The 258,336-nt window shown below is 38.3% G+C and overlaps 3 protein-coding genes and 6 long non-coding RNA genes across 10 annotated transcripts; 4 read left to right on the top strand and 5 right to left on the bottom strand.

The window, feature by feature from the left end:
• Positions 1 to 32,766: 32,766 nt before the first annotated feature.
• Positions 32,767 to 41,196, top strand: PPIC (peptidylprolyl isomerase C). Its single transcript, XM_064405652.1, has 5 exons — positions 32,767 to 32,890; positions 36,860 to 36,973; positions 37,468 to 37,561; positions 39,201 to 39,385; positions 40,625 to 41,196. Exons 1-5 carry the CDS (start codon positions 32,792 to 32,794, stop codon positions 40,751 to 40,753), a joined length of 621 nt encoding a protein of 206 aa, XP_064261722.1. The 5' UTR covers positions 32,767 to 32,791; the 3' UTR covers positions 40,754 to 41,196.
• Positions 41,197 to 42,758: 1,562 nt separating this feature from the next.
• Positions 42,759 to 130,653, bottom strand: SNX24 (sorting nexin 24). Its single transcript, XM_064405651.1, has 7 exons — positions 130,521 to 130,653; positions 85,234 to 85,317; positions 78,469 to 78,573; positions 50,245 to 50,339; positions 49,128 to 49,160; positions 48,218 to 48,282; positions 42,759 to 43,599 (listed from the first exon to the last, which is right to left on the bottom strand). Exons 1-7 carry the CDS (start codon positions 130,578 to 130,580, stop codon positions 43,529 to 43,531), a joined length of 513 nt encoding a protein of 170 aa, XP_064261721.1. The 5' UTR covers positions 130,581 to 130,653; the 3' UTR covers positions 42,759 to 43,528.
• LOC135291445 (uncharacterized) lies at positions 52,270 to 69,112 on the top strand. Of its 2 annotated transcripts, XR_010354244.1 has the most exons (4): positions 52,270 to 54,432; positions 56,658 to 56,759; positions 58,640 to 58,714; positions 60,992 to 69,112. It is a non-coding gene; the product is annotated as an uncharacterized LOC135291445 (long non-coding RNA). The 2 variants fall into 2 exon arrangements; XR_010354245.1 differs by lacking the exon at positions 58,640 to 58,714.
• LOC135291444 (uncharacterized) lies at positions 122,677 to 130,037 on the bottom strand. The gene is made up of 3 exons (XR_010354242.1): positions 129,595 to 130,037; positions 127,889 to 128,056; positions 122,677 to 124,241 (listed from the first exon to the last, which is right to left on the bottom strand). It is a non-coding gene; the product is annotated as an uncharacterized LOC135291444 (long non-coding RNA).
• A 7,059-nt stretch (positions 130,654 to 137,712) lies between the features above and the next one.
• On the bottom strand, positions 137,713 to 167,257 carry SNX2 (sorting nexin 2). The gene is made up of 15 exons (XM_064402866.1): positions 167,102 to 167,257; positions 160,045 to 160,162; positions 152,865 to 153,028; positions 151,590 to 151,656; positions 151,338 to 151,381; positions 151,111 to 151,252; positions 147,843 to 147,921; positions 146,558 to 146,633; positions 145,223 to 145,336; positions 144,902 to 144,995; positions 142,945 to 143,150; positions 141,812 to 141,955; positions 139,181 to 139,261; positions 139,002 to 139,073; positions 137,713 to 138,201 (listed from the first exon to the last, which is right to left on the bottom strand). Exons 1-15 carry the CDS (start codon positions 167,207 to 167,209, stop codon positions 138,151 to 138,153), a joined length of 1,560 nt encoding a protein of 519 aa, XP_064258936.1. The 5' UTR covers positions 167,210 to 167,257; the 3' UTR covers positions 137,713 to 138,150.
• Positions 167,258 to 226,930: 59,673 nt separating this feature from the next.
• Positions 226,931 to 234,262, top strand: LOC135290989 (uncharacterized). The gene is made up of 2 exons (XR_010353836.1): positions 226,931 to 227,079; positions 233,942 to 234,262. It is a non-coding gene; the product is annotated as an uncharacterized LOC135290989 (long non-coding RNA).
• LOC135290987 (uncharacterized) lies at positions 228,940 to 233,215 on the bottom strand. The gene is made up of 3 exons (XR_010353834.1): positions 232,778 to 233,215; positions 230,822 to 230,926; positions 228,940 to 230,459 (listed from the first exon to the last, which is right to left on the bottom strand). It is a non-coding gene; the product is annotated as an uncharacterized LOC135290987 (long non-coding RNA).
• Positions 234,263 to 241,978: 7,716 nt separating the features above from the next.
• On the top strand, positions 241,979 to 250,473 carry LOC135290988 (uncharacterized). The gene is made up of 3 exons (XR_010353835.1): positions 241,979 to 242,469; positions 248,424 to 248,860; positions 249,453 to 250,473. It is a non-coding gene; the product is annotated as an uncharacterized LOC135290988 (long non-coding RNA).
• Positions 250,474 to 250,879: 406 nt separating this feature from the next.
• On the bottom strand, positions 250,880 to 257,748 carry LOC135290135 (uncharacterized). The gene is made up of 3 exons (XR_010352842.1): positions 257,644 to 257,748; positions 252,854 to 254,129; positions 250,880 to 252,279 (listed from the first exon to the last, which is right to left on the bottom strand). It is a non-coding gene; the product is annotated as an uncharacterized LOC135290135 (long non-coding RNA).
• Between the last annotated feature and the right edge of the window lie 588 nt (positions 257,749 to 258,336).

Raw genomic sequence — 258,336 nt, 5'->3', positions numbered from 1 at the left:
CCCTCCTCCTTCCCGCCCTCCCACCCCCCAGCCTTCGACCTCTTTCCCTCCCTCCAGTTCCCCTCCCTCCAGTTTTCCTCCCTCCCTCCCTCCCTACCTCTCTCTCTTTCCGGCGCCCCCACCCCTACCCTCATCCCCCCTCCCCCCCACCTCCGAAGCACAATCACCCCGAAAAGAGCCTGGCCTTTGGCTTTTGGCTTCTACCTTGACGGAGGGCAGCGGTGGACCGGCGCCCTCCCGAGTGGGATCCGCGCCGCTGCGCCCAGCCCAGAGCCGAGCGTCGGGAGCTCCCGACCCCGCCGACCCAAGCGCCCCGCGCCCGGCCAGCCTCCCCTTAGCTGCGCTCTTGCCTCGCTTGCTTTTTGCCCCTCGGGGATTAGGTGGCTTTTAGACACCTACCCCGACGTGTCTTGTACTGTCTCACACAGTTCTCTTAACCTGTGTGCTGGAGGACATGCCTCCTTTTCCCCTGGGCTACCTGACACCAGTCCCAACGCAGCTGAGGGAACCCACTGCCCCAGAGCTTCTCCTGCCTCACACCGTGCATCCTCGAGCACCACTAGCACGCCTCGCTCCTGCTCTTTGTACTCGCTTACAGCGCAGTGCAAGAAGTATGCCAGAGGGAGATGCAACCTGTGGCGAGGAACTTCTCATCTCTAGTGACTTTTCGTCCCCACTCTGCTTAGAAACTTGGGTTTCCCGCCCCGCTGCTCAGTTGTTGAGCTCACATATCAGTGAGTATTAAACAGGTTTGGGGCTTTTTTTTTCAGTTTCTTTCCTAGACTGTATGAAAAACCAGACAAGAACTACAATCTCTTAGGTATATGGCACGTACATATTATGCCTTGCATTTAGGAAAAAATGCACAAACTGTTTCTTTTACCAAAACATCTCTCTAGTGTCAGAAGGGCCCTCGTAGACAGGTGTTACTGAATGCACAATTGCCTACAAACTTAACGTGTGAGCGTGTAAAGTGTTTTCACCATTCTCCCCACCCTGATTCTAGTTTGTTTCTTTCCCACCCTTCATTCTCGCAGAGCCTGGGAAAGCTGCTGCTGTTTAGACTTTGTCTGTGTCTAAGGCAGGACATTTTAACACAAATTTGAACAGGGCTGGGGCAAAAAATGTTTTGACTGGAGTAATTTTGACAAGGTCATCCGTCATCTGCTGTATAGATTGATAACACCTAAATTAAAGGCAAACAAGAGAACACCCCCAGCGCCCATTTTTAGGGGTTGTAAAGTTGGGTATAAAAGTCTTCTTTAAGTCTTTGATCAATTCCCTTATGCAATATGTAATAATTTTCATCCCTCTCTCTCTCTCTCTCAATCCTCTTTCTGTAGTTCCGCAGCGCTGCCGCTCAGCTCGGGGACAGAGGTGCGGGCTCGCAGTCTGTTCGCACCGTCGCTGACGGTCAGTGTTTGTTGGGCGCACTGACAGTGGGCGCGCTTGGTTTTCTCTGTTTTCACTGCAGTAATGCAATGTCTCGTTCCTACCCATCTCCCTCCTGGTCACAATTTTATTCCGCCCCACCCGACTCTTTAATTTTTTTTTTTTTTTTTTCCCCTTACGTGCACATCTGTGCTATGGTTGTTTTCCTTGCTGGACTTCTTTCGAAAATACTGAATTGCTTTTAGTGGTAGCCATCTGAAAAATTCGTTTCGCAGTGGAAAAATGTGATGAAGTAGAGGAAAGATCCTAACTAATGGATTTAAGTACATTGTCAATACCTGCATTTACTTCTAGTTGTTAACAGAAGTATTCCATGAGGGTTCGTATTCAGGAGTACTTCAATCTGCTGCTTTTGGTATTTTTTTCACAGACAGAAAAGTAGCGCTTTGAGCGATCAAGGTGGCAGAATAAAATTTACAGGCTCCCTTGACACTCCGGGACCCTGCCGAGCCAAAGGAGAGGAAGAAGGCGGGCTCGCCGCCCTAGCCGGTCCTCAGGCTGGCGGACGCAGGGACGGAGCCGGTCCCCTCGGCAGCCCGGGCCCGGCTCTGCCCGCTGCTCCGCTCGCTCACCCACCGGGCGGGGCGCAGACCCTGCGCCTCGCCATTTGGCTTTTGACCTTATGGACAAGCAGCCCCGGGGCGCCGGGTGCGCTGGAGCCGGGCTGGGAGCGGAGGAGAGCCGGCCGGGGAGCCGCGGGGAGAGAGGCAGCGGCACAGGGAACCAGGACAGGGCACGGCTTCTCGCCCAGCCTCTCAAAAACATCTCCGCTCCCGGCCCCGTCACTCCCTCGGGAAGGGCAGAGCAGGCAGATCCGCCAGCAGGGCTGCCAGTCCTGAACCTGCGCCTCCCCGGGGTGGCTTTACCCAGCCCTGACCTCTGGTCTCGCTTCCCCAGGCAGAGCGGTTTGTGCGCGTTCCTTCTGTCTCGCCCGAGTTGGTCTATTTGTTACTGTTTCTTGGGTTTGCTTCTGCTGCGAGTTTGGTTTTAAAAAAAATTTTTAAAAATATTTCATTTCTTTGCTCCTGGATGTAAAGATGAGAGGGAAAAAAGAAAGGAAGCTTTAACTACTGCCATCGTCTTCCTCTTCTCTCAGGCTTTTTCATTATTTAGAGGACGAGTGCTGAAACAAATCACATTGACCGTTTAGAAGGCGATCAAACCTTTATAAAAATCCATCGCCTACGAATCGATTGGTGAATATTTGCTAGGAATTTGTTCAAAAGAAATAAATAAGGATGGTAAGTGTATTAAATGCAAAGGGGGAACACGGTGGTGTTTTTCTTCATTGATTAATGACCTCTAAAATAAAACAAGCGGGAAGAGGAGCCAAGATCGATAAATTAACTACCCAAATTCATCATTTTCCCTGCGGTTTTTTTTTTTTTCCTTTTCTTGTCTTTTCTTTTTAGGGTGTTGGTTATGTTTTGTGGGGTTTTCTGGTTTGCTACTTTTCTTTTTCTTTTCTTTTTCTTTTTTTCTTTTTTTCCCTCTTGCTTGGTTGGATTTTGTTTTGTAAACACCACTTATGAAGGATGCCCTTCTCTTTGGAAATTCGAAGGCTTTATTCTAGGCTTGGTTTAGAAAAGGGAGCTAAACCCCTTTTAGCAAGGGATTGACTCGGGGACACCCTATCTGATTTCGTTTGACACGCAATTAAAAAGTTTGCCTTTCATATTAATTAATTCTCCTGATCTGGGGAAGACAAATGGTCGGTTACCTCTGACAGGAGTCCGATAAAGGATTCAGCAGCTTTCCTTCTTGCCCTAGGCGTCTCCTCATTCCAGTTTTAAGGTCACGAGCGGCCGAGTTAATAATTCATTAATATAGACATTTATTCAGATGGGATTCACAGGGATTCGCGCTCTTCCTCATCTCACCGTTCTGACTCCAGATCCCCTCGCAGAGAAGAAGAGGGGGAGGAGAAGAGATAGAGGAAGGCTCTACACAATGGCTCCACACGGAGCTATGTCTACACACGTGTTTAAAAGGTGGTGCTCCCGAGGCGAGCCCTGCCGGGGCAGCGAGCCCCGCTCAGGCGGGCGCCGCTCCCCGGGCCCGAGCGGCACCCGAGCCTTTCCCGAGCCTTTCCCGAGCCGAAGCCAAGCACTGCCTCCCCGCTTCTGCTTCCGCGGGATCGGCAAGCGGCCGAAGCGCGGCAAGAGTCGGTGAAATTGCCCGAGCAAGGCGCTGGCAGCGCGTCCCGGGGCCGGGCACGGAGTGCGGCGCAGGGAAAGCTGCGAGGGAGCGGCCGCGGGGCCAGCGGGGGTGTCAGAGGGGGTGTCAGAGGGGTCACTGCCGGGGTGTCAGAGGGGGTGTCAGAGGGGTCACTGCCGGGGTGTCAGAGGGGTCACTGCCGGGGTGTCAGAGGGGTCACCCCAGGGGTGTCACTGCCGCGGTGTCAGAGGGATGTCAGTGGGTTGTCAGTGGTGTCACTGCCGGGGTGTCACTGCCGGGGTGTCAGCGGGGATCACTGCTGGGGTGTTAGCGGGGGTGTCAGGGGGGTCGCTGCCGGGATCGTCCCGGCGGGTCCGCGGGCGGTGCAGAGTCCCGGAGGAGCCCCCGGGGGTCGCCCTCGGGGCCCGGCGGGGCGGGCGGGGTCGCTGCCGCCGCCGCTGGGAGCCCCCCGGGCCCTGCCGTGTCCCTCCGAGCGGGTCGGGACACGGGCGACACTGCCCCGAGGCGAGCGGAGCTGCGGCGGGCGCAGGAGGCGCCGGTCCCCGGGGCTGAAGGGGCTCCCCCGCGGAAGGGAAGCGTGTCCCCGCCGTGCGAGCAGGCCGTAAGAGGCTGTCCGAGGGGGTCTGCTGCGGGGAAGAAAGGAAAACACCTGGCCACGTGGAAGTGGACAGCGATTGTTAAATGGTTTGGCAGCGGCCACGAGGCAGATGCCAGCCAGATCCGTAATGACTTTCTGCCACTATTGACCTGATACGGATGTGAACTCGTGACCCTTGGGGCGAAATGCGCTATAGTCTATTACCAATTCCCCCAGCCACCAAATCCTCCTCACAGACAGATTCAAATGTTTATGCCCATAGACAAAACAAACTGCTCCAAGCAAGGCACACTGCAGATGGGATGAGAAAAGGACTTCTCAGCTGTAAAGACCAAATAAAAATAAATCAAGCCATGGCATGAAGAAAGTTGCCACGACAAATTTGGGTTAATTTCATCTTACTTTCACACAGAACCCATCTGAAGGTGCTCTCAAGTATTTGAGAATTATGGGTGGGGTTTTTTTTATTTTATTTTGGTTGAGGGTTTTCTGTTTGTTGGTTTGGTTTGGTTTTTATTTTTCCTTTTGGTTGGTTGGGTTTTGATTTTTGTTGTTGCTTTTGTGGAGTTTTTTTCTTGTTCTTGTTTAGTTTTTTGTTTCTTTTTCTCCTTTTTAAACCCAAAACCAGTGTTTCATCTATAATGCAGTACTTCAAGATGCTTTTCCAGATAGGATTCTAGAACTTAAAATCCATTCTCTGGGTAATAACAGGATTAGTAGGCAGAATACTTTTATCCCTTCTGATATCTTTAAGCCCAGCTTTCGTGGCTTTTTTTTTAATGTTTGCAATCTGAGTGCACACTCTTACATGTACTTCATTCAACAATTTTTTAAAAAGTGTTTAAGGGAGCAGTCTGAAAGGCAGACCTCCTTTAAAATCCCTGATGTCAATCCTTCCAAAATCAAGTGACTCAACATTTTGAATGCAACTCTGGGTGGCTACTTCGAGCAGCAAAACAGACTGGAGAGTTTTCCTTTACTTTATCTAAAAATAGCTCTCAGAAATACAGAATCTATTAAACATGATTGCTTGCATGTGACATAAGAACGATAAGGTCTGGACAAAACTGCCATAATATTTGCAGAAATAAATTGAGATTATGGGGTTTCTTTCCAATTTTGGTGCAGGATTGTAATCGTGACTCAATATTTTGGACAGAAAAACCTCACATTCTCTGTTTTCCATTTAAACACTTTTACGAAACGTTTGCTTTTTGCTTTTCTAACAGTTTTCTCCAGGCCTGAACTCTAGTAGTTTGTTTTGGTGGGGTTTTTTTTAGGAGGAGAGGGTTGTTTTTTTTGGTGGTTTTGTTTGTTTGTTTGTTGGTTTGGTTTTTGGGTTTTTTTTGTTTGTTTTATTTTTTGTTTGGTTTTCCTTTTTTTTTTTTTTTATATATAAATCACCACTGAATCTATTGATGGGGAAAAGAAAAGATGGACAGATTGAACAAGAGTTCAAAGAAGGGATTGTACCTTCCTTTGCTTTGTGTACCACATGGTAAAAGGTTGCAGGTACAATTCTGGAGTATCTGTCCTGCCAATGTTCACTGTTTCTTAGTGGTCTAGGTCTGGTAGATAATATTTTGCTTAAAATAAGACCATGTGTCAGATTAACTTCAGCAAGTCAGATTCTTGGATACAATTGTTCATTCTGACTGCATTATTTAGGAATAGCCATCTTGGATTTTGTGTTTTACTCCCAACCAGCAGCCACTTGCTCCTCCCCCACCAGTGGGATCAAGGAGAGAATGGGAAGGGTAAAAGCCAGAAAACTCATGTTTTGGAATAAAAGCAGGTTGATAGGGAAAGCAAAAGCCATGCACACAAGGAAAGAAAAACAAGGAATTAATTCACTGATTCCCATGGGCAGACATCTCCAGGAGAGCAGGACACATAAAGGTGACTTGGGAAGACAAACACCACCACTGCAAGAACACATATTCTTCTGCCCCCACTTTATCTCCTGAGCATGATGTCACATGGTGTGCAAATCCCTTTGGTCATTGGGGTCAGCTGTCTCAGCTGCATTATCTCCCAATCTCCCATGCACCACCAACTTCCTCACCACCATGGAAGTACAAACAGCAGAAAAGGCCTTGGCTCTGTGTAAGCCCTGCTGAGCAATAACAAAAACATCTCTGTATTATCAACCCTGTGTTCAGCACAAATCCAAAACACAGCCCCATACCAGCCACTGTGAAGAAAATTACCCCAGCCAAACCCAGAACACTGGCCAAGTTTTGTGTATAGAGAAGGGACTGTGGGAAGGGTAATACTCCTGGAAGAGCTGCTAATGAGTACCATGCATACTGTGAAAAATGCCTGGTCACAGCATTAGCACCAAGCAGAAAATTTTACTGCTACAACACTATTGCTAGATGGCATCTCATGAGCAATGGAGTTTTGTAGATAAATGAATAAAACTGAACATTATATGAAGATGAATTCTCAAGGAATATCTAAATCAAGAACTGAAATACCTAAGTAACTACAGTAGAGTACTTGCTGTTCCACTACAGTTGCTCTAGATCAGTTTCTAATGCTTTACCGGACAAAAGTTTGTTTCAGTTCTTCATGTGGTTCTTAAATACTTCCCAAAAATTTTTCTAGAACTATAGAAGTCCAAAACTGAATCCAGAAACACAGATGTTAAAAAAAAAGAGAGATAGACATAGATAAAACATCTAGGTTTTCAATAGAGAGCAAGCATACTGAAGCTGGCAATTTTCTGCAGCAAGGCTTACATTCTAACATCTCTAGTGTGAGTTATTAAAAGCTGAGAGCCAAAACTAAAACAGCTGATGTATGGAAATATGGAATGACTACACACTTCAGGCATTGCCTAAGTACCTCATTGTGAAGTCCTGAACTCTTCCCTTCTGACCAACAAGAATCAATTTTTCTAGATTCCTGTTTGGCTTCTGACAACCAGACTGGCCTTGTTATTTCACCTTGTGCACCTGAGCTAAATGTATTCTGGGAGCTAGCCCCTTGATAAAAAAAACCCAAGTAGGCTGTCTGTAGCTTATCACAGGTACTTAGCTTGTCACAGCTGAACTGATATTAAAAAAATAGACAACCCTAAGTGGCAAAGCTCTAGAGACACATGATTTTGTGAACTATTTCATATTTTGGCTGGAAGAGGTTAGGTATTCTGCTACACTGGCAGTACAAGTACAGATTTTGGGTTTAGACAGGAGAGAAAGCATAGACCGAGAGGAAAGACTTTGGTTACTGAGTTCAGTACATTGACATTGCAATCAACTGTGGAACAACTGTTAAGCCCCAAAAAAGTTTAAAAATAAATAATTTCTTTCTACTGCATGATGTAAGAGCTCTACCCTCTCCTTCTTTCCCTGAAAATACCCAATAACAATCTCAGGGCTTTCAGTAGAAAAGACAGGAAAGAAACCCCATAAAACTTCAGAATACACTGCACCATAGGTAAAGAAATGGAACAACAAGTGGTGCTATGTACCTCTGCACTGAGACTGCACTGTTGGTCAAGTGGAAATGTGCAAGGGACCTTTGAAAGTGAATACCCCACAGAGAACAGAGGAAATAGAAATGTCAAAGTGAAATGATCAGGTATATTTTATATACTTAGACACTTATACTTGACCACTTAAAACCATAAACCCTCCAAGGCATTTAGCACATCAGTGTACTTCATCAATGCCTGATATTTGAAAGAAAGATAAAGACAAATAATTTGTCAGAACATGACTTTGTGTCAAGAAAAATAGAAAAAGCCTTGATGTAAAGCATGCCATGGTCGTGTATAAAGATCCAATGGAAAAAAAAAGTGGGGTGAGACTCAGCCTATAGCAGCTGGGATCAGGCAACACCTGTCCTGGCATTTTGGGATAACCACTGAGGGGGAAAAATAAGGGCTAGGAGTCAAACAACAAGCATGAAAGCTCCATCTAACTTTTTGACAACAAACAATGCAGGAAAGCATCAGAGGCTCAGCAGCAGTTATCTGCACCCCTGCTGGGCACCCTGTCTACAGAACAGCTAGAGGCCAGCAGGGCAGGAGGAACTTGACTGGAATGTGAGGACCCAGGTAGCATGCTGCTCCGTGTGGAGCCTGGGTGAAGCACCATGGACAAAAGTTTCAGCTTTGCTTGACAACCACTGTAGACAAACCTCAGTTATTAGAGTCACAGGCTAAACCCTGCTCCTTTGCAAGAACATGACACAGTCCTCACGACCATTGCTGTGGTCACAAGACCTCAGTCCCATCCTAAAGCCAAGAGCTAACCCTGGAATGCTGTTCCTCCTACACCATTTCTGGCAGGCGAACAGTACCTCTAGGAACAGGTATGGGATGTCTCCTCCCACTTAACCCCAAGAGGATCACCACTGCTTCTCCTGTTCCAGTGAAAGAAACTCGTTGCAGGTACATTGTCCTGATCTTCATGACAGCAGAGCCTGGAGGTTCTTGGAGTTTGCAAACTGTGAGATTTGTTTTCCTGACACTCATTTATACCAGTTATTTAATTTTAAAAAGTGCACTTTAAGACAGGTTCAACAGTTATTTCAGGAAACTTTTAGAACAACATATGAGTAGTAAGATAGAGGTGTTTCTTATGTTGGTAACTTAACCAAAGTATTATACTTTTATTTTGAAATTTATTCTTAGAGCATAAGAGGCTCTCCTGAAATAACTATATCACATTTCATCTAGAGCTTACAATCTGCAGATAGCATTATGAAAAAGAGTCACATCCTTATTCAGTCCATGCCAGACAGATTGAACCAAATTACCCTCAGAGGCAGGTTAATGTGAAAGGGACCTCCCACATTGTTTATTCTGCTGGTTGAACATATAAGTTTTAGCTGTCAGGTGAAAAAAAAAAACAAACAAAAAAATAAAAACTTGGTAAATTTTTCTCAGCTGCATGGAATAGAAAGTCTCTATGTATAGTCTTTGTGTAACACTGAAGGCCATGAGAATTTGCAAAATGACCTCTACTGCCATACAGAAAGGTGTTTGGGATCTATTTAAAATCTCCTTGTCTACCAAATGCTCTACTAAGACCATCTCTCTACTGAGAAAATGTACTGAGTGCTAAACTTGAAAATCAGTTTACTGTTACCATATTTTAGGATAATTAGTCATATAAATGCATTAAGTTTTTATTGTAAATTCTTAGTAGGAGTATGGTTTTCACTAGAGCCTTTATAAATTTTAAATTTCTCTAAAGTTAAGAACTTCAACCTATTATATTTATATTTTCAGGGAATGTAAGATAGTCAAAGTCATGTTGTATGACAAGGAACTTATGAGACAAGCTGCATATGCAGCTCAGTGGAGTTCTTGCACAAGTTGCTGCTTGTGTTGCCTCTTTTCATACATACAAACGCAAATCACACTTCTTAAATATAAATGGATTACTGGGCTATTTGTGTGAAATAGATTTATAAAACTCAGGAGTGTTATCACTACTTTTCATATGAAACAACCCATTTCTCTGGTGAAACACACTTATAATGCATGCCAGGCAAGTTAATTGACCTGGTGTCCTCCAATATTCAAAAACTTCTGTATTTCAGAGTAATTTCCTGTCTATTCTACACCTGCATGGATTATTAAAACATGCCACACAAATCAATACAATGGCACTACCTAAGATAAAATGCCCTAAACCCCACTGATAATATAGAAATATGAAGCTTTAGCTAATAGTATTTGTACTATACTATGTTTACACTAATACATATAAGTGATCTTCATTATGGAGAGGAAACAAATGCAGCCATCACACAAATCCAATGTAATCTAAACCATGACATGTCCTAAACATCTAAACTAAACCTCCAGTACTTTAAAACCTCAAACAGATTCTAGGAAGAAATTAATTTTATGTTCTCTGTTGAGAGATTGCTGTCCTTCCTGTTCCTTAACAGCAGATTCTAGTTACACCTCCAGGAGGTGAGATAAGAACACTCCTGATCTTACTCTTCCACTGTTAAACCTCACATTCCTTGAGCAACCCTGGCATGCACCTTTTTAAATGTATTCTTCCTGTAATTTTCACTGTTAATTTGGTTGTCCAACATGTAGTCTTGCTATTCATGGGACTTCCAGAGAGTTCTTCAGATTTGCAAAGCCATTAGAGAAGAGCAGAGGCAGGAAAGATGAGCAGCTATCAAGCGAGCCACAGACACTACTTTCAGAAACCAGCATCAGGAAATGTAAAGATACAGAAGTAGTGTCCAGAAAAAAAAAAAAAAACTAGGAAAAAAATATGGATTATGTTTTTCCTGAGTACCTCCTGATTCTTTCAGGGCACAAAGCATCATAATAAAGGCTTGACACATTTAATATGGGACTGCAATATTAGACTGTCTTCAGTGAATGCAGAACAATGTAGGCAGTACAGACCATAACAAAATGTTACATTCAAACATTCCTTTTATGATTATATTTATAATTCCAAAGCAAAAAATGATAGAGCTGGAAGAAAGCAAGTACCCCTAACAAAGAAAAAGCATACATTTTGAGAAAATCCCTTATATACTACACATGATTTCTTCTTTTCTATTTAAGTTTTTGGTAATCAGGAGTAAAGAGTAATAAGAGTGGGCAAATTTTGGTGACATCAGTGTGTCCCAAGTGTCACTGATTGCAGCAAGAAAAGTGCTATAAAAACACTACCAGGAACTCAGAGTATAAAGCTTGCATTTTTTAATCAAGTGTTCATTTTACATCCTATTCCTTTTTCATCCTATTCTTGAAGATTTTCAAGATGTGGCTTTGATGACACGCTTTAGACAAAAGAAGTAAGAATCACTTTAATATAGATTTATGCCATAACTGAAGAGTGCAATAATTCTCTTTAGTCATTTGGAGGGAAAATGATTCCTCAGCTAAAACCTCATGACCTGAAGAAATTACAGAATCATTATTACTTCTTTTGAAATTTTCCTAATCATGTACAAAAGGAGACAACATTCACAGACTAATTCAGAATAGTCTAAGAACCTCCTTCAGGTTCAGCATGAGAACTGAGCCTTTCAGCAAAGTCTGTTTAATCTTTGAACAAGAAAACTTTCAAAGACACATTTTTCAGAGTGTATCTTCCATGGAGGGTGTTCAAGGGCTATTTTCTGCAATAAGTTTTATAAAAGAGAGTTTTCTAGAATGGTGAATGGCATGCCGACATGCATGTAGGCAATATAGAGTGTCCTGAGTACAATCTGATCTTGAGTCACAGCACATTCATCTCCACTCACTTCTGCTAAAATCTGCACACACAGACAGATATAGAATTCTGGAAATTAATCTGTCAGCTATGCATTATGTTGTCTTTGTATCCTAAGAAGCAGATTGCAAATCAATAGGGGTTCAGTCAGAAGGAATAGACTCTGCATAAAACAGAGTATGGTACTGGATTTATTAAATCTGGTTTAGTATTCAGTGGAATCTTGGAACATATTTTCACTTGCCAAATGACCAAAGTATATACTTATACCAAGAGATATATAAATGCACACACACATCCACACAGAGGGAATATAAAAGTATCTAAAGTATATATAGATTATTAGTTCATTATACGTAGCCATCCACTAGCTTAAATAGACATGTGGAAGTTGCCATTTAAAAGAAAATTATTACTGTTGTACTTAATTTCTGCTTATTTAATGGGAACTTGACACTGTGCTGAAAGCTGTCCCTAAGCCTTGTATACTAAGATTGGTACAATTGTATCTGTTTAAAGCTAAAATGTGACTGTGGTCAGGAAAGTGACTATATAAAAATGACGTCTTCCAACAGCCTTACTCCTGGTCTTCACTGAGTCATAGCTTCTTTTCCTTCTTCTTTTTTTCTGTGATTAAAATATTTTTTCCTACCACTTTTAATTTCTGGTAATTGTGTGGAATAAACATAGTGGTAAGAGAATTAGGTAGACAGTTTTCCACTTATGTAAGATAAGCAGATTTATTAGTTAACCTCTGATTCTTTAATCTTTATTATCTGTGATATGGTGTGATCAGAAAAAAAACCCAAAAACCCACCTTTGATTTTTGAACACAGGTAGTATTTTCAGGAATAACTGCATTAAAACAATATTAAATTTCTCAAATAATAAATGCGGGGTAGAAAATCTAAGTAACAATATAAAACATAACTGTATAGTAGGTACTGTATAGTTACAGTCACTTAAAATCCATACTTTAAGCACTTTCCCACATAAAATCTGTTATAAAAAAATCACCAATATTGGAAACCTGGGATGTTCTGTCACTGGACTCATCTAAATTATATATTTTTATGTAATACATCCATAATGTTTCCTACAGTCTTACAAATCATGGAAACAATGACCCAAGATAAATCTAATTAAGTTTTCCTTTTTCTAAAACTTTAAGGCATCTTTTTTAACTTGAAGAAAGGTAGATCACTGACTAAATATCCCATATACTTTCAAAACAATCTGGAAAATAGATGCTGACATTGGTTGTGTAATGTAACACATTTACATTGGTTATGTAAAACATTTAAAATAATATAATTTATAAGAAGAAATGGACCAGTATTTTGGTAGCCTTTTGGAAAAACATGGTGTTTTGGGTCTGTTGCACATACGAAATACCAAGAATAGCTTAAATAAAAAGAGCTGAGGATAATAGTTATTAGTTGTCTATAAGATAAGAGCTGGTAAAGTGGAGCATTTGATTTATAAGGCAGGAACACCCGGAGCATCAATAGATAATGCAACCAGGTAACTATTGCAAGTACTTCTGAGAACCAAGGACTGCTGTTTTCACTTTACATGTCTTTGTTTTACATCTCCAGAAAAGCTGAGAAAAAGACCAGTGCTAATAGACACTCTGCTGCAAAAAGAAGGGATCTCACACCTGAAGACCTAAGCAGACCTGCTACACTGTATATAATTAAATTATAGCTGGGCAGATCGATACCCAGTGACAGTGCTGTCCACATAAAACGGCATGGAAACTAACAAAATGATGCAAAAGATTTGCACTGAGACATAGAGAATGAGAAAAACCTGGACTTAAACCTGTTTATATCCTAAATAGCATGCACAAAACTGTTTCAAATAAATAGGTTGAGACAGGATGCCTGAAAAACCATGAGAGTTCTGTAATGATCCTCCTTTCTTCATGATCCCATATCTCCGGTTTTTGTACCCAGACTAACTACTTTCCCCAATAAGGTAATAGGCAAACCTTCCTGTCTGCAGCAATGCCCTCTCTACAGAGGTAGTAGCTAGTACTGATTGGTAAAAAGCTTTGATATCATCTGGTGCAAAATGGTATATAATCTGTTAATGGAATGGCAGTGAATGAACACACACACTGGCCGGGAGAGCTGCTTATTAACCATCAGACCACCTTTTCTTGCCTGTTCTGTGCTATGATACGTGTAAAGTTCTCCAGATTGTGTGTGCTTGCGACTGCATGCATGAGACAGAGGGACAGAAAGGCAGAACCACCATGTGCATAAGAGATCTCAGTGAAAACTAGAACAAAACCAGTCTGAATTGCCAAAAAACCTAATATCCTATGATGAACAAAATAATGTCAAAGTAAATCTAGAGGTCAAGCAGCAGCAGCAGCAAAGATTCATCACCACTCAGGGTACAAAGATCAAAAATTAACTCTTTAGAACACTGTTTCCCAGTGCAGAGGACAGGGTCCAGCTTGAGATGAAACCAAGAAAAGTTCTTTGAAAGATACTGCCACATTTAGTGTGCTACAATCACAAGAAGAAAAAAAAAAGATTGAATATTAAATAGCAAATACAAGATCTTCTATTGGTAGCAGATTTTTTTCTTAAAACTGGACTAATAGTTGTTTTACTTTGTGTCATTATTAAGATGTTCCCCACCATAAAAGAAAGATTAACAATCTGAGAACCCAGTGGGATTAGAGAATGAAGAAAAACTGTAACTGTTTAGACCAAAGATTTGGCAAAACATTATAGTGCCCTGAGGTTTTGAAACATAAAATGCCAAAAGTATTTGTAGTTTGAAAATTTTGACAGGCTCGAGATTTGGAATTAGAGAATTGTTAGTGTTGGCAGCTTTGTTAGGGGGCAAGTAACTCACAATGATCTAAATTTTGTTCTCAAAGTGGGATGTGAACAGATCTCAAAGTTCTGTTGATGGAGGAAGAGCCAGATTAGTCAGCTTCCCTGCAATAAAAAGTTACAAGAAAGCAGGGCAGTCTGCCCGTTCAGCAATTAAGTTGGAATAATAAGCAGATCTGGCTTGTTTCAAAACATCTCTGTACACATTTATATAGCACAAACTTGTAAGTGTACATGCAGACAAGAAGTCCTCAAACAGCATTTAACTTACAGTCCAGAACCTTCACTTTTGAGTATGTCTTCCAAAAATAAGTGTACAGAATTGGTATCCCCTTTAGGACATTATAAGGATGGTTAAGCTGTTATATATTTAAGAGAAAATCTGAAACATCCTGAAGCATTCAGTAGTATAAAAGGAAGATGCTTTGGTCTGGCAGACAACTACATTCAGTTAAAAATTAGTGGAAAGCTAAGGTATCACAAACCTTATTTAGGTTTTATTTCATTAAGTGGTTGTGAGGTGGGGTGTTGTTAGTTTTGGTGCTGTTTTTTCTTCTGTGAGTGTGCATGGGTTTTGGTTTTTGTGTTTGTGTGTGTGGGGGCTTTTTATTTGCCTAAGAATAAATGGTAGTAATAAGTAAAAAAAGAAATAGTGGCAATTAGCACCTCCATCAGAATTTTTATCCACAAAGCCTCTTATCAGTATCACTTAACTCAAGATGACTATCCTCCAGATGAAGGCACCAAGTCAGAGAAAATAATAGGTGTTGATCCCACATGGATTAAGTATGGTTTTAGACTTCTCACACAAGAATATATCCTTTGAAACCAATGGAATAAGTGTCATGTGAACAGCTAAACATTCAGAGGAAAGTGGTCCAGAAGTGAGCATATTTCCTTTGCCTCTGTGCTTAAAGTTGAATACAGCCTTTGGTAAAGCTATTGAAGGTTCTATTCATGGCAGATCACAATGTTGTTCTTGGAGCCAATGGGACATGTAAGATTTGGGGTTTAACTATATAATCCAAAACCTTTCCTAAACTGCCTTGACATTCATATAGGTTTTGTCTTGTGTCTCTTATATTTTTACCATATTAATTACTTACAGAGAATCCTTCAGTTATTTCTGCATGAATAAGAAGAGGATAACATGGTGCTGTTTGTTCTATTTTAGCAAACTGAGCAATTTGCTTCACCGTCAATGCCTTCAGTGTTTATTTTGGTAAGATTAAAAACAGAGTGCATATGGCAGTAATTCTGGTGTTCCTTCTTGTGGATGAATCATACAGAACATCAGACACATTGAAGAAATCATATTACTGTGTAATTTATTATCAGAAAGGGTCATAAGCAGTAAGTGACAGAAGTCCAAATTCTCAGTAAAAGCAGGAGGTTATATGGTATTGTGGAACAGATATGATGGAGATCATCAGGTGCAACCCCCTGCTCAAGCAGGACACCTACAGCCAGTAGCCCAGGACTGTGGCCAGTCAGGTGCTCCATATCTCCCAGGATGGAGACTCCCCCACCATCCTGGGCTACCTGTGCCACTGCTCAGTTGTCCTCACAGTAAGAAAAAATTTCTGGGTGTTTAGATGTAGCCTCCTGTATTTCAGCACGTGCCCACTGCCTCTAGCCCTGTCTCTGGGCACCACTGAAAAGCACCAGGCTCTGTTTGCACTGTGCTTTCAAGTGTGTACATGCACTGGTGGGATGCCCTGAGCTTCCTGCTCTCCAGGAGAAAGTCCTTCATAGGACTTTCTTCATAGAAGAGATACTCCAACCCCTTTGTCTTCTTTATGGCTGGGCTATCTCTAGTATGTCTGTGTCTCTTTTACTGGGGAGTCCTCAACTGGGATGCAATCAGTTTTAAAAGTAAAATTATGCGGAATAGTATCTCATTTTCCTGATTTGGTGTATTAATTTATAGAAATTGTTAATGTAACTTTAAGTGATGTAACTTTAAGTGATGTAAGAGAAGAGTTTTGAGGAAAAAAGCAAGAGCAGCACGAAAGCTGTTATCAAGGATTGTATGTATGAACACAGCTGCACGCCTTAGTTCAACAACTGAATGTTCTCATCAAACCAAACCAAACCAAACAGCACCATTTACCATCTATATAACTCAACCTTTTGTAAGAGTCTCAGTGCTCACTTTGGTGAGTAAGGGGAATTAAAGTCCACTGCAGCCAGTCCCATTCTGCAGGTCTAACACCAGAATGTATAACAAATCCCAAGAGAAATAGTGTTGTTGAATTAGTAATTTGTTTTAGCAGTGCTTTGCAAGGAAAAAAACTAAACCATTTGTGTATTTGTTGAGTGGAAAGAAAATGGGTACAGAAGGGTCCAATAGACTATGAGATCCTAGAACTGAGTCTGTTCTGCTATTTTGTAGGGTACATATACATGTTCTGTATAATCTTACATAATAAACCACTTTTATACTTTCCTTCACCAACATAAAACTGGATCTATTAATAATGAGGCTTTTGAGTGAGCTGTTGTGGTTCACTGATCCACCCAATAACAGATGTGCAAAGAAGAAGAGTACATTCTCTCTCAGATCAGCAGTTTTACATGACCTGCTGCACAGCTGTATTAATAGTATTTCATATGACATAAAGGACCAGATAGAGTCTGTCACTTGTGAAGCACAGGAAGAGAAGGAGGAATGGGATCACTATTTGCAACAGCCCACAACTGAGTCAGATTACTACAACACAAAAGGGCATCTGAAAAATGAATGTGTAATCAATGTGGTTTCTGATTCTGACTTGTCCTGTTTCACCCATATGCACTCCCAGAAGTCTGACTTTTTATACCATATCACAGACCCTGCCTCCCCCAGAGACATTTATCACTGACAGTTCCATGTTACGGATTAGTTCCGCCTTATCAATGATCAGGAAACATTCCTTGGAATAAAAAACAGATTAAGGAGAGTAGACTATGAAACAAACAAAAAAAAATATGTAACTGCAGTTACACAGAAGAAGGATAATTTTATGTTATTAATTGCCTATTCCTCAATAACCTACAGCAACATGCAGAGTTACATTTTCACAATGTAAAATGGGAAGTTAGTGTTATCATTAATGAGTGAGTTACTCAGACTTGTTACTTTTTCCTCTCCAATCCTAACTATGGAAGAGATAATCTGTTGAAAAATTCTGAGTAATTAGGAGTAAACACAGAAAGTCTTGCAATGCCCCTTTCCCTTCCTCTGAAACTCAGTAGGAAACACTCCTTTGAAGACCTTAGGATGTAATGTGACAATGATAGCTTCATAGCCTTGCAGCTATGCTAAAATTGCCTGCTGAGCTGGTGAAGTCAGAAAAACTTTCAAGAACTTTCACTGAATAATGATGGCTCTTGGCCACTAGACATTACACTCAAAAAGGAAAAAAAAGGGTCAGTAAAAGCAGCTGAAATCTATCTACAAGACTCATCTCTCAGGCTCCTGTTTTGCCATGCTGAAAGAAGAAGAAGATAGCTCTGTTGTTACGTTTTAGGTGTCTCTTGACTGACAACTTTTGAAACCCCTACTTCCGTCCTGCAGAAAAAAATTTGTTAGTATCAAAAGAGTGTTCAACTCTGATCTAAATGACTTCTCCCTGTATCTCTCAATTTTTCTCCAAGTCCAGTTGTGCTATTCCTGTTTCCCATGTGGTTGAACCAAGGTAGGAAAAGGAGTAAATAAAACTTAACATAATGCAATTAAGCAATCTATAACAACATTCCCCCAAAAAGGTTATGCCGCCATGATTGATGCCAGAAACTTTTGAGCATATTAATCTGTGAAACGGTATGAACCTGTATTTCCTAAAACAAAGCACTCCAGATGTATTCTATTAACTAGAATTTTACTAAAGACTGTATTTTATGTCATCCTTTCTGATCCTTACTCCTTTCAGAGTCAATGGTAGCAGCCCCTAGGGCTATATGCAGTCAATGGGAAACTTTAAAACCACTTTTCTTTTGCATTCAAGTGAAAATGGAAATAGAAAGCAGGGCTGAAAATACATATTTCTTAGTGTACTTTTTTCTTGTTCTTATTACTTCCATTCATTCTTCTTTTTGTCCTGTTGGCATTTCTTATACAAAATAAAAATGAACTACTTGTCTTTTCACTGAGTCTTCTCTTCACACTTATGCCTTATTTCCAGGATAAACAAGAATAAGTCTGTTCTCCTAGTCCTATAGAATTTACTGCACTGATCATGATATGGGGATAAAAAGTGTTGCTAAGCATCTCAGCACCCAAGATTTGATCTATACTGGTTTTGTGTGACACTGGTCTGAACTAGGTCACAATGCAGTTCTTGACACCAGACTTTTATTCCTGAGTCAGGGCCTTCTGGAGTCAGCTTTGTATGAAGGCTGCTTTGATGACACCTGAAGTCAAGCTGGGCATTCATGATTTCTGTTAGCTCACTCCCTCTAGTCCCATGGGCATCTCTGGCTACCTTTTTTTTTTTTTTTGACAATTTCTTTCAGAATTTCTTGCAGCACTTTCTGGGTTGATATATAAAACTCTGACTCTCTTTTGAAAGGCAAATCCTCAAAATACAAAACTTTTTTTTCAACTGCCAATCTTTTTTTTAGGAGAGAAATGGAACTGCCACTGCAACTTCTGAAGTTTTATAAGTAGTAGAGTCTGGGTCAGAGATGGATGTGGCAGTGTGCAAAGCCTTTTTCCTGCTCCTCAGTCTAAGAGTCCTCTTACATGGATTATTATAATTTCTGCTGCTTCAGGACTGGCAGCAGCCAACATCTGAGGTCTGGGTCTTCTTCCATTTTGTAGAGATAATGTTTATAATAAACCAGCAAATAATTAATGATCTGTAGCTATCTATGATAATTTCTCTTGAGAAGGAACCTGTAGCTGATTCTGTAACAGACACATCTTCCTCCCTACTTGATGCAATTTTGTAAAACACTTCCTTGGGAAACCCAGAGTTCTATTAACAAACAATTCTATTAATCTGAAGTACAATACCTTCCCAACACATCTGCAGCTCAGAAAGCAAAATGCAGATAATTTGCAACTGGTTAGTAGACTACAATTTTAGTATCAAGGAAGTAATTTGACTGAATTCAACTGTTTGCCCAGAATACTGAGCATGTGCTCAGTCTTATAACCATTCCCTGCATCATATTAGTGACAGCAAGTGATATAACTCATAGCAGCCAGGACTGCTCATGCCAAAACACTTCGTTTATTTTGCTGCTTTCCTCTGCTTTCCCTCACAAGGCATCACTATAGCATCTGCAATTCTGAATGCCTGTGAAGACCCTTTGAAAATACACCTTCTATTAAATTTACTTGTCTTACTGGCATTACTGCTTGGTAGACACATAAATGCAACATTAGCAGGTGACAGAAGCAGGAATTTTGGGAAGAACAACTGCTTTCTACCTCATTCCACTCAGACAATGCATGACTTTGAAGATAATTCTGCTGAAAAAGTAGACGCAGAACTGGATAGGAACTTAGTGACTGACTGATGGTCTCCTCAAAGCCTCAGGCAGTCAGCTTCAACTGAAGCAGCTAAGATTGTTCAAGATCTCAGCAAAATTCACTGCTGCCTTTATCAGGTACCTTGCTCAGCAGGGAAAGAGACAGTTTCCGGGCAAGATAAATGTTAAATAAAGCAGTTGTAGATACTGACACTATCTGGTTATCCAATTTCAGACAGGATGCCAAGGCTTCACTGAGTGACACAGAGCTCTGTACACTACTGCAAACTGTATTTCAGGCAGGTACTCAAAGCATCATCTCACAACACACTTTTGCCCTTACTGTGATTCAGAATGAACTAATTGCACAGCAGCTCTCTTGTCAGCATCTGGATGTCTTAACAGAGGAGGCAATAGCATCCACTGGAAGATGGAGACACAGTTGTCATGGTACTACTGGAAGCTGCTGCAGAGGGGGCTCACCATTTTCTCTCACAACTTTTGAAAAATACAGATAGAATCTGCAACGGAGACACTGATGTGTATGTAGCAAATGAGGTAGACAGATAAGCTAAATTTCTTTGTAAATCTCTGAAAATGTCAGTGGGAAAAGAAGAGAAAGAAGGAAAGGGAATGTGAATCCCTAATTTCTTGTTTATCCCACAGTATGAACTTGTCCTGTTATCTTCTTCACAAATGGTCTGTCCTGTTCCAGCATTCACAGAGGAAATCTTTCTAATTATTTGATCTGAAATCCATGGTCATTTTATTTTCCTCCAAAAATCTGGATTAGGCCACCTTACAATTTTTCTTATTCAGACGATGGCTAAAATACAGCTTGTGATAGTATCTACAGCCACATAGTCCTATTGTAGGCCTGAAAGGAGAAGCATGAATCACACCTCTATCTTTGAACTGGTAAGACAGACACAACTATGGATAAGCTTCATATAATCAGATCATAGCTGTGTAATGTCTCTTCTACCACTCATATCTTCTGGCAGAAAAGACCACATGTGGACACTCTTAGTCTCACTAGAAAAACATCCTTAGCCAAGTTGATCCTTAAAGGCTGCCAAATATATAAATCTTACACCAGCAAATGTAAAAATCTTACTCAGACAGAAAATGCAATTAATGGGGAAGCATCACAGACAGAAGACAGAGAGAAGGGAAGGTCAGCCAACAAGGACACTCCTGCTGGAATGCTTCACCAGTGCACTGTTCCTGTGCTCTGGAATATCCTGCTCTGACAGAGGCAAACACCACTTGGTTAGAACTGAGTTTACACTGATGCTAAAGAGGCAGAATAAAGATCCAAGCTCTAATTTACATTTCACTCACTTTTGCAATAAACTTATTTTGCTTTTGTAAATAGTTTGAATTTAATTTTTTAATGACACTGTAATTTATGAACCACGCCATTAAAAGACAACACTTTAGCTGTGGATGACATTGTTTATCCTTTATGGGAACATTTGCTGCATTAGCCATAATATACATAGCCAATGTGTTTATGAAACAAGTACCAACTTTGTCTTCATGTTCAGAAAGATTTACTGGTTCAAATTTACAGATTGGTGTCCTAAGTGTGAAAACAGTAGTTTGCACGTCACATGATATATCCATCTGCTTTTACAGCAGTGTTTAAGCGCAACAGTTGTGAATATACTCTGGATTTACAACACTACTGAGGTCTCCTACAAAAGTTACAAATAAAGCTGTCACTTCCCTGACTATGTTGCCTGAAGTTAGAGAATTTTGACCCAGAACATTGCTGAGTCTAAAAAAGTCCTGGCTTTCCTGTCAATGGGGAGAGAGGCAGAGCCCCGAACAGGAAAAAGCTTTCCTAGAAACAAATTTTAAGTATTCATTGTAATCCTGTGTCTTCAGCAGCAGCTACAACTGGCAGTCTTAGGGCTGACTTTTTTGTGCTTGTCAGATTGATGGAAGCAAAGATGTAAAGGAAGAGAGCTGTAAAAAAGTGAGTTTCCTAGAAGCCTGCAGTGCCAATGAAATCATAAGAATGCTAATGTTTAAAGAAGCCTCAACATTTTGGAACAAAGCAGTACATGGACTTTATCAATGTGATGTTTTAATGAGAACAAAAATGCCACCACTAGTTTGCCAAGCCAAAATTTTTCTATTTCTGAGAATACCATTGACATATCCTTAGATACAATCAGAGAAACATCTGCTTTGTTTCTACTCTGAAGCTGCTTCTGCTAGAAACCAGGGCTGTATTTTAAGATATGTAAAAACTGACATAAAAATAAGTCAACTTCCAGGTAGCTTTTGTGGGATTACATTTAAATCCACCAAGGTCTGTTTTGAACTGAAAACCAGTAATCAATGCACATCTTTGAGGCCTCTAATGAAGATTGTCTAGAATTTAATGGGTTAAATAAGGGGGACTCCCATCTGTTTCACTATCCAAATCATTATTTTGTCAACCAAAACTGTGGATATACCATCCAAAGCATTATGATATTAGCATATGCTTCCAGACACAGAGAAAATATGGCACCCAGCACAGCATAAGGAATCTAAAAAATGAAGGAAAAGCAATGCTTTCAATGGTGTTAACAATCACACTAAGTAATTTGGCTCATAAAATACAATGTGAAGTTGTATTTCCGAGAGCATTTCCCAGTGAGGTGCTATTAACACGTCTGTTCTTTGAGCTATTTACCTCAGGTTCCTTTGCTTGCAGTCACAAATCTGATCATCTTCATAGAAGCATAGAATAGTTTGGGTTGGAAGGGGACTTCAAAGGTCAGCTAGACCAAATGCTTGCCATGAGCAGGGACATCTTAGACTAGACTAGGTTGCTCAGAAACCTGCTCTGTTTGCTCAGATCAATTGAAATTTCCCAGACTGTTCCTTTTTTTTTTTTTTCTTACAGTTCTTCATATCAATGGGCGACAAAACCAAAAATCAATAAAACATTTAATGACAATATACTAGGAAAAAGTACTGACATTTACAGCTTAGCAGTCTTGCTTCACAGGAAATACAGAGAACACAAATGGCAAGTGGTAAACTTGCCATCAGCATCAGTTTCTGATGAATTAAATATTGAGAAGTGACAGCTGTATGAGCAAATTTTCATTCCAGACAATTGCATTTCCATACATTATGCATATTCTATGTATTTTGTAAGAAATTCTGGTTATAAAATGTACAGTCTTCAGGGCTTAGGGAGTTGATGACACTTTAAAAAAAACAAACATTGGAACACTAGTCTTTTTCAGTAGCTTAACTGTAAATCTAAAAGCAGTACTGAAAAGTTCCACCATGGCTGAAAGCTCCTTTCCCAAAAGTGAATCAGGTTCTTAAATCCCCAACTTTTCATGCCAGACCTCCTGGTTTCTCTTTTGACAATGGGAATTCAATGCTGAGATCCTCCACGTAGCTCTGAACACCAGAACTGCGAATGTAGAGGTGCACTGTGCCTGGCTGGGATGGGTTTCTTTCCCCACAGCAGCCCTCACCCTGCTGTGCTGGTGGCTGGTGCCTGCAGAGGTGCTGGTCCTGCTCTGGCTGCTGCTGAGCAGCCCTGGCACAGCACCAGCACTGTCTCCCCAACATTCTGCCTCCTCCCTCACTCCAGAAACTGGTGGGTGCACTGAAGCCCTAATTCCTGGGAAGTGGCTGGGTGTTATCCCAGGTGTTATTGTCTGCTTTCCATATCTGCATATGGAAAGCAGACAATAGATCTTTTGTTTTCCTTTGCTTCCATGCACAACCATTGCACTTTCTTTTTTTTAATGGTTAAAATTCCCTCTTCTTAACTCATTAAACTTCCCTCTTCTTAACTCACTGCTGTTTTCTCCATCTTATTTTCTTCCCCCTCATTCTGCAGAGAAGAGTGATAGAGCAACTTGGTGGGCATCTTGTATGCAGCCAAGGCCTTCCCCCCACAGAGAGGTCCTGCTGCCACCAGTGCAGCTCTCCAAAATTGTGAGCCAGAATGATTTCCAAATCATCTACAATTCCTTTCTCAAAAATAACTCACTTACATTTCCATTCATTACAACCGCTACAATGATGAAATGCAAGGTTGACTGCCGGTATAAGTTACTGCACAGAAAACATAGCATTTATAAAGCATTTGAGAGTAGGATTTTTATTGAAAAAATCACTTAGAAAAGAGACAATTGACTCGGCATAGACAATACTAAGAGAAAGAAGAATAGTTTTAATGGTGTTTATTTGAACATACACAACAAACACCACTAAATTGCCAAACATGCAGAGTTATTGTATCGTGCTCATCAGAATATTTTCTTTTTCTTTTATGTATGAGAAACCATTACATTTTCCTAGATACTGTGACATAGAAATTCTTAATGAGCATCAGTGTAGAAAATTTTACCTGTGACTGACTGTAACACTGTTCAAATAAAAGATACTAAGTAAAAACACCAACTATATATATTTGCTATATATTTGCAACTATATATATTTGAGCCCACCTTGTATGCAAGACTATTTTCCTGCCCTCGATCCTTACACAATCTTGGCAGAGTTCCTCTAGCTGTTACACAGGTTTAATATACAAAAATGTGTACAATATTATATCATATAGATAAAGCATCATGGTATAGTATTTCTCGGAAATTTGATCTCTGACTGGCAATACCTCCAAGAGGAATATTACAACACTAACAAATACTTTTCCTTCTTCAGTGTGTATTTTCTGAAAGACCTGAAACATGCAACAAATAGGGTGATATCTAAGTCAACTGTATGCACTTACCTGTATATGCATAAGAATAAAATCTTAATAAAAGTTAAAGTATATATAGACATGAAGAACTAGACACAAATCTTTCTTAAGGTAGATTAAGATATCTTTTTATATAGTGTAATCGGTCAGATAGCAAATTAATACATCTTTTCAGAAACACTGTGTCTTACTGAATATATAGAAACGAGAAAGAAATTAGACAGATGAGGTAATTGACCAGACACTACTTTTAACCTGGTAATAACAATGCAAAACTTCAGGGACACTGAAATTAGACTTATTTTTCCCCTGTACCTTCTAACCCATATTTCCTGTACTAATGAGGCTAGCTTTGTACTTCTGTCAGCACACCAGGCTCCAGAGTGAGTTGGAGAAAAATATCATGTACCCTCACCTTTCACTCATCTTGAAACAAACCACCACTATATTTTCCTTCCATTTAAACCTATCCTGGCAGCAGCTTCTTTCCTTCTTCTAGATGCTCAGGTCTTTTCTAAAATGATCGGCTTTCATACAAAATCTCTCAAAATATTCAATGTTTTCCTTATTATTTGTAAAGGAAAAACTCTTGTAATTTTCACTTTCCTTTTGAATAGATTCAAGTTTCATTTTCCCTTTTTATTACTACAACCTCATCTGGTCTTTGGCAGATGAGGGCCAAACCCACTCACATGCCTCAGCACTGCTGATTACGTTTGATTTCTTCTGAGTGTTACTCCTGGGTTGCCATTTACCTCCTGGACAATTAATGAGCTTTCACTGTTTCACTCTTCCTATGTCCTTCTTTCCCCATCTTTGTCATGCTCTGCCACCAACAACAGTAATAATAACTGCAAATATCACATGAAAACAACAAACCTGTGCCTATTCTTCACCACAGACATGTGATAGAATGCTACATTTCAGTTTCCCATTTCCATATCTGAGGAAGGAATTATATTTTTCTTAAAAGCCTAGAAATACAGACTATATATTCTGATTTGCACCTCTAAGCATTATCAGGCTGGAAGTATGGATTACTGGAACTTAAATTTACTGACAAAGGCATAATTTTGAAACATCTGTGTACTTACCTTTAGGTGTAAGTAGTTCCACAGAAAAGAGATTTCAGCCATAATTTAGGGACATGCAATAGTGTTTGGAGAACTGGAATGAACAATGTACTATAATTGGAAGCAATATTTGGGGAAGGGGAAAAAATTAGGATCCTATGCAGTTTCAGCTTTTTTTTCCCCCTAAGTTTTAGCTTTTTTTTGTCTTGAAAACAAAGAAATCTTACTGTATATTTCCTTACAGCTATGGTTTACTGAAAAAAAAATTTTCAGTTTTGCCCTAAGGGATCTTATGCAACCACAGATGCTATGAAAACCAGAATTTAAATGAATGACTATGTGCTAAATGAGATGTGCAATTACAGATAGCTCTGATATCCTGTAAACATATAGGCTCAAAATGGTTCTGCCTCCAGCTGCACTATTTTCAAAACACATTGCTGGTATCACCTAAATAAATGCTTTGACCATTAGAGTGGAAGGGTGACACTTCAAATCGTGTTTGGATACAAAATTTAAAAAGCTTAAAAACTATTCACCAGAAGGAAGACGCTTATCCGGAGCATAGGACACATTTATTTTGCATAAGTGCATCAGATGACAGGAGCAGTCTAAGGCATTTTACAAGTGGTTTAATAGAAGAGACAGCACATACAATACACTCCATCTTTCTGAAGTCACAGAAAGGAAAAGACAAAAAAACCACCACAAACAAAACTTCCCATAAACCTCTTTCTTCATTATTCAAGAGGGCCATATACGGTGACTTACAATTTGCAGACCTTAAGCTGGTTTTTTTTTAACTGCTGCATCTCAGATATACATCAGATCACAATGGCTGTGATATTTTAGGACTTTTAACCATTTTATAACTCATAAAGTATATAAGATGTAGTGGGGCATTTCTTAGTCTTTGTGGGATTAAAGCTTGGCTTTAAACCTATGATTTTATTCTGCCAGTGATACATTAAATAAACAAGACAAGTAACACTATGGCAGTGTGAAACTTTATGGACAAAGATCAGTCCTGGAAGGGATGATACACCTTCAGTGATTCAGCCTTGAGAATCAAAAACCCATTTCAAAGTGAGAAAATAAAAATAAAAGCTCAGTTACAGCAGTCTTATGGAACAATGCTTGCTCCAAGTTTTATCCTGGCAGCTATCAAGAAGTTAACACCGACGAAAGTGCCTACAGAACCACAAAGCATTATTATGTGTACCAGAATTCTTTTACTTATATAACATGATATACTAGAGCAATTTGGATATGAAATATTTCTATATAACCACAATAAATCATAGCTCATATCATGCCACAGTGCTGAAAGGATGTCTAGAATTACTGTCAATTCTAGTACCACTAGAAATAAAAATCTGTCAGATTCTATACGCTCAATAGTTCTCTCTTCTGTACCCATTTTAAATTGTAGAAAGCCTGTAAGAAACAATGAAACCATCTCATTACAAACACTATTACTTAAATCGAAGACTGTCAAACAGTAGCAAATTATTCTTTTAAAAGGTTGGTGACTTCAAGAGACAAGCACCCAAAAAACACCTCAGCTAGCTCTAAAACACAACATGTCCTGTACACCATAACACAAACACAGCCTAAACATAGTCTTTGAATGGGCTACATAATCTTTGCCACAACAGCCTTATGTCACTTGAACTACTTAAAAATAAAGGGGAAAAAAAGGCAAGAAATGACAAAATGTGCTTATCTGTAGCTTCTACTCATGTGTAAGGACAAAGGTAATATTTCAACTAAAAGCTATACATCCATATGACGCCTGCTCTAATACTTGATCCATGTGGAAAGATAGAAGGAATTGGGGTTGTTTAGTCTACAGAAAAGAAAACTGAGGGAAGAAATGATAACAGTTTTTTTCAAATCAGCTTCACTGAAGAGGTGAACAAATTGTTCCTGGCTAGGAAAGATAGAACTGGAAAGAATGGTTTTCTGTTGTAGATCCTCTCTTGATTTTGCATCTTTTTAAAAAATTTAACATGGAGAAGTTGTCTCTGTGCAAAGCCACAGTGCATTCAGTGTAGTTCTCACCACGCTGTATCCAGCTGGTGTAAAGAGTTTGCAAAGACCTCCAGATTCTTCAAGAATGCAGTGAATAGTTAAAGCAGAAAAATAAAGACTTCATAACAAGTTTTTACATATTGTCTAGCTTCATTGAAAGGATTTCTTTCTTTTCACAGTAAGCACAAAGTTTACTGTTTGTCCAGCATTTACGAACTTCCAATTTGGTAGTCATGATATCAAACTCCTGCAAAAAGAACATGTACTTCTTTCAGCATCAGGAAGAGATTTTCTGTGTAAAATTGACTTTTCACTGAACATATTAAGTTTCTGCCTCTTTTCAAGATTTCCTCTTTAAACATTGTTTTATCTTCTTCCAAAAATTATTTAGCAGCATCACCAGTATGCATAAACTTTCCAGGATAATATAAACCAGATCCAATCTCATCTTCTCATCTTGCTGTTTTTAAATATCTTCAGTGCTATCAAGCCCTCTTTTCATTCTTTCTGCCTCATACTGCCCTCTTGTACCTAGATGAAATATATTTACACGTCAATAAACAGGGAAGTCATCCTTGCAAACACCAACATTTTTATTGAAGGAGAGTGAAAGGGAACTCTCGGGAGTACTGTGACGTGACAGTGTTGTTCAGCATGCTTACACCTACATACACTCTGTATGTAGGTGTAGGAGTATTAAATTAAGGAGCCTCTCAGCCAGATCTTCTTTTTTGTGTCTTCCCAGCTCCTTGCTCATTCTTCTGCACCTCCTGGTTTGAATCAATGCACTACTCTGACTGAATTGCTCTGAGACAATACAGTCTCATCAGCCAGCCTTGGTCTTCTTTCAAACTCAAAATCTGGAATTAGCCTTGGCTCCACCTTTTTCCTTATTTCTTTACACATTCACCTGGTGACCCACATGCATTTGAAGTAACAAAAATTTCTGTCCCACACATGCCAAACTTAGAATTACTTCAAATTAAAAGATTAAAAGTTAGATATTAAGAAAATTCTTTATGGTGGGGGTGGTGAGGCACTGGAGCAGGCTGCCCAGAGAAGCTGTGCCTGCCCCATCCCTTGAAGAGTTCACAGCCAGGTCAGATGGGCTCTGAGCAACCTGGTCTAGTGAAAGGTGTACCTGCGCATGGAAAGGGAGTTGGAACTAGATGATCTTTAAGGTTCCTTCCAACCCAAATATTCTATTATTCTATGATTATTTAAACAGAGATGGAAATGGTAAATTTACACCTCCTGGATTTTAACTATTGAGACTTATGTGAATAGATACACATGTGGACTGAAAATGTTTCTGTCACTATTAGACAGAATCCTTAACTATTGTCTAATGATTTTATACAGCAACACAGATTTTTTAAAGTCTATATCCAACTACTGGAACAAACCAGTAAGCCTTTGGACTTTGTTACATTTCTGCAGTAAATCTTAATGCCACAGTTAGTTGAGCACTATTGCTACACATTTGCAGTGCAAGGAAGGCAGCTGAATCATAATATTAAATTCTCAGTACCTTATCAAACTGGCAGAGAATATAAACTCATATCCACTTTATTCTGAGTAACCTCTCATACTAACATACCTGCTGAAAGTGCACTGACATACCAAAGAATACATCATATGAGACACTTTTCCTTTTGAGCCTGCTTTGATATTTAAAGGATATTGCTGTGCAATATTGTGCTCATGAGCAATGGGATCAGAGAAGTGCCATAACCTCCTACACACACATGAACTAGTTTTGGTTTACTAAAATGAACAGTTGGAAATAGCTATAGGATAAATATTTGAATCATGCCCTGAAGCCCCATATCCCCTAGCGCTGATGGCAGTCCCTAGGGGAAGGGTTTTGGTAAAACCCTCAGTTGTACAAAATGCCAGCACATAGGTCAAACATCCAAGTTAAGCCCTAGATTATTCCAGATTGCTCTTGGACTCAGGAACTGCAAGTATGTTTCACACCTCTTGAGGAAAAAGGAACTATTTGTGTATCTCATCAATTAAGCAAGATGATAATTTGGTGCTTCTGCTCATGTGCTATGTAATGTGGAAGCTGTAACCACGGTCTCTGCTGTGCCCATGAAATTAATTTTTACTGTAGTCGCCTGATGAGAAATCTCATTAGATTACTTGTGCAGGCAGCATGTGGGCAGAACGGAAAAGAGAAGTTACATCCCCTGTGAAAGACAGTCTGTGATCACCCCATAGATTCAACAGTGAGCATCAGGGTATGCTATGTTTTGGACTGGATAAGGAATGAATTTTGAAGTGGATCTCTCCAACGTACCAGCTTACTGTGTTTGTTTCAGAGAAGCCTTGCCTGACATGAACCAGATGCCTGACAAATGTCTACACGACAGAATGTGTTCCACAAGCATGCCTGAGCTCTTCGAGCATTGTAGGCATTTGGTCAGCTGCACAAGCCACCTGAAAACACACAGTGAAGCCATTGTCCATTCATGGACACCCTTTGCTGCCCAAAACCAGCTGGATGGCCAGGCCCAGAGAGTGGAGGTGAATGGAGCTACATCCAGCTCCTGGCCAGTCACAAGTGCTGTTCCCCAGGGCTCTGTGTTGGGACAGCCCTGTGTAAAGTCTTTGTCCATGATCTGGATGTGGGGATCAAGTGCACCCTGTGTCAGTTTGCAGATGACAACTGCAACTTAGGTTGGGTAGCAGTGTTGATCTGCTGGCAGGTAGGAAGGCTCTGCAGAGGGATCAGGACAGGCTGCATTGATGGGCTGAAGCAAACATTATGAGATTTAACAGAGGAAGTGCCAGGTCCTGCGGTTTGGTGACAGCAACCCCAAGCAGTGGTACAGGCTGGGAGCAGAGATGCTGGAAAGAGGCCCAGCAGAAAAGGACCTGGGTGTGTTGGTCAACAGAGGCTGAATATGAGCCAACTGTGCCCAGTGGCCAGAAAGGCCAATGATATCCCAGCCTGTATCAAAAATGTGTGGCCAGCATGACCAAGAAAGAGATTGTCACCCCGTATTGGGCACTGGTAAGGCCACCTCAAAATTTGGGTTAAGTTTTGGGCCACTCAGTACAAGAAAGATGCTGAAGTGCTGAAGTGTGTCCAGAGAAGGTCAGCAAAGGTGGGGGACAGTCTGTTGCTCAGGTCTGATGAGGAGCAGCTAGCTGAGGGAGCTGGGGATGTTCAGCCTGGAGAATATGATAACCAGGGGGACACCTGATCACTCTTTACAACAACCTGAAAGGAGGCTGCAGTGAAAGGGTTAGCCTCTTTTTCGCAAGTAGAAAGCCTTAGGACAAGAGGAAATATCCCTAAACTGTGCCAGTGGAGGTTCAAGTTGGATATTATCAAAAATTCTTTCATGAAAAGCGCTATTAAACACTGAACAGGCTGTCCAGGGAAGTGGTAGAATCACCAACTCTGGAGGTATTTAAAAGACATGTGGATGTGGTGCCTAAGGACATGGTTAAGTGCTGGGTTAATGGTTGGACTTGATGATCCCAAACAATTCTATGAGTCTGCAGCTATTGTCTCTACTATTGCCAGCTGAGGCACAGTCTCAAGCTGAGGGGTTCAGCAGACATGCAGTGTGTGTGGTGGTGCAGAGCACACACTCCCTCAGGCACTGCACCTGAGCTCTGGGCTGGCTTTGCAATTGTCTGTGTAAGTGCTATGCCATACACCCAGAACCACAGCGCTGCTGGGTTTAAGCCTGAGTTTAAACCCATTATACAGTATTTTTGCATTTATGAGTGTGTTTACATAAGCCACTGACAGCTTCCTACTTGCAGTATATTGGCATCCACTTAAACTTTCACATGCTGGCAGCTGAGAGGCCACAAAATTTCAGTGTGTGCTACAACTTACAAATTTTCTAAGGACTGCAGCAGCAACACTATTTGAAACAGATCCTGAATGCAAATGATTTTTTAGCACATAATGGCTTGGGAGAAATGTTTGTGTTTGACGAATTCCTTCAGTACTGCTGTTTATTGTCCAAAGCCAGAGGTGTGAGCTGACATGGGTGCCAAACACTGCACCACCACTGCTAACACAAATTAAACCAAAAGTATTACAAGTGCCTCACAGGCTTCTGTTTCTACTCAGCACATTAAATGCAGCAGACATGAAAGACCAACGACCCACTGCCAAAATCACAGAATCAGAGAACTGGTCAGTTTGGGAGTGACTACAGGGTTGTCATGTGGGTTGTCCTAGAGCACACGACACAGGGCTGCACCCAGATGGTTCTTCAGTATGTCCAGTAAAGGAGACTCTGCAGTATCTCTGGGTAATCTGCTCCAATGTGCAGTCACCTGCACAGTAAAGAAGTCCTTGCTTGTAATCAGGTGGACCATCCTGTGTATCAGTTTCTGCCTGTTGCCTCTTACGCTGTTTCTGGGAACCACCAAGCAGAGCCTTGTCCATCCTCTTGACACCTGCCCTCCAGATACTCACAGACATTGATGTGGTCCCATCTCAGTCATCCTTTCTCCAGGCTGAAGAGGCCCAACTCTCTCAGCCTTTCCTCCTAAGAGACATGCTCCAGTCCCTTTCTTGCCCTGTGCTGGACCCGCTCCGGGAGCGCCACACTTCTCTTATTATTATGCTGGGAAACCCAGAAACGGACAGAGCACTCCAGATGTGTTTTCTCCAGGGCTGAGGAGCAGCATCACCTCCCTCCACCTGCTGGCAACACTCTTTCGAACGCAGCCCAGGACATCACTGCCCTTTCCCACAAGGGCACACTGCTGGCTCAGTCTCTTAAGCTCATTTACTGTTTTGGCTACTTCACCCACCGGTGGCACCCTGCCGGGCACTCAGCCTGGCCGGAGCCGAAGGCTGGCCGGCCGTGTCCCTCTCAGGTTCCGCAGCTCCCGCTGGGCGAGGCTGGCCCGGGAGGGCACACGGCTGCCCGCGCCCAGCCGGACGCGCACCACCGAGCCCCGCGCCAAACCCAGCGCCCGTCCTGGGAGCCCGCACCCGGGAAGCGCCGGGACGGAGCTCATCCCCTGGCGGGTCACCTTTCTCCTGGGACTGGTGGCCTTTCCCCGGGAGGGATGGCCGCTCCCTGGGGCGGGTGGCCTTTCCCCGGGACGGATGGCCGCTCCCCGGGGCTGTGGCCGCTGCCCGCAGCCCCCCGCCCCGGCGCGGGAGGAGCCGCCCTTCCCCGGCGCAGGCGCCGCAGCGCTCGGCCGGCGCCATGGCCCGCGGGGCGCTGCTCGCCGCCGTGGCCTGTCTGTGCTTCCTGGCCCCCGCGGCCCAGGCCTTCAGGAGGAGGGGACCCAGCGTGACAGCCAAGGTGACTCTCGCCCGCCGCCGGGGAGCCTCGGGACGGGTCGGGCGGGGCCCGCGGCCGGGCTGTCCCGCCGCCGTGGCGGCGGTGCCGGGGGCAGCGGCCGCCTCTGCCCGCGCCGCATCCCGGGCACAGAGGGCTTGGGGCGGGCTCGGCCTAGCGCCAGAACTTCACCGTTTTGTTAGGTTTTCTTGGTTGTTTGGTTGGTTACTTGGTTTTTAACCCCTTTGAGCATGTCGCTTTTCTGTAGGCGCTGGCACATCGCAGAGTTCGGGCCAGCAAAGCCCTCCTCTGGTTTGCAGATGTGGAAACTTTTAAATTCCTCACCCTTCCGGCGCTGCTGCCGCCTCTGCTGCTGCCAGGGCAGTTTGTGGCTGCTGGCGCTGCCAGGCTGCCCCGGGCAGCACGGGGTTTAACTGCGCTGGGGCTTGAGCGTGCCTTGGCTTTTATTCATTCCTCCCTGCCCTCTCTGCTGAAACTCTGGAGAGGATCCGACGGGGCGCTGCTGAGTTGATCGGGGAGTGGAGCATCTCTCTTGCCAGGGGCGCTGAGGGAGCTGGGCTTGTTCAGCCTGGGGAAGGAGTGACTGAGAAAGGGCCTTTCAATGTCTGTGAGTGTGCCAAGAGGATGGACCAGCCTCTGCTCGGTGGTGCTCAGCTGATACACAGGAAGTTCCACATGAATGTGAAGAATAACTTCTTTACTGTGCAGGTGACTGAGCACTGGAACAGAGTGCCCAGAGAGGCTGTGGAGTTTCCCTCACAGGACATATCCAAGAGCCACCTGGACACAGTTCTCTGCCGTGTGCTCTGGGATGGCCCTAGTTGAGCAGGGAGCTTGGTCCAGATGACTCGCTGTGTCCTTTCCACTTTGACCCACTCTGTCATTGTGTGAAGCTCTTGGTGTTGAGAGCAGTCCCTTTGCTGGCCCCGTAGGAGGTGCAGCGGTGCCTGCGAGGCGCTGCCAGCAGAGATCCGTGGATCTGGGATCCGTGGGGCGCAGTGCTGCAGGGCTCCTGGGCAGGCAGGATGGATGGATGGGCTGTGTGCCTGTTGCACACGTGGGCATTGCAATGGCACTGCCCAGGAGATGGACTTGTGGGCTGTGGGGCTGGCTGGCGGGATGGGGATGCACCTGACTACTGCAGCGTGACAGCATCTCTTTCCAAAAAATGTTTGTTTGGTGCAGGAGGTGGGATGTTTGGTCCAACTTTGGAATTCCATGTTTCAGCCCCCAGGTGTTTTTCCACCTGCAGTCTGGAGAGAATGCGGCCGTGCTGGGAAAGACACCTACACTCATGAAAGTGTGGCAGGGAAGAGCAGGGGCAGAACTGCTTCCTCCAGCATGGCTTCAGCATCCTAAGCCATGGACTGTGGCTTTATTTCTGTACTTCATTGCCACTGTTGTCTGCAACTGCTTACAGTTTCATTGCCATGGACTTCTAGACCACAGATTTGATTTTTTTTTGGGGGAAGGGTAAATTTGACCTCCAAATAGTGTTCTGGAAATACGTTCCCATTTAATTATGCATAAAGTACTCCTTTTTCATTCCTTCTGCCTGGGCTATAATTTTATGACCTTCTCTGATTGTTGTGGCACGTAAAGAATTGCATTGCTAAATTGTCCTAGGCAATGGTAACTTTACAAAGCTCATCAAATCATACCAGTTTTCTCTCTTGCAGGTTAAGTAATTTTCTGTAACCTTTCTTCATATAAAAGATATTCCATACCTGTTGAGCATCTGTTCTGCCCATTTTTCTACATTTTTTAGGTTGGTTTTATCACTTGGCAGTAGAGAGGCCAAAATTACATGTAGCACTCAGGGTGTGAACTCATAGTACAGATGTAGTTATGCCCATCTCTTTACTGTATCAATTTTAATTAGTTCCAGTACTTGTTTTCCTTCTCTGACCTTCACAAGCCCAAAGCCAAATCTTTCACTAAACTACAGGGTGATTCCAGATGTATTTTGGCTCTCTAGTTTTGTCTTTACACTGTATACAGTATTATTTCATTTATGAGGTTATTACATTACCTGGTCTCTAAGAATCATGAGATCTTCCTTTCAAAGTCCCTTTAGTTTCCCTGAATAATTGAATGCTCTTTTCCTTTTTTCAGTTAGATGTACAGCATCTTGTGTAAATTGTATATGAATATTTTTATGAGAACCAGCCACTCTTACTGGTGTGTTCTTTTTTAATTTCAGTCTTGAAATACTTAACTGCAGTTTGTAAATACGATTAAATATTTATAAAAATATTAATAAGACTGAAAATTTATAATGTTTATTTTCTTTCAGAGTTTTTGCTGAAGAATTTGGCCAGATGTTTTTTGAGATTTAAAAGTGCTGTATCAACCTGCTCACAAGTGTCTGAATTTCCAGGGAACCTGTGGAAATACACTCATGTGAACATGGCTTTTCTATGCAGAAATAGCGTCTAGGGCTACCAAATATTTCCGTACTTGGTTTTGTGGCCAAAAATATGCAGAGACACATTTTTAAAAGTACTGGGTTTGTTGCTTAGGCAAGCAGCAGTGCCGCATATGAAGCCTTGTGGCTGTGCTAGGCTTGCAGCATATGACAAACTTGTCTCCTTGTGCTGTCAACAAAGTGTATGATGTTTGTGCACTGTGGGGTGATTGTTTGGTAGCCTTGGTCTTGTCACTTATATATGCCTATGTATTTCAGGCAGTCCTACTGGAACAACATTTCCAGGCAAAATAGACAGGCAATGGGTTTAGAAAATGTAGGAAGGCAATACCCCTTACCTAGATAACCCTGGCGGCACAATTCAGAGAGGTTTGTTTATAAAACCGTTAAAAAGTTAGTGAAAGTGTGCTGTTAATGCTTTGGGAGCCACACATCTAAGAAGCATGTTATTCGGTGCCAAGTGTCAAGGAAATGAATGAGGTGTATCAAAAGGAAGTTTATTTCCTTTATAGCGCTTTTATAGTGTTAGCCAAAAGTTCAACAGTCAAAACCACATAGAAGATCAAGAAATGGTAGAAATGTTTAGTAGGAGAGCGTGAAAGAGGCATTCACATTGGAGAGACTGTGGTCATTTATTATCATTATTGGACTAATTTCTTTGCATTACAGACAAGTAATACTTGGTTGAGTGCCACAAGGAACAGCAAATACCACATCATAGGAATACACATTGCTGTTTCCTAGAAGTTGTAATAGCCTTTATGTAACTTTTTCAGAACTTCAAAATGCCTCATTTCCTGACAGCTGTTCCTATTTTCAGTAATTATTGGAACATTTTTGCACATTCAGTATGCATTCATAGATTCTGAACTATATTAAAATGTCTTGTAACTCATTTGTCTTTTTGAAGTTGCTTTTCAGTGACATGTGCGTTGAAGATTTAGGCAATCAGCTGAATAAAAAATGTGGCCTGATTATTTCTGTGCTGGGTTTGAATTCCTGTTTAGGAAGGCAACTGTTTGAGCCAAAGGATTGACTTCCCACTGTTTGTCAATTCAGTGGAATTTAGGCTTTTGTATATGTACTGATGCCTAAAACAGTGAAGATTATGAGTGGATAGCAAATGGTCATTTGTGGGGAGTGTCAGTACTATGCTTCCTTGTTATTTTCCCCCATATGGGAATAGAATAGTTGTTCTTCCTTACTTTCATATTTCATTTTTTCCATTCAGTTTTAAAGACTTACCTGTTTGGGAAAAATCTTCTTGAGTACTGTCTTCAGACTTGAGATACAGCAGTCTCACTGAGCCATTAAAAGCAGTAGGAATCAAAACATATAGTCAATGGTTCTCAAACAATTTTCTGCATAACCTGATTTTGGTGGCTCTGAAAGGATTTCTCTGAAACAGCACCCTTAGGAATTGCAGGATACTATTAATACAGACCAGCCAGAAGTAATTTCTTACCACCTTACTCTTTGAAAAGCTTGGCTGTTTGCTGTGCTCACATCTATATCACTTTTGTTCCCTTCACAAAAATATTCAGGTGTTCTTTGATGTGAAGATTGGAGACAAAGATGTTGGCAGAATTGTAATTGGATTGTTTGGAAAAGTTGTCCCAAAGACCGTGGAGAACTTCATTGCATTGGCAACTGGAGAAGTACGTTTGCAGTTTCTTTCACTTCTTCTTCTTGTGTACTCAAGTTTGGCTTGGGAAGGCAGTATGTATTTAATGTCGTTTGAGTTGTGAACTGTCGATTTTCATTTTCTGGAGCCTGTGCACAAGTGCTGTCCCCAAGGATGTGCACTAGTGTGTGTCTTCTCAGGTCCTTGGTTCACAAGATGTAACTATGAGGTGCTGGATATGAGCACCTCAGTCTGTCCCTGCCTTGCAGATCTAGCATGTGGAGTTACTGTGGTCAGATACCAGTCAAATAAAGACAATGGCTTTGATCACCTGAATAAATACCTTCTTTGTGGCAGTGCTGTTTAGATGGTTTTACCTGCACTTCAGTTTAATGTGTTTCTTGACAGTATTATATCCCTTGGTGGCATATTCTGTGAAATCTAGCTGTTCACAACTTGTGTATTTCCTTATGATTGTATATAGAACTGGATGTTATATTAATTTAAAGAATTATTTCATTTTCTTAGAGAGGATATGGATACAAAGGAAGTAAATTTCATCGTGTGATCAAAGACTTCATGATTCAAGGAGGAGACTTTACAGCTGGAGATGGATCAGGAGGTAATATACTTAGTATCTTCCAGGTTCCCTTTTCTTTGCTCAAATGTCTGCTGAAAGTATGGGCAAACCAGCATATTCCTTCATGGTTTCTGCTCAGATAAATGAAAAAACACCAAACCAGCCCACACTGGTTTAGAGCATCTAGTACTTTTCCAAGTGTCTTGTAGCCTAAGCTGCAGCTGTTTGGATTATCTGATTTATAAGTGTGTGTAGCTCTTCCTTTGTCCTCAATTTTTGCAGATAGCTCTTTTCTGTCTGTGACTTGTCCCCATTCAAGAAGCATGGCTTTGCGTGCTGGGCTGGAGCCACGTGACCAGCTGAGCTGCTCCTACAACTTACCGTCTCCAAAAGATGGATGTCTCCACCCTTCCCCTGCTCTGGCTTTGTGACAGCGCTCCTTCCCTGAGGCACTCACTGATTGCATGTATAGGTGAACCAGTTCAAGTCATCCAGCAGAAGTCTAATCGTGATGAAACAGTGAAAGCGCGTAGAGGGAAGGCAGGTAGGGAAGGAGGAGACTGTCCTCTCTGCCCTCAGCTCAGTCTGTTCTGAGGAACCGCTGAAATGTGCTGTGAGAAGGAATTTCTTAACAGGGAGAGAGAAAGAAATTAGAAGATGAGGGTCATGCCCTCTCCCTGTTTTTCTCTTACTAAAACTGAAACCATAAACTTGCTGGTGCTGTGAGTCCTGTCTGTGTGTATCACTTCTCCCTCCTGAGCCTACAGAAGAACAGTTCACTCAGGGGGGCAGTGCCAGCGCAGCATCTCTTGCACTGCACTTACTCTGGCTGCAGATTTCTTCTCTTCTTTTATATGCACATTCTTGACATGCTACGATTTGAACTGTCTGCATGAACTGTTAGTGATTTCCCTGCTGGGATAGAATGGAAAACACACATTTCTTTTTCTAGCAGTCAACAGTGGGGAAGACCGTAATACCAAAGACAGTTTTAGCATTAAAGGTAGGCAGCATTTATTTGCCTGCTGATGTTGTTTAACGGGATAGCGTTTGGGAAAAGTGTCCCCATTGTGCTAGGCACTGCACAAGTAAAGGGTGAGACAGACAGCCTTCTCTTTTCAGAGTAATGGTGGTTTAACCATGACTGATGTGTTTTCTCTCTGAACTGTTCTAGAAACGTCAGAGTCTTTATGTACACATACACACCAAGTATTTTAGTCTAACTTCCATTTGGTCTTTATATGTTTCTAAACATGCCTAAAGCAATTTCTTAGCATAAGGGAAAGGTTTAAATACTGAAATTGTCACAAAACATGGCAGTCTTATTGTTAGTGGCCATAAGCATGTACCTGAATTTGCTCAGCAGGATGAAGTATATTGTTGTTCAGTGGTGTCTGTAAACCCGACCCTTGAAGGTATTCAGCTAGCTTAAATTCAAGGGATAAAGCATCATCAGCTTTGACTGTTCTTTCCTTATGTGTGGTGGTTTAGCTTACCTTTTTACACAAAATTATTTTAGTTATGGAGTTGCTGATAACCATCAGCAATGATGGTGCTGTGTTTACTCAAACAATGAATCTTCAAGTCCTGAATTCATACTTCATTTTCCCCATTTTTGAACAAAAAGCAGCATTCATTTGATTTACTTTTTAAAGTTTGCTTTCTTATTTTTTTGTGGTAGGAAGAAGCATCTATGGAGAAAGGTTTCCTGATGAGAACTTCAAGCTCAAACACTATGGAATTGGATGGGTTAGCATGGCTAATTCTGGCCCAGACACCAATGGATCCCAGTTCTTCATCAGTGTGACAAAGCCTTCCTGGTTAGATGGAAAACACGTAGTATTTGGCAAAGTCCTTGATGGAATGGTAAGTTTAAAGTAGTGGTTGATCGGAACAAATTGTGCTCCATTATACCTCTCTTAGCATGGTTCAGAAACAGCTGAGTATTCATCTAATACGTACACGGTAGAAAATGATTGTGAGGAGCTCCAGCTGGACAGTTTAGAACTCAAATACCAGATACGGAAACCTGAACCATGCTTTTGGCTTTCACAGCCCTTATTTCAGACTGCTAAGTACTGAAATCAACATTGACACCTTTGCAAATTACAAATGAAGAAAGTTCAGCTCCTCCCTTCAGTAACACTGTTACCCGTGAAATAATTATTTTTCTACAGGCTAAAATCAAATTTTGTAGCGCATGCTAGTTATGGGTAACACTTTCACTGTTAAGGGTTTTTAGAAGCATGTGAATGTAAAGCAGGCAAACCCATACTGATGAGAGGCCAAATAGAATCTTAAGCTAAAAAATTATGTTTTCAAGTGATCATACTTTTATTAGTCTGGTTCTCCTTACAAATTTTTCCTTTTTAATCTATGTTTTGAAATTATTGGGGAAAATATGAACTGCTGGATGGACTTTGAGGAGTTTGAAAACTTCATCAGAATACTTGCCTCTCACTCCCACATTTGTACTGAATTCCATTTTCATGATCTACAGTAGTAGCTGTAAGTTTTTGAGAAGCTATTTAGACTTAAGTTTCAGCTTAATCAGATTAATGGACAGATATCAAAACCAAGTTGTCAATATACCTAAATTAATTTTGTCCTTTAAAAATACTGGTACCACACTAAAAATCTGTATGTGTGTGTGTTATATGCTAAAGGTAAAAGCAGTAACCAGATTTCTGGAAGCACAGTTATGCTGTACAATTAGAAAAATAATAATGCTTGCCTTTTGTGTTTTCTGGATTCACTTTCTGCTCACAGGCCACAGATAGAATCCTGAATGTGACTGCTTAATCAGCTGAATGTACATTTTCAGTTGCCCCTTCAAAATGTTTCTGTTGGCTGAAGGATTTTCTAGGAGGGCAAACAGTCTTCCCTGTGCTTCTGTCAACTGTGTTTGATTTACAGAGTGGCACAACTGCTAATGTGGAAAGAAAAGGATGTGGGAAGTTGACAGGGTAAAGGTCTTTGTTCATAAGCTGGTTAATAAGCAGTGATGTTAGGTGCACTTTTTTGTTTCCGTGGCACCAGACTTCAGCCACTGGAGCTTCTTTGGCTAAACTGAACCTTTCTGTTTGTTCTTTTTTTGTTTGACAGTCTGTGGTGCACTCGATAGAACTCCAGCAGACAGATGAACATGATCGGCCCCTTCAAGACTGTGTGATTGTGAACAGTGGCAAAATAGCTGTAAAGGAACCATTTGTAGTTGAAGTTGGTGACTGGTGAGACCAATAGGCAGAATGAAAAGTAAAACTTAATCACTTTTCTTTAATGCCAGTTTTTGACCAATATCAATGATCCACTGAGTTTTCTTCTCAAAACATACAAAGTTACATTTAGGCAATATTAATCATTTGCCAAATACAGAAGGGATATGACTGTTTCTATAACAACTTGTTGGAGTTGCCACTCCTTGAAATTCAAGACATATCCCACCACATTCTTGATCTTGTAGAAAAAGTCTTTAATGAAAAAATACAGCAGTAATTCTCTTTTGCCAGGGTTTAAAATACAGTAATTTTGTTCTGTTTGGAAATTTTAGCAATGTTTGTTTTTGTCTTTTCAACTGAAAATATTTACTGTAACACTACCAGCATTTCTAAAAACTTTAAAAAAAAAGTAAAATATAGAAGTGTTTTGAATAAATAAACTTTGCTTTCAGATAAATACTTGAGAGCATTTTTTACTCCAGCCCCCAAAGTCTTTTTTTCTCACCTCAACTGATTCCACAAAATATGCAGGGGCTTTTGCTTTTCAGGAGATAAGGTTGTAAGGTTAGAGCAGAGATGGTAAATTTTCCTAATCTAAACATATCAGATAAAGTCCCTGTCTTTCAGAGAACCACAGTATTCAGATACCATTCTGTGATCAAGAACAAGCAGCTTTTCTGTCTTATTGAATAAGGTAGGCTGTTAGGAGCTGATTAAAACAGAAGAATTCTTGTTTTACAGCATGGTGAATTTTGTAACGCTTAACTAATGCTACTTATTTTATAGCTCAGACACTTTTTCTTTACATTTTACTGTAAGTTTGAGAACTTCAGGTTCATTTTTTTTTGTGATGCTTCATAAATAACTCTTAAGCTGACAACTGGTAGCTTTCAGAGGAGATCATTGTAGGGTAACACTTAAGAGACACCTGTGTTAAGTTCAGGGCAGATATGTGGATATTTTTCGTTTTGAGTTGACTGTTTTAGGACTCAAGACGGAGGAGGCAGTGCCAAGATGTGATGAAGGGCACATCCACCTGTAACATGGGCAGGCAGCACACCACTCCTTTGCAGTGACTTGTTTCCTGAAGGGTGTCCTGAAGGAGCTCTGAGGTATCCTGAGCCAAAGTGATTCAGGGTAGAAGAAGCTCCTACAGCACAGTGCTTGCAGGTACATATTGGCATTCCAAGCTTGTAGGTACCTACTGGCATTCCACTCACAAGGAAACAGGAAAAAACTGTGCCCAGGGATTTAACCCAGGTTCTCCTGACATATCATTTGCAGTTAGAGGATGCTCCTGCTGGTTCTTCAACCACAGTCCCATAGGCCTGAAGGCAAATACTGACACTTCTTTTCAGTGACCTGTGAAAGGATGAACGTCCTCTGCAAACAGAACTGGAGGAGAACTTGGCAAGGGCCTCTAAATTTGCCTAGTGCTAGGCAATCAGATTTTCATTTTACCCCTGATCACTTTTCTTTTTTTACTGTTTAAAGTAAAATTCTCTGAAAAGCAGCTCTGGGAGCAGGGTTAGCAAGCAGGAGTGAGAATGCCTCAGTCTGCCAGTAGCTGAATGCTCTCCTGGTGGCCACAGACCTCATAAAGTTATGGTACCTGAACAAGTGCTGCAGTCACAGGCCTAACTTTCTTCCAAGTCCCAGCTTTCCACTCTCCCCAAATGGCTTCTAAACACATTTAGTAGTTAGAGCAGGCAACCCGTGTGTCTCCAGGATCTGACTTACGTTTGTGCCCAGCTTTGCCATTGCCACTTTTGTGTAACAATCTCTTCTGCTGATAAGCCCAGTGACTTACTCTGTGTTCCATTGACCTTAATTTTTTTCACCAAGACATACAGTTCTGTAAGGCTACCATGTTCAGCTAAGCTAAGACCTAAGAGCTTTAACTGAGCACACAGGTATTTTCTCATACTTCATGGGGAGACAGACATCTGTGAGACCCGTCTCAGGGGATAGAATCTCAGAAAAATTTCAACAGAAAAATACACAAAAAACCACTGAAGTGGTACGTTCATGTCCTAGTAATTTATTTTGTAATGTTCAGTAGCACACGTACAAATTTCCAGTTAAATCTCAGCATACATATACATGTATCAGTTTTAGTTTGATCATAATCTTAATAATATTCTTACTTTAGTTTACCACAGAGCTGTATGTTCTGTGACTTATAAAATGTTAATATGTGGAATACAGTCAGCAAGTTGGTGTGGAGAGTAAACAAACACACAGGTTAGATGTCATAACTGAATGGAGATATGCAAAAGCTACATAGAAGCTCCTGGTAAATAAAATAATTTCAAATGAAATCTAGAAAATTTCCTCAGAGAATCTGTTTCAGAATGTGAAATCATGTTTCCAATTCTGCACACACTCTCTTCAGCACTTTTAATCCATGAAGTGCCAGAAATGGGTAATGTGCTGGGAAAAATCCTGGTGCAAAATGGTTTAGTGTTTGCTTTAAGAGAAATTATAGAAATAATTAGTAAAACTTTTCTCTTCAAAGGTTAGCATAATTCAGTGTATGACTTACAATATTTAGTGTTAAATAGAGCATGTCAATATATAGAAAGTATAAATAACTTCAATACTGTTGTTTCCATATCTTTTTAAAAGCAGCAACTATAATGACAGTGATTTTATTTAAAAAGACATAATGCTTGAACTTAATCTGAGGTTGTGTCTCTTGCTTCTGAGCATTCAATTTTCACATCAAAGAATTTTGTTGCTGTTAATTCTATTAACCATGACTTCAGCTTCTTCTTGCCGTGTATTACTTCTACCTGGGCAGTAAGTGAGGATAAAATATTCCATGTAGAATGCCATCTATAACTACGTTTGGAAAGTCATCTGGAAAAAAAGGGAAAAAAAAAGAATGAAACTTACTTTCTTATCCATGCCAGTACAATATAAATGTTTTTGTGAAACTTAACTAGGTAAGGCCTCATTTACTTTGGGTTACTACATCACTCAACTGTTTATCCATGTTGAGGATGTGCTACTAGTAATGCTGTTTCAGCACTAAAGCCACTTTAGGGTAGCACTGGGCATTGCATGAATGCGCTGCCAGATTTGTAGCTTATTGATTTAAAGGGATGTTCTAATACTTAAGGCTGCTAGGCTCCAGCTCTTTATCTGAATCTTTTCTCACAAGGAAGATGGATTACACTGGCAATTCAGTTTCTAACAAAATCTCAATATACTTGAAGAAATTTCTAGATTACTACTGGGAATACTTCAAAGCTGTTTTTTGTATTGTGGTTTACAGCAATGTTTAGACTGAGAAGACTTGAGGATGCCTGTACAAAAATGATTATTTGAGGCAAATTTTCAGGTTATCAAATCAACATAAAATGTCACGTTACAAAATGTCATCCTACAGTACTTGAAGGAAAAAATCCCCACTACTTTCTTGTCATGGATGCAGAGGAAACTGCCAGTTAATTTTCACATTCCATTTGGCATGAAAGAACTGCCTGATAGAACACAGTAATAGATCCATGTACATGGATGTACACTGTTGAATTGAAAAGATTTTTGAAATGCACCAACACATCAGATTTTAATGAAGGGTCTATTTAAATAGGCATTAAAACGAATAATTTCTGATCACATCTTACAACCTTAAAATTGTTAGTATATTAGAAATTGACTTCGTGCTAAAAGCAGATGGTTCCTGATGCAGAACTTCCCACAAAAAACCAAATCTTCAACTATCAGCCTACAGGTATTCACAAATGAGAGATGCAACTTTTATAAAAAATCATTAGTACTTGATAAATTAGATCACTGAGTGGGTGGGAATTAAGGTTTGCCCCTAATTCTTTCACATAAATAATTTTGGAAGTAAAATGCTTAGCAAAGGTAGACTTGGACCCTCTAAAAGCAATCTTTATTGTCTTAAATGTAGTATTTCATTGTTATTAATAAAGTGATTTCAGAATATTACAGATGTTATGAACATAGATACTTTAGGATGTTTTTATGAATGGTAACCTCCACTGTAAACAATATATGCATAATTCTACCCAGCTTCTCATAGCAAGTAATAATCATAATTATATTTTATTATCTATATTATTAAAATTATAACTTGCTAATATTTTGAATCTATTAGTGTTTCCTCAAATCCTCAAATCCAAAATCATCTGTCCCAAATTACCATGGCATAATGACCCTATGCAGTTGTCATTAATGTTACCAAAATACACTTGTAAAGGTGATCTGATGCTTTCCTTGTAGATTAAATGATGCAGTTCCAGAAACCAGTTTTTATTGGTTCTTCTATAACATACAGCATATATAGGAAAATAAGGATTAATTTTGAAAATTATACAACCTCACAACATTAGATTTAATGTGTGCATTTTCTGCTTAAAAATCAAGCATATCAGTTTAAGTTAAATAAAACTAAAGTATATATATAACTTAAGTAGAAACACAACAAAGCACAGTCTTGCAGATCTGTGACCCTTGCGTGGTTTAAAGAATCATCAGAAAAATTTTCAAACAACTGACAGTAAATCTAAGATCCCACTTTTTTAGCTTCCAAAGTATTATCTCAATTTGAAGCACATTAGGCTTTTCCTTTATTTTTCTTAAGAACAATATTTTTTTCTTTCTCCCTTTACCCTTCCACAAAAAGTAATGTGCACTTGGGCCCTCAGACTGTTAAATACATCCTGAAAAAGGGAATCTGAAAATCAATGAGATTTGTAACTGTGGATCTTATTTCTGGAAAAACTGTCTTGCAACTCAACAGTGCTTAAAGCCCAGTCACTAGAATAATGGCAAGACTGTATTTCATAAAGACAGGTGACAGTGCAATGACAGGGTAAAACTGTTCTTTGAGTGTTATAGTCCAGAAATAGTTTTTTATTTTGTTTAAAACTCACACTATTTCCTATTTATTGAAATATGTTAACACAGGCATTCCTGTATACAGGAAAGACTTCTGATTGAAATTCACCTTCTCCAAAGAAAACATACAACAAATAGTTATTTGTTAATGGACACTTACTTTTGGTCATAGGTTGAACAACTTTGGCTGTTTTTACAAAGGAATCAGAGTCTATCAAAGTAAGAACCTGATCTGAGAGGGAAAATTTTAGAAAGCTGATCTATATTTTCTCTGTGCTGCAAACTAAAAACAAAGAAGAAGAATTAAAGGCAATGTTAGTTTTGTAAAAACTTTGTTTCTTTCTAACTAGACTTGAGTCAACTAGTAGAGGCTCTAGACTCAGGACTTGGTTTTCTTCTTCCTTTTTTAAACTCACATTCTCGTTTGTGTTTTAATTCATTTAGTTAAAAGAATGACTTGCAGTGAATTTGATGTTTTAGGGTTTTCAAATACAAAGAATATTCACCTGCCATATAAAATTCTAAATACTGTAGATCAAGGTCAGAAAATGCCTTAGCAAAAGTCTGAAATGTCCTTTATATCATATGCCATTAATGAGGCCTACTCAATATTTAAACATGTTACTCATTAGAAGAGGACTTTATCTTAATGCTTTTTTGCATTACTTCAAAGAACAGTTACAAAATTCATTGGGAAGTTCGTAATGATTTCATACAAAGGAACCTTAGCCTTACTTAGAATACACATTATGTGGAAGGGAGATAAATACCATCACAGAACTACAGAATCTTGAAATCTTATAGCAAAATGTTACATGTGGGCTGGAAATACTAAGCACCATCTCAGTTTTTTGGAGTAACTGTATATGAAATCCATTTTCTCTCTTCAGAATGGTATGGAGTTACATGATGCTTGTAATTTATACCAGGCTCTTGAGTAATCAAGTATACAAATAGGAGGAGCATTAAACACTAAGATTAAGACATGCAATGTGGCTCACTCGAAATATTAGTATAGGCAGCATCTGGACCAGATTTTAAACAGAGGTTAGTCTGTGGGTGATTCTTCATTACTGTTGTCACTTGGGTCAGACGTGACCCTGTGCAGTGACCCCCTCCCCTTCCCGTGCTTTGGTTCATTGATTTTGTGATCTGCACTTCAGCCTCAAATGAACAGTCTGTGAAATCAGACTAGTGCTAACTCAAAGTAAAAGCTAAACAACCTTGTAGTGTGTCTTCTGATGTGGACCTGAGTCACGTTGGACCTCTGTTGTCTGAGTTTCACTCTAGTTACACATTGGAGTTCAGTAAGACTTCATAGGTTCAACAGTGTTTGGCCCCCACTACTAGCCAGCATGGGCATTGCCTGCAAGAGAGACTGCTTAACCCTCTCAAAATATATGAGCTTGTCCCTGTGGTTTTGGTAAACAGCTTGAAAAAACAGCAGAACCACAGAACAGCTGCTGCTGGGAGATGACTGGAGGTGATGTGGTCCAAACGCCTGTTCAAGAAGGAGCACCTGCAGGCAGTTGCCAAGGACCACAGCCAGGCAGCTTCCGAGTGTCTGCAAGAGCAGAGACCCAATACTGCTATGGATGTGAGTTTGGGAAAACGTTCCTTATGTTCTAGTCTTACCACTGGGCAGCACTGAAAAGAGATTAGCTTAGTCTTCCTTATGCCCTCCCTTCAAGTATTTATAAACATCTTGAGAAAATAGCAAGGAAGTGCACTCCACTGTCTAGGAAAAGCAAAAACGTGTTCTTCCCTAAATTTATTCTTAAAATCTTAATGGATTTTAAGGCAGTGTGAGAATCTGATTTCTACACAGTATTTTGTAAAATAAAAACCACATTAAAAAATAATTTATGTGCAGTTCAGGGAGAAAATTCTCTTCTGAAAGCATATTAAATTTTTATATAAAACATTTATTAGAAATAACAAGTTCAAACAAGTAAAGTGACAAAGCCAAGAGGAACCCACTCTGAAACTGGTACTTTTTTACCCTGCACACATTGAATTTGAGACAGGGTAAATACTCTGAATTATTAATTTAAAGAACTTTTTATATTGAAGATTTTATAACAATTTCCAATGCTCTTTTGAACCACGTAAGTCTAATGTAAGTGTCCTGTGAAATACATCACTTACACTTAAAGTACACTTTTTTCCCCCATAAAAAGCTCCAGAGGTTATGAATGATAAGAAATAATAATCCAAGAATCCAAATGGAAATACAAACATGCTTGCAGTAAATCAGCTGGTGTTTAGGGAAAAAGCACTTAAAAAGGACCGGGCCTCCAAGTTCAAATCCTTCAGGCAAAACAGCCAAAGGGTCAACAACAAGAAAAGCAGTGTTCTTCTTTTGATTTGAATTCTCAGTAGGTTTGCCTGAGAGAACAATTGGGGGGAAAATTCCACCCTTTTACAAATCACCCACTCCATTTAGTGTTTTAATGGTTTCTTACACAAGAACTATCATTTTATTGGCAGGTTATTAGATTTTGGACCAGTGTCATTTGACTAGGCTGGTACTCATAATAATAATGTGGTTTATGCAGTGCAGGGTCAGATCAGTACAGTGCTGTTAACAGATGACAGGTTTGATTACCGTTGGCTTTAGGCAAGACATATGGATCCCTTAGGAACAGCAGCACAGGCTGGTGGGACAGTTTGCTGGAAAGGTCAAGAACAGGGATGTCAGTATCAAGGGACAGCAAACAGACTGTTCTACAAACTATCTTTGATGAAGTGAGATGGTCAAGCTGCCAGGAGCCATGCAGTGGTTCCACACACCAGTGCTGCCCAGAAGGGCAGGCTCCATCTCCAGGAAGCAAAGCTCACTGCTCCTCAGCCATACAGTGAAACGCTCCATGTCAAGCAGGAATGAAGAGGCTGCATCCAGGAGGACTGGCTTGCAGCTCTGAGACCTCCTGATGCTGCTCTGCTCCCTGGCACGTGGTGTCCTGCAGGCTACAAGACCATCTACAGCCAGGCTCCAGGCCACCAAGCTGACTCAGCATGTCACCATGTTCTTACAGCCCCCAAAGTTGCTGCTGTATCCATCACAGTGGAGAGAAGCCCCTGGAAGCCCCCCAGGCCTGACTCTCGCCCTTGGCCACGACATGGACAGCCTCCCCCAGCCCTCTCCATGCTGCTCTGTAATATACATTCCAAGTAGTGCAACCAGATGCAGATGAAGTTCTATCAAATGGATGGGGAAGAACCCAGATCTCTAATTTCTTCGGCTAAATCTTCTTGCTACAAAAAATACATTCCCAGATATATTTCAGAGCTGGCAGTGTTCTGTCAGTTTTGTAAGGAATTTCTCAACACTAGCATAAGGATGTTCAAGCCACACTAAAAATGGATAGATATAGCACAGCTGATGGTAATATTTAACAAATACAATTTTAATGCTAAACTACTTCTAATTTGTTAACTGCAAGGAAAAAATAAATGACAATAATTTAAGTAGTTTATTAATCAGGTGCCCTATAAAGAGTAGAAATCAAGCTCACCTTGATTCTTCAGATTCTGTTTCATCAAAAGACCTGCAAGTAAAGTGACAGGAAGCTTTGGTTACAACAAAATTGATTTTACAATTAAAACCCCCAAATAATTTAAGAATCACCATAAGGAGCAATCTTCTGGTCAGTGGCCACATAATGGCACATAAGGAAATATACAAGAGGGATTGTATCATTTTATAGCCACCAACACTTGAAAATGACAGCATCCATTTTACTATAGCAGATTAATTTCCATCTATCTGTGAAGTGCTGAGATGTAGTTCCACTGGCTGATGTCATTAACTGCAAGTGAAAACTACAAGCCTGATAGCTTCTGGACACTCTGGACACTGCCCTGTGCCATAGAGACTTCCAAGGATAAGAGTGCTTCAAAATTATGTTCAGGTACGTTTGCCTTCTCACTGCTGCGGATCCAAACAGCCTGCCCCAAAGTGGAAAAGCGCCCTGTGGCTTTCTGGGGAGCACGTTCTGGGGAGCACCAACCACATCATCTTACAGAGCAGAAGAAATTCTACCTACAAAGCTCACAGCTGCAGATGGTAACAGAGTTTCCAGGTACACTGCTTTGGGTATTTCTGTAGCTGTTACACTCATCACACCAAGATTCCCTTATGCCTCTCTGGTTAGGAACCCTGCCCAGGGGACGGGCAATCGGGTCACTGGGGTAATGTCATCAGAAAGATGAAAGAACCTCATTTTTGAACACACAGAGTGAGATCATAAAATGATCATGGAATGATGCACTATTTTGTGCAGATCATAAAACACATGCAAAGGCTTTCTACGCAATTTTACTGAGTGCTTATGAATATCTTACGTTCCAGTAGATACTTCATGATCTACAAGAAAGTAATATTTTTCTCATCTAGCTCTCCTTTGCTTTCCAAGAATATTACATTAAACTTCTCTTCTGTCGTTGAACATGCTGGATTTATTTTACGACCTTTTGGGGATATATAAACATACTTAACATGAACCTAATGTCCATTTATTTTACAGTGTTAGAGTTGGCAGCAAGACCATTTTAAGTCAATGGAATTGCATCAGCACTGAGTGGATATGGGCCTTTTGGCCTCCATATATTTTTCAGTAAAAGAGCGCTTACCCACAGCTTTCTGCTTTTGGCAAAGTAGGTACATGACGAACATTCAGAAAATCGAGAAAAATCTTAGGGAGCTCTTCATTTTCTAAAATGACTGTCTGTAAAAAAAAAGGCACAATAGAAACCCAAGTTAAAAAATATTTTAGATATTGCACAGTTCCATTCAAGCTACTAAAACATTTCTCTATTGCACTACTTTTCAGTTATCCATTTTTTACACCTATTTTGGAATGCCTCTTTTAATAGGAAAACCTTGATGAATCACTTAGAAATAGATTCACTTATGCTACCCCGTTCTTTTCACCTGCCATCACTGGTGCCAACCTATACTCCTCTCAAGCAAAAATGTCTGATTCTGGAACTAAGTTACTGGTATGCTCATTTGTGAATAAAATTATGTTTATTTAAAATATAAAATAAAACATCCTCAGCTTAGTGCTTTCATGTTCACCTCATAGAAGATTACCATCTGGCTTATGAGCAGAAGAAGTCTTTACTTTGTGCAGTTTTATTAATGCACATCCTGGTAAAAGACAACAAGGGAAACTCCTTGCTTGGCTTGACAGGTCAGCTTGCAATATACTCCATGTATCTGCACTATGGCTCTGAATGACAAAGCTCTGACCATGCAGCTGCTGGCCAGACTTGCCACATTCTTCCACAACCGTGATACAACGGCCACATACTGGCCAGACTACATCCTCTGTTTTTTCCCTTGGTGAGATGACCTGTACTTTCACAAGGCAAAGAAAAACAGTTCATAAATTCAACCAATGTTTCACCTGAAAGATAAAACCCCTATTTCTTTACTGCTCATTCTGACATGCATTCTGGAAACGTGTACTTCACAAGAAAAATGAAGCTGTAAGCTTTCTTAAAGAGATTTCCATCAAAAAGGCCTGATCTGAAGTGAATGTATGGAAGAAACTTCACTAGATTTAAAATTAAATTGACTCCTAGAAGCAAAGCTTTCCATGTTCAGCCTGTTCACTTTCCTACCCTATGACAGAAGAAATAAATGTAGAGAAGAAACAAGTCTGTAAAGACACGTTATTCTTACATTCAGAAGGTATCTTACTCCTGTGTGTGTATTCTTCTACATTACAATATCACAAGGGAGACACTGGTATGTAGAGGATAGCAGGATCCCCAAAAAAAGAAAGGTTGGAAGAGACATCTAGAAGTCATCTAGATTTTATAGCAGGTTTTATAGCAAATGGTTTGGTTATTTGTGTAAGGAAAATCTGCTTAATATTAAAATTACATAAGATGTGAATGGTCTTAAAAGCATTTAAAAACAAAGGTATTTGAGAACTGGATATTTTTTTATGTTACATTTGCAAATCTGAATTCAGAGGCTATACTTTCTTAACAGCTGAGGCCATCATTAAAATGCTTGAAAAAAAGCTCAGGGAAAAATGCAGCTTTTGAACTTTTCTGTTCTAGATTTTAAGGGATGTAACAAACAAGGAGGTCTAAGATGTTGGTAAGTGTTAAGCCTTTCAGTTCACCTCTATATGAACATGCTGCATTAAAAAATGCCACTCTGTTTGCATTCTGCAAAATCAGCACTCTGCTGCTGAAAAATTTATCCCATTCTGCATTCAGGTTATGCACAAAAGAAGGTGTGGAGGGGGATGCATATTCAGAGAGTGTGTGAATTGCATAGAAATGTGTATAACTGGCTCAAATAAAACCATCTTCCTAAATTACATGCAACGAGGATCTGCAAAAAGTTGTAGAAATATGTTTAAGGGCATCTGATGCTTATGTGCAACTTCATACATGCAACTCTTGACAGCTTCTTCTAAAAGCTGAGCTGCCTGCTGAGGCTGCTGAATGGAGCAGGGAAGAACAGAAGGATACACCATTTTATAAAAGAAAAACTACTGACAGGTCTTACAAGCTTATTTGCTTCTACTTCCACTCACTTGAGATTAATATCTCATTCTACTTTTTTTTTTTTTCCCCCATAACATGTATCAAGTCAAGCCAAGCCCTGCCTGACCAAATAACTTTCACAAAAAGATAGTATCCATTTTACTGTGTTAAGCCACACAGTTTGTTAGCAGTCAATAACACTGCTTTGGTGATCACTAAACTTTAAAATGTAGAGAAGCAAAGGCTATTTTGCACATCACTGTATTTATACACCACCTCTGCTGATTGGGAATTTTGTAATTTCCAGAATTTTATGAATGAAGAAATGACCGCATTGACCAAAGGAGGATTTTGCAACTGATGTAATGTAATGTGACATGGATTTTTAAGCATTAAAAATAAAAAAATGAAGTTTATAAGTTAATTATACTAATAGGGGGCAAATTATCTTCTGCCTTGACTTCACTGGCTTTGATTCAACAAGGGGTGAGGATATAATCTTGCCATTTAAAATTCACAGTGGAAACCAAAGGAAAGGAGGAAAAAGAAAGGAAAAAAAAGCCTGATAACAACAACAACAAAACTAAACCATAACAAAGAGAAACTAACAAAAACCACACAAACCCCAAACTGCCCAACCAACCAATACCAACACAAAACCTCTACAAGCATCAACCAGCCACAATGTATTAGGTGTGTGGATCTAGGGGAAAAAAAAAAGTAAGCATTCTCAGCTTCCTATTTAAGTTAAAAAAAATTACTCTTAAATCAGAAATGTTATTATAACTGGCTTAATTTACCTGGAACAATCCATAACACAACAGATTTTTTACTTCTGTTTGAAAACTTGTAAGAAATCCATATTTTGCAAATCTGACTATCTTTACATGAGAGGTGTACAGAAAAGGAAGCAGCAGATAAAGTTTCTCAACCACTACCTATAATTTATGATGTAATATGCTCAACTGCAGGATTTGTTCAAGTGAATATATGATATTGGCTTGTAAGCATGACTAGCTATCTTGTTTGCTCTGCCGTCAGAAACTGAAAGATAAATATTTTCAGAGAAAGAAAAACTCATATTTAGTTCTTTGTAATGTGAATTTTTGTTGCATCAAATTTCTATCAAGATCATAGCAATGAATTTCAAATATGGACTCCAGAGTACGGAGTAAGCTAATTTAAGAAAAAATCCTCAGGATGTGTACTTCCTTCCTAAACTAAATAAAACTCCCCCTTCCCCCAAAACTAAACCTCTAGCAAGTGATTTGGAAAGTGACTCCAGAAATACATTTTTCAACTCATTGATTTCAGCTGAACTAAAAGTGCCATATTTTCTTAGAAAATTGTAAAGGGTATTTATCTGTTACTGTCACACTTTAATGAACTACTCGGTGCTTAAGGAGAAAAACCCACAACACAACACAAGGGAAAGTCTGATGTTTACATCAGTAGAAATGTCTTTTTCATTGGAAGGGTGCAATTATTATTATGTAAGACAAATCATAAAATCCTCGATTTTTCTACCTTATCAGTTTCATAAAATCATGTTCCCTAAGGATGTCATTGATTAGTTGCACATGTTCTTTCAGTGACATCTGAAATACTTAATTGTCGGTTATCTTTTCTCCTTCAGTAAGTAAAATATAGTCACAAAATTGCAAAGGGACTTGTTCTGTCTTAACCTTAGCTAGATGCCATCATGCAGTGGAAAACAGTGCTAAAATATCACAGGATAATGCTCTCCAACAAGGGAGACATATAAACAGCATAATGATTTCCCATGAGTTTCCTTTTTAGAAAATTGTCACTAAAGCCAGGGTAAATGGTGACATATCTTCACAGAGGACACTGTGAAATCGAACACTGGCATTCTAGTTAGGCCCAAACCTACTCATCAGCCAATTATAACAGTAACTGAACATCTTGCTGAAAATCTGAACAAGATCACTTCGCTAACCTTCAGAGATCATGCCAAAGAAATGCATCATTTTCTATTATTATTATTGTTGTTGTTGTTGCTGGTTTTAATGAAGAAAGACTTAAAAATAAATTTCTTACAGTCATCTATCACACTTTCTTGAGTTTGCTGGAAGAACAGTTGGAAAGGGAGAAAAGAGAGTGGGAGCTGAGTTACAGGGTTTTTACAGACTTTTCTATTCAATCGGGTTTAGTTTGAAAGGCTGTACTGTTAGGGTGAAAAAGTTCATGACAGTTTTTCCTCTCTTCACAGGGAAAGATGCTTCACAATACCTAATTCAGTGGTGCAGCTAAAATGGGGGAAAAGAAAATCAATACATTCCAGCTACAGTAAGTAGGCTAGAGTGTCAGTCTCCACTGGGACTAAAATCCACACCTTTTAGAACATTTTAGAGTCTATATTCTTCTATTAACCTGCTTTGCCTGAACTGCTTTATACAGTCCCATGAAATGATAAAAAGGTTATCAAAAGAACACATTAGCTAAAAACCAAGTAGACAAAGGAAGGAGACTAGAAAGATTAAGCTTTTTTTTTTAAATAATAAGCAGATACAATCATGTTTTATAATATACATTGTGAAGAACTATGAAGAAACTCACTCCTATGTTCAGTGAGGCTTGTTAGAGGTTATTAACTGAGATTAATTCTAAAAGAATTTCCACTTCTCATTACTACCATAAGCATTCACATATGTAAGAATAGAACAAGTTTATCAAACATGCTTAAAAACCTGTGTAAGGTTTCAAGAAGCGTGCAAACACATGTACAACAACACAGAGGTGATGCTCCATATGAAGCACCAGCCAGTTAACACTGTGTATCAAAGAGAAGTCAACAGTAAGACTGTTGACTCCATGCAGTGGAGCTTGAAAGGGAACAAATATTGACTATAGGTATTATAAGACAAAATACATCCAACGAAGATCCAGAAGTTCTGACTGAACTATCTGAAAGACAATGTAAAATTAAAGAGTTTAAAAAAAAGAAGAACAGAGGGGAATTGCACCTCTACACCTCAAGACTGGAGGATACTTCCTGTGAGCTTAAAACTCCCCCGGTATCTCCTGAGTGACAAATCCGTCTATCACAGTAATCTCAAGCTATGCAAAGGATAAATTAGATGAAAGGGAAGCCCAACAGATTAAATGACTACTGAATCACCAGTGAAAATGTGTATGCAGAAATTCGTGACAGTGTCTATAACTTACACTGCAAGGCAGTTAACTTATTTTAAATAAAAATACTACCATATAGGTCTAAAGATGAGAGCACTTCAGTTAGAAAGCTAGCTGAAAACACAGTTATAGTTCCAACTAATATTTAACTACTAAGTGCAGACTTGTGGCTAAGTCTACATATATAACCCATTTGATGTGAAAAATAAAATATTGAATTTTTTTCCCAGAAAACTGGGAACATAATTTAGTGGGAGCAAACAGTGAACTTCTCTTCAGTAACAGAACAGACTAGTCCTTGAAAGATTAGAAACAATGTGCAAGAACAGTTTCTTTGAAAAATACAAATGAAAGGAAGCAGTCAATACAATTTCCTGAGACACTGCTCAAAGGATTGGAGGTTAAGACAAAGTTGGATGAGAAATAAAGAAATCAACAGAGCAAAAGGAAAAGAAACAGGCAGTAAGAAAAAAAGGGCAGGCCAAGTTAATGATACTATAAAAACTTAGCAGGAACAAGAAATGCTTTTAAAAATAAGTAACAGGAAGAAGTAATACAAAGAATAAATGCATCCACTAATAACAGACACAATATTAGATGCTGATTTCAAAATCTCTCTGTCTCTGTATATATATATATATATATATACACACATATATATATATACACACACATATATATATATGTATCAGTAGATCCAGAAAATACACATTCTAGGAAGACACAGAAATTAGTTAGTTAGGCTTGGAAAAGTTCTCTCAAGAGTACAGGGGAAGGTGGTTTATAAAAAAGCAATCATATTTACTATTACAATACACAGTAAATTGCAGTACTGTTTTCTAAAAACTTAAAAAAAAAAAACCTAAATATAAATATGCTGTAGTATAAAAACCACTGAACATTCAGGAGAAGCAAGGTTCCTCATTTACCCTGCCCTTTGCCAGTCCCTCTCCCAAGGCAAGCTCCAACTGGCAGTGCCATGGAGCACCAGGATGCTCACCTGTGACAGACCTGAGATAGGCAGCATCTGAGTCTTCTTACAAAAACCCCCAGACCGACAGAATCACTGGTAAATGCCAGAATTTCCTCATAAAACACTCTAGGTACAAGCCAGCCACAAGAACTGCCTGCACACAGTACAATTCATATCACCAGAAGTGCATGTATTCTTCTCTGTTCACAAAGTTTCTGCTGTTCACTACCAGAGCCTTATGAGACACCAGTTATCTATAAATTACATTTTGGAAAACACCAAGGAAAGAGACCACCAAGACAAATAGAAAAAAAAAGAAGAAGAAAGAGAAGAAGTGTAAGAAATGTAGTTGCAAATTATAACACCAGGCAAATTTCAAAATTGACAGGTTTTTGTTTTCTGTCAGTCAGATACTTCCATGGATACCCTTCTTCTATGTTGATCCTTGTGCATCAGGGAGAAGGCTGCATGGGAAAAAGAAGCGAAACCCTGCAACAGATCTGACCAGGTAATTAAATACTATCATAAACATAATCTACTTTAAAGTGGAAATGTCCGTTCTACATTTTCCAAATTTGCAAGTCCTAACCTTCTTCCTCTAAATATCAGGGTTTAGTGTACCTTCCTGTCTACTTAGGAAGTGACAACTCTTTCTTAGAATTGTAGAATTATTTAGGCGGGGAAAGGTCTTTAAGACCAACCCTTACCCAGCACTGCTGAATCCATCACTAAATCAAGTCCTTATGTGCCATGTCTATGTCTTTTAAATACCTCCAGGGATGGTGACTCAACTACTTCCCTGGACAGCTTGTTCCAATGCTTGACAACCTGTTCCTTGAAGGAATTTTCCCTCTCACCAGATCTAAACCTCCCCTGCCCAAGTAGAGGCCATTTCCTCTTATCCTGCCACTTCTTATCTCAGAGTGGAGACTGACCCCCATTCTGCCACATCCTCCTTTCATGTAGTTGTACAGCAATCAGGTCCCCCCTGAGAAAAATGTTCTCCAGGCTAAGCACCCCCAGCTCCCTCCGCTGTTCCTCACTTGTGCTCCAAACCCTTCACGAGCTCCACTGCCCCTCTGGACATGCTCCAGTGCCTCAATGTCCTTCTTGAATTGAGGGGATCAGATCTGAAAGAAGGATTCAAGGCGTGGTGTCACCAGTGTCCAGCACAGGGGGACAATCCCTGCCCTGCTCCTGCTGGCCACACTACTGTGGACACAAACCAGGATGCCATTGGCCTTCTTGGCCACCTGGGCGCAGTTGGCTCATGTTCAGCTACTGTCAACCAGCAAACCCAGGTCCCTTTCTGCTCTGTAGTTTTCCAGCCTCTCTGTCCCCAGCCTGTAGCACTGCAGGGGGCTGTTACAACCCAACGGCAGGACACGGCTCTTTGCCTTATTGAACCTCATCCAGCTGGCCTCGCTCATCAATGCAGCCTGTCCTGATCCCTCTGCAGAGCCTTCCTACCTTCCAGCAGATCAACACTGCTACCCAACTTAGTGTCATCTGCAAACTGACACAGGGTGCACTTGATCCCCACATCCAGATCATGGATAAAGGCTTTACAGAGGGCTGTTCCAACACAGAGCCCTAGGGAACAGCACTTGTGACTGGCCAGGAGCTGGATGTAGCTCCATTCACCTCCACTCTCTGGGCCTGACTGTGCAGCAAGGATTATGTACGTCCTAGACATGAGCGGCCATTGAAAAGCCATCAGCATTCATCACTGTCAGATTTAAACTCAGAATACCCACCATACACTTCAATGTTCCTTTTTTTTTTTGCATCCTCATCAAAGCATTTCCATAGTTGAGATCATAAAACACACAGAAAGGTATTTGTTTGTAATAGTAACACGTCAGCAGGAGCACAGTATTCCTCCAATGAAAACAACTTATTCATTTTCTGGATTAACAATGGCGTATAACATCTTGTTTACAGCTGCTTTAGAACCAGAGAAGTAAAGAAATTACAGAATTATTGGCAACAAAGATATACACATCTGAACGGAAATACATCACAGAACTGCTGTGATTGAAACACAGACACTTTGGATAGATGGTTACTAACTATATATTACACCAGAGGAAAGAGACTTAATACTTACTGCAATCCCTGAAAGGACAGAGCCTACTTTCGTTTCTAAAAAGCTTTTGACAAACCCTCCCCCCACAAAAAGCCTTAAGGCAAACTCAGCCAAGATAAGTTTTTACAAGATCCTTGCGAAGATAAATAAGTTGTTTTAAGATAGGTTAGAAGAACACTGCTCCGAGTGATGCATATTGGAAAAAAATGTAACAAAACAATGATGGACCTTAGAATGGCCATTAGTGATTGGGGGAGTGAGTTGCTGATGGCTATAATAGCATTTTCACTTCTTTTTAGCTCCATGAGGAATCTCCCACAGCTCTAACTCATTTTGCTGGCTTTGCTCAGAACAAGGGAAGAGACAGATGTTTGGTAAGATCTGAGGAACTTATCTATGAAAACAAGTCTTGCTTTCCACAAGAATGACAATTTCATGCAAATCTTCCATCAAAATTTAAAAGTCATCTGAGCATGATTTCCTCATCTGCATTATTTCTATAAGATACTGTAACAAAAATCCTATTCATCTCTACAATAACTTCTTATTTTGTATCTCTGACATTTTCTTGTCAGATGTTTTGGGTCAGGGTAAACTCTTGAGAAATGATTCTACATTCCCTTTGAAACTAATTAGACTAAGCAGCAGGTACCCACTCCGAAGTCCAAACAAGAGATTGTAGAAAGCCCAGGGAATTCACTTCACCTGGGGTTAATGAACTCAATTGTGTCATTTTTGCAGAGGTAAAACAGAGGTAACATAGCTGACAAAATATATTTAGATTTATATAGTGGTGTTTTTTTGTGTTTTGTTTGTTAGTTTTGAGTGTTGGTAGCCCTTTCAGCACAAAATACAATGTTGAATAAGTACTCCAGGCTATTTTGTAGTGTTGGAAGTGTGGTTACCATGAAACTGGCAAGCTTTATTTTAAAAATTCTGAAGCTTACTTAAATTTTAGTCAACAAGAAAATACACGTTGTGTGCAAGACATTTACTTACCTTAATCAGCAAAAGAAAGGTAAAAAATCTGTGTGTAGGACTGAGTTTTTTGGTTGTTTTTTTTTTTTTTTTCAGCTAAATAGTTAATATAATAACAATTTACTTTGATATCTTGATTCTGTACTTGAGGGGTGGTTGCTAACACAATGGCAAAGAAGCACAAAGTCTATTTTGACCACTGACAAACTTAGAATGGAGAAAATAAAGAAAACTGGAGTCAGTCCTAAGAGTACAGATATACATCACATGTAGAGAAGAAGAAAATGAATATATTTGTTCAAATTTGTGAAAGCAAAGGGCTTTCTCATAGCAAGAGAAAACCTTGTTTTAAAACACACGTTTATCCATGTTCTTTATATTAACTTCTGTTTGTAAACATTCTTATGTTTCAAACATTTCCTTAGCCCCACAAGACAGCAAGACCAAATCAACTCAGAACAACACAATAAATGCTGTGCTCATAGTATTAGCAATTGATTTAAAAACATCTGTTTTCTGAAAAAATCACAAAGGTTTGCTTTGAAAAACACTCATAAGAAATGTCTACTACGTATTGGAACCAACAGGTTAAAGTGAAAGATTCAGACAGTGTCTCCTTGCCTGCTTATGCTACAGAAACATCATAAGAAATGGTCAAGATGTAGTGCCACAACCATATGGATATTAAAAAAGCATAAGACAGTATTTCATAAATTACACAAGCAAACTGAAATCAATGTCAAAGAGAACAGAAGTTTAAATAGATGAAGTAGTAAATTTTTAATACTGATATGCATGTTTAAATTAAATTCTTGATAAATAATTAGCTACTAACTATGCTGTGACAATGTTTTGCCAGAGGTCATAATTCAGTCATTATTTTCATTAAAAAGAAACACAATATAAAAGAAATAGAGGACAGCAGAGCAGTCATAATGGAGTAAATTATTTAATTTTATTATCCTAAATAACCTAAGAACAGGAAGATGCTCAAGACTGTCCAAAAGCTACAGTAAGCATTTCCTGCAGTAAGTCACAGCAGAACAGTCAGGTGAGAAAGAAAGGCTTTTATATGTAACACTTAACTCATCCAGTTTTGTCACCAAGAGTCTGAATTTAACTCTCATACTACAACACTTGTGAATCTTGATGGATGGGTTATTTCTGTGTGAAAACAGATTGATCAAGGACTGTACCCTGCACTTCAGTATCACACACTAAACTACTCTTTCAGGACTAAGACTAAAAATTAACTAAAATGTTTTGTCTTAGAACAAACATGCCTACACTGCCTATACTATATTTGCTGACTCTCTCTTCTATCACATATCTGCATTTCGTTAAAATCTGTCGAAGAATTAGAGATCTTGTTCATGCCAAAATTCTGCATCAAATATCCTTCCACATACATTTTCAGAGAAAGCTGACTTTGTCATGCCTGCATGTCCTCCATTACAGGAGAGATCCAGCATCAAATTATTAAATTCTGTATTCTTCAGTTAAATTAACTGTTTGCATAATCAATCCCAACATATTGCAGTATGATTTTGTCTTGTTAATGAATCAACAGTCTTTACACAAGTAGGACCAAACGTATAAATCAAAATCACAGCAGTTAAGACTTGTGGTGTGGAGCCTGTGATGCTAAATTCTGGCTATTTTTAAAATCCTAGGTACTTGCTTCTCATGGATTCAATCTGCATCAGGAATTAATGTCATCAGAAGTGTCAGAACTGGACAAAGAAATTGCCTTCCTCTGCAAACACAGAAATCCTGCTTTTTGTTCACACAGGACTTCAATGTTTTTCTTGTAAAAAACCCACAATCCCAAAACAACCCTCATAACCCCCCCCACCCTTCCTTTTTTCACTCCTGCCACCCTGGCAAAAAAACTTCACCTCTCTTTCAGAGAAATGAGCATGCCTTGTTACATGCTGCTCTGTAACTATAGGAGCAAATCAATAGCAGCTGAATGCCATCTGCTTCGGGCAGCAGAACAGCACCAAAAGTGTGAGCAATGCATCTTCCCTTATTGAAAGGTTATTTTATGCAAGTAAACAATTCATCGTCTTCTTGCACGCTTGATGCTCATTTACCACTTTTGATCAATAAAATATGCAAAACAACAAAAAAATTGAATCCTAAGAGTAGTTCTGATGCCAGTGTGATAGGTAATCAATACCAGGTCTCTGTTCAGTAAGGCAGCCAGTAGGGTAACTCCTTTATTGTATGAACCCATGAGAAAGTGTGGAAATGTGTCTTGTTACCTATAAAATGCAATAAGAGAGTGAAAAACACAACTTCTATCCTGAAAATTAAAAAAAAAAAAAAAAAAAGGAAAGGGGAGCCACTATTTTAGTTGTGTTTTCCCCCTAACTATACAAAGGTTACTAATGTCAACTTGCTTGATCATTTCTTGCAAAGAATCAGCTGTTATGGTGTTGATAAAGCTCCACTATCATTAACACAGATATCTGGTTAAATTGTAGTCATTACAATTGGACAACAATCCCTCTTCCTTCTGAAGCTGCTCTACCTTATTAAGCCTCAGTTTTCAATGTATTTATGGTTCAGGTGAACTCAGTTTTTCTGTTAAAAACAAACTGCTATGGGAATTTCCTCTGCACAGTGTTTCTTTTAGTCAGACCACAAACTGCCTTATTACATTAAGCCTCTTGACAATTGATTCAAGTGGAATACTTCTCTCCCAACAAAGAAAACAACATCATTTTTACAGATACTGCAGAACAAAACCTCCAATTTAAACGGTTTCCTAAAATAACATGAAATACTTGAAATAACAGCTGCTACCCACAAATGCTCTCTAGTCTAGTGTACCAGATATCTTAATATTAAAAAAAAATTAAAATTAGTACTCTCTCATTTGAACAGCAATTTTGCAGATTGTATCACAAAGCCACAAGTTAAGCTGCACACCCTATATTCTGATCTGCACTTCAAACCAAATTCTCTTCAATCTTCTTTCCTGCATGATTCTAGAAACGCAGTTATTTGCGTATGTGACCTTTACATACATTTGGTTATTTGAACTGCAAAAAAGCTTGACATTCTTCTGTAGAAGAGTATCTTATGCAGAGCTTCCATTTAAGAGAACTAATCAGTACAATTAAAAAAAAAAACAAAAACAAACAACAAAACACCAACCAAAAAGCCTTGATTTTTAAAAATATTTGCAATGCAAAGACATCTTCCAATGCACAAGCTTTGAGAAAAGTTCTATTAAAGTAAAATCAAGAAATACTGAATACCCAATTTCACCATAACATTATAACCAAACAGTTATAGTCGTGTAGTCAAGCAGCAGTGCTTCTACACAGGAAAGGCAAAAAATTCTCTCCTTAGCAGCTCAGTTCTCATTATCATCACAAAAAGAAGGCAACTGGAAGAACATATCTGTAAATCAGCATGTATAGAATTTTTAAGGTAATTATTGGTAATAAAAAAACCCCATATTTGCATATTTGTGGAAAAAGTCCTTCTGAACAATCAATGAAACTTACTGAATGTAAGATAGATTTGGGTTTAGGATCTATTTAAATTTGTGAATTAGAGGCAGGTTTATAAGCAACAGTTCAAAATTTTTCTTTTATTACCTTGTAAGACCCCAAACATTTATAGTGGTAACAAGCAACTGCCCCTTCTGTATAATGTAGCTTGGATCATGTTCCTCCTGCATACCTTCAAAAATGCGTATGAGTTTACATGAACTTCAATATATGGCTTGCACACATTTATAGAAGCCAAAACAACTTTGATCAAATTAATAATACAGAACATAGTAGTGAAAGTGCAGTAGCTTGGAGTCAATGACCCAACTAGCAGCAAGGGTATAATTTAAAGTCAGAAATTTCCAGTGCATGCACCGTTAGCCACAGTGAACCTGTTACTGCTCTAAAGGGAATTGTTTGCCTCTTATTAGATTTTCTACAGCACAGCCATAAGTGATAAATGTACTGCTGTACTCACTGTCAAGTTAATCAATGCTGCCAAAGTTTTGTTGACCTAACAGTAATCCATAAACTGAGCGGCATTTTCTCTATCCCTATGACATCTCGGTCCTCAGTGGGGATACAAATCTTACAACAGCTTCTCAAAAAGAAAAAAAACAAAAACAAAGCAAAGAAGGGGGAAAAAGATATTTTCAAAATTCTGTCTTTAAATTAGCAGACTGTGAGAATGCCTTGCTTCTCTGACAAATTGCTTAAAAATGATGGCCATACAATGGCATCAGTTTGATGGCTAAAATACTAGCAAATGGATTACTTCATGGAGGATAGAGCCTTGACTACTAAAGAGAAGGTAAAAAACAGCTTCATGAGTCTTTCAAGGAAACAGTTGTGAACACGATTTAAATGTAACTATAGATTAGTGCACTGGTTGGAACAGAACACATTGCAGCAATTCTGAAGACAGTAATGTGAAAACAATAATAAAAAATCACCACCAATAAAACTTGTCTATTGCTGTGTCTAGCTGTAATTCACAGTCCATGTGAGGCATCACCACTAGAAAGAAGAAAAAGTCAGGAAACAATCCCTGGTAGAACAAGCTGCTTTATAACAAACTGCTGCCATGCTCTCACAAGCAATTATAGACATATGAAATATGAATTGCCATTGATTTTTCTTCTAGAGGTCACTCTGCTCCATGTTTTACGCAGTCTAGGCATTTATTTGGGTGGCAAACTGACAAGTTTTTACAGAATTAACAGACCAATGTAATCCTTTCTCAATCACAAGTACTTCATTATGGTTCTATTCCTTGACACTTGTCCCTCCCAAAACTCACCAGCAAGGGAGTCCTTCATAAAGGTGAGGAACAATGCAATTACTTGTGAAAAGAGACCATCCTAACCTAGTGAATGCCTATTTACCTTTTCTGTGCTGATGGCACACAAGCAGCATCAGCTGGAAGGCTGCGCTTGTCACACCATAGCAATACTGTGGACAATATTCTGATTTGGCTAAAAACTCTCCACATTCTTGTTCTTGAAATAGAGATGACTTCTCCAAAACAGAGAAAAAATACTGTAATTTAGCTTGCTAACAGAAGCAAAAGAGTTACCTGTATTTCTGGTAAAGATTATAATAACATTAGAATGCTGTAAGAATGCCAAGATGTTCTCTATAAATCCTGTATTTTTGATGGTATATTCTCATTTAGCAATTACTTGATGTTTCTCACTCAGCAACAAGAGAATACTTAATTATGGTCAGTAAACTCCACAAAGGAGGTTGAAATTGAGTATCACAGATTAATGAATCATGTATTCTGGCATTTTAGACAGCAATCTTTCTTTTTTCTATTACTCGCTTTGGAACAAAGATTTGGTCTCCATGTTTCCCACACAAAAAGAATTCATTAAAAAGTGCTGTGTTGCACCTCTTCTTCCCAGTGGTCATTCTTTCTCTGAAGGCTCCTGTTTGCTTTATAAGAAAGCTGTTGCATCTGAAGCTAGGTAAAAGTGTTATTTAAGTCAAGTTTCTTGGTGCTTCAATGAAAAGGCAACACAGTACTATATAAAATGGTACAGAGAGATTAATCAGACTCTAACCTCCACAATGAGGAAATAAAAACGAGTATGCTACCAGATGTGGATGTAGTGCAACAGTTCAGAAAGGATTTATAGCAGAACTGAGATCAACAAAACACCTATCTTTGTCTGTTTACTGGCCAAAGAGATGATCTTCAATACATGAATAAAGTCAAAGGGACAAAATTAAATATCAGGGGAAAAAAGAACAGAACAAAAAAAGGCTGGAAGATGGAGAGCTAAAAGAATCTGAAGAATGTGCAAGAATCTGCTATAGATAGAAAAAAAGATAACATGGTGGTCATAACTGGTAAATATGCTACAGGGAAAATAATTTACATGTCTTCATACACATAGTAACAAACCCATCAGTCTTGTCTGACTTCCTTGGTGAGCATCACTGCTCTGTAAAACTAGGCAAAAATAATTAATGAACTAAAGAAATTTTGATTATTTTTGGAATTTTCTGCCACTTAAAAGTTGGGTTGAGATGTCAAATCTGGCTGCTGGACCTCTTCACTGAAATGTCTATACTTTTACATTAATAATGCATTTCCTGAGCTTCTGCACTGAAATCAGTTATCAAGAGCCTCCTACAACATTAGAGGGCAAATTTGTCACAAAACCCACTAATCTTTATTGCCAATACTACGAAAAGACCCCAATATTCTGTGGTAACTTACTCTTGCAGTACCTGTTCTTGTAATTCCAGCACTTAAAACTGGATAACTAATTCAGGTCACATAATTAAACTTGTCTGAATTTGATTAATTATAAAAAAAAAATTCCCCTGTAAAGCAGGTGAGCACTACTGCATGGCATTTAAATACAACATCATTACAGAAACACAAATTGCTTCATAACTGTGAAATTATACAACTGCTGCTGTTCAAAACTATTAGCACATATCACTGCTTGACCTTGACTGAGCCCAAATACGCAGAGAAATGTCTGATGGGATAATGTGGAGATGGCTGCTTAAATGCTGCTGGTTGCAAGACTGTAGACTGAATTCTGTGCATGGTCTTTGTTCCTCCATACTCTGCTGTGGCTTTGTGAATGCTTTTCTTTATCAGTGTTACATCAGTTCCCACTGAACTATGTGTGAGAGCTGGATCCCACAGTGAAAGTGCACTTGAAGATCTGGATGCCTCAACATCTGAAGAAACTAAGAGAGCTTTCAGCTGTCTAATTTCCTCATGATTTTTGGGAGATAATCTGAGTATTTTTCAGAAGCCAGCATTAAGGGGAAGCTGCTCAGAAGACCATGGTTACACAGAATACAACTGTGATCGTATTCAGGTGTGACTTGCCAGCAGGATACCAAGAAAAATACTGTAAATTACCTGTATTCAAAGTCCTATGTCTGTTAAAGCATACACATAACTGGAATGACATTTTCTCAGAAGGTTTTATTGGGAAAGTTATCATTGACCTTTTCATTTTCCTAGAATAGATGTACCCAGTGGGTTGCAACAGCATAAGAAATAAGATTTTCATCCAACCATTTTAAAACTGTAATTCTGCAAAAGTAGACTACAGCCACATTGCTGCTGTAAAGGCCAGAGATGCACCACACAAACTGATGCTCTAAGAGAGCAGTTTTAAAAGTTGCGTCAGCTGGTATATTTGTGCTGTCAATTTACGGGAATGATGACAACACACAGAGCAGCAATACAACTTACCTAGCTAAGACAGTTCTATAAAAACTGAAGAAATTAGTCTATTTTATGTGCTGCCTTCTTGATGGAGTACATTACTCCAAAGCAGAGTATACAAAGCAATTATCAACAAGCAAACTCCTAAAACATTTTTCAACCTATCTGTACTCGGAGCCTGTAAGTTTATTTCAATATCTAAGGTGACAGAGAGACTTTCTACTCATGATGATGCTGACACCATCACCAGGTGCTTTTTCTGTTTTGTCATTAAGAGAAATAGCCAGAGGACCCATATGCAGAATGATGTTTACACCATGTGGACCAATGCAATTTGGCATGCACAGGCAGCTGGAAGAAAGGAACACCCATCCAAAAGTTCGAGATATATAGGAACACAAACCTGTACTAAAAGGGAATCAAAATATAGTGCATAGGCTAAGTCTCGACCAAATACAGGGGTTACTGATTATTAACATAAGCAAAGCACACTTGGAGATTACTGTGTCTACAAAACACAAGTGTTGAAGTATATGCAGGGCTTTCTTATGCTTTAGATGCAATTAGAATAAATCTTGTGATGGTTCTGAATCGCATGATTTGTGATTCTCCCAGGTCTTTTATTTCTGTATCACATATAAAATTTTCCTTTGTGCTTAGTGGCTACTCTCAACTCTGTTTTGTTGCATCAGTGCTTCTTACTGCTTTACGTAAAATTTGCATTCATTGATAATGTTGGTTCAGTCTAACTGTTATACTGAGCTTTGAACTAATTGCTCTCAATTAATCTGTTCCACTCTTTGATAGCTTATTTATCAGATTGGGAAAGATAGATTTAATGGTGCTTGCTGGAAACAAGTTCTTTAATTGGAAATACCTGAGTGCTTAGCTCACTTCGTGCTCTGGCAATTAAGGACAATTTGGAAAAGCGTTTTTCCCCCTACTTGATTAGATATCCAAAGAAGTAGACAAAACAAATGACAACACCACCTAGCAATATTGGTTAAAATAAAAGCTCAGCAGCCAAATTACTTACTATGAGAAATGTGAACCATCCCCATCAATTCCAATGCTGTGTTACATTCATTTTGCTGTATCTTTGCCTCCCAAGTACGTAAATGGCAAAATTTCTTTCAAAATGCATAGCTCTATGCCTGCCTCTATACAATTATCCCTTTCCACAAATAAGCCAAATCAACAGAAGAAATTATTTTTCTTGATTAAGCTCCTGCATTTCTCTTGGGATGAAACAAAACAAACAATTAATCTTTCCTTATTTGTTCTCAGAAGAACCTGCATCCCTTAAACAATAACCAGGGTACCTGTGGCAGGCAGTCGGCAGCAATTAGGCTTGTGCTGAAAACGAATGGACTAGAGTCAGAATGCCTAATCTGCTGAGAGTTTCTACAGGAGGGCAAGGTTAGACCAGGAAAATTCCCTTGCTGTGGAAACACTGTTAAAAATTACCACCTGACTTCAGCATAATTAACAAGGTTTGGGAATTTATATGAACTGAGTAATTGAAAAGAATTAGCAAGAGATATATACATTAATCTTTGCCAGTTACGACATGCCTAATGAAATTAAAGGTTCTACTTCTGCTTCATGCTTTGTTTCTGCAAACTTTTTCCATCTCTACAGAGGAAAAAGTATATTAGATAAAGACAATTATAATTATAAGAAATTACAAAGAAGAAACTGCACCACAAGCCTCTATTTTTACATCAATACTTAAAAATTTTCTTATATATAACTCACAGTGTTTATCATAAGTAACCCTGGAAACTTCCAATTTGAATGTCCATATTTTCAAAGTCTACAGGAAAAATCCACATCAGTTATAAATTTAGGCATGATTCAATAACGTGTGTTTGTTTGCAAATGTACCTTCACAGAAATCAAGACTATCTCAGTCAAAAAATTCTGCAATGAATGGGTTTAGTAAAATGTGCTTTTTTACATGTAACTAAATCTATATTATATTTGGACAACAGAGACCATAAGCAGGAGGAAAAAAAAAGACAATCAATAGTGATGTGGGTAGACACAGACAATGTCGGAGAAGATAACAAGCATTTGTTATTCTTCTAAGCTACCCATGACCATAGGACCTTCTCCCCTTACTTCACCCTGAAATCCTTCAACATCTTTCAGAAAGGAGTCACCTAAGACTGCATAAATGCCAAGAAAGGCATCACACAGAGACACACGGGAATTATACCTAATGCAGGAGCATTCAATTTACTACAGAACCAAAGGAGAAGGCTCACTGACTACCTTGCCACAACCTGTCTCAGGAAGACTATTTGCCTCTTCCTCTGCTCACCTCTCATAGCTACTGATAGACCAGCTCTCATGTTTTGCTTAGCGGTCCTTCTTGCAAAGAATTCTTCTGTTCCTATGCTCCTTGCTTTCAACATCTAAACCAGAAGTTCAAGAATTACTGCTTATTTATTTCAGTATCTTTCTGGTAACCCCCTGTGATTTGTTCCACAGCTTGTTGGGTTTTGTTTGCTTGGTTTTTTGGTTGCTTTTTTTTTTTCAGAATGTTCTATGTTAAATGATACAAACAATATTGGACAATAAAGTTATTATGGCACACTAGTATCAAGCTTTAGTTCAGCTTCCTTATGCATAAGGATTTATTTAACATTGCTTACACATGCAGCATGATCCTACTTTTTCCCCCAGAAGGAGTTCTTTATCCAAAGAACATAATAAATGGTTCAGTTATTCCACATTTTGTTTTCTTCCTCTGGCTTCCAAACACAGGCTGTGACTTTTGTGCAGATTGGAATCCTGATGTAAAAAAAGAATTATTACCTTCTTCATGAACATTTTTCCCCTGCCCTCATGTGCAATTAAAAAATGTATAAAGAATATTAATAGTGGATCTTCACTCACACAAAGAGTGTATGCAGAAGAATGCTACCAGATTGTATAAGGTCAATGCAATCTAGGTTAAAGTACAGTCTAATTTAGTGCTGTATACTACTGAACAACGTTAGCAAAACATAGTGTGTTACACTACACAAGTAATAATAAAATACTGTTCAGTAGAAAATAAGTTTATCCCTTTATTAACAATTCATTAACTTTATGGACTAATTTTGAAGAAAAAGCCCTTAATATTTAACTTGCTTTGAAAGTCTGATTTTAAAAAGCAATAGTCATTTATATAACTAAATATAAGAATTACCTTATGTAAAACAGCACAGAAAAGGAACTGAAAATGTTTTTAAAATGCTATAGATTGATTAAAAAGATGAGGGAAACCTGAGTCTTTCTAGCAAACTTCAAGTGGTGATAATAAGACTGCAGGAATTACTGCCCCCTCCTTCCTTCTTTATTATAATGGACAAACATTTTTTGACTTGCCTCCGCCTTTGCTAAAGACCTCAAGGAAATCTATTAAATATCTATTAAGGAAAAAGAAAATTTGATGCCTACACATCGAATGTGGAGCTGCATTCAGGACAAGGAAGGAGCTGCATTCAGGATAAGGAAGGTAACCACATTTTCTTTCACCACAGCTAAATGAATTATCTCATACTTTGTATGGATTTAGAAGGAATCAGGGCTGTTAGAACAGTAATCAACAGACTATGCCAGCCTTTGAGTTTTAATACTCCTAGTTCCGCTTTCATAGATTGTGACTTAGACAGAGAACTTAATTTCTTTCTTCTTAAATATTTTTCACTTATTCTGAGCATAGTCATGACAGAGACCATTTCTCACTGTATGGAAATGCACTGATGAACACTTTGATGTTCATCTTAACTTGGGCACAAGAATAATACGATATCATTATGATACACAGTATAATGAAAAGAGAACAAGCACTTAGACATGGTTTCTAAACCTGTCACAACTACTAATGTAAATTCTGTGCTTAACTGAGTAAAATTTATTTTGATCACCTCTAACATACAAGAGTAAAATAAGAGAGTTCATGCAACACAATTCTACATAGCAAAACCAAACAGATTATTGAAGGAAAAAAATATTAATCATAAATCACAACATAGCACAAGTTGAAAAGCACAAATTTAACTCCTAAAACACAAACCAGGTAATTTTCTGAGCATGCTTGAAAAATGCTTTAAATAATTCTTCATAAATCTCTGCAGACAGACACTTAATAAATGGTCTCCTTTAAATTATCTACAGAATTATTTTGCTTCCCTGTTTTCTTTGGCTTTCTGCTTCCTCTTAAAAAATATGCAATCCTGCATGTGTCAGGCACACTCCTTTAAAATCCACAGCCATGAAACCCAGCTATGTATCTTAGAAACACGTATGCACAACAGAATCTTAAAAAAGCTGGTCACAGCAATGATGGATTTAAGTTATTAACCGATCAAAAAAAGATGGATGGTGGTCTGCTTTTCTTAATCTACATCATCATCTAGATCTATTTAAGGATATGTGGTACACTAACAAACTTAGTTAAGGTTTCGATAAAATCAGTAGAATAATCTGCCCTGTTACATTGAGACTGTATTGATCAATAAAATCACTTGTACTAGGAAAGTACTGTTAAGTACTGACAATCCCAGCCATTAATATTATTTAACACTCTGCTCACAATCTTTAATGAGGACAAAGAACATTTTGTCTTTTTATACTTATCATACCATTGCTTTTCGAACTCCTTACAGGAGCTGTTCAGCCTTGATTACTGCACACTAAATGGAGTTAGAGATGGAAGACACTGAATAATTTTGGAACAATGGAGAGAATTTTCAATGTGATTAATAGATGTGGGTGAATCAACAGACTTTCCAGCAAAACATTACTTAAATCTTATTTCACTGCATCCAACTTTTTTTTTGCAACTTTATAATGCTAGACTCTTTCTTCTCAGCATATTCTCCTGCATTTAAACTAAAACTGGTATCCAGAAACAGCAATCAGGAAGATAAGCATCTGTTCTGGACTTGATGGGAATTTTTTTTTCTGCAAATAAGCCAATTTGATCTTAAATTAGTTAGAAATAGATCTCAATAGTGAATGTGTACCTAGGACAAAGGGAAGGACTGCCTCTGCAGAAACCTTTGTTGTGCCTAATGAAAGATACAAGAAGTCAAAGAAATTTCTATCCACTCCTGCTCTCAGACACGGGGAATGGTTAAGCAGAAGCCTAGTAAGGAAAAAACCCCACAGGTTAGGCACACACAGAATAAGGTGGAGAAGAAAAAAAAAGCCCACATTTTGCACAAAACTTTTATAGCTTAAAATTTCAACCTCTGAATTCAGCTTTTAAGTATATAACCAATTACCTACCATGTGTAAAGCATTTGGCCTGAAAAAGCCTTTACAAGTGGCTTTGCACAGTCATATCACCTGCATGCCTTTTCATTATCTATCTATCTATCTATCTATCTATCTATCTATCTATCTATCTATCTATCTATCTCTACAGGTACATCTCAATTATTCAAATATGTCTTCTCAACCACATAATTAACTCCTTTTTCTTTTTAGATAGCGGTCATGATATTTACAGGGTTCATTCTTGAAAACATGTTAATGTTTAAACAAATGTAACAACAAGCTGAAACAGAAGCATGTCTTTTTTTTTGACTGCTGTAAGGATTATATAAGAAAAGTCATTGCTTCAGACCAAAGATCCATTTACCTGTAGTGTATCCTATATCCCAAAATGGCTATAAATGGACACCAAGGAAGAGTATAAATGTGCACGACTACCGTATAAGACATTTTTCTTCAAAACAAAATCAGCTTCAAAAGTTATCTCCAACTAGAGGACCTTCTATGCTTGATATAGGCTATCCTTTCATATACCTTTCCAGCCTTCCAACTGAACTAACTCGAAATTTTGTGTTCACAACACCCTTTGGTGAAGGTACACAGGTATGTGGGAACAATTAAATGCTTGATACGGGATGGATTTTTGAAAATATAAAGGAAGAAAAATTGTAATGAATGGATAAGTGTGATGAATGAACATGGACAGAATAGATAAATGTGATGAATGTGAACTGCACAGAAATAAAATTTAAATAGTTGAATTGAATATTTCTAAGATCATTTTGCCACTGCATTTCCATAATTAAATAGTAAGCAATTTGATTCATTTTTATTGCGCAAAGGCAATGAAATGTCCCATAAAAGCACACGTAATACACACAGAGATCTCAATAATTCTAAACATCTCCAATGGCATCAGTCTTCTCTACAGATATTACATATGTATCATCAAAAACTGTTCCACTTAGAAAGCACTTACAGATTACACCTGATCCTAGAGGTACACATCAGCCTAAGCCACAATCAAGGTCGTCTTCTCTTTATACGAAGTCCTCATTTTTGTTCTGCTTAAGAGAGCTCAGATAACTTTTATGTATTACTATGGGACCATTTTTACCTCTACTTCAGAGAGAAGAGAAAACAATGGACATCACCAAGCATCTCTTTTACCCAAGTAAATTTATTTTCTTTTCTGATCCTACTCCTACTCCAGAGTTCTGAAGCAGGATTTCAGCTGCAGCTACAGAAAAGGCTATTTTGGCTACTGAAAGGCAAAGCTCTAGCAAACACACTATGTGGAATACATGCACACTGGAATCAGGAGCCTAGATGCCTCATTTTAGAGCAGAGATCTGTCCAGTCTTCTTGACAACAGACAAACTTATAAATGGCTGAATTCCTATTCCTTCTTGATAGAATAGCAAGAGGTCAACAGAAATTGAATCAGTTAAGCAGTGAAGAACTAATGAAACTCCTCACGAGGTGATGGAAAACTTTCTTCTTCATAATTTGATTAAAATCCCTGAGAAAAGAAAATAGTACAAAATTTTGTTCATACCCACTATCCAGTCAGGAAAGGTTATTTACTTATTTAAACTTTACCACAAGGAATTTTGTATCAATGCTTATTGAAGTAATTAAAGAAAATCATAGTGGCCCATGAAGAAAAGACACCTTGAGCCAAATTTTCTATATTGACAGTTTGTCCCCTGCAGGCTAACTAACTACAGAAATAGCTAATTCGTCCTCATTTTTTGCAGTTGCAAAAAGAGTAAAAAAAAGGCAATATAATAATGTGTGCTTTTCTTCTTTATGTTTCTGATGAGCTTACTCATAAAGCAACTGCACATTATTCATTACATTATTACATCCACTGTTTTCCTAACTGCACCCTGCTGGAAAGTAAGACAGCTAAGGAGTATAGAATTGGATTTTAATTTCTTAAGAGAAAAACCATAACAGATATGGTTTTACTTATGTTTTTCAGGAAGGATTGGTAGTTAAAATATTTTTAAAGAGAATTGCATTCTGAAGAATACTGAAATATAGGTCAAAGTGCTTCTCAGATCTCCAGATTATTTCCTTAAATGGAAAACAAGTCTCTAGTCCAGTTTCATAAATGCATAATTCATTTTTAAGATTTGGATTCCTGAAACTACTGGAATGTTGAGGTTCATCAAGTCTTCATGTCTCACAGCCAAGGAGCACTTTAACCAATCTTATCTCCAGGAATCAGGAGTGTTCTCTTTGTAAAAAGTTGAAGAATAAATAAAAGGCAAGTATGTTTTCTTGACCTCAGCCAAGAGAGAAATATTAGCTCTGCATATTAACTCTGGTTAGAGATGTATGTATGTAGAGACCCTACAGAGATACAGAACACTTCAGAAGGTCTACAACTCTCTGTTTTATATTAGAGCCTTGCTAGTCACAAGAAGAATTTCTTCAGGTCACCCAGACCACATGAAATGAGTTAGTATCCTGAAACTAATAAAAAAATATGGGCCTCCTTCAAAATCTCTCCCTATAAGTAAATTATTTCAGTGAAGACTAGCAGCAGCTAGTCTCATGCTGAGGTGTGGGTGCCACTTCAAAGTGAATTCTGTTAACGATGCTTGTTATCTTGTTGGACTGATGATATCAGCAAATGATGAGATTTCTTTAGCCCAAGGGGGTTGAAAATATCTATTCCATTGAACTTTAAAAGGCAGACCTGTCAAAGGGCAAGTCCCTGGGGAAGACAGACTGGATGGCAATAACATCCAGTGTCAGCTTACTGGGACAAGGATATGACCTAACTCCAAATGAGCAGGTGGCTAGATCAAATTCTTCCCCATTACCAATTCACAGGAAATAAGCTGTGTAAAAACTGCTCCTCCAATAGTATATAATATCAAATGTGTTTGGAACAAATACTGATCTGAATGAAAGCAGCTGCAACTGCTCTGATAGCCAGTCAGATAAGGTCCTTCAGTGTCACCCCTCAACGTTCAAAATGAGACCCCAACTACCTGTTCACTTGGTCCATCTACAAAATTACTTACTGAACTCACACAGTAAAAACTGTGGAAGAGGGAGTCTTCAAGTGACTCATATCTTATTTAAATACACATACAAACCAAATTATATTTCTGTATTGCTTTGTGATAACAGTCAGTCCAAGACTGGACAATGGATGAAAAAAACCCAAACCAAGCAAACACCAACCAGAAGCTGCAATGCTGGTTATCAGCCTGCTTCATCATCTTCCACATTTACCTTCACCCTCTGGTACTTCAAAGCAAATACATTTATCTACATTCATTACTATGAGGAGTCATAGTACAGGGCAGATCCTTTTGGCAGCCCTTCTCAAATTATAGGCACCCTATACTACCAGCTGCTTAAAATCCTCATCTTCTACCTTTCTTCAACACAAAGCTACTCATGAAGCTCATCAAGAGAAGATATTTCTCACCATAAATAAATATTAAGTCCAAATCTAACTGCAGACTAAAACTCCTATCAAGAGAGATTTTTGTGAGCAATAGGGTAACCCAGTGGTTTATTTCACAAACTTAAAACCAAAACCACCTGGATCCTCCTCTGCTACACTGCAAGCTACAAGCTCAGATATACAAGTAACTAACTATAATGTTACCTAGTGGATGGCCACCATAAGGTAGTAAAAGCTGGTTAAGTGCTCTTCTACTGGCAGTAACAGGTGTTTTGAGATTTAAAGGAGACCAAGGGGAGGCCTCATTTTCAACATCCTTAGGAGGGGAAGAGGAGATCCAGGCACTGATCTTTTTTCTGTGGTGACAGTGACAGGACCCAAGGAAATGGCCTGAAGTTGTGTCAAGGAAGGTTTAGGCTGGATATCAGGAAAAGTTCTCCACCCAGAGGGTGGCTGGGCACTGACAGGCTCCTCAGGTCACAGCACCAGCTCAAGAAGTGTTTGGACCATGCTCTTGGGCACATGGGGTGTGGGCTCTGCTGTGCAGTGCCAGGAGTTGGACTTGATGATCCTTGTGGGTCCCTTCCAATTCAGTTTATTCTGTGATTCTGTGATCTTCTTATTTAGCAAAAACTAAATCAGCTCAGCCTTAAGTGCTTTGTGCTGTAGCTTATGCACAGGGACATTTACCATTATAAGCAGAGTAGCAATAGCTTATTTATTCATACTCATTTGCTTGAATGTTTGGGGCCACAATCTGTCATTTGCTAATCTTTGCAGCTGTTTCCTCATTAATAAATTAAACATAATCCTTCTTTCCTCTTGTCAGTCAGTTGATTGTTCTCAGTATTCACAAGGACTCTGTAAATATTATTATACATGCAGTTGAATTACTAAGCATATTAGTGTTCTAGTCAATTGTTTCACAGTATAAAAAACAGAAGTAGCACATTCCAGTCAAACTTGTAAAATATGAAAGTCTTAAAAACAGTGTAAGATAAATCATTCTTTCAAAATTCCATTAAAACTGGTCTACTATAACAAGAAAATTTCTGACCCAACCTTTCAAAAACAGCAGTAAAATAAACAGTCTTATGATAATTAGCTGCCAGTGGCCACTGATACATTAAAAAATAATAAATAAATACTCTTTGTAGCCCACAATTTAATAATACTGCATTTATTTGTAATTTTGTTGCTCTTCAGAAAGATATAATGAATTGTTTATGAGCTCCTGTCCATCCACTCCTAGAAACATCTGTGCTGAAAGGGCGGTTTCATCATGAAAAGGTCACAAAAAGCAACAAGGTCCTGGCAACTGCAGCACCTTCTGTCTTAGAGGAATGTCATGCTTTCTTTACTCCTTAGTAGAGACTGATTCTACTACCCTCATTTCATGTCAATATTTTTATCTGCATTTAATTACAGTTAAAAACTACGTAGGTAAAATTATCTTAAGAACTCAATATGGTTAGACCTTGTCAGGTACACCTCTGTATTCAATGGCCATCTGCACGGCATGCTAAAACAAAATCACAGAACATTACATCTGTGTAAGAGCTCAGTATTTGTATATGGTTTTGGCTGGTTTTACACAAAACAATTAATGACTGGAATGTCTCCACAGAATTTTATCTGCTACATAAATGTCTGGCCACAAGCACCACCCGTGACTAGTCACAGCAGTAGCCAAACAACTCCTACAGATAAACTGTCAGTAGTACCATCTGAAAACATGTTTGCAATATTTTACATGGTGTAAAATAAAAAACTGATCACTACTGTAGAAATATACTACTGTCTTCTGAAACAGTAGTATATTTCTGCACTGTGCTTTGGCAAATGCTTGGCACTATTAAAAAATCTCTCATAACTGAAATGCTTTACTACAAAATTTTCATTGTCTAGAACCAGGCTCTAGTTGTCTTAAAAGTTAAATTTTCACTGATGATTAATTCTGCTTTCTACTAGTGGAAACAGAAATTAATTACTTTGAAAAAAGTATTAACTTGTTTAAATTAGTATGCACATTAGTATGGATATAACTTAGAGGCTTTTTATGTTTTAAACAGATGACGCCCAGCAGTCCTTTCCAACCTAACCCATTGCATGTTCCTATGACATCCAACAGCAACAGAATAGAGGAAGAGTTAATTAAACGGGCAAGTCTGCAAAAGAACAAGAACTGACTAACTCTTCCAGTAGGGGGAGATGTTCTTTTACAGTTTATCAGCAATTAAAAGTGATAACCAGATTACCTCTCTACCTTTTTAACGAAATCAGCTGCTTCAGACTAACTGGTACATGTGCCTTCTGTAGTGATTATGTCCAAAAGAAAGTTGTATGGAAATCAGAAAAACCAAAAATTCACTGCAAGTGGCTGATGTGAGTAAAAATAGAAGACTGTTATTCTTGCCTTCCTCCCAAAACAATTATGTTTTAACACATTATTTCTATGAACACCTTCAGCAAAACAGCACTTGCATTACTGTAGCTGAAAGTGCAATGAACTGGGAACATGTTTAGAGGAACAGCTTAATCTGTCTTTGCCACCAGAGAAACAGCTGTGAACATACACCAGAGGACATTTTTTTAAGTAATCATGATGACAACAGAAATTCCATTTATTAAAAATGAATGGGATTTATTCCTGATATATTTAGATGTCTATACAACTGCATCATTCCTGAAGACTCCTTTTACTGTCTTTATCAAAATCATGACCCATCTAGGTAAAACCTAAGACTTAAGGCAAAGGTCCAAACCAACTGAGATTAATATGAGATGACAGGTGCCTATTTCAGCTAGAGGAAGAATTAACATACAGGCATGTATAGCAGAGTGATATGAATTTGATGAGCTGATGCTTCCCTAGTCTGTCTACATAGAGGTGAGCTAAATAAAGCCTCCTTATAGTGCTTCTGCAACACTTTTGATCAGTATAGTTCAAACAACTTTAGAAAGAATAACATTATCTTCCCCATTTTAGCCAGAAGAAAATGAAGGTTCACCAAAGTCAATGAGCAGCCTTTGGGAAAATCAGGAAAAGAAATGCAAAACAGTCTGGATTTCTAGCTGGTAGTTCTGCTCAGTGAACAGAAATCCCTGCTGCTGGTAAATATAAAGATCACTTCTAAAATTGCCTATCAGTAAAACACCACACTTCATACTTTCTAATGCTGTGGAAATAGAATGCTGCTTTTACTTTCAGCGGGCTGCAAGGAGACACACCTGCAAGTACAGCTCCAAGCCTTGTCGTCGCTGCTCCAGCACCTTGGGGACCCAGTTTCTCACGTGCTTTGAAGGGATTTCTGGTGTTCTTATGAACTTCTTGAGCTGCAAGAAAAAAAAAAAAAAACAACAAAAAACCTATACATTAAGGACAACAGCATGGAAATTAAGTTAATTACAATCATCTCCCTGAAATATAGCAGCTGTCATACTAACAGAATCCAGTTAAAAATCTTCACTTCCAGTTGCCCTGGACAGTAAAGAGCAACCCTACTAAAAATTTTTTGTGACTAATAGCCTGAAAATAAAATGGCAACCACTACATGAGAATATTTGAAATTGGATTTTCCCACTAGTCTAACTGGGACAATACCTCACAACATTACCACTACATAATCAGAAATTACCTTGCTAAGTGCAGTGAATACACAATGGTGGCTTTTAACTCCAGACTTAGGCAATTATGAACAGGTGTGAAAAGTACAGGGAGGAGTGCTAACCATTCCTCTAGAGAGCTGGCAATCAAGACAGTGAAATATTGACGCTCTCAAAGTGTACCAACAGGCTGACAGTCTGTGTTTAATATCTTACACAAAGAAATAGCAAGATTGTCACTGATTATATTTCAAAGACAGCTCCGCAACTGTTCCTCTAAAGATTCCCACAGGAAACCTTATACATGTATCTACATAGATCTATATATAACGTGTATCTGTATAGATCTATATACACACACATACATATATATATTTATATATGCATACATATGACTGTATATAGATAGACAAAAACATGCAACCTGACAACACTAAAAAATCCTCTTGATGAAGCAACATATTTTTTAAAATCAAAAAATATTAATGTTTTCCTCAAAACTACAGAGGAAAAACAATAACTGAAATAGACTCCACTGCATTTTAATAGAAGGTGGCATTTTCTGTTGGATATTGCCTCTGAGTAAATCTGAAGCAAAGAACGCAGGGAAAGAAACTCAAAATTGACTTTGACATGCATACCCATGGGAGACTCAGAATTTACATTTCATCTTTGAGCTGGCTGGGATGTCACTATAGGAAAAAGCAGTGGCAACGTATCAATGTCTCTGCAATCACAGGTCTCGAAGCTGCAGCCGGGAAACCTCACTTGCTCTGGAAACATTTTGCAACTTCCTTATTTCTTAACAGTGCTAAATGACAAGTAAACGTAAAGTGAAAAAAAAACCAACTCGAAAGTAAAAGTCCAAACCCACCTACATTTACTAACTGATCTTAAAAACAGAATACCACCCTCTGTTTTTCCCTCTAAATTGATTGGGAATGTTGAAGAAAGTACGGTCACTGCTGTTGCAAACTATGGCAGTACCTGCAAGTGAGCCACAAATGAGGAGAATGCTCCAGATGAAATCTGAAACTATGCAAGCGTCCACCAAGACCTAGCTGCTTACAAGATAAATACTCCGTGGCTGGTAACTCAGCTGATGATTAACAATCCCCTGGTGCTCTGTGGCCCTGTTACATACAAAACATCCAAACCTCAAGTATTTAATGTGCTGGCATAGATACCAGTTGTTAAGTATAAAGCCAACATTATATAGACATACAAAAGATATATTAAAAGCCCATTTTCTTATGCTTACAATAATCCAGTCATATATGCTATGCTATAAATAACAATGTCAAGGAATGTTAAGCAAAACTCTGTATGCATTAGCTGTATTGCTTCAGACTTGTCCCAACACATAACAAAACATATTTATCTGAGGACTATTATTGTCCATAGTAACTTCCTGTCTGTAACACTGCCCTAAGGCCTATTGACATACTGCAGTCTCTACTTCCTGAAAGACTTAAAGATGGTGAACATTATCAAGTAAAGAGTTTTTTGTCCAATTGTGAAAACACAATATTATGTATACACTTGTTATTCTAAAATTACAGACAAAAACAAGATGTTTTACACTTCAGATTTTTTCAAATTTCACTGCAGTAGTTTTAACACTGTGACCTTCTAGCATTATTGTATTTAAAAAGAACTACCAAAATTTATTAAGATATAGGGAAAGAAGTATAAAAAGATATTTGGGAATAAATATGAACAAATGGTTGTATTTTAAACTATGTTATACACCTAGAAATAATTTAATTCTTGCTAAAAAAGCTTTCCACATGAGAATAATAAAACTTTTGTTCAGATATATATAATACTGTAATGGGAATGGTGCATAGCCTGACAGGCAAGGTTTGCTGTTCATAATCAGGGCAAAGTATAACAGTCTATGCAAACTGTTTCATAGAAGCCAACATCTGTGGGTTGTTTCTGTGAAAAGAATAAATTGTACTCCTGGTGTAACATGGAAGTCTTGAAAATATTTTAAACCTTTTCCACTATAGCCAGATTACACAGGAAGTGGGGCTTTACTCTTTTACACAACTGGAATCTATGAAAGATTGAACCCAAGACAGAAATCCAGACATGTTCTTGGAAACAGCTTTGTTTAAAAAATATAATTAATCAAAACATTGATTGGCATTCTGATGAATTAATAATGTCTTGTATAAGTAACAGTCCTCCTCCCTCCCCACAATGCCAGTGAGGCATGCTGTTTCCCAGCAAAAGGCACAATCTCCTCATCAGCCTCTAGGTCCATTTTCCACCATAGGTGTTCTCTACAGAACTTTTGTTTCTCCTGTCCAACACTAAGGGCACCTTGAATATGCAGCAAGTCCAAAGAGACCTTTCCAATTGCCATGTACTCACAGGAATTTAGAATGAAACAAACATTTTAAATTAAAGGGGAAGAGAGGAAGCTAAATACCATATTGGCATGCTGATAGCAAACTGATGCAAATACTTTCTCTAGGATTTCTGTAACACTGAAAGCACTAAGGTTCAGAGCATGAGCTGTTCAACAACATTAACCAAAATTTTACTACTTCAAAAAATAAGACTTATTAAAAATGTATATTGTTGCCAAAATATGCTACGTGTTTTGCATCTGTGCAGGGAACAAATAAGGAAAAGCCTCAACCCATTTGCAGAGTAATATAAAGAGCAAGTGAATGAGAACACACAACAAATTGAAGTGTGGTGCAAAGTGCCTGGTTAGAATACCTGTTTTTCAGATTTGTTTATTTTGCTGCTATTTTTGCAGAGAGAGAAACGGGGCATCATTTATGGTTTTTCTGGTGTTATAATCTCTGCAAAAGAAGTTATTGCAATGAAAATGGTGTACAAGAAGACACTTGTACTGAGAGTGAGACTGCAGACTTATCCATGACTTTTACATGGAGTAATTGTGCAGCTCCAGAAATTACAGTGAAGTTAGACCTGCTGTCCCATCTCTCTGGACAGCTGGGAGTATGCCAGTTATGTGATGTGGACCCTCCACCAGTTCTGCTACCTGTCCATCCTGCGATGGGCTGAGGACAAGCCCAAGTACCCTCTCTGCAAGAGGAGGATACTGTCAGTCTTGCAATCATTTCAGCTGGACGATGACTGCTTGGAGCATGTCACCACACCCCCTATGACATGAGTCATCCACCAGGTGGGAGTGGCTCTGGGACATCCAGCTGCTCAGGACCTCCATCATCCTGGAGCACCACAAAGGTGGGCTTCAAGAAGGAGTGCTCAAGTGTCCTGTGGGTGGCATCCAGCCTCTGTGTGCTCACTGAACTGCTTTCAGGACCATGCTGTGCTCCTCCAGACACTGCAACCATGGATCCATCAGGGATGGAGATACTTGGCAACAGTGTTGGATGAGCCATGGTGGAAGACTCCATCACAACCAAACAGAGGGTGAATGCAGAGCTGCTGGGCTGGATGCTGAGGGTGTCCCTCCAAAACTGCATAGTGACATTCATACAGCAGTGTGTGTGTGTTTGCTGTGCAATACAACAGCAGAAAGACCAGCTCCTCCACTGCTGCTGGTGGAGATCCTGGCAGCCAGCCTCCAGCTCCCACTGCCATTCTACAGAGCAAGAAGAGCCCCAGGCTGAGTCAGGGAAGGCTGTGCCCAGGGCTGCCACTTCCAGAAGGCAGAGTAAATGCTACCCTGAAGGGTCTCAGCAACTCCTGAAGAGAAGGAAAAGGGACACCCAAGGCCTCTCCAGTAAACAAGAGCCCAGCACCACATCAGTGATGTTGGAAGGTGCCTTGGAACATGGCTAAAGCAGGACTGGGCATCAGCTGTGGCGTGTGCCAGCCCTCAAAAGCTCCCAGCCCCAACTCTTAAAATAAAATAAATGCATAAATCTATAGGAAAAGTCTCAGTGCTATTAACTGTAAAGATTCTGTCCTCACTCTTTTTTGCTTTTTTGCTAGGTAGGATGGAGTATTAATCCTGATGGTTCCTTCTACTTGTGACAGGTACTGTATCATTGTTCCTCTACATGCAAGCATTCCCCAGCTGATCCTGGGACAGGAACCCTTAGATGGGATTCTCCAGAGCAAGCCCATGACTCACTGCTCATCACCCCAGGCCTGTTTCCTGTTTCCCCTTCTCTGTACCTTCTGCTCCATGTCCCTGGGCTCTGCTCTCCCACCAGTCTGCACTGCCTGGTGCAGTCTTCCTATGGTGGTGCCCAAATCTCTCCTCTTGCCTGGAGTCACAATTTGGTGCTACTCTCTACATCATGCCAGAGTCATACTCTGCCACAGCAGGAGCCCAAGAACGGGAAGTACAAAGGCCTGTTCCTGTGAAAGGGCGTCATCTGTGCCCAAATGGTGAGCAGCCTGGGAAAGGCTTCTGCTGACAACCACAGGCATTCTTCTCCCTCTTCCAGATCCAGCCTTGGTGTTGGCTTTTCTTCTCCTCTGCTTGCAAAGGACCCACCTGTATGTGCTCAGCAGATAGATGCCAAGTGGCTGAGGACACTGAGTTTGCTTAGTTTGGAGAAAAGTATGATGAGGGGTGATGTCGTTACTTCCTGAGGAGGGGAAGTGGAGTGGGAAGTACTGAGCATTTCTCCCTGGGATCCAGTAACAGGACATGCGGGAATGGCTCATAGGTGTGCCAGGTGAGGTTCAGAGTGAACATCAGGAAACATTTCTTTACCAAGAAGGTGATCAAACACTGTAACAGGCTTTCTCAAGAGGTGGTGGATGTCCCAAGCCTGTCAGTGACATTTGAACAATGCCTTTAATATAAAGCTGTAATTTCTGGTCATCCCTGCATTGCTTAGGCAGTTTGACTATATAATGGTAGTACATCTTTTCCAACTGAAAATATTCAATTATATTTCTAATTTTAATTCTGTACTACACTGCATTATACAATACTATACTACTCTAACAATAGGAGACTGCCTGCTTGGATAGGGCACATTTTAAGGATATAAATCTTGATTTTTCCCTCTTAATGTTTCCTAGACTATTTCACTGTATAAACTCTATTCATCTGCTTTACCTTCAACTGCAGAATTATTTTCATCTGTAAAACAAAGCACTCATATATCACAAGGCCTAGTGGTGGCTGAGTGAGTTATTTTACTGTTTCTGACACTGTTGTTTATTTGGTTTCATATTTAATATGAACACAAGGATTACATTATCTGAGACATATCTGTAGTAAAACAACAAACAAGAAAATGAGTATTAATAAATGGCAAATGATACCACTACTGAGGCAAGGAGGAAATAGGCAAGAAGCACTAGCACATCTTAATTATGGTGCAGTAAAGCAAATGGGTCTTGTTTTTAGATTTTGATGGGTCAATAGTTGCATTTTGCTCAGACAAGTTTGCTTAAACCTATACACCTTACAAGCCTGGCAAAATCATCCTCAGGTTCATGCTTCTTTTCTGACCTAATTCAGGACCACCAGCAAACATACTGGTGGAAATAAACTCCTCTGATGTTGCACTGAAGGAGCTGTAAATACACACGCTGATGTCTCTGATGTTTGCAGGAGAAGCTCTTCCACAATGAAGGCAAGCAGCATCAGTCAAAGTAGCTGATTGTGCCCACACTCCACTGCTACTCAACCTACAAACGATGAGACGTTTAGTTAACCTAGATCCTAGGACTGAAGCTCTTCAGTACATTCCCACTGCTGGTAATGGGCTGCAACGCTCCTCCAGAATTCTCCTTCACAATACCTGGCCTTCATAAAGTAGAGAAAAAAACTAAAGCTAGCCTTTCAGCAGCACAACTGCACAGCAGCCTTTCACTTCAGCTTGGAGAGAAAAATTCATACTTTAATAATGGTCAAAGCAATTCAAAGAAGTATTATTGGATAAACAGCCTTGAAAGTACTGAGCTCCCTTCTATATGTTACTAAGATGATTCAGTAGACAAGCTTAACAGATATTTTATATTCCATTAACTGAGATGCTTTACAGAGTAATTTTTGTATCTGGTTTTCTCATTTACAAAAGTTGTTTCCTCATCTTTACATACGGCAGGTTATCAGTAAAATGTAGAGAACTAACAAATTATTTGCCTAACTGGGAATAAAATCACTTTTTGTGGTTGGTATGGAACTTATTTTGTGACTTTACAAGAAGACAAAAACATACTACAGACAGCATTTTAGCCATAAAGCATGTAAACAACAATCAAAAAGAAAAAGAGACTTAGTAACATGTGAGAAATAATTACTCCCTTCTACAAAACAAAGAAGAAATTTAGTTAGTTAGTAATTAATTTCGAGAGACATGAATCACAGGATGCATTTAAGATAAACCATGTACAGTAACAATTACAAGAGAGAGGAAAACATCACTGAGGCAAAACAAAGCAATATACTATAAAGAAAAAGATCAGTACCTTTTTATGAAGTGCATGGAATTCACTATACCTCTTCTCCACAAAATGTTTCCTTCCACTCACCAGCACTTCTATTTTAAAGACCTGAAAATTATAAATAATAAAAAAGAGGGTAATGTTACTTGCACAAAACAGTTCAGTGACATGGCTGTGACTGCACATTTTACCACAGTCATTCTTCTAAGCAGTCCTAAAAACCCTAATGTGCCTAATGAGTTGCAGAAGTACAACACTGATTAATGCCACATATGGCTGAATCTTCTGTTAACCTGTTCTTTCAACAGACACATAAAAAACCAGCTTCAGCATGGACTATATGCTTTACATAAAAAAATAAGCATTAAAATATCTCCTTTCAGAAAGATGCAATATAGTTTGAACTAACAGAAATAAAAAAATGGTAGGGACAGAGGAAAATACCAAACAGGGAGAAAAGAAATACAGTATAATTCTTTTCCCTTTCTTACAATGCAAAGTACTTATATTCACACATGTTCAGTAACAGCTGGACAATATATGCATTATGTTATGCATGGAAATAGAGAAATAAATACAAGCACTATATTCTAGGCTAATTTCCTCCTAACCTACAAATTCATCTCTATTCTCAATTGTACTTGTGCTGTGCACACTCTATGAAAAAACAAAACAAAACGCACACATGGCAAATGCTTGTTTTCTTTGCATGATACATGTGACAGCTTTTGTTGCTGCCTCTGGAAGGTTGAAAGGCCAGGAGAAGCAACTCTCTGGATCCACTAATTAGTAGTCACTAACATGACATTTTCTTGATTCTCAGGTCAGCAGGTCAGTTTTGAGGGCAAGTGACGAGAAATATTTTGAGGTACTCAAGAAAATATGGTCTATTAAATGAAGACAAAATCAGCAGAGAAATAATACAGAAAAGGTGCCTGCTCAATCTAGGAGTTCTTTGTTTTCTGTTTTGCCCAGAAAATGCTGGAAATAATTATTTTCAGGACAATGAGAAACAATGTCCAGCACAGATGATCACATCAAGACCCAAAACTTAGGCAAACAAAATGTTCTTTGAAATAAATTTGCAAACAGTGTTTATGCCTGAATGCAGAAAAAAGCGTTTTCTGTCACAACATGCCCAGCTAGCATTGATCAGAGCAAACACTGGTATACCATACTGGACAAACTCTTTCTGTTGTACTCTAGAACCTGCCTTTCAAACAGGTCAAAATGCTATGGTTTTCACTGGCTAGCCAAACAACATTAAAAACAGATTGCATTTTATTTAATCCAGACTGAAATGCTTTTACCTTTGCTTGAATGCAGTATGGCTAGGACCATAGTAATTTCCCACCAATATTCCAATATTTACATTACCAAAATTCATTTGAGTTGCTGTAATAACCTGTGATACAGGTTATTACATCTTAAATAGGACTATGTGTCATAACAGTACAAGCAGATGCTCTTATATGGGTGCACTGATTTGCTCCCCCCGCCCCCAATCTATTTGGACTACTTTGGAAGAACAGCTACTAGCTATTAAACAATTTAAACACATTAAAATCTCCAAGGCACCTCTACAACTTTAGGTTCAGAGTTGTAAAAAGAATCATATGTAAAGGAAATTCACTGTAGACATTTTGTTTAGTTAAGTCTTAACATATTAATTAAATGACAGGAAAATATTTATATTTCATATTCTACACACTACGTGAAAGAAATAGTTCTGCAAGGAACAATTTGTTTTGGATTGCACAAGAACAAAGGAATTTTAAGGATAGCTTGTTAGAAAGAATGGATAATAAAATATGAAAGCAGTTAAATGAAAGGTGATCATGGGTCTCTAGCTGAGGTGTTGCAACAGTTTTGTATTTACTTGATGTTAAATCTCCAGGAATTACGAGGAATTTATAACACCCACCTACAACTCAGTCAGCTAAGAGCCACTCACCACTCTAAGTTTAGCACTTCTGTTGGCTACAGGATTTGCCAAATTTGCCATTTGGAGAAGTCTAAGGGGCTTCTGCCTCAGCTATAACCACTCCCTTGGCAGGTAACTTTCTTGTGAATCACAGGTTGGCACACGCAGTTCCATTTTGGTTTTATTCATATGTGTGTCTTCAGAGAAATATTTGTCCCTCTGAAATCTAAAAACCCATCTTTTCATAAAGGAGAATAATTGGATTATGTGAAAGGAAATATAAATCCCTATGTGGACCTGTTTTCAAAGCATGTATCTATTTTGTCCTGTGTTTCATCATGGGTTAAGGAGCCACATAAATGGTTTCAGAACACCAAAAACTATGCTACATTTATACTTCCTCCTGTTTTAATAACAGTTTCATAATTTTTGCTAACACCATGACATTGAACAATGTATTTGACAGTTACTTTCACAGAAGGTGAAAGAAAGAAGCTTTGCATGCAAAGTAATGTTATTTCAAAATACAGACACTGCAACCCTTACACCCTCAACTCCTTCCACCAGTGTAAATGCTTTAACTTGCCCCTCACTATCCAGAGGCCTCATATCCAGCTTTAAAAGACAGCTAAAATTTACAAAACAAACAACAACTCTGCTATGCTTGAAGTTGAATATCACTGTTTGAATGCAAATGATCTAATCTACTCACTGTGGCACGTAGACTTCGGAAATATAAAGAAATTTGTGATAAATAAGTGGACAACCCAGAAATGTTTTTGCTTAATTTAAATTTAAATATTAAACTGAATTACAAAGTAACTTAAAAGCAGAAATGCAAGAAATAACACAATTATGTTTATAAACTTGTATGATTATATGAGTTTACTCAGACTGCATAAATTCCAGGTTTGCCTCCTCACTCTTTACCAGACAGCAATTCACAAGAGCAAATTAAAAACATATAAATTAGTTTCCATGCCACTGTTTCATAAAATGACATGGCTTTGTGTGAAAGACAAAAAATACATTAAGTTGAGAGAGAGATAGGATCTCTTAATGGATACAAAATAGCTATAAGCAAATCTTGCACAAATTTAACTGTGCAATTGCAGGCCCTGGCAGAAAAACAATATAAGGAAACTGGTGAACATAGATGAAAGTGCCAAAATAAAGACGGAAGAACTATGGGGAAAAATTTGCAACAGTGCTAGGAAATTACTTTTCTAGTAAAAATGTTCATGTTACTTGAACAGATAACTCTGAAAAGATATATGACTTTTTATAAGTAACTGATACTTAAATGAAAAATGCAGGAATTAATCTCTGAATTAGACAAGCAAAATACTTTTCCCATTGTCATTGAAATACCAGAAATTACACTGCACTGAACGTTACACTGCAGTTCACCCTGACTAGGACACATAGGACCACAGATTTAAAGACACCAATCAGAAAACTCCAAGACTACTTTGAAACTAGAAACATCACTGTTCTTGGTTGCTGACAATAGTTACCAATGATGTCTGCACATAGGTAGAAGATCATTATCCATTAAAGGCATTCTTCCAACAGACTTTAACACTCATTAACAATGTATGGGGCAAAAATCTCTGAATTGGATATCAGTATGAATAATGCTGATTTCTTAAACTAGCAGAATTGCAGCTCTGTCACTGTAATTCACAACCATCAAATTTGTGATGAAAATTTCAAAAGAAGAGTTCCTAAGGTCTTTGTTAATAAAATAGTAAAAACTTTCAGGTCTGAGTATAAAACAAATTTACATATAATTTTTTTCCCTCTTCACTTTGTTCCAATTATATGGATTATATTCAGATCCTGGAAACCATTTTCTTATTGTTAGCAGCTATGCCTGATTTTGCCATTTTCCTGAATTTATCTGTTTCCGATCATTACCAAAACTCTAAATGAATGGTCCTTTTTTGATACTTTCAAGAAGAACATGTGCATTTCTCTTCTTGTTGCAGAAACTTGACAGTCCTACATAGCAACTAAACTGGATTGTATATGGGCAAAAAATCGGTACTGTATCACTGTGAATTTTGAAGACAGAAAGCACAAATGGAAGAAAACAGGAACGAATAAGATGTACAAAAACTGCCCATGGTGCCCACAAGTGCCTATCAGGTATTGTGGGTAACACTGACACTGCACCTCTTCTGTTCTTACCTATGTCACATATGTATATTGGATACAAAAGGACATATTTTACCTGATAATCTGATGCAAAAATATGCAGCTCCAGTAACTTAATCTCAAAAAATCATACAATAATCAATTTAACAAAAAAGTCCAGACAAGAATGATAAACATGACAATGAGAGGGGATGAAAACTAACAAGTGTAGTAACATCTCAGCTTGGTTTTCTGTTACATAAGAAATACACAGATGACTGTCACATTCACTCATGGAAATTACGCCAGCTATATAGTTTACCACTATGGTAAATGAATCCTAACACATTGTGCATACTTACACATTAAAAAGTGAATTGCAATACTTTTGAAAAACTACAGCTGAAAAAGAGATTTGGGGCAGTGTCATTTAGAAAAGGAGATATAAAAAATAGAAGCAGAAAAAGATAAATTTACAAAAACCAGATACATTTGTCTAAAATTCACCAGGAAAAAAGACTCCACAAAATTCTGGTGTCATGTTTTTATCTCTCAAGACCAAGCTTACTGACCCTAATTCTATTTAATATATTACTTACAGAAATAAATACATCCCTTCAGATCCTTCAGTATACTTGACAGACTTTTGTCTGAGGAACAGCTAATGCATTCAAAGTGTCAAGAAAACTCAACCTTAAACCTTTGCCATGGCCATATGGAAGGAATTCCATAGCAAATGAAATGACAGCTACGGTCCTTGAAACACTAATAGGATTTCCACGTGTTTATAGTGTTTCATTATTGCTCAGACAATGGCACATTTTCTGTCTTGGTTGTGCTATGACTACGACTAGAAGACCACAGAAAATAGTAGAGATCAAAAGAAAACTTTAAGCCTATTTCCATCGTACTGTTTCAGGGAAAAACAGTATTCTACACAATCAGTAAGAACACCTGGCTGGTGGAGGTAACCACAGCTGCATGTAGCTGCAACAGCAGTTCCGCTTCTTGGGAGTGTCAGTGCCTCATGGCAATGCTCCATACTTGTGAATGCCCTCCACAGCAGAGGCGGAGACAAGGACAGTATTCAGAGCCAACTCAAACTTCAGAGTAGCTTTGATAAAACTGAATCTCACTATTCCCCAAATGAAAACACATTAACTTATTCTGACTTCATCTTTTGGAAAGCAGGGCAGAAAAACTCAGCTCTGCAGTGGGCACAGGGCAGCTCAAGGGCATGGAGGCTGACAATGGCCAGAAAGGCACGAGGAAAGGAAAATCTCCCTTTGGCTCTCCAAACATATTCCCTCCTGTTCTAGTTCTCCTTTGTCTAGCACCCAGTGTTTACCTTGGTTATCATCACCATTTCAAGTTATTGAGACTTAAGACCTTCTGTTCCTTGGGTGGGTTGCTTACAGTCACATCTGTTGACTCCTCTCTTTAGAAATTGCTCTTCTACACAAGCAGCCCTTACATGATCTTCTGCAGTCTGCCCATAAGGAAAGGGTCCTCTTTCTGCTGCAGAAGTGGGAAAATGAGTTGGGGCACAGTAAAGAATGAAGCAGTATAGCCCCAACAAGACCAGTTTGCTCTATGTAGTTTTGCTTTGGGTCCCAAAGAAGAGATGAGAGTGTCTGCCAGAGGCAGTCAAGGAAGAGAAATGAATGCCTAAGGAATCGAGAGTGTTGGAAGGGAGCATGAACAAGCAGAGAGCTAAGAGTAATCCACCCTTCCTGGTATCATCCTCACACATGCTGAACATTTTCCTGATGGCTATGAGAGCAGGCAGAATGCCAGAGCTGCAGTGGGGCAACTCAGATAGCACAGACCTTTGGGCACCAGTCCTCACAGTTTCTTCCACCTCCCTGCTTGCCCGGGGCAGGTGCTCCTTGTGCCTGCACCTCGCCCTCAAGCAGTACAGCTCTGCTCAACACACGTTTCACTTCTACTGAGGGGCCCCAAAGAGATTCAGACCCACTGCATTATCAGTTACAAGATTTGCTTATCTCACCTTAAGTCAGTTCCAAAGTTGGGTTAAACTCTGAGTCCCTTCCTTCACCCCAAGCACTGTCATGTCTGTTTTATGAAATCAGACTGTTGCAGTCCCAAGTACAATGTACAATATTACAGCACAAAGAAAAAAGTACACAGTTTTATTGAATGGAAATGAAAGCTTGATATTATCCAGTTATGACACTGCTTTGTCCAGAGTTTGTGAGGGAGAAAAACCATGACAGAGAAGTGAAATGTTCACTGTAGGACTTCCAGAGAGTATTCCCAACAGCTCCAGCCTGTGTGAAACAGTTACACAACCCATTATGGCCTGGGAAAACAGACTTACTGTTTTTAACATACAAAAATACATTTTCTACTGTGATAAAAGAGAACAAGTCTGTTGTTTTTTTAACTCCTTCTGTTAAATCTCACATTACTGCAATCTAACTTAGGCTTTCATTGCTAAAAAGAATAACTAAATAAAATAATGAGTACATAAGAAAAATCACTTGTTCTTATGAATGTGACTCCTAATTCAAATGCCTCCCTACCAATTTATACAAGCTTCAGACACTTGTCTACTTGAAAAGTTTTCTCTTCCCTAACAGTTACTAGTTTTAGTGGTACCAGTATCTACCTAAATCAGATTACAATCTCTTCAAGAGCCTTTCAGTGTGCAGTTCGTATTTTCCACCAACAATACAAAATAGTTACACTTACACTACACTCTTTTGCAGTGTGAGGCTCCTCCAGTTGTAAAATGGCAGTGTTAGTAGGAATAATGTACGAAAGGCATGCACAGGATTCAGGGATATTCTTCCTGAAGATGGCCTTTTAGAGGTGTCTGTCATATTTCTTAGGTCTTAGGAGGAAGAGATAGAAAAACGATTTATACTGCAACCCAGTCAGGCAGTTTTGTAATTCCTATAACATGGGAAGCTCAAGGGAGGCTTCTACAGAGCTGTCACTGTTGAATGAAAGAGTAGCTGACATGTAAGAGTAAGTAGTTTTCTGATTTTCTCAACTCTCTTTAAACCAATCTTTTCCAAACACATGGTTCATAAAATCCCATAGGAATCTCGCTGTCATTTCCTGAAAAATAACTTACTTGGCATTCTACTAAAAAACCTACCCCTCGCCAATGATACACTGGCTATGGAAATCTGATTTGTAACCAAACCGAGATGCTACAAGATCTGACTGGTTTTTGGCATTTTTCTTTATTGGCCTTGCAGAGGACAACTGTTACATAGATGACAGACATATTTTCAAAACTGCATTGCCACTGTAGTTACCTGTCTGGCTAACTTCCTTACAGTGAGACTTAAGGGAAAATGTGTTGAGTGTTAACTGAAAAAGGAAAAAAGTTTACAACCCATGCTAAAGCCTATAGTTATACAGACAAAAAATAAAATTAGCCTAATCTGCTCTGGATTGCCTCTGAATGTCTCTTATCATAGATGTTCTACTAATAGAAAAATGATGAGCCTCTTTACAGAAAATACTAGCTTTCCAATAGAAACAATAAATTGGGATAAAATACTTGAATACTGCAAAAAATAACTGATGCCAGAAGTATATTTACAAGAAACAGATTAAATCTAAGTTGGGTAAAATATAAGGAATCTTCTATTTTGTCACAAAATCCTTTGCTATTTTCTCTGGAGAGTCTGTAATGAATCCTCTCCCTTCCCAAGGCAGGATGCAGTTCCTGACCACAATGAAAAGTACCCTTGTATAGAAGCCAACTAGCAGCAAGAAGCTCCTTTTTCTGAGAGGTTAGACACAACATCAAGTTTTTTCCCAGAAACATTGATTCTGTTTGCACTTGAATTTGCTGTCTGGAGTGAATGCACCTGGTGACCTAATGCCTGCAAAGAACAGATATTTTGTTTACAAACAGAAATGTAAATGGTACCAAAAAGCACATAAAAACATACACAAGCTGTAGAGTAATAAACATTTCAAAGGAACTGACTTCCTACTGTCTCATTTTCCATGGTATGTCTACCATAGTAGACATACATTAATTTAGTCTTTTTCTTTCTTGGTGACTAACAAATCACATATGAATATGAAACACAACAGGATTTAGTCAAGATACAATACACACAAGCTATTAAAATCAGTTCCACATTCATCATGGTGATTAAATACCAGGGGAAAAAAATAATGTGCATCCACTTTGCAACAGCTCTTATTAGGGTCTCTGCAGCGATCAATCTGAGAAGCCTCTGCTCCTCTTTACCACATAAGTAGTTCATCCAAGCAAATTTTTAAGAGCAGTAGTCAAAAGAGGTTGTTTTTCTAAATGTCTGTGCAACTTAGCAAATAACCTTCATGTATTACATTTAAATACTGTGATTATCATATTTTCAGACCCAAAATAGAGGATTCAAATGTTACTCTGTTAATAAGAAGATGAGCAGCCAGGATCCACATAACACGTTCAGGCACTTACTTTCACTGAGTTAAATCATCCAAACTTCAACTTAATTGGCATTGGCCTGTCTTCCAAAATGGAAACCTCATTACCTCTGCAATTGCCTGCCACCTGCGTTACTCCTACACAGAACTAACAACACTGCTTCAAACATCAGCACTCATTCCTGGAAAGACAAGTCACTGCATCAATTTATTAAAGAATGCCAACCTGCTCACCAAAGGTTTCCCTCACCAGGTCAATCTCTTTGAAATGGTAATTCAAAGTGGGACAAAGAAATAAGCTCAAATAGATATAAGACAGTTTTGTTACTGGACTAAGCCTGTTGTGACTGCCACAAGACCAAAAACAGGTTACCAGGATGTGGTTATCGATGTATCCACTTGCAGAAAATCAAATGCTTCTTCATGTGCAAGGAAGGTAGAGAGAATGGAAGTGACAAACTCTGCACAACTACTGAAGAAAATGCAACAGCAGCTACCACAAACAGTGCTCAAAAATAATAAAATATTGTGCCCAAATTGGGATTTACATTTTTGAGCTTCTGAATTTACATGCTGTTACTAACAGAGTATTTGTATAGTTGGCTTGTTGGACACAGTGAATGCAAATATTCCTGAGCTAGTCTGAATCTGGCTCAGGGACTGGTGACAGCATTAACAGTAGCAACAGCAAGGGTAGCACACAGTGCAGAACTCATTGTAAAGTTTGGACAAAGCTCAGTGACAAGAGGGCCAGCCTGGGTCTGTTCAAGTTATGCCTATGGGGACTGCAGTCAGCATGGTGCAGGCATACCACAAAAAGGAGCAGGTAAGCATGAAGTTCAGAGCAGAGCATGGATTTTACTTGAAAATAAAGAAATAACACAGGGAAGAGAAACAAGTATTTCCTAACTTCCTTTACTTACAATAGAAAATACAGCAAATACATAAATCAAAGACACTTCAAAGAGAGAACTGCATTGACATTAGTGGAAGAGCTAAGGGAAGCACAGATTTTGACTCAAACAGCCATGTCTGAGAAAAGGCAACATCTAAACCAATTATGGGAACTTCTCCTAGTACAACTGTGTCAACAGATTCTATCGCCTCAAAGGCAGTAGAAGTACTAATACAAACCAATATCACCATAATATATGTAATAAAAGTATCCTATCAGTATTATTGCAATACAAGATTGAAGCTATCCAAGAGCACTGGTTGTAGAGTAATGTATTTATAATTTCAAAGATATGAAAATTGATTCAGTGAATATTATATTATTTTGCAACTGGTCTCTCAGTCACTTGGAAGATGGTGAGGCAAATATTAGCTAATTACATGCCTGTGCAAGTATTCAGCCAGATAAGGTTTTATGTAACCAGCACATTTCTGAGAGATTTAAAATAAGTTATAAATTGAGTCTGATGGAGGAAATGTGTAAATGAAAGCATATATACTGCAAGCAAAGCAACAGGATATGGATGACTGAAAATTGTGCTGCTTTTAATTGCTGTCTACTGCTTGAATTGATAATACAATGTGGCAGTCTCTTCAAATGTTAACTCAAAGCATTGAACAGTACTATTCACAGGCCTAAAAATCCTCAACTGCCTTTACCTCAATGAAGACAAAAACAGAAGACACAGCCCAGCACAGACTACCAAAGAACTAACTTGACTTGAACACTTTCGTAACAAAAGCTACTATCTACCTAAAAACAGCATTATGAGGAAACAGAATCCATATGCTCATTTCAGCTCAAATATGAGTCCCATTTCATGTCCTGGATTCTTGGGTGAAAGAAATCTTCATTTATTTTACTAGAAAACTCGATGTTCATCATCAGCAGATACCAACCAAGTTCCCTATTTAAATACATACAGACTTAAAACCCTAAATTCAGATGCACAAAAATACTACCAAGAAAATATTAGAGATACCACTAAGAAGTCCAACAGACAACATGATACTGTCACAGGTATCACTCCTTCCTTCATTCTGAGGCTTCAGATTTTCTTCTTGCTTTATTAGGTACTTAGGAAAAACGTTACTCGCCTATCCAAACCTCTGAATCTTGCCATTTTCCTGGGTTTTACCTTTTGTACTGAATAGAAGAACTTCTGTAATTTTTATTCACACAAAGTGCTGCCATAAATAACATTTTCTAATATTTTTTCTGTTACTGTGAAACTGCAGTGTGCCCCTGCACAAGGCGTGCAAACGCCTTGTTAACTCTTAAGTTCTTATTTGCAGCAAAAGTCCATTCTTCTGCACATTTAGATTAGGTGTCACTTTTCTATTTACAGGGCAAAAAAGAGATGCAACCTGCCCTATCCTACATATGACTGAGAAGTCATCTCCAACTGCCTCTGCAAGAAAACACTAATCTTTCTGTACAGCCTCTGTCCCTAATTGCCTTTTCTTGGTTAAGAATTCTAAAGAGGTCATGAAGGGGGACATTCATCTTGGATCAACTAATTCCTCTCTCTTGTTTCATGCTGCAGCTCAGACACACTGCTGTTATTTTTCTTTTTTACAATCTCAGTAACATCTGAAGAGGACCTGAGATGGAAGTAATTTAATAAAATGCATTATAGAATTCAATGGCAGAGCCAGGAGCAATTAGAATAATCTAATATTTTCCATTACAAGACTGTTCTCGGTTACTTATAGTTTTGCCAACCTTTAATTTTTGGGCTTAGATTTTCTGTATCAGGTATGTGTTTCAGACAGAAAATATTTTTAGAAAGTTACAGCTGAGACAGTCCAAACACATACTTAAAGAAAAATACATTTTACATTATCCATGCCAAAAAACCCAATCAAACCCCCAAAACCCAATCCAAAACAAAACCCAAACTGCTTCACTCAAATTTCTCCAAGATGTGGACAAGAAGACCAGGAAGACATCTGGGAGGAAAACTTGGCCAAGTCATAAACTTCTGGAAAACTGCCTAACTACTAACAAAACTTTGCACTGAGTATGTTCATAATGTAGTTTTTCCAACGGGATAGGCACTGCTGGTGCTCTGTTATTTTCACAGCATGTATGGTCTGATTGAAAGCTCATGCTTCTCCACAGTTAGGATAAATTTCAGACCTATATAACACTTTTCTATTCAGGAGCAGCTATAATGTTAGGAAGCAGAAAAACAATTGGAGGACATTTTAAAGTTTTGTGTAAGAGATGCTGGACAGGAATCTATGGAACAGGGAAACAACACCTGAGAAGACCATACTGTGTTACTGTTAAAATAAGGTAGCCAAGAAGAGTAGGAGAAGGGGCTGGAGTCTGAAATAATCCCACTCCTGTATTTTTAAAGGGAATGCACAATTCCACTGTGTATGAATCAGAAGTGCATGTCACTGTACCTGCTTGCTCTGAAAACTCACTGGTAACACATGGTACTCCTCTCCCTCCCTGCACAGCTGGGGACAGCTGGATGACAAAAACCCAAGTGTCTCTTAGTCAAGAGGTCGGTATTAGGGACCTCAAAGGTCAACATCGACATGTCTGGGGCAGTACCTATAGAAACAATATATTCCCTTCCCTTCCCTCAATTCCCAGTGACCTGCTCAGGGATGAAAAAAGTAAAAGGGTAAGTAAAATAAGTAAACTGCTAAGAAATAAGGGTTGTGCGTTTAAATGCTCACCGTGCCATTTAAGCTTTTCACACAATGCAATCCACACTGCTGCACATACCTACTTGCAGCACTCAGTCACATGCTCCTTTTCCCTACTGAGTGTCCACTTGGCTCAGCATGCATGACCAACTGTGGTGGAACAAACGAACAAAGGACAATGTCCTTATGGGGTTCTTCCATGTAAGAACTAAGAAAAACGTATTTAACATGGAAAACCACACACACTAAAAAGTATGGCAAATAGTAGCATCATGGTTACTTTGGAAACTTTAGATCTAAAATCCAAGTGCTTCTGCAATGCTGAACAACTTCTTTCACGTGTGTTCTTAGAAAAACCTACTTAAAGCATCCAGATTGGGCACAATTCAGAGGCCTGAAGTTAAATGCATATCTCTCTATTATATTAGGACAGTCTACTATAATTCTATTCCCACATCTTTCTTTCCACTGAAAACATTTTCTCTCAAATCTTCTATCCATTCTTTTTAAAGAACCAATGAAAAATTACTGCATGCAAAGATCACTCAATTTAGTGAGTCAATTTTTCAAATAAGACCAGACTTAGTGCCAAATCTGGCTTATTTAATAGTTTCATTGGAAAGTGTATATTAGATAAACACTGGAGCTGAGGCCCAGAGAAGTAGTGGGAAAAGCCAAAACATGATAGGACATGACCTTGTGGAATCTGATCTACATTGGCCCTGTGTAGAACAGGGGTGGTAGGGGGTGTGCCTGGACCTCCATGGGCCCCTGCCAATCCAAATGATCCTATGATCCTGTGAAAGCTCCTTCCAAGGCAGGAGGAAAAGAAAAATGATGAAAAAAATTGCTTCTTTTTCTATGCTCATTTTTTGGAAGACACTTAGAAGACTCAGTTATACATTCACAACTGTCACAAATTTTACTGGTTTTGGGTTTTTTGTTATCAACCAGCAATTTGCTCTTCAGGTTTGCAAAGTTTCTCTGAAGACCCTGTTGCAATATTTTGAAGAAGGTGAATGGGATGGAAGATTATCATATTCCCATTAGCTTCATACTGTTTCTCTTTTTAAGAGTTTTTCATCTTTACCACCAGGTACAGAAAAAAAAACCCCTTAGGTCCAAAAGTTACTATCAAAACAGCAATTTATTTGCAACTGACAAATTCCTTCAAATTACAAAGAATGCTGGTTTGCTCTTATGGGAATTCCAGTGACACAGTAAGGAATCTTAAGCATGCCTCACCTTTCTGGTTTCTTCCATTTTCTCTGTGACTTCTGAAGTGCTTTCTTATACATTTATTATTTCCATTCCAAACAAGGAAAATATTATGGGCTTTTATGGGTTCTACAAACAGCAGTGAAATGTGTCAGGTTGCTGGTGATCTCACAGCGGCTTCCCTGCTGTTATCACTGCACAGTACAGTACACTGCCTGCAACACTAGCAACAACTGGAGCTTTCCATATGTCGTTAAAAGTTGCTGGATTACTGATGAAGTCTATCAGATTACCAATAATTACTATTAATTAACTTAAAATTATACACTGATTAATATACATGTATAACACAATGAAAGTTACTATTTAATCCTATGCTAGGTGATTTAAGGTGAGGTTTGTAGCTGAAGAAGTCTCTTCTACATTCAGAAACCTGCGAACTATCAACCTATGTTCAATGAGACATAATACGAATTAAAAGTTCAGCAATATTTTGCAGTAAAATGAATTTAACGTCCAATAAATGGTATAAATTTACATAATCAAAACTCTTTTTTCATGTTTATCAAAACTGATCCACAGTGTAATAAAAATCACAAGATCTATGCTGCACTAATCTACACCAAATCTCAATCACACAAGCAAAATTCTATGTATCTAATTCTGCATATGCATTCTAAAAATGCAGCAGAAGAAAGCACTATGCAGTCAAAGCAAAGTATTATTTAATGTGCAGCATGTAAAAGGAATTGTACTACTGTTGGTTAAAAATAACGATCTCCAAAATATTGAAAATGTCAATCTTTTTTTAGGCCTAGTGTCTGTATAGCAGACAACTGAAGCAAAGACCTCTCAAAATGCTACAAAAGACCCAAAGACACCCATATGATCTCTATCAAAAAAACCAGCTCAGTTACAAAATGAAAAAGGAAAGCATGTAAGAGACAGAACAGTAAAAAAAAAAAAGAAACCAGGAAAAAACAAATCTTTGTAAGCACAAGCTTTTACATCCAACTAACAATACACAACCATGAAATGATCTTTTTACATTGCCAGATCTATACACATTTAAAAGTTGTTTAGGCTTTGGGGCATTTTTTAAATTTTGAGGTAACACAAAACACCTAAGAATTAATGAACACATTGAGCTTAATACATCAATCAATCATGCAATCCCCTGCCTGCTTGTAATAAGAGGCATTTAAAATATTAGCATATTAGGGATAGAAGCCTGAAAACAGTTTTCATGTTTCCCTTCTTCTTAAAATGGGAATTCAAATGCCTTAAATTTTTATTGAAAAGTCCCACTACAGACTAAACGCTGATACAATACCTCCTCTCCTCTACCCCCTTCATACAAGCTGACTCACAGCACTGTGATACCACCCTCAATAAATATTCTTCCTCAGATCTAAAACAAAAAATTAAAACATGTTTCCTCTTTTCCCACCTTGCCTACAAGGTATTTTAATCAGTGAAAAGTTAGCACTTTCTAGACTTTTGTTAATGTGAAGAAAAAGGTTCTCTGACTAAAAAAACCTCAGGTGACTTGTTTCTAAACCAGATTTCTACTGTCCCCTCTCAAGACACCTATTTACATGAAATCTCTTATAGTTTCTCTGCTGGTATAAAATGCAGATGCCACTGCACATCAGGCCTGTGTTTGCCTCTTTGCACAGACAGTCCAAAACAGTTTTCCTGATCTGTTTCAACTTGAAATGTTGTCAATATATGGATTGTCTTGCTTTCTAATTCAGTGAAAAATCTAGTTTTCCATTAGTCTCTGCCTTTCTAATTTTCGATACAGCTTTACTAAATGTAATTATTAAAGGCAGATTCAAGAAAGCAATTACTGAGCTACTGGTTTGTATCTCTGAAGTCTTAATAAGGAACAAGAAGTTGAAGTGACAGAAACACTGCAAAATCTGTAAATTAAAAAAAAAAAAAGCCAAACCAAAACAAACCAGGTTATGCGCTTACTTCATTATGAACAATACAACAGAGAGAAAAAGAATAGTATGGAAAATCAGTATATGTTTGGGGCAACTACAAAACCATCTGTTACCACAAGTGAGTTTTAATCTTTTTTATCACTTGGTCATACATTATAACCGCAAGTGAATTTCAGAACTACAGCAGAAATAGCTCTAGAAAGAATCTTACAAATATCAGATCGAGAATGGGACTGTGAACAATGGAAAGTAGCACTTTATACCATCTTTTTGTGGGGATTTTCAATGTAATCTGGAAGTTACAGTATTTGGAGGTGTTGTACTGGGCTATGAGATATCTAATCTCACTTGCCACTATATGGAACTAAGTAAAAAAAAAAGGACACAATTAAATTAGATTGGTCTAAACCTATAAAGTATCCTAAAGCAAAGGCAGGTGCTATGTTGAAGCAGATCCCTACAGCCTCTTGCTTGTTTCTAGAGAACTTGAAAAATTCTCAAGATTTGAGTCCAGACATAAAAGACTATATAGATAAGATATAAGAATAATATAAAATATAGAATATTTTCCTGCTGTGTAATCACCTCCGTTTCTACTCCCCCCCAAAAAAGTGGATAATATCCTGGTCACAATGAATTTAATTACCAAAGTCCCGATTAACAGCTACAACATGACATTTCTCTTTTTGTTACCATTATTGTATGCACACTAAGACTGGCTGTTTTTATATGAGAAAAAGTGACATTTTTTTTTTATTTGTAAGACCACACTACTGGTTCTGAGTGGCTTCATGAGATAAATTAGAAATAAATTCAAAATAATTTTTTAATTTAAAATAAACATCAGCCTACACAGAGCTGTCCAGCAGCGTCTCTTTCATAGCAATAGTTCATAATACACAGTAAATTAACTGAAATATGCTAGCAGAGTAACAATTGATGACTTAGCATCACATACTTTGCATTTCATTGTGGTCCTTAAAAATTTATAATGGCAGATGAGTACCTGGTCATTCCCTGTATACAACACAAAGCACCAAAGAATTGACAATATAAAGAAAAGGTAGAGGTATGATCTGATGTCTGAGAAAACAGGGAATGCATGTAATTTAGGGTGGTTCTGCTTGGCTATTCTTAACGAAGTTTCATGCCAGTCTCAAGAAACCTGTTCTGAATATTCCAGATGAGGACAACTACTGTCTGTGTTGAAAGCCCTCCAGAAAACCCTACACACAGAGGTGATGGAAATCTGAGAGCCCAAACAAAGAACTCCATAAGTCAATGGGAATCATGACACCTGCTCCGAACCCAGGCTTCTTAGCTGAGACATCCTGGTGTATACGAACAGTATGGCCAGTGACTGTTAAAGACACAATCTCCAATAGGTAATTGGGCACTGCCCAATTACCTGGCATAGCAGAAGCATGGGCTTTTCTCCATACAAATTATACTTCAGTGTAGTGGATAAGAACACTAAAGCATGACAACATTATGAAGGCAGCAAAGATATTGAATAAACACAAAAGGGTTTGGGTTGGAAAGCAGCATAAAGATAATGTAGTTCTAACTCCTCTGCCATGGGCAGGGACACCTTCCACTAGTCCAGGCTGCTCATAGCCCCATTCAACCTGGCCTTGAACACTTCCATGGACATGGCAGTCATTCCAGTACTTTACCACACTCACAACAAACAATTTCTTTCTTATGTCTAATTTAAATTTACTCTTTTTCAGTTTAATTCTATTGCCCCTTGTTTTATCACTATACACCCTTGTTAAAAGTCCCTCTTCATCTTTCTTGTAGACTCCCCCTAGGTACTGAAATGTTGCTAGAAAGTCACTCAGAATCTTTTCTTCTCTAGGCCAAACGCTCTCTGATTCTCTAAGCCTTTCCTCGCAGAAATGGTGCTCCATCCCTCTGATAATCTTTGTGTCATTCCCCAGAACTTACTCCAACATGCTGGTGTCCCTCCTGTGCTGGGGACCCCAGAGCTGGATGCAGCACCACAGGTGGGGTCTCCCTGGAGTGGAGCAGAAGTGCAGACTGTGAACTCCATTACATTCCTGTATGCACATGCACACACCATCAAACAGCGACAGTACTACCACTTTCTCAGTAGTTTTGCCAGTAGCCAGCAGAGCAATGTAGACTACAAGCTGATATTAGTGTCACTGCTATTATAAGTAGGCCAGAGTTCAGATCAACACATCAGCAGGTATTACTTTATGTTACAAAAGCCACAGATTTTTTTAGAAACAGATTTTATTTTACTGACATATTTAGTTTCTCTTCAGAATCATGACTTCCACATTTTGCTTTTCACATAGAAGCAAATACAATAAAGGAATATCTATATATGTCAGGACAGATATCTATCTATCTATCTAGATATATACTGCATAGGAAGGATTAAACCAACCCTCAAGATGAAAGGCCAAATATCATGCACCTGTTCAAAAAGCTTAAATGTTTATCTATCCCCAACCATCTATAACAGAAACTTCCTCTCTGCATAGAAAACTCTGTTCTAGAACTCATATTGTAGATCTCTTATGGAAAAATAGGAGCAAGTATGTTCCACAGTGCAAGACTCATAATGCAGTAACTATAAATGATACACTGAATAGTGCTAAACTTTTTCTTCTTCATCTTAAATCCAGGCAGCTGATCTTCATTGGAATCATGAAGCATTTCAAAAAAACTTCAAACTAGAAAAAACCCTGCACATTCCAGCTAAAATTACCCACTATGGAATATACTTGTTTTCATAGTTAGTCCTCTATTGCCATTTTTGAAAGTATTTTTAAGCTTCTTCACAACTGAAAAACAACACAAGCAACCAAAACACCTCCCATCTTTTGATTCTGTAGTGAAATACTGGAGTTCTCTAATGCTTTGAAAGAGTATGCTAGCATGAATAGATAGTTTACTCATTGTATGCTGCCTAGGCGAACATCTCTAATATTTATTTATTTGTCCTTCATTTTAGCATCAAGTAGGACCCAAGATGTAGTACCAAAAGGAAGGAATAAAAATAAAGGTAATTTGTAAGTGGGCCATTCTGTTCAGTGCTGTCCTGCAATACAAAAAATCCTTTTTATTCTCTTTGGTCTTTTTGAATTATTTGATTTGTACAAGCCAGGACCATTTTGTTGCATGCTTATGGAAAATGAAAAATCTTGTCTCTAGCAATATCAAATCATTTATACACAGCAGACATCAGCTGTCATTTCTGTCTATCCCAGCAGTACACCCCCTCCCACACTTCTCTCTTTAGTCTAGGTGAGCTGTCAAGTTTCTAGTTTCTGATGTGTATTTACATCACTCAATGACATCTGACAGTAGTGAAAGGCCACAGAAAACTGCTTATTGATCAGAGCAAAACTAGTTGACGGAACAGATGAGGTTGTATCACAGAAATGCAGCCACACTCAGGTGATGACATTTTGCTCCCTTGTATACAAGTGCTTAATGGAATACAACTTCATTATATCATGCCACTAGTGTTTAAAGAATTGCACAGTTCTCATGAGTGTTTTGTCTATGCGGTGATGAGGACAATCTATTTGTACTGGTACCAATATATTACTAACCTGTTTTGCTCATGAACAGTTGCAAACTACCAGCCAATGTGTCCTGATGAATATAATAAGAGACACTGAAGACTCAATCTTGCCAAAATCTAATTGAGCTGACCTTTAAAAAAAAGATGGAATTATCATTTAGGGAGCCAGATCTACTTGAGATTTAGTTCTGCAGAATACTGTGCTGCTTAGTAAAGACATTTTAAATGACCACTTTTATGCTTGGGACCGGTACAGTTTCCCAGTGGAAGTGATAACTCATCATTAGTATTTCAGAGGTTATTATATCAACTTGTATGAGAGTCTTTCAAACTGTATTGATTTAAATGCTGAAGCATTCATGAGCAGAGGCTCGCCACACAAAATGTCCTGCAGCTAAAATATTAATTTTCTTATTTTCATTACTTTCTTCTTTTGTTACCTTGGACAGAAAACTCATTTTCCACAAGAGTAAACTGTCAGAGTATAATTACACTATACAACCATTTCTTACAGAATCTATGTTTGCATTATCAGTCTAACTGGAAAACTCAGGACAATGTTAGCACTAAGTGAACTGCAGTGACTCAAAAAAAGCCAGTATGTTAGAAGTACTACCTGAAGGGCTTGAAATCATGAAACTTCTAGGGCTACAGCACATCAGAACTTGCTTTCCATTTCGTATTTTACAGAAGGCAGCAGCAGTAGGTTTTTGTTTCCAAGAAAAAATCCAGAAGATGATGCTGATGGTCCAAAAGTCGCTCTTTACAGCAGGTGAGCAATGATCAACCTTTTTAAGTTAAGCCTTGCATTTAGGCTAACTGTTTATAAATGAATACAGTGAATATAAATGAATCAGTCTTCTGATTAAAAACAAAATTATTCACCACCTCAGACACAGAAAATTTTTTCCATTTCAATGGGGAATAGATAAAAGGCTCAGTTCTCAGAGAAGGCATTTCCCATACCTTGATTAGGCAAGCAGCATGAAACCAGAGGTTGACTAAATCCAAATCTCATACAACTAGAGAAATCCAAGCTTTGAAAATAACAGAGAAATGCATGTGAATATGTCTTAAACAAGCAGAATACCTCTTCTCTTATCCCACAGTAGAAACAATATGGACTAATCTGTACAAACTCGTTAACAACAAAGGAAAAATACGAAAGCAGTCTTGCTAATTTTCAGTCCAGTTGTTATCACTAAAACTAATTTCAGACAAAAACATTAACAGTTAGAAGTGTTTTGTTCTTTTCTTGGGGTTTTTGTAACGCACTTTCTGCAAAAAACCTAGAAGAATTTTGGTTTCAGACTCAAAAAAACTTGGGGTAAACTGATGTTTTTAGAGGTCATCTGGCTAAGACTGGTACAGAGCAAGTACTTTTCCCACTCTAATAAAACTCTAATTTCCACCCCAAAGAGGGGAAAAAATAAGGTAACACAACACTTACTTGATCAAATGTATTTTATTAATTCTGGCAAAACAATTCCTTATTTTGTTGGGGGTTTTTGTTCATTTTTTTCTTCTCAGAAGCAGATGCATTATCTCACTGAATCTTAAGAATTTCAATGTGTATTAATTTTTTGTGATGGAAAATTTCAGCCCAGAAGCCAATATTTACAATTATTCACAGAAGTGAACAAGAACTCATTCATAGCAAACAGCCTTAAAAGACATCTTTAACATTTTTCACAGCTAGCTCAGTCTGCATCTAAAAGAAACTGTGTCATCTCAGATGCTGTGGCTAGCTGTCAGCATTTATTTGCACATACACAAAACCATGCATACTTAACATATACAGATCTAAGGTGAAAATGGAAAATAAAGAAACATTCAATGCATATGATACCAAATCTCTAAAAAGCAAACTGCCTGTAATCTTGAAGTCAGTGGGAAGGAAAGAGGAAGTATCCCAGACAATGGAAAAGTATAGATAGCATGCTATTTTAGGTATATTTATGCAACTTATTTTAGCCCTGAGGTTTTTTTTAAACAAAGAAAATGAAGACGAATTCTGTATTCTTCGGTAAAGTCTTCTACTGCATACACTTTTTAATACACTTTTAATACACTTCTATTCTTCTCAATAATTTTGAGTCATAAGGACTCAAAATTATTGAGAAGAATAGAAGAGTATCTTTAGACAAGAAGTTGAAGACAAATTACATTTTGCTCTTTCCAAGTCTGGTCTTTGTACTTTGTGCTTATACAGAAAACAGGAAATTCTCTTCATCTGAGTTGTCTGATATGCATAAATATCTGGGCTGAAAGCCTTGACACTGACACTGGTGACAGCAGCAATTCCTAACCAATTATGAAAAACAAAAAATCCCTATGTGAACCTACTTCTAATTTAACCCTGGATCCAAAACTATTTGTTTTATTTGAAATGCAAAGTATCTGTCCAAAGCACAAGAAACATCTATCTTCATTCAATGAAGTCATCCTGAAAATTAAGGGAACACTATTCAGTATTAATAGTTCCCAAACTGCACTAGTACCTTGGAGTCAGTTCTCTCAGGAAAAATACTAAGTCATACATGTCCACCCTACTAGAGCAGGAGCTAAGAGAAATGGAAACAGTATAATAGGCTGCTGACAAAAGGATGTATAGAGGATGTGCAGAATTTGAAAACGAATTAGGATGAACCCACTTCACTCTTCCAGTCTTCAGATAACCTAAAACAACTTTACATCTGATAATGTTATTACTTAATTTATTTTAGATTCAGCTTTTATGTTTTTATGCCTGATCCTAACTGTATCATAATACAAATGGCTTGCTCACACTTAGGGCACCATTCTAATATTTCTTGATTTCCTTACACTAAATCATGTCACAGGCATTTGTTTCTGTTTTAGATGGCACAGAAGACCTTTTCTTCCCTGTGAATAATTCACAGAAAGCCACATCACTTCAAAAGAACAGAAACTGACTCTTTATGACAGGGATATATGAACTGGGTAAATGCCCAAGCCATTGCTCAAAGCATGCCTGTAGCAGTATCATCACTTCTTCCTGGACAGGCACACTTAGCTGAAGCAATGACTTTTCTGTTTTCTTAGTTAAACTCAGTGGAGTTAAAGTCAAAGTCAAAAGAAAAAAACTAACACTTTGATTCATTATGCATTAGAGGCATCTTCCTTTGTTAGTGAGTATAGATTGTAGTGCAATAGACTGTTGTCTTAAAAAAGGTCCACAATACACCAAGAACCCAACATTTCTGAAAGCCTAAGAAAAACAAATGCATGTAGTCACAAATATTACAATATTTACTATTCTGTAATAATGTACAGTTCTTGCTGTAATTTTGAATTTCAAATCATGAAACAGTACAACCTGCATCAACCATATAATTACATCTTTCCATTGGCAAACATCACTTATGAGGGCTCTTTAAAGCAGGGATTCATCTTTGCACCGAAGGCACACCACTCAAACGGAATCCACATTGAGCATCAATGACAACTTCAGCAGTCACTTTCGGATGCCTCCTTCAGGATCAGTCTTCTTACTCTACTCCTTGACAAAATTATCAATTTTTGTTCTGTATAAACTTCAGTGCACACAAAGTAACTTCCAAAACCAGTATGACATTTAATACTATATAATGTAACATGTTTTTTCACCATCTTTAAGTGGCTTGACTGACCAATTCTCAGTTACATTACTGCTTGGGCTTTTAAAATCTTTTTCCCTTTAAAAATTTTTTGTACTATTTTTTACTTTTTTTTAAAGTTAAGTTTTAATCTTTTTTATGTTAAATACAAGTACACTTGAAAATGAGATTGAGTTTTAAAAAGATAAATTGATACATCTGTGATTTAAGAAAAGCCTAAATAGAATCAAAATTTATAATGTACCTACAGAAAAACAGTACATAGACAAAAAAGAAACCACAGAAACACTGCTTCAGTCAATAAAGTGATAAAATACTTCTATCTTCTCATATGTATAACCTGTTCCCTTTATCTGATCCAAACATACAAATCTGGTGATTTTGTCAACACTCTTTAAAAAACATTTTTTGGATATATTTTGAAGAAAGTCCACCTTTTCTCTATGGATGCGGAAGCAAAGGAATGGTTTGGTTGTTTTTTTCTGTTATGTCATTCACTAGGTTGCTGCGTGAAAACATAGTTCAATATGTTGATATTTGTCATATTTCTAATTCATATCAAAGCCCTGAACTCTCCAAGCCTTATTTCACTGTGACTCCAAATAGATAGCTTTTATCAAGAAAAAGGTGCATAAATTAATAAAAGTAATCACTGATACAACCATTTGCTGTAACCAAATACTACCTTAAAAAGATCAAATCAAACAAACAAAAACAAAACACAACATAAAAACCACAAAAAATCCCCCAAAACCCTAACATCTCCCAATTATCACTACTCATTTATCATTAATTATTAAAATAAATCATCTGTCATCATGTTAAGTAAGGTGGTGTGGTAAGAATTAGCATTACCTAAACTGAAGCGAGTAATCTCTGTGCTATCATGTTAGCAACAATACTGTAAAGCTACTGCAGAATTTTACTACATGCACCAACTGAAGAGGTGGAAATACTCACAGGTTCATTCTTTTAAAGTTACAATAAACAAAATAAAACATAATAAAGTATGTGAAATTATTTGAAATTAATTTTGGTGGGGATCTGGAGTTAGACAAGCAGCCATGTTATGGTACACTGGGCCAAAAGGAACTGTGCTTGACCCCCACTACTACCTCTGGAATCCTCAGCATAACAGAGACATGAAATTCTTGGGGTAGGGGCAACAGAGGGCTTCAAAGGTTTTTAGGGGACTTGAGAATGTCTCTTACGAGGAAGGCTGAGGGATCTGTGACTGTTTAGCCTTGAGAAGAGACAGCTAAGAGGGGACCTTATCAATGTCTATGACTATCTGAAGGGAGAGTGCCAAGAGGATGGACCAGGCTCTTCTTGGTGGTGCCAAGCAACAGAATGAGGCAATGGGCAGAAACTGATGCACTGGAAGTTCCACCTGAACACGTGGAAGAACTTCACTGTGAGAGTGACTGAGCACTGGAAAAATTGCCCAGAGAGGTTCTGGAGTCTCAAAAGCCATCTGGACACAACCCTGAATAATGTACTCTATGGGGCCCTCCTTGAACAGGGAGATTGGTGAAAGTGACCTCCAGTGGTCCCTTCCAACCTTAAATGTTCTCTGATTCTGTGAAAAGGAGAGCAAGCTTTTCTTTCAAAGATCGGTTTGGGAGAAATAAGGGCTACATATAAAGGAGTTAAAATATATTAGGCTTAGATGACCAGAACAACCAGTACATCTGGGAGCAGGGAGAAAAAAGAAAAGCTATGATTTACTTAAGCCATAATGACTTCACTGGAAATGCAGAGAAAAAATACTGCAAGAAGAAAAAACAAGCAGCCTCACTGAAAAAAACACTGAAGTTGAATTAATTTTGTGAATTCAAGTAACATTTGCTGGAAAGACGCTAATAGTTTTTATATTACAGGATTATAAAATTTGTTATTCCATTCCAATTAAAAACGCATCATTATAGTTTAAAGACATTTCTCTGCTTTTCTCTGTAAGATAGACATTTTTGGACTACTTAAAGAAACAAAGTATCAGTTTTATGAACCAAGAATACAAGGAAAAGATCAATACTCTTCTTATAGCTTATTTCTTCACCTTTCCCTTTCTTCCCTGCTACCACTTCTAAGTAAAGAGAAAACAGTTAACAAAAAGAAGAAACTATACTCTTTACCATAATAAAAAATTACCAACATAAATAGAATTTCAACCACTTCACTGAAAAATGAAGACAGACACACACCTGAGCTGATCTTTTGTTTTCTCATCAAAGTGCAATGTAAGTAAAAGTAATCAGCACAAGTTTTCAGATACCCTTATCAATCAAATTAAGCAAATCTCATCAGGCAGAAAATACAAGCAAATGCTGGTCCCTACTACCTTGCTATTACTTTTTCTGCTCCCATCTGCTCTTATGTCAGTATTACTGAAATTAATCACTTTATCCTTAGAGGCAACCTCTGAAGCAAAAATCGTGAATATTACAAATATGCTCTTCCTCTCTATCTGTTTCAGCTGACTCCACGTGGCTCTCTATGCTTTTAGGAAGTAAACTAACAGACTACTGTGACCTGCCTGAATCAGAAACTGATCAGCTCAGATCCTTGATCTCAGCTAAAACACCAGATTGGAGTGATTTTTGCTGGGCGTTTTCCACAGACCACTTATATTGAAGATTCTCTGTGGCTTCCTGCTCTTTTGAAATAAGAGCTGAGCTCCTGCGCTCAGCTGTGGCACAGAAAAACACAGGTACATAAACTACTGCAACAAGTGTGGAAGAGGAGGTCATGGAAAGGATAGGAAAATAAACAGCATAGCTAGATCCATCAAAATGTGCAACGCATCCCTCATTAAGAAATCTTAGTAAAGAGAGTATTATGAAGTACAAATCTCAGTCTTTAATTTAAAACTGGATAAATGCCCCATTTAAGAAAGGATTATGTCCTTTCACAAGCATTAAGACACTTACAGCTTTCTCCAATCTTATAAGGAAAACATTTTAAATCCTAAGATAAAGATTTTAGAAGAGAGCAGAAGGGAAAGATACATTTCACAACACTGCCACTACAGAAAAACTGTAAACAGATAGATCTTATATATTGGTTTGCAGTGACTGCATTGATCATCAACTAGTCACACAATTAACTGCCTGACTTAGAAGACCAGGATATCTTTACCTATTTATTTCAGTTAAAAGATGCACACATACTTGATATCCTTCTGCTAGAGTTTTTAAAAATGGCCTTAAAGTTTGACTTTGAGAGAAATGGAAAAATACATCACTGAAACATTTATGTGGCACATTGACCTGCCTCACCAGACCTTCCAGCCTTTTTTATTGAGCTGGGGCATGAAAATACAGCCCCAACCAAAATCACTTTCTTTTCAGCACACTGTCTTCCAGAAAACTGTGAAGACTCTTTCAAAAACTCATTTGAAATTTTATCATGAGATATCCAGTCTGTGATATAGCATGCTTCATAGTTAGCTTATAAAACGTTAACTATTGTACATGCTTTGTACAGATACTCCCGGCTCAAAAAAAACCCAGTAATTTAATAAATAATGAGTAGAATTCTCCTCTAGGATTCTTCTTTTCAAGAGTGCTAGCATATGCAATTAAAAAGAGTAATTAAAATTACCAACATGTTCCCTAAATTCAATGCATAGAGCGACCCCTACCGGTCTGTTAGGCACCCCAGCATAGATACAAATCGACAAGAGCCATCACTCCAAGGACTGAACCTGAGCTAACTTACATGGACAACCCCCAGGCGGAACACACATACCTTATTCAAGGTGCCGAATGACTAATACTAGTAACTTAGTAGAGGCAAAAATATTCCAGTGCTTCCTATGGCCTTTTAAACTTTAATTCTTCTTGTAATTATAAACACCCAAAATTATCAAGTAGATAGCCTGTAAAGAACACCACCTATATACCAGCATCTATAGCTGAACACCATATTATTATGAAGAATTTTAATTAAAGAAGAAAAAGCAACTTAAAAACCACCCAGAAGAAACAAACTTTAGTGTACTAGATGTTTCTGAAGGAGAAAAATGTATACTTCCTGTACATTCACAACTAACATTAATATGCATTACAACAAGCATCCATGATTCAGATTTTGCTTGCTACTCTTTTATTTTACACATAAAATGCAATTCACAAGAGCATTTAATTATTTGTCTAAATACTGTCTGCTTTAATGCCCAACTAATAAGTGAGGTAAATAATAGTGGTCCATAATGCACACAATTTATCAACTAATAACTTATTTCATTATTTTAATTCTGTAGGCAAATCTATTCAAGATCTTAGCACTAATATGAGTACATTAACAAGGAAAGTAAAACAAGGGTACAGCTGTTTATTTGAACTGCTGAGTGTTCTCCTATATTTCTAAATAGACATATTAGACACACATACTTGGATCAGAACCCAGCTAGAATCAAGAACTAGAAAACAGCAAAATTAAGCTAAGTGTGAATTCTAAATCAATTTCTTTGACCATTAGACTTTTTAGTAACAAACACAGCATTACAACATAAAATGGAGGAGAAAACAAACAAAACAAATATTTCTGACTTCATTTCAGCTAGGAGCAATCCCAACAACCTAATAAGACAAAACATGCTAATTTCCTCTTCTGAGGAAAACCTTTGCTTAAAAAGCTTAAGCAATTTCTCTGCTTCAAAATTTCTGCTAATTAGAAAGGAATATTCTGTAGTGACTGCAAGTTTCCATTGCATCCAAAGCAAGTCAGTCCAACGTTACTCAATATGTACTCATACTGGGAGCTTACAAAAAAGGTTGCTCAGGAGTAGCTGAGTTAGCCTCCAGGTCCAGAGGCAAAAACTGGACCTCCAGCTGTTTCAGTGGCCACCAGCAGGCTGATCTGCACCCTGGCTCTTACTTCTGACCACTAGCCAAGCTGTTGAAGCAAATAATTACAGTCACAAGTTATTTCTGAAATGCATTCAACCAGTTCTAACTTAGAACACCAAATCCATAGAGCCCTCAACAGGAGCTCAGCATTTTAGAGAGATTTTATTTTTGGGAGCCATATTTAAATATTTACAGTGTTACACAAAGGAGAATAAAAAGAAAAAAAATAAACCAACAGTGACATGTTATAAAACATTTATGAAGCCTGTAACTCAGCTATTTTTTCCCCAAACTATATAGTGAACTTTTCTATTGTTTTCACTGAAATACTGAGTACTACAGTAAAGTATAAATTTAGACATTATTCCATCAAAAGAAATATAACAAAACCATTGAGGTTAAAAGTCAAGAACTCCAAAGTCACAGAATTCAAGGAATAATCCCATCCATGTACAATTCAATCAATGCCACTGGGCTTGCCTCAAGGGATAATTAAAAACTTATTCTTCAGGATCTTTGCATTATTCATCGAACAAGTGACCTACAATTGTTGTGGCTGGTCTTGCTCATGTTTGATTCCAGGCCTTCAAAGTGCCCTCTAAACGCAAAACTGAACCAAACTCCAAGCTGAGCAGCACAGTTCATTCACTGAAGAGGGATGTCATCCAGAGGGCCCTTCAGAGGCTTGACACGTGAGCCCATATGAATGCCATGAAACTCAACAGTGCCAAGAGCAAAACATGGGTTTGGTTAACCCTCAGTATCAACACAGGTTAGAGTATGAATGGGTTGAGAGCAGCCCAGCAGAAAAGGATTTGAGCTACTGGTGTATGAAAAGTTGGACACAACGCTGCAATGTGTGCTCACAGCCCAGAAATCCAATTGCATTCTGGGCAGCATCAAAAGCAGCATGGTCAGCAGGGAGAAGATTCTCCCTTTCTGCTCTGGTGAGATTTCACCTGAAGTGCTTGGGTCCTCAGTGACATGAAAGACGTGGATCTGTTGGAGCAAGTCAAGAGAAGGGACACAGAATCCACTAGAGAGCTGAAACATCCCTGCTCTGAAGAGTTGTAAGGAAAATAGTTGTGGTTGGTCAGCCCAAGATGAGAAGGGTTCAGGGAGATTTTGTGGCCTTCCAATACATAATGGGGGCTTACAGGGAAGATGGAGACAGTCTAATTTCTACCAAGGTTTGTAGTGACAGGAGAAGTGGCAATGTTAACTCTTAAATTAAGAGGGCAGATTTAGATTGGAAACAAGGAAGAGGTTTTTTATTATGACGGTGGTGAGGCACTAGAACAGTTAACCCAGAGAAGCTGTGGATATGCCACAACTGGAAGAGCCAAAGGTCAGGCTGAATCTAACTAGGAACGTGATCTAGTGAAAGGTTCTTGTGCCCATTGTAAAGAGGTGGACTAGATGATTTTTAAATCCAATCCTTCCAATCCAAACCACTTCATGATTCTATTAAAGAACACATTTTACATTTCCAAGCTGTCTATACAAGAAAAGGGCCCTAAGTCCATTGTGAAACTCGACTCCCTTTCTGTGGTAGTAAAAAGTGGTGCAATGCCAAAGCTATTGCCAAGCTATTGCCAAGCCAGCTTCTGTACCCAACATACTACTAGGACAGACGACTATCTGATTGAACTACAGCTTTTTACCTGTTTAGTTTCAAACCCCTGACCTCTGTACAGCATGGTTTGACTGCATGAGGACAAAACCAAATTTGCCTGACTTGGAGATTTCCCTCTTCAGCTGCTTTTCCAAGTATGCTTTCACAGCACCTTGTCTTATCTGCTCTCCACTAGCAGCTAAGCAGTCCATGCATGCACAGAGCTCTAGGGTTAAGAACACCCAGAAGGAGATTAGTCAGTAATCAAAGTTAAATCTTGTGTCTCTGGTACTTGCAGGATCCAGCACTAGGGCCTCTGAAAGGCTGACAGTCAATAAATGCCGGTCATAAGCCTGGCTACAAACTTGGATTCTCTGGAGAATGAAAAATTACTTCTCAACGCTCTTCTGTAGTCTGCTCACAATTTTTAAATGGAATTATGTTTTACTGTCTACAAACAAGAAATTAAAAACTTTTGTAATGTAGAAGGTAAAAATAGCTTTATAACCGGGGAGTAAAAGTCGACTTGTGCTGCCTACTTACCATGCTACTCAACATAACCCCACCCTCTTACCTTAAGAAGTATAGAAATAGCCTATTTGAGCTAAAAGGAGTAAAAAACCCCAAACCACTGTAATCATATTCCTTGTCAGCGACCATGATTCTTGCATACTAGTGATATTTAAATCACTTAGCACCAAACCCCCAACTAATGACAAAGACAGCAGTGAAATATGAGAGGTTTCTATTTAGTGTTCAGGACAGTGGCACATCACCATACTGCTGTGCATCCAATATTTTGCACCAAGCCTTCTGTTTAAAGTACTATTCTTGCTGAAACTGCAGAAGACTTCTTGATGATTTCCATGGTGTGAAGGGTAAAAAGCTACATCTACACATGAGCAATAAATGGATTACATACATCAAGAATTAAGTGAAGCTGAACTATCTGTGTATGTCCTTGACTAAGAGTAGCAAGAGAGCACTAGAATGGCAAGTGGCAGAGCACTATTTTTTGGCTTTGCTCTGACTTTGATTTCTGGCAAGGCACATGATCGCATCATTGAATGGATCACAGCAGTGCTTAAAAGAAAGCATATGAGAACAAGCAAACAAGAACTTGGGTGCAGAAGTCATGATGTGATGACTTTCAGTAGAAAGTCATCACATCATGACTTCTGCACCCAAGCAGGTCTGCGTTACCACTGAACATGCAAGAAACGTCACAAAATGGAGCTAATTCTGATGTTTGAGCACACACTGACAAAGCAGCAACTCTTCACACAAATTAAAAATAGTACATAATTCATTAATCAAATTAAAGACTAGGTGATAAGTACAGCAAGTTCTGCAAATAAGGTATACAATTTGGCAAAAAATTGTTGCCCTACAAATACCTCTGAAACAATCTTTTAAAAATACAATTTTTTCATCAGCTCATGAAAATACTTGGGAATAAGTGGCACAAATTGCTTGCTCTTCTGTTATTTCTGTTATTTAGTAAAGCTGAAGAGCCTTCTAACTTGTACAGTCTATCTTCATGCCCTTCAGATGAGGCAGGCTGAGGTGAAACACCTGTGAGCAGGACAGGGATTAGAAACACAGACCTCTCATGGGACTCCTAACTCTCCTGTCCCCACACTGCTTTCTGCTTCACAGCTAAGCCACCAATCTAGTAATCTCTTAAAACACCACACATCCCACAATTTAAACACTTAGAAAGCTTTCATTTTGTGATACATACTATACACAGGAAGAGGCATACTGACTGAAATAAAAGTAGCACTGAATTTTTTCATTTTCTAGACTAAGTTATAGAGGGAGATGTCAGCCCTGATACTCTGCACCTCCCTTCACTGCTATGTATATTTACAGTTATGGAACCAGACACATGCAGGCCAATTCTGAAGCAGGAAACAGAATAAATACCAAACAAAAATGCTCTACTGAATAATATTGGCAAAAAATGGGGGAAAAAATCTAGAATTTTTACCTCCCAGGAAGACCATGAAAAAGGCTTACGTGGGCAAATTAACAAATTACATTTTTTCTCTTGCATGAAGAATCAGAGTTGGAGAAGTTCTCAATTGTTTCAGCAACTGTTCCGTTATGAGATGCTTCTATGTTTCCTAGGAACTCAGAACTACTCTGTGTGGACTCTTAAATATGAGTTTTAGAAAGCCAAATAGTTTGTAATAGATAAAAGATTAGGGCATAGATACAAGCACAATTTTTAAAATAATGTAAAAGATGACAGCCAAGTGCCAATGGGGGGCTCACAAAAAGGAGCTTGAGGTCTAATCTGGCTCTATATTTCTTGGAGTAACCTGGCTCTTCCTGCTGTCTCCAGGCTTCTTAGCAACTGTACTTCTTACTCTTAATAGAAACTTCTAAGTCTCATACAGACAAAGCTTCCATACCCCGCTCCTGAAAAGTATTCTGGTGCTGCAGTATCTTTAGGATTCAGGACCATTTCATAGTTAGCCCTGTACTTCTGGTGGATAGGACAGAAAACTGCACAGCAGAAGACCACAACACTGTCAATACACAGACCACGTGTCTCTGTTATTCAACAGCTTTTTGTTGCTGGGGATTGTCATGTGGTTCTTACCTACTGTTTTGTTTTCAATCCAAAGAGCTCTGGATCTAAAGAGCTCCTTTACATTGATCAGAGATCCAGAAGTAATGAAACTTGTTGTGAGTGCTCCTGCATTGCCTTCTTTTATCTACAATTTTTCTCATACACTCATGTTTCTTAACATGCAGTATCTAAAACCGGACAGGGTACTCCACACTTAATATACACTTCACATCACTGATCTTTTTGTTACATTCGTATTTTGAAACCTCAGTAGGCATTTGCCTTGTGACATGGCCAGCTTGTGACACATGATAACCCCCAGATCCTTTCAGGAATATCTGTTTCCTAATCTTTTGGATGTTACTCCATGTAACTGATTATTTTTTGATAAATATAACACTTTGCACGAGTTCCTACTCAGTTAGCACCCATTTTCCTTTCTTAAATAAACTTTCCAACTTATGAAAATTAAACTCAGAGTCTTGCTGTCCAGCATGATCACAGTCACTTCCACCTTGGTGTTGATGGCAAATTTAAGTAAGGACACTCTCATTCTATCATCCACATCATGAAACATCAAGTCACACTGGAACTGGAACAGACCCTTCAGCAATACAACCCAACAAATCCTTGCAATGCTGACATATGCATTTGCTTCTGTGCATCTGCACCCACGAACATGTGTGAGTGTGTGTGTGTATGGCCATCTGTGTTCTGAATATAAGCATATTACACTGACCACAATACTTTGCTGGTTTCGATGTTAGTGTAGAGGCAACTGATTTAGGTTGCCTTCTGTACAAACAAAGCCTATGAACACAGCATGCTCAGTGGACTTAACTAACTTGTACACTCCAAAACCACCCTAGGAAATCAGGCAGAGTTGTTTTACTGATGCACAGCCTAGCACACTGCAGAAATCTATGTTGTTTTAAGAAGTAATCCTACAAAAAACTCCACCAAGAAATAAAAGCAAAATATGCTTTCAAAAGTTAGTATCAAGCTTAAAAATAAATTTTACTTCTTTCTTCTTACATGCAATATTGAACAATAAGTTCTGTCATAACACAGAATTACTCTGAGGAATTGTATAAAACAACACTATTTTTCTGAACATATTTAGAAGAAAAAGGGAAAAAATGCAGGCTAATTAAAAAGATTTGCTTAGCTATGCAAAGCTGCTAAGCTAATGTGGAAGTTACTGCAGAAAAAAGAGTGTCAGACTTGCAAAGACTTGCTAGTGGGGTGCTCAGAGTTACACTGCTGTCAAAAATTCTCCAGGTAAACATAAAAAGAAATAGTTGGTGCTGAAGCATTTTTACAAATTCCTCAGAGATACCTTAAATATTAATAAGAACATATTTTAAAACAGTCTTTTAATTATTAAGGCATATGCACGTATACTATATTAATGTATGATTGAATAAAATCTGTTCTTCCCACAGGAGTCACTTCAAAGGGTGGGGATTTTTTTGGTTTTTCGGGAGGTTTTTTGGTTGGTTTTTTTGTTGGTTTGGGGTTTTTTTGTTGTTGTTGGGGTTTTTTTGGTGTTGTGTTTTGTTTTGTTGTCGTCTCTCCAGAGAAATCCTTGTTAACCCAAACTAACATGTTCAAACTAACAAAATCCAATGATCTGGCAGTTTTTAAGCACCGATTACTGACATGGTTTTGAATGTTTCTTAGATGAAATCACTAACTAACACCTTCACATTAATCGATTGGTGTCAGCAGAATTCTGGAGAGCTATGCTGCAGGCTCCAAGACCAAAGTAGTAATCAATTAAGGAAGTCAGCTGAAAAAAATGATGCAAAGATCAGAGTTGTCAATGGTAAAATAATCTCATCTCAGTGGTGTCAAAGGGAGAGTAAAAAAATGCCACCTACTTATTTCATACTGTAAGAAAACAACTTCAAACAAAGATTTAGTAATCAAATCATTGTCAAATAAATACATCAATTAAAATCTATGAAGAAATTCTTCAGGAATCTACATTTTGGGCCATATTTATGCAATTTTATAAAAGATACACAGTTAGTAGGAATTGCACAACCTTTTAAAATTTTCTTATGGTATAATATAACATACTTGCTAAAAATTACCAGGGATTTTTATTTGTGAGTACTAATACTTCAAACAAATAATAAAAAGGTAAACACCAAGACAAATATACATCCACTTTACTTCTTCAAAACGAATTAACACTTTTACACACTTTTTGAATAGGGACAAAAAAAACCACTGTTTTTCTGCTGTATCTCTCATCCATAAATAATTCTGAAGCACAAATAACCCTGCTTTGCTGAGCTACTAAGTTCTTGGACCTGCTGAGTTAGCAAGGATGTCCACAGCAGAGTGTTGAGAAGGGCAGTGTTAAATACTGTTCAAAATTGGTTCTCACTTCTCCATACTCTTTGTTTGGCTATCACCATCATGAGGGCCTCCACCAAACTACATGCCATAGAAAGCTACCTGACACAATCTGTAGTGCATTCTTTACCTTCCACAAGCAAACCATCAGAATCTATTAAAATTACTTTACGCCGATAGCACTAGAGACATGACAAATCACAGGCCAAGAGTCAGATACCAAAGAATGTGTCTCAGGGCGTTGGGGCCAGGCCCATTTGCAAGCAAATGATATTGTGCGAAGCTGGCATGCTCAGTGCATGACAAACTGATGCAATTTCAGTACTGTCGGAGAAGCTGGGTGAGATTTCTCTGATGCTGGCTATGGTTAGTGTACAGAATTGTGCAGAGTTCCCAGATTTGAATCACTTGGGGCCTGAAAGGGCTTCACTTGACAAGCCACAAATAATTACACTACACTCTTTCTATTGTACTCTATTACTTTGCCTCTTATCTCTATGCTTTGAGCACTCATGAACAAGCAAGGTCGCTTCTATTTTGACCATGATGCAACAAAACATTGTTCTTTTGTGATATGATAAATAAAACACAGACCTGCAGACTAAACATTTTTATCAGGTCCATTTTCCACTTTTATAAGCAACAACAACTTTGGGAGCTCGTTAGAAGAGTGGAGGTTGGAAATAACCATGCAGGAAAGTTCATGAGCTTTTCACTTAGGAGTGTGATATAGCTATCTCGTTATTGTAAAAACTCATTTGAGCAATAGGGCATTAAGTTCTTAGCCTGTAACAGATAACAGTTGTATCTGTGATTACTTTAAGCAGGTTTTTACCCCCTTTCAAATCAGCAATTTTTGACAATTCACAGTAGCAAAAAAAAAGCTTTGAATGTGCAGCATGTTACCATTTCTTTCCTACACACCAAACACACTTCAAAACTAACCTTTTCTTTATCACTTCACAAAATGTATTATTTAAATACTTAGTCAACTAGGAAAGTTTTGTGTTAGTCGTATTATCCTGGCCATTGCATTCAAGGAAAGTAATGTTAACACTGACAATTAAAACAAAACAAAACAAAAAAGCGAGGAAAAGAAAAAGCAAACAGCAATGACTTTCATGATTTAAGTAACTAACTTCAAGTCATCTTTTATTAGCATAGAGAACAATTTATTTCAGGAGAAATTTTCTTCTTTCTCCCACTGGTTAGACAAAAAAAAAAATCACTCTTTTAATATAAAGTTCTACACTATGAACCAGATGGAACCAGGTTTCTTCACCCTTAAAACTCTGTTTAAAGGTTTTCTAAAGCTGCAATTATAAACAAGCCAGGAAAGAAAAAATTCAAATATGAAGATTAAATGTATGTAGAGAAAAAATTATTCTAACAAGAACCCTCAAACTGTTTCTGATCCCCCTTATCATATTCTCCTTATTTTCCAGATAAATATGTAGTAGCAAGTAGGTAGCAAAAGATAAAATGGTAAAAGACTTAGCTGCAAGTACTGAACTTCTCACAAAGAGTATTTTCCTACTTTGCCTCTAATTCAGGCCAACATAAGGACTGGGTTATTTTACACTTTTATTATTTGAGAGAAGAAAATTACTACCCCAAAATAACACTCTCATCAAGCTCTTACTGAATTGTTTCAAAAAATATTGTCTCCCTCTTCCCAAACAGCAAAATGAATCCATGGCAAAACTTGGATGTCTGATATTGAAACATTTCTGACAAGGGAAGGTAAAACCAAAATAAGGAATGGATTTTGATAGAGAGGACAAATATGAAAAGGAAATTAATAAATAAAAAACCCAACAAAACCCACCAAACCTCCCCCCCAAACAAACAACAAACACTAAACCAAACAAAACAACAAAAAAATCCACCTGAAACTCAGCTATACCTCAGAATCTACTCGAGCTTTCTAGTCACCGTGTCAGAGGCAATGGTGCAAAAATGTTATTCCTACCAATCACACAATCACATCCACATTCTGAACACTCAGCAAAAGGAAAGGCCTTTGGCATTTTCTACTCAACACCAAAAATATATACTGTCACTAATTATTGACTTCTTATGCTCTCTCGCTAGAACTAAGGCCGGAAGGCAGGTCTTTGACTTTCAGTGAGAGAATGAATCTCTAACTAGAAACCAGTTTTCAAATGTTCTCAATCTTGTTTGTAAGAATGAACCATTTCAAAATTTTATAGGAAGTATGTCCTCACAGGAGATATTTTTTCTTAGAATTTGGAACAAATCAGAAAAATAATAGGCTAATATGTTTTCTGATTATATAATGGCATAACTTTCAAATCCAATGTTGATGCTCATTTTTTCTTGAATATCCATTTCTTCACATATTTAAAGCAAAGCTAATATTTTTATTACATTCCCTGACATTACAATAAATTTACTAGTCTACTAATTTACTATCAAACTGAAGACATGTTCCTTTTTTCTTTCTCCACATCTTAAAAGAACAAGAAAGTCAGACTGCAATTGACTGTAATTATCACCACAGTTCCACTGCAAGGAAGACACATGATCAGGGAGTCCTGTTTCTGGTAAGAGCTTGATTACTAAATAAAGAATAGAGAAGAGAATCTATACACAAAGAAACAGTCCTGTACAAAACCAGATGTAGAGGCAGTTAGCTGTATTTCTTAACACATATGGTCCTTTTTCATAAAAGTGCATTGTAATCAATGCAGACTTGCAGCTGAACAATTGACTATTTAATTACCTAATCAAGACTTTGTTTATCCTTTTGTAAAAACTATAAGCAAAGCTTTAGATTTCATTGTTTTCCAATCTGAAGATACTGTAGCACTTGAATACCTTCTGCTGTGGTATAAAAAGTGAGTCCATTTTAAAAAAAATTAATCAATTACAGGAGAGACAAGATATATAAAAAATAAAATCATGAAGATCGGTAATTCTTACCTTACCATTTTCAAGGGACCCTAGTGGGACAGAAGATTTTCACAAAGTTTTATACTGCTTACACTCTGTTAAAGAATTAAGTACTCAAATAGTAAAAATATCTTTTTGGATATGCAATGCTTTTCACAGCATCTCATCAGGAAACAACTATTATCAAGTGTAGGCAACCCCTTTCAAGACTGACCTTTGAAAGTCTATGTAGGATATACATTATTCCATAACTGTCTCATAGAGGCCCTGGACTTAGCTGGGACCCACAAACACTGTGACATCTAAATAAATAATACACTAGATGGAGGTTGCAGTGGAGGTTTGGCTGTCACTTCTCATAAATTACTTACCATAGTCAGTATCCTACACTGAGGGCAAATTCAACATCCAAAATAATTCTCTTAGATTTCCTATGTATATGCTCCTAGAACCAAAGGTTTTTTTGAACGAGAGGTGGAGCTCTCACTGCACCAACAGAGGAGGAATGAGAAGAAACATACCTTGTTTCGAACCTGGCATGGACATGGCACTCCTTACTGATGGTATACTCCTTCTGTCTCATCTTATTTCAATGCCTGAAAATATCCAAGCCTGACTGCTGTGCTCCAAATACTTTATTTTAAAAATCCAAAACAAAAAAAAACAACCCCAAACCCTACAACATTTATTGGTTTATGAAAAGAGAAATTTACAACACAACAATATATAGGTTGAAATAATAATTTTAAAAAGACTGTTTACAGGAAAGAGGGTGTTCATCCTCTAGCTGTAAGACTTATCATGACAACCTCAGTACAAGTTTATTAACAGACAACATATACTTCTCCTTTAATTTTCTATTAAAAATACAATGCCACTTTCAAAGGGAATGACAACACATCTGTTTCATCTTTAAAATCCTCTCACAGTACATCCTCCAAAATGCTATTTCAGTCTTCCCCAAACCACAAAAATTTCAGGTTTACAGAAAACTAAAAATGAAAAGTTGATATGAGTACTCATATAATTCCTGTAAAGACAAAAATATAATGGCTACTGATAGCAGGAGTATTCAGAATACAGTGACTTGAAATCCTCCATTAGCACACTTCCATGGTGCATATGTAAACCAAGTATTTCCACTGTACCCAAATGCAGCAGTGAAGCACCAAGCACTCTGCACAGAAGCACCTCTTAGGAATCATATTCCAAGTGAAATTCCAAGATAACCTAATAAATCCCATAACAATGGTGACTAACTATTAATTAAACCTGGAATGAATTACATCAGACGCTAAAAAATTCAAAGACCAATTAAAATTGCATTGCAGTAAGAAAAAGGGAGAAATCTATTCCATCTTCCCTCATGTTGCATTTTAAAGCCTGGTGTGTTCTCACTCCTGGCTAGGGAAGAATGTACTATGTACTTGTTTAACACAATCTTTGTGGCCAAGATTTTAAAATTATCATGACTTGATGCTATCTGGAAACATCACCAGGAGCAGTTAATCATGAATCCTCAGATTAAATAATTCCACTGATAGTATTATATAACTAACAAAATTTTGTCACCAATACCTCCCAAAGTTACAGTGGAATTCAAATACATATTTATGGTGATGCATGTCTGAATGCCCTGCTACCTCCAATCTTTCTGAAAATGTAAATTCCTCATTAAAACTGCAAACACTGGATACTGGGAGATGAATGGATTACGGATGCTTTGCAGTTGTACTGTACTGATAGAAGGTGTCAACTTTACCTCTATCAATTTTCCATCTAAAAGAGCAAATCATGCTGCTGCTTCACTACTCAGCTGTCAACCCTCCCATCGCAAATAAAGCAAAAGGTATTTCAGGCTCAGAGAAATCTTACATGGCCATTTCCCATAAGATTCCATGACTGTAAATCAGGGACCTTCAGGCAATTGCCCAATCTCTCTGATCACTGGAGATCACTGGAGATCACTGGAGCTATGTGTGTCTGATCTGCCCACAGGTCTGACTGATACTGCATACAAATTCAGCCAGTTTTCACTTTGGCCATACCTTTTCCTATTTTCTTCTTCAGCTGCCATCACGTGCACTGCAAAATTCCTTGTGTCTTACTTTACACTCTTCAAGTTCCCACGGCATACCAAGTGGTCAGTTTTATACCACTGACAAAGTCTGTCAAACTGGAAAGCTGACTGGAGGAAAGAAATTTAATCACCACTGCTGACAAACGCAGAAGTTATTCACTAAAAAAATAAGGGGAAAAAGTATTTTTAGAAACAGCAATCTGGCTTAAATTATCTAGTCTATTTCCTCCCCTAATATGTTCCACCTTCATTGGAACATCAAACCCACCAAAACCAATTATCAAAATAGCATTTTTCTGACATTACAGAATCACTGACATCTGTCAAATTATCATTTATCGTCTTCACCATCCCTGCAGGAGAGAAATGCATCTGAACAGACCTACTCTGACTTCCCTGTAGAGAAACCAGGTCATTTGAAAACCCTCTATGAAGACACTAAGACTGTAAAAGACTAATTAGATCTAATAGATTGAATACTTTTGTTTAACTTCCTTGAACCTGGAGTGACTGTTGAGTCACTGATTTCAACTTGTGACACAAGGTTAATACATGGTCAGCTTACAAAAGCCCGACTGGTAAGCAAGCAGTCTTCGCATTGGCAGATTTCATACTCAAGGCATTCAAAATGTGCTCAGATTTTTTTAAAACTACCAAGTTTACAGAGTCTAGAAGAGTAAAAGGGCTAGAACTCTAATACTTTGAAATCCTTTTACATAAACTCATAATTACTCCCTCCATACTTTATAATTTGAAAAATGAATAAATATTGCCCCTTTATAACTTGCTATAGTGTCTCATTCTAGGTTTTCATAGAAGAGCAACTAAAAACGTCCCTTTTTGACTCTATGTACATTAATTTTAACAGCAAAGAATGCTGAAATACATAAACTATACCAAACTTTAGATCTTTGTGATTTTTTACTTCCATAAAAAGAAGTACAGCCTTGTAGTTAAACTGCTGCTTCTATGGAGATAAAGCAAATGAACTTTCAAAATACCACATTAGTTTATGATCTTACATGTCAGATGTTGCTTCTACAATTGCAACTCCAGAAGCAATTTGTAGAGTAGTATTGGAAGTGTTAATTAAAAATGCAGTAAGCACTTGTGTCAGTCAAGTATGCCCTCTGCTCTACAACACATTTAAATGTATGTCACCTTGACCTGCAATATACCACTGTAAAATTTTTTTGGTCAATATAAATCAAATGTACACTAATTTATTCAGTAAGTTTCCTGGGATCTGAATCAACATTAGAAATCTAACTAGTATTTATTATTCTGTTATTGACAAAGGGAGCATATTTAAATGACAACAAGAACACGTGGGTGTCATTTCGAAGTTGAATTGTTCCCTAGGGACATCCTTAGTAAGCGCCTACATTTAAAGGTCATTCACTGCCAAATTATGAACAACTGTTGCATTTATTAGCACAGGCTCAATAGTTTAGAAGCTAGTGTCATCAATTTAAACTGACAATGAAATTTAATTGTCCACCAAGAAAACTGACATTTCCCATATTCTGTGTTTCATCATTTTATGTACATTCTAAACAGAACTGGAACAAGTGCAAGTTTACTCTGGGGTCATTGTTTGGGTTTTTTTTGTGTAAGGGATGGGGGAAAAAGACTTTCAAGATTTTATATCAGAGGAAGAGTGCTTTAGAAAAGCTGAGCTCCAGAAACAAACACTTTTGAAAGAACTGTGTTTCCCATTGACTTTGTTGACAGAGCCCAATCTCAAGCATTGTATAATAATATTTTTCCCCAATTTTTCTTTCTAATCTTTTATATCACTAGTATTTTATCTCTCTGGTCCAGACCTCCCTTTCTATTTCATAACTGCATTGTAGTTTTCCCTCTGAAGCTAGAGAGAAATTTCCACTTTCTATGGCAAGCCATTTACTCCCTCTCTTCAGAACTGATGGATCTCTGGCCATCCCACTTACCAAGTGCTGCCTAGCCACACCAGGGGAAAAAAGAAAATAATCTGAAACAACAGGCTTAAGCTGAAACAAACCAGTAAATTAATAATGAATTCCCATAAAGAAAAGGATAAATGCCCCTTTTGTGTGCTTTCTTTCTAGGAAGTAAGAATACATAGCAGCAGCCTGCATCCAGGGGAACTGGATTCTGTTCCGCTAAAGATAAGGAACTGGAAACACAGGGATGTCAGGGAAGCATGCTATGGTTGCAATGCAGAGCCACCATAGAGAGAACAACTCTCCCTTCAGTGTCTCACTTCATGCAGGAGGTCACCACTGTCACTGTTTCTAGCAAAGACGCTAGGACAACCACCACCACTCTTCTCAAAAGGCCATCCTTGACTGCTGCTTGTCTGCAATGGCCCCAGCAGACACAGCGCAGAAGGCACCCTCTGTAACCTGCTGGCACGTGACTGGGCTGGTGGGCAGTCTGCAAGTCAGCAATCTTCTATTTGCTTCCATCATCCTTTTCTGCTATTCTCAGAAAGCTCTGATAGTTACATAAGCTCTGATAGTTCCTCATTCCAGCTACTCCAGTCCAACAAAACTCTTTTAATTTTGAGTAAGTTAGCACTTACGGGAAAGACAATAATAAAACGATCAACTGTGTAAAGTGGTACTTCTGTGATCACAGAATTGTGTAATAGTTTGGGTAGGAAGGGATTTTAAAGGTCATCTCATCCACTCCTTTTACAATGACCAGGGACATCTTCATCTAGGTCAGGTTGCCGAGAGCCCCATCCAGTCTGGCCATAAATATTTCCAGGGATGGGCCATTTGAAACCTCTCTGGGCAACCTGTGCAGGGTTTCACTATGCTCACTGTAAAAACTGTGTTCCTTATGTCTAATCCGAATCTACCCATTTAGTTTAAAAGCACTCTCCTTGTTCCACTGAAAAAGACATACTACAAAGTCTGTCCTAATTTTTCTAAAAAGCCCTGTTTTTTGCAAAAATGGAGTACCAGAGTCCTCTCTTCTCCAGGTTGGACACAAACTCTCTTAGCCATTCCTCACTGAAAGAGGAAAGCACAGGTGCTTCCATGCCTCTGATCCATTTTTTGTGGCCCTTTTCTGGACTGATTCCAACAGTCCTCCTTCTTGTGCTAGGGATCCTGGAGCTAGATGCATCAGATGCCTTCCAGGTGGGGTCTCACCAGAGCAGAGCAGAGGGGCAGAATCCCTTCTCTCACCCTGCTGGCCACCCTGCTTTGCATGCAGCGCAGGGCATGTTTGGCTTTCTGGGCTGTGAGTGCCCATGCCCAGGTCATGTTCAGCCTCTCACCCACCAGCACCCCCAAGTCCTTCTCCCAGGGCTGTTTTTGATCCCTTCATTCCCAGCCTGGACTTATAATGGGTTGTCCAAACCCAAACGCAGCACCTTGCATTTGGCCTTTCTGACACACTCCTGGAGCTTATGCAGGTCCCTCTGGATGGCATCCTGTCTTCAGTAGAGTCACTGCACCACTCAGCTTGATGCCATCTGCAAATTTGCCGAGGGTGCACTTGATCCTTTTGTCTATGCCATTGATTAAGATATTGAATAATACTGGTCCTAGACCCTTGAGGGCACCACTTGCCACTGAGGCCCACCAGCACTCTGAGCCACTGACCACTACCCTCTGGATGTGACCCTTCTTGTCCACCTAACAGCTGATCTGCAGATTGCATCTCTCTCCACTTTAGGAAGAAGAATGTTATGGGGGACATTGTCAAAGGCCTTACTGAAGTCCAAATAAATGACACCTGTAGCCCTCCCTTACTCACTGCTGCAGCCACTCCATCACAGAAGGGCACCGGGCTGGTGGGGCAGGACTCACCCTCGGTGCAGCCGCACTGGCTCCCTGTCCCCCAGGTGCCTTAGCAGAGCTTCCAGGAGGATCTGCCCCGTGATCTTCCCAGGCATGGAGGTGACACTGAAAGGCTGGTAGCTTGAAAGGTCCTCTTTTCTATGCTCTTTAAAGATGGGTACTCCTTTTTCCAGTCACCTGGGATTTAACATGACTTTTTAAATATCAAGGAGAGTGGCTTGCCAACTACATCAGCCAACTCCCTCAGGACTCTGGCATGCATCTCATCAGCATCCAAAGTCTTAGGTATGTTCAGGTTCTTCATGACCCTTATCATCTCTTACAACTTATTTCCCCATTCCCTGCCTTGCATCTACTCAAGAACTGTGGGAAAAAGAGACCCACAAATGAGGACTGAAGCAAAAAAAGTAGCTCAGCCTTTTCTGGTCTTTTGTTACCAGTTTGCCCATAGTATTCATTGGGAGTATACTTCCTTTGACCTTTAAACCAAACTGTTTTAAATGCTAATATTGTAAAGCTGTTGATGAAAACTAACATAAAGTGGATTGCCTGTATAATTTCATAGCTAGCACAGAGCAATGGTAAGCTTTCATTAACCTCAGTTTTGCAGTAAGGAGGACATTTTGTGTACCACTTCGAATTTCTGTACTTGGAACAATACTTATTCAAATTATTTACATAATCACAAATTGACAATTAGACTGGCATAAGTTTTTCTCATGAACAGTCATAAGTCCTTTAAAACACGAAGGACAGACACAATGATATTACTAGTACAGTTTTCCATATCCTCTCCTACAAGCATGCCCAACTCAAGACAAACTTTAGCTACAATTCCTCATACAGTTTCATGGTCAGCATAAAGTATGACCATGTTTTGTATGGGATGTAGAATAGAATCCCCTCACCTGACTAAAATGGCAAAATAATCATGCAGGAAAAACTACCAAGACCTACTGAACTACAGCAACTTTCAGATCCATGAGACACCACCAGTAAATGACTTGGGAGGAAAAATGCTGTAACAATCATCAGTGTTGTCACAGAACATGTTCGCTCTCAGGATCATTTTCTTGGAAGACTCCTAGAATTATATAGTTTCATTTCTGATTTCTCTGAAGCTTACACAGCTTTATATTTATAAAATGTAAAAAACTCATATCCTCTAGATAGCAGAACTCATAGACAGTACTACATTTAAAGAAACAGAAACCCACTAAATGCAAATATTAAAAATAAACATTACCATGAAAAATCCTATTTGTGTAATATGCACATCTTAGAAATCATTCTGTTATTTCAACTAACCTGCTCAACTAGGATGTGGTGGAATGAGTCTGTGCTATTGTAATTGCACTCAATCACATTCAATCAAAATGTTTGAAAGCCAAGTTCCCACATCACACAGGTGTCTTGTAGAGAGTCACCTACATTCAAGTTCACCCAAGAGGCAAAAATATTAATGCTGCTACACTGCCATCTTTACACAACTACAGTGGTTCACCTTTTGCAAGGCCTGCAAACACCTGCTAATAGTGAGGACCCAATAATATACAGCATTAAGCATAAGGAAGATGAACTTCCTTCATGGAACTACACCTACATGGATTAATCTTCTAGAAGCTGTACAGGATTAATTTTTTGTTTTCTAAGCTACTAAATGAATTTATTTAACAGAGGAAGCAAACTTTGAATATCCACTTCCAGATAAATACCTTGGGTTTTGGTCCACCTGTCGCCACCAGCACCATGTGAACGTGCTACTGTCCAACAGTTTTGCAGGATGAGAAAACTACTGAGAACAAAAAGGACCTCTAAAAACAGTGCAAACTAATCTGCCTGTTCAAGGAGAGCCAGCTATACAGCTGGCTACCCAGGATAGTGTCCAGGCAAGTTTTGAGAACCTGCAAGGATGGAGACTTCACAGTCCTCTGGGCAACCTATGCCAGTGCTCGACCACCCTCACGATAACAAACTAGTCTTGCCTTATGTTTAAAGAGCATTCCCTGTGTTCTGATGTTTACCCACTGCCACCTCTCCTCTCACTGGGCACCAACACAAAGAGTCCGGCCCCCTCACTCTGGCCATTCAGATCATCTGTACACATTGAAGAGACCTGTCCCTGTCCCTTTTCTTCTTGAGGACGAGCAGTCCCGGCTCTCTCAGCCTTTCCTCATGCAAGCGCGAGCCTTCCCCGCGTCTGGCCTGCACGGGACGCGGAGCGGCAGGGCCGAGCGGGCGGGAGCAGCGGGGCCATCCCCCCGCGCCGAGCCGGGCACAGCGGGCACGGGCTGCGCCGGGCACGGCACGGCTCTGCCAGGCCGGCCCGGGCAAGAAGGACAGGGCTGCGGTGGGCAGAGCAGGGCTGGACGGCTCCACAGGACACGGCTAGCAGGGCAATGCTGGAGAGGGCAGGGCGGGTAAGAGCAGGGCAGAGACGGGGAGAAGAGGGCAAGGCTGGGCAGAGCTGGAGAAGGCCGGCGGGGCACGGACGGGCTGTGCTGGTCAGGGCAAGGCTGGGCAGGGCTGGTCGGGGCTGGCCTGGGCAGGGACGCTGATGTCTGCCCAGCGCAGCCCACGCCGGCTGCCGGCACACGGCCAACCCCGAGGCGCGGGCGTGTCCCGCCCCGGCGCACCTCACCGTATATCCCCGCTCCAGCTCGCTCTCCTCGTATCGGAAGGACGGGATGAACACCTCCATGCCGGCTCCGCTCAGCGCGGCGGCAGCGCCGCCGCCATCTGCGCGCCCGTCACGTGACCTCGCGCCACGTGACAGGGGCGGGGCGGGAGCCGGGCTCGGCCCCTCGCGCCGCCGGGATGAGGCGGGAGGCGCTCCCTCTGGAAAAACGTGGGTTAGCACAAACGGTGCTCGACAGCCTCGGCTTCTGGTTCAGCCACAGCTGCAGCACTACTGCGGAGCACACAAAAAAAAGGAGGGGAAAAAGCTTAACTTCCAGAAGCATGAATTTATCCAGTCCAAAATTCACACCGCAGCTCAAACATGAATTACAGAATCGTTAGGGTGGAAGGGACCTCTGGAGATCACCAAGACCAACCCAATGCCAAGGTAGGGTCACCTAGAGGGAGAGAGGAAGACTCCAGGCTCCTCTGGGCAGCCTGTTCCAGTGCTCTGCCACCCTCAGTGTAAAGTTCTTCCTCATGCTCAAGTGGAATTTCTTGGGTTGTAGTTTATGGCTCTTACTCCTCCTACTACTGCTGGGCACTACTGAAAAGAACCTGGCACCATCCTCTTGGCACCCACCTCTGAGATATTTGTATGCATTAATGAGATGCTCTCAGTCTTCTCCAGACTGCACAGGCTGAGCTCCCATAGTCTCTCCTCATAAGAGGGATGATCCAGATCCCTTATCATTTTTTGGCCTCCACCAGACCCTCTTCAGTAGTACCTTGTCTTTCTAGTACCAAGACTAGAATTAACACAATACTCCAGATGTGGCGTCACTGGAGCTCCCTCCTCCTGCTGGCCACACTCGTCCCAATGCACCCCCGGACACCACGAGCCCTCCTGGCCACAGGGGCACTGCCAGCTCACGGTCAGCCTGGCATCCACAAAGACTCCCAGCTGCTTCTCCACAGAGCTGCTCTGCAGTAGGTCAGCCCACAACCTGTGCTGGTACCTGGGGTTATTCTTCCCCAGGTGCATGACCCTACATTTGCTTTTACTGAACCTCATACCACCTCTTGCCACTCAACGCTGCAGTCTGCCAAGCCCACTGAATGGCAGCACAGCCTTCTGCTGACTAGGTCAGTCAATAAACAAATGCAGCACCTTTAGTGGTGTCTGTGGTGAACAGACATGAAATTAAGAGGGGAAAAAAAAGTGGCACTCAGGAAGTTTCCTGCGTTGTGTGTGTTCCCAAGAAGCCACCTCTTAACTTTGTTATTTAGCAGAGAAAACCATACCATTTCAGAGAACTGTAGGTGATTCCTAGCCACTGGAGAAATTAAGTAAGACTCCAAAATAGGCAGCCGTTTTGACAGCTTAAAGAATAATGGAAGCAGAAACAGAAGACACAGGCCTCCTAAATGCACTTGGTATTACACCTTCTGTTACACTTCACACAAATTTGCCAATTCCAAGCTTCAAACCATTTGGAAGTGCTGCAAAATGTCAACAAACTGCCACTGTATTAGACAGTCATATCTTAAAACTCACTTTGTGAGTCCAGAGAGTCTCAGGCACTACCTGAGAGAACCTCACACTCTCACTGATCTTTTAGAGTAGCTGCCATGATAAATCCATGACCATAGAGGGTTTGATCTTCATAAGTAGATTCAAGTACGAAAACATACCTTAAAAATGGGCAGAAAACAAATTTATCTGATGTCTGTGGTTTATGCTATGAGCTTTTTGAAATTTCTTTTGAAAACTAACTTGTTACTTTCCAGATTAATAGCACTGGAGATGGTGAGGGAGAGGGAGAGAGAGAAGGTGAGGGAGAGTGGAACATTACTGTGGTGGTGAAACAGCAGGCCAAAAGCCTACAAGCTGAATTCTGACTTGAGCCAACAGAAGCCATGAGAAAGCTGACATCTCCTTGTGAGTAGAGTTCTGCAGCAGTGAAAAACAACTTGTTTTCCCTGAGAAATAGCTCTAAGTCTGTGTGAAACAACCTGCATTCCCTGAGAAAGAACTCTAGGACTGTGATAAACACTAGCTACCTGTATAAACTGTTTTTACACTATTAGACAGAAAAATGAAAACTGTCTCTCACAAAGAACTTTTCCTGCGCGTACACCCAGGAGTTTGAGTGACCAATAATACAGGGTAACAACTTGTTACTGACCAGTTGGGGATAGACATGGGATGTTTTTAAAAACCCTATAAAAAGAGATGCCCAAAATAAACCAAGACTGATCCTTTTCTTCTTTGCACCATAAAAGCGTGTCCTGCATCTTTATCGAGCACCACAGCAACACATTACATGCTCCTTTCCCCTCCATTTCTCTTTATTTTACTGAAAGGTAAATTTAATTATATTTTGCTCTAAGCAAAGAACTGTGACTTGAAGGATGCAATACAAAGTAGACATCATTTTCTTTGTTAAGCTAAAGCCAAGTAACAACCCAAAATTTTTTAAAAATTACCTGAAGTCAAAGCCAGATATTTCTCAAGCATCTCTTTCTGCACAACACAATCCTGGGCCAGTGTCCTCAACTGCTGACAACCAGCAGGACAGTCCCAGCACTGCTTTGTGGTAGTAGTGACAAGAGAAATGTTTCCAGCCCCTGTGTGCTCTCCATCATGCCCATTTACTGAAAGGTGTGTGAAATGAAATCCCATTCTCCCACGGTCAGCCTAGCATCCACAATGATGGATGAATCCTCTGATAAAGACATTACAAGAGTCCCAAGGAAAGATCAGCCATATGATAATAGTCTTATCACTCTGGTAAATGTGGGCATACTAGGTAAAAATTACCATGCTATCATTACTGTTACTTTCTGGTTAAGAATCCAGTCTTTACATGTAGCTTCTGTTCTCCCTCTAATAAAAAACAGAGGAATAAGTCTTAGGACACCACTTGTGCCATACTGCATTTACACTGAGAAGTCAGTAGAAGAATTTCATAGGAGCACTGTTTGTGGCTGTTTGCAACCTAATAAGCAGCAATTTCAAAAAGCTACTTTTCTCTTTAATATCACTAACAAAGAAAAGTTTTAGACATTAATCTGATTTCAAATTCAATAGAATATAATGGAACTTTTGACTGTGCATCAGCCAAGAGGAACAAGGAAGATTACATGGTGAGCTGAATTAAAATACATCAATATGTTTTGGAATGTTAAATACTTAATTTACACAATATATCATCATTAGTTGGCTAATCTTTAAAGTTACATCTGAAGAAAGAAAAAGGATTTCTCCCCGTGGCTGGCTGGCCATGACTGTCTTTCTGTCTAACACACCAAAGATCAAAAATTTAAGAAACATTCATAGAATGCTATTAAAATGTGTTCAAAATCATCCAGGTCTTTAAAAGCTAACTGCACAGATGTTACATAATTCTTCCCACAAAACACAAAGCAAGGTGAAAATCCTTCAAATGTAGCTTGACTTGAACTGGCATAACATGTATTAAAATTACGTTAGTAATCCTAAAAGCAAAACTGTAAAATGGTTGAACTCTACTGCTAACAGTGACATAGAATGTCTTCAAATTCATCTGTTGAGCAGACTCTCAAAAGTACTCCAGGAAGTGTTGGTCTTCGTTGCATCTATCAATATCTTGGATTTTATTCTTAAATTACCTGGATGCAGAATATAGAATTAATTAATAATATACTGTAACTCCAGCTGTAACTGTTCCCTGTCATCAGATTCTACCGAATCATCTATAATTACAGAAACTAGGAATCATCAATCTGCCCTTTTACTGGCCAATTCTATGTTTATTTTTTCCCAAAATAATCACTGTGCAATTCCTCATACAGGAAGGGGGAGTTTAGCATCCATCATGTTAGAATGGTTCACAGGAGAGAAAAAGGAACAATTACAGGAAAATCTGAAAGATCACTTTCCACTAATTCTCATGATTCAAGGACTTTCTGAATGGCTAATTTCCAGAATAAACCCATACAAAATTCTAATCTAAGTGATAAGTAAAATACACATCAAAACAAGAGGCCAGATCAAAAAACAGTCCTTAATTAGATCACAATCTAAGTTTGTCACTTTTTCAATTGCTAAAAAACTCATTTTAATCAGCCCACAAAATTCAACCACAGATAAATTGTTTATCTCTAGTCTTTTCTTGCCCTTCCATTTCCATTGCTTATTTCTTTAACTTTAGTTTGTATATGATATATCCTAGGACAGGTCTGCCTACACTTCTTTATGTACTCCTCATTCTTAATGAGAGAAAAAATATTTGTATTATTTTTATACCCCTTCCTTTTGTTAATCATTTCCTCATTGATCTGAGGTTGGGGAGGGGGAAGGGAAGGAATGACTTCAGCAGTGAAGTCAAAAGATTACTAGCAAGTTACAACCACTGCAATTACTATCATTGATTCAACTATGGAAGACAAGAATTTTAAAAAAGGAGGAATTGTCTTAGCAGGTAACAACTAACATTCTGAACAACCTGAAAATTCAGCTTCTAACCTTTTAAATTGCCTTTTTTTCTTCACATAGTGGACTCATATTTTGCCACAATTTAAGATTATTCCATAGCCTGTTCTAGTCTAAAGTGGAAGGAGAGGAAAAAATATAACCCCAAAGAGGGTTTTTTTCCTATTTTTTTTTCCTGGAGACAATAATTTCACTGTACACATAATTTTAGTGGATGTTCTGTTCTCTTAAATGTACAGGACCTACCAGCCAGCAGCTCATCTCCACAATTTGCAAGAAACTGACATATTTGGGGCATGAACTCCACAGATGCTGAAACAAACTCCCATATGAGGCTTTCAGAGGGAAATAACTTAGGAGAGGTAGAATAAAGAATAATTGATAGCAAAGCAGAATGTTCTGTTTTAAAAGGGACAGTGACAAAAGAATTACAGACTTGCTGTACACTGAACGTCAGCTTAAGAAACAAATAGCAATGTCTTCAATTTGAGTCACTTCATTTTGTTTATATTTAATTTAAAAAGGACCATGGACATGATGAATAGAAGAATTTGTTGCCAATATCTGCATTTTATTTTAACCTAAAAGGTAAACTAGAAATCAGTAGCACCTTTTCTTTCATACAGTATTCCAAATGCAGTTCATCATTTTGCAAACACTTACTTTTTTCTTATGCTAGTGATTCTTCAGTGGTACATTGGCTTGTAGTTTCAATGAAATACACACTTAAATTTAGTAGAATACCTAGTAGTGGGGTCCACAGAGGAAAGAGTTCAGTACTACCTCCATTCACTTGGGCTGAGAAACATCTATTAATGTTAATCGCACCAGGAAATAGAGTAGCCAAATCTCCAATCTTCACAATGCAGAGGAATAAAAACAAAATAAATTTCCAGTTCATAGGATATTCTGAGTTGAAAGGGACCCATGAAGATCATGAAGTCCAACTCTTAAATTTATCATCCATCTGGGACTTGAACTCAGAGCCTCGGCATTAACAGTGAGCCAATCTCAGGATCATTAACAGCTTCTTGAAACAGCAAGAGTTTTATGCTAACCAAATATAATAGATGATGTGGATATTCTGCTCAAGCTAACCTTGTGATGAAAAAAAACCCCTAGAATCTTTCGAATTAGCAGCCAGCCCTGTGGAAAGTGAACTCCAGAAATGCCATTATCCATGTTCCCCAAAAGGCTTCAGGTTTTGAGAAAAAACTTGCACAACTCATTTTTGTTTTCAGTTTAATGGTATGGATGGCCACACTAATCCTTGCTAGCAGACTTTCTAATTCTCTTGTCACAAGAGAAGAAAACTGATCCATCATTCAAATGAATTCTAACCCTGATAGAAGCAAAAAGAGATCAAGAGCTAAGAAAGCTGGACACTTAGAGAAAAAAAAAAAAAGAAAAAAGAAATAAAGAAAAAAAAAGATCGTGAAAGGATATGTTCACCTATTTTGACCTAGGCATGTCCAAACTGAGTCTTTTAGTTCTGGAAATATCAATTTCAGTGTGAGCAGTATATATCTGAAGTTTAATACTGAGCTGTTGGTCAATTTTAATTAGCAGCAAGTAAGCCAACATTAAGTACACTGTAACACTTTACAGAGTATTATGCCTAAATCAGTTTCTTCATCATAAATCTCCTGCATATTTGCGCTGTTTAAAAGGCAGTTTTAAGATCAATAACTGAACACTGATGCATAAGGTATTATTTGCTTAAGGCTTTAGCATTTAACCATTTAAAAAGAAGCTTGATTTAGGCTTGATAAATTTTGGTGAGGGTTTTTCTGTTCCAATTTCCTTGAAAACTCCTCAAAATACTGAGTTAAGAGAGGTATGTAGAGAAACAATAGCAAAAACACTAATCTGTCAAGTTTACACTCACTTTGTTGTAAAAATAGTGTATGACCTTCCAGTTGAATGGAGGTTTCTGTTCAGTTCAGAAATGGTATTATGTGCTCTTTTATATCTGACCCCAAAAAATACAAATTCATAGGTCTATCCTGCAGTCTTATGATTAGCTGAAAGCAACAGCTTATCTTGCTTTTTTATGTGATTAATATTTGTCTGCAATTTGTTAAGATTAATACCTTCCATTAATACTAATATATCAACAAGCTCAGCATGTCATTAAAATGACAGGACAACACATCTTATGTTAATATTGTGTATTTCAAAAAAAAGTTTACATGCTCTGCTTTCTTGTAAAAGGTATAACCAGTCCCTTTGAACATATTTTCTACTGAAGAAAATCCAAACAGAATACTAGCTCTTACAACCATCTAGCACTCAGCTGAATCACCCACTTTTCTTCCTCAACTATTACTAGAATTATTGCTTTTTTTTTTTTTGTATTCTGAGACCACTGAATAGAACTGATGCAATGTGTCAGTCCAGTAAGACATCAGTATTTGACCATGCAGGTGGATTTTAATTCTGCAGAAGCTTTGTAAAAACTTGAAGAAGATTTCAGTTTACATCTATCAGTTGCTCAAGCATGTCTTTTGACCCTGTGAGTACTAACACAGTAGACTTTGCCAAGGCAGTGGTAACTTCAATAATGAAGAGATTCAGAATTAAAAACCAGAATAGTTTACCACGGATAATTGTTTGTGCATCTTTATACCTTCTCCAGCACTCTTTGTGAAATGTTGGGTTTGCCCTGGCTACATCTTAACTTGTGCTAGACAGTACTCCTAAAAACACCAGTAAACATCGACACCAGCACAGAGTGTTTAATGTTTCACAAGGTACATCCCTTTATTATTGTAATCACAAAAACATGATTTTGTACAGGAATGTTGAAGTGAACATTAATCAATGCAATTAAATTTGTTTCATAGAGATCAGATAAACATACTACAGAACATTGTGTTGTAGAGAACAAAAATATCAGCTTTCTGGCCTTGCAGTGCACGTTTTAGTGCAAGTATTAAGACACAACAGTGTTCAATTCAGCAATGTATTGCAGAACATCATGCCACAGTCCACTTGAAAGAGGGTCAGGACATGCAGCTTGTTAATAAAATGCTGTGGTATATAAAAAAAGCCACATGTTGATTAATAAAATATATAGTGGTTTATTTGGATGATTTAGAGTGATTTCACTGTGGAATTTAGTTTTATCCAGGACAAACATCCAGAGTGTCTTGTCATTTGGAATATTCTTCTTTTAGGCAATGGCTTTGGCTTCAGGTAGGAATGCCTCCCAGTATTTTATTAGCTTGAAGAGAAGGGAGAATCACTCATTAGGCACTAAATGTTGAAAACCACAATGCATACCTACCTCCTCTTGCAGTAAACTTGGCTCCATGAGAGAAAGTAAGAACATAGGTCCTTATTCATTAATATTTTTACATAGTGCAAGAAAAAACACAAGTAATAAATACACATATCTGCTCATAACTATTGATATTGCCACATATATATTGCCACATGTTGAACACAATGTTACAGAATAAAATGATACTTTTTTTTTTAAAGATAGTCACTTATTCTTACTACTAAAGATACTGTTTTTTCAGTTTTTTATTTTTTTTAATTAAACAAAGCTGGAGGGTTCTATTCCTGCCATGAGCAGAAGAAAGAGCCCGGACTTTTTCTAGTAACAAGACCTACTTCTCAGACACTGAAAACTGTATTAATGCTTTCCAATATTCAATACTATTCTGTACTTTTTAAAAAGAGCAATAAATGTTTAAGAATCCAAGTCTCTTCAGTAAGTGTAAGTACATGCTGATTACAATTTACTCCAATCTCTAAGTAAAAGTACTGAGTCAGTTTGAGAAGATAACAAGAACCTCTGCTTGCCCATATCCCTAAGGAAACTTCTCTGTTATTTCGTTGAATTACAGTTCTGCATGGGCTGGGAAACTGCAATCATGATGTCATTCGCCAATACAGTACAGACTAGTAGCTCTTAATGTTTTAGAAACAGCTGTGCTTTAAGCCCATATTTTTCAAACTAACCAAATACGGAATGTATTATTTATTAACTTGTACAAAGCTTAAAATTTATCTTACCTGCTGCTGTGTTTGCACTAACGACTCTAAGTACTCGATAATAACAGTTTTAAAGTCTTTCACTCGTTCCTTCTGTTAATAAATAAATTAAGGCATATTAACTTCTTAACAAATTTTACTTGTAATGTCAATATTATGTATAGTAGAACTGTCATTTACTTGGAAAAAATTATACATGCCTCAAATCTTCCCACTTCCTTGCGAATGGTTTTGGAGATCTGTTCAAAATCTTTTTCCCCTTGCTGAACTTTTGTCTCCCACTGGCAAAGGAAAGACATACAGAGTTAAAATTTTGTGTTGTCCATTCAGTCTACCTGTAATTTTTTTAGCACACTTAAGATAGTCACTTAAGAGCTAAAAGGACCTATTTGTTTTGGCCTATTTAAAAGAATATCTTACAATAACAATTTCAGATCTGATATCATCAGATCAGTTACAACAAGGGTATCTTTAAGGCAATGCTATCTGTAGATAAAATGTAAAAATATCTAATATTAAGAACATTTAACAACATTTAAAAATATTCTTAGGAAAACAAATGGATCTCAAAGGCTTTACTTACTATTCCCTTTACAAACTTCATACAAAGGAACCTAAATTGTTCAATCAAGCTTGGAAGAGTCTCAAGTTAGTTCCCCATACTTTCCTAATTCCAGAAGAGATGAATACACCTTCATCTCTGCCTCTGGTCAAGTATTTGATTATTGCTATCATATTTCTGTTGCAAATGACAAGCCTCTGAGGTTGTTTATCTGCTCTCCAAAGCACAAGCCTTCTTTTTCAGTGACAACTGTTTTCACAGAAAGCTGGACTAGAAATGTTACTGCAGGTAAGAAGATCACTAGAAGAAAATTCAGAGGAAGAGATGTTTCTTATGGGTTTATGCCATATTGGGAACATTGTATTTGTGTAAATTGTTACATATATGACACCAGATTGTTTCTCCTAGTTTCTGTGCAAAGACATTCAGCTAGAAAAGAAGGGATCATGAGCATCTACATGGCCCTGTAACTGCTTTTACACACCTATTACATTGTTAAATTTAGGTTAGTTGTGTAGATAAATGGAGAGCCCCGCAGCAGGCAAGCAGTTCTTTGAAATGCAACCATATCTGTTCATCTCAACATATTAACTGAGACCAAATGCATTCAGTAACATTTATCTTCATCAGAAAAAAGAAGCAGGGAAGCAACATGCTTCAATGTAGCATCTTACTGTTAGCAAACCAGTGGTGCTACTTATTTCAAAAAGCATTTTGTGATGCAGTGTAAAGTTTCTACTGTGGTATGAGATAAACATCATCTATGTTCTAATAAACATCTCCATATTTGTATTTTTAGTGTATATCTATTCACAGTTCCCTGACTGCCCTTTTAGACATACATTCTGAAGTTTTTTAGTAAGTCATAATAGTACCTTCTTCATGGAAGATCAGCCTGAACAGTTAGATAATAACTGAAATAGTATAAAACACAGCTAAGGAAAAGTAGATTAGGATTACCTATACCTTCCTACCACATCAAACAGAGGTGCCTGAGATTTCTGTGAAAGCTTCTACAGGCCTAATGAATTCAACACTTCAGTTTCATCATGCCCAGGTATGTGAATTATCATTGGGGAACAGTTTGCCACTTTATAGTATCTGACAAGGAGAAATTTCTCATTCAATAAGGTATTTCTAGGACTGTCCATTGTCCCTTTATCCACAAAAAACAAGGGAGTCATAGATGATGCTCAAGCTCCTTAGGCTTCTACTTTGCAATTCCTCTGCCAGAGGGTCCACTATTACAGGATTCAGCAACTCTGAACACATTTCAGTGGCAGAATTTTTAATTGGCACACTTAAACTGTGGGTTTACTAAAAATGTTCTCTAGTTATCCAATAATGCAGCAAAAAGAATTCCTTGAGCAGAAAACAATTGCTGTAATATTGGGACTGGGAAAGGACCACTATTTCCCACTACTACCAGTAATCAGGAAATTTATTGTGCAGGGTGACATCAGTAGAGGCAGTCAACAAGAATGTGGTCACACTAGAGTAACTGTAGGTTTTCTCAGTAAACAAAGGACTTCTTTAAGGAAGAGAAAATCAAGTTAATGAGTAATTTAAATACTGTATGTGAAATATATCAAAGGGCAAAAAGAACAAAGGAGCATGTGGTTAGTGACAAATGAGGAAGCCAAACAAAGCAACTGTGTAAAAGAGCTTGAAATCTGCAATAACATTCTTCCATTATTTAATGGGAGAGCACTAGAGCATACTCAGAACGCATTAGTGTTAAATAATTAAGTTGTCCTACCTCTTCAATTTCCTTAGTGAAGCATGATAGAAAAAGTGTATAAATTATGACACTTCAACATGTTAGATTTATTTTTACTGAAATTACACCATATATACATGCACATATATATGGGTAGAAAAGCTGCATATTTAAGAAAAACATGGGAATAGCTCTCTATTAGTTGTCTTTGCTGGATTTACCCAAGTCATCTTAGCTTTAGAAACCAAGAAATGCTCCTCTGCCTATCCAAGTGAACTGTTAGCAGTTAAAAGCATTGACTTGCCCATGTTTCCTCCCTCCCATCTCCCAGACTCTGTAGAGACAGTATTAACTGTCTTACAGATCTTACAATAAGTAAAAATTGCACACATTTAGTGTTTTAAGTAAATTCCTTTAAAAGATTTCAGTAAATATGGGAAACAGCAAGTAAGTGATTTATAAACAAAAATGGTATAAAGCAGCATTAATGCAGAATGAATGAGCCAATGCAGAAAGTCTGACCACCAAAATAATGTTTGCTAACATTACCTCTTTTATCTCATCTTTAGCTTGCTGCAATTTATCAGGTTTGTTGGCTAGTTGGAGCTTTGCTTCAGCTTCACGTTTTTTTTGTAAAGTGACCTGAGCATCTTGCCACTTCTGCCAGCATTTCATTCGATGGTCAAACACACCCTGTGACAACAGACAAACTTACTGAACAACTGGAACTGTTAGACCTATCTAAATTCCCAGTAGGAAAAAAATAATTCTAGGATACGGCTGAAACAAGTAGTATACTCAAAGAAACCTTAGTGTGTCTACCATGTGTTGCATTTCTCTTGACATCATGCTTGCACAGTCCAATACCTTCCACAAATGACAGGCTGTTCAAGAACCCTTTTCAGAGCAGACATTTCAGTGCTCTAAATCACTTTATGCCCCTCATTTTATCAAAAAACCACTACGAAGTGCTCTGTCATGCAGACAATTCTCTAACTTCAGATACTAGCAAACTGCTCATGCATATGTATTACATGCATTTTCAGCAACATGTTTATGTTAGCAATGACTAAGGCAGCAGAAATGAAGTACACATATCAAAAAAAAGAGAAACAAAGTAAAAAGAAAAATATGTACTTCCAACAACATGGTAAGTTCAAAGGTATTTCTGGAAAGAATTCACAGATACCTGTTCTTATGCCTAAACCTAATCAGGCTGTGCAGCATAGCTTACACTTAAATTTAATATTTTCTTTAATGAGATGTAGATCCACAAATTTACTTTTTTTCCTTATTTAAAGACCTTACTGGCTATCTACTAAATATAGAATACCAAATTATGTTCTTCCACATTTATGTATGCTTACTCTAACAGTAAGTAATCTGAAATAAACAAGTGCTGTATGTTTAGACACTGAGTACAGTATCCCCAAATACTGTACACAATCAGTATTGCTCAAAGTAGATTTTTTCTGGATCTAACCACTCCATTCACATCTTTGATCACAGTCATTTTCATCATTGCAATAACTCATTAATGCTTTCACTTTATCCCACTAGAACATCAGGCAAAAACTTAATTGTGTTACATGAGCAAATGCACACATTCATTTATCCTAAACTTACATGCTAAGGAATGTGACTTTAAACGCTAAATCAGGATTTTTCCTAGTAGCACTCACTTTTACTGCAGCAATCAGACGAATGTAATCACCAAGCAGTTCTGAGAACACATAGAAATCAGCAAAAGCTTGTTCTTGATGCAACTGATCTATCTTCTCCTCAACCTCTGCAAGCTGAGACAAAGCTCTAGATAGAGCAGTGTGGTCCTCCGAGTTACCTAACATGGCAGCACTTTTAGCAAAGGCAGCAGTGTTGGCTGAAAGCTCTGAAACACAGGAGTAATGTTCAGCATGATTTAGTTAATTTATTATATTACTCTGCAGCATAAATCAGTGGAGCAGAGGTTTAACTTCACCAACTGAAATGAAGGTAAAGATCACAGTAAGATACACAAGGACTTCACAATGATACCACATTTAGGAGAAAGACTCCTGTGCAAAAAACCTCTCAATCAGTAAATGCTTTGCCAAGTCTGTTAATGTCATGCTTACTCTGTTCAGCAAATGATATGAAAAAAAAGTCACTTCAGTAGTATCCAATTGCCTACTTCCGAGAAAATGCAAACTGACAAAAGCAAAGTCACCTACAGAGCAAATTTTCAGAACAATTTTAACAGGTAATAATATTTTCCACTTAGATCAGTATAGAAACAAAACCAACTCTTTCACAAAATCACCACTCCCATAAGTGGAATTTGTTTCTGTTGGGCTGTTTTATTGACTTAAGTGCATACTCTTTATTGACTATGTGTGCATACTCTAATGTACTGTCACATTCTGATACACCTCAAAATAAAAAACAACCAAAGCTTACATATCATCAACATCTGTGGAAGTGAAATTTTGAGCTTATTTATTAACAAATACTGGTGCAATTGTCTCAAATCCCATGTAAGTAATCCTGTAGAAAGTTTAGTTCCATGAAGGACCTTTGAACAAATGTTTGGTCCAAATTACTTCAGGTTAGTTTGCAATTTTGCTGCTCCTGCAGAACCATCAGAACACCAAAGTGATTGCAGAAGGAAGCTGTCTTCAGATATTTAAAACCTTTACAATTTGAACACAACTCTTAGAAAAAACCCAATGATCCAACACTTCTTCAAATCTATAACGTGTCAAATCAACCGTAAATAAAGATTTCCATTTTCCATTACTTTTTAAATACTCCTTAGCCTTGAGGATAGGTGGCTAAAGATATTTTTACTGCAGAGAATAATTCTTGATTAGAATTATGAGAAAGCAACTTACTTTTCGTGTACTTTTGGAAACACTCAAAGGTGACACCATATTTTAACATATTTTCCTGACAGTATTGTCAGGAAGCACACTTATAGTCTTCTTGAGCTACAAATTCATAATTGTGGATTGTTTAGGATTTTGTCTAGTTTAGTTTGGTTTTTATTATGTTTGTTTTTTTAAAATAATCTGACAGAAATCAATCGCTGACAAAGAGCAGCACAGATTATTACAATATAAACTTACAGGTTTTACTTCTATCTAAAATAAGCAAACAAAAAGCTGTGACTACTTATTGTCCCAGAAAAGTTTACCTTAACAGTAGCTTGAGGGTATATCATTATGCAGACTAAATTAAGAAATTTCTGTGTAAGCACTTAAACTCACTTAACTCAGTTATTGCTCAGAGCAATATTGAACCAAAGGATGTTTAAATGGATTTATGCAGCCACTTTTTGTTCAGAAAGAAATTACTCTTGCCATGAGACCTAAAGACAAATTTCTGGATGTCTACTGTAGTAGAATCAGGTGTGATAATGAAACTGTGCAAGGGAAAAAAAAATGCTAGATCATTATAGTGACTCTAGAAATGACAGATACCCTGGTTAAATTTAAAATTAAAGGCAGGTATACAAAAATACTAGAGCAGATTAAAATAGAAGATACAGGTAGAAATTTTTTGCACTAAAATACATTGTGTAACTATTTTAGTTAAGAGTTCTGACATGCTGAGCTTTTGTTTTATCACTATTTCCTAAGGTTAATGTAAAAGTAAAGTTACCTTTTCTGTGGCAGACTAATGCTTCAACACTGGCATGAAGCTTTCTAAGTTGCTGATCCAGATTCTCAAATTGCTGCTGTTTTTCTTCAAACCACTGACAAAAGATGAAAGAGTCAAGTATTACAAATTAGATTACCAAAAACATTTCTGGTTCTAAAGAAGCAAATTATCCAGGTACTTCTAGGGTGGTCAACTGATACAGCTAAGAATTCAAGCCAATAAGGAAATTAATAACCCATTTTCTACTTCTACAGCTTTAAAATGCAATTGTTGAGGCTCATTAATTCATCTCATTATTCAAGCCGAAAAATCAGCTCTTACTGCATCCGATTCATTCATCTTGATTGTCATTTTGTTGACAGCGTCGGCAGCCTTGTTCACCATTCTCAATATTCCCGCTCCACTCAGAGCCTGGGTGTTAACTGCTCTCGGCAGCTGGAATTGAATGACAAATAAGGGCAAAGAGACTGGTTAAAAGGATGGAGGTTTAACTGGGCACAAGGGGGAAAGAAAAGGATATAGTGTTTTCTTTAGTCCTATGTGTTTCAATATAGTGGAATCTAATTTCTCAAATTTACTACTTCTACATTCTCAAGAGGAAAACTTAAAAATATAGACTATTTACTTTTCTTCTACATCTTTACATTTAAATGGAACAAACAAACCACTTGTCCAAAGCTGTTATGAACTAGCCCAATGTCCTAAATGGCCACCTATATGCTACAATGAACAAACTGCCACTACAGAAACAGAAAAGCTTAGATTTAAAACAAATTAGACAAAGGAAATTCTGGAACACATTTAATTGCAATGCAATACATGCACTGCATGGTGATAATAAAAGGTTGATGACTTTTTGCTTTTCAATATAAGGCTATAAATGTACCTCAAGTATGTTATCTGCTTAGGTACTGAGAAACACTTGGAGTTAAATTAACAAACTTTAAATTTAATTGATATTATTATTCAGGCTAGATTGTATATGCTATACAAGGTGGCCCCTATGTCAGTCAGACCATTTACCCTTCATGTGATGTTTCGTCTGTCAGCAGCATTGGCAAACCCACTGTAAGTTATCTATTGATGCTTTTGTCAGCAGGGAGGCCTCTGTGACTTATTAGTATGACTAAGACACTGACATTAGCCAAAACACAGTTCAGTATTAGAGTGAAACCACTATGCACATTTATAAAGAGATATGTTGTATCTTTAACAAAGCATTTAATATTGTGAAAGGTACCAGATTAATAGTACAGGTGACTGAAATCCTTATACACAAAAATACCTAGCCTGGTCAGCAGCACTGCCAGCATTTTCACATTATCCTACCAATATACCTCAAGCTGAATTCCTAGAGGAGAGAGAGCCGCTTCCAAGCCAGTTTAATTTTAGATCTTACTTAAGAAGCATCAGAACTGATGACTGACTCACTTGAGAAGTCACTATACAGCAAATAGCTTTTTGTCACTAGCACTGTAAGTTTTACCAGAGACTTAGGCACACAATTACCTAAGTAGCCTCTGCCATTCTAGCCCTTGAAGGATATGGTCCAATTTGATTTCATATTAATTTAGGGGATTAGGTCTCAATACAAAGTGAATATATTGCTTGGTAGGTTACCATATCTAGAAATAAATAAGAGAAGATAAAGGATACCTCAGAACTTTCTAAGAATTGTCTCAAATCTGGATCCTGTAGCAAGGTTGGGTGCTTCACTGTTCGTTGTAGATACCTATGATTTCAAAAATTAAAATATCAGGTAACAGAACAGATCAAATGTGCCTGATTGAACATAATGCAGTGCCATGCACTCCATAGCACAATGTAACATACTAAAGGCTGGGTAGTGTTTCACAACACAGTTTGTTTACACCAGAAACTCCTTAAGGTGGGGCCTGCCATATCTGTATGTTGCGCAGTGGTAAAATAATATGCTTCTTATTTTAAACAGCTGAATGAAGACTCCTTTATTAACCAGTTTATGCCAGAAAAAACATGAACTTGTTTAAACATTTTTATACACTGCAGTGGACTGGCTTTTTGTTACAGGTAATTCTTGCTGATTTATTTTAGAATTAGAGGAAATCTTGAACAAGTTAGTTGATTCTGGTCTAGGTATAAACTATTTATGCGCTGGATAGACAAGAGTCTTCAATAAATTTAGTTCTCATACATGCACAAGTACAATTCAATATAACTCATTCCTTTTTTTTTTTTTTTTTTGCACTTCTGCTTAGACCTCAAGTGTAATTTTTTATCCACCTTCCATTAGGTATGACCACTAGATCCTCATCTTTCCTGAAGAAGGTAAGGACTGCAGTTAAACTATTTTACACTATTTTTTTTCAGATTGCTCAACTTTTTTCCTTGTTCAATACTCTGTATGAAGCACAATGTAAAGTTAAAGTTGCAGTATACCAGGCATAGGATCCTGCCCTGGCAAAGATGCTTGGACATTATCAGCTGTATATCAGTGCTGGGTGAACAGAGATCCAGTATCTCTAATGCTAAAATTCAGCAAGTCACATCAATGTCATCAATGCACATCATCAGAAGCCCATTTTACTTTCAAGTATCGAAGGCCTCTTCACTTGCCTTCCTGCCCAACAGCTGACTTGCTATGGAATAAATACATTGCTGTAATTGTCTTAATTCTTTCAACCCAAAATGTCTGCAGAAGATGGTAATGGTGGTTTTACTTACTGAACCTCTGCAATCTTAATTTTAAATCTGAAACAAGACAGCTATAATTTCTATGAATAGGTCTACTCTTCCTGTTATTAATGGGAATTAGTCAATTTCTACACAGAAATTTGACAGTTGTACACAGTCTCCAGAATTCACTTAAGTACACATCACCAGTGTTGCAATTACAGAACCCATATAGTATACTGCACGTAAGTCTGAACTTAAATAAATTTTAGCTAGATACACACATTACCTTTCTAGAGCTGCTCTTCTCTTCTCCACAAATTCAGTAGATGAAGAATCTTCTTTGCCTACTTTAACCTTGGTCATGCCTTGAAGGAAACAGCATCATATTGATTTTATTTTAACACAGATAAATCATTAAGATAACTGATGTGATTAGAATATAAGGCTCACCTAAGTTTACATGTTTAAATCAAATTACAGTCAAAAACCCTACATAAGAACATAAAAAAAATCAACTGCATGCTGCATGGTTTTGTGAAAGTAGCTCTGTGAAATGCTCAATTTCCTGTGATATTAATTGCAACTAATAGTTAAGTAAAACTAGGTTAACTTGCATTTATGAAAACAATATAAATGCTGATCAGTCTTACTGGCAACTCACATCCAGAAAAGGAAAGCAGTTAGCCATATAAAGTGGAATACAAAAATGTTCTCAGATGATAAGCCTATTCACTGGTAAACTTAATACCATTATTTTCCTTCTACTATTTTTTCTTTTAAGTTCTAAAACTAATAGTTTTTTAATTAACTAATGCAAATTAACAAGTTCTGAAAATTCTGAACTGAACTGCATAAAGAACAGAATCAGCAGAATAAAATGTATGTAGCCTTACAGTGCTTTCCCTGATCAAGACAAGAGTGGCAACTAGTTATTGATGTGTCATGGCATAGGAATTAAATTCAACCTCAGCAATGGAAGAACCCCAAAATAGTCAGACTGAACTCACTATTTGCCATGCTAAAGATCTAAACTTGGAATTTAGCAACCTAAGTCCCATCAAAAACACCATGAAACACTGGACATCAATAATTATTCTTATTTCCTGAAAAACAGGAAAGGTATTTTATTAAACAATCCAGATGTCTGATTTCTAGCTGTAGTACATTTCTTATCTATTACTCTTGTGTCTCTTTAGCTAAAAGTCTTGAGATTCTGACAATGTACCACTGATCTGTCAGGTTAATAGTTCCCTAAGTTCCTCACCCAATCTCCCTTCTGGACATGGAAGTTTCAGACAGTAAGCCCTGGAGGAGACAAGCAGCAAAGCCCTACAGGAACAAGAATGAACCCTTAACCTCTTAGCCTTAGTTTTTCCCTCCTCTGCAACATAATGGAAATAAATCTGATAAAGATTTTTTTCTAAAAGTATTCTACGCAGCATAATGTAACTAAATCAATAGATTTGTCAGTAAAATTGAGTATGTCTTCAAATAGCAGTGATTAAAGTATTCAAGGGAAGTTGAGGTAATTCACATGCCTCATCTTTTTACATTACAGTATTACTATACGATAATATTTTACTGCAGAAAGAAGGAAATCTTGTGGTGTAATAAAAAAGAGCCTTCACAGATGAACTTTGAACAGAAGTTCATAGGGAAAAACTGAATACACAAACAAATGACCCACATGAGGAATTCCAACTGTAAAAATTACAGTTATTTCTAAATGTCTTGCCACATTTCTTTCTCTGCCAATATAAGCCTACTTAAACACCAGTGCAAAGACTGCTTCTGTAGACCAAGCACTTTCCCTTCACAGGAAAATATCCATGACAGATTATTTTCTTTAAAATGAAAATGTGATTTTCATACACACTTACGTAAATAGTGAGGTACCTTAATGAACGTTCAATTCCATTTCACAATTGACTCCTTTTTATCCTTTTGTTCTACAGTCAGTAATTGAGGGACTTAAATTTGTAGCTAAGATCTAACATTCCAGCCCCCACCGCTCATCAGCACAATCAAAATGGAGCTTTAAACTCCAGGTGTTACCAACAGTGTAACAGAATGAACAGACCAGGGACTTCTCTACAACACACACTGCATAACACTGAATGTATAACATTATGTATTAAGACTTCAAACATAAACATGCATAAAGTAAGGACTATAATCTTACTTTCAGCTGTTTTCTCAGCTCTCTGCTTTAACATGCATTATTTCAACAGACCAGAATCAACTCCTCCTTTTCTCCAGAACTGGAAATGTACTGACTTCATGCTCTTGAACAGAACTAACACCTGTGAAATTCAACTTCAAAGAGGGAGTTTCATGCTCTTTTGAAAATATTCTACAAAGTCTGAGTTTTCCCAACCTACCTGTAGCTTAAACTCTCTACGCAAGGCTTTGAAGCATCAGCCAGTGCTTGCTTGCACTGCAGTATGTCCCACCATTTTAGCACCTTCCAGGTGTATCAATTTTTATGCAATTTTTGTTCAAGTGGCAGCTGAAATCCAGTCTAAGCTGAATTTGACTGTGATGCAAGCACTACATTTTCATGTAAATGCACACTGTCACAAATGCCTTAAATTTTGTACCATACAAAGAAAGATTAGAAACTTCATTCCATTTCCAAAAGCCCTGTTAGCATTTGGAATGAAACATATTTCTGTTACAGGAAAAACTGATTATTATGGAATTACCCATAAATTTCAAGAACTACCAAAAATTCAGGTCAAATTTTCAGTCTTACAGGCTTAAAAACAGTGCTTTTCCACAGAAGTAAAATCACAAATTTTCCACGCATCTTGCTGCCTCTATCTACTCAATCTGCCTACTCCTACTTGTATGGACTAAACTACTGAAAAGAAGTTCTGCCATTGTCTGCATATCAAACAACATTCTAGACTTGAATCACTTATTTATATTTAGTAACACAAAACTGAGTAATACAGAAGTCTTTAACAGGCTTTACTGTTTTAAATATTTACCTATTTTGAAAGAACCTCTCCTACGCAGAGATCACAAAACTGAAGACTGTTTAAATGCAACAGGCATGCTTCTTAGCTCATGGAAAAAGGATCTGATCCTTTAGGGAACCAGCCCAAAAGTAGTTTTTTTGCATTAAAACTTTGCAAAATTTATGAGAGGTTTTGTATTCACCATGATCCAAGGAAAAAAAAAACACGTATCAGAGATCTGAAGTATGTGTGAAGCTCTATATATTGCAAGCAATTGATAACAGCTCAACTTAAAAAGAAACCTTCTTTTAACATTCTTGTTTTGGTAGACTCATCAGCTCTTGAAGGGCAACAGCAAAGAAGGAATCATAGATAAGAAATACAAGGCCATGCTTAAAGAGATAACTTTCTCATTATCAACACTAGTCTGAGTTTGGAAGAGGCCACTACATATCTTTCCAGTTTAACATGAACTTTTTGAAAATACAGAACACAAAGACTATTTGGACCACCTGAGAAGAAAGCAGTATTTATGCAGAAGAGTAATTTGTATTCAGTACTTAAGTGTCACTGTATTAGAACTGCACTTACCTACAATACTTTTTTCTGGAGCTGGAGGCACAATATAACCAATATGCATGTATTTTGTTGCTAATTTGCTGTGCAGGCCAAGAAAATCACTGAATCTTCTTTTAACAGAGAATTCATTTTTGTGGAATATTGAAAGTGATGTCTTAAAAAAAATAAAATTTTTGTGAATTACTGATCCATCTCAGCTACAATACAAAGAATTCACAAATTTTTGTTGCACTACCTACCTTTGTTGTTACTCTGTATGCCATGTAAGCGTTCATGCCATCTCCTGTAAGAAAGTTAAAATACTTATCCCAGGGCAAGGTAGTGTAATCCTGCCATACACTTTTTAGTCGAAAAAATACATTAAATAGATTTCCATTAGATACTAAAAATTACCAAAGGAAAACTAAAGAGGAAATCATGCTAAAATCTAGGAATAGTCTTCAAGGAATAAGACAGTCTACAATCTGAATTTTTAGGCTCAAGGAACTTACCAACTTTCTCTGGGTCTGATACATTGATTTCTATATCAAACAAATCTCCATTTGCTTCCTCTTCAATCTAGGAAAAAGATATACCACATTTAACAAGGTAATGGACATTCACATTATCTCATTATCTATGGGTACAAGGATAAGGATATAAAAGAAGGAGGAGATAAAGTGAGTATGTTTGTGTAGTTATGAAACATTTCCAGTCCCCAGTGTTAATATACTTTCTAACACCAACTGTGACTGCAACCAAAGTTCTTGGGGTAAACTTGGTATTTCTAAGTTTACAGTTGTACTCAAATGATCCTAAGGGTCTTTTCCAAACTAAAACTGTGATTTCAGTTTCAAGACCTACTGCAAAAGCTTTCAATTGAGGAGATTTAGGGGTCTGTGCATTGTACCACCTACAATGCCAGCAGACACTATGGTTCACAACCAGTCTCATTTGCAATGCTGCCATGTGCCTGTAATCAAAGAACAGACATTCCTTTTCATTAACAGTATCTGTAGCAGAAAAACTTGAGAAGGGAAAAGCAACAGATAAAAAATATTCTGATACTTGTCTGAATTCTATTCTTCCAAAATTTCATAATCCTTCATGTACTATACCTAAGTTTGATAAAAAGAGAGATCTTAAGAAATGCCATGGCAGAAGGGACAGTACCAGGGCTGAAGGAGGCAAAATCAGAATCAAAAGCCATAATGTGGTATCTGGGGAAGCAGACATCATTGAGTCACAGGTAGGTCTTGTATGTAAAGGCACTGTCTGGTAAGAGAACTCTCCAGAATGAATGGCATTCAGCAATGTCCACACTTTGACTGGAACACCAAATGTAAATAGAAATGTTAAGACTACAATTACCCTCAGCTGACTACAATTATCCCTCAGCAGAATAATGCTAAAAACTGCTTGTTCAATTTCCCTGTTAGGAACATCTTCAGAAATACAAGTTGAAACTGTAACACGCTAGTCAGAGTACTGTTAATTAACAACATTTCTTATGTATCAAGTTCACAGCTTACTCCTGCACACACTTTTAAAAGTTTCTATTCTGAAGGAATATAACTTATTCCTAACACTACATATCTCAAATATAATCACCTCAGTAGTGAATTCTTACAGTAGTTCCATGACTCAAATTCCCACTAAACTTTTTTTTCAAAACAAACAGCAAAGTATAATGCCATGCACCAATGTTTAGGAACTGGCATTTTAAAACAAGGTAAAACTTAAAAATTCAAATGAAACATTTCCATAGTTTAGAGTTTACACCATACCTCTTCTCTGGATCTATCAAAAATCACTGGGGCTGTTACACTTTTCGATTCCATTCTGGGAGCTATTAATGTGGTAGGTGTTACAGGAGTGACTGCAGGAGTAGGTTCTGGTGAAAGTATTGGATCCCTCTCTGGACTGTCCAATGAAACTTCTTCTGTTGCTTCTAGATAAACATATTGAGTTAGCAAAAAACTTCCTGCAGATGGATATGCATCACAAAGACAACAAATATGCATGATGGCAAAATAAATAGCACACACTTGTGCAGGATAATGTTTTTCAATACATAGGTAAAACCAGATATGGCATTTGGACTTGTAGTGCAGAATGGGTTAAATTAAAACCAATATTGCCTTTTTATTGTATACTGTTCAGTAAAGAGTATTTTAAAGCAGTCACAAGCTACAAATCATTTATTTCTGTATGACATATTGTTAATTAATTTTTTTTACCACCGGAGCATGTCTTTTTCATCACCTGTTTCACACACTGAACAACAGCTGATTTAGTCATATAGGATGGTAACTAAGCAGACTAAGCCATATAACAAATGAACACCCCTCCAAATACCCCTGTCAAGTAGCAGTATTAGCAGGTGAGACATTAATATAATCTTTAGCCTGTCTCCCTGCTCTGTGGAGCTTAAAACAGCTCACTAGAAATGGAGTACTTCCTTTAAACTATGGCCAGTTCACCTACCTTTAAAGACAATGCAAACCCCTGCTCTACAAATCTCACTAGCCATTTTGACCACTGGCAAACCACACATTTCCTGGGTATACAGAAGTTCCTGTTCTAGCTCAAATAAACAAACAATGTTGTGTTCTCATTAGACATGTATATTCAACAATTCCAGTTTCTTAAAAGATAACATGAATGACAGAACTCATTTGATACCAAAATTGACTTTCCAATAGACCTCAAGTCCTTTCACAAACTAGACTTTTGCAGGTAGCACTTACCAAACATGTAAAAAGGAATGAAACCAAAACAGACACTCGTTCTGGCTTAAGGCTAACAAAGTTTACTGTCATAATTTTGTTTTGGAGGATATCTCTCAGAATTGCTGAGTTTGGAAAGGACTTTTGAAATCATCCAACCTCTGCTCAAGCAGAGCTCTAGCTACAGCAGGCTCAACTGGATCACATCCAGATGAATTCTGAGCATATCCAAGGAGGAGAATCCACCTCTTGGATAACCTGTGCCAGTGCCGGACCACCCTAACCAACAATGAAAAAAACCCAAAAGCCAGCATCACCCCCTCACCCCCACCGAAGACAAACAAACAAAATCATAAGATTTGTCCTATGTATTATGTGGTTTCTGTGTGTAGCCATTGCCTCCTGTCCTGTCAGAGGGCACTGCTGAGAAGTCAGGCTCCCTTTTCTCCATTCCCTACCATACAGTATTCATACCCACTATGTGATTCTCCCCACCCCAAGACCCTACTCGAGGATGAACCACACTAGCTTTCTCAATCTCATCTCTTATGCCATACATTTCATGTCCTCAATCATTTTCGTGGCCCTGCACTGGAGTCACTCCCATCTGTCCACGTCTCCCTCATATTGGATAGCTCAGACCTGGACTCAGCACCTTAGGTGTGGCTTTAGCAGGGCTGAGCCAAGTAGAATGATCAATTCCCCTAGTCTGCTGGCATTGCGTTTCCTAATTTCAAATTACATAGTATTTTCAAACTAAAGTTTAAACAAAGCAGCTCATTATATTCTCTATTTTTAATACGAATGCAGAATCTACAGCCTTTCTTTGAAAACAATTATTTTCATAGCATTACTTTATTCTTACTGCTATATCTTAAAAAACATTAAGTATCAGCTAATGCTTCCTTTACTCAAATGCCACAGGACGGACACTGAGTCTTAAATCAATAAGGAATTTTAATTCAGAACCTAAGATCAGGTGGGAAGTCATGATGTGGCAGCTGCAAAAGAGCTTTTAGATTGGCAGAGTAGCAACATTTCAACAAGAGGCAGTTCTCTCCTTTGATAGTTAACGGCATTCAACATTTCAATGTTGAACAGCATTCAATATTTCACAAAAACATTTCTCAAAAAAATATGCACATACATATGTAACACAGTATACTATATACATGATAAAACATAAAATAGAAAATATTTCTGAAATAAAGCAATTGCACTTCAGTTCTTCCTTTTTTCTATCACTAGCTGTATTCCAACACATTCAGGAAACAAATCATTAACCACCACTATCTACTTCTCTGTATCTTCAAGTTTTAGACAGGTTTATAAAACAAGTCGCTAAACAATTCAATCATTAGCTGAGAATACAATCCTCTTACTGTAAAGTATAACTTCATGAAAAAACTGCATTTAAGGTGAGAAAGCAGCACTGCTATCAGATGAAACAGAAGTACACTTCTTCTCCATGACTCCTCTTTTTCAGACTTGTATCCACATACTCTTTAGTATCACAAAGTGGTCTAGGTTGTGCATCAAATGAATTCCAAGCAGGATTAGCAAATTTTTAAAGCTGCTGCCTGGTGTTTCTTTTTTATTTTTCTTAAGGAATTTACCCACAGAAAATAGTATCTGTTTGATAGCAGTAAGTCAGTTATTTGATGAAGAATTGGCAATTTATGCCTTTCTCTCTGTTACCTTTCACCCCAGGTTTGGCACGCCACCAGAAACTATACAAATCTAGAAGCATGACATGGAAAAGACATGGAAGGGGATGACAGGACTGAGTTAGACTGGGAGAAAGTTATCAGGCTTTTTGTTTAAAACAAAAATATTCAAGGATTCTGAAATCCTTGAAAAAGAAAGCATTAGCTTTATATAAAACAGCAGGCTCTTCTAGCTATTTTTCCTCCTCAGAAAAGCAGTCTTCAAGGAGTACATGAGCTGAAGATCTATTTCTTATGAAATAGAGATGAACTCTGGCATTTATGCTTCTTACATATATCCCTTTACTTTGAGTAATTAGATGACATAGTCTGATTAAGAGGTTTTACTAATAATTCTTCTGCTTGTTTTACAGGTGGGCTTTTCTTCCCCATGGAAACATTAATATGGCAGGCTTCACAGTAGAAACCACGGCACTTCCACAAACATTTCCTTAATCTATTAATTTTAGATCTTCACCTGAAAACTTAGTATGAAGTTGTGGTTTTGTGGTGCAGTTTATTGTTGGTTTTGGTTTTGAGAGATTTTGTGGGCTTGTGTGGGTTTTGTTTGCTTTTTAAAATATTCAGTGTCATTATTAGCATGAAAAATGAAATGTAGATGTCTTCTTTTCCAGGACAGATCTCAAGAGCTTAAGTTCTCACTTAAAGAGACAAGCAACTGCTCTGTCCAACTTTTGGGAGGAAAATACTGAGATTCAACACTTAATATTAGCTATGGGAGTTACCAGAACATATTAAGAACTCTCACCAAACTAATAGTGTAGACTGCTAGACATAAATACATACTTTACAATCTACAAACCGTCTTTGTTAGAGATCACTGTCATGTTGCTTAGCTCCAAAAGAACATGAACACATGTCATTCTGCTGTAGGAGACAACGACGTATGCTTAATTAACATCCTACAGCCAACCACAACAAGTCTCTATCAACACCCAAGCACAGGCCTTAATCTCAGCATTACACAGAGCTTGTTTCTTTATTTTTCACCAGCAGTTTTTGTGAAATATCATCTTAGAAAATGCAAGTTTGCAATTCTTCATTAGCAGCTCACTTTGGCCACAAGTTATTTTTACTAGTCATACTTCCAAATGTCAGACCTTTAACATTCTGACATAGCTTGAATGATTAAATTGGCTTATTATCTTTGAAAGTTTGTCCATGTGAACATATAAATTTGGAAGTAAACTTAAGCAGAACTTGTTATGTAGAACAGAGAATGAGCTTTTAAAAAGGCTTCTCTGGGCACTGCAGTATTTCAGAGACTTTATTGAACTGAACTGACTGTAAGAACTACTACACCTAAGTCATAGCCCATGGTCCTCTTTATTATATCAGAAGTACTAAACATAACCGTAATGAGAACAGAAATAGTTTTAATGCAACAGTCACACACTAATATGACCATCTTCTGGCTTCAAAACTGTAGGTTCACATGCTTTGTGCATTTATTTCTTGCAACATAACTGAACAAGCAGCAAGGCATTTGCACAAACTCTACATATCAGACACATTACATGACAATGGTCTGACAGACACCATCAGCTAGTAGTTTTTCTGTTCAGATACGCCTAAAGAACAAGTCTGGATCAGAGAATTATCACCTCCTTTTCTGTCTCAAATCCCAAGAAAAAAGCCTAAAGGGGGAAAAAACCCACAAAACCAAACAACACAAAACCCACTAAAAAAACCACCAACCCAGTCAAAAAAAACATCATCCCAGTCCCCAACACAGTGACTTTTCCTCAGGACAGAATATAGACACTTCCATAACATGATCCACTCCCAAACACATTTCAGAGCTGAAAAAACAAAGCAACAGTAATCTTTTACCTGACAGAGGAGAGGAAAAATTGTATTTTCCACTTTCCAAGAAGGTGACAGAACATTGAATAAAACTTCACTAATAAATTCACCATAATTCTCTTCTATGAGCACCTCTATGAGAGGTAGAAGGCACAGACAACTGTGCCCTTCATGGGCATTCCATGGCATATTTGTGCAGTTATACGTTGAATTTTGGGTTAACATTTTGGAAGACTAGTTCAATATGCAGCTCTTCACTGTACAACAGCAGGTTATTGACAACCAAGCTTTAAGATGTATTTCCAAATTCCTTAAGAAACACCTAATACTGTCTCATTTGAAGCACTGCCCATTAAAGTCTCTGCATGTAAGAGCTCTACGAGGTAAGACAAAGTAGTTCTGGCCAAATAATCAACATAGTGACTTTTATTCTAATGGTGAAAGTTTTTAAGTGGGTTTAGCAAGACAGTTTGCTTTGTAACAGAACCAAGAATCACAAGAAAGCAGAAAAATTTACTCATCTCCAAAGACAGGAGGAAAACTTATTTCTTCCATTTTTGAGACCCTGTTTTAATAGTTCAGTTATAAGTTGCCAGAGAAAAGGTAATGAATATCTATATTGCACATATTATTGTGTAGCTGCCACAGAAACATAACAGCGAAGGGGTTTTAAGCATAATAAAAAAAACATAAACCATTTCCCAGGTTCTGTCCTGCATTAAAGCCATAGAGAAAATTTGTACTACTTCACCTTCTTTTTCTTTAGGCTGCAATATGAGGTGGAACAATAGAAAAGTTTTATTAAGTCTACAATAGCTACAGAGGCATACCATCACAATTTTTACAAGTCTGAAAAACTGTCATTATTTCTGACCCTAAAGAATGGCAATCAATCCTTTCAGGAGCCACAGACATGATTTAGTTTACCTGGATTTTGAAGTATCTAGTAATTCAATATGAAGGAACAACAGAAATTACAAAGCTGTGGAGCTTCATTTTTTTCTCCTCTCCACTTAAGTGTTCCTGTAAGATGTGCCAAGTTAAGATTCTTTGGAATTTCAACATGTCTAAGAAATACCCTGTCACACACAGAATAATTTTTAAATTAAATTCTGCTTTCCTAGAAAGCCAGACTTTTGCAATCATGCTGGAAGCAAGAAATTAGGTATCTCATATTGCCTTTCTCACATTGTTTCCATACTGTCTAGCAAAACAGTCCTAAGAAAGAAAAGAATAGTTATACTTCTGAGTGCACAGCACTAAAACACAAATTCAACACAGTTTTTCAGAATGTCATTTCAGAATGGCATGAAGCTCATGACTTGGGTTCAACAGCTTTACACAAACTTTTTGCTTACAACAGGAAACTGTGAAAAACATCATATTTTATCTCATGCTCCATAAATCACACTTGTTTTTTCCTGTATTTGAGAGTCTTAGACTCTGTACTATAAATTAAACTTCAAAAGACCAGTCTCAGCTGAGGTAGATGTGCAGTGTCGGATGCCTTCAGATCAGTGCTGCAAGTGGTTAAGAGAATGTCCTACATGGCAAAACCCAAACTCATTAAATCAATTCCTTGTGTTATTCTCACAGCATTTGTTTCAGTTGAAACAATCTGGATGCAAACATTTGTTCCTTCTGGTGGCTCCCCTCAATATTTACTCCAGTCTCCCTTTTCCTTTTCTTAATATTATCCAAAGGACAATTTACTTTCTTAAAATATCCACTCCAGACGGCTCTATGGTTTTAAAAAGCTGGCTTTATATACTGAAGCTAAATAACCAAATTACTGACTAGTACTAGAAAGCTACACTGCTAAAGCACTTACGGTCTTTGTAAACTATATAGCAAAACAAATGCAGAAAAAAAAGCAGGATTACCCCACTATCCTTTTTTCTTTTTTTCTCTTAAAACACTTAGAGAGGTATTAAACTTGTCAATACATTCTAACAGTGTCATGAACAAAGAAGTTCAAATACATGGAAATACAAATTATGGAAGTTGAGCACAAATGTAATGGGCATGTGTATATATGCATTTATACAAAATAACCCAGAATTAAAGGTTATAAAGTTTCTTTTGGAATGATTACATCAGGTAATCAATGAGAACGAGATGACTGCATTCAAAGCAGACTGTCAGCAGACTAACTCAATATCAAGTAACAGGGAAAATCATAGTATTGAGATGTAATATTCAGAACCATCTTATGCACATAATATATTCCAAATATTCCAGCTGCTTTCTTGAATATTTAATGTTCCTACAACTGTAACTGACAGCAACAATAACCCATGTTAGTTAGGATAGATGAAAACTGACACCATAGTAGCAAATGATTTAGGAACCGTTAGAAATGTTCTGTCTATTAACAGATCACTTATCAGAACTGTCACATCTCTTTCTAAAACATGCAATATTGTCAACCGTCAGAGACACAACCATGCACTAGTAAAATGATCCCATGTGCCAGTTTGTTACCTTTCCATTAAAACAAGAGTATTAAGAAGGAAATACTTGCAATACAATCCGAACTATCTCTCTCTTTATAACTGGAAAAATGACTGTTTTTTTCACAAGAAAAAACCTGTACAAGACTGTCCAACTACTTATAAGGTTTAAATCTTCCCTCTCAGGAAAGGACATTTCTTTCAGTTCAAGAAAGGGTTTGTGCAGGCATGCTAGAGGAAAATAGTCATTACCAGCAAAGAGGTCTTCTCTGTCACCATCCAGCATGATTTCTGCTGGCTTTGGACCATTGGAGTTTGTGCTGAGGTCTTCTGCAGGAAGACTTGCTGGCTCTGGAGATGAAGGACTTGACTGTTTAAAAAAAAAAAAAAACAAATGATTTTAAGAGAACCAGTTGCCATGTGTCAGTATATAAGATTTATTGCAACATTGTTTCATTGCAAAAAAACAAAAGAAGATGTACAGAAAGGGAACTTTGTCAGCTATTTCCATTTCCTATTCCTAGCACAGCAACAATGAAAAAAAGATACGAGCTAGTCAACAGCTCTTAATTTCTTTGCTTGAGAGAAAAAGCAGTGAACAGTTTCTTCAGGTTTAATTAATGTGAAACAAAAGCTGCTACAAAATAATCCAGAATAATTTTTTTTGTAATGCCAAATGTAACCTGATTATTACGTTCCTACTGGAAAGGTTTGATTTAAATCTGGATTGGTACATAGCCAAAAATCAATGAAGAAATCTTCAAGTGCTCTACGATTAAAAATAATGTATTAATGACATCCAAATAATTAAAGGCTGCTTGGAGCTGTAAGAAATTTTATTAGTTTTACAACAGGGTTACTGCCACAGAGGATCACACTGTATTGTACATGGAAGCTAGGCTTGCCACAGATACAATTTTTTAATTCACTGAAGATGAAGACTAGAACTTGCCCTCTTGAAGACACTAAGGAAAACTAAAGCAATATTGAAACTGGGCCACTATGAGTATGTGTTACACCAAATAGCTGAAGGTTTTAAGCAATTTTGTAACTCAGAATTAGCATATTACAGAAGAAATGGTCTGTCTCTCCAGCCAGTGCTGTGTAGAAATGCAAGTGCAAAACCAAGTGCATTCCAACTAGAACAGAAAAGCATGGAAATGCTTGATTTCTCAGTGCTCAAGGTTCAAAAATGTGAAAGTTTTATCAGCAAAAGCAGTTTTTCACTGACACATCATAGGTGCTCATTCCAAACCAGTTTTGCTGCTATTCAGCTTTGAACAGCAATCCATTTACATTTTGTTAGACTGGAGTTTTAGAACACAGTGGGAGTCCCACAGTGTCACAGATGCAGATTGCATGTAGGTTTGTTCTTGTCAAGTCATTACCATGAAAAGCAGCCATAGGGAAGAAAAGCATTTCTGAACCTTTATAGCACATCAGTAGAGAGCTTTCTGCTTTATCACTTAATTATGTTCTTGCTAATGAATGGTGGGAGAGAACCCTTGGAGAATGCTTATACCTTCAAGCTATTCCCTCAGTCTATCTTCTCAGTTTTATTGGAAGCAGGTATTTTGGTTACTAATGGTTATTTTTGACTATACCTGGCTTCTAATCACAAAATTAGTCTATCAGACACAAAATTCACTTTGAACACTTAAATCTGATCAACCCATGGAAAACAGCTGCATGCCTAAAGTCACAAGGTAACCAAAGGTCTATACAGAGGTATTCCTTCCCACTTTAAAGAAAGACACAGATTCCTCTAAGAATAGCTATAAATACATGCCACCAAGTCTCTTTCTGTTACTGAGCCAGGAAAGATCCTGTCCAATGGCACAGTTAAAGCCAATATTTCTGCGCTGGATACCAGGCTTCACAGCACAGCTTCATAGTAGTTAGCAGAGCAGGTACCAGCAGCTCTCTCCAAACTCCATATGAGAATATTTGCAAACTTAAACAGACCTTATGGGCACCTCAGAAATCTGAAGAGCAAAGCTGACCAGAGGGATATCCCACACCTTGTAAAATCATGCTCAGCAAAGCTACAATGAAGAAGGAGGACAGAGAGGATATCTGGAGTTAGAACACTTGTCTAAGTCACCATTACACTTCTCTCTTCCTGGAGATGGCTAAGCAGAGGCTTGCCCATGGAAGAGGTGAATAAATGCAACTTTTATTCTACTCATCAAATTCTCTTCAGCTCTGTCCACTGGTCTTCTCATTTTTACCCTTCCAATTCTTCTCTCCCATGCCAGGGGGAGTCGTGAATACCAGAGAGAAATAAACTTCCACAAGCTGACAGGTGAACAAGGTCCCTGCTGGTCTGTTAATCTTTCTCTTGGTCCTTTTAAACAGCTGTGTTCTCAGACAAGATGAATTAAGAATGGGATTAAATATATTCACTAAGAGTTGTGACTTTATAAGAAAAAAATGTGTAGAAGCATCTTTAAAATTATTCATGGCCTGAACACTGCATCAGCTTGTTTAAGAGTTTTGCAATGAAGTATAGTTTCTTCTCTTCAAAATTGGCATAGTTCTCAGGGAATTACAAAAACCCAGCAAGGCACAGCCCTTATGTATCAAAAACTGAGTCAATAATTTCTAATAACCTGATTATTTTGCACAGCCAGTGGGTCAGAATGTGCCCCTCAAAAACCAAAAAAGCACCCATGCCTGCAAACAATATATTAAGCTGTTTCAGTTACAGTCTTCTATGGATGAGAGCTAGAAGACAGGATCCCAGCTTTGCTTTATTATCTCTACAAAATACAGCTAAAGTGGCCAATGAAAAATGCCTGTCAAAGGAGTCAGTAGTCACTGCAGTGAAAATCTCTTTATCAGAGAAGATACGGTGATGAAACTAACAAAAACCTCACGGGCCAGACAAATAGCATATCTATTTAAAAACTTTAAACTTACTCAATGCCAAGGATTCACAAAATGTCACAAACACATCAATTTCCTGAAATGTACACAGCCGTGAAATGTACACAGCTGAATTTCTGAACAAGTCCAATAGCTGAAGGTTATTGGTGAAGCCTCCAATAACCAAGATACTCAATGGCCAGGACATCCAGGTATACAAAACAGTCAGGATCCTGTCACATTTTTCTTGGAAACAAGTTTCTGGTAAGATGCCCATTTCAATTTACAATGTCAATAACAAGCTCTATTTCCTGTTCTTTTATTGTGCATTACATCTGGAGGCAATACCCATGTATTTTACAGCTCTGACTTATGAAGAAATGAACAAGATCTTGCATTTTGTGCTGGTTAAAATTATAGCTCTAGACATTTGGACAGCAGTAGGGCAGCCCCCAAACTAGTTCTGCTTGCATGAGCCCTTCCTAGCTTCCCTCAGTCAAAACAAAGAAGGTGACAGAAGGTGGCCATCATAATATTCTAGCTGTTCAGGTTAACCCAGCTCACTGTCTGAAAGAGGGTTGCAGGAACTCACAAATAACAGCATGGGCAGAGACAATAACTCAACGGCAGGACAGTGTCATTTGCAGCAGAAAGGAAGATGACACAAGCAGCCACACTGGAATGAATTTCCACATACTTCCATTACAGCTTGGATTTAACATCAAGCAATGAGACACACATTTCCAGAAGAATTACACCAATTAATCCTGGATACAGACTTAGCTTTCTGCAAAGGTACAGTATTGAAGGACTTAGTGTCTTTCTCTTTGATATTCCAAAGGTGGCTTTACTACTTCCTCAGTAACGGCCACTGTCAAACTGAATGGATATTATAAAAGCCATCTGGACTTCTGTGGCTATCTAGTGTTTTGCCTCATGTACAAAAACCAAATAGATACTGCAGATCTTTGACACAAACTGATCAACTGGCAATTAGATTATTACACAACCTGCCTGAAATGACAGTCCATGATAAATTACCACATCTATTGCTTACTGATTATTTTCAAGTTTCTCCATGTATTTTTCCATTTAAAAAAAAAAATATCAACAAACAGGAGTATAGGAATGTAAATGTATGTTTGAATGAGTAGATGGCAGCCTAGGTTCCTGTGTTCACATGGCACCTTCACAAATGACAGATGGCAATACAGACATAAGTGGGAAGTTTAGGGAAAATGAAATAAGAAATGGTGCAACATATAAACAAGAAAGATGACAAAGACAGACTGGTGCATGAAGGAGTAAGAAGGTAGAAATGGTGAAAAGAGAGTAACAGTGACCATTTTTTCAGAAAATCTAATGTATATCTTACACATACATCGCCAAATTTGATTTTCATGCAGTTGTTTGTGGATCCTTCTAAGGGGAGCAGAGTACACAGACAGCAAATTAGCAGTTTATTGATTAAACTTGTAACAGGGAGTGATTCTTCCCATAATGCACAACTAACTTCCAGAACTTGCTGTGCAAGACACTCTTTAAAAAAAAACTAAAACCCAACAACAACTAAAAAAACAAAACAAGCCAAAAAACCAAAAACAAACCTTAAAAAAACCACAACAAAAAAAAAAAAAAGAAAAAAACCTAATCAAAAAACAAAACACCCAAACAAAACCAAAATAAAACCCCACCCAAAACCCACGCACTTGAAATTTTAGTAAGTAGATAAGTCTACCCAGACCTCAGGAAGACACTGAGCTACAAAAACCTGATACCTACAAGGGCACTGCAGATGCCAACCAGCACATATGTATAATAGCCAGCAATATTATTCACATGGAACTCACCACTGATTATCACCGTAAATGCAATTCTGGCTCTAAAAAACCATTTACATGATTCATCCTGGCTGTTCTCACTAATGAAAGCTACTCTGGCAGCTAAAGGGAAATCTCTCAGTAGCCTTGAATGAAGAGAGGCAGTTGTCCAGACTCACAATACAGTTGGCACAATGAAAACAAAATAATCATTCTCATTCTACTACTCATAGGCACAGTGGATACCTGACAGTAAAATGAGCAACCCATCAGCTCACACAAGTAGCTGCCCCACCTGGTTCCCAGTTCATTGGTGTCCTAAGACCACAGGAAGGAAGAATCCTCCTTCCCTGCCATACAGCAAATTTTCAAGTCCTAAAATGCGTTTCCACTGCACCCCAGAAATCTCAGGTATTACAGCTCAGTGAGATCTTTCTAATGTTTTATTTTCTACAACTGAGAAGAGTTAAATTCAAGATATTAACTTTTTTACAACATGCACAGAGAAAATATTCTCCATTTGAAGCCACTGAAGTACCTAAGCCTCTCTGGACTTAAATGGTACATATTTGCCATTTACAAACCTACACTGAATGTATATTTTGTCAAAGGCAACTTAGCTTGTGTTTTCCAAACTGAGACTTAGTTAATACGGAAGCCATTCAAAAGATGTATTAGAAAACACACAGCTTTTCCACTGCACAATCAAATTATAGACAGGAAAGGCGCAGCACCCATTTTGTGAACTCCAAAGAGAATGAAAGAAAAATAAAATGGGAAGGAACTGAAATTAATCACGCTAAAAGCAAATGGACCGTTCCAAGATAAAGCAGTTGGGAACCCTTTCGAAGTACCAAAGCCCTCATGTAAGTTGGGTTTGGACCTCAGTGTCCCTTGCCACACTCTCACTTCTGGTATCAGTAACCAAACACATGATTAACAAAAAAAAGCATGACACCATTCTCACCATTCTGTTACTATACAACTCCACTGCCATTTACAACCAGTTCATCCACAAATATTTACCAGATTAAAGTAAGACTCAAGACAAAAGTTTAACTAGGCCTACATCATCAGACAATCATTCTTCTCTGGACTATGGTACCCTATACACTGAATGCACCAATTTATGTTCAAGCTAGTAAGAAGTCCAAAGTCAATTTTCTTCCTTCCAAATTTGCAAAAAAATCACAAGATTAAGGCAGGGGCCTAAATGCTGATGTCAGAAGAAGCTTATTGACACAGCTTTAAAAAGCTTCTCTTTAAGCAACAAGGCTTCCCCTTTCCACCCTTTCCACTTAGAAACTCTATCCCAAACAGACTGTGTAGGCAAACAAAGCAGCAGAGTGGAACTGTCAGCAACTGATACAAGGCCCATTTCTTTGCCAACGTTTGCAGTTAGAGCAGTTTCAGTAACTTTTTTATCTCATGGTAACTGTGATTTGGACACTAAATCATCTTATCTCCTGCAGCTTTAGTTCCAGACCACATCAATAAAAACATTGTTTGTGTTACACTGCAGTCTTTCTCTGTGCACTGAAAAGGACTCCAGTAATACACACTGTGTCACAGAGATGCACAGAAGACTACTCATGCAATTCTTGTCAACTGCAGATTCACATCATTTCTTATTCCTTCAGTGCATTTTTTCCACAGATCTCTTTCTACCAATGCACAGATTATGCATCTATAAAAAGAAAGAAAGAAAGTAGCTTGAGAAAAGGCAAGACTTTAAAATACATTTAAAACCCTCTTTGTATACTGCAGGGTTTTTTGTTAAGGACAGACAACAGCCAGAGCAAAACCAAAGAAACATGCACCAATCCTACTTCTGTAAAGGTCAGGGACAGAAAACTCTTCAGGAAAACAGGAACAGAACATTTTTATTTTTAAATGGGCATCTATGCACAGGAAGAAAAAAGTTCTTCCAGAAGATACTGGCAAGACACGTAGGTGGAACGTGACCACAACAACGTGCCAAAAAAGCTCCCGCTATAAGGAAAGAACACATAAGCATTTCTCATGTCTCCTCATGCTTCTTTCCCAGCAGGTCCCAGCAGCCGCCGCAGCCCAGCACTGCCTCGGCTCCCTTGGAAAAAACCTCAGAGACAAATAAGTTTCTACAAGATTTTCAAACTAAAATGGAGTGAAGCCTCGGAAAGAGGCGAAACAAAGAAAATGGGTCGTTATTAATCCACTCAGAGTCTAAGGCGGAGACACACACACCCACACTCACACACACACACCCCAGCGAAACTGGAAAGAGGTAAGATGAGAATATTCCCCAGACAGCACAGGAAGAGGATAAAAGAAGGGGAAACGGCGGTACTCGGAGAAAACAGTTTTGAGCTTTTCTTGGCAGCCGAAGCCCCCTGCTCTCTGTGAGGGAAGCATCGAGGAGCCGAAGCAGAGGAGGGCGGTGGGAGCGCGACCGGGTGGAGACCAGGTCGGCAGGGGCAGCGGCGGGGCGGGGGCCCGGGCAGGAGTGAGGGGTCTGGGCAGGAGCGAAGAACCGGCGGCCTGACGGGGACGGGAGGAGAGGGTACGGGAGGGGAGGGCCCAGCGGGCGCCGGGTCGGCCACGGGGCGCAGGGCCTGCAGCGGAGAGCGAGCTCTTCTCACCTCCAGAGTGGACACGGTGCTGGTGAAGAGGTCCTCGCCGTCCTCCAGCTCCTCGAGGTCGGCGGCCCGCGTCTCTCCCAGCGGCGGCGGCTCCCGCTCCGCCGCCATCTTCCCCTCCGGCCGGGCCCGCGCTCACGTGACCGCTCCACCGCCCCGCCGCACGTGACCGCGGCGGCCGGGCCGGGGCGGGGCCGCGACCGCGCCCGCGGGGCCTGGTGCGGGCACAGCGCCTCAGTGCCACAGGCATGGCCCCTGCCACATCTATAGCCCCTGTCACATCCATTGCCCCTGCCACATCTATAGCCGTGGTGCGGGCACAGCCCCTCAGTGCCACAGGCATGGCCCCTGCCACATCCATAGCCGTGGTGCGGGCACAGCCCCTCACTGCGCGTCCACGGCCACTGCCACATCCATAGCCACAGCCCCTGATGCAGGCGCAGCCCCCGCAACTGCCGTGTCAACAGCCACAGCCACATCAATAACCACAGCACCTGCTGCATCCACAGCCCCTGCCACATCCACAGCCCCTTCTCAAACCCCTGCCACAGCCCCTGCCACATCCACAGCCCCTTCCCCATCCTCAGCGCCTTACCCTTCCCAACAAGAGGTAAAGAGGCACAATTCCCTAAGTTAGCTTGGTTGGTTTTGGTCACTCATTAACAAAGGTACATGAGAACTTTAGCTTCCTTGATTCAAAGTAGCATTGTAATTGTAATCAGGCTAAAGATAACTGTGGCCACAGAAACCTATTTTAGGGTTTTTGAGGGGTCAAGAAATTACCCAAAGATAACTATAGGATCTGGATTTTTAACTAATTGATATTCCAGGTTGAAAAACTGGATTAGTAAATCTGTACGGAAAAAGAACCAAAATAAGAGAAAAGCATTCAAGGAAATAAATTGGCAAACAATTAATGCTGCAGGAAAATTTAGAAGGACTGCAAAAAGCCAATCACATATGAGACTGTGATATGTTACTGCAAAAAGCAAAACCCTAGTTTAAACCCAAGCCTCATCCTTGTCAGTGTGGGTATGTATGTATGTGATTTGACAAATACATAAGAGCTACCAGCTCTACCTCATGCTACTAAGTGAAAATCTAAGAGGAAGGTACTTATGGATCCTAATGGAAACTACAGCCACCTCTTCTTCTGCACCCAATAAATCCACTTGTGTAATGCTGTATGAGATGGAAATGAATAAAGCTGCAAAGCTGCTGAACAGTAGAAGTAGAAATTTACATGTGGAGCTTGTGTATATGTGCCTGCTTTAATTACCTGGTTATGTGATAAGATTTTACAGCAGCCCTCTTCCCAAGGAGCATTTACTACAGTCACAGTTTTTTCTTCTTTCCTAACAGCTCCATATTAATTTTATTATATACAATCTCAAGTCTACACTGAAGACAAAAGGATTTGTATTCTCACATCCATTTCTCTGAGGTCTGTCACTGCCTGTTTTGTAGGCACTGATGAACTTTATCTTCAGGGTACGATGCCCATTACACAGGAATTGAGCAGAGATGGAAAAATTTAAGCCTAAACTCTTTACTGACCTTGATGCCCTAATTTGGTTGGGTTTTTTTGGGGTTTTTTTTGGTTTTTGTTTGTTTGTTTGTTTTGGGGGGGCGTGTGGTTTTTTTTTGTTGGTTGGTTGGGGTTTTTTTGTTTTGGTTTGGTTTGGGTGCTTTGGGGTTTTTTTTGGTTGGGTTTTGGGGTTTTTTTTGGTTTTGGTTTGTTTTGTTTTGTTTTGTTTTTTCCTAGAATACCTAACATTTCAACAGTTTTGCAGTTTTGTCACCTAGGCAGAAAGCCCCAGTATCACAGTACTGTCCTCATCCCTACCCATTTTTAGGAATAGGCTTTTATTTGTTTCCTTCTCTCTTGTGTCACTTTCTTCCCTTTAGTGACCCTTGTCAGGTCCCAAACCTTCCTGATTAGCCTTGGGAGCCATTGAAAACCCTCCAAAAAAGGTAATTTCTTGTTTTGGCCCACCAGCCACTAGTTCCTCCAAATCAGTACACCTACTGCATGAAACTGTCACTGCACAACTCCTGCTTTTGCCCTCAGCATCTGTGGGCTCTGCAAGCCTCTGTAGTCCAGCACTTAAGAGGACATATAGAAGTCAAAAATGTACTCTGCATAAACACTCTTGGGAGCTCTTACACAATAAAAAGCTTTATTTTTTTCCTGGAGAATCAAGTTTCACTTAGGAGTATAATCCCGTTGATTTTAAATGGCTTTTAAAATGAAAAGTATAACAGTATTATGGCTCCATGTCATTTCCATGGTTCAGCTCACAGAGGTGCTGAAGCCTTGAAATAGTTACCATAATTTATCTGGGTTCGGGCACTATACCGTTTAATACCTTCTGCCCATCTATCAAAAACTAAGTTAGATGCAAAATAAAGATGGATTTGCTCTAAAGCAATGTGAATCAAGGTTTAGAATCAAATACATCAGATTTTCAGAGTCTTACTTCACTGACTTTATTTTTGGATTGTACGAGTGCAATAGCCACTGTAATATTTGTTATTTTAGTAGCTGAAATAACAATGAAACTGAAAGAAAAGCATGACTCATGACTTAGAAATAGTTGTTTTAGAATAGAGAGTGATAGGGAATTATGCAAGTTCAAGCATGTGTGGTTTGGAGTTTGGATCTGGAGGCAGCCACAGGCTATCACTTAGTGTGTTTGCTGGAAAATGTTTGCAACCTTTTCTTCAACAACTCCAGTGATGAAGACCCCACAGACAAACTGTTTTGATGCTTTGCTCTCTAGGATCAGAAAAGAAATTCCATCACTATCCTACCAGTCAAACATCTTCAAACAATTTGAAGTATGATTTTGCAGCAGCTTGACACTGGCCTTGTTCAGTTTGTAACCATATTCAGGACAGATATTGGCCTCATTTTGTATGTAGGAAGTGGTTATTCAGACTGGAAAAAATCTCTCCCTACTGAATTTTGGATTTTTGCAAGCATTTACTCCAGTTTGGTTTGATGCTTTTGAATTCTTTAACTAAGCTACAGCTGTTTGGTGTCACTGATAAATACAGTATGCATTCTCCGCTTTGTATTTCTGGTGAGAATATTAAATTGTATCAGGCCTATGGTAGATCACTTAGTTCATCTTTCATTGAGTTCATCCTTCCATAAAAATTGTAATCACTGAAAAACAGCTCTTGACTTTGTTTTCTACACTGGTTTTGTACTACTCTATAAGAGCTTAACATCTGTTCTTTCATTAGCTTTCTTAGGAAACAGTCATAAAAGATAAATGTTCAAGAAATACCAAAGGAATGTTTCCTCACTAAGAGATTTTTCAAGAAAATGGCTAAATACAGTGGAGGAACAACAACCACCAGAGTGCTTAGAATTAGAGGAAATAAATTTTTGAGATTTTATTTTTCCCTTATATAAAATATGTAAAAAGGAATATTGTGCTCTTGTATAGTGACAGCACTTGCACACAGCAGTAAAGACTTTCAGTGAGTCAGCCTTCCTAACAAAAATTACAAAGCACAAGTATTTACCAAATCTGTCTATTTGGTTTCTATGCCCACTTATCCTTTCAGACAAATAAACTTTACACTTCAGATCGTGATGACTGTTCTTTTGTTGAATCTTTCCATCTGAGTATTTAATTGCATATCTTATTTAAAAAAACCCCTTTTTCTGTCACCTTTTTTGGCAGTGAGTGGTCAGTGTTCTCATATATTACAGAAAAATACTTTTAATGTATGTGAAAGGAAACCAGTTCTTCTATCAGTTAGATATTTCATTTGCCTTTGGAGTAGTGGCAGGTCCTGCTCTCTAACAAATAATGGGCTGAGAATGTCTATTCCCTAGTTTGTCTAATGTTCCAGTACACTTAAATATAGAGCTCTACTGGCAATAGCTGGGTATGCTTACCCTGTTAAAATAGTGAGATTATGTAGAAGTAGGGTTTTTTTTAAGATTCATAAGCACTAACAGCAGGTGAGAACTAAGTACTGGTTACTGTGATATATGCTATTAGATTTTCCTCCACTGTTTATGATTTATAAGAGAGAGCTTTGATTTTATTTTGCACTGCTAATCTTAGATAATCTAGGTCATTGCAACTTGATAAAATACACAGTAGCCTCTGAGATCCTGATTTACTTTGGGCTTCAGACTCTTGCTGCTTGACAACTGTCACATTTCATGGATTGTGTTCTGATACAGGAGAGGAGTCATGCTGAAGACAAATAGCAGGATGTTGTTAGCACCTGTTGATATTTACCTGATGTCTCAGATCTGAGACATCTCTTGCCAAAGTAGAAAATGTGTATAAGACCCAGAATGGATGGAGGTGGGACAATACTTGGAAAAAGCATCCTATGCACTTGCCTGAAGTTAACACTTTTTCAGTGATCTGCTTTTGTCCACAAAGAGCATAGTCTTAATCACATTAAAGGGAACTAAGGGTTCCTAAGTTCCAAGTCATTCTGGCATATTCTGCGTTGAAAGAGACCCACAAGGATCATCAAGTGCAACTCCTAAGTAAATGGCTTGTGTTGGTATTGAACCCGCAGCTTAGGGTTATTAGCACCATGCTCGGTCAGCTGTTAATCTCATCTCCCTTACCTAGTTTGTTCAGTTACAGCCCAGTTAAATTTTTGTGCCATGTAATTTCAAACCTGTGGTACATGAATAAGTCAATTTCATACATTTCTATAACTATAAACTGTCTATAACTGTCTTGACCTGCTTTCAGAGAACGTAGCAAAGTCTTGTAAAATGTGCAGCTTGTCCCATGTAAGGCATGATCATTTGCAGCATTTTATTAATCAGTTTTAACTCATTTTATCAGGGATAGATCATTACAAGGTTTTTTCTGTCAAATCGCTGAAGTCAACATATATTTTTTACAATTTTCTGACTTTCTAGGACTTTCAGTTAGGTATAAGAACATGAGAAGCCATCAATCTCTTCAAAGATTCCTATGCAATCTTAGCTGTTGTCTAAATGATATTTGTATCAATTAATTCCAGTGGCTATTCTTTGACACCTTTTTTTAAGAGCTATTTGTTCATATTTATGTTGTGAGTTGTCCTAATTCTTTCATCCAAAACTGGATGACACAAGAAAAAGGAAACAGTGAGTAAAGGAGGCTGGACTTTCCATATGGTGTCAGAGACAAGTCAGTGCACAATATCAGTTGGTGCTGTCTCTGGGTGGCACATCAAAAGTTACCATTGGAAAATTCCTCCAGATAGAGAAGAGGTTTCATGTAAGACAGGCCTTGATCTGAGCAATTTTTCTTGATATTTGGATTTTTTCTGTAATAGAATCCATGTTTCTTAAGCTGTGGGACATTTTCTTTGCCTCAAATGGGAGACAGAGTGAGAGGTGATCCTCTTTTCTGCAGCTAGTTTCTGATACTACACTAGGAAATGCTTAGTGCCTCCTAACTCTTACCATCACCACTTCACCAGTGATGAATGTGACACTGCCATTCAAACTCAATCTAATTTGTCCAGGGAAAATTTAATCTAGTGATTAAACCATAGAACCATAATGTTTCAAGGGGAAAAAAACAAATCAAACGAAACCCACCAAAAATAAACAAACCAACAATTCATTTCCAAGTGTCTATTTGTAGAAGAATTTTTTTTTGAAAATCACCTGCTGAAAGCATGCACTTTGTAAAAAAATTTCTGAAATCAGATCTACATCTTGTTATATCTCTATCAGCCAGCAGTATTATCTCCATCTAGTGTAGGACTTACTAAGATGAGAGTTTAAAATGGTTTTGTGTTATCACTTGATAGATGAAGAAAGTTTATGTTGTCTTTCTCTTTCAAAGTGTTAAGATTCCTGGGCTGGTCTTAGTTTAGAAGATTTGAGGAGGAAGTAAGACGGAACGTGAATGAAATGGAAACATTTTGCATATTTTTTCTTCATTGTACAATCATGGAAGAAGTCTAAGGGTAGAGAAGGTGGCAGCATGGAAGAAAATGAGAGTGATATGCAGGAAAACCCAGTATAATAACCAGTCCAGCTCACCACTATAAACCTTGGGAGAACTGTATTGTTCCATCAAGTCTGCAGCCTGTGGGAAGGAAGCTTATTTCCCTGCTTGCTTGGCGCAAAGTAGAGCTGGTAAAAACATATACACCAGCCTACTCCTGTGGTATGGGATCGCAGTGATGGGGGCCTTGATCCATCACAAGGTCACTGAGAGTTTTCAGATGTTACCATCAGAATATATGCAAGTTTTACTGATCACAGTATTTTTATAAAAGATCTGCATTCTAAAAACATTAAACTATAGTGCTAGTTAATTAATTAATTAATTAATTAATTAATAAAATGGGGGTGGAAGGCAAAGGTGACATTGCAACTATGTCTTTGGGATAAATAAGGAACAATATTTGTTATTTATATACCAGACACTGGACACAATGTATTTTGCATGTTCTCAGGACTTTGAAGTCATTGCTAGGGATTTGCCAAGAGAGTCTCGAAAGAGGTTGTGGAAGGTCATCAGCTTTTTGGCTTCCAGCTGTTTCCTTGCTGCAATTACCTACCCATGTACAAAATGAGGGAGTTGTTGCATCTGGTCTTATATAGGTGTTTAGTGCTTTTAAATAGTTTGTCCCTCTCAGCTTGCTGTGTGGTTTATTTGAGGTAATTCACCTAGACTTTAAAGCAGAAAGTAAGAGAATGGAAATCTGCCCTCTGAAACCATGATTGGAATTTTAAGAACATGTGTATCCAACACTTCCTTCCAAAATCCTGCACTTCAGTTCTCCCTTTGGTTTTTCATATGCATTTTGGGTACAGATCACATTGAATAACTTCAGCTGGCTAAAAGGCAGCAATCTAATGAAAGCTATTCTGCTTAGTTTGGGCTGTGGCAGAAGATAATAAAAATAAATAGATGATTTTTTTGGCATCCTATCCATCCAATTCTAGGAGCAATTTAACGATGAGTGCCTATTTCCATTGCCAAGAGAGGAAGTTTATACTTAGGTAGATGCTTGACTTTAGACCAACTGTGATCAGGTGAGAAAATCTCATTCTGCAAAACATATGCATATAATCTAAATTATAAACTCTCCAAGTTAATGAGCCTTAATCTTAAATGTAGCTTTCTGGCTTATTATAGTATTTATCATAATAAAAATTATAAAGTGACTGCAGCATTAACTTGAGACAAAATACTATTAATAATACTCAGTCCAAAATTAGCCTGAGAAAAAATTTCTTCGCTCCCTCCAGACACACTGGTACATGTCTGCTGCTGCTTTAAAAGAACCAGAGCCCTAAAATTAAAGAAAACAAAAAACACACTCCAACTTACAAATATCTCTCAAAATGTTTGCATTTGCATGAATTATAAGAGCTAGGCACCAGAAAGATTTGTTTCAAATATCTCCAGTAATTTTTTTCAGAGTATAGCCTCCAATCCACAGAGTATTTTTTTCCCCACTTTGTGGACATACAAGATAAAGGCATGTGAAAGCAATTTTTCATTGAAAATTGCACGTTGGATATGCATGAACCAGAATTTGCTCTATTTCAAGTTTCACAGTCCAAATGCAGCTGTAATTTGCATCATTTACAATTTTGCTGTAAACTGACTTGGGGCATCTGTCTACATTATAGCCAAACCAGGCAAAAGATAAGTAGGAAAAATGGAAAACTTCTAACATAATTGATTTCCACCAAATAGCACTGTCTCTGGCTGTTATAACAATTAGTTTATCAATTTAATGTTGATTATGGCTTTCCCATTGAGAAATAGGAAAGCTTGCAAAACAGCAATGCAAAAGAATCTGGCACTGTTGCCACTAGAGCACTAATACATATATTTACTTTTCTTTAAGATATTTCCAGACATGTTAAGCAAAAATCTGGCTTTGTAACATAATTCTCCTCTGACAAATTTTATTTCACTCTGCTCTGGCTAATTTTGTCTTCTGAAGGCATAAATTTGGGATTTGAAAATCCTACTTCATTCAAGCTTTTAATTCAAGTGATAATAGATGCTAAAGACAGACTAAGAAAAAAAAAGATTAATCTCTCAAGTGTGTTGTGAAAGTGATCAACATAGTTTCTAAAAAAGTTAATAAACACATTTTCAAATTTCTTCATAAGAAAACAGCTTCAAGAGCTCAGTGAAATAAAAAGTTAGGAGGAATACACTGATGAATAGATGGAACTTAAGTAACAAACTTTGAAATTAAATTGATATCTCAGAAGAGATTTATTTAAATGCTTGACCTGCATAAACTACAAATTTATGGAGAGGGCATGTGGATTTCTAATAATCTATTTATCTATTTTACATTGCATCCTAGAGTATATTTTATTTGCCTTGATTAATTTAGTGTTGCATATATAAAAAAACAGGGCATCAAGCATCTCATTTCAATAATAGAGGTTACAAATATGATTTGGCAGTAAGAAAATTAATGGAATCACTGACTCTGCCTAGAAATAATTTTTGTTTAAACTGAAAGGGATACTAATAAAATTCAGCATGACTATTCCAGAGTAGCACATAGTGGGATTGTTTTAACTTCAACTCTTAAAAAACCCAGCACCACCCAGCTCATTCTATCTTAGGTTTATTTTCACATTCAGATAAAGACAGTTAGTAAAGAGCTTTTGCTTACCTGTTTTTAAGCATGATATTGAATTTCCTTTAATGTAAGTATCCTCATTTTTATGTTCCCCTTTTAGTTAGGAGATATGCACCTTCAAAGAGGAATCCCAATTTACTCTAGATCTAGAATCCCAATTTACCCTGCTATCTCTTGTGCCTCTTTTAAATGACCATACAGGAAACTTACAGAAAGTCTCACCTTACCTTTGGTCCTTTCCTTGGGTAACTGAAGTAGATGTCTACTTTGACACAAGCTACATTTTAGCTTTTTTAGCTTTGATCTTAAATCTTTTACAAAAGTATGGATATCCACATGAGAAAATATACTGTAAATAAATACATAGAGAGCAAAAAGGTGTGGAGGTAAGTAGATATCACTGCATATAGATAAAGTACTTAAACATTATGTATAGACTATATTTGTGGTGTATAGAGACTATCTATATTCTCTCATTTGAGTACTATGTATGTACACATTCTCTAAATATCTATATATATACTCTTTTGGTATACAAAGTATGTCTATCCATGTATATCTATCACTGTGTGTATTGTTTATCTATATATATCAATCAAAAGGAAAACAAATATAAATGTTTGAGAAAAATCAAAATATTTAATTAAAACAAAAAATTCTTGTCCTGGAGATCACTAAGTTATCTTCCTGTCATTGCTAGTGTACTGGCACAATAGTATAAAGATAGTGGACTGATGTCTCAGTTCCTCCTTTTTTTTGCAGTTCTAAGATTAAAACGGAAGAAGGAAGAGCCACCTCCTACTTCCTGCCTGATTCTAGGAATATAGATCTGAAACAGCTGCCATGCTGATTTCTCCAGAACAACAAACACAACCAGTTCATGGAACTAATTGTAATGCATTTGAAATCCTTGAAGATTTGGAATACTTTCTTCCAAGAAATATGTGCACCTTCCTCTTCACAGACCAATTGAATTTCTACAAAATATGTGCTGTTCTGAAGCCTTTTTTCTTCAAGAGATGTTGAGATCTGTGGTGTCACAAAGCTGTTTCCCCAGCTGCTCACCTGGGAGCTGCCTCTGGCCATTCACCTCAGTGGACCTGCCTTCCATGCCAGTGGGAGTGATCACTTTTGCAATCCATCAGGGGAATGATCAAACAACAACCACATGCTGGGAATCACTTGATGGCAACCAGCAGTTCAAGGCATGGGTTGGAAGCAGTACCTGCTCTGGGCAAATATGTCACCTGGCTCAGCATAAGTTTGGCCCAGTTTCTTCTGTGTTAGCAGAGGATGCACTTGTGCTTTGGGGTTTTTTTGCCCTCTCTTATGGGAGGTTAATGCTGGCTGAACCAGACATCAGAGAGGCACAGCTAAAAATTATTTTGGCAGGTCAGGCAGGATCCAGCGGGGCTTGCACTCCAAAAAGCCTGACTGGTTTTGTCTCAGGTGGTCTGAAAACAACTCCCACTTGCACTTGGTGACAGAGACACAGGACTAAACATATCTTATAGTTCTTGTATAGCACATAAGTAATGAATAGCATATGTGGGTAGACATGAATAAAGCATGATAGTTTTGGAACAATTGTTAAGAATAAAGATTCATGGTTAGAGAATATTTATTATGTCATACCTACTGATTGAACTATTTTTCAGTTGCAGCACTTTTAGATCTTTAAAATTAAATATATATGTCTCACTACTAAAATCTGGATCTAGACATAATTGTTGAAATTTTCAGAAAGACTTGGACATTCATGTGGTGTAGTGTCACCCCCAGCAAAAACAAATGTTTATAAGGTTAATTAGTTTTCAAGTTTTAAAACGTAAATGAAATTTGGAAGATTTACCCTATATTAATTTTGCAGTACAATTTTTTTAGTGGTTGGGATAAGACCATAACTTTCTTTGTTGTGGCTGTTGCTCTGATTCTAAGTTTGGCTAAATGTCAGTAGCCTACTTAGAAAGGCAGTGTATACAACTCTGATTTGCATAGACAAAATGCAAAATGCAGTGACATCATGCTATTTTTATCTAAAAATGTAGTTTTCTAGTGTTTTTTAGTGGCATCAAAAGGATTGTATGTGCACACTTGTGTGGATTGAACTTTAGCTTCTTTGACTTTTACCTAAACACTCGAGAGAATTCATAAAAATGCATACTGCTATGCTGGCAGCAGGTACCTACTGGGAAGGGGCCTGCCCCCATCAAGGTGAAGTTCCACTTGGGGCTTTTGGTGCAACAGGAGCCACAAGCAGAGCAAGTAGTGCCTTCTCTGTGTTATCTGGAGAAGTTCTGTCTCCTGCCCAGGAAACAGGGCTGGTTACATGGAGCAGAAGAGGATGAAGCACAGTCCATGCAGGCACTGGACATTGTCTGCCTCCTCAGGAGACAGTGCTGGTTTCTGTGAGTTGGTCATCCAGGAAGAGACTTCAGGACAGTCTGTGTGGTCCTCACCATCACTGCTGTCCCTGACAACACATTAACAGGGGTATGTATTTGGTAGGTACTAGTACATCATTTTCTGATAGTGGTATGTGCCCCAGCATTTACTGTCATCCATCCAGTCCATGTGCCAGGGTGACTTCTATGTGACTATTCATCAAGGAAGGGCTGAAAAAGCAATTCTGGCACATATTTCTCTTGCAGCAGGCTGCTGCTGTATCAGGGCTTGTCCAGAGCCAACACTGTCTGTAGAAATGATGTTGACTGGGGGGACTGGAAGAAATGCAAGTGCACTTCTGGCACCAGTGCTTTTGCACAGGTGTTCAGGCAGCACCAACCTATGAAGACAGATGTTTGCTGTGCTCTACAACCTGATACACATTGTCAGGTCCAGGCACTGACTGCTCATGGAGAAAAGATGAGGAAGGCTGAGCGTCTCACAAAGAACTGGACCCCACCCTGCTCAGCACTTGCTCCTGTCCAAGCTCCAAGAAATGATGTAGCAGGGCTCCTTCCATCGTGCCCCTGGGCACAGATGAGCGGATGGGGATTGAAGAGGAATGATACATCTCAGGGTGCTGTGAATTCTTGAGCCTGTATTTATGGCATACCAAGGATACAGCTGGAGCATTCAGGAGGTGCCCTGAAAGCTGCCAATACAAACATAGGGAGGTGTATAAAGATATGATTATTTGCTTAGTTTTTTGCATATACAATGTGAGATTCGGGGTAGAATTTAAAAATATGTGATACATCTTTCTATATGAGCTAAACAACCTATGAATGCTGAGCTAAGACCATTATCAGTGTAACTTGCTTGAATATTACATGAATTACTTCAATTTTTTAGAGGCTCATACATTTTTACATAAGTTTTTTAAAATATAGGAAATTGTAGTAATTTCTGGTGTTTTCATGGATGGAATACTTAAATGCTGACATTGTGCTACTTATTAGATCCAAGTATCAGAATACTCAAATAACATAGAACAAAAAATATTAGTGGATTTGTAATTATGACTTCAGAATGATGAAAATGCATTATGGATTTTCTGGTTTAGAGAGTAAATGTTGTTTCAAAGTCACTTCTCTTAAGAGATCCTGAAGATAAATCATCAGCGTTAAGAAATTCCCATACTATGTTTTAACTAGAGTATAAAAAAATGAAGAAAATGCTTGTGACCTTTTTGTTCTCTTATAACAGCTCTAAGCTATTGTCCACAATATATTTCTTTTTGCCAAGTCTGTATGTTGAAATGGAACCTATTATTTTAGATGAGAATGTTACTTCTGAAAAAAATTCATTGGTCTCAGTCAAAGGATTTTATATTATTCTTTCTCAAAGAAAAGCAATGTGTTGGCTCTCATTTTATCAGACATTAATGTCAAAACTGGCATAAGCAGCAGGTTACTTTATTAATTCAGTAATTTAAGATACATCAACTTGCTTTTCTAACAGAGGTGTTTAAACTGCACTTGGTAACGCAGTTTATATTCAGAACATACTTCAAGGTTGCCACTCATGTTATTATATTTAGTATTCTCAGACTTCCCTGTAGAATCTATGGTCTGAAACTGAGAAATCAGAGCCTATTTTGTCCTATATGTGACACTAGGTAGACTCCCTCTGCTGGTAAATTCCAACCTCAACTGTACAGGGTTTACCATTACTATATATTGATCAAGTAGCTGCTCTGGCAGAGAACTATGTGCACTAAAACTTGCTGTGAAAATAATGTGACTGGAACCTGTCTTTGTCCTTCTTTACAAAGTGGATAACAAAAGTCACAAAGATATACTACAGAAAAACATAATAAAATCTGTGCACCCCTTAGACAGGTAAAAAGTACTTCTCACATTGTCTGTCCCAGAAAATGAGGGATATAAGAATGAAAAAAGAATAAAAATAGCTTGTAATATTGAAAAAATACAAATCTACTGAATCAAAGCCATTGCATGTTACTGAACCAAAACTCCAAGTAGTTCTTGTCTTTAGATAAACCATTTCCCTTGATAGCTATGAGTAATTACCATAATATGCATTCTCAAAGACACAACTGCTTCCCTGAAAATCTATCTGAAACGGGTGGGAAGTGGTCATTCCATCCATCTACCACAACACAGAGTCAACAAGACATATCAAAAGGAATAGTCAATACTTCACAGCCAAAATACCAAGATGATATAAAGGTGATAGCACAGGTCTTGGCCAGTCCTTCAAATGTGATTTAGTTGATGAAACAGGTTCAGGCTTAAAAATTTTATACTTGTCTATAGACAAGTGAAAAACTGAAAAAAAAAATTAAATTCTTAAATGTAAGAACTTGAAAATTGTCTGCTAGAATTTAAAAAAAAGTATCAGTCAGAAAGAAAATATGAAACACATAAATGCAAAACAACAGCTAACCAATAAGAAACCAAAATGTCATCTGCACTTTCATTATGGATTTATTCAGAGCAGCATTTTATTTAAGGCATGAGAAACAGATTTTTTAAATTTTTTTTTAATATAATATTTAAGCCTCAGGCCAAGAATACTTTGTGTCTGCAGAGGACAGCAAAAAAGATCTGCATGAACTAAAAATACTGCAAGGAACAGCAACAAAAAGGATAAAAAATTAAATTACATAATCTCTGAGGAAAAACTGAGAAAGCAATGAAAGATGTGATACTAATGTAATACATGAGAAGTTTTAAAGAATGATGTAAAGAAAAGAGGTGGTGAAAAATTTTACATTTCCCTCACAATGTCAAAAGAAGTAATGTCTTATCTGTATATGGGAAAGTTTTGGGCAGATAATAAGAAAACTTCCTAATATATGCAGTGTTGATGAAATGTGAAGCAACTCTTTCAAGAGATACTGTACAGTATTTTGGACGTGTTTTTCATGAATGATCTGTGTATATGTGGCCTTAGAATAGGGAGTGGATTAGGTCACTTTCTTCATTCTAGGTGGCAGGGTGCCATGTCTTAATGCTAGACCTACACAACTAGGGTATCTTACTGTAGGTATGCTCAATTTTAGACTGTAGCTCTAAATGCAAGAGCATCTGATTTCTCTCATTACATTGGCAATGACCACATTTTATGGATTGTTGAAAAGTGCTTATCAAGAGACACAGAATTAAACTGTCTTTTTTTTCTTGCCTCAGAGTTTTCATGAGAAAGGTGACTATTCAGTAATGCTTGTTGTAAAACTTACTTGTTATGTTTGGCATCTTCTGCCACTGAATGGTACCAGGGAGTCTGGATCTCTTGTTTTTCCTCCTTCATCCACACTCCACATATTTTTTTCAACTTTATTTATATCTGAAAAAGAAGCCACAGGGGATTTGTTTAAAAGGGAAGCATCCAACAGAAATAAGTGTTCCAGTTCACGTGAAGCAAATAGTAATCCTGAAACATAAACCAAAATCACTTAGATCATTCTGTCACAATATAAATCCTGCACAGTATTTTCTTAAGAATTCTTTAAAGAATGATCTTGTCTCTCACATTTGTTCAGCATGATCAGTTACTTTTCTCAGTTTGGTATCTGTCTCTGATAACATTCTGCCTTATCATGGGATTGTAGGAGATGGAGTTGGAATGGACTTCAAGAAACTTCTGGTTCATCACACTGCCTTATGTTCATCTGTCTCCTATCGGACAATATGCACAGATCAATTTTTAAAACTTAATTTTTTTTTCATTCTGATTATTGAAGAAAACTAAGTTGAAAATTTAAAGGTAGAGAGAATAAGTCCTTAAACACACGTGGGACACTGTGGTGATCCTCTCTGCCTGCCTTCCAGCTTTCTGCTTTGTTTGAATGTGTATTTTGTTTTCCTTTTATTCCTTATGATGTTTTACAGATTATTTTTCTAGAATTGTCATTTTGTAGCTTCTGTATTTTCTTTGCCCTTATTTTCTGTTATTTTCACAGATAGACGGTAGAAAGAGAACTCAGTGAAATGATGTTTGTAGAATAGCTGTCAGAAGTACAGTATCTTTTCACTGAAGAAAAGAGAAATGCAATAAGCACAGAAATTATGCTGGTAATTGTTGATAATCAACTTAAGACATTCCCAGTCCATTTTACCCTACTCTGATTGAATTTATGTTGTGGTCTGGACATGCTGAATAAGGACACAATGATTATCCAGTGTTGTGTACAAGCAGCTCATTCCCTCCCTCATTTCTTTGGCAGCTGCTTGTGGTTTCCTCTGGACATCAGTTTCCTTTCTCTGCTCTTTTGGGATGAATCTGATGCCAGTATGATGATGCCATGCTTTCAGCATGACTGAAAGCCAGGCCAAAAGTGATGGCTGACCTCCCACCTTGTGTTGGGAAAAAACTCTAGGGAAAAATCCAGCCTGTTTCTTGGAAGGTTCTTAGATGCAATGTAAACCTGAAGGTAGGAAACAACTCTGCAAAAGAAAATAGTTAGTAAAAATTGTAAAAAGGTATTGAAAAATGCCTCCAGGATAGTATCATGCCATTCTATGCTCCATGATGATGCAGTATGGGCCACCCATTATTTATCAGAACTGTTTAGTTATGCTAAATTTGGATTTCAATGATATAAATTTTTGCAGAGCTTTTTGCAATCAATTTTCAATGACCTTTATGATTCTTTTCCCTTCCTTTCTTTCTTTCATCCAGCAACTGTTGCTGTATCTTCATTGTTCTGCAGCCAGTGCCATTGTCAGGTTTGTGACCAGCTGGAAAAGCCAGTAGCATCCTCTGCTACAGCTGGACTGCTGTTCATTCAAGTGCTGCTCTGGAATGGATACCCAATGTTAGCAGCTGGATTGTGAACCTCCAGTTTATAAATTATGATAAAGTGAAGAAGAAATGCACGAGGGGATGTTAAGCATGGTTTATTTTATAATGTAACTCAATAGGCTTGGACCTTTTTGTTTAATCTTATGCTCTATTTGCAAGAAAAATAATTTTAAAAAGTTGAAAAGTCTGTTGAATTTCTGAAATTTTTTACCTGATAGCAAAGACTCCTTTGCCCTGAAAATAGGGAAGAAAAGAGATCTTAATGCATATCATGTAATATGACATTTTCTTGTATAAATAGAAGAACTATGTTGATTTTGCAGTTTTTTGCTGTTGACTAATCAGTTTTTTAGGCAAGGACTGTCCATTTCAGTGTGGAATCTGGGAAACACCCACAAAATATTGGGAATTATGCAGAGTACATTTATTTTCTGTGGCAAGAAAAATGAGCTGCAGCAACAGGAAAATCCAATAGTTCCAGCAAAAAAACACATAGATCCTTGAAGATGACAAATAAAAAAAATAAATTTCCATGATTAAAAAATTCACAGGAATTCCATTTTTTGGGAGCTGTTAGCCATCTTTGATGCTGGAAAAGGATTCTTTCTTACCAGCTTTATATGTCTTCACAGTATACATTACAGAAGGTTTACTATGTATAAGCTAAAACAAAGATGAAGAGAAGCACTGGAGCCTAAGGCTTCATGGATGAAACTGATAAGCTGGTTCACCAGAAAACAGTTAGAAATTTAATCTTTAGTGAGTTTTTTCTCTAAGAAGCACTCTAAGAGTTGACATGGACTTTAGGACAGGACATTTACTTTACTTCAGGACATTACACCAGCAGTAAATTCAGTAGTGAATTTAGTTTGTTGATAATAAAGTTCAGTTTGGAGATCAGCTTCATAATTTTCTCATTTTCCACTATAGGAAAGTAGATAAACTTGATACACTTTATGCTGTGCAAATAGTAAAAATCTTAAAGACTTCCTTAATTGGTGGACGAAAAACTATGAAGAAAACTCTTATAATTCCCAGAATAACAGGAAGTCAAAAAACTAATGTGAGATATGGGCTTCATGAGCTGATTTTCCTTAGCCAAATTATATCAATTTGAATTTGTTTTTCCAGTTCCTTGAGCATGATATCTCTTTGCATGACTTTTAGTGTTATGAAATACAGAAAGGACTCAGGAGAAACCTATAGAAGAGTTCTGCCATGCAATATGATGGGTGATATGATATAAGAGTGATGTGATAACCATTACTTAAAGTGGCTGGATCCCAGCTCAGTGGGAATTCAGAAGGGCTTGGATGGCTCTACTAGTACTGAAGGTTGTCTCCTTTTGCTCTTGTAAAACCATCATAAGGCGTTACTGTTCAACAGCATCCCAAGTGCCTGGGAGTAAATGTTGCAAATACTGGGGACATACACAACATTTTTCTTACCTTATATGCCTTTGCCTTCTGCAGCTGTATCCAGGACTTTTAGTACTCTCTATAGTCTTTTTTCTTTTTTTCATCAGAGAGAATTCTAAATCCTTCTCCTACCCTTTGATTTGTAAAAGTACTACAGAGGTGAATATTTTGCTTTCATTTCATTTAAGAGGAAAAATTCTTGATCTGCATTTTGCACTATGAAATTTTTTGACCTCAAAGCAAGAGATCAGGCAAGCACGTGTAAAACATATCAATGCTCTATAAAAGACAAAGAGAAAAGAGCAACAAATGGAGAAGATCTGATTAGCCAAAATGAAATAATGTGTGGTTTTCCTGGGAAGCTTATAGTGAGCACTGTCTGTATATTAATTAGAAGAAATAAAGAAAAATAATTACAGTATTGCTGGAACAAAGGGATGTTTGCCACAGGAGTACTTAGAGCCTACTAAATGAATACACATTCTGATCCTCAGCATCTATATGCATAAGAGTTAGTGACTTTCTGCAAGTAAACCCGTTAACAAAGTAAATCCATGTTTACTACCTACAGCATATCTATTTTATAAGAACAGATCTCTTAACTGTCCCATTTATGCAATATGTGCTATGCATTAAAAAAAAGGCAGTGCATACATGCTAGTTTATGGCACACGGCTTGAAAGCAGCACATTTGTCATGTCACTAGATGGTCACCTGCCAAAATTTGCCCACATCCTCTTATCTGCTTATGTGTCAACAATATGCTTATCCTGGTTGTCTAGAATTCAATGAAATCAGTCAAGTTTCCAGGGAGTATGGCACAGTTTGTATGCTATGAGAAGACTGAAAGGGAATTTGGGTGCAGTGAAAGGAGGTGAATGTATACTTTTAAACTTTCTAAGACATTCAAGCCTTCAAGCCTTTTAATGTCAACAAAATACCCTAATTACTTAAACAAAAGGACCTGGAGATAAGAGAAGAGCTCAGACACTAGGCAGCATCTAAAACATGGAGCTGCCTAACAAGGTTAATATTTTTTATGTGTGCTCAATCTTACTCTGTATAACTATCTACAGTAATGTTGTTTGTCACTAAACTAATGAATCTGTTAAAACTCAGGAAAACCATGTGATACATGGAACTGCACAGACATATTTAATAAAGCCTGTACATTCCAATAATGAGAAACTCAGACTGATACACTAAGCTGTTCCCAAAATGCTATCTGAAAAAATCCTCAACGCTATTTTTCTGCCAGACCAGGCTGATAAATGCTATGATGCATCATGCAAGGACAAGCAGTATTTGGAGCAGCGGTGGGAGATGTCCTGGTGGCCTTCCACTCTGGGCAAGCACAGGCAAGGTCAGCAAGGTCCCTGTGGTGTCTGGAGACCACCGACTTGCGGGATGGTGCTCTGGACAGATTCAGCAGGGAGCAGTTGAGTTGGGTCAGTGTAAACACCTGCACTCTATCTGACCTGCTAACTTCTGAAGAGGAATTTCTCCTAATTGGTCTCTATAAAGAAAACTAATGTTAGGCAGGGGGTGGGAAGCACATATTGGTCAGATAGTGGGTAGGAACCTCAATCTGATCCAGCTGTGTCTTGTCTGTGACAAAGAAAAGTGAAATGAATTGCAAGGTCATTGCACCCTGCCTGTATCAGACTGTCTTTCATACTCAATAAATGATGTGTGATTACAGTAAGCAGTTACCTTTGAGGGAGTGTATTTTGGCAAGGCCTCTCCCCTCTCTCTTCAGCACTGGTACTATGGCTTTGTGCCATGGTATCCTCCTACCTGTCAAAATACTTCTGTCAATGCACTGACTGCTACCAAGTGAGGAGTGAGCCTGGTGTAAGGCAGCCACTGCTAGAATGCTCACAGTGGTGAAGTCTGGGCAAAGAGGTCACTCCACCCATACTCACAGTGATCATTCTGATATCTTTAGGACATCCTTCTCAAACACAGGTAGTGGTGGTTTGGGAACTAACAGGTTAGTTTGTCTAGATGACTGGTTCATACAGAATACAGCAAAGCAATTGTCTCTTTTATTTTTCATTTTTCCCCACTGCAAAATGACTCAGTCAAGGTGTGGAGGGTTTGGTGTTTTTTTTTTTTTTATTTATTTAGGTTCTCTTTTTTTGGTTTTTGGTGCGTTGGTTTTTGGGTTTTTTTTTGTGTTTTTGTTTTTTGTTGTTTTGTTTTGGGGTTTTTTGTTTGTTTTTTGGTTTTTTGTTTTGTTTTGGTTTGGTTTTTTGGGGTTTTTTTGATGTTTTTTGGTGTTTTTTTTCATAGAGGGTGATTTTTTGTGATGTTTTGGTTTAGGTTTTTTGTATCTAAGGGTTGATTTTACTCATTTCTTTCCCTTGAAAGCTCAACACTTGAATTTCTTTTATGGGTACCATAAACTGAAGACAGATTTTGTTTGCTTCCCTTTGCTAAACTTCTCTTGTTAAAAATGACTGATGATTGTTTATCCTTTCTTCTGTGCTTTGAACAGATATCAAATCCCATGCTTTGAGAAAGGAATATAGAAGGGATCATGGATTCATCATCATTTATCATGCACTTCATTGTGCATGTGTGTGCCTGCACTGCAAACTGAGACTGCAGATAAATTCATTTGTCTCTTTGCAGTGAGCTGTAATTAGAATTCTGACTGGCTGGAAAGTAACTATTCATTACACTGCAAAACTATAGAACTAGATTACCTTTTTCTGGAGGCTTTTCAAAAACACCATTTGCACTTTCTGGTATGCACTGAATAATAATGACATAGCGCAATAGCTTCTTAATATTTTGTAATGCAATGGCAAATATGAGCCCATGTCATCCACTGGGAGCCCACTGGGTTGGGTCATGTACAAACACCATTTGTTTTGGCTCCATCTAAAAGATGTTATGATCAAGTGAGCAAGACTAAACCTGGGAGAACATGTGTCCTATACAGTCTTTATTGCTTCACCTCAGAGCAGACAGCTTACTGAAGGCACGGGCAGAGTGCCCCAGCATAAGCAGCATCTGGCAGCACAGAGACAGACCAACTCTGCTGCTGGCCTCTCCTCGGCTGATAGCACACAAGGATGAACACCTTTTGTGCCCACAATCTTTGGCTATCATCTCCATCCCTTAGATATGCTAAAAGTTGAGTCAGCCTCAAAAGATATCAGAAGAGAAAATAGTTAAGTGCCTGATCCAAAACCCCAAAATGTATGGGTGACTTAAATGAGACTGCCAGTTCCTTTGAAACACAAAGGTGTTCTTGAGACACATCCAAAGATTTAGAACTTTCCATCTAGTCCTTGAAATAATATGGATAACCTTCCAAACCTGTTCTGTATATAGCAGATGCAAATTTCTATTCCCTCGCCTGTGAACATTGTGAAGCAGGAGTTCTTCTAGGTCAAACGAATTACTTAGCAGCCTTTAATTTGAGGTATGTTTTTCCCTGTAACTATGTTATATTCTTATCTTTTAGGCTGGAATATGCAGTTATTTTGGAGTAGTCAGTTTTTCTTTAAAATTTGAACAAAATCGAGGCATGCTTTTAAAGGAGAATAAAATAAAACTGCATGTCTGCTGCTAAAGAAAAAAGAAAAACACAGGAGTGTTTTTTCTTACCATCTTTAATACTGAAGCATAAAAATGTAGAAAATGTACATCTGGATTAGGAATGGCTTTGAAATTCCAGTAATAACTTTTACTGCTCAGATAAGAATCTGTTTTGATCAATAGCATTATCACGTTAAATAATTCTGTGTATATTTGAAACACAGCTGATAGGGACTATTATTTAATTATGTTTTCCTTGTGGTGTTTGTTTGTATAGATACATTGAATGAGTTTTGAATCATACTAAAATCAATACAGGGAAGTTTTGGTTCTCAGTGTGTAGGAACTTGTGTCTGTGTGTAAATGAGTGAAGGGATGTAAGGTATAAATCAGGATATTTAGCAGAATGGAAGATGGAGAGTGGTGCTACAATACCTTGAACAAAGACGCAGGTTTAATAAAGTCTGATCTTTCTCTCTTTACCTTTCTCCCTTTACTCTTTTTTTGGACATGAATTCTATATACTGCAGCACTTGACACCATCCAGAGGTGTTCTTTGATGTCACCAAGTCATTTGGAAAAAACATATTTTTAATGTTTCTATTACTGTTTTAATGTTTCATGTGTACCAGGCCTACTGTACCATTTTGTTAGCCTCTTCCACTTGTTTATCTTGCCTATTGTTTCTTGTCCTGAACTGTAGACGTCTAAAGTCAGTGGATGTTCTTCTGTGCTGTACTCATTAAGGGCCAAAAGACCCCTTGTCCCCTGTGACTGGGCACCCAAAGTACTAAGAGATATGGAAGGTTTGCTATGACCCATATGGAAGACAGCTGATTGTTACAGAAGCTGTTATCAGAAGGACTGCTGTGCTACACTGGTCTCTTTTAAAAAAAATTCAGGAGGAATGACACATTCCATTCTGAAAATTCTTAGAAAGATTATCAAAACTAACCTGCCACCAACTTTAAAACTTGAATAAAGGAGCTTGAAACTCTGCAAGGAAACTTACACAGATGTTGTGATTTCTACTGGATAAGGGCTTACAATGCTATATTTGCACTCCAATTGATTGTTAACATTGAAACAGTTGAGCAATTAAAATAAAATACAATATAATACCAATACTAGTAGTAGTAGTAGTAGTAGTAAGGAAAGGAAAGAGAAAGAGGAATAAAAGTCAAGAGAAAGAAGTGATGTACAGTACAATGCTCACCACCTGCTGACTGATGTCCAGACTGTTCCCCAGCCATATAATCACAGAATCAGCTAGGTTGGGAAAAGATCTTTGGGATCCTGTCCAACGTATGACCTAAAACATCATTATCAACTAAACATGGCACTGAGTGCCACATCCTTTCTTTTTTTAAACACCTCCAGGGACCGTGACTCTACCACCTCCCTGGGCAGCCCATTCCAGTGCTTAACCATGCTTTCTGTAGAGAATTGTTTTCTAATGTCTAGCCTAAATTTCTCCTGTCACAACTTAAGACTTCTGAGCTTAAGTTCAGCAGCTCCTGGCCGACTCCCATCCGGTTTAAATAGTGGACATTCTATGGAAAGTATGGAATATCCTTCTGGACATCTCAGATCAGGAGTCCTGGTTTGCTCCCTCCCAGCTTCTTATGCTCAGTGCCAAAGTAGGGAACACTAAAAAGTCCTTAATTTAGGGCAAGCACTACTTACCAATGACTAAAACATTATTGACACTATTCTCATACTAAATCCAAAACACAGCACTGTACCAGATACTAGGAAGAAAATTAACTCACTCCCAAAACAAGAACACACTCCTTGGTGTCCTTTATGCAATACACATGCATAAAAATCTGTTTATGATTAAAAACTACAAAACTCACTCAAGCAGGAAATTCAATGTTAATGGTGCCACAAATGGAGCAAGTGATTCCTCAAATACTACTGATGTACTGATGAAGAATCACTTCTCATAGAAGAATAGCAATTAGGCCTACATTCTACTTGCAGATGACAGAGATAGGAGGAATTAAAACATCTTTGTTATTATAGGAAAACCAACAAAATCTTGACATTCAAAGTTCAGTAGCTTTACCAGTTTTCCACTGAGCACGATCAGAATGAGTTCATTCTTAATTTTGCTGGTTTTAGTGGCTTGCTCCGTAGTTGGACTTCACATGTGACATCATATAATGTTACTTTGTGCTGACTGTGCAGTAGAGGTAGCGTTCATTCCTGTCCCTCAAGGACAACACCAGCTGTGCAGCTGCAACACAGGCTCAAGCATAGTCCCATGAGATACTCTTAGCTGATAAATCACTGTATTTGCCAGTGGTTTAATGTAACACCCTTGCACTGAAGCAGAGTCCTAACACTAAGATAGTAAGGCACTGTTCCGGGAGAGCTCACGGAACCCTTTTTACCACTGCTGAACTTCCAGGTGCCTGTACAAAGGACTGCAACCTGCTGGAGTTGCAGCCCCAAACTGTTTGCACTCTCACAGTCAGAGCTGTAGGCTTGGTTTCACAAACAGCTCTAATCTTAGCCTCTTTTGGGACAGCTTTATTACAGTTTAACTACAGCTTGCACACATGCAGTATATGTTAAATACCAGACCACACTGACTGATCAGCTGTAGCCTTAGCAGATAAAGTAGCCAATATTAAATAAACTTCCTATGTCATGGAGTTGGTACTGGTGTTTAATTTTTTCAGTGAATATGCCCTATTATTACTATTTCGATTCAGCAGTCACAGAGAAATCTTTCTACTTTCAGGGAGAAATATTATATAGACTTTTTAAATAGAACATTGAATCAATTCACATAGTTGATTAAATATTTTCTGGTTTTTCAGTGTGTTTTATTGTGTATCAAATTATCCTTGTCTTATCACAAATTCTGGAGAAGGCACATATAACATGAAGTGCTTTGGGGTAGCACACAAAATATGACATGAATGTGAATAATAGGTTTGTCATCTCTATATTTGTCCAAAAATGACAATTTTTTACTCTCATGAGACTTCGAAAAGCGTTGTAGGAAGTCCCTTAGATATTGAATATCCTTTATTGAATATCCTTGTGAATAGCCACAAATAAGCATGAAAAAGCAGTTCTGAGCCACAAGAACTGGCTTTGGATTCAAAATATGTCTTGAATACACTGAGAGCTTAAATTTTTGTGTGGCTTCTAGACCGGCTTGTGCTAAAACTAAGATTAACTTGCTTTAGGTCTAAACATAACACTTTGCTGGGCATTCTACATTTGATTTTGGAAGATTTAATACATTTAGTTCTTTGAAATACCACCTGATCCAAAAGAAAAAGATGAGATTTTAAGGCCAGATGTTAAAATTCTGATGTATTAAGCAGGAAAATATATTCATACCTCTACACTGAATTTAGGCATTTAAATTATTCCATTTGCAAGTTAATTCAAGAATTCTTATCCCACCTTTCATAACTAAAATCTTAAAAGTCCTAAAGTTTTCCTGCTCCTGACTTTAACAGCCAAAATTTTTTTAACCTAATTTAAATAGTAATCTCTTTCTCAAAGACCCTGTCTGTTCAGGTGCAACTGCACAATCAAATGAAGGCATCGCTGTAATTTGTGGCAGTTTTTTTGCACCAACCTCATAGAACAAGCGCTGATAACAATAACAGTCATGGCATCGGGGCAGTCTTCAGATTTATCAGAAAAGAAGCTCACCAGGGACCCTTAGTTAAATTAAAAAGCAGTATACTAGGATATGGTACAGCTGCACTTTAAGAGGCAGGCATATCTTTCCTTTCTCATCAAAACCAACAAGAAGGTTAGGAGCACTAATCTTTATTGACCACTGGTAAACTTTGTTATACTAACTCATTGAGGCACTTCATATGTCTTCCTCCAACTTATCTTCACAGGTTATACATACCAAAAATATTGTTTTTCGTTCCATCTACCAATCAATAAATTAATCAGCAAATGAGGTTGTTTGAGCTAATGGTGAACTAACAATATACTAATGCTTCTCTCTGGAAGAATACAGCATGCTTCAGCTTTGTAAAAATAATTGTTATTTTGCTCTGAATTTGGTAAGTAGGTAAAATATACTACATGATATCATGCTCTAAGAAAATACCATTAACTACTTCTGTGTTAGTAGGGGTGGGTGATTTTTAACAAGAATCTTCTGCAATCATCTTTCGTGCTGCATTTTGTTCTGCTGCTATAAGAGCCAGTAAATAAGTGTGTGGTGTTTACAGCAGTCCAGCAGTTGGTGTGCATCTCTGCTGTTACACATAATAGTCCATAGCCATTATTTTTTAATCTAAGGGGAGCTTGGATCTGTATTTATGTGTGTATGCTTTATTAATCTCACCAAAACTTCTCTAAACCAGTCCAGCTTCCCTTCTTTTACTTACATGTTCTTTATGGCCCTAAGTTCTGTTTTGTGCTGAAGAGAAATTAACATACTAATAATAGTATGTTAATTTCTCTTCCTTCTGAAGACTTGCAACAGCTTTCAAAGCCTGACATAAAAGCATTTATTTTAAAAACACTCAGAAACTGCTGATCTAAGGTCCAGGGAGGTTGAGCGGTGTACCTGTAGGAATAGTAATGTAGAAAATCATGACAAAACCAGTATTTTGAGCCTTAAAAAAATATCTCTAGGTATAAGACATAGGCTGCAGACATGAGAATAATTCTTAGAAGAACTAGCAAGTAACATTTTATACTAGACACCCAAATGAAATAGGATTTCACATTTCATTTAAGACCTGATGTTTTTGTCTAGAACATGCAGAAAAATCAATCTGAATTAACTTTTAAAATAGATTGGCTAAACCACTTTATGTTTCTGCATAGCAAACTCTCATTTAGAATGTATTAATTTACTTTGGAAGTAAATGTAGTTAGATTGAATTAAAGCCACTTTAATTTTGAATGAGAATGTGCACATAATGCAGTTAAAGTAATCACAACTTTAAATTCACACCTTTAGATAATTTGTATTAGTTTTCTTGAGTGTTCCCAGACATATAAACTCTAAATTTCACTGAAGTTAATAAACATTTCTTCAGATGTGCCTTGTTACGTATCCAGATAGAACAGAGCAAGCAAGACAGCCTAAAGGAACATGTCCTGACAGCCAATAACGCTGCAAACAAGAGGTGAAGGTAGTTTCCTGTCTGGTAGCTGCTATGGTGAAAGCAACGGTGTCTTGTGAGTGGTATGATCCAGTACCTGAATGCTGAAAACACTTAAAATCACCTACTGTCAACATTTCATTATAACTGTGATAGCCAAATTTTTGATAGGGAAATAATGTTATCAAAATTGACTCCAGTGGGTTGCTCCCCCTTGTCAGGCAACATCACCTTTAACAACTGAGACACATTTAATGAACCGTGGGTGTTGATTGCACATGCCAAATTTCCTTCTTTCCCTGCAAACTGCAGGTCTTAATGACCTGGTTTGCTGTAGGCCTGATGGCCACCCGCTGGCGGCTGTGCCTGCACTATGTACAGCTTGCTTCCTTCAGGAGCTGCAAATGGAAAAGTCTGAAAGAGCATTTATTTGAGCTACTGAAAAAGCAGTGGGAGATGTGAAAGAAGAAGACAGGGGCAATACAGTCTCTAATAGGTCCCATTTTTACTCTTACAGTGCAGATTAAAATTTACTTGACAACAATCCACATGCCAAGTGAACTACAGGATTTCTGCCCAGAATCTCTGTTCAGAGTAACAAAATGCAATGGCTGCATGACTGAGAAATGCTAAGGTATGAACATGAAGCAAATCACTTGGCAGTAGCTGCATATGGATAACAGACTGTTCTGAGAAATGAGAGAAAGCAGATGTCTGGCCATCAGGGCTCGGTTGATTGAGATTTGCTTTTACACATGCAAATTGAAAATATGGTAGCACTGTGAATCTCAAAATTTACAAATTAAAACTGGATGGCTTGCAGTGAATTTAACTATGTTTGCTATTTCAATAAGAGGAAAAGTAATCAAAATACTGTTAAAAATTGCTGAGTTGCAAACACTGCTATCACTGATTTTTTTGGAAGAAGAAGTTGAAGGTACAAGCAATTCTCATTAAAATATTTTTAGCACAGCTAATCTACTTCAGTTTGGCTTCATTTTACTTTTAAAAGCTGTAATTTTAAAAAGTTGCATGGAAATAGTCAAACTAAATTCTTCTTTCCAACACATGCATCAGATTTGTAATGAGGAGAGATTTTTTAAACTGTATTAGCTTCTGTTCTAATCTTGCATAATATTAAACACAAATCCTAGCATTTATATTTTTAACACATACAAACCACCTGACAATTTCATCTTAACATGAAACTGTGCACCTACAGTTAAACGAAAATTTATATCAGGTTACCATATTAATAAAACATACCATTCTAAATCCACACTTAGACATTTAAATATAAAGCAGCCTTCTTTTAGAAGAGCAATATTATTCTATTTCTAAATTTAAAAATCACAATGTTTGGCATTCATGGGCCTATGGATGATTTGTTTTATGTACATCAAGCTTGCTCATACACTTAAGTTATTAGCAAGAGACAGGAAAAGAAAGAAAATATAGCTGATAAAAAGAAGAGTGTATGTACAGAATGCAATGCACGACAGATTACTTTTCTTTCACTTGTAAAATTTTTCAATTTCCACTAAGGTGTCATTTTAATTATGCTTGGAAACAAACAAATTTCAAACCAATAACAAATTTCTTTCAGTAGCAAGAAACAGATTAGGGACATGGATCAAACCAATAACAAATTTCTTTCAGTAGCAAGAAACAGATTAGGGACATGGACTGCAGGCAGCTTGCTCTTGAGTTTTTCAAATCTGTGATCCTATTTTATAGCTCTAGCCTGGTTAAAAGTGTCTAATAAGTCATCAGAAGTTTTGTGTGTATGGGAGTATGAGCTCCAGGCAGCACTGAGCCCAGGGCATCCTTTCACAGGTGTGTGTCCTGCTCTCTTCCATGAAAGCTGGCCAATAGAATTGATCCTTCTGGCTTTTAGTTCAGCAGTGGAAATGAAATAGATTATTATAAAGATTTCACCTGATTTGACTAAATATTGTTTATACCAGCCTTTCTTGTGAGCAGTTTATCAAAAGAAAATGTTCAGCAATCTTTTAATTCAAAAGCTGCATCTCAAGGTTGAGGAAACTTTATGTACTCCAGGGCAAATCATAATGAAAATTCGAGGTTTAGTACTATCATTTTAATGGCAAAATACTTATTTTATCCTTCCCTATTTCATTTAAGCCATGGGCTTTCTATTATGATTATTTATGGTTATCATTTTGGCTGCTCTGAGCAGCAGTGTCTTGGCTTACTTGTCTTCTCTGCTCAGGATGAAAAATGAAGTTTGAAAGAATGTTCATTACCTTCACGGCATGTGTTGACTACACTGATTCTTCATCTGCCAAACTGCATATGCTGGCTTCTGGCTCATCTGGAGACCTCTGGAACTAAAAGTAATTGATCAAATTAATTCTAATGTAATCCCACACAGACCCTGCTACCACTGTAGCTTGTTAACCTTATATGTAAACTGTTTATTTAAACTATCTGGATGACATCATGAAAACTGCCTTCAATGCATCAAAAAAGTATGAAATTGAAGCCATTTTAACATTTTTTTCAAAGATATGACTTGTGTTATGCTACACTTTCTCTAAAAAACAGTATTTGGAACCTTAACTCTTACAGAATTAATTTCAATTCAGTTGTCCCTACCTCCCAAACAACTGGATTTTCACCAGCTCTTTAAAAAACTTAACCACAACTTTGAAATGATCAAGTTTATCACAGTAGCTTTGTACACAGTGTGAAGTAGCAGTTGAAGGATCCAGGCTGCAATTTTCTGAACTGCGTACTCCCTTTTATATCATATAATTACAGAATGGCCTGGGCTCCAAGGCACCAGAAAGATCATCTAGTTCCAGCCCTGGTGCCATGAGAAGGACGGCGATTCTGATCCTTGGATTTCATGACTTTTACATCTAAGTCAACTCCCTGATAGATCGACATCACACCTTACAAACTCCAGTCTACTCATTACCTCACTACAGCAGCTACAATTTCTGCTTATGCAAAACATTGAAGCAGTTCCAATAAACACCTTTGCAACTGTTTCCACCACCCTATGTATTTCCTGCTTTCATGCTGGCTGCTGGAGGTAGGGTGCTGTTGACACCAGTAATAAATGGTGCCTTTTGCAACAACCTGGCATAATGTGTGAAGACAAAATATGTCTGATCACTTTGTCACAGCACAACATATAATTTGATATGAGAGTAACTATTCATAAACCATCAGAAATGCCAAGGGTACGTAAGACAACAGAAAATGATTGTCATAACAAAACAAGAGTGAGGATATAAGTGTGCACATGATTGGTAGTGATTTATAGGTACAGAATGTTCCCTACTGATTCGGGATCCCAGCTTCAACTAGACACAACATGGTGAATTAAAGGTAGCACAGCAGTCTCAGCTTGAAGATTTCCTATAATTTATCACTTTAGCTTATGATGAAGTCATGGATATATATATAAAACTACTTTGTATAATATTGAAAGATACCACAAAGAAAGTTTAAAATGCCATAAATATATTAAGATGATAATCAAAGTATAAAGTAGTGTCTTTCAATCATTTGCCTTCATCACTAGTGGTTAGTGGGGTAGCAGCTAAGAACCTGTTAGATCTTACAGTACTACCTCAGGGTAAATATTTAATTCTGGATAGGCACAATGAAGATTATCATAAGAGCACTCCTAGGGGGACAATACATTATAACCCTGTCCTGTGATTATTGTTCTGCTTAAAAAGCAAAATTGTCCTTTGCAGGTAAGCCAGGCTCATTCTCATAGGCTTTCATGACAGCTTTTTAAATTCTCTTGCCTCTAGCCTAGTAGGCAGTTTTCCCAAAACACCACAGTTATAGCAGAAAGGATGTAACACTCATTAAAGTTCATTTCTTGTAGAATTGCTCAATGCTGTATACCACAATCTGTATCTACTTAGGGCTAAATAACAACTTTTAAGTTTTTTCTGAAAAGCAAATACTGAGATGCAGCCTTTTTACAAAAACAGGATTTCTTTTTCAGATTTAGGATAAATCTTACAGTCAAAATGAGAGATAAAATTCTGAAACTATACTTCTTGTCTGGGACATAGTAATCCTCAGTTCAAGTCCACACTCTACATTATTTCTCTTGCAGTAACTTAGGAGCAGAGTTCCACCCTTTTAACAACACAGGAAGGTAATGTAATGATTGAAAAAATATATTATTCTTTTAAAAATTAAAAACATGCTCATTTCTTGTTATTCATGCCAATAGCTTCAAAGAGAATAAGATACCAGGCAATAACAGCATTTACAATGCTCTAGCCAATTATTGAGGATATCAGGATGTGAGATGTGAGGTATGGCAGTTGTTTTTTAGCTTACATTAAGTAAATCCCAACTGTGGAGATATATGGCTCCATTTCAAATACCAAAATTCCCAAATTTGGTTTGTGTGCTGGAGTCCTACCCTGTTCGTTTGGGGTTTTTTCCTTATTCTTCAGTTTTTGCAATAAAAATGAATGTGTTTTTCCCACAGACCTTTCTCCAAGTACAGACATTCACAGTAGCCCAGTGATCATTTAAACTGCTGCTCAGGGACAAATTCTCTAATACCTTAAACTTATTTATTGACAAGCATAGTAGGTTGCCTTCTCCAAGCCCTTGGTAATCACTAAAAATCATTTCAATACCTAAAAAGGGAAATTTAACAGTCTCTCCTTGTGCACAGATCCAGTTAGTTAGAAAAATTTGAAAAATATATCCCTCAAGGGCAAAACTGTGTGTAGGAACTGCAGCTTCCGCCTTGACGATCCATAGAAGGGTCCCCACAAAAGCAGGGACAAATCAGGCTGATGTGGAAAGCATGGAGCCCACCATAACTTACTAGCCTGCAGGAGAAGCAAATCCAAGTGTTTCCAGTCTTACAAAGTCAACAGGTCACTCTATCTATTTTTCAGCTGAGCACATGCACAGGCTGGCAGAGTTCCCTACTCGCCCAATCTTTCTTGATTTCTTTCCACACAGGCCGTAATTCTATATTAGTCTTCTATAAACAGTTCCTGGTAGATACAGGCACTTTCTGTTTATAGCTAGTGATTTTTCAATGCTTTGTGCATATATGAATTCCTCTTGCTTTTTAAATTTTGAAAGGGTAACTAATCCCGACAGAAATATTACTGCAATAAAAAAACTCAGAAGATTGTATTTATGGGCACATCAGTTTCAAGTTCTTGATGGATTAATCAAGAAAATTTTTGCAAGAACTGTAAGAAACAAGGAAATAGGATTATATTTTAATTTTTCTTTAGAAAACAGAAGCAGCATAGGCTACTTTTTTTGGAAAGTGACACTGGTTTATGCATCATTGCAGTTAATAACTTATTCTAGGTATTAGATCTGTCACATTCCTTTGACTTAGAATAGGATTGAAGAATTTACAGTCAGAGACCCAAATCTGACCTAGCAATTTGAAAGCATAACAGAGATATGAATCCAATTTTTCTCTGTCCAAACATGACACACATACCTTGAATCAGAGAAACATCTGAACAAGTTGTATTTAATATCAGACTTAGATTATTACAAAAATGAGAGCATGAGGATTATTAAACACTCTTCTACTGAAGAGACTTCACTCCCAAAAAGACATCACCAACAGGCTTTAATTGATAATGTTAAAGATTTCTTCAAAAGACAATAAATTTGGTCTTCTCTTATTTCCCACATTCCATGCTTTCATATTTAAAACAAAATGCTTTCTTTTTTGACTTTTTCTAAAAAAAACCCTGATACACTCATCTTTGCAGATACCTTTGTGACAGCAGCATTATCAACACTACACTAGTATGATCCAAAGTATTACTCACCAGTTTGGTTTGGGGTTTTTAATATAATGGGATTGTGTGAGGAGAAAGGGTGAAAAGACAACTTTGAAAATCTCATTTTGCAGTGGTTTTTTTTTAAAAAAAGTAGAGAAGATATTGTCTTCTGCTGGGTTATACTGAATTTTACAGTTGCAGCAATGACTGTAAAACCCTGAGAGCCTATGTCTTCTCTTGAACACCAGCCCAGGGATGGAAGATTTTCATATTACCAAGTACAGGTAAAATTAGATGTGTGTGAAGTGGCACTGAAGCAGGGAAATAACCTGCCGAACACTCACGGTCACTGGGGACCTTGTGCTTGAGCAAGCAGGAAGACAGGAGTCAGAGGAGAGCGACAAAGATGTACATGTGTGGGTCAGGAAGGCCTTTGAAGGCATGGAGTCGCTTTCCAACTTTTTCCCAGGTAACATTTTCCATTAAAGAGGGTGGAAACGTCCTTGTGAAAAAACGACGAAACACAGGGTCAGGCCCTCCCCTCTTCCCAAAGAGCAGAGAGATAGGGCTGCGGCAGTAGCCGGGAACATCTCCTCCCACTGCATATTTGCCGGGTAGGTCCCGGCGTTATCTCATCCCCCAGGCCATCCACGCCATCCATCCATCAGCCCTTATCTCCCGCGGGCCCCGCGCTGCCCGCGCCCCTGCCGAGGCCGCCGGTACCTGGGGCAGGGGAAGGAGGGCTGGGGGCTGCTCCCCCTGCCCCATCCCCGTGCCCTGAGCCGGCTGAAGTGTCGGCGCACACGTGTAGGACAAGGTCCCCTGAAAAGGGACAGAAGATGAGGACTTTGACGTGTTTCAGTCAGGTTTAGTTTCCATTTCTTTGAGGCTCAGACGGGCATATCTAATCTCTCAGGACGTCTGCACATTTTCCCTCAGCAGCCAAAAGCTTGCAGGCTAGTGCATCGCCTCGTGTCAGAGCAGGGATGTTAAAAGCACTGAGGATGCCAGCCTTCTCATTGTCTTCATGGGCTGATATTATGGTATCTCTTTATAAGAGCTTCACGATGGCACTGACGATGGAGTACTTTGCTCTTCAGGCATTCACTGCTCAACAGAGAGAAAAAATGAAAACTTCTTGATATTGCTCAAACAGCAAGAAAAACCTGGGAAGGGACCTCGCTTTCCAGATTTCAGATACAACTCTGCTACTGTCTGCCCAAGTCAGGAACCAGGAGTATGGTGTAAATCCTTAGAGTGGCAGCTCTTAGATTACATGAAGATGGTTTGGTAACTAAATACCTTTTTTCATCCCCAGACAAGGAAAAAGGAAAGGAAAGAACAGCCAAAACAAAAGTCAGGGGTAATTACAAAACAGTGTAAAGTGGCAAAGGAATGCTTTTTTATTCCCCATGGCTGGCAGCAAGATGTTTCAGCTGCCAGGTATGACTGCAAGAGAAGTTGAGTGTCAGATCTCAAATGAGTGTACCCAGCATAAAAAGCACTTGGTTTCCCATAGATTAGTCTTTACATACGTACAGTGAAAAAAGGTAGGGTAGCATTTTACATTTTGAGAGTTCTGGTGAAATTTCATAAGTGAAATATGTACAGAGCAATGTGGGATTAGGTCGTTAAGAGTGTACATAGTTTTTCATGACTGCCAAATTGTAGTATGTAATAGAATAGTATAGAATAGAATAGAATATTATAACAATATAAGTAATATAAGTGATAGCATTATGATAATTTATAATTGACTTTCATTTTCAGTATAGAAGCTCATTCTTTTCATAGACTCCCCTATGGGATTCCTGATTTGGTTGGTAAAGGAAACTAAAACCACTGAAGTCAGAGCTTCCTGGAGCACGGGTCCTGAAATAAATATTTTTGAGGTCAAAAGATAATACTAGCATCAGACATACCCAGGGAATAAAATCACAGAGATGAGACTTTCCCAGAGGAAAGACATTCAGTATTTTCCATTGGTAGTCACCAGGTTCACTGCCAGGTTGTTGCACTAGGAAAGGACAATGCTGTAAGAGGGGATTTGAGAGGTCCCCAACTCCACGAGCAAGAACAGTACATCTTCTTAATTTTACAAACTGCTAGCACTGCAGGCTGCTGGCTTGCTCTCCAATGTGTTTATGTGCCATTCACAGGATATACAGGCTTGCCTCTACCTGCCTTAATCTCCTGAGTGGCTCGTGATGCCTGCATCTGGGCTACCCCGGCTGCCAGTCATTCTGTGCCAAAGTGGTCCAGCCCACACACTTCTCTCTGTAGCACAGCTATTCACTGTCTGATGTTGGAGAGCATGTGGAAAATTGGCCAGTGCCAATACAGGGACCAAAGGCAAGGTGTTTTGGGCCCCCATCCCAAGTCTGAATTTTCTTGTTTACAAGGATTGGATGTTTATCTGGAATGATGCAACTCACTGCTGTAGGTCAAGCAAAGATCCTCTGATATAAACCATTGTCTAAGTGTTAAACACTAAAAAGGAGTAAAATAAAAATAATTTATCTTGTCATCTAATTGAGTCCAATTATTACTAAAAGTATTTCACATGCCATTAAAAACTACTTTCAAAATCCCTGTGTTTTCCCAATAGGATTCATAGCCCTCAGCTGATTTTTTTTTAAGTAGTGGTTTAGAATATTCATTTGAAGATACTAAATTATTATTTTTGTATTTAATGACCCACTTTTCCAATAAAATCATAAAACTTTAATTTGCAAATCAGGGCTTTGTGTTACAACTATCTTCCATTTAAGAAACTAAATTAATTCCTGAGTGCTCCATATTTAATTAAAAAAAAAATAAACAGGAAAAGCTCAGTAAAGGAAAAGTGCAGCTTTGGATTATCAGCTTACTTAATAAGTGAGAGAAAAAATTAAGATTCTGTCAGAGGAAAGCATTATGCAGTAATATTAGGAAGTTTACACTATACAATGCCAGAAAACACAGATGTTGAGAATAATAAAATCCACTACACAGTGAAATCATTAAAAAGTTATTTTTCTAAGGAGAAGACAGGAAGTGGTTGAAAGCAACATAATATTAGCAATTTAAAGGTGATGGTTTTTGACGCTAACACATTGTTTTATTCTGTACAAGCAAAGGAATATTTTATGCAGACCATATGAAGCGGTTTTATGCAGCAGTTCAATGCCTCAGTGCTGAAATTGCATGTGAGAAAGCAAATGCAGAGAGAACCTGTAGACTTTTGACACTTGGAAGACTGGCTGGGATTTGTGTGATGTGGGATTAGACTGGTCCAAGATAGAAGCAAAGAATATCTAGACACCGAGTACCTGTTGTAAGAAGATAATGTTTGGCTGATGCAACAGCTGCATTATTGCATGCTTTTTTTTGAAAACAGCACACTGAAGAAATCTTGAGGAAATCTCTTTGCTGAGAAAAGAGGGATGTTAATATTCTTCTCCTTTTGCTGACACAATGCTTATGAAAAGCTTTAACACCAGTCCCCAAAAGGAACATGTGTGCAGCCTGCACCTAATTAGAAGCAATGTGTTTCCCCAAATTGGCAGGGCTAATGAGAACTTACAACAGTAAATTCATTCAAGAAAACATTTAAGAGCAAGAGACAGGAAGAACAGGGAGCGTCACTGCTGGCCTGCTGTGATAAAGCCTGAGCTGGGGGAACTCTGTTTAATCTTTTTGAATTACTTCCAGAGGTGGGCTTGAGTGAGAAACAGATTTAGATGATGAATATTTTCAAAGTGAGTTAAGAAAAGGCTGATGACAATCTACTATACTTTTATTTGTGGATTTATTGATAGCATAATACTAATGGGAAAAAAAAGTAGAAATAACTCCGTTGTATACAGTTTAGGTTGATCTGTATCTAATCACTACGACATTTTTTGACTTTACTGTTTGGTCTCAGTCTTGAATTATTCTCTTGCATCCATTTTTCTGAAATTCTGAGCAACAGGTACCCTAGATTGAAGAGATCTCTCTATATTTCACTTTTCTTTACAAGCATGTATTAAATGTATTGCTAGGATTACTTCTGTTGCAATTACAGAGAGACGATGATCAGAGGCTGCTACTTCCACAGATACAAGAAAGGTTGTGGACTGATAAGCCAGCTCCATACATGCCCTTCAATCCATAAATAAAATGGAGATAGGTTTTGTAGGAGAAACCATTGAAAGACAGCCAGATGGCAAAGAGGTCTCGGTTCAGACTTCTCCAGCATTTAGGATAATAGACTCAGAATGAGGATATAAGGTTTTAGAGGACAACTCACCTTCTCTGCTATCTCCTGTCGATGCTGTATGCTGATGACTGCACTGCTTAACAAAATGTATTGTCTACATAGGTGTCTATTACTAAATAATATTTTTTATATAGCACTATATACAAGATTTACCGCAAAAGAAAGAGGCATTAACAGATGCAACTAAAAGCTCACGCAGCAATTTGCATTTTGACATTGCAGCCTGACCAGATCTTCAAAATAAGCCTGTGCAAAAGTTAACCTCACCCTGGTTATTAATAATTTCTTAGAGTGATAACAGTTATAACACAATAAGAATGAAATTATGTCAGAAACAGGCAGGAAGTAGGAAATAGTAAAATAGAGGCATTATAAAACTCCTGTCTAGTGGGTTTTTGTTTGTTGTTGAAGTTGTTGTTAGTTAGGGTTTTCTTCTTTTTTTTTAATTTGTTGGTTGGTTGGGTTGGGGTAAATTGCTTTTTGTTTGGGTTTTGGGAATATTGCCTAAGAATGTTTTTTCTCTACTTATTGAATAAGTTTCATCTCAAAAGAATACTGAAACAATAAACATGCAAATAATAAAAATAAAAGTTCTAGGGGAGCTATTGAAAAATAAAAAAATGTCTAAAGCTGGTCATTGAGTCTGACTGAACTAGGAATTGGTCATCCTCGTCTGGCTGATCTAGATAGAATTATAAAAAGTTTGATGTTTCTACTCAGATATTCACCAGAATCATTGCTGCCAGAAGTGCAAATAGTGTTTTAGGCAGAGACTTGTGAGGAATTCTTAAAAATAAAACCCATGTCAGCTCAGTTGCTGTGCTGCAAACCTGAGGTTTGTTCTTGGGGCGAAACACAATCTTCCTGTATAGATTTTGCTGTGCTCATTTTACCCTTGCAGGAAATGTCTGGCAGGTACCTGGCTCACACCCAGGGGCAGCCAGCACTGCTCTGTGGCTCCAACCTCCCAGGAGAAGAGAGGGGACAGGGAATAATCCTTTGCTGTACCAGGAAATGCAGGACAGCAACGATGGCCCAAGGGTTTAACATTCTGACAGCAGAGAGCATTGGTCTCTGGGTTATGACAAGCTGTGCAAGGATGGAATAGAAATGCTCACCTGGCACTGGCAGGCACTGTCTCCTTGAGCAGAAGAAGGACTGACACCTGAGAAGTGCCAGGTAAGAGTCACTGACCACCAGAAGACTGGATGGGATGCAGGAGCACAAAAAAAATAAGGAGATAATCCTGATTTAATGCTAGCTTTCCCGTTAATGACAGTACAAAATCTCCTGGGAAAAGATTGGGAATGAAAAGGAAAGATGCTCAAAATTTCATCTTCTACAGGAAAGGATGACAAGATAAGGAAGGAAGTCAACTACACAGTTGCCTTCTAGAGAAGTTCCCCTATCTGGCAGATAGACTGTCCTTGGGCCCCAAGGCAATGTCTTTTCAGAATAGATGCTACCATGACTGACAGGAACTTTAAAACAAAAAAAAAACAGTACTGTATTTTTCAAACCTATTTTTTATGAAAAAATTCTCAGGCATAAAAACACAGAACAGGAGATGAAAAAGCAGAAGAGAAAGAAGAATGATAAGGAAAATGAAAATACCATGGATAGTAGCAGAAGTCTTGCAGATAAAAGCGCCAGCTAAAGTGATGGATATAGTTCATTGAAGAAGTTAAATGTAGCTGAAGAGAAGTTACTGAAATGTTTTTATACTTGTGCAAGAAGCTTTCATAACATACTGGAAGAACAACCATTACCAGTTCAAGAGGTGAAATAACAGAAATAAGAGAAATGGGCTGGACTAGTAGTCAATCTCAAAGTATTGGAAGAGGTGCTCACCTTGGGGAAGAAATAAATAAATAATTGTAAAGGCTGGATAGGACAGTGACTATAAAGTTTTAGATATTATGCTCTCAGATTTATGCCCTCCATGGCACCATTTTTTATCATTTCTTATATATTTAGAATTGTTTACCAAAATTAAAGCCAAAGTTACAAAAGACTCTTCTGTAAATACAGCTAGGTATAAATACCTTCTGAGGAGACCAGCTATCTAAGGAGAGTGTTGATGCAAGGAAAATAAATATGACCAGGCGAAAAATAAACAGAGACTGGAATTCAGAGTCAGACTGGAATTTCTGTCAGAGCTGAGAGGTCTGGAAAAAAGTTTCAGATGTATAATGAGGGTAAGAAAATGCTTCTTTGACCAATAACATGAAATCCTATGTAGCCTTTAACAGCATTCAGTAGACAACTTGCCACATGCTCATGCAAAGTTTGGGTGTGTTTTTTTTATATAAATTATTTAGGTTTTTAAAATATATTTCAGGTACTAACAATGGAACTGTTGCAACCTGGAAAGTGGCAAAAGCATCAAACACCTGGTACAGCCAAATCACCTGTCTTCAGACAAAATCACAGAAAAAGACAGACAAACTGTAATGAGATGTTTCCCTGCCAGAAAAAAAATCACCTACTAAAGAGTGGTTTGGGAAATGGACCAAGCTAATACCACAGGCAGGTAACAATAGAGGAAAAACCTGCTGTGAAGTATTTCATTTTTGTGATTCTTTAACAATTTACAGAAGAAATGTCACATAATAGAAGTTTGGCTCTCTTTTGGGAGTCATAAATAAAATACAACTGTAATCAAAGGACAGAAGAAAAAAGACTTAGCAGATATTTAATTCTTATTTATGCTTACTTCCAGAAATTATGACTTGAATGTAAATGTGGAAGGTTGCAGCAATGCAATAATTCAAACTCTTATATGTTCTCCTGCTGCACCCTGCCTGCTAAGCATTTCCAAAGCCTGAACTGGCTGATTTAATTTACAGCTTTCTACCCAGTGATTAGAGAAAGGTTTGAAAAGGTCTTCAGAACAAAAAAAAATGGTGAGCTATCTCTAGGATTTGTTACTGTAGACTGTTCATCTGTGATCAATACTCTGTAGCTGTCTGGGTCTCCTCCACAGAGAACCTGCACTTCAGCCAGGGGAGCTGCCAGAGAGAGAGTTTCATGCAGGCACACAGATGGTTCATTTTCTTCATGCTTGGGGTGGAGATTTTTGAAGTGTAAGGAAAAATTAGGAAAAAGTAGTGTTTCTAGATGAACTGTTAGTACAAAATAAAATATTAACCACCAAATTCTATCAAATATGATTTAAACTTAAATAATAAATCTGTCCACTTTATTGATATCCATTGTCAGAAGTAGACCCAGGAGCACTAAATATACTGAGGAAATGACAAGCTTTGCAGGGATAAACTGTGAAAAACCAACTGGATTACCCTTGATTTATCTCTAAATTTAGTTTGAATCCTGTAGGTTGCATTGATGACTGGACTGTAAATTGCCTCCAGAGTATTCCCTTATGCTTTTTACAAAGAGCAGAGAAAGGCAGGGCTGGGGAAAGAACTGAAGCCTGAGGGATCTGCTTTGCCTCCCTGACCTCAAGACCTACTATACTCAGCTTTGCCCCAGACTGAAAATAAAGCAATCTCTAGATCAGTTACCAGCTGAAAGCTTCCTGAATAGACTTCCATTTCAATCCACACCCAACCCAACTCACCCTTTACAGCAGGAGATCTGTCAGATACATTGCATCTGCTGGCGTGAGCCTGCTGAAAATTACCTTTTTTCTCTGCAAAGCCAGACATTCCTCTTGGCAGCACGGTGGCAGGTCCTGCCCCTTTGTACAGGGGCACTAGGAGGGCATGGGAACTGTGTGGGACAGGGAATGTACATTTTATTTTTCTTCTGATGCCACAGAGCAGGTCTCTTTGTTTAAAAGGGGTAAGCCCTGCATGTGTCCTTACCTATTACTACTCATCCCTTGGTGGCTGTAGCAAGACACAAGCAAAATTTCCTTCTAAAGCCATAACAAACAGGCACATTTGTTTAAGCTCCTTCTTAGCTAAGAAATATATTGCCATGCTTATGTATTTCATACCTTATAGAGGTCCACTCCTGGACAAAGGTGATGCCTCTGATAGATCTGGGAACTCACTTCAGATAGGCTGTGCTGGAAAATTCCTTTTGCAGTTTTACTTTAAGGTCTCCTCCTGGTATTACAAGGTCTATTCAAGTCAGTGTCTTGGCAATTCCCTCAAGGCAGGTGAGCAAATGTGAAAAGAAGAGAACCTGGCTTTGAGGTGATTATATTTCCTGGACACCTGGCAGTCAGCCAGGACTAGAGTGGCATTGTGGCACCTGTAGTAAAAAAGAAGATAGAGCAGCCCAAAATAAACCTTGTTTTAAAATGCAGAATAAGCCAGCATCTTCTGTGTTCAGCAACAAAGGTGCAACATATAAGTGGATGTCAGCTTTGCCCCCATTCACTGTGATTAAGTGTGTCTTGCCCACTCCTGTAAATTCAGAATATGTTGTGCAGTCACTAGTTCTTCCCTCTTTTCTCAGTTCTTACTATGCTGTCCTTATTCCAGTTCATGCATCCATGTCATACCACGGTCAGGTTTAGAAAACAGTTTATATTGGTTTCATTTAGATTTTGCAATGACTTTGTTACCGTACCTCAAAAGCTGAATTTTTTGCAGAATGAGACATGGGAAGAATAAGATTTGCAGCATCTAGGGGACTTCGCTATACAGTACATCTTTCAGTACAGGAAATTTCCATTCACATGGAAATGTCTGGTGTTCTGTTGGAATAGAGCAATAATTATGCTTCTTCACAGAACCGCAGACACTGCTATGACGCATTGCATCCCCAGAGAGTACCAAATGCTCTTTTTCAGTGGCCACTGAACTGCTCCCACGCCATTGATTCGGAACTCCAGAACACTGCAGTGATAGCAACCATTACAACTTTGAGGAGATTTCCTTCAGCTCATACTTAGGAAAGACATAAATTCCTTCAGGTGGTCCAAATTCAGATAAAAAGTGTAAGCACAGGCAGCCAAAGCAACATTATGCAGGAATTTATGCTGGTTAGCATAAAATCTTGGTACTGAGTACTTAAGAGATTAAGTACATATGAATTTACTAAAAGATTATACGGACATCTGAATAAATAACCTATCTTCATCCCATTCCTGCCTCTCACTGGTAAAGTTCCTGCTTTTCTGCACACAGAACTGCAATGAGGTTTAATGGGTGGTACCAGAATATATGTGTGAGTGAAGGAGGATGCCCTGCAGTGCACAGAGTGGTCCATTTAAGCAAATGTAAATGGAAGAGGCAACTTTCCCTGGAAAGGCAGCTGGCTATTTTTGTCTTTAATGACAATTTATTTTGCCTTTTCTTTGTTCACACAGAAGCTAAGGCTGTTCTGAGAGGGCAGGTTTCATTCTTTGTAGGATGTGTGGCCAAGATATGAAACAGCTCATAAGATCTGATTGGTTTATGTCCTTAGGGTATCTTCAGTGTACTAAAACAGTTCCTTTTAAAAACAAACAAAAACCCAATGAACAAACCAAAGATACATCATCATTGAAGCACTGCAGAACAGACAGTATTCTTCAAAATTTCTTGCCCTTTTCCTTCCTCTTATGAAGTCTCTTCAAATAAACCATTTCCAATCCTACTGCCCAAGTAGAAAAGGCAGAAAGGCATAGCTAAGATACAAATAAGAGAAAATCTTCACTGCTCAGTCAGAATGATAGGGACACAGCATTGTAGGATTGCACATATAGAACCTGTATGATAATGTTTGTTACTGTGGACATGAGTGAAGGACAAATAACTTCTAATATTTTTGATTTTACTGGTGGTATCACAGGGAGAAGTTCTGGGACTCATGCATCAACATCCACTGCAGTTTCACAGAGAGGGCAGAACAAAAAAAAACAAAGAAGAACATAGATTTCAGCTCTTTTGTTGAGTTTGACCAGTGTTTGTTGGTTACTTCGATTTCCATGTGCATCTCTACAACAGATATTAGTATTGTTAATTGCTTGAAGAAAAATAGTACTAAATTCTTAGATATGCAATAAATATCCAAAAATTAAGCCTGATATGTAAATCTCTAATACTTACTTTTATACTTGAACATTTCCCCATTTTGGTGTTAGTTTTCAAAACAGACCACAATTTAATTATATCCATATATTATTCTCTACGATCATCAGATAATTTCATTTTGAAACTTCTGTATCATTTGTTTCCCACATACACATAAAATAGTATATTCTTATGCACACACCAAAGCAGAGAGGGTAACTTCTCTAGAATGGTTTTAATTTTTAGTACACTAAAACCAAAGAAACCCTACAAAACCAGCCAACCAACCAACAAAATACTGGCAGAACTCAACAGGGAGATTTTTCTAAATCACTGTGTGTGAATTCAAGCACCTTTAATGTTATTTTTAGTCTTTCTCAAAATTGGAGACACATTCTCTAATAATTTTTTCCTATATATAAATATATAGGAAAATATAAAATGACATCTCTTCTCCTTGAAGGAATCCATGTTACCTGTTGGCTTCAAATGACCTTCATGCATCACATAATCACAGCAGAACTGAGGTTAGAAGAGACCTCCAGAGGTCATCTGGTCCAGCTTGCTTGCTCAAGCAGGGCCACTCAGAGCCAGTTACCTAGGTCTGGAACACCTCCAAGAATGGAGACTCAGCCACCTCCTCAGGAAACCTTGCCAGCACTTGGTCATCCCTCGCAGTAAGTTTTCTTACTCTTAGAGGAAATTTCCTCTGTTTCAGTTTGTGCCCATATCGACTGGTTCTGTCACTGGGCAGCCCCAGAAAGAGCCTGGCTCCATCACCTTTGCACCCTCTCTTCAAATGTTTATATACATAAATAAAATGCCCCTGAGCTGCCTTCTTTTCTCCAGACTGAACAGACTCAGGTGTCTCAGCCCTTCCCCATAGGAGAGGTGCTCCACTCTTTGGTGCATTCTTCAATCAAGGCTTTCAACACAAAACTCAAGCCTTTCAGACTGATCATGGAAGAAGCAAATGATTCTGTTGGGACAAATATGGAAGATTAAAAGAGGTTCATAGTGGAAAGGTGATTGTTGTGTTAGGAACTAAACTGGACTACCTCAATAACTCTGCAAGTTTTGTGCATGCTGGAATTGTATCTGATGTCCAAACAATGGAATTTAGTATGGTTAACCACGATGGAGCAATCAGCTAATTTCCAAAGAGCTGTGGTATTAATGATTGGTTTTCAATGAAGGGATCCTTTCTTCCTAAAATTAGGGACAACAATAATGGGACACTAAAAAGCTACGATTTCTAAATTACAGTCTTATTTTGGGGAGATAAACACCAATTAGTGAACAAGAGAGCAAACAGAAGGGTGGGCCGTGGCGCAAGGATGATGTTACCCTGGTGTGCAGCATTGTTAGCTCTGGTAACTGCACAGGAATGAAGAATGAATTCCTGTTTATTTACATTTGTTTTCTGCTTGAGAGACAGCCCAAGAAGTAAAATAAAATGAGAGCCTACTCAAATACCTGCTATGTTTCCCCTTAAATTGAATTTCTCATTTTATCAGGAAGCAATACTTGCACTGATGTTAGACAGGCAGCTAAAAGGTCAGCAAGTTCCCTTGGTTGCCTTTTGTCAAGGGTTTTTGACTTGTCTGTGAATAAAGATCTCCCAGGAGGACGGCAGACCTGGATTTCCTGTCATCTTGAAGACAGCAATGAATTTGAAAATGTTACAAAAAGCATAAGGGACTTGAAGCACACCTTCAAATGCACTGCTGATGCCAATAGCTTCCCATGTAAACATGCACACAGAGTTGTTTTGGATTTGTTCTGTCAACTTTTTGTTGTGAAACAAATTGTTATACAGCTGCTTACCTTGAATACTGAATGAATCTGATGGTTTTCCATTACTGCACTAAGCCTAATCGGGGCTACAATCTCTTTGGGTTAGCTGTGGTGCTGGCACACTCCTAACAGAGGTGGCTGAACCACTTTTCTTTTTCTGTCACACGCTCCTGTGACTTGCACGGGTGTCTCAGCCCATCCTGCTTCCTTACAGCTCTTGATACCCTAAAAGTGCTAGGGGTTGAGAAAGTCTTAACAAGTATCTGGGCAGAAAGAAAAAGCTTTCTCACTCATGGGGAGCATTAATCATTACAGGGAACACATAGGTTTCTCTCCAATGGTCAGAGCTAGAGCTACTGGCTTTTTATTGTCTGTGGGGACAGAATTCCTGTTCTTGCCATGTTAATAGGAGACCATTTATCAGAATATACTTCAGTTGGTAAAGCCTCTATTACTATAATTTGTTCACTTAGCTTAGTTGGTGAAACACAGTAATGTCTGTGAACGTGTTTTAAATGCACACATATTGCATGTGGGGAAAAAAAGACTCAAGAGGGTGAATGATCCTGCATTTTAACGTCCAGAGACCCAGCTTGTTTTCCAGTGTTATGTCATGCAGCTAATAATGTAGAAGACTATTTACTTAGTTCAGAAATTCTGTGTGATGCTAAATTTACAAGAAAATTAAAGCCCTCTGTAATCAGAAAGAGATTGCAGTGTTCCCAGGATGCTCAGGAAGTTGCTGCATAATGACTGCTGGTAAAACTTTCACTCTGTACTCATCTAACTACTTAGAGATACATTCTTACTGAAAACAAATTAGTGCTTTGAGGTAATTGCTGTCTTCCTGAGTTACTGATATATCTATTATACGTTGGTGTGAAAATAAAAACAAACAGAAATTAGAGAGAGGGTTGCCCACTATTGTAAATTATTGACTTGGATATTTGAGAATCCTTTTTAATTTTTCCCTTTGGAAAACTGTTTCAGGATAGATTCACAGGAGAAACAGGCACTCTTTTGCATAGTTTTGAAGATTTATAAAAGAAAGAAAACTCTAATTTAGACAGGAATTGTGAAAGTTTATTTTAGCTGAGAATCTAATTATTAACATTATAAAAACTGCTCAATATAGTGGAGAACTTGTTTCTTTAACATTACTGTTCATTTTAAGTGACTCTTAAAGTTGCTTGTGATAGTTCTAGGAAAGTCTAACACACAGAAATGCTGAGACCATGGCAGAATGGGAATAACCAAGAAATAGAAAGGTTTGCCACTTTCATCTATTTTATAAATACGGAGATGCAAATAGAAATGCATATTAAAGCAAATGCTTTTCACAAAATCTTTAATGAATTTTCATAAGCTCTAGATCAAGGATTCACAAGGTACTTCTGTAATTTTATGAATTAAAATTATTTTTACAAGGGGCAAGCCTGGGACTTCTGGAATTTATGCTGCAGAAAACCTTCTATCCCATAGATTGCATATAATGTGAGATTATTCTACTACTGAAGGCTATATTGTGTAGATATTTACCTACAGATATTTACCTTGTCCTTGTCTACTGTTAAGACCTTTATATATCTTTTATATCTTACTTTGCAGTCAGATACAGTTCTAAATGTACAAAGACGTTGGTACAAAAAGAAATAGTGCAGCAGATATTCAAACCATTAGCTCCTCTAGTTTTCTGATTTCTTTCTAAAGTTAAATGTTACTTCAAAGAATGTTCACTTAGTGCTTTTTTGATTAATATTCTCTGATAAGTTACATAGGACTCTAATTCACCAAAATTATGTAGTGCACTTATTTTTTGGTTATAAACAAAATGCAAAGCTCAACACATGTTAATGGGGCTCCCATAAGAGAAAAAAAAAAAAAGCAAAACTATGTAAAAGCAACAGAAGTAATTTGGTTTAATTAAATGAGGCCTAACATTTTTATTTCCCTGATGGATGCATTAACTGAATCAATAGGAATGTAAACACACTAAGGACAGAAGAGTACAAATCCAATCACAAAGTCTTTTCTTTTCAGTATTGTAATGAACAACTACAAAACAGATCACCTGGTAGCACTTTCAATTAAAAATCCCAAAGACATATTTCATGTAGATCTACAATGAAAGCAAATGGTAAATAAATATCTATTTACAAGTACAAGGGAAGGATCCTTGCCCGTTCCTGCTGGCCAGACTGTTGCTGAGGGAGGCCAGAATGCCATTGAATGCCTTCTTGGCCACCTGGGCACAGCTGGCTCATGTTCAGCTGCTGTAAACCCCCAGGTGCTTTTCTTTTGGGCAGCTTTGCAGACACTCTGCCCCAGCCTGTGGAGTTGCCTGCGATTGCTGTAACTGAAATGTGGGACCCGGACCTCTCTCCCCAAGAGGCAATGCAACAAGAAGCCCTCACTCACGCATCCACTGTCAGCCACTGTGAAAGCACACACAGCCTGGAATGAGAGGATGTTCTCCCTGTCTAGCTCACATGATAGATTTGGCTTCCCACAGGCAAAACTGACATGCACCCACACACCACCTGCCTCAGCGCCCACGGGCTGGGTTCCTACACCTTGGAATGAAGGAGCACAACATTTAAAAAATTTATAGCTGCTTCCAGTGCCCTAAAAGAATGTCCAGTCATCAATCTGGAGACCTCCACAGAAAAATTAAGGCACAGCAACTTCCTCCACCAAAGGAAGAGCACTACATGTTTTCTTGGAGGCAGAACAAAACCCTAATCTTATCCAGTGCTTATATCAGCTGTATCTACAAGGACAACATGAAATAAGATCCTGAAAATCATCCTGACAGCTTTGTAAACAAATAAACTATAAGATTTTATCCGTAGTATAATTTTATCTGCTCAGGTGATAGATTTATTGTGTTAATACGAAACATGACTTTAAAAAATTGTGATTGCTTGTAATCTAGCCAGTCTTGATTGTATCAACATTTTGCTGTAAGGCAAAAATGTGACTCTGAAAAATATCCTGATCTTGTGCAATCTGGAACTTACATAGAAGAGATGTTATCAGAATGTATCCAAACATTAGTTACAATTCAAAAAAAAAAGAAAAAAAAAGAAAAAAAATAAAGCAAAGGAGAGGAAGGGAGATGGGGGCAGGGGAGAGAATGAGAACACTAAAACTGTGTTTATCTTCTTCAAGGCATGGACTCTAGACCATTGCCCGGCTTATAGGCTTAAACAATATTACTCAACATGAGATTGTGTTCTCTGCTGTGACTGAAAAATATGGTACAAAAGCAGGTTTCCACCAGCCTGCTCTCCCCTTCTTCAGGTCTTTTTCTGTGAAAACAATCTAATTAATATATTAACTAAAAAAGTATTTACAGCCACCTGCAGACAGATTCCTTTGTATTAAGCATCTCTGTAACTCCACTCACTTCAGTATAGAGACTCAGTTTAATTTAGTGTAAGGTAACACTGAAACTTGATTCTTATATTAGAACGAAGGCCAAAAGAGGAAGCGTAATAGAGCATCTATCGTTAGAAATGTTCAACAGTCCCATAGGAAAATACCAAATATAAAATTGTATGAAATCCTGGTAGATAAGTGAAGAAAGAATGTTAAAAATATCCAGGCTACACAATGTGAAAGAAAAAGGATGATCAGTGTATTTGTAAAACATCTTTTAAAATAATCTCATTATCTAGAAACTATCCTATGGCTTAATATATCTGGTAAGTGTCATATTTTAGTCAATTTCCTTTGGAATGTTATTACCACTGGTGCTGCTTAGACATCAAGAATGAGTAAATTAGCTTTTAACCCATGCTAACATTTTTATTTAATTTTTAAAAAATCGAGATTATGCAAATGCAAGGAATTTAGAAAAAGCAAAAGGTGAATTTGGGCAAAATATTGGAGGCAACCATGTTTACCAATAGATCTTTGAATTATTTATGTACAAATTCCAAATACAACAACTTTGTTCACTGTGCCTGTCAAGCTATATCTGAGCACAAGCCCATTGTACTGGTTTGCAAAAAGTCATCACATTGCTCCAGTGGCAGTATCTTGTGTGAGTGCATATACTGTAGAGCACTCATACAAAGCTCCCAAGTCTTCACTATTACTTCTTAGTCCATTGGAAGGTATTTACTCCCTCTAAATTATTATTTTGTGGTACCTACTTTAAATACATAATTCACATTACCTAAATATTTTAAAGGTGGATTTCAAGAGGATGGGGCCAGACTGCTCTCTCCAGTGACATCACAAGGGTCAGCAGGCACAAACTGGAATAAAGGAAGTTTCATCTGAATATGAGATTAAACTGCTTTACTGTGAGAGTGGGAGAGCACTGGAACAGGCTGTGAAGAGAGGTGGTGGAACCTCCTTCTCTGGAGATTTTCAGACTTTCAGAAGTCATCTGGACACAATCCTGTGCAACCTGCACTAGGTGAACTTTTTCAACAGGAGAATTGGACAAGATGATCTCTATAGCTACTTCCATTGAAACCATCCTGTGATTCTGTGAAATTAGAAAATGCACATTGCAGTTTTTGAGCCATTGTTGAACATTCCCCAGGGAAGCAGCTGTGGAAAGTGGTCTGGCTGGTTGGTGTAGCCCCTTGCTCACAGCCTTCTACTCTGGCATGCTTGGAGACTATTTGCTCTCTAGGGAATTACTTGATCATATTTTTTTCTTAGTCTGTATTTGTATTCTGATCACAATGCTGCTGCCAGTAGATTGCAAGCATCACCTTCAGCAGGCAACAAAGTGGGGAGGATAATGAAAATGTGTTCATGTTTACAGGCAGAGAGATTCCTGGGCTTTCTTCTGGCTATTCCCTGAGCTTTCTTTTGAGTTCATCTTTTGTCTATTGAATCAATGAATGAATACACCCTTCCCTTACCTGCCAGGAAAAACAAGCTGTCTTAGTCTTTTCTCAACTGCTTCTGACAGCTCCAGCTTTCCTTTTGACCTGTTTGGAGTAGCAAGGTCCTCATAGTAACCTGTGAGAGCACATTGCTTGTTTGCAATTCACAGGCTTGATGTGATGCAGGTACCAAAGCAAGGAATCCTGCATGCCTGCCCTCTAAAGAGTGCACCATAGGTATGGACTGGATGCTGCTTTCTGTCTGCTCTGCTGTGGGCTGTTCTGGGCTTCAGCCATGAAAGGTGCCGTGTGTGTGCTTTCAGGCCATGGTAGATGTTGGCTGGTATGTGACCACACTCAGGGGCTGGCACTGTGGGCAGCTGCATGGCACCAGTGTGTCCCACAGCTCTAGCTCAGTGTACCCTCTTTTGTAACAGCCACAGGAGCCTTGGACATTAGCAGAGTGGTGACAGCTGTGTGTGGCAATACCTCTGTGTGCTCCCTGCTCCAAAAGTCACTCTCAGGTGTTGTGGTTTTACCCAGCAGGCAGCTTGGCACTACAGAGCTGTTCACTCACTGCCTGCCAGAGGGACGGGGTAAGAGAATGGGAAAACTCATGAGTTGAGATAAAGATAGTGCAATAGGACAGAAGAGGAAAGGGATAATTACAAAGATTACAAAACAAAATCGTAGAATCACAGACTATTTTGAGTTAGAAGGGTCCCACAAGAATCATCAAAGTCCAGCTCCTAGCACACCATGTGCCTAAGAGCATTGTCCAGAAACACTTCTTCAGCTCTGTCAGGCTGCTGCTGAGCTGATATGTCCCTGGGGAGCCTGTTCCAGTGCCCAGCCATCCTCTGGGTGAAGAAACTTTTATTGATACCCAACATAAACCTGTCCTGACTTAGCTTCAGGCCATTTCCTTTAGCTCTGTCACTGTCACCACAGAGCAGAGATCAGTGTCTGCCCCTCCTCTTTCCCCTCATGAGGAAGTTGTGCTGCAGTGAGGTCTCCCCTCAGTCTCCTCTTCTCCAGTCTGAGCAGATCAAGAGATCTCAGCCACTCTGTAAGTGGCTTCTCCCTCTAAGCCCTTCATCATCTTCTATGCAATTATTTTAATGTATGAAACAAGTTTAAAAAAAAAGGCAGAAACATTTTTGATTGCATTCAATTGCTGACTCTGTCAATTAAATAACTTTTTTGCTATTTTCTAGAAATGGAGGTGGGATTATCTACTCAAAGGGGAGTGACAGGATCAATTTTTCTTTTTTGCTACTTATGAGAACAATAAAAGTCCAAATGACTGTTTTGAGCAGAACCTGAAATGTTTGGCATCTCCTGTTTACTATGTTTGTAGATCTTTCTTTCTGTCATCATTTCCTACGGCGCCATCTCCCATCTGCTCTTGTCTTATTCTTTGGTCATTTCCCCCCACTCCGACTTCTCTCTTCCAACATCACTGTGTATGGAAGGCAAAAGGCTCTGTGTGCTATCTTAAAGCTACCCTTTTTCCTCTCACCTGGAAGGGAGGCTGGTTGTGCAAACTGTTAGTCATGCAGAAACATTTACCTGGAATTAATTGTGCAAACAATATTGTCAAATGTAAAGACAGTTAAGAACAGAAATCAAATGCAAACAGATTAAACAGATTGCATGAACGAACTGGAAAAGTCAATAGTATAAATAAAAATAAGATAAGTTAAAAAATCACAAACATTAAAGGGAAATAACACCAACAAAGGTGCATTAAAATGTTGAAAAAAAGTAATAAAATGCAAATAAAGCAAAAAATAAGCAACTGTGTCTAGGCAGGGGTAATTCTTATAGGGCAAATACTCTTCTGTTGAGAAAGCGCAGGTGACAGCATTCATGGCACTGTAAAAGGAAAATAAAACTTAAGAAATAAACCAAAAGGAGAAAATCATAACAACTTGTGTCAACTCTTGAAATAGTGACCACCACTGCACATGACAACATCCCCTGAAATTCCTGCTGTGGAAAACTACTGCTCCAGTAAGAGCAGAGAGGTCTGAGGGCAAGGTACAAGGGCTGGAGAGTGGCACGTAGGCTGTGTGGCTGGGAGGTGGCTGCCACAGCCTCCACAGCAGAGTCTCAAATGACCTCTTGCTCAGGCAGCTCTGGCTACTGGGATAGGGTGAGAAAGGGTGGGAGACATGCAGGTGTTCCTGCTATGCAGAAAATAGGCAAGTGCTGGAGCTAAGTGAGTGCCTAAATGAAAAATCAGCTAACCTGGATAGCCCTCTGGAGGGGACAGTCTTTCAACAGAGCAGGCGTACTGCTGTGAGATAGAAGAAGGAGAGTTGGCTAGGTGTCATATTGTTGGCATGATCCATCTCCTCAATAAAACAACCCCCTGGAGACGCTGGGAGAATTTTTGGCTGGTATCAAAACACCACTTTTCTCTGCAGTGCCCTCCCGTGTTGGCCACTTTTTTCTTCCTTCTTCCTTCCAGCCATTTTCTCCAGCAGACCAGGAGAACATCCCTTGTCCCACCTCTTCCTCTGCTGAAGCACTTGCTTTGCTGAGTTCTAGCTGGCATTGGCTTGCTCTCAACTTGTGGGCCAAACAGATCTGCTGCATAGACAGAAGTCCACTCCAGCTTCTGCCCTAGGCACTCCTTGGTCTTCCCTCCTCTTCTGCTGCTGGACTGCAACGCACTGTTGTGCAGTATTTATTTTGTTCCAACCTCTGCATATTCAAATCTTCAGTCTCAGGGAAATCAGTTATATTTTGTCATTAAATAGAATCACATGAATATCGGCATGCAGCTTCTGAGTTTGGTAATATTCTGCACCCCCCCAAAAAAAAAAAAAAAAATTGTTCCAGGTCATGGCAGAGTGCTTTCTCTCTGCCTTCAAATACTGTTAAGGAGCAGAGGAAAATACTGGGTAATTCACGCAAGTTGTGACTCTAGAAGTCAGGAAATTCTGTCATCCAGATTTAGAGGGGGAAAATCTGTGTACTTGTTTCTGTCTTTGATGCCATGGTAAGGAAGCCACCAAGCTCTGGTTAAATATTAGGAAGCCTGTCCTTACTTGCTCTTCTTTCCTTTCTTTCCTGTCCAAGAACAGACTGGCAATATTGTGTATTGTATTTTTTCTATACTTTAATTGTAATTGCAGCTAGGATTTTAAAAATGCAGAAAAACATATCTACTTGGAAATAACCAAGTATTTTTATTTCTAAGGAAAAAAAAAGTTATTTTTTGTTGGAAGGGAAACTGAAGATTTAAGTCTCTACTGCATACCCTTGTCAAGATTTTGTATCCAGCCATTAGATTTAGTTCTTTGTAATACTAGTTACTCATCTCAGTTTATTCAGTTTTATGACTACTATAACTTAGCCATAACAAGATACAAAACACAGATGGAATATCCTGTCTAAACAAAATATATTGATATTTGTACTATGTTACAAAAAGTCCTTCTAATATAAATGCCTTGTTATTTCCACTCTGCTGTGTTTGATTTTTCAATGTTAAACTGTTTCTATGATTCATTAATACCGTGTCCAAAATATATTCCAGCTAAAATATTTAGGTATATTTTCATGATATATGTAAGTTTATATAGCCATATCTTGAACACAGGAATAGTAACCACTTCGTCTTGAGGAGTGTAGAGATCCAAGAGAAATTACCTACCATACCTGTAATTGGAGTTCTCTCAAAGGTCATAACCCTCTATAGATCCACACTTACCCTCCTTCCTCCTCTTGGGATTTGGAATACATTAGGCTTAGGATGGATTGTTTAGTTCTCTTTAGACCATAAAGAAACTGATGAAGAATAAGTCACATGGTGCTCCCTGTAAGGCTTGTATATAACTGAGCATTATATAAGTCAGTCTGATAGATGGCTAGAAATAAGCTTTCCAGTAACATTACTCAAATATTGCACTTAAAGTAATCATGATCTTCAAGTAATTTCAGTTGCATAAAATTAATTCAATTGCCTTCTACTGTTATAGCATCTACAAAGCCTCCTCTTTTGACAATATGAGAGTTGATTTGGCTAATAAACAATACCACTGTTTTATCAAACATCACACAAACAAAAGAAACCCAGATTTTTTTTCTGCTGGTTTTGGGGGGTTTTTTGTTTGGTTGGTTTTTGGTTTTTTTAAGAGGAGGATTGCAAAGAAATCACTGTAGGTATTATGTTTCCTAACAATGACAATGATGCAACACTTTATTTGTCATCACAGATGGGACTCATGCTTTCTGTGCAAAAGATTGCTACTTTACCTCTCCAATATTAACTGCATGAATATAAAGGGCTGGCTTGAAGTTATAGCTTTCAGTGTAGATGGCAGGTGCTGTATTACAACTCTGATTTCATCCTGAAAATAAGCAAAAATACCCACTTTTTCACAAAGATTTTCCCTCCCTTTGTTATACTTATTTCAGCATCACATAGTATTAAAATGCCTACATATAAAAGGTCACTCTTTTTTCCTTTCAAAACATTTCTTTGTGGTTTATGTTCCCAGAGGCACACATAGAATCAACAATCGATAAGAGAACATCACATAACACTCTGACTTACCTTTGAGGAATATCATTTAGGTCAACACATTTTGTCAGGGAGTCTTTTACAGACAATCATTTTGTTTTTAATGACATTTTCTAATCACTAGGTAGATTTTCCTTGAATAACAATAATACAGTTCAGTTATTCAGTTTGATGCATTTTAGCAGGGAAAAAAAAGCACTGAAAGACTTCATTCTGAGCAATCCAGACAGATTTTTATGAACTGGAGCATTCCCTTTTTATAATTATGACTATTCCTGAAGTGAAGAGAGACTTGGTTTCCTAAAGGATAGCTTAACAAGTTTCCACTGGCCTGCATAACCAGTGGAACACTAACAGAATCCTAACAGAATCCAGGTATCCTGGATTCTCTTGCCATTTCTGAAATCTTGAATTTCAGTGAAGAAAGTAAAATTTGTAAGTTCTGCTACTTAAGTTCATGTACATTTTTAAAATATTCTTCAAAGTTCAGGAATGCTTTTTGTTGATGGCATTATATTTTTCAAAGTGATCACAAAGCAACACAGAAGAGTTCTTTCAAAAGGCTGTGAATAAGGTTAGTGTTTATAGCTCACTGTCAAAACCAAATCCAAATGCCACATACAATAGTTAAACTCACAACTTTTACAATTTATTGAAGGACATAGAAGAGACAGAAAAACAGTGATTTTGGAATCATGTTAGTCCTGATACAACATTGCGGCCATTGATTTCAATGTAATAGGAAAAATAATTTTAAAATACACATTCATAAGTCACTGTAGTATTTTTCTATAATCTAATCTATGCTTTCCTATATGGTGTGAACAATATTGCTGTCCATGGAGACATATGTGAAAGCCATTTTAAGAAAAAACATCATCTCTACTAACCACCTGGTCAGTTCCTGTATTGAAGTCTTCACAGACTTTCAAACTTGTTGAAAAAACATGTTTGTTTTGGTGTACCATGACTTCAAAAGTCTGGTTACACCCACCACACGGTTATGCAACCGTTCACATGCATTATGATCACATATTGAAATAGGTTCATTTAATTGTTCAGTACAGAGAAAAAAAGCATGTTCAATTGTTTTTTCTCTTCATTGTTCAGAGCATAACCCTGAGCTTAGGATACATTTCTCACACCCTCTATTGCATTAAAAAATGTTAATTGCCTCTCAAACATTACTATGTCATTTACCAGGTAATGTAAAGTATGTAAAGAAACTCTAACATAAGTTACAGTAATATTTACTAGTATTTAGCAGTATTTACTATGTTAGAGTACTCCAACATAGTTAAGAGTATTTATTACATTTACTTCAGCCTTCCTCACACAGTGGAAGAAAAGATTGAGGACAGATTCAACCAACAGGAAAAACAACACTCATTGACACTTGGTTATGCAGCAGCACAGATAAGAGAGGCTGTGGCTGTGGCTGAAAATAGTGTAGGTTTAGTTCTGGAAAGCCATCTTTTGCTGCTCTTGTGAAGCAGTCCCACGGAGCAATTAGGTTGCCCAAGCAGCACAGAGCACGACCTGGATTTCCCACACCTACATGCAATTTTGAATCTTCACGACTGCACTGAGCCTGTGCTGTGCTGAGCATAGGCTTGAGGAGTCTAAAAGTTATAGTATGTACTTGTACTGCTAATAAAATTTTACTGGCTGAGAAGCTCACTTTTTAAATTGTGGAAATTAACTCAGAGACTTTATATTGTGGCATCTCTGTACTGTGATATCCAGGCTTAGTTTATATCCCATAGTGCTGAAATATCCCATAGTGCTCATCCACTATTTTGCCTGGATGCTATGCAGCCAAGCAAAATAGAAGGTGTGACTCAGAAGGATTTGATTTTCAGAAAAATAAATAAGTAAATGAAACATAACAATTTTGAGGTCAAAAATAACCTTAACAGTCTGCTGATAGTATGGGAAAAGAAAAATCACTTGTGCCATAGTGACAGAGCTTCCTTTTCTTCATTTCTAGCTGTGCATGCTGAGTTCAGTGGGGTGCAGACCACGTATGTGAAGTTTAGTGCTACTGTAAATCATTCTGTGATGTACCTGGATAAGATTCAGAGTGCCCTACTGGCAGTAACTGACTTGTCAATTCAGGTTTGGATGCAATATCTAATGTAAGATGTTCAAGAAATTTGGGAGAGGCACAGGAAACTGTCTTGACCAGAGAAAAAGACTTGATGCCATTGCTGGTGCTATGAGGGTCCGCATATATTTCATTTATCTGAATTTGTGTGGAAATTAGAAAAAAATAACAGGAATCAGCTGAAAATACTATCACCACGTAATGACATTGAGCAACGAGCATCTAAGAATAGTTTCAGGTGTTAGCTGATGTCTTTTGCCAATGTGCTGGTTGTGAGCATTTCCCTTCTGAAGGAGTAGATACCCAAGGGTGGATGGATGCTGTAAGGAACCTCTCTGGTTAGCCACATGGCTTCTGTGAGAAGAGGCTTTCCAGACATGCTTTTGGAAGATGCAAATCAAACAGAACATCCAGAGGGCTGCCATGCTGACTCCAAAACCTGACTGGTTACCTCTTAAAGCAAGGATGAGTTCCGTGCTGTGGGCATGTTGGGAACCATACAGAGAAGGGAGAATGCCATGCAGACCAGCTTGAGAATACACATGTGACCCCCCAAAGCATTTGATTACTTGTGTATGCAGACAGCTCAAGGGCCCTCCCTGACTGGTCTGAAAAATGAAGAAAGCATAAGAATAAATTCCCTTTTCTGTCATCTCAATGGTTTAAAATGTGCGTCTCACCATTCTAAATTCTGCAACTTCTGATGAAGAAAAGCAACTATTTGAGAAGATCAGGTCTGGCAAAAGTGGAGAGAGGAAGATTTTGGTGTTTCTTCACTACTTTTATCACTTTATTTTTCTCCTATGGAGAGAGCCAAGGGCACGTTCATCTCAAAGGAAGATTTTCTAATACTGAGTGTCTGCACTATGTTTGTAAAAGACAGAAATTAAGAACAGCAGGAAGAGAGAAGATATCATGAAAGGGTATGCTTCCTTTCTCCTGGTGCAGGTGTAATTTAGGGAGTGAATACAGAAATTATCTGTCATTTGTGACAAAAGGCAGTTAGGATCAGAAAAGGTTGGCCCTGAGTGAAAATGTGCTTCCTTGTGATTACAGGATGACAAAGTACACAGAGAGGACATCACAATTTATGGGTTATTTAGAGGTTATATTTTTTAAATGTACTCTATTGGACATAATATCTATGACAAATGGCTCTGGATTTGCACCATGAATAGAATCAGCCTGCAAAGGTGGCAGTGACATAAAACTGGCATTTTAAGATAAGTTCTCATAAGTCATTTAGCTCTGTTTACAAGATAAATCTTATTTTCATGCAAACAAATCTACAGAGAACACGGTTGTGTTCTAAGGCTAAAGTGATGCAAGGGGAAATTATGTGTCATATTGGTAAGTCTCTGCTCTTTTAAAAGACTATAAAATATTCAGCTAAATACAGTTGAAAGGCAGGTATCTTGAAAAATGCAACCCCAGACACTTTTCCTTAGTTTATCTAGGAACTTGTAAAATAGTTGTTTTTTTTATTGTGGGCAAAGAACATAAGGAAGCCACACTGACAGCATCAAATTCATTTGGAAATATTTGTGTTAGCATAAGGGACCCCTTGTCCTCCCCACAACGACATGTCTGCCTCCTCAACTTGGCCTCTTAAAAGACGGGTGGAATTGTATTTGGTGCACTGGGCCTTGTGGAATTACACAAGTCTAAAGAAAACTACTCCAGCATCTGTCTTCTTTCAAGCAGATTGTCAACAAGAGGAGGGGGGAAGGGAAGAAGGGGAGACTTTGCAAGGATGTTTTAAAGCCTGGAGATAAACTGTCGCTTTGAGCCTTGACAGCTCAAGAGCCTGACACATGCGGCTGCTCCCTGGGGGCTGTCCTGCGGCTTGGCAAGCTGATCACAGCCGCTGGGCTGTGACGCCACAGCGCCTGCCTGACCTGACATAATGGACAGCTATTTACTGCAAACAACGTAGATGGAAGAACATAGACTTAAATGATGCTCTGGTGTAAGAAGGAATACACCAGGGCCCCCAGTCAATCTTCAGGGCTTTTTTTTTTCTTCCCCTTCTTTTTCTGGGATTTATTCTTTCCCCAAGGAACAGGTGACTGTGGTACAGTACTAAGCTTACCCTCTCTAGATCAATAGAAAGAGATGAAGAAGTTATTGCAGGACAATAAAGAGAAAGAGAAAATGAACCTTAGATAAACATACTAACAGTTTGCTTTGCTTGTTTTTCATGTATTACTGTGTAAGGTAAAAACACAAGCCCCTGGGAAGCCCGCAAGAATGCTGTGAGCTTAATTACATCATGGAAGCATGATAATACTTGATAGTTGAAGAGCAGGTATCAATGAATCCTTACAAATATTGCGTATTACATGACCCCAAACACATGTGTTTCAAGTATTTCTTGCATGCCACGTTCAGCTATGACTGTGTTAAGGCAGAGGTACCCTACATTTCTGCTTCCCGCTGTGGCAGGGAAGGTAGTGAGTTAAAAAAAACCTGGCTTTTTTTCTCGTAGCATGCCAGCTGCCTAGTACAGATATCATTCTCCACTGATGTAAAACACCAGCAGCATTGATCCAATATGCTGGCTTAAATCAGATGGAAAAGCCATCCTGCTCGGCCAATGTAAGTTTATATGTGAACATGGTGATTAAACAAAGTTTAGACTTACATGACATTGGTGTAGCTTCAGCAAAAACAGAAAGATATGACAACACACTGAAAGTCTCAATTTCGTTGTATGTTTCCTGACCTTCATCTGTTTCTATCATATCACTACATTTCATTTTCCTGCACAAGCTACTTTTTTTTTTAATAGGTTTAGCAAAAAAACTGTAAAGATATTTATACAAAAGCTGTTTTTTCATTTATTTACTAAAGAAGATTTTGGTTTTAGAATGGATTTTGGCAAATGTCAAAATTATTCATATAAGCCATATTAACATATTTGGATATATGTCCAAGCACCTGACTTGGCTGGAAGTTAGAAACCAGAAATTTAAAATGTTTTGTTGTCTTTTGGTATTTAAATTCCATGAACCAAAGAATTTTGCACTGCAGGTATGCTTACCTGCATTACCTTAGAATGTAATAAATTGTCAACAGTTTAACTCAAAACATTATCAGAAGTAATACACTTCCATTATATTCTCCAAGTGCATGTAATGTTTTATACATGCCACCCTTTAAAATATTTATATACTTCCTTGATGCACCCTCCAGACCTAGATGCTTTGAAGCCTTACTAAAAATTTGAGCTAACTGACATAGTGTAGATGTTATTTATTAAGTAGGAAGGGGAAGTGCTTGTTGATCAGCTCTATTAGAAAAGTCTCAATATAGAGACATCTCAGTAGTGGATATATTTAAAAAGCCAGTTCCCATACTGCTTACTATGACAGAATGGAGCCTAGGACCTGTGGGTGGAAACAACCTTGCCACAACCTTGGTATGCCATAAGGTGTTAAAGATCCAATGGGCACATGTGGCTCAGCTGCTGCATCCTTCTCTGTCTTGACATAAATGCTTGTTTTACATCCAGTTTCAGTGAACGTTAGTCAGGATCACGTTGTATCTTAAGATGAATGTACCTGTTGAAGATCTTAAAGAAGTAGCACAAAACACTGTGAGTAAATTTGGCACGTGCTTATCAATCAGGTTCACTTCTGCTCATGGCAGGTCTGCTCTCTGAATATGCCACACGCAGTATAACCTCATCAAATCTGCCTAAAACATAACTGCAACCTTTCAATTCCTGAAAATCTGGCTAGCTGGCTTGGCACACAAACCAAACACACCCTTGCACTACTAGATAAAGCAAAACTGAAAAAAAATTTATTTACTGAAATAAAATAAAATTGTTGAGACATTTATGGTTATCTGCGTGAACCAACATCTGTCTTCACATTGGTATGGCATATAAATTATGTGCATTTAAAAGATACTATCAAAGAGCATGCAACTGGCTGTTTGGAGATGAAAAGTGTTTTTGTTCAGAAACTTCAGCATATATGATTAAGCATGAAGGGACCAGCAGCAGCATGAGATTGCATTCCTCAATACTACCATGAAGAATTACACGTGCATTTGTTTATACTGGGATGTATCCACTGCAGTCTCTATTTTTGTCTATTACAGTGATAGAGCTGAAACATACACTGAAAGGCCCATGAATAAATGGCACATTTTCCCATGTCTTCTGCGAAGGAGTCAGTATACATCATGAAGAATAATAAATAACAATGCAAGGATTTTTTTTCAGTGTGTGGTGAATTGAATGATGAGCTGTTCCTTGCATTAGTGAGAGCTCCTAACAGCATCATGGCTTCCACAAATGACATGTTATGGGATGTTTTAGGAAACATCTTTCTTTGAATGAATTCACTCTTCTTTGCAATTTTTAGTATAATGATTAATTTTAATATAATGATTTTCACTTGCCTTTTTTCATATGGCGTTAACTGCTGACCATACAAACAAACACAGAATAACTGGAAAAACAAAAAAAGTAATAATGAAGTTAGGAAATTCACCACCTCAAGAAGAAATATGAATAATTGCCTTTTTTTTCCTCGGGTTTTGACTGACAGTAGAACTCATTCCACTATGAAGACATGGTGGATTCTAGAACCACAGATCCCAAGCTGTACTGAATTCTATCCTCCTAGCACAGAGAGGTATTGCAACTTCATAATGTAGCACAAAAAAATGTTGACTACTGGCTCACACTTGTTGCCAATGTTTTGTGAGCTACCATAATTACACTGGGAGAATTAATGAGAAAAGAACCCCAACACATCTGAGGAGAGAAGTCTCTGTAAGTTTGTTTCATACTGTTTATACTAAGACTGTGGCATTATTTAAGTTTCAGGAAGGTCTGAAAAGAACTCCCTCTCTCCTCCTATGAGAGCTGTGTAACTCTTTTTCCATAGGAAGACAATAAAACATTCACTGACAGATTTTTTCAGTGATTCCATGCCATGTTTTTACTTTGTGCAAAAGTAACACAACACATGAGAAAAACATAAATTGATACATATATGATCAAACTTCTGAATTATTAATTTTAAGGTCAACTCTAGTTGACACCAATAATCCTTGAAGTATCTGGAAGTGAAGTAGAGGGGAAAAAAGTCAAGATTATAGAAATTATTTAGACCCTTTTTTACCTGAATGTTTCCAAATTACCCTTTCTGTGTAGGTCCTTGTCTTTGACAGACCTGTACTGATGGACCTGCAGGGGACTTCAGAGCATGTGTTACCAGTTACTTGGTGCCTTGTAAGAAATCTGCAATTTGGATGTGGTATTTTCTCTGGCAGCAGAAAATGGCTGGTTCCATTTAAACGTTTTAGAAGCTACCTGCTAAACTACAAGGATGGTAATATACTATTTCTCTCATGGGATTAGCTGTTTGAAGTAAGAGTACCTTTCGAAATACAAGGCTTTACACTGGTTTCAGAAGAATAGAGTACCAGATGTGGTTCAGCAGTTTGCTGTGTATATCATCTCAGGGAAATCACCTGTGTCATGCTCCACATGAACATGGAGGACATTTTTATATTCTAAAACATCACAAGTGTGTGACTGAAAGTTTAATGAAATTAATGGAATTCAAGTAATTTATAGGAACTTGACATCAAAATTGAAAGTATCACCAGGCGGTTTCTGTTTGGTTGGGAGACCATCTTTCATGCCTTCTTTCAAGATACTGTGCTTTTTCTTCCTCGTCTTTCACAAGTTCCTACATGAGCTGGAAAATCCCTTCTTCTCAAATGTGACGCATCTTTTGTGTGCCTACCGGCTTAGAATTATATCCTAGTATTTCATAGCATGCAGAGAACCTTCAGTGCCATCAACCGTCACTGCTGAAATGCATTTCCATTGATCCTGGTGATGCCCACTCTCCCATGGCCCATGCAGCTCCAAGAGGCGCCTGAGATCCTTTGCCTAAAGTGTGGAGGATGTGCTGAGGAGATGAAATATTTCAGGTGTTCCTCAGCCTTTTTTATAGCCTTGCCACATCCTTGGAAGAGGAGCATCATGTTGTCTTCTAGTTCATTTAACCCACTAACCAAAGCAGGATAAGCTTAGTAATTGTCCATAAAATAAAATAACAGTTAGAAAATGATACATACCATAGACAAAGCTGAAGAATCTACAACAATGATAATTCATCTCTTTATGCTAAGGTTGCATCAAGAAAGTGCCTTCTAATGATCTTATTTGACCTTAGTCCTCCTAATAAAAATAAAATTCCCTTCCATAGGTACACAAACATCCCAATTTTTATATCAGGAGTCTACTCTGGTAGGTAGACAACTCTATTCTTCAATAAATTGTGAAACTTATAGATCTCCCTTTGTAGCTACTTGGATTTCTTCAAACTAATCAGCTAATCTCTAACCAGCTTTTCCATTCCCGTCAGCTTGTTCAATATAACACACAATGCAAACATCTATACAGTCTAATTGTATGCAGCTTATTACTGGTTTATGACCTAGCCTAATACTTTGAAATGATCACAGGTTTGTGTTGGTGAATCTCCATTTTCCAAATAAGGAAGCTGTATCAATATGTACCAAAGCAATAATAAGAAAGAATTTATTACTCTTTGACTGAACTGTGAAGGTAATTCTACACTGACATAGTTTACTTTGTTTTAGTATCTGCCTTTAATTATTTACCACTTAAATTGCAAATGCTTACTCTTTCTTTTTTTTTCTGGAGCTATCTGCCCTTGCAGAAGACCCAGCTGTTTAAGGTATTGCACACTATGCATTATGATCAGGCACACCAAGCCATCCAAAGGGGAAAGCTCTGAAGCTTGAAATCTGAGGCAAATGATGGATTTTCTTTGCTGTACTTTTCCTGGGGATTTGTGGAAATAGGGAAAAAAAAACCTTGCCGTTTTTAAATGCAAAAAGAGGCAGTGTCCAGATTCTTACATGTCTGCTGGTAAAGCTGATGTGCTGCTGCTCAACCAGACAAGCCCTGACACCAAACTATCCACAGTTCAGAAGGGTGCCCACAGCCATCACTAGAAAAAGTCAGGCTTCATGCTGGCTGGATTTACCAGTCATAAAACAGCTTCAGCAAGTCAATGGAATCACATCCATCTGGTGTCCTACAGAGATCTGGTGTTATGATGCTTCCCAAGTCCAGATACCAAATGTTGCTCCATATCAGACAGAGTAGGGCAGATAAGCCATGACCCCATAACCAGACATCATTTGTTGTGATCCACTGTACCTCTGACACACGTGGTGTGAGAAGAGCCAGCTCAGAAATCTAGAGAAAAGAGGTTGCACCTGGCTAAAAGTCTGTCTAAAAGAGGTGGCCCTCAGAGCAGAGCTGTCTCTCTCTGTTCCACATACTTCCTGTTGCTTGTTTTGTGCCTCTCACCCTAAATGGCCACCCTCATTAACAATGTCTCTGATAGAGGAGGAAGTGAATTCAGATCACTTAATCTCTGGGTACAGGTCTTCTATATCAATTTGCTAAAGGAAGTATTTATGGGACACTCATGGGAAAATGTATTTGTGAAAAAAATCCTTTGGTTTTCTTGGACTTTACTGAATTTTCTTCATTTATTTCTGGATCTGTATGAGATCTTAGGGAACAGTGTCCTCTATGCAGTGATCCCTCTTATGTGTAGGTCTTAAATAAGAAGTATGTGGTGGAACATTCAAAACCAAGTTTCTAATTAGGAAATTAACACATAGAATGTGTCTGTCATCCAAGCCTAGCAACCATAACCAGAGACAATGAATAAATGGAAGAGTATGACTGGTACAATATTCATTCAACCTGTGTGTTCATAGGTGATGCCTATGCTCCCCCTAATGTTGATTGACAGGTGTATTTACATTTCGTGTCAAGGCCTTAGTCTTTCTTCTTTAGAAGTCTGGACTCTTACCAACTTCCATTTTATCCAGCTCTCTGAATGTAGTCCTGAAGTAAGGAACTCACTTAGGATTCTTTTCAGAAAAACGATACTTTTGATTATGTAATTTACCTTCTGAGACAATTCCAGAGATGATGTCCTTCAGACTGATTGATGTCTGTGTTAACTCAGATCAAGCATTCAAAGGCAAAGCTTTGCTTGTGCTACCACATTTTTTCTGCGCTCTGCATTTAGTCACATGCACACAAGGACATCTCTTTTGTCATGGAGCTATAGTGTCCTCTGTGGAAAGCTGGAAGGCAGAATAATAAATGCATGTATGTATAATTATGTCAGCACTCTCACAGAAATGCTCAGAATAGTTTCTACATTGTAGTGATTTGAAACCAAGGACCACCAACCCTTGTCAGTACAGAGCTGGGAGCCGGTCACCCACCTGTAGGGAATGTCTGTGGAAACCTGCCGGGCAGTTGGGTTTCCAGGCTGAGTTTGGAGATAGTTTAAATCTAGGGAAGTGCCAGATTAATCTTAATTAATATACTCCTTGAATTCATGGAACAAGACAGCAAATATCAAAGTTTCTAACACAAGGGGAAAAAAATCAAGGTGGGAATGTGGTTGTCCTGAGCAAAAGTCTGTACCAAAGCAACATACCTTTTTCATTTCTGTAGTGGTATTCAGCTGTGACTGCTAAGTCCTATAAACTTGGTCTGCAGGTGCTAAAATCTTCATCTTACATTCTCACTGGCTGCATTCCTACTGCTTGCACAAAAGCAGAGTTTATGTTAATGCCCAGATACTTAAAAAGAAAAAAAAAAAAACCAAAAGTGTAGTGATCAGTATCCATCATCTTTCCAACTGCCTTGTCACTACATCAATTAATACAATTGAGCAAAAAATGTCACAAGCCCAGTGGAAAAACATTTACACAGCCTTTCAGGGGGAAGTTTACTCCCAGCTTTTTTTCCCTTGCATTAGCTCCTGTCATCCACAAAACAACAGAACCCAGTGGTGTCAATTATATTTGATTGACTGAGTAAAGCACACACACAAATAAGCAAAAACAATGGACACAAAAATCTATATATGACTCCCCTTGTCAGTGAGAATGCTTGTCTTCTCCATTTTCATGCTGCACGGTGTCCTGCTGCTACGGGTTTAAATGTTTCCTTCAGCCCCCAAACTATCACCAATTAAGTTAGCAGGGTCTTCAAAGGTGTCAAATGACTCCCAGGGCAATTGGCTGTAACTGCTGTTCAATAAATGAGGTCTAATTTATCAGTTTAACTTCACTTTTAAAAACCTAATGTCTCTTGGTACCATGTGCCATTTGCCCAGAGAGTGAAGGGATGCCTGCCACGTTGCATTTTGAAAGTTGGATGAGCTCATGTTAATAGTCACGTGTTTTGTCTGTCATGCCTTTTCTCCCAATTTGAAAGACGTATTTGAATAAAATATGCTTCAGTGGTGTGGACTTGCGCAGTATGGTATCCAAATAAATCCTTCATAGAAAAATGAATAAAAAGACTTAAACGCAGCTCATTGCTCACTTTGGCACCGGAGGGTTTGATCACATCTTAAAATACAGCCCCATGTTACTTTTTCTGCAATGCTTTTTCCTTGACCCTGTGCAGAAACAATGGAATTTGTGTTGAGGTGCAGGAATTCTGTGGCCATCACAAGAGAAGCTCTTTCACAGGATACACTTTTCAAGGAATAAGGTGCAGGGTGGCTTGCAACCAGCACTCTAAAGGTGTTAGGCAATGTCTCAAAACGTCAGAAAGCCATGATAATATTTTAGGAAATATACAGGGAGCAAAATGCCAGAAAAGTAGTGATTGGCTGGCATTAAAAAGTAAAATAAGCTTTCACTATAGACAAAGCTCGTGCTAGGAACAAAACTTTTGCTTTCACATGTGTCAGCATTAATATACATCTGTGGTAATGGTAATTCTGGTAACACAGGACAGCTTTAATTGAATATTTAAGTAAAACTGAAGTGATACTATTATGCGGTTTAGGGTTTTTTAATATATAGAAGCCAAGTTGTTCAGTCAGGCAAAAACATTCTCACGTGAGCTGCTACTTCAATCCTTTTTCTTTATTCAATCCTACCCTGCCCAACACAGGATCTGAAACCTTTGGAAAAGATATCTTGCTGATGAACTAAAACTGAACTAAAAATTACATACTACACTGTCACACCACCAGATGAGGTGTAATACATTTGTTGTGTAACTTTCTCACCTTGCTAACCTCTCTTTTGATCCAAAGGTATCTGCAACACACCTACTCCTAACTTGAAACTGTCCTTTCATACTATGTAAGAACCTTAAGTTCACATTGAGGTTCACCATTGATATTAGCGTGGCACAAAGGAAGCATTTTAGACTTTAAGTCTGCATCCATATGCATCCACTCTGAAAACAAGTGTGGGAAGACAAACCACAGAAAACCTTAAAATAATAAGGCCAAATAATAACTACCTTTAGAATGCAAGTAAATAGCTATAGAAGCAGGAGCATTTGGTCAACATCAGTTTGGGAATAATTAAAAAAAAAAGACATTCAGAACTATCTATGTGTGGTGAAGTACTTTTTCATCCCTCACCTCTCTGAATATAAGATATGTGTCTGACTAATTTCCTACTGCTTCCTGATCCATTTTTCCTCGTCAGGAAAGGTTTGGTAGGCAGGTATAGCTCTTCCTCGATGTCAGGGAGAGAAGGGGTGTTAGCATGCAACAATAAACACTGCATAGTCTTTATTAAAAAAAAATTATGGAAGCACAGAAAAATGACACACAAATAGACAGCTTCAGTTTACTTCTTGTTTTTGCCCCCATCAACCTGCTGTCTATTCAAGCTTTGCTTTGCTGTTTGTATGATTGAACTTATAATGGTGCCCATGTGAGCTCATTTCTGCCTAGAGCTGGAGTAGAATGAGAAAACCTCCTCTGCATAGTGGGAGAAGAGGCACAGTGCCTCCAGTGACAGGGTGGGCAGTAAATATCTTGGTGAGGAATTAAAATGACTCCTGGGCTCCAGGAATTAGCAAAAGCCACAACAGAAGTGACCTTCTGAAGGAAACTTGGGAGTGCTTTCTGGTATTGCCAGAGATAGCCAGAGTTGGAGTGATTTCCTAAAAAAAATAGGCCCCATCTAGTGCACCTTTCAAAAAAATAATGATATTATTAAAGTATTTAGTGGTACTAAAGTATTTTTGCTACTAGTCCAGAGTCAAACATTATCTTGCATTAACAAAGCTGTACAAGAAATTTTGCAACCTGGATGATGCTTGAAAGAATTCCGCTTTTCTTAATGTATGAAAAGTGCAATATTAAAAATTAAAATCAGAATAAATAATAATAATAATATTATACACTTGCCATACTTATCTTAATGCTGTTAGTAAACACCCATCAGAACTTATCCAAATTACACAACACTGTTTTCATGACCTATCTTCTCCTCACTTACATCCTATCCTGATTTCCCTCAAGCATGTCACTGAACTTGCATTTGACTATTTTCAGAGGTAAAGTGTCCTTTTTTTCCCAAAAAGCCCAACACTGTGTTACCAGCTGTGCTTCTGGCACAGCTTCTGGCAAACCTGGCTGACCTTCTGCACCCACCAATGCTGTGGATCTATTGACACGATGGTAGTATCAAGGAAACTATTGGAAATTATATTTTAATTTTCTTTTCTTTTTGTTTTGTTGGGCATTTTTTGTTTGTTTGTTTTTATTTGATTTTGTGTTTTGTTTTGGTTTTAGTGAACACATACCTGCATTCTCGTCGTGTTGTGGACTATTGCCCTCTGGAGTTCAAAGCTGGGATGAGCGTTTTCCCAACGTGTCTTTCCCGTTCAGACAGAAGATTGCACTATTCGCCTCTTTTGCCTCGGCTGAGTGAGTTTACAACTAAGAAGGAATTTTTCTGGCTTTCACTGAGCCCGGTTTACCCGCAGAGACAGCACTGAAATATTTGCTCCTTGGAATTACATCTTTTTCTTTGGGGTCAAGCCAGCAGTGGAGCTAATCCTTGTTCATTACATCATTAATGCTTATCTCAGCCATAGAACTATTTTAAAGACATTTAGAAGCCTTTGACATTTTTGAACATGAGTGGTTTCTTATTCCCACACATTGCCATTAGTTATGGAAATTACCGTTCCAGCTTTAATAGACAACCACAGTCATCACAGCAAGGTTTGTGTGTGTGTGAAGACAAGAAACTCACCTATCCTTTCAAAGCACACTTTTAAGACAACATATATGAAATTAATTTAAAAGAAAAAAACAAAAAACAAAAAACAAAAAACCACCCTTGATATGTTATTGCATTCTGTGTAAATTTGACTGTACAGAGCCACAGGTTTTTGTTTGTGCTTTGAGTTGTTCACAAAACTTAATTAGTAAAAGCTCTGGTCTAGAAATACAGATCCAAGAATAGCACTTCACGTAGCTTCTTCTATGTCTTATGGAATCATATAAATATGTTAGTGTTCATCTGTGTATTCCCTTTTAACAGCATTTGAACCCTTGATTGCTTGGAATTATGGGGGATGCAGCAAGAGTGGTATGAAGCTGGGTTAAAAACAGCCAAGACATGGCATAAATCTGATAGGTGTGGTAAATGTGCCAGATTCTTCCCTTCTTGGACTACTAAATAAATTAACCAGGAAATTCAAATCCATAGGAAATCATACTCCCAACATTCTGCTCACCCTGAAATTAGCTATTTTTAAAATAGGGTTTGGTAGGAAAGCGCCACCCCTAGCTCAGGTTTAAAAACACTTTCAGAATATTTAGAACATACTTAACCATACTGTGGACTTCTCTCCCAGACCTGGAGATATGCTCCCTCTCCTACTTTTCTGCCAGAAATAAACTTTCATTTGCTTTGGTTTTAGTAGGGTTGGCAGGCGGTGAAATTGGGCAACCCACAGACTGTGCCTTCAAGGGTCTGTGGGAGTGTGGGCATGAGGGAGGCAAAATGTCTGATGAGATTTCCTCTGGCGGAACAATTTAGGCAGCGACCCTGCTGCCATCAGCATCTCCACTGAACCAAACGAGACCATTCGCAAACAGGCAGCAGGACATAGACATTAAAATGGCATTGGAATATCTGTTCCTTAAAGTCACTGATAAGGAATACTCCACTTGACAAGAACAATATAATATCATCCTTGCTTTACTGTGGCATCTGAATAAAATTGCAGGTGGACAGTGTTGTTAGCACAGTTCCTAATGAAGATATACAGGGCTCTATTTTTGGAGAGTCTGTAACAGGTCTTGTGACAGCTCATGGAGATTTATACTGCAGGATGTCCTCAGGCATCTACTGGTTTCCCTTCTGCAAAGGTATTCCATGGTCCTACGGACTTTGTCCTGATGCATCATAGGAGAGAGGGCTGCTTATTAACTCATCTAGTGTGGAGTATTAAATGATGGCCTTGCACTGCGTTTTGTCATGCATTAAGCTTTATCCAGTCACTTAAACAATCAGATCCATGCTCATGTATTCTGAATTCTTAATAGATATTTTACCAATAGTAACAGGAGCATTTCTTGGCTTAACACCAAAAAAATCAGATTTTAAGAGGCTGAAATACTAATCAATGGTGCTTTAAGCTGGCTTGTTTTTATACTACATTTAAAAAGTTCTGAAAATGTTTGAATCCCCAAAAGTCTGTTGAAAAAAATGAAATCTTCTTCTCCCAGACCACAGTGTGGTGAAATAAATTAGTATAATGATTTATGTTTACAGTTTTAGTCAATTCTGATAGAGATTATAGAGACAAAATGACAAACTGCCTTAGAGGTAAACTTAAATCATGTCAGCCAATCTTTAGTTTTTCCTTACTCTAATTGCTCCTCTTGTTCATTTATCTTCCTAGGCAATCTTTAGAAGAAATACTAGTTTAATCAGTGCATGTGCAAACCACCAGAGATAAAAAGTTTAGCCTAATTTGTCTCACTAAATTGTAATGCCTCTAGTAAACAAATCTTGGCTTGAAAGGAAACCAAGAAATCTAAAACACCCTCCACAAAATGTTTCTTTCCTCTTTGTTACGTGTAGTATTGCTGATATTTTATAAACTTTGGCTTTTGATGCAAGCAAAACAAAAACATATGCACTATATGATTTGCAGTTATGCTGGATAGTTGCTTTCAAATATTCATAATAGTTTTTAAGCATAAGTAATTTCATATTATTACAGAACAGTAGTGCAAATAATTAAATGGCAACATGAAATACTACATTACAACAACTGTGCAGTATATAATCAGAAAATATTAATTTTCATTTCCTTTTCTATGGTTTTGAAATCAATACAGTTTTGCAGCTCACACCATGCAGAATTTCTTAGCTTGGTATAGCTTTATTGCTGTTAATCTTATCTTCCTCTCACTCAAGAGAACAGTTTTGCCACTCACTTTGAGAGAAGTAGCTTCAATCCACTAAGCTCTGCTTCCACAAATGTGGAAGTGCTTGGCATGAAAACACATGCAAGTGTGTGAATCTTTGCAGAGTAGAGACATACGACAACAAACAATCACTGGCTTGAAAGCATGCCAGGAATAAATTAATTCCGACCCCTCTGTTCATTTCTGCAAAGTTAATGACCTTGAATCCAGACGGCCCTTTCTCAAAAAATCCACAGGTCTAATTCACCAACAACATGCAGTGGCTCAATTTTAGAGGACTATTTCAATGGCTACATTTTGGTTGTTTTTCTAAAGAGGCCTACCAGTTGAAGAAATCTCATAAAAGGGAATTTTGCCCTTATAAGGCTTCCAGGATCCAGACTTTCTGGGCAACTCAGATTAGAATCTGATCTCAATAGCCAGGTTTTTCAAAATACATCTGTGTGTCATTACTCATAAAACTAATCTCAGCAACTTGAATCAGACCTTATATGTGAGAAAATGAGCACGTATTTTCAAGCACTTGCTGGATTGGGCCCTAACCTTTTTTTTTTTTAATGTCTAAAATTTTTTGTACATATATATATAACTGCATAAACCTCGATCCTATGTCTCCTGATCTACAAGGAGAGACATTTTTAAGTAAAAAGAGTACAGCAGTATCTATAATAAGGCTGTTAGCTAATATATTTTGTTATTACAGAGCATCCTTGCCAAATATATATGCAATGGGTGAAAAATATGCTTTCTTCCTAATTAAGAAATTAGAGAGAAAAGATAAAAGCAGAGCATCTCCATTTCTGGACAACAGAGACATAACTCATGTCAGATGCTGCAATTCTTATCACTTTCTCATTATGCACATTTATCATGGTCATTCATCTACTTATCAGGTCTGCACGATGGTACAAACATCAAAAAAGCACAAACAGCCATAAGGCCTCTAAAGGAGCATGACTTTGTGCCTGACCTTTGAAAATATATCAAAAACACTTAATGTGCTGTTTCAGAGATGGCAAATTATGTAAATTTCAAAGATTAAAGACAAGTCTGAAGAATATTTATATATATAAAACTCTATTATCAGCATCTTTTTAATGGTCAATGTCTCTTTTTTTCATGCTTTCCTTGGTAAGCCTGTCTCTCAAGTGTTTTAAATTGTCACTACCTTCCCTACAAAATCAGGTCACAGCTGTGCCAGTTTACACAAACTAAGGATCAAACCCATGCTCATTTCAGAAAAATGGTCAGGTCTGGATCCTGTTGTTCTACAGCTTTAAGAGAACCTGACTACACTCAGTGAGCAGCACAACTACACCAGTGAGAAAGTAGGAGCAGGTCCTCTCCCTCCCCTCAATACTACTGTGTGTGGAACCACCACAGCCCTTTTCTGTGTGCTGCAGGGCCTTCACACAGAGGCTCATAGCCTGGCTACATGAGTGACCAGATAAAAATAAAGGTTTCTCTCTGTTGGCTTTGCCAACTGATGAGCAGGCTCAATAAATCAGAACAATATTCTCTAAGAACACCTACCTCTATTCCCAGAGCACATTGACCAACTGATTTTTATAGCTGTTCTTTGTAAGGATGACTGATAGAAGAGCAGTGCACGGGGAATAATTAGTAAAGACTGGTCTGATACCTGTTGGTTACTATGACTGGAAGCTGGTGGGAAGCAGAGGAAATGGCTGAGCTTCTGCAAGCTGGTGTCCTTGTATCCGTATTATTTATCCCTTGATATGGGATCATATCAGCTGAGTAAGGGCATCCTGCCTCCTCACCCTGTAAGGTACAAGCAAGGTAGTGTGGAATGGTGGAAATCACTGAAGCAGACAACTGTCCACCCTCTCTGGATTACTCACATCTCCTCAGGGATGTCTCTCACTCTCAGCCAGGGGAGTGTGCTAGGTAAAGGCAGTTCTCATTGACACTCAGAAACTCTCTGATACATTGCTTCTGAGTAACTTTTTACAAGTCTATCTGAATCAGAAAGAAGAAACAGAATACTGTCCAAGCATTATTCTAACAATTAAATTAAACAAGTATGAATAAGGCACCTGACATGTAGCTCATTTCTGTAAGACACACAGTGGTTATGAGACCTCAGACATAATTTTAGATTTCTAGGTGTGAATTACAGAGAATTGTACTGAGTGTTGAAAACAATTAAACAAATGTAGGCTTTTTGTGAGATTTTAAAGAATAGATTACAGTTTTACAAAATAGTAAGTAGTCTAAATTTTGTGGTGAATAGTTAATTTAGTTGATTTAAAATGAAGGTACACTTTGCCTACTTACAGGTTTTGCTGTAAATGTTGTATCACTTGACATGCTGTGTGACACACCTTCACTAAATGGCTTCAGCATCATACTCATAATGAGCAGCTAAAACATCACAAGGTGATAGACAAGAGCAGGCAAGATCTCTTGACTTAAGCACTGCATTAACTTCCAGGCACTGCAAAAATATATGGGCCCTGGCTGCTTTAGTCTTTAAAGATGTTGTGCCACAAGTGCCTAGCTAAAGGGATGCTGGTGTTTGTGGTCCTAAAAGAAATAATTTCAGGTGGGAACAGTGTCACTGGAAGCTCCAGCTTAGACTCCTTTGATTTGATCTTCTGAAGACACGGTGTGACACTAAACACAGAACCCACTGCTCTTAGCAATTCCCCAGTGAGTGTCATTAAATTATATGGGATATATGACCCATAACGGAGAGATGAGGATGGAACAATAAATGTGAAGAAAAAAGAAGGTAGAGTAATAGTCTTGGAAGAAAGATCAAGCCTTTTCCCTTGATCCAAGAATCACAAAATAGTACTTGTCAATGTCTCCAGCCTAACAATGCTGCCTCGCAGAAACAACTTTTGTAAGAAAAGACATAACCTGTAGAGCTATTAAAATTCAGAACTTATTTTCCTGAAAATTATAGCAAAAGTCCAAATAAAAATGGTCATGCTTTTGTTATGGGGATGATTGACTATGACAATGCTATTATAATGACATGTAAAATAAGTCACCAAAAACCTACCCTTTGGTACATATCACTGCATAAACCTTGATCTTGTAGAAGAAGGCTATCACTGTCAAGAGAAGGCACACAGCAAAAAGCGCTTATGAAAGAAAATCTGTGTTTCTGTTACTTATCCCATGAGACCATGCAGCCCATTGTTTCTGTTTTCACTGAACTCTTGCTGGGGCTCTGCAAGGATTTACAACTTTAGCAGAGGATAATCAATTCAAATACTCTGAAAGCACAGCTCTGAAACTATCCAATCAAAACCAAACTGACAGTGACAAAGAGAAAAAGCGTGTGTTTGGAAGCTGCACTCTTGAGATTACCAGAACTAGTGAGTGTAGTGGCATTGCGTCACCAGGAAGAATCAAAATGTAGAGGCAGGAGACAGGCTACTTATGTGCACAGCAGAAAGAGATTAAAACTGCAAGATGACAGGCTGGACATCACTGTTTTATGGACTGGAGGCTGTGCAGATGTCTAATGATTCTGATCCTTTTACACCACTTCCCATTTCCCAAGGCCTGAAGCCTTGGGGGAAAAAAGAAACACCCTTACAATGCTGAGATTGTAATATAGCATTGAGTTTTCCTTTTTGCTCATGTTTGCTGCGTTTTGATTGTGTTGAGGCAGTGTACCATGTACAACCTATTAGCATTTTACAGAAAACACTGCACACATTAACCTAAAGGTCCAATAAGTTATCCACAGAATATTCTGAGAGGGTTTAATGAAGAAAAATATACTTTAAAGTTTAATTCACAGCAGTTTGTTCATTTGTTTGTTTGTTTTTCTTTTTTTTTTTTTAAGAGAGACTTACAGTCCCAAATGACTATAAACAGATCATTCAAGCCCTAGAATGGAAAACACAATATAATTGCATAATTGACAATGCATGTAATTGTATAATCTTACTTCAGTGATGGTGGCAAGATGACCTGTTGTTATTAAGCATCAAATCTCTCTTGAATCTCAAATCTAATGTGGGGGAATTAATTTACTACTATTTTTGCACTGCTGTAAGCATAGACAATTTCTTAGTTTCCTGCTCCTAAAATATTTACCTTTCTTCAAGGTTAGGTTGCAGGGTAAAACAACTCGTAATCAAGAAGATGTTAATAAGTAATAAATAAGCAATAAATAAAAAAAAACAAGGGAGTGAAAGCTGTCATCTAACAGACCTGCTTTGTAGATATGCAAATCAGAACAATTGAAATAAATTAGTAACTCCTGTAGCTTTGTACAGCTACCAAATAACAGCAGCAGAAGCTCACACTGAGACAAGATTCACAATTCTTCTAGGCAGATCATTGGCAACATTTATTCAATCAGAACAAGATCTGTGTAAGTATGAAATTTTAAACACACGAAATTAACACCTTGAGATCACTATAGGAATATATAAAGGATAGAATTTAAAAATAAGTGCTATCTTGGTCAGTGACAGAAGCCCTCAGTTGTGTTGCGGGCTGCAAAATGGTATAAGCAGTATAGACAAAGCATGATGGGGCAATAGATCACAGTAATAACATTTGCAATAAACAATAACAGAACAAAGCAGACATCTATAAAAATCCCATGAGGAATTTGCCTTATCCATAATTTTTCTTTACATTTGAGAAACTGTGTCAGGAAAGCCATTACAGCCAATGGCACCAATTAATTTCTGCAACTTTTAATGACATGTTTCTGGGTAAAAACCTCAGATAATACCCCAGGCTCATGATTGATAGAAGCCTGTGTTTGATTTGTACCAGACTGTTGATTTTTTAGTATTTTTAAAGAGTCCCAGTGCAGCCAATCAAACAATCAACATGAAATACTCAGATCTTCCCTTGTAAAGTACAAGAAAACAGAAAGACAATGGGACTTCCTTCATAAAGTTGACAGAATATTGGTGATTTTATTTCAGTAGCTCTCCAGATGATGGATGACCCAAATTTTTATTCCAGAAGCAAATGATAGCAAAAAAGAAACCCTCAATTCTCTTGCCATTCTGGATATTATTTTACATCTAGAAGGGTTGTTGAAATGCAGAGGAGATAAAAATAATTGATTTTGAGGGATGAAACATCAGAATAAACTGATTTCATGTTTGGTTTTCTGGTTTTCAGCTAACCAACAGGTTTCAAGCATATAAAAAAATCCAGCTTGGATTTTTTTGTTTCTCTCTCATAGATAAATATGTGGAGAATTTAGAAAATTTGAATACATTTCCCTATTATTTTCCAGAAGTGTTTATCAACATCATTCTCTTATATTTTGAGATCAGTTATAGAATTAAACTGCCTGAAAACAGAGGTAGGTGCATCTTTGCTGTCTACTGAGATTTGTACACCCGTTGCAGATTCTTATCCCCCAGTCTCTGTCACAGTAAGACATATATAACTGCTGTGATACTGAAATTACTTAATTATTTCAATCTCCCAGTGAGGACGTGGAAAATCACGTGTTTGATTGTGAATCAATTCCACGGGGCAGCTGAGCGTGCAGGAGAAGCATTTGTGCGTGTAGCTCTTTCTACGTGTGTGAGTGCTGGGGGTGATGCCTGGACACCACAGCTTTCAGAGTGAACAAAAACAGAGAGAAAGTGGCAGGGGCTGGTTTTCTTAGCTACCTGCTCGGCAGTGAGTGCTGTAATCAGTCCTCGCTGTTCTCATGGATAGCCGGCCCGGCCTACAAGCAGCGCCGAGATACAGCCGACAGGCCTGTGGAATCTGGTTTATTGCACCGGCGTGGCCACGTCCTGCTGGGGCACGGGGAGCAGCAAGCCCACAGCCACAGACCTCCTACCTTGCCAGAAAGCCTCTGGAAGGCAGACTGACCATGTCCAAGGCTTCTGATGGAGGCCTGGGTGCGTATCCCTCAATTCCTCAGGCGCTTCCCGCAGGCTCCGCGGTGACCTGTCTGTAGCTGCTAGTGCCTGCCTCCACATGGCTCCTAAATTCCTGCAGATGGGATGTGTGTCCTTACATTCTCTGGAGAATACAGCATAGGATGACCCCTCTGAAACTTAGCTCTTAGGACAGTAACTTTCCCAGTTATGAACTCAGTTTCATTTCTGAGGTCTGTGGCTTTGACATTTGGCCATTGTTAACTGCAGGTAAATGTGCAACAAGAGCATGGATCTCATTCATGAAACTGCCTTGGACACCAGTTTCATTGATTTGTTTGGAATATTTGCTGAATGCTGGAAAGTTTTGAAATAAATAAGAAGATGTGTAACATGATCAGCAAATAACAGTTCGCAGTAATGATCGTTGGTGCATTGTACTTTTCATGATTGGTATTGATACTGATACCTTACTACTGAAACAGCATTTATTTTATTTCCCTCTCACTGCTGATTAAGATCTCAAACTTCAGGTTCAAATGGTAAGAAACTGTTTAGCTAGGCCCTCTCATCTGGACTGCCAGGAAGGATCATACCAGCTCAAAGAAAAGGGCAATTCTACCAAATTTAGTGTATGGTGGGGAGTTCAGAACTGCAAATACTATGAAATTAATATATCTCCTTCCTTCCAAGCCTTGCATGCACAGTAGTAGAATAACTCCTTTTTAAAAGACCACTCTGTCATATTAAACTGATTTTAATCAGTACTCCCAAGCTTTTGGAAATCAAAATAACTCTTCCTAAAAAAAGTAATTTCCTTTTACAGCGTTTGTTCAGATATATATAGATATACAAAAATCTTCTCTATCAGTCCCTCCCTGCCTTAAGAAGTTACAGTCTTCCCTCCACAAACAAGCAGATTTTTTCATTTCCTTTGGACAAGAACATTTTCCATTAAAGTCTTTATTTAATACTTCTTTGATTACAGGAAATCCTTGTTACAGGGGTCACATCTGCTATCAGTGCCTAAAATAAAACTGTCATATAACTGTGATTGCATTTGAGGTTAAAATTTGGCTCTCATAATATATCTTCTACAAGAATTTTCAAGTTCTTCTTGTTCCAAGCATTGTCCCTTTCAATTGTCCCTTTCAATTACTTAGTGCTTTCTCTTTGAAGAATAATTATCCACCATAAAAAAATAGTATCTGTTCTCATGCATATCAGATATGAAAAATTCAAAGGCTATGAGTATTAATAAATAACGTTGTTTAATTTTATTGTCAGAGTTATGCAAAAGAATACCCTAGGAACAGCACTTCTGATATTAATTACTGTTTAATGACCAGAAAAGAGATTCTGGAAAAAAAATGCCACTAGATTTTGGATACAGGCATCCAATTTTTCTTTCTTGTTGCCTTTGTGGCAAGTACTGGGAATACTCAAACTAAATAATGAAATATGTCACAGATGACTCAAGTAAACTTGCATTTGTTTTGTGAAAAGACGATGGTTTCATCCCAGAGCCTAATTCAGTAGATTTATCTGCTACAATTACAGTGCTTTGATCACTCCAGAATAGGTGGTGTAGTGTGGGGTGTAGCTGTCCTTTTCCAATTCACTCTCCTTATCAGGATACATGTCTGTTGATTTGTGGGAAGCTGGCTGTTTTTCGTTCCTGACAAACTCCAGTGATTAAAATGTAGTGGCTTGCTCTTGTTCCCCTGATAAAGGTGACAGCTGCAGAGTTTCCAGTGTTAGTGGATATGGTCCATGCAGATTGCTTTTTAATGAAAGCAATATATTATCTTACCTAGAGGCCCTGCAGCCTTACCTTGTTAATGTATTCTAGCTTGGCACCACATTCATCTATAAATTAGTTGTATTAAACATGCTTGTTACTATTTATCCAGTCTCTAAAGAGTTGTGGTTCTTTTGGCTGGGATTTTTGGTTGTTTGTTTTTGGTTGTTTTTTGGTTTGTTTTTTTTTTAGTTTATTTCTTAACTTTGCTTCATACCTCCTCCAGCAGCAACATTATACACACAATGAACAGTGGTGTAGTGTTTTCAGAAAAATATCTAGGATGAAATAATACAGTCACAGATACTGTGTACTCGGTACTTGATGACTTGACAATCCTTCGCATTTATTCATTAAAATATGCACTAAAGGATGTGGAATCAAAACCACTTGATTATAAAAGTCATATCTGGAAAGGTTTTCCTCTTCAATTTTAAAATCAAGATGATTGGGGCAATTAATAAAACAAAACAAAACACAAGGTAAAGCTAAGCAAAATTTGGCTTCAATATCTCCTTTGAATTGTCTGAAACACAGCAGATTGAAGTAGCATTATATTCTTTAAGAAAAGGCTTCAGGTCTGTGAAACACTCAAATGTCAAATTCATTATCACCAGGAGCAGTCTGTTCTTCAGATATAAGCAATGTCACTGCTAGAAATTTATGTTATTTTCAACAACCCTCATTTTGAACTAAGTTTCAAAAAAGGACTGGAATAGGGACCAACTTCTTATATTAGAAGTATTTTTCTAGCAAAAGATAAATATATTAGCCAAATTTCTCTCATAAAATACACATAAATATAAATAAATTTGAATTACATTTCTGTTACTTATTCCTAAATTATAATGAGAATTCAGTGCATTGGTATAACCCAAAGGTGATCAATACCTTATCTTTACAAATCTTTTGTATTTATCATAATTAGAAAAGAAGTGATTCAATAATTCCAAAATACGTGAGCTGCTAATGACTATGAGAATGTTTTATTAATCTTGAAAACTAAGTATACCTGGGTCAAATCAAAGACTTTTTCAGTGGTGGGCATTCTGTATTTTGTATTTAAAATACTGGAATTTAACTCCTTTAGCATATCTGTGTGTCTTTGCTCTGCCTGTATCTTTTTTAACAATGCATGTACAGTAGGCAAGATAAGTAAGGGATTAGTAAGGATTAAAGGAAAGCCTTTGATTTATACACAGTCTAAACACTGCCTCCACAGTTAATTTTTTGAATTTTTGCATTTTGTTGGAAAGATAACAAAAGGCAGTACCTGTTTATTTCCTCCATCTAAAGCAGCACTCCTCTTATATTCTCATTTCCCTAAAAAATTCCCTTTCTAGATATTTTATTAAAATAAGGATACTCTCAGCAGAAGCTTTGATGTGAAGTATTTATTTATTTTCTGTCTTGCTTTTGTTTACATTGTAAATTTTAAAGTCATCTGGACCTGTCAAGTTTTCTTGCTTCAAGTGAATAAATTGTCATCGTTTTGTTGAATACCTAGCATCCACTGAGCCTGTGAATGCAGAGATAAAGACAGAGAAAGAAGGCATGTAAACCTGTAATTCTGAGAAGGGCCATAAAGCCTTCTGGTCACTTAACCCGGAAATACCAATTGGCAGCTGGGGTGGGGACTGCACTTTCTCATGCTCCCTTTTTTTTTTTGGCCAAGGTTTCTTTCTAAAAACAGATTCACTTTTTCCCCATGACAAATATGTGAGAGGTATTAAAGATATAAGTACACGTCATTCAGCCTTGCACACTTTTACATTCTTTTTGAAATCAACAAAAAAGCTTCACCTTGTTAAGCTACGTTAGACATGTTTGTTCCCTCTCACTCAATACAATTTATTTATGTTTTCTTTGTAACCATCTAAAGTGCTTATTATGGCATGCTGACTTCTAAATCATACGTAAACAACTGAGGTCATGGTTAAAATTCAAATGTTTAAACTGGTAAATTAACATCATGGGTGGATTTGAGTCTTCATAAGCAAATTTGGTTTTTGCTTTTGCAGGGAATAGTATCATGAATTCATACTGGCACAAACCTAACCAGCACTAATTTAACACTTTATGCCCTCTGCAGCTATCTAAGAAGGCTGCTTGTACTCAGCAGTACTTCAACTGCTAAGTATTCAAGTTGATTTTCTGAATGAGTGCCTGTCTTAGCAGAATTGGCTCTAATAAAATTGAAAACATTATAATTGAAAATTTCATTTAAGCATTAACTTACAGATTGCTTTTTCAATTTTGTATGATAGTGTTAGTATGGCTGTCACTCCACTGCCATATTTTGTTCATAGAAATATAGAGAGTTCATGGAAACCCACATGTTTCACACATCTGAAGTGCATTTCATTTCAGTAAATGCTTGCATTTCCTTCTCATAAATAAAGAACTCAGTAAGAGAACTCAGATTGGTAAAGAGCTTGTAAAATTTAAAATATTATGAAGTGCATAGTTTTATAATTGTGTAGAAAGCAATCAAATGGAGCACTAGCATTCCCATATCACTAGGAGATATTGAGGACTACAGTTAATGTATTCTGCATCTTGCCTTTGGCTTCCTTACATAGCCTCTTGAGCACACAACCTTGAGCATTTGGAATGCATTCCATCCTTTTTTTGCTCATCATCTGTGCCTCAAGAGCACACAGCCACCAAACCAGACAAAACCCTCTGGGCATTCCCAGCCTCCATCAGGGAAATGCAACAGCCAGGCTGTGGATGTAGTCCTTCTGTTCCAGAGAAGGCTAGAAAGACGAGGAGATGTGATGAAGCAAAGACAGAGGATATGACTCCACCATCAGGAAAAAGAAGGGCAAAGTACAAAAGCTCAAAAAGGAAAAAATAGTTTTCATTTTGTGCCCATTAATCATTTCGACAACTGTACAGGTCCACAACACGTACACATGCAAACCCATAGAGTGCTGATTGCAGCATTTGTTCTTTACATATAACCAACCATTGCTTTGCAAATTGGTTCCTCTGATATATTTTGCCATAAATAATCTGTTTAAAGTAAACATTAGATACACTATATGGGCTGTTCACCACTATCTTTTTTGTATATTGCCATTGCGCAAAGAGAATTTGATTGACAAAATAACACACTGGTATAAAACAAGCAGAAATACCATGTCATAAATCACAACAGAAAGAAAAGAGATTATCAAACAACTAAATAATGCAACCCACAGCAAAACATACCAGTAAATCATACAAAGCAGGGTAAATTAGATAACACTGTCCATATACAATTACACCAGTTGGCTCCCACAACAGCCTTTAAATGTGACATGTTATTTGACATGTATGCAATTAGGGCTTAAAATCAATTTTTTTCTATTCCATTTAAAATAAAAAATGTACTATTTCCAAATCAAATGCTACCTTTTTAGTCAAGATGGACAAGAAATAGTATCAGGTTAGCAGCAGCATCTCAGCAGCATAATGCAAGGCAGAAAAGGATGGCTTCCTTGAATACTGTGAAAGACCAGATTTCAGATCATTATTCAAGCACACTATTCATGCTTATTTATCATTCCAACCCTTTTCCCCCCACCGACGGCTTATTGCAAAACCAGAACCCATTGAAAAGTAAAAATTCTAAAGCATGATTATATGGACGACATGTAAAATAACAAAGAAGGTTTAGCTCTTTCCAGGTAGATATGCACTGTTAGAGAGCCATTAGCATCTCTAGTGTTCAGCCCACGGGACAGTGACAGAAGTGACACCCTGGTACAGCACTGAGCACAGAGCTGGGAGGAGGAACATCACTGATGTGATGTTTCAGGGCTGTCAGATTCAAATACCTTCTCTGCCACTGTGCTTTTACCAGAAAACTCAAAGCAGCAGTGGTTTGCTTCTTTACCCAGTTTAGGCAAGCATTAGAAACATTGACTGGTCTCAGTGAAAGTTTGAGCATGAAGGTCATTAGAAATTTGTTCAGTGTTCAGCATCACTGGGTGATAATTGCCAGCGTAGTCCCAGCCTCCTGGTGCTTTTTGGCTATCCACTGACAAGTGAGCACATGAAATGGTTCCATGGCTCCAGGCTGACAGATGGGTGACAGGATGTCACCCTAAGATTGGAGAGACACGTTGGTACAGGTAAATGGTCTAGGTTTCTGGCTTTTCCTAACTTTCACCTGTTGTCTTTCCAGCCAAAGAACCTTTTACTCTCCATGTTCACAGTCTGCTTGCATGGCTCTTCCAAAAGTAGTCCATTTGCTCCTCCCTGGCTCTTCTCTCTCCTCCTGACCCCACCTCTGCAACGACTGCTGAGACACCCTCTGCCTAAGGAGAGGAAGGTGGACAAATGCATTTACAGACGGAGCTGACAGTAGGTAGCAGATCACGCAAATAACACTAGGGGTGGGGTCTGCAAGGGTTCCTGAGATTTAAGGAGCCACAAAGCCCATTTTAGATCCCAATCTCTGTGGAGTTTATGTTGTAGGGGCACACTGGTATATCCATGCTGTGCTGTGGCATGCTGAGCAGCAGACTGGTGGCCCAGCTGGTCATAAGCAAGTTCCAGCTAGGTGATATCTTCTTGTGCTTCCCCAGAGATGGATTTGCTGCACAGCCCTGGAGAACAGAGGTAACTTTGATCTCAAATTCTTGAGTTGTATTTTTCCTCATTTTTACTTCCCTAGCAGTCATCTTCCAGCTGGCTTCTCCCTGTTTATCCAAAGCAGGTTGCGCTGACAAAACAACAATTCTGACAGTTTGAGGACTCAATTTGAAACATTAGTGTAAATTCAGCATAATTCTCTCTGTCCTCCCTGCATTTGGCAAAGAAACCAAACCTTTCTAATCCCCAAAAAAGAAAGATGATAAAATTATTCACACACACACACACAAAATTAAATATACAGATATTTCCCTTATACTTAAAAAGACATATTCCATAAAGATCAGCTGTACACTAATGTTCTTGTACATTTTCCTATATAGAAAAATTCTCATGAAATGCACACTCTACATAGATTTTAAATAATCCAATGAATACTTCAAAACTCTCAAAACCAATATTAGCTCCTTTATGAATAAAAAATATTATTATTGGAATAGGATTATATACATCCTGGTGCTTCTATCTCTTTTTTTCTTGCGGTCTATTTATTACCCTGATGGTTTTAAAAAAGGTAGAAAGGAAGCAGTTTACAGTTTCCACACAAATTTTTTTCCAGGTCATCATGAAACTTTTGGCTCGTTTGAGGAGTGAAATATAATATAATATTGCACCTGAAGAGAGCCCCCAAAAGTGAGATGGTTGCACAAGGTAGAAACCCAGGGAAATGTTAAACATCACAGGTAAATAAAAATGGAGGTGGGGAGAGTTGCCATTCATTCTTCCTTCTCTTTCTGTGTCTCTCTGGTCTCTGAATACTGGGGCTGTTGCATCAGGAATTGGTTTTATTTTATGATCAGGTATGTCATACTTGGTTATTAAATACAAATGGAACAAGTTTGAACTATATAGAAAAACTCTTCACTCTTTTATATTCCTGTAGAGAACATGAAATCTCAGGAAATTATAATTACTGAAACAAACTGCTCTGCGGTGATGGCTGTAATAATGATTGTACTTTAAGACTAGGTATTACAGCAGCTACCTCTAGAATGCTTCTGTGCACTACCCTGCTGGCAGTAATGCTGTGCTGTGGAATCAGACTCAGAGATAAAATTAATTCTAGCGATGAGTGATAAATCAATTCCTCACTGCTTTCTTTTGATTCTGTGTATGATTTAAAAAATGCTGCCTTTTTAGAGAAAGCTCTTTCTGTATCCTTGTTATCATTTTCATTCAATACACTTGATAAGCAAAGGACAAATATTCTGGAGAGTCCTCATTTCAAACCCTTGATTTCTGACCTTGCAAACAAATAATTTTCCTGGAAAATCATACTAAGACTTAGAAAATTACACCCTTTGAGGAGGATTTTCCTAGATACACAGGAAGCAATTAAATCTCACTGCATTTCTCATATTTTCTCTTTGAGGTCTGCCGATTCCAAAAACGTGCAAGACCCAGCTATGCCTTAGTGAAACCACCAGATGTTCTTGCACAGGTCACTGGGTGTGATGGGGAAAGGCGTTTTCCCAGATTGCCTGCTGCAGGGAAGGAGGATCGAGAGGAGACCCAGGGAAACACAGCTGCTTACAGTAACGCCTCTCCTGGGTTGCTAAGCCTAATTTTATTTTTTTGCAGAGGACAAGCAGAAACCTTCCCTTTAACACAGGGACAGCACTTGAAATTCCGGTTTCCTTCCTCCGCTCGTCCCGGTCCCCGCTGGCAGGCGGCAGAGGGAGCCGAGCCAGAAGGGCGCTGCGGCTCCCGGCTCCCGTGGGACGGGGACAGCCCCGCATCCCGCCCGCCTCGCTTCTCCGCGGGCCGAGGGCCCCCTCTGCTGCTTTCCTGGAGGAAACGAGCTTCCAGGGAAACGTGCGCTCCCGCACACGGCCGGCGGCGCTGCTTCAGGACAGAGGCTGCAGACTCGCGTCTCACCTGCCGGGGGATGCCCGAAGGCAGGTTTGGCATCTCTTCTGAGTGGGAAGAAAGAGGCGATTAGGTCACCTCACAGGATATTTTCACCTCCTGTGCCCGCAGCTACCTCCCTGGCCGTGCCTCAGTCTGATGCTGTCATATCGGGTGGGTGGGCATATTTTCTCCCCCTTCGTAGCTGCTGCTACAAAAGCCTGAATGTGAAAACACGTAGGGCACTTTTCATGTGTAGGCAATCCCCTTTCTTAGCTATGGAAAAGTAGGCAGTTTTGCAGTCCTCATTTATGGTGTTAGCAGTTAGTCAATATACCATACAATCAATACACAATCAATTTTCATAACTGAAAGGAGGCAGACAGAAGGGCAGAACTCAACAGTCATCTTCCCAGTCCTGAAGTGACAAATGACTATATGGTCTGTTATTTGACCATATGACTATATGGCAGTTCTGCTTATAAAACACTCCTGGTGGATCTCATAAAAGACCAAGTCACCTACTTAACGCATGAGAAGGGACACTGATCTTACCACACCAAACCAGTTCTGGGTCAGTCTACCTTCAGTGTTGTGATGGCAGCTGTATTTACTCAAGAAGTAACACAGCTTATTGAACCTCCTTGCTTTGTTACTGTCCTTTGATAAGTTTATCTGCTTTCAGTCTCTGCATGGGCATCTGATTGCTCATGACTATAGTCAGAAAACTCACAGAAAGGGTTCAGATAAGGTCTTACCAAATGTTGGAGATGCACCCACTTCTCACTTTTACTCTTTGCTTGGCAGCTGCAGACAGTCATTGCTGTAAGAAGCTCAGAGACTGACAGGAATTAAAAGTTCATCATACTAAACAGCAAAACAGCAAAAGCAGAGAGGATCCAAATTCAAACAAAGAAAAGCCATCACATTACAGATTACCCTCACCTCTCTATCTCCTGTGGGCCACTCGAGAGAGTCTCTGGGTTTTACCAAGTGGGCTATTTAAGCCTGATGCATTCATAAAAGTACAGCAAACGTAACTTAAGAGACAGCCCCATCTCAAAGTATGATAAGCAAGCTTGTGAAGGCTTGTGGTCATTGCATAAGCAGAAACAGAGTAGAGAAGATGTTGTGAGAGAAGTTGTTACTATTATGTCTTTTTTAGGTAGCAATGAAAGAGAAAAGATGTTTTAGATTAGGTCAGCTGTAATAAATACATGGGTTGTCAGGTACCGGTGTAAAAAATAGCCTTGAGAAAATTGTGGTCCTCCAAGCTGATTCCTCTATAACTAGTTGACATGCACCAATTCTTCTGTCTAGGAGAAGAAATCAAACCAGGACACTACATTTTCCTCCATGGCTGTCTTGCTGCCTCAGAAAGGGGAAGGTTTTTTCCAAAACAGGTTTCCTTTTCAGTCATAGACAATAAAAACATTCTGTTTCTTCTGAGATCCTTTTGGTTTTCATTTTTGTAATAGGTTTGGTTCCATGCTTTAAAATGCTCTTATAAAGGTGATAAATTTGGGTGTCATTTGTCTCTGAAACAGATTGAAAGCAGAAAAGCAAGTTCATCTCCAGCAGGGGCCAGTGCACATTTCAAAATACAGCATCTTGCCCAAAGGGTGTTTCAGAGACCTGTATAAGCATGTTTCTTGAAGTGCTCTCTGCACTCGCTCGCATCAGGCACAGTACTAACATGTGGCACTATCCCTCAGTGCCTTGTTCATCATTTCTTAGTCCTCTCTGCCAACTCCTTTCTTTTTCTGCAGTTCTGCTTCACAGTTTCTTTTCTGACACCAAGTTTTGTATTTGTCAGTGCATAAATAGAACCAGGATTGTAAAAATATTCTGCTTGGCAGCCAGGCTTGGCAGTTCCAATCAATTAGGGCTGGAAGTCATGATGGGATGGAGAAGGCAGCCCAGGCCCAGCGTGTATAAATGTTCTCATGGCCCAAAAATTTTCTTGGCAACCCCAGCCCCAAGCTATTCAGTCTGCTTAAATTACTGTGTTTTCCAGTGTGCCTGTGCTGCTTGACTTTGTTTGCCTCATACTTCTTGGGTTAGTGGTACCTCAAGAATTGTTTCTGTGGTGCTGACAAAGCATCTACTTACCTTGGGGCCTGAGGGTAAGAGAGGTGGTTGACCAGGGACAAGAGAGGTGGTTGACAGATCTCTGGTGAACACTCCTTGTGTATCTGTGTAAGGGCATCCTGAGGCATAGACAGCAGTGGAGCTGCAGAAGTGCACAGCTTTCTGGACAGCTTTCTGTCGTTATGGTCAGTCTGCACAAAAAGGGGGAAGGTGGCACTTCTAGCTCTGCTCCACTTGCAATCTGTTTAGCTTCTACAGTGAAGCATGGTGCAGCCCAGACAAGCCATGGAGAAAAGCCCCATAGGAATTACATTAGAAGAAAGTAACAGTGGTGGTGGTCCAGCCAGCAACACTCTTACACAATTCCTAGCACCAATTCTTTGAAGAATTAAGTACAACTGAGGGCAGGTCCACAGCATGTGAGTGGCATGTAGTTAACAGTAAACTAATATTAGTCATTCCTCAGAACTGTTCTAGTATCTACTACACAAGTGACTTACAATCAAGACAACTTACCTATACATTTACTTACATGCCTTCTACAGATTCAGCCATGAGGATAAATGGTATTTCCAACATCTATCTGTCTGTCCACAGCTGGGTACATGCAAGACAGTGCTCTGATAGTTCATCTCAGCTGTTGGGCAGAGCAACAGGGAGAAGGCAGGACCAAAACCAACTACATTACCACTGCAGCTGTGGATTCCTTTGATTAATTTGGCAGCTGATATACCTTGCCGAATATAGGTTCAATTTCTCCCATGGGTACTGCCTTACCTGATACCAGCTCTTTCTGGGTGAAGCAGAGTGTAGTAGTGATTATGTCAAGAAGAGAAGAACTCAAATTCATCACCTGGCTCAACAAAGAGTTTAGTTTTCAATTTAACGTGGTCTATGGCCAATAAGAAAAAGAAAGCATTGGTTGTCAAATCTCTGTGCTGCAGCCAGTGGGTACCTGTGTGCAGCACTGTCTGTATTCTGTATACACAGATCTGTGTGTGCTCCATACTCATCGTAATAGCTGCTTCTTTCTATCAGATCCTAAAATGTTAGTTTTGGAAAAGCATTCTGCTGGAAAAGGTGTTCTGGTTTCAGCAGCAATCTTACTTTGCTGAAATGGTGGTTCAGACACTGTTCTTGAAGGCAGATTAGTCTCAAGTTATGGGATCGGCCAGATGTGACTGCATCCTGATCTTTAGCTCCCTTTCTCAATCTGGTAATCTCTGAGATTAACTGCAGTGGGAGTTCATCCTCTTGGTTGCGGGCTACTAACTGCAGGCTACCTTGTGGGCATCTCCTGTGAAAATTAATATCAGACTTGTTCAGTGGCGTGAAGTATTTTCCCAGAAAATATTTGCCCTCAGAAAACATGCCTGAAATTATCTTTTTTTTTAATTTTTATTTTTTTTTAAAAACTCTGGTACTCTTTGTGTTAAACACAGTGTGTTTTAACACTGGCCTTTTTGGCCTACTCTTAACTTCTCTTCTCCTGTAAATGAAGTCTACTTTATGTCCTTGTACTGTGAATATTCAAGTGCTCTCTTAGGCCCTGTTCAAGCTTTGTTAAACCCTGTATTGCTTACTTGCCCAACAAATACACAGGCCTCATTTACCTTTTACAGTAACCAAAACTGAAATTATTGATTACCTGTTTCCTTCAGGACACGGTGTTAAACTGCTACACTTCCAAACCAGAGAAACTGCACACAGCAGAAAATCCCCCAGAAAATGTAAAAAGGTCAGTGGTGTATTTGATGACATGAGTGCTTATGAAGCCACATAATTCATCATTTGTTACTGCAGAACTTGTTCCTAGGGGGATTAACATTTGCCAATAAATATACCATATGCTGGATTCTGAATAGAGATTTTTTTAAGCTACTTTACCAAGTCATTATGGATCTCCCATGACAACTATGACTAAAATGGGCCAAACCCACCAGGGTTCCCTAGACCAGTGAAGCATGTAGGTTAAAGGATGAAGTCATGTCTCATTCGTGTACCAATTCTTCAGTGAGACGTTTACAATTAAATAGTTTGGTTGTGACTTGTCTTTTGGGCAGAACTATTACTCCTTTGTGAGGTTGTGGACTTAACCCTTCCTTCTCTCCAGAAGAAGAATAGAGGAAGAACACAGACAAAAGCAAAGTACAGTTTAAGCAGCTATTAGTGGTTGGTGAGTTTTAGACTCCAACAAGAATTGTGGATATTGAGGAAAGGCTATTAGTAGTTTCCTATTACAATTAAATGGTAACTTATTTTCTAAGTCAAAGGACCAAATGAAAGAAATAAAACTAGTTTTTGGGAGTTGGTAGGAAGCTCTTATATGTTCCACTTTCAAGTTGTCATAGTTCTTCCTTAGCAAAGTTGCCTGAAACTGCAGGGAGAGAAAATGGTCTTTCCAGCAACTGCAGCAGGAAGCTCTATGAGACAGACACAGGCATGAGCTCACTCATGGTCTGTAGCTGCTTGTACCAACCAGCTGAGAAAAATCCTTTTGCAGATGGTGAAAAAGCATCAAATTGCTTCTTTGGATCTCAGCTATCTTCCTGACTCTTGTGCCAAAATAGTTAATATTTCCGTTGCCTCCCGTCAGCCTCTCCTGTGTTACGCTCTGCCAGTAAATGAAAAAATGGCTCTTTAACACACACAACCTGCCTTTGTGCGTGTGCAGATTCAAGCACTCACACAAAACGTGTTTGCTTTTGGTGTAAAAACACTATATATACACACCCAACACTGCATGTGCTGAACTAAAACCTAAATCACGTCACTGGAGGCAAATTCTTTGAAGAATTAAGTATGACTAGGGGCAGGTCCACAGCATGTGAGAAACTCTGAAGATCTCTGGAGATGAAAGACATTACTTAATTATAAACACTGGGAAGAATTCCCAGTATAGCTGGAAATTAATGACAATATTCCCAAGGAACTTCATAAGAAGGAATATTTGTCTCATGTGATATAGTACAGATGGTTAAATTTTATCATGATGGATACTGTGTAAATGACTAAATAAAGGAGGAAAAGACATGATGAAACAAAACCAAAAGTACTAGACATTTTCTAAAGTGATCTTAAAACGATTGCTCAAAATAGATGTAATTCTAGGCTTTTGCTTTCCCCAGAAAACTTTCTGTTTGCATGAACAGAGAGATTTCCTAAAGCAAACCATGCACTGGCAGAGTAAATTCCAGTTCAGGTAATATTCATGTGAGTGCCTGTCCTACTTGTAGAAGTATATATGGCTTCTTTTCTCTGGCCACTATAGAATTCATTCTGAGAGTGAGAACCAGCATGAACTTGACATATCTGAGAGGAAATACAACAAGAGAACAGTATGTGTCTGCTTATCTATTTCAGCTCATTTTTAAATGTGAAAAAATTTCAGTAAAGCCAAATGCCAGCAATTAACAACCAGGTAATCCTGCTGGCCTGACTGATCAAGAAATGGCACTATTTTAGTGCTACAAAAGAAATGGTTCATAGAACTGGCAAGTGGGACACTTTTTCCACACTAAATTTAAAACAGTTGCAATAGCCAAAATTAGCCAAGGCCACGGCCATATATGAAGGTGCTATTTTGAACAGAAAAACAGAGCTCTCTGATTAAAAAAATATTTTTTCCTTTGCTGTGTTTTGGAAGCTTCAGTGTCTTTCCTTCTTCTCCTCAATTCTTCAAATAACTTTGCATACCACTGTGTTTGAACAGAAAAAAGCTGTTTGTACCTGGTAACTTAAAATGAATGCTGTGTAAGCAATCCATTCCTCCTGCAATCATGGGTGGTGAACAGAAGAAATGATAGATTTCCTGTGTGTGTTTTGAAAGACAGAATACTTGAGAGTCCACATTATCCTGACCATTACAGAATGGTTTTGCTCCAACACATGTCAGGGAAATGACACTGAATGGGCTTTCAGGGAAAAACTGTCTGACAGCCCAACTACTTGCAAATCATTAAGTTGCCAGTTTTTTCTTTCCTATCAATAAAGTAAGATAGAAAGCAGAACAAAGTAATTTAGCCACATAGGCAGTTAGCAAATGCAAGTTCTTGAGAGCAGAGGATGTTGATTAGCTATGGGACCTGTGAGAAGCCATCTCATCCAGGTAATTATGAGGCCTCTGAGACCAGCTGGTCTATTGCCTGGAGCAGTACTATGATTTTTGGCTGCTAGATTTTTTCCAACAGTCATTGCTACAGCCACTGTAGACTTCTAAATCATTATTTTGGCTGATGAAACAGTAAAGGCTTGAGTTCATCATCCACAGGATGATCTCACTGCTCTGCAGGTGTCAGGCAGAGATCATCTCTGCTGTCTTTTCAGCTGTATTGTAACACAGGTTAATTACAAGAAATGTGGCTATGAAGGAGAATGTACTTCTCAGTATTCTCATCACTAAAATTTACAACATATTAAGAAGTTTTGAAATAATTAAATTTCATTGTAGACATGTCCTTTTTAACAACATGTTCTCTCTAGTGTGAAAAAAAAGGGTCTCAAACACCCCTTTTTTTCTTTCTCAACGAGGCAGCACCCCAAAAAGCATATATGCATATGCTTTTGTGCTGATTTCATTAAACCATTTGTGTTTACGTATGTATTGCATTAATTTAGAATAAAACAAGATGACTACTAGTAAGTCTGCCTATATTCAGAAATATTTTGTCCTGCGCTGGTATGAAGTTACTCATCTGTCTCCTGTGATATGCATGTCTGCCCAAAAGAAAGCAGAGCAGAGCATTGAAGTCTTATTATTATTCCTATCTGTCACTGTTTTGGAAACTTGAATAATCTCATGCTACCTTTACCTTGAGCATTGCTTGCCACTTTCAGCACTATCTCGAAATGTTACACGCTCTGTCTCCCTCTGGTGATCAGCGAGGCCACAGGGCAGCCAGCATCTCCATGATGTGTTTCTGTGGTCTACACACAGGACACTGCTCAGTTGCCAGTCAAAATCCAAGCTATCGCATGCAAACAGTATCTGCATTCTTACACACATACCCTCGATTTTAACAGCTTAGTCCCTGCATTTTGCTGACAGTTTGCTGAACATTGCTCCTGCAATACTTTAGTGCCTGAAGCTAGAGGAAATGTTAGACTTATGCTTTAAAACCTAGGGTATGCTGCACTCAATGTTGCATTAAAAAAACCCATCTGGAACACAGAAAACAATACTCTGAGGATAGTTACTAATTGGATAATCATACTACTGACATATGATTTTACTGAGTTTCAAAGAGAATTCCAATGCAATTGGTTTGAACTTGTCTCCTAAAAAGTTTGTATCTAAAATCTTTCCCAGCCATGTTGAATCAAGTTCTAAATATATCATTAGAACTGTGGCTTCTAAAGAGACTTTTATGTGAAATATTTCTTAAAGAACTCCCTATTGTCTTGCACAGCATACTTTCAGTTCTTCGAAGTTACTGTTATTCTGAATAGGCATATTCAGAATATGTTCTGCTCCATAAATCTAGGTGAAGGTCACAAAATGTCCT

Source organism: Passer domesticus, chromosome Z, assembly GCF_036417665.1.
Source record: "Passer domesticus isolate bPasDom1 chromosome Z, bPasDom1.hap1, whole genome shotgun sequence".
NCBI classification, from domain to species: Eukaryota; Metazoa; Chordata; class Aves; order Passeriformes; family Passeridae; genus Passer; species Passer domesticus.
The sequence above is the reverse complement of the archived record's forward strand: the minus strand, read 5'-3'. Positions and strand labels throughout refer to the sequence as shown.

Coding starts and splice junctions, on each gene's coding strand:
- PPIC (XM_064405652.1), top strand. CDS start 32,792: ATGGCCCGCGGGGCGCTGCTCGCCGCCGTGGCCTGTCTGTGCTTCCTG. Junction 32,891..36,859: donor GACCCAGCGTGACAGCCAAG/GTGACTCTCGCC, acceptor AAAAATATTCAG/GTGTTCTTTGATGTGAAGAT. Junction 37,562..39,200: donor AGCTGGAGATGGATCAGGAG/GTAATATACTTA, acceptor TTTTTGTGGTAG/GAAGAAGCATCTATGGAGAA.
- SNX24 (XM_064405651.1), bottom strand. CDS start 130,580: ATGGAGGTGTTCATCCCGTCCTTCCGATACGAGGAGAGCGAGCTGGAG. Junction 85,318..130,520: donor AGCTGGAGCGGGGATATACG/GTGAGGTGCGCC, acceptor TATAATTTTCAG/GTCTTTAAAATAGAAGTGCT. Junction 50,340..78,468: donor GCTTGGAGCTGTACTTGCAG/GTGTGTCTCCTT, acceptor TTTTTTTTACAG/ACAGTCATTTTAGAAAATGA.
- SNX2 (XM_064402866.1), bottom strand. CDS start 167,209: ATGGCGGCGGAGCGGGAGCCGCCGCCGCTGGGAGAGACGCGGGCCGCC. Junction 153,029..160,044: donor CAGAGAAGACCTCTTTGCTG/GTAATGACTATT, acceptor ATGTTTATCTAG/AAGCAACAGAAGAAGTTTCA. Junction 143,151..144,901: donor ATTAGTCTGCCACAGAAAAG/GTAACTTTACTT, acceptor CCTGTGTTTCAG/AGCTTTCAGCCAACACTGCT.